The sequence below is a fragment of the Anomaloglossus baeobatrachus genome, chromosome 1 (genome assembly GCF_048569485.1).
Source record: "Anomaloglossus baeobatrachus isolate aAnoBae1 chromosome 1, aAnoBae1.hap1, whole genome shotgun sequence".
NCBI lineage: Eukaryota > Metazoa > Chordata > Amphibia > Anura > Aromobatidae > Anomaloglossus > Anomaloglossus baeobatrachus.
In genome coordinates, this window is record NC_134353.1 from 925,511,285 (window position 1) to 925,799,642 (window position 288,358).

A 288,358-nucleotide genomic window follows, 5' to 3' on the forward strand; every position below is an offset into this window, starting at 1 on the left:
AACCCTGTCCACAATACTGATTGGCAGCTTCTGTGTACACTGCATATTATTAACAGAAAGCCGCTAATCAGTGGCGGGGGTGGAGTTACACAGAACAGCAGGACAAGAAGGTACGAGACACCAAGTCCTGTAATGATGCTTTCAAGCTGATTAAACACTAATTTTATTGAAAAAGAAACACACAGCCCAGTAAGTGACACATCACCGGATCAGGGTCTCAGCCCCTACGCCGTGCTGCTCTCAAATTACATAGCAAAAACATGGTGACCAATTCCCTCTAATATTAGTGGGGGTGGGGGGGGTGGGGGGTCAGAATGTATTTAGGTGGTATCAGGTATAATTTTATTACAGGGGACCTGAATAGATGTAGTCAGTCCTGGTCATATAAGCTACACAAAGGGAAAGCTCACTTCTATCTTTCCGGCGAAGGTCTCCCCTAGATTGACATCTCTGACAACAGTGTAATAGATAGAACTCTGTCGGTGCAAAAGTCACGGCTTCTAGAAGGACGTGGTGCATTTTTACCACTTAAACGTGTACACGCGCAGTCTCTTTTTCCTAGGGTGAGGGCCAAAGATGGTGTGAATTGATTGCCCGGACCCAGATGCCAGTCCTGAGTCCGAGAACTTTGGGTCAATGTAGTAGACGGTGATCCCCAAATGTTCCCTAATTTACAAAACCCTCCACCGGGCTTCAATCTACCAAGGAAAACATGGGTCACTCTAAATCGTATCAGAACAAACTTTGGCGTCTGTGCAGATTTTATGTAGAAGTGGGGAAAATATCACTCTCCGACCTCTGACTGTGGAGCAGATGGTCAAACTATCCAGCACATTGTGGAGGACTGGAGCGCCCCCTGAGATCCTACCATGGCGACAAGATGGATTTCTAGATTGGAAATCATGAGAACGCTATTGCATACATAGAAAATCTTCATATTCAACTTTGATTTTTATCCTTTTGATATTTTTCAATCACTGTCTATTGTCTGGTGTTTATTTTTATATGATGGGAAGGTAGACATTCATACCATTAAATAAATCCTTATCTCTCCTGATGATTAGTTTTTGTTGCAGCCATACCTACAGTACGAGCCGCCGGAAGATACCCTCACATCAGCTCTCTGCAGCCTGTCTACAGTACCTTCTCTAGCTCGCCTCTGCATTTTCCAGCCAGCCAATCAGAGCTCTCGCTCACCGATATATGCAAATCAGCTGCTGCTGGCAAAAAACAACAGCCAACCGCTTTATAACCATTTTATCCTAAATATTCAGCAGGGGCGGACCATTCTGGCAGCAGGGGTGGCTTCACTTTCTCACCAGGTTTCATTTTTTTTTTTCATCTCCATAAGGTAAAAGGCTCGGACAATATGGGCACATAAATAGCCATCGCAACATTCTAGTTACTTGGGTGCGGAGCGCAGGCAACGGCACTGGGAGGAGTGGGAGGCACAGGCAGATGTCCCCCACTCCAAGAAACCCACTGAACCGGCGGAACAGAGAGCGAGCACCACATATGCTCCTCTCTACCCATCATAGCCACCGACAGGACACACCAAGTGTGCCCACCGCACCCCTCTTTTTATTACACATCCTTGATAACTAACCCCTTTTTACACATCCTTGCTAACTCACAGCTCACTGACCAGGGGCTGCTGCTGCTGCTGCTGCTGCTGCTGCTGCTGTGGGTTACAATGCTACCACCATTGTGGAGGACACATCCTCAACCATTTCAGGATTCTTACAAATATTAGCTTACAAATACAAAACTTACAAAATAAATAGCTTTGATTTTCATTTCTTTGGGTGAGTGGGGTCTTTCTATTCAATCCGGGGTCAGCAGATCCCACCTCGGGGTGTTGTTACAGTCTTGTGTCCCATAATAAAGTGCACATCAGTCGGGGTCCCGATGTCCCGGGCACTGCTCACCACTACATTAACACAGAAAAGGGTCAGACATCTCTGTGCCACTAGAGTTCAGTAAGGCCGGACTTCGGCCCCACAGCCTAGGGGGAGGCTGCCCTGACAGGGTTGGACGGGAATGAAAGTGTTAAATAATGCTGGGCTTGGGGGTTTTTCAAGTATAGGGGAATTTTCAAATAATGTGGGGTTTAGGGGGCTTTGCTAGGATTAGGAAAATAAAGGATAAAAACAAAGGCGGGGAGATCCCAACGAGGCGGCGTAGTGAATTAGGGGTATAAATAGGGGAAGCCATTAGCGTAGGGCAGCCATTTCAGGCAGCCTACAATTAAACACCCAGCCACCCTCCGTTTTAGTGCGGTGCCAGTACATGGTGAGGAGGTCTGAGCTTGGCTACGTATGGGCTTTCATTTATTCGTACAGGTATATATGTTTAGGTTACAATCAGAACTGAGATTTAGGTTGGGGTGTACTTTTGACCTATTAGTTTCTTTCATTCTTGTCACAGCGGCGGCAGGTGGAGTGGAGGGTCCTCCAAGTTGGGAATGTGATCTCACGGTGGTTAGATGGGGGGGAGCTCAAAAGGCTCTGGGCTCCCCAGGTGGATTCAATGGAATGGAAGACGGCAGAACGCCACACAGGTGGTGAAGGGGGAGCCCGTGGGGGTGCGGTAAAAAATCAGACAGCTCGTTTTGCAGCAAGTGCCTCTGAGCAGGAGTATAATCGGCTAGGGGTCATGCCACCTTGTACAGTAAGTCTATGCTGGGCCGTGCCCGCAATAAAAGAATTGTTGGGGGCTTCGAGGACCATTCCCCTCTTATTAGTGGTATCATTTTGGTTATATGTTGTATGTTTAAATAAAAGGCTGCTGTGGCCAATTCATTCCGTCCTCTGGCGTGGTCTCTGTAGTTTAGTGTAGTATGTAAGCTATGGGCCTAGAGGGGAGGATGAATAGGACAGGACGGGGGAGGCAAGGACTTAAATTGGGGTTAGGAATGACTCGTCAATACCCATTGTCATGTGCGCTCTACTGTTTTCGGAAGTCCAGGAAAAGGAATGGAGAGAGACACGTATTCGTTGCCCCCTCCTCATCTCCGACCCAAACTCCAGCCGTTTGCCGGCTCCAGCGCAGGGAGGGCCCCGCATCTTGGAGACGCTTATGGCACATCTTGTCAGTACGCCTGGTTCTCACCTGGGATCTATTATAGAAGGGGCTGTCAGGGCATATAATTTTGATGACCTAACATCAGTATGGCAATGGTGGGCGTGTCGGACCCCCACTCATGTGATGATATTGATGATCTGTCCTGAGATTAAGGGGTACTTTGCACACTACGACATCGCAAGCCGATGCTGCGATGCCGAGTGCGATAGTCCCCGCCCCCGTCGCAGATGCGATATCATGGTGATAGCTAGCGTAGCGAACATTATCGCTACGGCAGCTTCACATGCACTCACCTGTCCTGCGACGTCGCTCTGGCCGGCGATCCGCCTCCTTATTAAGGGGGCGGGTCGTGCGGCGTCATAGCGACGTCACACGACAGGCGGCCAATAGCAGCGGAGGGGCGGAGATGAGCAGGATGTAAACATCCCGCCCACCTCCTTCCTTCCGCATTGCCGGCCGGGACGCAGGTAGCAGATGTTCCTCGCTCCTGCGACTTCACACACAGCGATGTGTGCTGCCGCAGGAACGAGGAACAACATCGGACCGTCGCAGCAAGGTAATTATGGTTTTCGCCGACGCTACACCGATGATACGATTACGACGCTTTTGCGCTCGTTAATCGTATCTTCTAGGCTTTACACACTACGATGTCGAGAGCGACGCCGGAAGTGCGTCACTTTCGACATGACCCCTCCGACATCGCACCTGCGATGTCAGAGTTTGCAGAGTACCCCTAAGTCGGCAATATCAGACGCCTGGACAATAGTGTTAAAGGGAATCTGTCAGCAGATTTGTGCTATATAATCTGAGCGCGGCACAATGTAGGGGCTGGGACCCCGATTCCGGCGATGAGTCACTTACTGGGCTGTTTGCTGTCATTCTGATACAATCCCTGGTTTCTCTGCTGCAGACTGACCTAGCAGTGCTCAGAATGCTGAGCCATGTATAACCCTGTCCACAATACTGATTGGCAGCTTCTGTGTACACTGCATATTATTAACAGAAAGCCGCTAATCAGTGGCGGGGGTGGAGTTACACAGAACAGCAGGACAAGAAGGTACGAGACACCAAGTCCTGTAATGATGCTTTCAAGCTGATTAAACACTAATTTTATTGAAAAAGAAACACACAGCCCAGTAAGTGACACATCACCGGATCAGGGTCTCAGCCCCTACGCCGTGCTGCTCTCAAATTACATAGCAAAAACATGGTGACCAATTCCCTCTAATATTAGTGGGGGTGGGGGGGGTGGGGGGTCAGAATGTATTTAGGTGGTATCAGGTATAATTTTATTACAGGGGACCTGAATAGATGTAGTCAGTCCTGGTCATATAAGCTACACAAAGGGAAAGCTCACTTCTATCTTTCCGGCGAAGGTCTCCCCTAGATTGACATCTCTGACAACAGTGTAATAGATAGAACTCTGTCGGTGCAAAAGTCACGGCTTCTAGAAGGACGTGGTGCATTTTTACCACTTAAACGTGTACACGCGCAGTCTCTTTTTCCTAGGGTGAGGGCCAAAGATGGTGTGAATTGATTGCCCGGACCCAGATGCCAGTCCTGAGTCCGAGAACTTTGGGTCAATGTAGTAGACGGTGATCCCCAAATGTTCCCTAATTTACAAAACCCTCCACCGGGCTTCAATCTACCAAGGAAAACATGGGTCACTCTAAATCGTATCAGAACAAACTTTGGCGTCTGTGCAGATTTTATGTAGAAGTGGGGAAAATATCACTCTCCGACCTCTGACTGTGGAGCAGATGGTCAAACTATCCAGCACATTGTTGAGGACTGGAGCGCCCCCTGAGATCCTACCATGGCGACAAGATGGATTTCTAGATTGGAAATCATGAGAACGCTATTGCATACATAGAAAATCTTCATATTCAACTTTGATTTTTATCCTTTTGATATTTTTCAATCACTGTCTATTGTCTGGTGTTTATTTTTATATGATGGGAAGGTAGACATTCATACCATTAAATAAATCCTTATCTCTCCTGATGATTAGTTTTTGTTGCAGCCATACCTACAGTACGAGCCGCCGGAAGATACCCTCACATCAGCTCTCTGCAGCCTGTCTACAGTACCTTCTCTAGCTCGCCTCTGCATTTTCCAGCCAGCCAATCAGAGCTCTCGCTCACCGATATATGCAAATCAGCTGCTGCTGGCAAAAAACAACAGCCAACCGCTTTATAACCATTTTATCCTAAATATTCAGCAGGGGCGGACCATTCTGGCAGCAGGGGTGGCTTCACTTTCTCACCAGGTTTCATTTTTTTTTTTCATCTCCATAAGGTAAAAGGCTCGGACAATATGGGCACATAAATAGCCATCGCAACATTCTAGTTACTTGGGTGCGGAGCGCAGGCAACGGCACTGGGAGGAGTGGGAGGCACAGGCAGATGTCCCCCACTCCAAGAAACCCACTGAACCGGCGGAACAGAGAGCGAGCACCACATATGCTCCTCTCTACCCATCATAGCCACCGACAGGACACACCAAGTGTGCCCACCGCACCCCTCTTTTTATTACACATCCTTGATAACTAACCCCTTTTTACACATCCTTGCTAACTCACAGCTCACTGACCAGGGGCTGCTGCTGCTGCTGCTGCTGCTGTGGTGGGTTACAATGCTACCACCATTGTGGAGGACACATCCTCAACCATTTCAGGATTCTTACAAATATTAGCTTACAAATACAAAACTTACAAAATAAATAGCTTTGATTTTCATTTCTTTGGGTGAGTGGGGTCTTTCTATTCAATCCGGGGTCAGCAGATCCCACCTCGGGGTGTTGTTACAGTCTTGTGTCCCATAATAAAGTGCACATCAGTCGGGGTCCCGATGTCCCGGGCACTGCTCACCACTACATTAACACAGAAAAGGGTCAGACATCTCTGTGCCACTAGAGTTCAGTAAGGCCGGACTTCGGCCCCACAGCCTAGGGGGAGGCTGCCCTGACAGGGTTGGACGGGAATGAAAGTGTTAAATAATGCTGGGCTTGGGGGTTTTTCAAGTATAGGGGAATTTTCAAATAATGTGGGGTTTAGGGGGCTTTGCTAGGATTAGGAAAATAAAGGATAAAAACAAAGGCGGGGAGATCCCAACGAGGCGGCGTAGTGAATTAGGGGTATAAATAGGGGAAGCCATTAGCGTAGGGCAGCCATTTCAGGCAGCCTACAATTAAACACCCAGCCACCCTCCGTTTTAGTGCGGTGCCAGTACATGGTGAGGAGGTCTGAGCTTGGCTACGTATGGGCTTTCATTTATTCGTACAGGTATATATGTTTAGGTTACAATCAGAACTGAGATTTAGGTTGGGGTGTACTTTTGACCTATTAGTTTCTTTCATTCTTGTCACAGCGGCGGCAGGTGGAGTGGAGGGTCCTCCAAGTTGGGAATGTGATCTCACGGTGGTTAGATGGGGGGGAGCTCAAAAGGCTCTGGGCTCCCCAGGTGGATTCAATGGAATGGAAGACGGCAGAACGCCACACAGGTGGTGAAGGGGGAGCCCGTGGGGGTGCGGTAAAAAATCAGACAGCTCGTTTTGCAGCAAGTGCCTCTGAGCAGGAGTATAATCGGCTAGGGGTCATGCCACCTTGTACAGTAAGTCTATGCTGGGCCGTGCCCGCAATAAAAGAATTGTTGGGGGCTTCGAGGACCATTCCCCTCTTATTAGTGGTATCATTTTGGTTATATGTTGTATGTTTAAATAAAAGGCTGCTGTGGCCAATTCATTCCGTCCTCTGGCGTGGTCTCTGTAGTTTAGTGTAGTATGTAAGCTATGGGCCTAGAGGGGAGGATAAATAGGACAGGACGGGGGAGGCAAGGACTTAAATTGGGGTTAGGAATGACTCGTCAATACCCATTGTCATGTGCGCTCTACTGTTTTCGGAAGTCCAGGAAAAGGAATGGAGAGAGACACGTATTCGTTGCCCCCTCCTCATCTCCGACCCAAACTCCAGCCGTTTGCCGGCTCCAGCGCAGGGAGGGCCCCGCATCTTGGAGACGCTTATGGCACATCTTGTCAGTACGCCTGGTTCTCACCTGGGATCTATTATAGAAGGGGCTGTCAGGGCATATAATTTTGATGACCTAACATCAGTATGGCAATGGTGGGCGTGTCGGACCCCCACTCATGTGATGATATTGATGATCTGTCCTGAGATTAAGGGGTACTTTGCACACTACGACATCGCAAGCCGATGCTGCGATGCCGAGTGCGATAGTCCCCGCCCCCGTCGCAGATGCGATATCATGGTGATAGCTAGCGTAGCGAACATTATCGCTACGGCAGCTTCACATGCACTCACCTGTCCTGCGACGTCGCTCTGGCCGGCGATCCGCCTCCTTATTAAGGGGGCGGGTCGTGCGGCGTCATAGCGACGTCACACGACAGGCGGCCAATAGCAGCGGAGGGGCGGAGATGAGCAGGATGTAAACATCCCGCCCACCTCCTTCCTTCCGCATTGCCGGCCGGGACGCAGGTAGCAGATGTTCCTCGCTCCTGCGACTTCACACACAGCGATGTGTGCTGCCGCAGGAACGAGGAACAACATCGGACCGTCGCAGCAAGGTAATTATGGTTTTCGCCGACGCTACACCGATGATACGATTACGACGCTTTTGCGCTCGTTAATCGTATCTTCTAGGCTTTACACACTACGATGTCGAGAGCGACGCCGGAAGTGCGTCACTTTCGACATGACCCCTCCGACATCGCACCTGCGATGTCAGAGTTTGCAGAGTACCCCTAAGTCGGCAATATCAGACGCCTGGACAATAGTGTTAAAGGGAATCTGTCAGCAGATTTGTGCTATATAATCTGAGCGCGGCACAATGTAGGGGCTGGGACCCCGATTCCGGCGATGAGTCACTTACTGGGCTGTTTGCTGTCATTCTGATACAATCCCTGGTTTCTCTGCTGCAGACTGACCTAGCAGTGCTCAGAATGCTGAGCCATGTATAACCCTGTCCACAATACTGATTGGCAGCTTCTGTGTACACTGCATATTATTAACAGAAAGCCGCTAATCAGTGGCGGGGGTGGAGTTACACAGAACAGCAGGACAAGAAGGTACGAGACACCAAGTCCTGTAATGATGCTTTCAAGCTGATTAAACACTAATTTTATTGAAAAAGAAACACACAGCCCAGTAAGTGACACATCACCGGATCAGGGTCTCAGCCCCTACGCCGTGCTGCTCTCAAATTACATAGCAAAAACATGGTGACCAATTCCCTCTAATATTAGTGGGGGTGGGGGGGGGTGGGGGGTCAGAATGTATTTAGGTGGTATCAGGTATAATTTTATTACAGGGGACCTGAATAGATGTAGTCAGTCCTGGTCATATAAGCTACACAAAGGGAAAGCTCACTTCTATCTTTCCGGCGAAGGTCTCCCCTAGATTGACATCTCTGACAACAGTGTAATAGATAGAACTCTGTCGGTGCAAAAGTCACGGCTTCTAGAAGGACGTGGTGCATTTTTACCACTTAAACGTGTACACGCGCAGTCTCTTTTTCCTAGGGTGAGGGCCAAAGATGGTGTGAATTGATTGCCCGGACCCAGATGCCAGTCCTGAGTCCGAGAACTTTGGGTCAATGTAGTAGACGGTGATCCCCAAATGTTCCCTAATTTACAAAACCCTCCACCGGGCTTCAATCTACCAAGGAAAACATGGGTCACTCTAAATCGTATCAGAACAAACTTTGGCGTCTGTGCAGATTTTATGTAGAAGTGGGGAAAATATCACTCTCCGACCTGTGACTGTGGAGCAGATGGTCAAACTATCCAGCACATTGTTGAGGACTGGAGCGCCCCCTGAGATCCTACCATGGCGACAAGATGGATTTCTAGATTGGAAATCATGAGAACGCTATTGCATACATAGAAAATCTTCATATTCAACTTTGATTTTTATCCTTTTGATATTTTTCAATCACTGTCTATTGTCTGGTGTTTATTTTTATATGATGGGAAGGTAGACATTCATACCATTAAATAAATCCTTATCTCTCCTGATGATTAGTTTTTGTTGCAGCCATACCTACAGTACGAGCCGCCGGAAGATACCCTCACATCAGCTCTCTGCAGCCTGTCTACAGTACCTTCTCTAGCTCGCCTCTGCATTTTCCAGCCAGCCAATCAGAGCTCTCGCTCACCGATATATGCAAATCAGCTGCTGCTGGCAAAAAACAACAGCCAACCGCTTTATAACCATTTTATCCTAAATATTCAGCAGGGGCGGACCATTCTGGCAGCAGGGGTGGCTTCACTTTCTCACCAGGTTTCATTTTTTTTTTTCATCTCCATAAGGTAAAAGGCTCGGACAATATGGGCACATAAATAGCCATCGCAACATTCTAGTTACTTGGGTGCGGAGCGCAGGCAACGGCACTGGGAGGAGTGGGAGGCACAGGCAGATGTCCCCCACTCCAAGAAACCCACTGAACCGGCGGAACAGAGAGCGAGCACCACATATGCTCCTCTCTACCCATCATAGCTACTGACAGGACACACCAAGTGTGCCCACCGCACCCCTCTTTTTATTACACATCCTTGATAACTAACCCCTTTTTACACATCCTTGCTAACTCACAGCTCACTGACCAGGGGCTGCTGCTGCTGCTGCTGCTGCTGTGGTGGGTTACAATGCTACCACCATTGTGGAGGACACATCCTCAACCATTTCAGGATTCTTACAAATATTAGCTTACAAATACAAAACTTACAAAATAAATAGCTTTGATTTTCATTTCTTTGGGTGAGTGGGGTCTTTCTATTCAATCCGGGGTCAGCAGATCCCACCTCGGGGTGTTGTTACAGTCTTGTGTCCCATAATAAAGTGCACATCAGTCGGGGTCCCGATGTCCCGGGCACTGCTCACCACTACATTAACACAGAAAAGGGTCAGACATCTCTGTGCCACTAGAGTTCAGTAAGGCCGGACTTCGGCCCCACAGCCTAGGGGGAGGCTGCCCTGACAGGGTTGGACGGGAATGAAAGTGTTAAATAATGCTGGGCTTGGGGGTTTTTCAAGTATAGGGGAATTTTCAAATAATGTGGGGTTTAGGGGGCTTTGCTAGGATTAGGAAAATAAAGGATAAAAACAAAGGCGGGGAGATCCCAACGAGGCGGCGTAGTGAATTAGGGGTATAAATAGGGGAAGCCATTAGCGTAGGGCAGCCATTTCAGGCAGCCTACAATTAAACACCCAGCCACCCTCCGTTTTAGTGCGGTGCCAGTACATGGTGAGGAGGTCTGAGCTTGGCTACGTATGGGCTTTCATTTATTCGTACAGGTATATATGTTTAGGTTACAATCAGAACTGAGATTTAGGTTGGGGTGTACTTTTGACCTATTAGTTTCTTTCATTCTTGTCACAGCGGCGGCAGGTGGAGTGGAGGGTCCTCCAAGTTGGGAATGTGATCTCACGGTGGTTAGATGGGGGGGAGCTCAAAAGGCTCTGGGCTCCCCAGGTGGATTCAATGGAATGGAAGACGGCAGAACGCCACACAGGTGGTGAAGGGGGAGCCCGTGGGGGTGCGGTAAAAAATCAGACAGCTCGTTTTGCAGCAAGTGCCTCTGAGCAGGAGTATAATCGGCTAGGGGTCATGCCACCTTGTACAGTAAGTCTATGCTGGGCCGTGCCCGCAATAAAAGAATTGTTGGGGGCTTCGAGGACCATTCCCCTCTTATTAGTGGTATCATTTTGGTTATATGTTGTATGTTTAAATAAAAGGCTGCTGTGGCCAATTCATTCCGTCCTCTGGCGTGGTCTCTGTAGTTTAGTGTAGTATGTAAGCTATGGGCCTAGAGGGGAGGATAAATAGGACAGGACGGGGGAGGCAAGGACTTAAATTGGGGTTAGGAATGACTCGTCAATACCCATTGTCATGTGCGCTCTACTGTTTTCGGAAGTCCAGGAAAAGGAATGGAGAGAGACACGTATTCGTTGCCCCCTCCTCATCTCCGACCCAAACTCCAGCCGTTTGCCGGCTCCAGCGCAGGGAGGGCCCCGCATCTTGGAGACGCTTATGGCACATCTTGTCAGTACGCCTGGTTCTCACCTGGGATCTATTATAGAAGGGGCTGTCAGGGCATATAATTTTGATGACCTAACATCAGTATGGCAATGGTGGGCGTGTCGGACCCCCACTCATGTGATGATATTGATGATCTGTCCTGAGATTAAGGGGTACTTTGCACACTACGACATCGCAAGCCGATGCTGCGATGCCGAGTGCGATAGTCCCCGCCCCCATCGCAGATGCGATATCATGGTGATAGCTAGCGTAGCGAACATTATCGCTACGGCAGCTTCACATGCACTCACCTGTCCTGCGACGTCGCTCTGGCCGGCGATCCGCCTCCTTATTAAGGGGGCGGGTCGTGCGGCGTCATAGCGACGTCACACGACAGGCGGCCAATAGCAGCGGAGGGGCGGAGATGAGCAGGATGTAAACATCCCGCCCACCTCCTTCCTTCCGCATTGCCGGCCGGGACGCAGGTAGCAGATGTTCCTCGCTCCTGCGACTTCACACACAGCGATGTGTGCTGCCGCAGGAACGAGGAACAACATCGGACCGTCGCAGCAAGGTAATTATGGTTTTCGCCGACGCTACACCGATGATACGATTACGACGCTTTTGCGCTCGTTAATCGTATCTTCTAGGCTTTACACACTACGATGTCGAGAGCGACGCCGGAAGTGCGTCACTTTCGACATGACCCCTCCGACATCGCACCTGCGATGTCGTAGTTTGCAGAGTACCCCTAAGTCGGCAATATCAGACGCCTGGACAATAGTGTTAAAGGGAATCTGTCAGCAGATTTGTGCTATATAATCTGAGCGCGGCACAATGTAGAGACTGGGACCCCGATTCCGGCGATGAGTCACTTACTGGGCTGTTTGCTGTCATTCTGATACAATCCCTGGTTTCTCTGCTGCAGACTGACCTAGCAGTGCTCAGAATGCTGAGCCATGTATAACCCTGTCCACAATACTGATTGGCAGCTTCTGTGTACACTGCATATTATTAACAGAAAGCCGCTAATCAGTGGCGGGGGTGGAGTTACACAGAACAGCAGGACAAGAAGGTACGAGACACCAAGTCCTGTAATGATGCTTTCAAGCTGATTAAACACTAATTTTATTGAAAAAGAAACACACAGCCCAGTAAGTGACACATCACCGGATCAGGGTCTCAGCCCCTACGCCGTGCTGCTCTCAAATTACATAGCAAAAACATGGTGACCAATTCCCTCTAATATTAGTGGGGGTGGGGGGGGTGGGGGGTCAGAATGTATTTAGGTGGTATCAGGTATAATTTTATTACAGGGGACCTGAATAGATGTAGTCAGTCCTGGTCATATAAGCTACACAAAGGGAAAGCTCACTTCTATCTTTCCGGCGAAGGTCTCCCCTAGATTGACATCTCTGACAACAGTGTAATAGATAGAACTCTGTCGGTGCAAAAGTCACGGCTTCTAGAAGGACGTGGTGCATTTTTACCACTTAAACGTGTACACGCGCAGTCTCTTTTTCCTAGGGTGAGGGCCAAAGATGGTGTGAATTGATTGCCCGGACCCAGATGCCAGTCCTGAGTCCGAGAACTTTGGGTCAATGTAGTAGACGGTGATCCCCAAATGTTCCCTAATTTACAAAACCCTCCACCGGGCTTCAATCTACCAAGGAAAACATGGGTCACTCTAAATCGTATCAGAACAAACTTTGGCGTCTGTGCAGATTTTATGTAGAAGTGGGGAAAATATCACTCTCCGACCTGTGACTGTGGAGCAGATGGTCAAACTATCCAGCACATTGTTGAGGACTGGAGCGCCCCCTGAGATCCTACCATGGCGACAAGATGGATTTCTAGATTGGAAATCATGAGAACGCTATTGCATACATAGAAAATCTTCATATTCAACTTTGATTTTTATCCTTTTGATATTTTTCAATCACTGTCTATTGTCTGGTGTTTATTTTTATATGATGGGAAGGTAGACATTCATACCATTAAATAAATCCTTATCTCTCCTGATGATTAGTTTTTGTTGCAGCCATACCTACAGTACGAGCCGCCGGAAGATACCCTCACATCAGCTCTCTGCAGCCTGTCTACAGTACCTTCTCTAGCTCGCCTCTGCATTTTCCAGCCAGCCAATCAGAGCTCTCGCTCACCGATATATGCAAATCAGCTGCTGCTGGCAAAAAACAACAGCCAACCGCTTTATAACCATTTTATCCTAAATATTCAGCAGGGGCGGACCATTCTGGCAGCAGGGGTGGCTTCACTTTCTCACCAGGTTTCATTTTTTTTTTTCATCTCCATAAGGTAAAAGGCTCGGACAATATGGGCACATAAATAGCCATCGCAACATTCTAGTTACTTGGGTGCGGAGCGCAGGCAACGGCACTGGGAGGAGTGGGAGGCACAGGCAGATGTCCCCCACTCCAAGAAACCCACTGAACCGGCGGAACAGAGAGCGAGCACCACATATGCTCCTCTCTACCCATCATAGCTACTGACAGGACACACCAAGTGTGCCCACCGCACCCCTCTTTTTATTACACATCCTTGATAACTAACCCCTTTTTACACATCCTTGCTAACTCACAGCTCACTGACCAGGGGCTGCTGCTGCTGCTGCTGCTGCTGTGGTGGGTTACAATGCTACCACCATTGTGGAGGACACATCCTCAACCATTTCAGGATTCTTACAAATATTAGCTTACAAATACAAAACTTACAAAATAAATAGCTTTGATTTTCATTTCTTTGGGTGAGTGGGGTCTTTCTATTCAATCCGGGGTCAGCAGATCCCACCTCGGGGTGTTGTTACAGTCTTGTGTCCCATAATAAAGTGCACATCAGTCGGGGTCCCGATGTCCCGGGCACTGCTCACCACTACATTAACACAGAAAAGGGTCAGACATCTCTGTGCCACTAGAGTTCAGTAAGGCCGGACTTCGGCCCCACAGCCTAGGGGGAGGCTGCCCTGACAGGGTTGGACGGGAATGAAAGTGTTAAATAATGCTGGGCTTGGGGGTTTTTCAAGTATAGGGGAATTTTCAAATAATGTGGGGTTTAGGGGGCTTTGCTAGGATTAGGAAAATAAAGGATAAAAACAAAGGCGGGGAGATCCCAACGAGGCGGCGTAGTGAATTAGGGGTATAAATAGGGGAAGCCATTAGCGTAGGGCAGCCATTTCAGGCAGCCTACAATTAAACACCCAGCCACCCTCCGTTTTAGTGCGGTGCCAGTACATGGTGAGGAGGTCTGAGCTTGGCTACGTATGGGCTTTCATTTATTCGTACAGGTATATATGTTTAGGTTACAATCAGAACTGAGATTTAGGTTGGGGTGTACTTTTGACCTATTAGTTTCTTTCATTCTTGTCACAGCGGCGGCAGGTGGAGTGGAGGGTCCTCCAAGTTGGGAATGTGATCTCACGGTGGTTAGATGGGGGGGAGCTCAAAAGGCTCTGGGCTCCCCAGGTGGATTCAATGGAATGGAAGACGGCAGAACGCCACACAGGTGGTGAAGGGGGAGCCCGTGGGGGTGCGGTAAAAAATCAGACAGCTCGTTTTGCAGCAAGTGCCTCTGAGCAGGAGTATAATCGGCTAGGGGTCATGCCACCTTGTACAGTAAGTCTATGCTGGGCCGTGCCCGCAATAAAAGAATTGTTGGGGGCTTCGAGGACCATTCCCCTCTTATTAGTGGTATCATTTTGGTTATATGTTGTATGTTTAAATAAAAGGCTGCTGTGGCCAATTCATTCCGTCCTCTGGCGTGGTCTCTGTAGTTTAGTGTAGTATGTAAGCTATGGGCCTAGAGGGGAGGATAAATAGGACAGGACGGGGGAGGCAAGGACTTAAATTGGGGTTAGGAATGACTCGTCAATACCCATTGTCATGTGCGCTCTACTGTTTTCGGAAGTCCAGGAAAAGGAATGGAGAGAGACACGTATTCGTTGCCCCCTCCTCATCTCCGACCCAAACTCCAGCCGTTTGCCGGCTCCAGCGCAGGGAGGGCCCCGCATCTTGGAGACGCTTATGGCACATCTTGTCAGTACGCCTGGTTCTCACCTGGGATCTATTATAGAAGGGGCTGTCAGGGCATATAATTTTGATGACCTAACATCAGTATGGCAATGGTGGGCGTGTCGGACCCCCACTCATGTGATGATATTGATGATCTGTCCTGAGATTAAGGGGTACTTTGCACACTACGACATCGCAAGCCGATGCTGCGATGCCGAGTGCGATAGTCCCCGCCCCCATCGCAGATGCGATATCATGGTGATAGCTAGCGTAGCGAACATTATCGCTACGGCAGCTTCACATGCACTCACCTGTCCTGCGACGTCGCTCTGGCCGGCGATCCGCCTCCTTATTAAGGGGGCGGGTCGTGCGGCGTCATAGCGACGTCACACGACAGGCGGCCAATAGCAGCGGAGGGGCGGAGATGAGCAGGATGTAAACATCCCGCCCACCTCCTTCCTTCCGCATTGCCGGCCGGGACGCAGGTAGCAGATGTTCCTCGCTCCTGCGACTTCACACACAGCGATGTGTGCTGCCGCAGGAACGAGGAACAACATCGGACCGTCGCAGCAAGGTAATTATGGTTTTCGCCGACGCTACACCGATGATACGATTACGACGCTTTTGCGCTCGTTAATCGTATCTTCTAGGCTTTACACACTACGATGTCGAGAGCGACGCCGGAAGTGCGTCACTTTCAACATGACCCCTCCGACATCGCACCTGCGATGTCGTAGTTTGCAGAGTACCCCTAAGTCGGCAATATCAGACGCCTGGACAATAGTGTTAAAGGGAATCTGTCAGCAGATTTGTGCTATATAATCTGAGCGCGGCACAATGTAGAGACTGGGACCCCGATTCCGGCGATGAGTCACTTACTGGGCTGTTTGCTGTCATTCTGATACAATCCCTGGTTTCTCTGCTGCAGACTGACCTAGCAGTGCTCAGAATGCTGAGCCATGTATAACCCTGTCCACAATACTGATTGGCAGCTTCTGTGTACACTGCATATTATTAACAGAAAGCCGCTAATCAGTGGCGGGGGTGGAGTTACACAGAACAGCAGGACAAGAAGGTACGAGACACCAAGTCCTGTAATGATGCTTTCAAGCTGATTAAACACTAATTTTATTGAAAAAGAAACACACAGCCCAGTAAGTGACACATCACCGGATCAGGGTCTCAGCCCCTACGCCGTGCTGCTCTCAAATTACATAGCAAAAACATGGTGACCAATTCCCTCTAATATTAGTGGGGGTGGGGGGGGTGGGGGGTCAGAATGTATTTAGGTGGTATCAGGTATAATTTTATTACAGGGGACCTGAATAGATGTAGTCAGTCCTGGTCATATAAGCTACACAAAGGGAAAGCTCACTTCTATCTTTCCGGCGAAGGTCTCCCCTAGATTGACATCTCTGACAACAGTGTAATAGATAGAACTCTGTCGGTGCAAAAGTCACGGCTTCTAGAAGGACGTGGTGCATTTTTACCACTTAAACGTGTACACGCGCAGTCTCTTTTTCCTAGGGTGAGGGCCAAAGATGGTGTGAATTGATTGCCCGGACCCAGATGCCAGTCCTGAGTCCGAGAACTTTGGGTCAATGTAGTAGACGGTGATCCCCAAATGTTCCCTAATTTACAAAACCCTCCACCGGGCTTCAATCTACCAAGGAAAACATGGGTCACTCTAAATCGTATCAGAACAAACTTTGGCGTCTGTGCGGATTTTATGTAGAAGTGGGGAAAATATCACTCTCCCACCTGTGACTGTGGAGCAGATGGTCAAACTATCCAGCACATTGTTGAGGACTGGAGCGCCCCCTGAGATCCTACCATGGCGACAAGATGGATTTCTAGATTGGAAATCATGAGAACGCTATTGCATACATAGAAAATCTTCATATTCAACTTTGATTTTTATCCTTTTGATATTTTTCAATCACTGTCTATTGTCTGGTGTTTATTTTTATATGATGGGAAGGTAGACATTCATACCATTAAATAAATCCTTATCTCTCCTGATGATTAGTTTTTGTTGCAGCCATACCTACAGTACGAGCCGCCGGAAGATACCCTCACATCAGCTCTCTGCAGCCTGTCTACAGTACCTTCTCTAGCTCGCCTCTGCATTTTCCAGCCAGCCAATCAGAGCTCTCGCTCACCGATATATGCAAATCAGCTGCTGCTGGCAAAAAACAACAGCCAACCGCTTTATAACCATTTTATCCTAAATATTCAGCAGGGGCGGACCATTCTGGCAGCAGGGGTGGCTTCACTTTCTCACCAGGTTTCATTTTTTTTTTTCATCTCCATAAGGTAAAAGGCTCGGACAATATGGGCACATAAATAGCCATCGCAACATTCTAGTTACTTGGGTGCGGAGCGCAGGCAACGGCACTGGGAGGAGTGGGAGGCACAGGCAGATGTCCCCCACTCCAAGAAACCCACTGAACCGGCGGAACAGAGAGCGAGCACCACATATGCTCCTCTCTACCCATCATAGCCACCGACAGGACACACCAAGTGTGCCCACCGCACCCCTCTTTTTATTACACATCCTTGATAACTAACCCCTTTTTACACATCCTTGCTAACTCACAGCTCACTGACCAGGGGCTGCTGCTGCTGCTGCTGCTGCTGCTGTGGGTTACAATGCTACCACCATTGTGGAGGACACATCCTCAACCATTTCAGGATTCTTACAAATATTAGCTTACAAATACAAAACTTACAAAATAAATAGCTTTGATTTTCATTTCTTTGGGTGAGTGGGGTCTTTCTATTCAATCCGGGGTCAGCAGATCCCACCTCGGGGTGTTGTTACAGTCTTGTGTCCCATAATAAAGTGCACATCAGTCGGGGTCCCGATGTCCCGGGCACTGCTCACCACTACATTAACACAGAAAAGGGTCAGACATCTCTGTGCCACTAGAGTTCAGTAAGGCCGGACTTCGGCCCCACAGCCTAGGGGGAGGCTGCCCTGACAGGGTTGGACGGGAATGAAAGTGTTAAATAATGCTGGGCTTGGGGGTTTTTCAAGTATAGGGGAATTTTCAAATAATGTGGGGTTTAGGGGGCTTTGCTAGGATTAGGAAAATAAAGGATAAAAACAAAGGCGGGGAGATCCCAACGAGGCGGCGTAGTGAATTAGGGGTATAAATAGGGGAAGCCATTAGCGTAGGGCAGCCATTTCAGGCAGCCTACAATTAAACACCCAGCCACCCTCCGTTTTAGTGCGGTGCCAGTACATGGTGAGGAGGTCTGAGCTTGGCTACGTATGGGCTTTCATTTATTCGTACAGGTATATATGTTTAGGTTACAATCAGAACTGAGATTTAGGTTGGGGTGTACTTTTGACCTATTAGTTTCTTTCATTCTTGTCACAGCGGCGGCAGGTGGAGTGGAGGGTCCTCCAAGTTGGGAATGTGATCTCACGGTGGTTAGATGGGGGGGAGCTCAAAAGGCTCTGGGCTCCCCAGGTGGATTCAATGGAATGGAAGACGGCAGAACGCCACACAGGTGGTGAAGGGGGAGCCCGTGGGGGTGCGGTAAAAAATCAGACAGCTCGTTTTGCAGCAAGTGCCTCTGAGCAGGAGTATAATCGGCTAGGGGTCATGCCACCTTGTACAGTAAGTCTATGCTGGGCCGTGCCCGCAATAAAAGAATTGTTGGGGGCTTCGAGGACCATTCCCCTCTTATTAGTGGTATCATTTTGGTTATATGTTGTATGTTTAAATAAAAGGCTGCTGTGGCCAATTCATTCCGTCCTCTGGCGTGGTCTCTGTAGTTTAGTGTAGTATGTAAGCTATGGGCCTAGAGGGGAGGATGAATAGGACAGGACGGGGGAGGCAAGGACTTAAATTGGGGTTAGGAATGACTCGTCAATACCCATTGTCATGTGCGCTCTACTGTTTTCGGAAGTCCAGGAAAAGGAATGGAGAGAGACACGTATTCGTTGCCCCCTCCTCATCTCCGACCCAAACTCCAGCCGTTTGCCGGCTCCAGCGCAGGGAGGGCCCCGCATCTTGGAGACGCTTATGGCACATCTTGTCAGTACGCCTGGTTCTCACCTGGGATCTATTATAGAAGGGGCTGTCAGGGCATATAATTTTGATGACCTAACATCAGTATGGCAATGGTGGGCGTGTCGGACCCCCACTCATGTGATGATATTGATGATCTGTCCTGAGATTAAGGGGTACTTTGCACACTACGACATCGCAAGCCGATGCTGCGATGCCGAGTGCGATAGTCCCCGCCCCCGTCGCAGATGCGATATCATGGTGATAGCTAGCGTAGCGAACATTATCGCTACGGCAGCTTCACATGCACTCACCTGTCCTGCGACGTCGCTCTGGCCGGCGATCCGCCTCCTTATTAAGGGGGCGGGTCGTGCGGCGTCATAGCGACGTCACACGACAGGCGGCCAATAGCAGCGGAGGGGCGGAGATGAGCAGGATGTAAACATCCCGCCCACCTCCTTCCTTCCGCATTGCCGGCCGGGACGCAGGTAGCAGATGTTCCTCGCTCCTGCGACTTCACACACAGCGATGTGTGCTGCCGCAGGAACGAGGAACAACATCGGACCGTCGCAGCAAGGTAATTATGGTTTTCGCCGACGCTACACCGATGATACGATTACGACGCTTTTGCGCTCGTTAATCGTATCTTCTAGGCTTTACACACTACGATGTCGAGAGCGACGCCGGAAGTGCGTCACTTTCGACATGACCCCTCCGACATCGCACCTGCGATGTCGTAGTTTGCAGAGTACCCCTAAGTCGGCAATATCAGACGCCTGGACAATAGTGTTAAAGGGAATCTGTCAGCAGATTTGTGCTATATAATCTGAGCGCGGCACAATGTAGAGACTGGGACCCCGATTCCGGCGATGAGTCACTTACTGGGCTGTTTGCTGTCATTCTGATACAATCCCTGGTTTCTCTGCTGCAGACTGACCTAGCAGTGCTCAGAATGCTGAGCCATGTATAACCCTGTCCACAATACTGATTGGCAGCTTCTGTGTACACTGCATATTATTAACAGAAAGCCGCTAATCAGTGGCGGGGGTGGAGTTACACAGAACAGCAGGACAAGAAGGTACGAGACACCAAGTCCTGTAATGATGCTTTCAAGCTGATTAAACACTAATTTTATTGAAAAAGAAACACACAGCCCAGTAAGTGACACATCACCGGATCAGGGTCTCAGCCCCTACGCCGTGCTGCTCTCAAATTACATAGCAAAAACATGGTGACCAATTCCCTCTAATATTAGTGGGGGTGGGGGGGGTGGGGGGTCAGAATGTATTTAGGTGGTATCAGGTATAATTTTATTACAGGGGACCTGAATAGATGTAGTCAGTCCTGGTCATATAAGCTACACAAAGGGAAAGCTCACTTCTATCTTTCCGGCGAAGGTCTCCCCTAGATTGACATCTCTGACAACAGTGTAATAGATAGAACTCTGTCGGTGCAAAAGTCACGGCTTCTAGAAGGACGTGGTGCATTTTTACCACTTAAACGTGTACACGCGCAGTCTCTTTTTCCTAGGGTGAGGGCCAAAGATGGTGTGAATTGATTGCCCGGACCCAGATGCCAGTCCTGAGTCCGAGAACTTTGGGTCAATGTAGTAGACGGTGATCCCCAAATGTTCCCTAATTTACAAAACCCTCCACCGGGCTTCAATCTACCAAGGAAAACATGGGTCACTCTAAATCGTATCAGAACAAACTTTGGCGTCTGTGCAGATTTTATGTAGAAGTGGGGAAAATATCACTCTCCGACCTGTGACTGTGGAGCAGATGGTCAAACTATCCAGCACATTGTTGAGGACTGGAGCGCCCCCTGAGATCCTACCATGGCGACAAGATGGATTTCTAGATTGGAAATCATGAGAACGCTATTGCATACATAGAAAATCTTCATATTCAACTTTGATTTTTATCCTTTTGATATTTTTCAATCACTGTCTATTGTCTGGTGTTTATTTTTATATGATGGGAAGGTAGACATTCATACCATTAAATAAATCCTTATCTCTCCTGATGATTAGTTTTTGTTGCAGCCATACCTACAGTACGAGCCGCCGGAAGATACCCTCACATCAGCTCTCTGCAGCCTGTCTACAGTACCTTCTCTAGCTCGCCTCTGCATTTTCCAGCCAGCCAATCAGAGCTCTCGCTCACCGATATATGCAAATCAGCTGCTGCTGGCAAAAAACAACAGCCAACCGCTTTATAACCATTTTATCCTAAATATTCAGCAGGGGCGGACCATTCTGGCAGCAGGGGTGGCTTCACTTTCTCACCAGGTTTCATTTTTTTTTTTCATCTCCATAAGGTAAAAGGCTCGGACAATATGGGCACATAAATAGCCATCGCAACATTCTAGTTACTTGGGTGCGGAGCGCAGGCAACGGCACTGGGAGGAGTGGGAGGCACAGGCAGATGTCCCCCACTCCAAGAAACCCACTGAACCGGCAGAACAGAGAGCGAGCACCACATATGCTCCTCTCTACCCATCATAGCCACTGACAGGACACACCAAGTGTGCCCACCGCACCCCCCTTTTTATTACACATCCTTGATAACTAACCCCTTTTTACACATCCTTGCTAACTCACAGCTCACTGACCAGGGGCTGCTGCTGCTGCTGCTGCTGCTGTTGTGGGTTACAATGCTACCACCATTGTGGAGGACACATCCTCAACCATTTCAGGATTCTTACAAATATTAGCTTACAAATACAAAACTTACAAAATAAATAGCTTTGATTTTCATTTCTTTGGGTGAGTGGGGTCTTTCTATTCAATCCGGGGTCAGCAGATCCCACCTCGGGGTGTTGTTACAGTCTTGTGTCCCATAATAAAGTGCACATCAGTCGGGGTCCCGATGTGCCGGGCACTGCTCACCACTACATTAACACAGAAAAGGGTCAGACATCTCTGTGCCACTAGAGTTCAGTAAGGCCGGACTTCGGCCCCACAGCCTAGGGGGAGGCTGCCCTGACAGGGTTGGACGGGAATGAAAGTGTTAAATAATGCTGGGCTTGGGGGTTTTTCAAGTATAGGGGAATTTTCAAATAATGTGGGGTTTAGGGGGCTTTGCTAGGATTAGGAAAATAAAGGATAAAAACAAAGGCGGGGAGATCCCAACGAGGCGGCGTAGTGAATTAGGGGTATAAATAGGGGAAGCCATTAGCGTAGGGCAGCCATTTCAGGCAGCCTACAATTAAACACCCAGCCACCCTCCGTTTTAGTGCGGTGCCAGTACATGGTGAGGAGGTCTGAGCTTGGCTACGTATGGGCTTTCATTTATTCGTACAGGTATATATGTTTAGGTTACAATCAGAACTGAGATTTAGGTTGGGGTGTACTTTTGACCTATTAGTTTCTTTCATTCTTGTCACAGCGGCGGCAGGTGGAGTGGAGGGTCCTCCAAGTTGGGAATGTGATCTCACGGTGGTTAGATGGGGGGGAGCTCAAAAGGCTCTGGGCTCCCCAGGTGGATTCAATGGAATGGAAGACGGCAGAACGCCACACAGGTGGTGAAGGGGGAGCCCGTGGGGGTGCGGTAAAAAATCAGACAGCTCGTTTTGCAGCAAGTGCCTCTGAGCAGGAGTATAATCGGCTAGGGGTCATGCCACCTTGTACAGTAAGTCTATGCTGGGCCGTGCCCGCAATAAAAGAATTGTTGGGGGCTTCGAGGACCATTCCCCTCTTATTAGTGGTATCATTTTGGTTATATGTTGTATGTTTAAATAAAAGGCTGCTGTGGCCAATTCATTCCGTCCTCTGGCGTGGTCTCTGTAGTTTAGTGTAGTATGTAAGCTATGGGCCTAGAGGGGAGGATAAATAGGACAGGACGGGGGAGGCAAGGACTTAAATTGGGGTTAGGAATGACTCGTCAATACCCATTGTCATGTGCGCTCTACTGTTTTCGGAAGTCCAGGAAAAGGAATGGAGAGAGACACGTATTCGTTGCCCCCTCCTCATCTCCGACCCAAACTCCAGCCGTTTGCCGGCTCCAGCGCAGGGAGGGGCCCGCATCTTGGAGACGCTTATGGCACATCTTGTCAGTACGCCTGGTTCTCACCTGGGATCTATTATAGAAGGGGCTGTCAGGGCATATAATTTTGATGACCTAACATCAGTATGGCAATGGTGGGCGTGTCGGACCCCCACTCATGTGATGATATTGATGATCTGTCCTGAGATTAAGGGGTACTTTGCACACTACGACATCGCAAGCCGATGCTGCGATGCCGAGTGCGATAGTCCCCGCCCCCGTCGCAGATGCGATATCATGGTGATAGCTAGCGTAGCGAACATTATCGCTACGGCAGCTTCACATGCACTCACCTGTCCTGCGACGTCGCTCTGGCCGGCGATCCGCCTCCTTATTAAGGGGGCGGGTCGTGCGGCGTCATAGCGACGTCACACGACAGGCGGCCAATAGCAGCGGAGGGGCGGAGATGAGCAGGATGTAAACATCCCGCCCACCTCCTTCCTTCCGCATTGCCGGCCGGGACGCAGGTAGCAGATGTTCCTCGCTCCTGCGACTTCACACACAGCGATGTGTGCTGCCGCAGGAACGAGGAACAACATCGGACCGTCGCAGCAAGGTAATTATGGTTTTCGCCGACGCTACACCGATGATACGATTACGACGCTTTTGCGCTCGTTAATCGTATCTTCTAGGCTTTACACACTACGATGTCGAGAGCGACGCCGGAAGTGCGTCACTTTCGACATGACCCCTCCGACATCGCACCTGCGATGTCGTAGTTTGCAGAGTACCCCTAAGTCGGCAATATCAGACGCCTGGACAATAGTGTTAAAGGGAATCTGTCAGCAGATTTGTGCTATATAATCTGAGCGCGGCACAATGTAGGGGCTGGGACCCCGATTCCGGCGATGAGTCACTTACTGGGCTGTTTGCTGTCATTCTGATACAATCCCTGGTTTCTCTGCTGCAGACTGACCTAGCAGTGCTCAGAATGCTGAGCCATGTATAACCCTGTCCACAATACTGATTGGCAGCTTCTGTGTACACTGCATATTATTAACAGAAAGCCGCTAATCAGTGGCGGGGGTGGAGTTACACAGAACAGCAGGACAAGAAGGTACGAGACACCAAGTCCTGTAATGATGCTTTCAAGCTGATTAAACACTAATTTTATTGAAAAAGAAACACACAGCCCAGTAAGTGACACATCACCGGATCAGGGTCTCAGCCCCTACGCCGTGCTGCTCTCAAATTACATAGCAAAAACATGGTGACCAATTCCCTCTAATATTAGTGGGGGTGGGGGGGGGTGGGGGGTCAGAATGTATTTAGGTGGTATCAGGTATAATTTTATTACAGGGGACCTGAATAGATGTAGTCAGTCCTGGTCATATAAGCTACACAAAGGGAAAGCTCACTTCTATCTTTCCGGCGAAGGTCTCCCCTAGATTGACATCTCTGACAACAGTGTAATAGATAGAACTCTGTCGGTGCAAAAGTCACGGCTTCTAGAAGGACGTGGTGCATTTTTACCACTTAAACGTGTACACGCGCAGTCTCTTTTTCCTAGGGTGAGGGCCAAAGATGGTGTGAATTGATTGCCCGGACCCAGATGCCAGTCCTGAGTCCGAGAACTTTGGGTCAATGTAGTAGACGGTGATCCCCAAATGTTCCCTAATTTACAAAACCCTCCACCGGGCTTCAATCTACCAAGGAAAACATGGGTCACTCTAAATCGTATCAGAACAAACTTTGGCGTCTGTGCAGATTTTATGTAGAAGTGGGGAAAATATCACTCTCCCACCTGTGACTGTGGAGCAGATGGTCAAACTATCCAGCACATTGTTGAGGACTGGAGCGCCCCCTGAGATCCTACCATGGCGACAAGATGGATTTCTAGATTGGAAATCATGAGAACGCTATTGCATACATAGAAAATCTTCATATTCAACTTTGATTTTTATCCTTTTGATATTTTTCAATCACTGTCTATTGTCTGGTGTTTATTTTTATATGATGGGAAGGTAGACATTCATACCATTAAATAAATCCTTATCTCTCCTGATGATTAGTTTTTGTTGCAGCCATACCTACAGTACGAGCCGCCGGATACCCTCACATCAGCTCTCTGCAGCCTGTCTACAGTACCTTCTCTAGCTCGCCTCTGCATTTTCCAGCCAGCCAATCAGAGCTCTCGCTCACCGATATATGCAAATCAGCTGCTGCTGGCAAAAAACAACAGCCAACCGCTTTATAACCATTTTATCCTAAATATTCAGCAGGGGCGGACCATTCTGGCAGCAGGGGTGGCTTCACTTTCTCACCAGGTTTCATTTTTTTTTTTCATCTCCATAAGGTAAAAGGCTCGGACAATATGGGCACATAAATAGCCATCGCAACATTCTAGTTACTTGGGTGCGGAGCGCAGGCAACGGCACTGGGAGGAGTGGGAGGCACAGGCAGATGTCCCCCACTCCAAGAAACCCACTGAACCGGCGGAACAGAGAGCGAGCACCACATATGCTCCTCTCTACCCATCATAGCCACTGACAGGACACACCAAGTGTGCCCACCGCACCCCTCTTTTTATTACACATCCTTGATAACTAACCCCTTTTTACACATCCTTGCTAACTCACAGCTCACTGACCAGGGGCTGCTGCTGCTGCTGCTGCTGCTGTTGTGGGTTACAATGCTACCACCATTGTGGAGGACACATCCTCAACCATTTCAGGATTCTTACAAATATTAGCTTACAAATACAAAACTTACAAAATAAATAGCTTTGATTTTCATTTCTTTGGGTGAGTGGGGTCTTTCTATTCAATCCGGGGTCAGCAGATCCCACCTCGGGGTGTTGTTACAGTCTTGTGTCCCATAATAAAGTGCACATCAGTCGGGGTCCCGATGTGCCGGGCACTGCTCACCACTACATTAACACAGAAAAGGGTCAGACATCTCTGTGCCACTAGAGTTCAGTAAGGCCGGACTTCGGCCCCACAGCCTAGGGGGAGGCTGCCCTGACAGGGTTGGACGGGAATGAAAGTGTTAAATAATGCTGGGCTTGGGGGTTTTTCAAGTATAGGGGAATTTTCAAATAATGTGGGGTTTAGGGGGCTTTGCTAGGATTAGGAAAATAAAGGATAAAAACAAAGGCGGGGAGATCCCAACGAGGCGGCGTAGTGAATTAGGGGTATAAATAGGGGAAGCCATTAGCGTAGGGCAGCCATTTCAGGCAGCCTACAATTAAACACCCAGCCACCCTCCGTTTTAGTGCGGTGCCAGTACATGGTGAGGAGGTCTGAGCTTGGCTACGTATGGGCTTTCATTTATTCGTACAGGTATATATGTTTAGGTTACAATCAGAACTGAGATTTAGGTTGGGGTGTACTTTTGACCTATTAGTTTCTTTCATTCTTGTCACAGCGGCGGCAGGTGGAGTGGAGGGTCCTCCAAGTTGGGAATGTGATCTCACGGTGGTTAGATGGGGGGGAGCTCAAAAGGCTCTGGGCTCCCCAGGTGGATTCAATGGAATGGAAGACGGCAGAACGCCACACAGGTGGTGAAGGGGGAGCCCGTGGGGGTGCGGTAAAAAATCAGACAGCTCGTTTTGCAGCAAGTGCCTCTGAGCAGGAGTATAATCGGCTAGGGGTCATGCCACCTTGTACAGTAAGTCTATGCTGGGCCGTGCCCGCAATAAAAGAATTGTTGGGGGCTTCGAGGACCATTCCCCTCTTATTAGTGGTATCATTTTGGTTATATGTTGTATGTTTAAATAAAAGGCTGCTGTGGCCAATTCATTCCGTCCTCTGGCGTGGTCTCTGTAGTTTAGTGTAGTATGTAAGCTATGGGCCTAGAGGGGAGGATAAATAGGACAGGACGGGGGAGGCAAGGACTTAAATTGGGGTTAGGAATGACTCGTCAATACCCATTGTCATGTGCGCTCTACTGTTTTCGGAAGTCCAGGAAAAGGAATGGAGAGAGACACGTATTCGTTGCCCCCTCCTCATCTCCGACCCAAACTCCAGCCGTTTGCCGGCTCCAGCGCAGGGAGGGGCCCGCATCTTGGAGACGCTTATGGCACATCTTGTCAGTACGCCTGGTTCTCACCTGGGATCTATTATAGAAGGGGCTGTCAGGGCATATAATTTTGATGACCTAACATCAGTATGGCAATGGTGGGCGTGTCGGACCCCCACTCATGTGATGATATTGATGATCTGTCCTGAGATTAAGGGGTACTTTGCACACTACGACATCGCAAGCCGATGCTGCGATGCCGAGTGCGATAGTCCCCGCCCCCGTCGCAGATGCGATATCATGGTGATAGCTAGCGTAGCGAACATTATCGCTACGGCAGCTTCACATGCACTCACCTGTCCTGCGACGTCGCTCTGGCCGGCGATCCGCCTCCTTATTAAGGGGGCGGGTCGTGCGGCGTCATAGCGACGTCACACGACAGGCGGCCAATAGCAGCGGAGGGGCGGAGATGAGCAGGATGTAAACATCCCGCCCACCTCCTTCCTTCCGCATTGCCGGCCGGGACGCAGGTAGCAGATGTTCCTCGCTCCTGCGACTTCACACACAGCGATGTGTGCTGCCGCAGGAACGAGGAACAACATCGGACCGTCGCAGCAAGGTAATTATGGTTTTCGCCGACGCTACACCGATGATACGATTACGACGCTTTTGCGCTCGTTAATCGTATCTTCTAGGCTTTACACACTACGATGTCGAGAGCGACGCCGGAAGTGCGTCACTTTCGACATGACCCCTCCGACATCGCACCTGCGATGTCGTAGTTTGCAGAGTACCCCTAAGTCGGCAATATCAGACGCCTGGACAATAGTGTTAAAGGGAATCTGTCAGCAGATTTGTGCTATATAATCTGAGCGCGGCACAATGTAGGGGCTGGGACCCCGATTCCGGCGATGAGTCACTTACTGGGCTGTTTGCTGTCATTCTGATACAATCCCTGGTTTCTCTGCTGCAGACTGACCTAGCAGTGCTCAGAATGCTGAGCCATGTATAACCCTGTCCACAATACTGATTGGCAGCTTCTGTGTACACTGCATATTATTAACAGAAAGCCGCTAATCAGTGGCGGGGGTGGAGTTACACAGAACAGCAGGACAAGAAGGTACGAGACACCAAGTCCTGTAATGATGCTTTCAAGCTGATTAAACACTAATTTTATTGAAAAAGAAACACACAGCCCAGTAAGTGACACATCACCGGATCAGGGTCTCAGCCCCTACGCCGTGCTGCTCTCAAATTACATAGCAAAAACATGGTGACCAATTCCCTCTAATATTAGTGGGGGTGGGGGGGGTGGGGGGTCAGAATGTATTTAGGTGGTATCAGGTATAATTTTATTACAGGGGACCTGAATAGATGTAGTCAGTCCTGGTCATATAAGCTACACAAAGGGAAAGCTCACTTCTATCTTTCCGGCGAAGGTCTCCCCTAGATTGACATCTCTGACAACAGTGTAATAGATAGAACTCTGTCGGTGCAAAAGTCACGGCTTCTAGAAGGACGTGGTGCATTTTTACCACTTAAACGTGTACACGCGCAGTCTCTTTTTCCTAGGGTGAGGGCCAAAGATGGTGTGAATTGATTGCCCGGACCCAGATGCCAGTCCTGAGTCCGAGAACTTTGGGTCAATGTAGTAGACGGTGATCCCCAAATGTTCCCTAATTTACAAAACCCTCCACCGGGCTTCAATCTACCAAGGAAAACATGGGTCACTCTAAATCGTATCAGAACAAACTTTGGCGTCTGTGCAGATTTTATGTAGAAGTGGGGAAAATATCACTCTCCCACCTGTGACTGTGGAGCAGATGGTCAAACTATCCAGCACATTGTGGAGGACTGGAGCGCCCCCTGAGATCCTACCATGGCGACAAGATGGATTTCTAGATTGGAAATCATGAGAACGCTATTGCATACATAGAAAATCTTCATATTCAACTTTGATTTTTATCCTTTTGATATTTTTCAATCACTGTCTATTGTCTGGTGTTTATTTTTATATGATGGGAAGGTAGACATTCATACCATTAAATAAATCCTTATCTCTCCTGATGATTAGTTTTTGTTGCAGCCATACCTACAGTACGAGCCGCCGGAAGATACCCTCACATCAGCTCTCTGCAGCCTGTCTACAGTACCTTCTCTAGCTCGCCTCTGCATTTTCCAGCCAGCCAATCAGAGCTCTCGCTCACCGATATATGCAAATCAGCTGCTGCTGGCAAAAAACAACAGCCAACCGCTTTATAACCATTTTATCCTAAATATTCAGCAGGGGCGGAGCATTCTGGCAGCAGGGGTGGCTTCACTTTCTCACCAGGTTTCATTTTTTTTTTTCATCTCCATAAGGTAAAAGGCTCGGACAATATGGGCACATAAATAGCCATCGCAACATTCTAGTTACTTGGGTGCGGAGCGCAGGCAACGGCACTGGGAGGAGTGGGAGGCACAGGCAGATGTCCCCCACTCCAAGAAACCCACTGAACCGGCGGAACAGAGAGCGAGCACCACATATGCTCCTCTCTACCCATCATAGCCACTGACAGGACACACCAAGTGTGCCCACCGCACCCCTCTTTTTATTACACATCCTTGATAACTAACCCCTTTTTACACATCCTTGCTAACTCACAGCTCACTGACCAGGGGCTGCTGCTGCTGCTGCTGCTGCTGTTGTGGGTTACAATGCTACCACCATTGTGGAGGACACATCCTCAACCATTTCAGGATTCTTACAAATATTAGCTTACAAATACAAAACTTACAAAATAAATAGCTTTGATTTTCATTTCTTTGGGTGAGTGGGGTCTTTCTATTCAATCCGGGGTCAGCAGATCCCACCTCGGGGTGTTGTTACAGTCTTGTGTCCCATAATAAAGTGCACATCAGTCGGGGTCCCGATGTGCCGGGCACTGCTCACCACTACATTAACACAGAAAAGGGTCAGACATCTCTGTGCCACTAGAGTTCAGTAAGGCCGGACTTCGGCCCCACAGCCTAGGGGGAGGCTGCCCTGACAGGGTTGGACGGGAATGAAAGTGTTAAATAATGCTGGGCTTGGGGGTTTTTCAAGTATAGGGGAATTTTCAAATAATGTGGGGTTTAGGGGGCTTTGCTAGGATTAGGAAAATAAAGGATAAAAACAAAGGCGGGGAGATCCCAACGAGGCGGCGTAGTGAATTAGGGGTATAAATAGGGGAAGCCATTAGCGTAGGGCAGCCATTTCAGGCAGCCTACAATTAAACACCCAGCCACCCTCCGTTTTAGTGCGGTGCCAGTACATGGTGAGGAGGTCTGAGCTTGGCTACGTATGGGCTTTCATTTATTCGTACAGGTATATATGTTTAGGTTACAATCAGAACTGAGATTTAGGTTGGGGTGTACTTTTGACCTATTAGTTTCTTTCATTCTTGTCACAGCGGCGGCAGGTGGAGTGGAGGGTCCTCCAAGTTGGGAATGTGATCTCACGGTGGTTAGATGGGGGGGAGCTCAAAAGGCTCTGGGCTCCCCAGGTGGATTCAATGGAATGGAAGACGGCAGAACGCCACACAGGTGGTGAAGGGGGAGCCCGTGGGGGTGCGGTAAAAAATCAGACAGCTCGTTTTGCAGCAAGTGCCTCTGAGCAGGAGTATAATCGGCTAGGGGTCATGCCACCTTGTACAGTAAGTCTATGCTGGGCCGTGCCCGCAATAAAAGAATTGTTGGGGGCTTCGAGGACCATTCCCCTCTTATTAGTGGTATCATTTTGGTTATATGTTGTATGTTTAAATAAAAGGCTGCTGTGGCCAATTCATTCCGTCCTCTGGCGTGGTCTCTGTAGTTTAGTGTAGTATGTAAGCTATGGGCCTAGAGGGGAGGATAAATAGGACAGGACGGGGGAGGCAAGGACTTAAATTGGGGTTAGGAATGACTCGTCAATACCCATTGTCATGTGCGCTCTACTGTTTTCGGAAGTCCAGGAAAAGGAATGGAGAGAGACACGTATTCGTTGCCCCCTCCTCATCTCCGACCCAAACTCCAGCCGTTTGCCGGCTCCAGCGCAGGGAGGGGCCCGCATCTTGGAGACGCTTATGGCACATCTTGTCAGTACGCCTGGTTCTCACCTGGGATCTATTATAGAAGGGGCTGTCAGGGCATATAATTTTGATGACCTAACATCAGTATGGCAATGGTGGGCGTGTCGGACCCCCACTCATGTGATGATATTGATGATCTGTCCTGAGATTAAGGGGTACTTTGCACACTACGACATCGCAAGCCGATGCTGCGATGCCGAGTGCGATAGTCCCCGCCCCCGTCGCAGATGCGATATCATGGTGATAGCTAGCGTAGCGAACATTATCGCTACGGCAGCTTCACATGCACTCACCTGTCCTGCGACGTCGCTCTGGCCGGCGATCCGCCTCCTTATTAAGGGGGCGGGTCGTGCGGCGTCATAGCGACGTCACACGACAGGCGGCCAATAGCAGCGGAGGGGCGGAGATGAGCAGGATGTAAACATCCCGCCCACCTCCTTCCTTCCGCATTGCCGGCCGGGACGCAGGTAGCAGATGTTCCTCGCTCCTGCGACTTCACACACAGCGATGTGTGCTGCCGCAGGAACGAGGAACAACATCGGACCGTCGCAGCAAGGTAATTATGGTTTTCGCCGACGCTACACCGATGATACGATTACGACGCTTTTGCGCTCGTTAATCGTATCTTCTAGGCTTTACACACTACGATGTCGAGAGCGACGCCGGAAGTGCGTCACTTTCGACATGACCCCTCCGACATCGCACCTGCGATGTCGTAGTTTGCAGAGTACCCCTAAGTCGGCAATATCAGACGCCTGGACAATAGTGTTAAAGGGAATCTGTCAGCAGATTTGTGCTATATAATCTGAGCGCGGCACAATGTAGGGGCTGGGACCCCGATTCCGGCGATGAGTCACTTACTGGGCTGTTTGCTGTCATTCTGATACAATCCCTGGTTTCTCTGCTGCAGACTGACCTAGCAGTGCTCAGAATGCTGAGCCATGTATAACCCTGTCCACAATACTGATTGGCAGCTTCTGTGTACACTGCATATTATTAACAGAAAGCCGCTAATCAGTGGCGGGGGTGGAGTTACACAGAACAGCAGGACAAGAAGGTACGAGACACCAAGTCCTGTAATGATGCTTTCAAGCTGATTAAACACTAATTTTATTGAAAAAGAAACACACAGCCCAGTAAGTGACACATCACCGGATCAGGGTCTCAGCCCCTACGCCGTGCTGCTCTCAAATTACATAGCAAAAACATGGTGACCAATTCCCTCTAATATTAGTGGGGGTGGGGGGGGTGGGGGGTCAGAATGTATTTAGGTGGTATCAGGTATAATTTTATTACAGGGGACCTGAATAGATGTAGTCAGTCCTGGTCATATAAGCTACACAAAGGGAAAGCTCACTTCTATCTTTCCGGCGAAGGTCTCCCCTAGATTGACATCTCTGACAACAGTGTAATAGATAGAACTCTGTCGGTGCAAAAGTCACGGCTTCTAGAAGGACGTGGTGCATTTTTACCACTTAAACGTGTACACGCGCAGTCTCTTTTTCCTAGGGTGAGGGCCAAAGATGGTGTGAATTGATTGCCCGGACCCAGATGCCAGTCCTGAGTCCGAGAACTTTGGGTCAATGTAGTAGACGGTGATCCCCAAATGTTCCCTAATTTACAAAACCCTCCACCGGGCTTCAATCTACCAAGGAAAACATGGGTCACTCTAAATCGTATCAGAACAAACTTTGGCGTCTGTGCGGATTTTATGTAGAAGTGGGGAAAATATCACTCTCCCACCTGTGACTGTGGAGCAGATGGTCAAACTATCCAGCACATTGTGGAGGACTGGAGCGCCCCCTGAGATCCTACCATGGCGACAAGATGGATTTCTAGATTGGAAATCATGAGAACGCTATTGCATACATAGAAAATCTTCATATTCAACTTTGATTTTTATCCTTTTGATATTTTTCAATCACTGTCTATTGTCTGGTGTTTATTTTTATATGATGGGAAGGTAGACATTCATACCATTAAATAAATCCTTATCTCTCCTGATGATTAGTTTTTGTTGCAGCCATACCTACAGTACGAGCCGCCGGAAGATACCCTCACATCAGCTCTCTGCAGCCTGTCTACAGTACCTTCTCTAGCTCGCCTCTGCATTTTCCAGCCAGCCAATCAGAGCTCTCGCTCACCGATATATGCAAATCAGCTGCTGCTGGCAAAAAACAACAGCCAACCGCTTTATAACCATTTTATCCTAAATATTCAGCAGGGGCGGACCATTCTGGCAGCAGGGGTGGCTTCACTTTCTCACCAGGTTTCATTTTTTTTTTTCATCTCCATAAGGTAAAAGGCTCGGACAATATGGGCACATAAATAGCCATCGCAACATTCTAGTTACTTGGGTGCGGAGCGCAGGCAACGGCACTGGGAGGAGTGGGAGGCACAGGCAGATGTCCCCCACTCCAAGAAACCCACTGAACCGGCGGAACAGAGAGCGAGCACCACATATGCTCCTCTCTACCCATCATAGCCACTGACAGGACACACCAAGTGTGCCCACCGCACCCCTCTTTTTATTACACATCCTTGATAACTAACCCCTTTTTACACATCCTTGCTAACTCACAGCTCACTGACCAGGGGCTGCTGCTGCTGCTGCTGCTGCTGTTGTGGGTTACAATGCTACCACCATTGTGGAGGACACATCCTCAACCATTTCAGGATTCTTACAAATATTAGCTTACAAATACAAAACTTACAAAATAAATAGCTTTGATTTTCATTTCTTTGGGTGAGTGGGGTCTTTCTATTCAATCCGGGGTCAGCAGATCCCACCTCGGGGTGTTGTTACAGTCTTGTGTCCCATAATAAAGTGCACATCAGTCGGGGTCCCGATGTGCCGGGCACTGCTCACCACTACATTAACACAGAAAAGGGTCAGACATCTCTGTGCCACTAGAGTTCAGTAAGGCCGGACTTCGGCCCCACAGCCTAGGGGGAGGCTGCCCTGACAGGGTTGGACGGGAATGAAAGTGTTAAATAATGCTGGGCTTGGGGGTTTTTCAAGTATAGGGGAATTTTCAAATAATGTGGGGTTTAGGGGGCTTTGCTAGGATTAGGAAAATAAAGGATAAAAACAAAGGCGGGGAGATCCCAACGAGGCGGCGTAGTGAATTAGGGGTATAAATAGGGGAAGCCATTAGCGTAGGGCAGCCATTTCAGGCAGCCTACAATTAAACACCCAGCCACCCTCCGTTTTAGTGCGGTGCCAGTACATGGTGAGGAGGTCTGAGCTTGGCTACGTATGGGCTTTCATTTATTCGTACAGGTATATATGTTTAGGTTACAATCAGAACTGAGATTTAGGTTGGGGTGTACTTTTGACCTATTAGTTTCTTTCATTCTTGTCACAGCGGCGGCAGGTGGAGTGGAGGGTCCTCCAAGTTGGGAATGTGATCTCACGGTGGTTAGATGGGGGGGAGCTCAAAAGGCTCTGGGCTCCCCAGGTGGATTCAATGGAATGGAAGACGGCAGAACGCCACACAGGTGGTGAAGGGGGAGCCCGTGGGGGTGCGGTAAAAAATCAGACAGCTCGTTTTGCAGCAAGTGCCTCTGAGCAGGAGTATAATCGGCTAGGGGTCATGCCACCTTGTACAGTAAGTCTATGCTGGGCCGTGCCCGCAATAAAAGAATTGTTGGGGGCTTCGAGGACCATTCCCCTCTTATTAGTGGTATCATTTTGGTTATATGTTGTATGTTTAAATAAAAGGCTGCTGTGGCCAATTCATTCCGTCCTCTGGCGTGGTCTCTGTAGTTTAGTGTAGTATGTAAGCTATGGGCCTAGAGGGGAGGATGAATAGGACAGGACGGGGGAGGCAAGGACTTAAATTGGGGTTAGGAATGACTCGTCAATACCCATTGTCATGTGCGCTCTACTGTTTTCGGAAGTCCAGGAAAAGGAATGGAGAGAGACACGTATTCGTTGCCCCCTCCTCATCTCCGACCCAAACTCCAGCCGTTTGCCGGCTCCAGCGCAGGGAGGGGCCCGCATCTTGGAGACGCTTATGGCACATCTTGTCAGTACGCCTGGTTCTCACCTGGGATCTATTATAGAAGGGGCTGTCAGGGCATATAATTTTGATGACCTAACATCAGTATGGCAATGGTGGGCGTGTCGGACCCCCACTCATGTGATGATATTGATGATCTGTCCTGAGATTAAGGGGTACTTTGCACACTACGACATCGCAAGCCGATGCTGCGATGCCGAGTGCGATAGTCCCCGCCCCCGTCGCAGATGCGATATCATGGTGATAGCTAGCGTAGCGAACATTATCGCTACGGCAGCTTCACATGCACTCACCTGTCCTGCGACGTCGCTCTGGCCGGCGATCCGCCTCCTTATTAAGGGGGCGGGTCGTGCGGCGTCATAGCGACGTCACACGACAGGCGGCCAATAGCAGCGGAGGGGCGGAGATGAGCAGGATGTAAACATCCCGCCCACCTCCTTCCTTCCGCATTGCCGGCCGGGACGCAGGTAGCAGATGTTCCTCGCTCCTGCGACTTCACACACAGCGATGTGTGCTGCCGCAGGAACGAGGAACAACATCGGACCGTCGCAGCAAGGTAATTATGGTTTTCGCCGACGCTACACCGATGATACGATTACGACGCTTTTGCGCTCGTTAATCGTATCTTCTAGGCTTTACACACTACGATGTCGAGAGCGACGCCGGAAGTGCGTCACTTTCGACATGACCCCTCCGACATCGCACCTGCGATGTCGTAGTTTGCAGAGTACCCCTAAGTCGGCAATATCAGACGCCTGGACAATAGTGTTAAAGGGAATCTGTCAGCAGATTTGTGCTATATAATCTGAGCGCGGCACAATGTAGGGGCTGGGACCCCGATTCCGGCGATGGGTCACTTACTGGGCTGTTTGCTGTCATTCTGATACAATCCCTGGTTTCTCTGCTGCAGACTGACCTAGCAGTGCTCAGAATGCTGAGCCATGTATAACCCTGTCCACAATACTGATTGGCAGCTTCTGTGTACACTGCATATTATTAACAGAAAGCCGCTAATCAGTGGCGGGGGTGGAGTTACACAGAACAGCAGGACAAGAAGGTACGAGACACCAAGTCCTGTAATGATGCTTTCAAGCTGATTAAACACTAATTTTATTGAAAAAGAAACACACAGCCCAGTAAGTGACACATCACCGGATCAGGGTCTCAGCCCCTACGCCGTGCTGCTCTCAAATTACATAGCAAAAACATGGTGACCAATTCCCTCTAATATTAGTGGGGGTGGGGGGGGTGGGGGGTCAGAATGTATTTAGGTGGTATCAGGTATAATTTTATTACAGGGGACCTGAATAGATGTAGTCAGTCCTGGTCATATAAGCTACACAAAGGGAAAGCTCACTTCTATCTTTCCGGCGAAGGTCTCCCCTAGATTGACATCTCTGACAACAGTGTAATAGATAGAACTCTGTCGGTGCAAAAGTCACGGCTTCTAGAAGGACGTGGTGCATTTTTACCACTTAAACGTGTACACGCGCAGTCTCTTTTTCCTAGGGTGAGGGCCAAAGATGGTGTGAATTGATTGCCCGGACCCAGATGCCAGTCCTGAGTCCGAGAACTTTGGGTCAATGTAGTAGACGGTGATCCCCAAATGTTCCCTAATTTACAAAACCCTCCACCGGGCTTCAATCTACCAAGGAAAACATGGGTCACTCTAAATCGTATCAGAACAAACTTTGGCGTCTGTGCAGATTTTATGTAGAAGTGGGGAAAATATCACTCTCCCACCTGTGACTGTGGAGCAGATGGTCAAACTATCCAGCACATTGTTGAGGACTGGAGCGCCCCCTGAGATCCTACCATGGCGACAAGATGGATTTCTAGATTGGAAATCATGAGAACGCTATTGCATACATAGAAAATCTTCATATTCAACTTTGATTTTTATCCTTTTGATATTTTTCAATCACTGTCTATTGTCTGGTGTTTATTTTTATATGATGGGAAGGTAGACATTCATACCATTAAATAAATCCTTATCTCTCCTGATGATTAGTTTTTGTTGCAGCCATACCTACAGTACGAGCCGCCGGAAGATACCCTCACATCAGCTCTCTGCAGCCTGTCTACAGTACCTTCTCTAGCTCGCCTTTGCATTTTCCAGCCAGCCAATCAGAGCTCTCGCTCACCGATATATGCAAATCAGCTGCTGCTGGCAAAAAACAACAGCCAACCGCTTTATAACCATTTTATCCTAAATATTCAGCAGGGGCGGACCATTCTGGCAGCAGGGGTGGCTTCACTTTCTCACCAGGTTTCATTTTTTTTTTTCATCTCCATAAGGTAAAAGGCTCGGACAATATGGGCACATAAATAGCCATCGCAACATTCTAGTTACTTGGGTGCGGAGCGCAGGCAACGGCACTGGGAGGAGTGGGAGGCACAGGCAGATGTCCCCCACTCCAAGAAACCCACTGAACCGGCGGAACAGAGAGCGAGCACCACATATGCTCCTCTCTACCCATCATAGCCACTGACAGGACACACCAAGTGTGCCCACCGCACCCCTCTTTTTATTACACATCCTTGATAACTAACCCCTTTTTACACATCCTTGCTAACTCACAGCTCACTGACCAGGGGCTGCTGCTGCTGCTGCTGCTGCTGCTGCTGTTGTGGGTTACAATGCTACCACCATTGTGGAGGACACATCCTCAACCATTTCAGGATTCTTACAAATATTAGCTTACAAATACAAAACTTACAAAATAAATAGCTTTGATTTTCATTTCTTTGGGTGAGTGGGGTCTTTCTATTCAATCCGGGGTCAGCAGATCCCACCTCGGGGTGTTGTTACAGTCTTGTGTCCCATAATAAAGTGCACATCAGTCGGGGTCCCGATGTGCCGGGCACTGCTCACCACTACATTAACACAGAAAAGGGTCAGACATCTCTGTGCCACTAGAGTTCAGTAAGGCCGGACTTCGGCCCCACAGCCTAGGGGGAGGCTGCCCTGACAGGGTTGGACGGGAATGAAAGTGTTAAATAATGCTGGGCTTGGGGGTTTTTCAAGTATAGGGGAATTTTCAAATAATGTGGGGTTTAGGGGGCTTTGCTAGGATTAGGAAAATAAAGGATAAAAACAAAGGCGGGGAGATCCCAACGAGGCGGCGTAGTGAATTAGGGGTATAAATAGGGGAAGCCATTAGCGTAGGGCAGCCATTTCAGGCAGCCTACAATTAAACACCCAGCCACCCTCCGTTTTAGTGCGGTGCCAGTACATGGTGAGGAGGTCTGAGCTTGGCTACGTATGGGCTTTCATTTATTCGTACAGGTATATATGTTTAGGTTACAATCAGAACTGAGATTTAGGTTGGGGTGTACTTTTGACCTATTAGTTTCTTTCATTCTTGTCACAGCGGCGGCAGGTGGAGTGGAGGGTCCTCCAAGTTGGGAATGTGATCTCACGGTGGTTAGATGGGGGGGAGCTCAAAAGGCTCTGGGCTCCCCAGGTGGATTCAATGGAATGGAAGACGGCAGAACGCCACACAGGTGGTGAAGGGGGAGCCCGTGGGGGTGCGGTAAAAAATCAGACAGCTCGTTTTGCAGCAAGTGCCTCTGAGCAGGAGTATAATCGGCTAGGGGTCATGCCACCTTGTACAGTAAGTCTATGCTGGGCCGTGCCCGCAATAAAAGAATTGTTGGGGGCTTCGAGGACCATTCCCCTCTTATTAGTGGTATCATTTTGGTTATATGTTGTATGTTTAAATAAAAGGCTGCTGTGGCCAATTCATTCCGTCCTCTGGCGTGGTCTCTGTAGTTTAGTGTAGTATGTAAGCTATGGGCCTAGAGGGGAGGATGAATAGGACAGGACGGGGGAGGCAAGGACTTAAATTGGGGTTAGGAATGACTCGTCAATACCCATTGTCATGTGCGCTCTACTGTTTTCGGAAGTCCAGGAAAAGGAATGGAGAGAGACACGTATTCGTTGCCCCCTCCTCATCTCCGACCCAAACTCCAGCCGTTTGCCGGCTCCAGCGCAGGGAGGGGCCCGCATCTTGGAGACGCTTATGGCACATCTTGTCAGTACGCCTGGTTCTCACCTGGGATCTATTATAGAAGGGGCTGTCAGGGCATATAATTTTGATGACCTAACATCAGTATGGCAATGGTGGGCGTGTCGGACCCCCACTCATGTGATGATATTGATGATCTGTCCTGAGATTAAGGGGTACTTTGCACACTACGACATCGCAAGCCGATGCTGCGATGCCGAGTGCGATAGTCCCCGCCCCCGTCGCAGATGCGATATCATGGTGATAGCTAGCGTAGCGAACATTATCGCTACGGCAGCTTCACATGCACTCACCTGTCCTGCGACGTCGCTCTGGCCGGCGATCCGCCTCCTTATTAAGGGGGCGGGTCGTGCGGCGTCATAGCGACGTCACACGACAGGCGGCCAATAGCAGCGGAGGGGCGGAGATGAGCAGGATGTAAACATCCCGCCCACCTCCTTCCTTCCGCATTGCCGGCCGGGACGCAGGTAGCAGATGTTCCTCGCTCCTGCGACTTCACACACAGCGATGTGTGCTGCCGCAGGAACGAGGAACAACATCGGACCGTCGCAGCAAGGTAATTATGGTTTTCGCCGACGCTACACCGATGATACGATTACGACGCTTTTGCGCTCGTTAATCGTATCTTCTAGGCTTTACACACTACGATGTCGAGAGCGACGCCGGAAGTGCGTCACTTTCGACATGACCCCTCCGACATCGCACCTGCGATGTCGTAGTTTGCAGAGTACCCCTAAGTCGGCAATATCAGACGCCTGGACAATAGTGTTAAAGGGAATCTGTCAGCAGATTTGTGCTATATAATCTGAGCGCGGCACAATGTAGGGGCTGGGACCCCGATTCCGGCGATGGGTCACTTACTGGGCTGTTTGCTGTCATTCTGATACAATCCCTGGTTTCTCTGCTGCAGACTGACCTAGCAGTGCTCAGAATGCTGAGCCATGTATAACCCTGTCCACAATACTGATTGGCAGCTTCTGTGTACACTGCATATTATTAACAGAAAGCCGCTAATCAGTGGCGGGGGTGGAGTTACACAGAACAGCAGGACAAGAAGGTACGAGACACCAAGTCCTGTAATGATGCTTTCAAGCTGATTAAACACTAATTTTATTGAAAAAGAAACACACAGCCCAGTAAGTGACACATCACCGGATCAGGGTCTCAGCCCCTACGCCGTGCTGCTCTCAAATTACATAGCAAAAACATGGTGACCAATTCCCTCTAATATTAGTGGGGGTGGGGAGAGTGGGGGGTCAGAATGTATTTAGGTGGTATCAGGTATAATTTTATTACAGGGGACCTGAATAGATGTAGTCAGTCCTGGTCATATAAGCTACACAAAGGGAAAGCTCACTTCTATCTTTCCGGCGAAGGTCTCCCCTAGATTGACATCTCTGACAACAGTGTAATAGATAGAACTCTGTCGGTGCAAAAGTCACGGCTTCTAGAAGGACGTGGTGCATTTTTACCACTTAAACGTGTACACGCGCAGTCTCTTTTTCCTAGGGTGAGGGCCAAAGATGGTGTGAATTGATTGCCCGGACCCAGATGCCAGTCCTGAGTCCGAGAACTTTGGGTCAATGTAGTAGACGGTGATCCCCAAATGTTCCCTAATTTACAAAACCCTCCACCGGGCTTCAATCTACCAAGGAAAACATGGGTCACTCTAAATCGTATCAGAACAAACTTTGGCGTCTGTGCAGATTTTATGTAGAAGTGGGGAAAATATCACTCTCCCACCTGTGACTGTGGAGCAGATGGTCAAACTATCCAGCACATTGTTGAGGACTGGAGCGCCCCCTGAGATCCTACCATGGCGACAAGATGGATTTCTAGATTGGAAATCATGAGAACGCTATTGCATACATAGAAAATCTTCATATTCAACTTTGATTTTTATCCTTTTGATATTTTTCAATCACTGTCTATTGTCTGGTGTTTATTTTTATATGATGGGAAGGTAGACATTCATACCATTAAATAAATCCTTATCTCTCCTGATGATTAGTTTTTGTTGCAGCCATACCTACAGTACGAGCCGCCGGATACCCTCACATCAGCTCTCTGCAGCCTGTCTACAGTACCTTCTCTAGCTCGCCTCTGCATTTTCCAGCCAGCCAATCAGAGCTCTCGCTCACCGATATATGCAAATCAGCTGCTGCTGGCAAAAAACAACAGCCAACCGCTTTATAACCATTTTATCCTAAATATTCAGCAGGGGCGGACCATTCTGGCAGCAGGGGTGGCTTCACTTTCTCACCAGGTTTCATTTTTTTTTTTCATCTCCATAAGGTAAAAGGCTCGGACAATATGGACACATAAATAGCCATCGCAACATTCTAGTTACTTGGGTGCGGAGCGCAGGCAACGGCACTGGGAGGAGTGGGAGGCACAGGCAGATGTCCCCCACTCCAAGAAACCCACTGAACCGGCAGAACAGAGAGCGAGCACCACATATGCTCCTCTCTACCCATCATAGCCACTGACAGGACACACCAAGTGTGCCCACCGCACCCCTCTTTTTATTACACATCCTTGATAACTAACCCCTTTTTACACATCCTTGCTAACTCACAGCTCACTGACCAGGGGCTGCTGCTGCTGCTGCTGCTGCTGTTGTGGGTTACAATGCTACCACCATTGTGGAGGACACATCCTCAACCATTTCAGGATTCTTACAAATATTAGCTTACAAATACAAAACTTACAAAATAAATAGCTTTGATTTTCATTTCTTTGGGTGAGTGGGGTCTTTCTATTCAATCCGGGGTCAGCAGATCCCACCTCGGGGTGTTGTTACAGTCTTGTGTCCCATAATAAAGTGCACATCAGTCGGGGTCCCGATGTGCCGGGCACTGCTCACCACTACATTAACACAGAAAAGGGTCAGACATCTCTGTGCCACTAGAGTTCAGTAAGGCCGGACTTCGGCCCCACAGCCTAGGGGGAGGCTGCCCTGACAGGGTTGGACGGGAATGAAAGTGTTAAATAATGCTGGGCTTGGGGGTTTTTCAAGTATAGGGGAATTTTCAAATAATGTGGGGTTTAGGGGGCTTTGCTAGGATTAGGAAAATAAAGGATAAAAACAAAGGCGGGGAGATCCCAACGAGGCGGCGTAGTGAATTAGGGGTATAAATAGGGGAAGCCATTAGCGTAGGGCAGCCATTTCAGGCAGCCTACAATTAAACACCCAGCCACCCTCCGTTTTAGTGCGGTGCCAGTACATGGTGAGGAGGTCTGAGCTTGGCTACGTATGGGCTTTCATTTATTCGTACAGGTATATATGTTTAGGTTACAATCAGAACTGAGATTTAGGTTGGGGTGTACTTTTGACCTATTAGTTTCTTTCATTCTTGTCACAGCGGCGGCAGGTGGAGTGGAGGGTCCTCCAAGTTGGGAATGTGATCTCACGGTGGTTAGATGGGGGGGAGCTCAAAAGGCTCTGGGCTCCCCAGGTGGATTCAATGGAATGGAAGACGGCAGAACGCCACACAGGTGGTGAAGGGGGAGCCCGTGGGGGTGCGGTAAAAAATCAGACAGCTCGTTTTGCAGCAAGTGCCTCTGAGCAGGAGTATAATCGGCTAGGGGTCATGCCACCTTGTACAGTAAGTCTATGCTGGGCCGTGCCCGCAATAAAAGAATTGTTGGGGGCTTCGAGGACCATTCCCCTCTTATTAGTGGTATCATTTTGGTTATATGTTGTATGTTTAAATAAAAGGCTGCTGTGGCCAATTCATTCCGTCCTCTGGCGTGGTCTCTGTAGTTTAGTGTAGTATGTAAGCTATGGGCCTAGAGGGGAGGATGAATAGGACAGGACGGGGGAGGCAAGGACTTAAATTGGGGTTAGGAATGACTCGTCAATACCCATTGTCATGTGCGCTCTACTGTTTTCGGAAGTCCAGGAAAAGGAATGGAGAGAGACACGTATTCGTTGCCCCCTCCTCATCTCCGACCCAAACTCCAGCCGTTTGCCGGCTCCAGCGCAGGGAGGGGCCCGCATCTTGGAGACGCTTATGGCACATCTTGTCAGTACGCCTGGTTCTCACCTGGGATCTATTATAGAAGGGGCTGTCAGGGCATATAATTTTGATGACCTAACATCAGTATGGCAATGGTGGGCGTGTCGGACCCCCACTCATGTGATGATATTGATGATCTGTCCTGAGATTAAGGGGTACTTTGCACACTACGACATCGCAAGCCGATGCTGCGATGCCGAGTGCGATAGTCCCCGCCCCCGTCGCAGATGCGATATCATGGTGATAGCTAGCGTAGCGAACATTATCGCTACGGCAGCTTCACATGCACTCACCTGTCCTGCGACGTCGCTCTGGCCGGCGATCCGCCTCCTTATTAAGGGGGCGGGTCGTGCGGCGTCATAGCGACGTCACACGACAGGCGGCCAATAGCAGCGGAGGGGCGGAGATGAGCAGGATGTAAACATCCCGCCCACCTCCTTCCTTCCGCATTGCCGGCCGGGACGCAGGTAGCAGATGTTCCTCGCTCCTGCGACTTCACACACAGCGATGTGTGCTGCCGCAGGAACGAGGAACAACATCGGACCGTCGCAGCAAGGTAATTATGGTTTTCGCCGACGCTACACCGATGATACGATTACGACGCTTTTGCGCTCGTTAATCGTATCTTCTAGGCTTTACACACTACGATGTCGAGAGCGACGCCGGAAGTGCGTCACTTTCGACATGACCCCTCCGACATCGCACCTGCGATGTCGTAGTTTGCAGAGTACCCCTAAGTCGGCAATATCAGACGCCTGGACAATAGTGTTAAAGGGAATCTGTCAGCAGATTTGTGCTATATAATCTGAGCGCGGCACAATGTAGGGGCTGGGACCCCGATTCCGGCGATGGGTCACTTACTGGGCTGTTTGCTGTCATTCTGATACAATCCCTGGTTTCTCTGCTGCAGACTGACCTAGCAGTGCTCAGAATGCTGAGCCATGTATAACCCTGTCCACAATACTGATTGGCAGCTTCTGTGTACACTGCATATTATTAACAGAAAGCCGCTAATCAGTGGCGGGGGTGGAGTTACACAGAACAGCAGGACAAGAAGGTACGAGACACCAAGTCCTGTAATGATGCTTTCAAGCTGATTAAACACTAATTTTATTGAAAAAGAAACACACAGCCCAGTAAGTGACACATCACCGGATCAGGGTCTCAGCCCCTACGCCGTGCTGCTCTCAAATTACATAGCAAAAACATGGTGACCAATTCCCTCTAATATTAGTGGGGGTGGGGGGGGTGGGGGGTCAGAATGTATTTAGGTGGTATCAGGTATAATTTTATTACAGGGGACCTGAATAGATGTAGTCAGTCCTGGTCATATAAGCTACACAAAGGGAAAGCTCACTTCTATCTTTCCGGCGAAGGTCTCCCCTAGATTGACATCTCTGACAACAGTGTGATAGATAGAACTCTGTCGGTGCAAAAGTCACGGCTTCTAGAAGGACGTGGTGCATTTTTACCACTTAAACGTGTACACGCGCAGTCTCTTTTTCCTAGGGTGAGGGCCAAAGATGGTGTGAATTGATTGCCCGGACCCAGATGCCAGTCCTGAGTCCGAGAACTTTGGGTCAATGTAGTAGACGGTGATCCCCAAATGTTCCCTAATTTACAAAACCCTCCACCGGGCTTCAATCTACCAAGGAAAACATGGGTCACTCTAAATCGTATCAGAACAAACTTTGGCGTCTGTGCAGATTTTATGTAGAAGTGGGGAAAATATCACTCTCCCACCTGTGACTGTGGAGCAGATGGTCAAACTATCCAGCACATTGTTGAGGACTGGAGCGCCCCCTGAGATCCTACCATGGCGACAAGATGGATTTCTAGATTGGAAATCATGAGAACGCTATTGCATACATAGAAAATCTTCATATTCAACTTTGATTTTTATCCTTTTGATATTTTTCAATCACTGTCTATTGTCTGGTGTTTATTTTTATATGATGGGAAGGTAGACATTCATACCATTAAATAAATCCTTATCTCTCCTGATGATTAGTTTTTGTTGCAGCCATACCTACAGTACGAGCTGCCGGAAGATACCCTCACATCAGCTCTCTGCAGCCTGTCTACAGTACCTTCTCTAGCTCGCCTCTGCATTTTCCAGCCAGCCAATCAGAGCTCTCGCTCACCGATATATGCAAATCAGCTGCTGCTGGCAAAAAACAACAGCCAACCGCTTTATAACCATTTTATCCTAAATATTCAGCAGGGGCGGACCATTCTGGCAGCAGGGGTGGCTTCACTTTCTCACCAGGTTTCATTTTTTTTTTTCATCTCCATAAGGTAAAAGGCTCGGACAATATGGGCACATAAATAGCCATCGCAACATTCTAGTTACTTGGGTGCGGAGCGCAGGCAACGGCACTGGGAGGAGTGGGAGGCACAGGCAGATGTCCCCCACTCCAAGAAACCCACTGAACCGGCGGAACAGAGAGCGAGCACCACATATGCTCCTCTCTACCCATCATAGCCACTGACAGGACACACCAAGTGTGCCCACCGCACCCCTCTTTTTATTACACATCCTTGATAACTAACCCCTTTTTACACATCCTTGCTAACTCACAGCTCACTGACCAGGGGCTGCTGCTGCTGCTGCTGCTGCTGTGGTGGGTTACAATGCTACCACCATTGTGGAGGACACATCCTCAACCATTTCAGGATTCTTACAAATATTAGCTTACAAATACAAAACTTACAAAATAAATAGCTTTGATTTTCATTTCTTTGGGTGAGTGGGGTCTTTCTATTCAATCCGGGGTCAGCAGATCCCACCTCGGGGTGTTGTTACAGTCTTGTGTCCCATAATAAAGTGCACATCAGTCGGGGTCCCGATGTGCCGGGCACTGCTCACCACTACATTAACACAGAAAAGGGTCAGACATCTCTGTGCCACTAGAGTTCAGTAAGGCCGGACTTCGGCCCCACAGCCTAGGGGGAGGCTGCCCTGACAGGGTTGGACGGGAATGAAAGTGTTAAATAATGCTGGGCTTGGGGGTTTTTCAAGTATAGGGGAATTTTCAAATAATGTGGGGTTTAGGGGGCTTTGCTAGGATTAGGAAAATAAAGGATAAAAACAAAGGCGGGGAGATCCCAACGAGGCGGCGTAGTGAATTAGGGGTATAAATAGGGGAAGCCATTAGCGTAGGGCAGCCATTTCAGGCAGCCTACAATTAAACACCCAGCCACCCTCCGTTTTAGTGCGGTGCCAGTACATGGTGAGGAGGTCTGAGCTTGGCTACGTATGGGCTTTCATTTATTCGTACAGGTATATATGTTTAGGTTACAATCAGAACTGAGATTTAGGTTGGGGTGTACTTTTGACCTATTAGTTTCTTTCATTCTTGTCACAGCGGCGGCAGGTGGAGTGGAGGGTCCTCCAAGTTGGGAATGTGATCTCACGGTGGTTAGATGGGGGGGAGCTCAAAAGGCTCTGGGCTCCCCAGGTGGATTCAATGGAATGGAAGACGGCAGAACGCCACACAGGTGGTGAAGGGGGAGCCCGTGGGGGTGCGGTAAAAAATCAGACAGCTCGTTTTGCAGCAAGTGCCTCTGAGCAGGAGTATAATCGGCTAGGGGTCATGCCACCTTGTACAGTAAGTCTATGCTGGGCCGTGCCCGCAATAAAAGAATTGTTGGGGGCTTCGAGGACCATTCCCCTCTTATTAGTGGTATCATTTTGGTTATATGTTGTATGTTTAAATAAAAGGCTGCTGTGGCCAATTCATTCCGTCCTCTGGCGTGGTCTCTGTAGTTTAGTGTAGTATGTAAGCTATGGGCCTAGAGGGGAGGATGAATAGGACAGGACGGGGGAGGCAAGGACTTAAATTGGGGTTAGGAATGACTCGTCAATACCCATTGTCATGTGCGCTCTACTGTTTTCGGAAGTCCAGGAAAAGGAATGGAGAGAGACACGTATTCGTTGCCCCCTCCTCATCTCCGACCCAAACTCCAGCCGTTTGCCGGCTCCAGCGCAGGGAGGGGCCCGCATCTTGGAGACGCTTATGGCACATCTTGTCAGTACGCCTGGTTCTCACCTGGGATCTATTATAGAAGGGGCTGTCAGGGCATATAATTTTGATGACCTAACATCAGTATGGCAATGGTGGGCGTGTCGGACCCCCACTCATGTGATGATATTGATGATCTGTCCTGAGATTAAGGGGTACTTTGCACACTACGACATCGCAAGCCGATGCTGCGATGCCGAGTGCGATAGTCCCCGCCCCCGTCGCAGATGCGATATCATGGTGATAGCTAGCGTAGCGAACATTATCGCTACGGCAGCTTCACATGCACTCACCTGTCCTGCGACGTCGCTCTGGCCGGCGATCCGCCTCCTTATTAAGGGGGCGGGTCGTGCGGCGTCATAGCGACGTCACACGACAGGCGGCCAATAGCAGCGGAGGGGCGGAGATGAGCAGGATGTAAACATCCCGCCCACCTCCTTCCTTCCGCATTGCCGGCCGGGACGCAGGTAGCAGATGTTCCTCGCTCCTGCGACTTCACACACAGCGATGTGTGCTGCCGCAGGAACGAGGAACAACATCGGACCGTCGCAGCAAGGTAATTATGGTTTTCGCCGACGCTACACCGATGATACGATTACGACGCTTTTGCGCTCGTTAATCGTATCTTCTAGGCTTTACACACTACGATGTCGAGAGCGACGCCGGAAGTGCGTCACTTTCGACATGACCCCTCCGACATCGCACCTGCGATGTCGTAGTTTGCAGAGTACCCCTAAGTCGGCAATATCAGACGCCTGGACAATAGTGTTAAAGGGAATCTGTCAGCAGATTTGTGCTATATAATCTGAGCGCGGCACAATGTAGGGGCTGGGACCCCGATTCCGGCGATGGGTCACTTACTGGGCTGTTTGCTGTCATTCTGATACAATCCCTGGTTTCTCTGCTGCAGACTGACCTAGCAGTGCTCAGAATGCTGAGCCATGTATAACCCTGTCCACAATACTGATTGGCAGCTTCTGTGTACACTGCATATTATTAACAGAAAGCCGCTAATCAGTGGCGGGGGTGGAGTTACACAGAACAGCAGGACAAGAAGGTACGAGACACCAAGTCCTGTAATGATGCTTTCAAGCTGATTAAACACTAATTTTATTGAAAAAGAAACACACAGCCCAGTAAGTGACACATCACCGGATCAGGGTCTCAGCCCCTACGCCGTGCTGCTCTCAAATTACATAGCAAAAACATGGTGACCAATTCCCTCTAATATTAGTGGGGGTGGGGGGGGTGGGGGGTCAGAATGTATTTAGGTGGTATCAGGTATAATTTTATTACAGGGGACCTGAATAGATGTAGTCAGTCCTGGTCATATAAGCTACACAAAGGGAAAGCTCACTTCTATCTTTCCGGCGAAGGTCTCCCCTAGATTGACATCTCTGACAACAGTGTAATAGATAGAACTCTGTCGGTGCAAAAGTCACGGCTTCTAGAAGGACGTGGTGCATTTTTACCACTTAAACGTGTACACGCGCAGTCTCTTTTTCCTAGGGTGAGGGCCAAAGATGGTGTGAATTGATTGCCCGGACCCAGATGCCAGTCCTGAGTCCGAGAACTTTGGGTCAATGTAGTAGACGGTGATCCCCAAATGTTCCCTAATTTACAAAACCCTCCACCGGGCTTCAATCTACCAAGGAAAACATGGGTCACTCTAAATCGTATCAGAACAAACTTTGGCGTCTGTGCAGATTTTATGTAGAAGTGGGGAAAATATCACTCTCCCACCTGTGACTGTGGAGCAGATGGTCAAACTATCCAGCACATTGTTGAGGACTGGAGCGCCCCCTGAGATCCTACCATGGCGACAAGATGGATTTCTAGATTGGAAATCATGAGAACGCTATTGCATACATAGAAAATCTTCATATTCAACTTTGATTTTTATCCTTTTGATATTTTTCAATCACTGTCTATTGTCTGGTGTTTATTTTTATATGATGGGAAGGTAGACATTCATACCATTAAATAAATCCTTATCTCTCCTGATGATTAGTTTTTGTTGCAGCCATACCTACAGTACGAGCCGCCGGAAGATACCCTCACATCAGCTCTCTGCAGCCTGTCTACAGTACCTTCTCTAGCTCGCCTCTGCATTTTCCAGCCAGCCAATCAGAGCTCTCGCTCACCGATATATGCAAATCAGCTGCTGCTGGCAAAAAACAACAGCCAACCGCTTTATAACCATTTTATCCTAAATATTCAGCAGGGGCGGACCATTCTGGCAGCAGGGGTGGCTTCACTTTCTCACCAGGTTTCATTTTTTTTTTTCATCTCCATAAGGTAAAAGGCTCGGACAATATGGGCACATAAATAGCCATCGCAACATTCTAGTTACTTGGGTGCGGAGCGCAGGCAACGGCACTGGGAGGAGTGGGAGGCACAGGCAGATGTCCCCCACTCCAAGAAACCCACTGAACCGGCGGAACAGAGAGCGAGCACCACATATGCTCCTCTCTACCCATCATAGCCACTGACAGGACACACCAAGTGTGCCCACCGCACCCCTCTTTTTATTACACATCCTTGATAACTAACCCCTTTTTACACATCCTTGCTAACTCACAGCTCACTGACCAGGGGCTGCTGCTGCTGCTGCTGCTGCTGTTGTGGGTTACAATGCTACCACCATTGTGGAGGACACATCCTCAACCATTTCAGGATTCTTACAAATATTAGCTTACAAATACAAAACTTACAAAATAAATAGCTTTGATTTTCATTTCTTTGGGTGAGTGGGGTCTTTCTATTCAATCCGGGGTCAGCAGATCCCACCTCGGGGTGTTGTTACAGTCTTGTGTCCCATAATAAAGTGCACATCAGTCGGGGTCCCGATGTCCCGGGCACTGCTCACCACTACATTAACACAGAAAAGGGTCAGACATCTCTGTGCCACTAGAGTTCAGTAAGGCCGGACTTCGGCCCCACAGCCTAGGGGGAGGCTGCCCTGACAGGGTTGGACGGGAATGAAAGTGTTAAATAATGCTGGGCTTGGGGGTTTTTCAAGTATAGGGGAATTTTCAAATAATGTGGGGTTTAGGGGGCTTTGCTAGGATTAGGAAAATAAAGGATAAAAACAAAGGCGGGGAGATCCCAACGAGGCGGCGTAGTGAATTAGGGGTATAAATAGGGGAAGCCATTAGCGTAGGGCAGCCATTTCAGGCAGCCTACAATTAAACACCCAGCCACCCTCCGTTTTAGTGCGGTGCCAGTACATGGTGAGGAGGTCTGAGCTTGGCTACGTATGGGCTTTCATTTATTCGTACAGGTATATATGTTTAGGTTACAATCAGAACTGAGATTTAGGTTGGGGTGTACTTTTGACCTATTAGTTTCTTTCATTCTTGTCACAGCGGCGGCAGGTGGAGTGGAGGGTCCTCCAAGTTGGGAATGTGATCTCACGGTGGTTAGATGGGGGGGAGCTCAAAAGGCTCTGGGCTCCCCAGGTGGATTCAATGGAATGGAAGACGGCAGAACGCCACACAGGTGGTGAAGGGGGAGCCCGTGGGGGTGCGGTAAAAAATCAGACAGCTCGTTTTGCAGCAAGTGCCTCTGAGCAGGAGTATAATCGGCTAGGGGTCATGCCACCTTGTACAGTAAGTCTATGCTGGGCCGTGCCCGCAATAAAAGAATTGTTGGGGGCTTCGAGGACCATTCCCCTCTTATTAGTGGTATCATTTTGGTTATATGTTGTATGTTTAAATAAAAGGCTGCTGTGGCCAATTCATTCCGTCCTCTGGCGTGGTCTCTGTAGTTTAGTGTAGTATGTAAGCTATGGGCCTAGAGGGGAGGATAAATAGGACAGGACGGGGGAGGCAAGGACTTAAATTGGGGTTAGGAATGACTCGTCAATACCCATTGTCATGTGCGCTCTACTGTTTTCGGAAGTCCAGGAAAAGGAATGGAGAGAGACACGTATTCGTTGCCCCCTCCTCATCTCCGACCCAAACTCCAGCCGTTTGCCGGCTCCAGCGCAGGGAGGGGCCCGCATCTTGGAGACGCTTATGGCACATCTTGTCAGTACGCCTGGTTCTCACCTGGGATCTATTATAGAAGGGGCTGTCAGGGCATATAATTTTGATGACCTAACATCAGTATGGCAATGGTGGGCGTGTCGGACCCCCACTCATGTGATGATATTGATGATCTGTCCTGAGATTAAGGGGTACTTTGCACACTACGACATCGCAAGCCGATGCTGCGATGCCGAGTGCGATAGTCCCCGCCCCCGTCGCAGATGCGATATCATGGTGATAGCTAGCGTAGCGAACATTATCGCTACGGCAGCTTCACATGCACTCACCTGTCCTGCGACGTCGCTCTGGCCGGCGATCCGCCTCCTTATTAAGGGGGCGGGTCGTGCGGCGTCATAGCGACGTCACACGACAGGCGGCCAATAGCAGCGGAGGGGCGGAGATGAGCAGGATGTAAACATCCCGCCCACCTCCTTCCTTCCGCATTGCCGGCCGGGACGCAGGTAGCAGATGTTCCTCGCTCCTGCGACTTCACACACAGCGATGTGTGCTGCCGCAGGAACGAGGAACAACATCGGACCGTCGCAGCAAGGTAATTATGGTTTTCGCCGACGCTACACCGATGATACGATTACGACGCTTTTGCGCTCGTTAATCGTATCTTCTAGGCTTTACACACTACGATGTCGAGAGCGACGCCGGAAGTGCGTCACTTTCGACATGACCCCTCCGACATCGCACCTGCGATGTCGTAGTTTGCAGAGTACCCCTAAGTCGGCAATATCAGACGCCTGGACAATAGTGTTAAAGGGAATCTGTCAGCAGATTTGTGCTATATAATCTGAGCGCGGCACAATGTAGGGGCTGGGACCCCGATTCCGGCGATGGGTCACTTACTGGGCTGTTTGCTGTCATTCTGATACAATCCCTGGTTTCTCTGCTGCAGACTGACCTAGCAGTGCTCAGAATGCTGAGCCATGTATAACCCTGTCCACAATACTGATTGGCAGCTTCTGTGTACACTGCATATTATTAACAGAAAGCCGCTAATCAGTGGCGGGGGTGGAGTTACACAGAACAGCAGGACAAGAAGGTACGAGACACCAAGTCCTGTAATGATGCTTTCAAGCTGATTAAACACTAATTTTATTGAAAAAGAAACACACAGCCCAGTAAGTGACACATCACCGGATCAGGGTCTCAGCCCCTACGCCGTGCTGCTCTCAAATTACATAGCAAAAACATGGTGACCAATTCCCTCTAATATTAGTGGGGGTGGGGGGGGGGTGGGGGGTCAGAATGTATTTAGGTGGTATCAGGTATAATTTTATTACAGGGGACCTGAATAGATGTAGTCAGTCCTGGTCATATAAGCTACACAAAGGGAAAGCTCACTTCTATCTTTCCGGCGAAGGTCTCCCCTAGATTGACATCTCTGACAACAGTGTAATAGATAGAACTCTGTCGGTGCAAAAGTCACGGCTTCTAGAAGGACGTGGTGCATTTTTACCACTTAAACGTGTACACGCGCAGTCTCTTTTTCCTAGGGTGAGGGCCAAAGATGGTGTGAATTGATTGCCCGGACCCAGATGCCAGTCCTGAGTCCGAGAACTTTGGGTCAATGTAGTAGACGGTGATCCCCAAATGTTCCCTAATTTACAAAACCCTCCACCGGGCTTCAATCTACCAAGGAAAACATGGGTCACTCTAAATCGTATCAGAACAAACTTTGGCGTCTGTGCAGATTTTATGTAGAAGTGGGGAAAATATCACTCTCCCACCTGTGACTGTGGAGCAGATGGTCAAACTATCCAGCACATTGTTGAGGACTGGAGCGCCCCCTGAGATCCTACCATGGCGACAAGATGGATTTCTAGATTGGAAATCATGAGAACGCTATTGCATACATAGAAAATCTTCATATTCAACTTTGATTTTTATCCTTTTGATATTTTTCAATCACTGTCTATTGTCTGGTGTTTATTTTTATATGATGGGAAGGTAGACATTCATACCATTAAATAAATCCTTATCTCTCCTGATGATTAGTTTTTGTTGCAGCCATACCTACAGTACGAGCCGCCGGAAGATACCCTCACATCAGCTCTCTGCAGCCTGTCTACAGTACCTTCTCTAGCTCGCCTCTGCATTTTCCAGCCAGCCAATCAGAGCTCTCGCTCACCGATATATGCAAATCAGCTGCTGCTGGCAAAAAACAACAGCCAACCGCTTTATAACCATTTTATCCTAAATATTCAGCAGGGGCGGACCATTCTGGCAGCAGGGGTGGCTTCACTTTCTCACCAGGTTTCATTTTTTTTTTTCATCTCCATAAGGTAAAAGGCTCGGACAATATGGACACATAAATAGCCATCGCAACATTCTAGTTACTTGGGTGCGGAGCGCAGGCAACGGCACTGGGAGGAGTGGGAGGCACAGGCAGATGTCCCCCACTCCAAGAAACCCACTGAACCGGCGGAACAGAGAGCGAGCACCACATATGCTCCTCTCTACCCATCATAGCCACTGACAGGACACACCAAGTGTGCCCACCGCACCCCTCTTTTTATTACACATCCTTGATAACTAACCCCTTTTTACACATCCTTGCTAACTCACAGCTCACTGACCAGGGGCTGCTGCTGCTGCTGCTGCTGCTGTTGTGGGTTACAATGCTACCACCATTGTGGAGGACACATCCTCAACCATTTCAGGATTCTTACAAATATTAGCTTACAAATACAAAACTTACAAAATAAATAGCTTTGATTTTCATTTCTTTGGGTGAGTGGGGTCTTTCTATTCAATCCGGGGTCAGCAGATCCCACCTCGGGGTGTTGTTACAGTCTTGTGTCCCATAATAAAGTGCACATCAGTCGGGGTCCCGATGTGCCGGGCACTGCTCACCACTACATTAACACAGAAAAGGGTCAGACATCTCTGTGCCACTAGAGTTCAGTAAGGCCGGACTTCGGCCCCACAGCCTAGGGGGAGGCTGCCCTGACAGGGTTGGACGGGAATGAAAGTGTTAAATAATGCTGGGCTTGGGGGTTTTTCAAGTATAGGGGAATTTTCAAATAATGTGGGGTTTAGGGGGCTTTGCTAGGATTAGGAAAATAAAGGATAAAAACAAAGGCGGGGAGATCCCAACGAGGCGGCGTAGTGAATTAGGGGTATAAATAGGGGAAGCCATTAGCGTAGGGCAGCCATTTCAGGCAGCCTACAATTAAACACCCAGCCACCCTCCGTTTTAGTGCGGTGCCAGTACATGGTGAGGAGGTCTGAGCTTGGCTACGTATGGGCTTTCATTTATTCGTACAGGTATATATGTTTAGGTTACAATCAGAACTGAGATTTAGGTTGGGGTGTACTTTTGACCTATTAGTTTCTTTCATTCTTGTCACAGCGGCGGCAGGTGGAGTGGAGGGTCCTCCAAGTTGGGAATGTGATCTCACGGTGGTTAGATGGGGGGGAGCTCAAAAGGCTCTGGGCTCCCCAGGTGGATTCAATGGAATGGAAGACGGCAGAACGCCACACAGGTGGTGAAGGGGGAGCCCGTGGGGGTGCGGTAAAAAATCAGACAGCTCGTTTTGCAGCAAGTGCCTCTGAGCAGGAGTATAATCGGCTAGGGGTCATGCCACCTTGTACAGTAAGTCTATGCTGGGCCGTGCCCGCAATAAAAGAATTGTTGGGGGCTTCGAGGACCATTCCCCTCTTATTAGTGGTATCATTTTGGTTATATGTTGTATGTTTAAATAAAAGGCTGCTGTGGCCAATTCATTCCGTCCTCTGGCGTGGTCTCTGTAGTTTAGTGTAGTATGTAAGCTATGGGCCTAGAGGGGAGGATGAATAGGACAGGACGGGGGAGGCAAGGACTTAAATTGGGGTTAGGAATGACTCGTCAATACCCATTGTCATGTGCGCTCTACTGTTTTCGGAAGTCCAGGAAAAGGAATGGAGAGAGACACGTATTCGTTGCCCCCTCCTCATCTCCGACCCAAACTCCGGCCGTTTGCCGGCTCCAGCGCAGGGAGGGGCCCGCATCTTGGAGACGCTTATGGCACATCTTGTCAGTACGCCTGGTTCTCACCTGGGATCTATTATAGAAGGGGCTGTCAGGGCATATAATTTTGATGACCTAACATCAGTATGGCAATGGTGGGCGTGTCGGACCCCCACTCATGTGATGATATTGATGATCTGTCCTGAGATTAAGGGGTACTTTGCACACTACGACATCGCAAGCCGATGCTGCGATGCCGAGTGCGATAGTCCCCGCCCCCGTCGCAGATGCGATATCATGGTGATAGCTAGCGTAGCGAACATTATCGCTACGGCAGCTTCACATGCACTCACCTGTCCTGCGACGTCGCTCTGGCCGGCGATCCGCCTCCTTATTAAGGGGGCGGGTCGTGCGGCGTCATAGCGACGTCACACGACAGGCGGCCAATAGCAGCGGAGGGGCGGAGATGAGCAGGATGTAAACATCCCGCCCACCTCCTTCCTTCCGCATTGCCGGCCGGGACGCAGGTAGCAGATGTTCCTCGCTCCTGCGACTTCACACACAGCGATGTGTGCTGCCGCAGGAACGAGGAACAACATCGGACCGTCGCAGCAAGGTAATTATGGTTTTCGCCGACGCTACACCGATGATACGATTACGACGCTTTTGCGCTCGTTAATCGTATCTTCTAGGCTTTACACACTACGATGTCGAGAGCGACGCCGGAAGTGCGTCACTTTCGACATGACCCCTCCGACATCGCACCTGCGATGTCGTAGTTTGCAGAGTACCCCTAAGTCGGCAATATCAGACGCCTGGACAATAGTGTTAAAGGGAATCTGTCAGCAGATTTGTGCTATATAATCTGAGCGCGGCACAATGTAGGGGCTGGGACCCCGATTCCGGCGATGGGTCACTTACTGGGCTGTTTGCTGTCATTCTGATACAATCCCTGGTTTCTCTGCTGCAGACTGACCTAGCAGTGCTCAGAATGCTGAGCCATGTATAACCCTGTCCACAATACTGATTGGCAGCTTCTGTGTACACTGCATATTATTAACAGAAAGCCGCTAATCAGTGGCGGGGGTGGAGTTACACAGAACAGCAGGACAAGAAGGTACGAGACACCAAGTCCTGTAATGATGCTTTCAAGCTGATTAAACACTAATTTTATTGAAAAAGAAACACACAGCCCAGTAAGTGACACATCACCGGATCAGGGTCTCAGCCCCTACGCCGTGCTGCTCTCAAATTACATAGCAAAAACATGGTGACCAATTCCCTCTAATATTAGTGGGGGTGGGGGGGGGTGGGGGGTCAGAATGTATTTAGGTGGTATCAGGTATAATTTTATTACAGGGGACCTGAATAGATGTAGTCAGTCCTGGTCATATAAGCTACACAAAGGGAAAGCTCACTTCTATCTTTCCGGCGAAGGTCTCCCCTAGATTGACATCTCTGACAACAGTGTAATAGATAGAACTCTGTCGGTGCAAAAGTCACGGCTTCTAGAAGGACGTGGTGCATTTTTACCACTTAAACGTGTACACGCGCAGTCTCTTTTTCCTAGGGTGAGGGCCAAAGATGGTGTGAATTGATTGCCCGGACCCAGATGCCAGTCCTGAGTCCGAGAACTTTGGGTCAATGTAGTAGACGGTGATCCCCAAATGTTCCCTAATTTACAAAACCCTCCACCGGGCTTCAATCTACCAAGGAAAACATGGGTCACTCTAAATCGTATCAGAACAAACTTTGGCGTCTGTGCAGATTTTATGTAGAAGTGGGGAAAATATCACTCTCCCACCTGTGACTGTGGAGCAGATGGTCAAACTATCCAGCACATTGTTGAGGACTGGAGCGCCCCCTGAGATCCTACCATGGCGACAAGATGGATTTCTAGATTGGAAATCATGAGAACGCTATTGCATACATAGAAAATCTTCATATTCAACTTTGATTTTTATCCTTTTGATATTTTTCAATCACTGTCTATTGTCTGGTGTTTATTTTTATATGATGGGAAGGTAGACATTCATACCATTAAATAAATCCTTATCTCTCCTGATGATTAGTTTTTGTTGCAGCCATACCTACAGTACGAGCCGCCGGAAGATACCCTCACATCAGCTCTCTGCAGCCTGTCTACAGTACCTTCTCTAGCTCGCCTCTGCATTTTCCAGCCAGCCAATCAGAGCTCTCGCTCACCGATATATGCAAATCAGCTGCTGCTGGCAAAAAACAACAGCCAACCGCTTTATAACCATTTTATCCTAAATATTCAGCAGGGGCGGACCATTCTGGCAGCAGGGGTGGCTTCACTTTCTCACCAGGTTTCATTTTTTTTTTCATCTCCATAAGGTAAAAGGCTCGGACAATATGGGCACATAAATAGCCATCGCAACATTCTAGTTACTTGGGTGCGGAGCGCAGGCAACGGCACTGGGAGGAGTGGGAGGCACAGGCAGATGTCCCCCACTCCAAGAAACCCACTGAACCGGCGGAACAGAGAGCGAGCACCACATATGCTCCTCTCTACCCATCATAGCCACTGACAGGACACACCAAGTGTGCCCACCGCACCCCTCTTTTTATTACACATCCTTGATAACTAACCCCTTTTTACACATCCTTGCTAACTCACAGCTCACTGACCAGGGGCTGCTGCTGCTGCTGCTGCTGCTGCTGCTGTGGGTTACAATGCTACCACCATTGTGGAGGACACATCCTCAACCATTTCAGGATTCTTACAAATATTAGCTTACAAATACAAAACTTACAAAATAAATAGCTTTGATTTTCATTTCTTTGGGTGAGTGGGGTCTTTCTATTCAATCCGGGGTCAGCAGATCCCACCTCGGGGTGTTGTTACAGTCTTGTGTCCCATAATAAAGTGCACATCAGTCGGGGTCCCGATGTCCCGGGCACTGCTCACCACTACATTAACACAGAAAAGGGTCAGACATCTCTGTGCCACTAGAGTTCAGTAAGGCCGGACTTCGGCCCCACAGCCTAGGGGGAGGCTGCCCTGACAGGGTTGGACGGGAATGAAAGTGTTAAATAATGCTGGGCTTGGGGGTTTTTCAAGTATAGGGGAATTTTCAAATAATGTGGGGTTTAGGGGGCTTTGCTAGGATTAGGAAAATAAAGGATAAAAACAAAGGCGGGGAGATCCCAACGAGGCGGCGTAGTGAATTAGGGGTATAAATAGGGGAAGCCATTAGCGTAGGGCAGCCATTTCAGGCAGCCTACAATTAAACACCCAGCCACCCTCCGTTTTAGTGCGGTGCCAGTACATGGTGAGGAGGTCTGAGCTTGGCTACGTATGGGCTTTCATTTATTCGTAGAGGTATATATGTTTTGGTTACAATCAGAACTGAGATTTAGGTTGGGGTGTACTTTTGACCTATTAGTTTCTTTCATTCTTGTCACAGCGGCGGCAGGTGGAGTGGAGGGTCCTCCAAGTTGGGAATGTGATCTCACGGTGGTTAGATGGGGGGGAGCTCAAAAGGCTCTGGGCTCCCCAGGTGGATTCAATGGAATGGAAGACGGCAGAACGCCACACAGGTGGTGAAGGGGGAGCCCGTGGGGGTGCGGTAAAAAATCAGACAGCTCGTTTTGCAGCAAGTGCCTCTGAGCAGGAGTATAATCGGCTAGGGGTCATGCCACCTTGTACAGTAAGTCTATGCTGGGCCGTGCCCGCAATAAAAGAATTGTTGGGGGCTTCGAGGACCATTCCCCTCTTATTAGTGGTATCATTTTGGTTATATGTTGTATGTTTAAATAAAAGGCTGCTGTGGCCAATTCATTCCGTCCTCTGGCGTGGTCTCTGTAGTTTAGTGTAGTATGTAAGCTATGGGCCTAGAGGGGAGGATGAATAGGACAGGACGGGGGAGGCAAGGACTTAAATTGGGGTTAGGAATGACTCGTCAATACCCATTGTCATGTGCGCTCTACTGTTTTCGGAAGTCCAGGAAAAGGAATGGAGAGAGACACGTATTCGTTGCCCCCTCCTCATCTCCGACCCAAACTCCAGCCGTTTGCCGGCTCCAGCGCAGGGAGGGGCCCGCATCTTGGAGACGCTTATGGCACATCTTGTCAGTACGCCTGGTTCTCACCTGGGATCTATTATAGAAGGGGCTGTCAGGGCATATCATTTTGATGACCTAACATCAGTATGGCAATGGTGGGCGTGTCGGACCCCCACTCATGTGATGATATTGATGATCTGTCCTGAGATTAAGGGGTACTTTGCACACTACGACATCGCAAGCCGATGCTGCGATGCCGAGTGCGATAGTCCCCGCCCCCGTCGCAGATGCGATATCATGGTGATAGCTAGCGTAGCGAACATTATCGCTACGGCAGCTTCACATGCACTCACCTGTCCTGCGACGTCGCTCTGGCCGGCGATCCGCCTCCTTATTAAGGGGGCGGGTCGTGCGGCGTCATAGCGACGTCACACGACAGGCGGCCAATAGCAGCGGAGGGGCGGAGATGAGCAGGATGTAAACATCCCGCCCACCTCCTTCCTTCCGCATTGCCGGCCGGGACGCAGGTAGCAGATGTTCCTCGCTCCTGCGACTTCACACACAGCGATGTGTGCTGCCGCAGGAACGAGGAACAACATCGGACCGTCGCAGCAAGGTAATTATGGTTTTCGCCGACGCTACACCGATGATACGATTACGACGCTTTTGCGCTCGTTAATCGTATCTTCTAGGCTTTACACACTACGATGTCGAGAGCGACGCCGGAAGTGCGTCACTTTCGACATGACCCCTCCGACATCGCACCTGCGATGTCGTAGTTTGCAGAGTACCCCTAAGTCGGCAATATCAGACGCCTGGACAATAGTGTAAAAGGGAATCTGTCAGCAGATTTGTGCTATATAATCTGAGCGCGGCACAATGTAGGGGCTGGGACCCCGATTCCGGCGATGAGTCACTTACTGGGCTGTTTGCTGTCATTCTGATACAATCCCTGGTTTCTCTGCTGCAGACTGACCTAGCAGTGCTCAGAATGCTGAGCCATGTATAACCCTGTCCTCAATACTGATTGGCAGCTTCTGTGTACACTGCATATTATTAACAGAAAGCCGCTAATCAGTGGCGGGGGTGGAGTTACACAGAACAGCAGGACAAGAAGGTACGAGACACCAAGTCCTGTAATGATGCTTTCAAGCTGATTAAACACTAATTTTATTGAAAAAGAAACACACAGCCCAGTAAGTGACACATCACCGGATCAGGGTCTCAGCCCCTACGCCGTGCTGCTCTCAAATTACATAGCAAAAACATGGTGACCAATTCCCTCTAATATTAGTGGGGGTGGGGGGGGTGGGGGGTCAGAATGTATTTAGGTGGTATCAGGTATAATTTTATTACAGGGGACCTGAATAGATGTAGTCAGTCCTGGTCATATAAGCTACACAAAGGGAAAGCTCACTTCTATCTTTCCGGCGAAGGTCTCCCCTAGATTGACATCTCTGACAACAGTGTGATAGATAGAACTCTGTCGGTGCAAAAGTCACGGCTTCTAGAAGGACGTGGTGCGTTTTTACCACTTAAACGTGTACACGCGCAGTCTCTTTTTCCTAGGGTGAGGGCCAAAGATGGTGTGAATTGATTGCCCGGACCCAGATGCCAGTCCTGAGTCCGAGAACTTTGGGTCAATGTAGTAGACGGTGATCCCCAAATGTTCCCTAATTTACAAAACCCTCCACCGGGCTTCAATCTACCAAGGAAAACATGGGTCACTCTAAATCGTATCAGAACAAACTTTGGCGTCTGTGCGGATTTTATGTAGAAGTGGGGAAAATATCACTCTCCCACCTGTGACTGTGGAGCAGATGGTCAAACTATCCAGCACATTGTGGAGGACTGGAGCGCCCCCTGAGATCCTACCATGGCGACAAGAAGGATTTCTAGATTGGAAATCATGAGAACGCTATTGCATACATAGAAAATCTTCATATTCAACTTTGATTTTTATCCTTTTGATATTTTTCAATCACTGTCTATTGTCTGGTGTTTATTTTTAGATGATGGGAAGGTAGACATTCATACCATTAAATAAATCCTTATCTCTCCTGATGATTAGTTGTTGTTGCAGCGACTCCTACAGTACGAGCCGCCGGAAGATACCCTCACATCAGCTCTCTGCAGCCTGTCTACAGTACCTTCTCTAGCTCGCCTCTGCATTTTCCAGCCAGCCAATCAGAGCTCTCGCTCACCGATATATGCAAATCAGCTGCTGCTGGCAAAAAACAACAGCCAACCGCTTTTTAACCATTTTATCCTAAATATTCAGCAGGGGCGGACCATTCTGGCAGCAGGGGTGGCTTCACTTTCTCACCAGGTTTCATTTTTTTTTTTCATCTCCATAAGGTAAAAGGCTCGGACAATATGGGCACATAAATAGCCATCGCAACATTCTAGTTATTTGGGTGCGGAGCGCAGGCAACGGCACTGGGAGGAGTGGGAGGCACAGGCAGATGTCCCCCACTCCAAGAAACCCACTGAACCGGCGGAACAGAGAGCAAGCACCACATATGCTCCTCTCTACCCATCATAGCCACTGACAGGACACACCAAGTGTGCCCACCGCACCCCCCTTTTTACACATCCTTGATAACTAACCCCTTTTTACACATCCTTGATAACTCACAGCTCACTGACCAGCCCCCGCCGCACCCATGGGGCTGCTCTGGGTTACAATGCTACCACCATTGTGGAGGACACATCCTCAACCATTTCAGGCTTCTTACAAATATTAGCTTACAAATACAAAACTTACAAAATAAATAGCTTTCATTTTCATTTCTTTGGGGGAGTGGGGTCTTTCTATTCAATTCGGGGTCAGCAGATCCCACCTCGGGGTGTTGTTACAGTCTTGTGTCCCGTAATAAAGTGCACATCGGTCGGGGTCCGGCGGGAAGGCTCCCGATGTCCTGGGCACTGCTCACCGCTACATTAACACGGAAAAGGGTCAGACATCTCTGTGTCACTAGAGTTCAGTAAGGCCGGACTTCGGCCCCACAGCCTAGGGGGAGGCTGCCCTGGCAGGGTTGGACGGGAATGAAAGTGTTAAATAATGCTGGGCTTGGGGGTTTTTCAAGTATAGGGGAATTTTCAAATAATGTGGGGTTTAGGGGGCTTTGCTAGGATTAGGGAAATAAAGGATAAAAACAAAGGCGGGGAGATCCCAACGAGGCGGCGTAGTGAATTAGGGGTATAAATAGGGGAAGCCATTAGCGTAGGGCAGCCATTTAAGGCAGCCTACGATTAAACACCCAGCCACCCTCCCTTTTAGTGCGGTGCCACTACATGGTGAGGAGGTCTGAGCTTGGCTACGTATGGGCTTTCATTTATTCGTAGAGGTATATATGTTTTGGTTACAATCAGAACTGAGATTTAGGTTGGGGTGTACTTTTGACCTATTAGTTTCTTTCATTCTTGTCACAGCGGCGGCAGGTGGAGTGGAGGGTCCTCCAAGTTGGGAATGTGATCTCACGGTGGTTAGATGGGGGGGAGCTCAAAAGGCTCTGGGCTCCCCAGGTGGATTCAATGGAATGGAAGACGGCAGAACGCCACACAGGTGGTGAAGGGGGAGCCCGTGCGTGGGGGTGCGGTAAAAAATCAGACAGCTGGTTTTGCAGCCAGTGCCTCTGAGCAGGAGTATAATCGGCTAGGGGTCATGCCACCTTGTACAGTAAGTCTATGCTGGGCCGTGCCCGCAATAAAAGAATTGTTGGGGGCTTCGAGGACCATTCCCCTCTTATTAGTGGTATCATTTTGGTTATATGTTGTATGTTTAAATAAAAGGCTGCTGTGGCCAATTCATTCCGTCCTGTGGCGTGGTCTCTTTATTTTAGTTTAGTATGTAAGCTATGGGCCTAGAGGGGAGGATGAATAGGACGGGGAAGGCAAGGACTTAAATCGGGGTTAGGAATGACTCGTCAATACCCATTGTCATGTGCGCTCTACTGTTTTCGGAAGTCCAGGAAAAGGAATGGAGAGAGACACGTATTCGTTGCCCCCTCCTCATCTCCGACCCAAACTCCGGCCGTTTGCCGGCTCCAGCGCAGGGAGGGGCCCGCATCTTGGAGACGCTTATGGCACATCTTGTCAGTACGCCTGGTTCTCACCTGGGATCTATTATAGAAGGGGCTGTCAGGGCATATAATTTTGATGACCTAACATCAGTATGGCAATGGTGGGCGTGTCGGACCCCCACTCATGTGATGATATTGATGATCTGTCCTGAGATTAAGGGGTACTTTGCACACTACGACATCGCAAGCCGATGCTGCGATGCCGAGTGCGATAGTCCCCGCCCCCGTCGCAGATGCGATATCATGGTGATAGCTAGCGTAGCGAACATTATCGCTACGGCAGCTTCACATGCACTCACCTGTCCTGCGACGTCGCTCTGGCCGGCGATCCGCCTCCTTATTAAGGGGGCGGGTCGTGCGGCGTCATAGCGACGTCACACGACAGGCGGCCAATAGCAGCGGAGGGGCGGAGATGAGCAGGATGTAAACATCCCGCCCACCTCCTTCCTTCCGCATTGCCGGCCGGGACGCAGGTAGCAGATGTTCCTCGCTCCTGCGACTTCACACACAGCGATGTGTGCTGCCGCAGGAACGAGGAACAACATCGGACCGTCGCAGCAAGGTAATTATGGTTTTCGCCGACGCTACACCGATGATACGATTACGACGCTTTTGCGCTCGTTAATCGTATCTTCTAGGCTTTACACACTACGATGTCGAGAGCGACGCCGGAAGTGCGTCACTTTCGACATGACCCCTCCGACATCGCACCTGCGATGTCGTAGTTTGCAGAGTACCCCTAAGTCGGCAATATCAGACGCCTGGACAATAGTGTTAAAGGGAATCTGTCAGCAGATTTGTGCTATATAATCTGAGCGCGGCACAATGTAGGGGCTGGGACCCCGATTCCGGCGATGAGTCACTTACTGGGCTGTTTGCTGTCATTCTGATACAATCCCTGGTTTCTCTGCTGCAGACTGACCTAGCAGTGCTCAGAATGCTGAGCCATGTATAACCCTGTCCACAATACTGATTGGCAGCTTCTGTGTACACTGCATATTATTAACAGAAAGCCGCTAATCAGTGGCGGGGGTGGAGTTACACAGAACAGCAGGACAAGAAGGTACGAGACACCAAGTCCTGTAATGATGCTTTCAAGCTGATTAAACACTAATTTTATTGAAAAAGAAACACACAGCCCAGTAAGTGACACATCACCGGATCAGGGTCTCAGCCCCTACGCCGTGCTGCTCTCAAATTACATAGCAAAAACATGGTGACCAATTCCCTCTAATATTAGTGGGGGTGGGGTGGGGGGGTCAGAATGTATTTAGGTGGTATCAGGTATAATTTTATTACAGGGGACCTGAATAGATGTAGTCAGTCCTGGTCATATAAGCTACACAAAGGGAAAGCTCACTTCTATCTTTCCGGCGAAGGTCTCCCCTAGATTGACATCTCTGACAACAGTGTGATAGATAGAACTCTGTCGGTGCAAAAGTCACGGCTTCTAGAAGGACGTGGTGCGTTTTTACCACTTAAACGTGTACACGCGCAGTCTCTTTTTCCTAGGGTGAGGGCCAAAGATGGTGTGAATTGATTGCCCGGACCCAGATGCGAGTCCTGAGTCCGAGAACTTTGGGTCAATGTAGTAGACGGTGATCCCCAAATGTTCCCTAATTTACAAAACCCTCCGCCGGGCTTCAATCTACCGAGGAAAACATGGGTCACTCTAAATCGTATCAGAACAAACTTTGGCGTCTGTGCGGATTTTATGTAGAAGTGGGGAAAATATCACTCTCCCACCTGTGACTGTGGAGCAGATGGTCAAACTATCCAGCACATTGTTGAGGACTGGAGCGCCCCCTGAGATCCTACCATGGCGACAAGATGGATTTCTAGATTGGAAATCATGAGAACGCTATTGCATACATAGAAAATCTTCATATTCAACTTTGATTTTTATCCTTTTGATATTTTTCAATCACTGTCTATTGTCTGGTGTTTATTTTTAGATGATGGGAAGGTAGACATTCACACCATTAAATAAATCCTTATCTCTCCTGATGATTAGTTGTTGTTGCAGCGACTCCTACAGTACGAGCCGCCGGAAGATACCCTCACATCAGCTCTCTGCAGCCTGTCTACAGTACCTTCTCTAGCTCGCCTCTGCATTTTCCAGCCAGCCAATCAGAGCTCTCGCTCACCGATATATGCAAATCAGCTGCTGCTGGCAAAAAACAACAGCCAACCGCTTTTTAACCATTTTATCCTAAATATTCAGCAGGGGCGGACCATTCTGGCAGCAGGGGTGGCTTCACTTTCTCACCAGGTTTCATTTTTTTTTTTCATCTCCATAAGGTAAAAGGCTCGGACAATATGGACACATAAATAGCCATCGCAACATTCTAGTTACTTGGGTGCGGAGCGCAGGCAACGGCACTGGGAGGAGTGGGAGGCACAGGCAGATGTCCCCCACTCCAAGAAACCCACTGAACCGGCGGAACAGAGAGCGAGCACCACATATGCTCCTCTCTACCCATCATAGCCACTGACAGGACACACCAAGTGTGCCCACCGCACCCCCCTTTTTACACATCCTTGATAACTAACCCCTTTTTACACATCCTTGATAACTCACAGCTCACTGACCAGCCCCCGCCGCACCCATGGGGCTGCTCTGGGTTACAATGCTACCACCATTGTGGAGGACACATCCTCAACCATTTCAGGCTTCTTACAAATATTAGCTTACAAATACAAAACTTACAAAATAAATAGCTTTCATTTTCATTTCTTTGGGGGAGTGGGGTCTTTCTATTCAATTCGGGGTCAGCAGATCCCACCTCGGGGTGTTGTTACAGTCTTGTGTCCCGTAATAAAGTGCACATCGGTCGGGGTCCGGCGGGAAGGCTCCCGATGTCCCGGGCACTGCTCACCACTACATTAACACGGAAAAGGGTCAGACATCTCTGTGTCACTAGAGTTCAGTAAGGCCGGACTTCGGCCCCACAGCCTAGGGGGAGGCTGCCCTGGCAGGGTTGGACGGGAATGAAAGTGTTAAATAATGCTGGGCTTGGGGGTTTTTCAAGTATAGGGGAATTTTCAAATAATGTGGGGTTTAGGGGGCTTTGCTAGGATTAGGGAAATAAAGGATAAAAACAAAGGCGGGGAGATCCCAACGAGGCGGCGTAGTGAATTAGGGGTATAAATAGGGGAAGCCATTAGCGTAGGGCAGCCATTTAAGGCAGCCTACGATTAAACACCCAGCCACCCTCCCTTTTAGTGCGGTGCCACTACATGGTGAGGAGGTCTGAGCTTGGCTACGTATGGGCTTTCATTTATTCGTAGAGGTATATATGTTTTGGTTACAATCAGAACTGAGATTTAGGTTGGGGTGTACTTTTGACCTATTAGTTTCTTTCATTCTTGTCACAGCGGCGGCAGGTGGAGTGGAGGGTCCTCCAAGTTGGGAATGTGATCTCACGGTGGTTAGATGGGGGGGAGCTCAAAAGGCTCTGGGCTCCCCAGGTGGATTCAATGGAATGGAAGACGGCAGAACGCCACACAGGTGGTGAAGGGGGAGCCCGTGCGTGGGGGTGCGGTAAAAAATCAGACAGCTGGTTTTGCAGCCAGTGCCTCTGAGCAGGAGTATAATCGGCTAGGGGTCATGCCACCTTGTACAGTAAGTCTATGCTGGGCCGTGCCCGCAATAAAAGAATTGTTGGGGGCTTCGAGGACCATTCCCCTCTTATTAGTGGTATCATTTTGGTTATATGTTGTATGTTTAAATAAAAGGCTGCTGTGGCCAATTCATTCCGTCCTGTGGCGTGGTCTCTTTATTTTAGTTTAGTATGTAAGCTATGGGCCTAGAGGGGAGGATGAATAGGACGGGGAAGGCAAGGACTTAAATCGGGGTTAGGAATGACTCGTCAATACCCATTGTCATGTGCGCTCTACTGTTTTCGGAAGTCCAGGAAAAGGAATGGAGAGAGACACGTATTCGTTGCCCCCTCCTCATCTCCGACCCAAACTCCGGCCGTTTGCCGGCTCCAGCGCAGGGAGGGGCCCGCATCTTGGAGACGCTTATGGCACATCTTGTCAGTACGCCTGGTTCTCACCTGGGATCTATTATAGAAGGGGCTGTCAGGGCATATAATTTTGATGACCTAACATCAGTATGGCAATGGTGGGCGTGTCGGACCCCCACTCATGTGATGATATTGATGATCTGTCCTGAGATTAAGGGGTACTTTGCACACTACGACATCGCAAGCCGATGCTGCGATGCCGAGTGCGATAGTCCCCGCCCCCGTCGCAGATGCGATATCATGGTGATAGCTAGCGTAGCGAACATTATCGCTACGGCAGCTTCACATGCACTCACCTGTCCTGCGACGTCGCTCTGGCCGGCGATCCGCCTCCTTATTAAGGGGGCGGGTCGTGCGGCGTCATAGCGACGTCACACGACAGGCGGCCAATAGCAGCGGAGGGGCGGAGATGAGCAGGATGTAAACATCCCGCCCACCTCCTTCCTTCCGCATTGCCGGCCGGGACGCAGGTAGCAGATGTTCCTCGCTCCTGCGACTTCACACACAGCGATGTGTGCTGCCGCAGGAACGAGGAACAACATCGGACCGTCGCAGCAAGGTAATTATGGTTTTCGCCGACGCTACACCGATGATACGATTACGACGCTTTTGCGCTCGTTAATCGTATCTTCTAGGCTTTACACACTACGATGTCGAGAGCGACGCCGGAAGTGCGTCACTTTCGACATGACCCCTCCGACATCGCACCTGCGATGTCGTAGTTTGCAGAGTACCCCTAAGTCGGCAATATCAGACGCCTGGACAATAGTGTTAAAGGGAATCTGTCAGCAGATTTGTGCTATATAATCTGAGCGCGGCACAATGTAGGGGCTGGGACCCCGATTCCGGCGATGAGTCACTTACTGGGCTGTTTGCTGTCATTCTGATACAATCCCTGGTTTCTCTGCTGCAGACTGACCTAGCAGTGCTCAGAATGCTGAGCCATGTATAACCCTGTCCACAATACTGATTGGCAGCTTCTGTGTACACTGCATATTATTAACAGAAAGCCGCTAATCAGTGGCGGGGGTGGAGTTACACAGAACAGCAGGACAAGAAGGTACGAGACACCAAGTCCTGTAATGATGCTTTCAAGCTGATTAAACACTAATTTTATTGAAAAAGAAACACACAGCCCAGTAAGTGACACATCACCGGATCAGGGTCTCAGCCCCTACGCCGTGCTGCTCTCAAATTACATAGCAAAAACATGGTGACCAATTCCCTCTAATATTAGTGGGGGTGGGGGGGGTGGGGGGTCAGAATGTATTTAGGTGGTATCAGGTATAATTTTATTACAGGGGACCTGAATAGATGTAGTCAGTCCTGGTCATATAAGCTACACAAAGGGAAAGCTCACTTCTATCTTTCCGGCGAAGGTCTCCCCTAGATTGACATCTCTGACAACAGTGTGATAGATAGAACTCTGTCGGTGCAAAAGTCACGGCTTCTAGAAGGACGTGGTGCGTTTTTACCACTTAAACGTGTACACGCGCAGTCTCTTTTTCCTAGGGTGAGGGCCAAAGATGGTGTGAATTGATTGCCCGGACCCAGATGCGAGTCCTGAGTCCGAGAACTTTGGGTCAATGTAGTAGACGGTGATCCCCAAATGTTCCCTAATTTACAAAACCCTCCGCCGGGCTTCAATCTACCGAGGAAAACATGGGTCACTCTAAATCGTATCAGAACAAACTTTGGCGTCTGTGCGGATTTTATGTAGAAGTGGGGAAAATATCACTCTCCCACCTGTGACTGTGGAGCAGATGGTCAAACTATCCAGCACATTGTTGAGGACTGGAGCGCCCCCTGAGATCCTACCATGGTGACAAGATGGATTTCTAGATTGGAAATCATGAGAACGCTATTGCATACATAGAAAATCTTCATATTCAACTTTGATTTTTATCCTTTTGATATTTTTCAATCACTGTCTATTGTCTGGTGTTTATTTTTAGATGATGGGAAGGTAGACATTCATACCATTAAATAAATCCTTATCTCTCCTGATGATTAGTTGTTGTTGCAGCGACTCCTACAGTACGAGCCGCCGGAAGATACCCTCACATCAGCTCTCTGCAGCCTGTCTACAGTACCTTCTCTAGCTCGCCTCTGCATTTTCCAGCCAGCCAATCAGAGCTCTCGCTCACCGATATATGCAAATCAGCTGCTGCTGGCAAAAAACAACAGCCAACCGCTTTTTAACCATTTTATCCTAAATATTCAGCAGGGGCGGACCATTCTGGCAGCAGGGGTGGCTTCACTTTCTCACCAGGTTTCATTTTTTTTTTTCATCTCCATAAGGTAAAAGGCTCGGACAATATGGACACATAAATAGCCATCGCAACATTCTAGTTACTTGGGTGCGGAGCGCAGGCAACGGCACTGGGAGGAGTGGGAGGCACAGGCAGATGTCCCCCACTCCAAGAAACCCACTGAACCGGCGGAACAGAGAGCGAGCACCACATATGCTCCTCTCTACCCATCATAGCCACTGACAGGACACACCAAGTGTGCCCACCGCACCCCCCTTTTTACACATCCTTGATAACTAACCCCTTTTTACACATCCTTGATAACTCACAGCTCACTGACCAGCCCCCGCCGCACCCATGGGGCTGCTCTGGGTTACAATGCTACCACCATTGTGGAGGACACATCCTCAACCATTTCAGGCTTCTTACAAATATTAGCTTACAAATACAAAACTTACAAAATAAATAGCTTTCATTTTCATTTCTTTGGGGGAGTGGGGTCTTTCTATTCAATTCGGGGTCAGCAGATCCCACCTCGGGGTGTTGTTACAGTCTTGTGTCCCGTAATAAAGTGCACATCGGTCGGGGTCCGGCGGGAAGGCTCCCGATGTCCCGGGCACTGCTCACCACTACATTAACACGGAAAAGGGTCAGACATCTCTGTGTCACTAGAGTTCAGTAAGGCCGGACTTCGGCCCCACAGCCTAGGGGGAGGCTGCCCTGGCAGGGTTGGACGGGAATGAAAGTGTTAAATAATGCTGGGCTTGGGGGTTTTTCAAGTATAGGGGAATTTTCAAATAATGTGGGGTTTAGGGGGCTTTGCTAGGATTAGGGAAATAAAGGATAAAAACAAAGGCGGGGAGATCCCAACGAGGCGGCGTAGTGAATTAGGGGTATAAATAGGGGAAGCCATTAGCGTAGGGCAGCCATTTAAGGCAGCCTACGATTAAACACCCAGCCACCCTCCCTTTTAGTGCGGTGCCACTACATGGTGAGGAGGTCTGAGCTTGGCTACGTATGGGCTTTCATTTATTCGTAGAGGTATATATGTTTTGGTTACAATCAGAACTGAGATTTAGGTTGGGGTGTACTTTTGACCTATTAGTTTCTTTCATTCTTGTCACAGCGGCGGCAGGTGGAGTGGAGGGTCCTCCAAGTTGGGAATGTGATCTCACGGTGGTTAGATGGGGGGGAGCTCAAAAGGCTCTGGGCTCCCCAGGTGGATTCAATGGAATGGAAGACGGCAGAACGCCACACAGGTGGTGAAGGGGGAGCCCGTGCGTGGGGGTGCGGTAAAAAATCAGACAGCTGGTTTTGCAGCCAGTGCCTCTGAGCAGGAGTATAATCGGCTAGGGGTCATGCCACCTTGTACAGTAAGTCTATGCTGGGCCGTGCCCGCAATAAAAGAATTGTTGGGGGCTTCGAGGACCATTCCCCTCTTATTAGTGGTATCATTTTGGTTATATGTTGTATGTTTAAATAAAAGGCTGCTGTGGCCAATTCATTCCGTCCTGTGGCGTGGTCTCTTTATTTTAGTTTAGTATGTAAGCTATGGGCCTAGAGGGGAGGATGAATAGGACGGGGAAGGCAAGGACTTAAATCGGGGTTAGGAATGACTCGTCAATACCCATTGTCATGTGCGCTCTACTGTTTTCGGAAGTCCAGGAAAAGGAATGGAGAGAGACACGTATTCGTTGCCCCCTCCTCATCTCCGACCCAAACTCCGGCCGTTTGCCGGCTCCAGCGCAGGGAGGGGCCCGCATCTTGGAGACGCTTATGGCACATCTTGTCAGTACGCCTGGTTCTCACCTGGGATCTATTATAGAAGGGGCTGTCAGGGCATATAATTTTGATGACCTAACATCAGTATGGCAATGGTGGGCGTGTCGGACCCCCACTCATGTGATGATATTGATGATCTGTCCTGAGATTAAGGGGTACTTTGCACACTACGACATCGCAAGCCGATGCTGCGATGCCGAGTGCGATAGTCCCCGCCCCCGTCGCAGATGCGATATCATGGTGATAGCTAGCGTAGCGAACATTATCGCTACGGCAGCTTCACATGCACTCACCTGTCCTGCGACGTCGCTCTGGCCGGCGATCCGCCTCCTTATTAAGGGGGCGGGTCGTGCGGCGTCATAGCGACGTCACACGACAGGCGGCCAATAGCAGCGGAGGGGTGGAGATGAGCAGGATGTAAACATCCCGCCCACCTCCTTCCTTCCGCATTGCCGGCCGGGACGCAGGTAGCAGATGTTCCTCGCTCCTGCGACTTCACACACAGCGATGTGTGCTGCCGCAGGAACGAGGAACAACATCGGACCGTCGCAGCAAGGTAATTATGGTTTTCGCCGACGCTACACCGATGATACGATTACGACGCTTTTGCGCTCGTTAATCGTATCTTCTAGGCTTTACACACTACGATGTCGAGAGCGACGCCGGAAGTGCGTCACTTTCGACATGACCCCTCCGACATCGCACCTGCGATGTCGTAGTTTGCAGAGTACCCCTAAGTCGGCAATATCAGACGCCTGGACAATAGTGTTAAAGGGAATCTGTCAGCAGATTTGTGCTATATAATCTGAGCGCGGCACAATGTAGGGGCTGGGACCCCGATTCCGGCGATGAGTCACTTACTGGGCTGTTTGCTGTCATTCTGATACAATCCCTGGTTTCTCTGCTGCAGACTGACCTAGCAGTGCTCAGAATGCTGAGCCATGTATAACCCTGTCCACAATACTGATTGGCAGCTTCTGTGTACACTGCATATTATTAACAGAAAGCCGCTAATCAGTGGCGGGGGTGGAGTTACACAGAACAGCAGGACAAGAAGGTACGAGACACCAAGTCCTGTAATGATGCTTTCAAGCTGATTAAACACTAATTTTATTGAAAAAGAAACACACAGCCCAGTAAGTGACACATCACCGGATCAGGGTCTCAGCCCCTACGCCGTGCTGCTCTCAAATTACATAGCAAAAACATGGTGACCAATTCCCTCTAATATTAGTGGGGGTGGGGGGGGTGGGGGGTCAGAATGTATTTAGGTGGTATCAGGTATAATTTTATTACAGGGGACCTGAATAGATGTAGTCAGTCCTGGTCATATAAGCTACACAAAGGGAAAGCTCACTTCTATCTTTCCGGCGAAGGTCTCCCCTAGATTGACATCTCTGACAACAGTGTGATAGATAGAACTCTGTCGGTGCAAAAGTCACGGCTTCTAGAAGGACGTGGTGCGTTTTTACCACTTAAACGTGTACACGCGCAGTCTCTTTTTCCTAGGGTGAGGGCCAAAGATGGTGTGAATTGATTGCCCGGACCCAGATGCGAGTCCTGAGTCCGAGAACTTTGGGTCAATGTAGTAGACGGTGATCCCCAAATGTTCCCTAATTTACAAAACCCTCCGCCGGGCTTCAATCTACCGAGGAAAACATGGGTCACTCTAAATCGTATCAGAACAAACTTTGGCGTCTGTGCGGATTTTATGTAGAAGTGGGGAAAATATCACTCTCCCACCTGTGACTGTGGAGCAGATGGTCAAACTATCCAGCACATTGTTGAGGACTGGAGCGCCCCCTGAGATCCTACCATGGTGACAAGATGGATTTCTAGATTGGAAATCATGAGAACGCTATTGCATACATAGAAAATCTTCATATTCAACTTTGATTTTTATCCTTTTGATATTTTTCAATCACTGTCTATTGTCTGGTGTTTATTTTTAGATGATGGGAAGGTAGACATTCATACCATTAAATAAATCCTTATCTCTCCTGATGATTAGTTGTTGTTGCAGCGACTCCTACAGTACGAGCCGCCGGAAGATACCCTCACATCAGCTCTCTGCAGCCTGTCTACAGTACCTTCTCTAGCTCGCCTCTGCATTTTCCAGCCAGCCAATCAGAGCTCTCGCTCACCGATATATGCAAATCAGCTGCTGCTGGCAAAAAACAACAGCCAACCGCTTTTTAACCATTTTATCCTAAATATTCAGCAGGGGCGGACCATTCTGGCAGCAGGGGTGGCTTCACTTTCTCACCAGGTTTCATTTTTTTTTTTCATCTCCATAAGGTAAAAGGCTCGGACAATATGGGCACATAAATAGCCATCGCAACATTCTAGTTACTTGGGTGCGGAGCGCAGGCAACGGCACTGGGAGGAGTGGGAGGCACAGGCAGATGTCCCCCACTCCAAGAAACCCACTGAACCGGCGGAACAGAGAGCGAGCACCACATATGCTCCTCTCTACCCATCATAGCCACTGACAGGACACACCAAGTGTGCCCACCGCACCCCCCTTTTTACACATCCTTGATAACTAACCCCTTTTTACACATCCTTGATAACTCACAGCTCACTGACCAGCCCCCGCCGCACCCATGGGGCTGCTCTGGGTTACAATGCTACCACCATTGTGGAGGACACATCCTCAACCATTTCAGGCTTCTTACAAATATTAGCTTACAAATACAAAACTTACAAAATAAATAGCTTTCATTTTCATTTCTTTGGGGGAGTGGGGTCTTTCTATTCAATTCGGGGTCAGCAGATCCCACCTCGGGGTGTTGTTACAGTCTTGTGTCCCGTAATAAAGTGCACATCGGTCGGGGTCCGGCGGGAAGGCTCCCGATGTCCCGGGCACTGCTCACCACTACATTAACACGGAAAAGGGTCAGACATCTCTGTGTCACTAGAGTTCAGTAAGGCCGGACTTCGGCCCCACAGCCTAGGGGGAGGCTGCCCTGGCAGGGTTGGACGGGAATGAAAGTGTTAAATAATGCTGGGCTTGGGGGTTTTTCAAGTATAGGGGAATTTTCAAATAATGTGGGGTTTAGGGGGCTTTGCTAGGATTAGGGAAATAAAGGATAAAAACAAAGGCGGGGAGATCCCAACGAGGCGGCGTAGTGAATTAGGGGTATAAATAGGGGAAGCCATTAGCGTAGGGCAGCCATTTAAGGCAGCCTACGATTAAACACCCAGCCACCCTCCCTTTTAGTGCGGTGCCACTACATGGTGAGGAGGTCTGAGCTTGGCTACGTATGGGCTTTCATTTATTCGTAGAGGTATATATGTTTTGGTTACAATCAGAACTGAGATTTAGGTTGGGGTGTACTTTTGACCTATTAGTTTCTTTCATTCTTGTCACAGCGGCGGCAGGTGGAGTGGAGGGTCCTCCAAGTTGGGAATGTGATCTCACGGTGGTTAGATGGGGGGGAGCTCAAAAGGCTCTGGGCTCCCCAGGTGGATTCAATGGAATGGAAGACGGCAGAACGCCACACAGGTGGTGAAGGGGGAGCCCGTGCGTGGGGGTGCGGTAAAAAATCAGACAGCTGGTTTTGCAGCCAGTGCCTCTGAGCAGGAGTATAATCGGCTAGGGGTCATGCCACCTTGTACAGTAAGTCTATGCTGGGCCGTGCCCGCAATAAAAGAATTGTTGGGGGCTTCGAGGACCATTCCCCTCTTATTAGTGGTATCATTTTGGTTATATGTTGTATGTTTAAATAAAAGGCTGCTGTGGCCAATTCATTCCGTCCTGTGGCGTGGTCTCTTTATTTTAGTTTAGTATGTAAGCTATGGGCCTAGAGGGGAGGATGAATAGGACGGGGAAGGCAAGGACTTAAATCGGGGTTAGGAATGACTCGTCAATACCCATTGTCATGTGCGCTCTACTGTTTTCGGAAGTCCAGGAAAAGGAATGGAGAGAGACACGTATTCGTTGCCCCCTCCTCATCTCCGACCCAAACTCCGGCCGTTTGCCGGCTCCAGCGCAGGGAGGGGCCCGCATCTTGGAGACGCTTATGGCACATCTTGTCAGTACGCCTGGTTCTCACCTGGGATCTATTATAGAAGGGGCTGTCAGGGCATATAATTTTGATGACCTAACATCAGTATGGCAATGGTGGGCGTGTCGGACCCCCACTCATGTGATGATATTGATGATCTGTCCTGAGATTAAGGGGTACTTTGCACACTACGACATCGCAAGCCGATGCTGCGATGCCGAGTGCGATAGTCCCCGCCCCCGTCGCAGATGCGATATCATGGTGATAGCTAGCGTAGCGAACATTATCGCTACGGCAGCTTCACATGCACTCACCTGTCCTGCGACGTCGCTCTGGCCGGCGATCCGCCTCCTTATTAAGGGGGCGGGTCGTGCGGCGTCATAGCGACGTCACACGACAGGCGGCCAATAGCAGCGGAGGGGTGGAGATGAGCAGGATGTAAACATCCCGCCCACCTCCTTCCTTCCGCATTGCCGGCCGGGACGCAGGTAGCAGATGTTCCTCGCTCCTGCGACTTCACACACAGCGATGTGTGCTGCCGCAGGAACGAGGAACAACATCGGACCGTCGCAGCAAGGTAATTATGGTTTTCGCCGACGCTACACCGATGATACGATTACGACGCTTTTGCGCTCGTTAATCGTATCTTCTAGGCTTTACACACTACGATGTCGAGAGCGACGCCGGAAGTGCGTCACTTTCGACATGACCCCTCCGACATCGCACCTGCGATGTCGTAGTTTGCAGAGTACCCCTAAGTCGGCAATATCAGACGCCTGGACAATAGTGTTAAAGGGAATCTGTCAGCAGATTTGTGCTATATAATCTGAGCGCGGCACAATGTAGGGGCTGGGACCCCGATTCCGGCGATGAGTCACTTACTGGGCTGTTTGCTGTCATTCTGATACAATCCCTGGTTTCTCTGCTGCAGACTGACCTAGCAGTGCTCAGAATGCTGAGCCATGTATAACCCTGTCCACAATACTGATTGGCAGCTTCTGTGTACACTGCATATTATTAACAGAAAGCCGCTAATCAGTGGCGGGGGTGGAGTTACACAGAACAGCAGGACAAGAAGGTACGAGACACCAAGTCCTGTAATGATGCTTTCAAGCTGATTAAACACTAATTTTATTGAAAAAGAAACACACAGCCCAGTAAGTGACACATCACCGGATCAGGGTCTCAGCCCCTACGCCGTGCTGCTCTCAAATTACATAGCAAAAACATGGTGACCAATTCCCTCTAATATTAGTGGGGGTGGGGGGGGTGGGGGGTCAGAATGTATTTAGGTGGTATCAGGTATAATTTTATTACAGGGGACCTGAATAGATGTAGTCAGTCCTGGTCATATAAGCTACACAAAGGGAAAGCTCACTTCTATCTTTCCGGCGAAGGTCTCCCCTAGATTGACATCTCTGACAACAGTGTGATAGATAGAACTCTGTCGGTGCAAAAGTCACGGCTTCTAGAAGGACGTGGTGCGTTTTTACCACTTAAACGTGTACACGCGCAGTCTCTTTTTCCTAGGGTGAGGGCCAAAGATGGTGTGAATTGATTGCCCGGACCCAGATGCGAGTCCTGAGTCCGAGAACTTTGGGTCAATGTAGTAGACGGTGATCCCCAAATGTTCCCTAATTTACAAAACCCTCCGCCGGGCTTCAATCTACCGAGGAAAACATGGGTCACTCTAAATCGTATCAGAACAAACTTTGGCGTCTGTGCGGATTTTATGTAGAAGTGGGGAAAATATCACTCTCCCACCTGTGACTGTGGAGCAGATGGTCAAACTATCCAGCACATTGTTGAGGACTGGAGCGCCCCCTGAGATCCTACCATGGTGACAAGATGGATTTCTAGATTGGAAATCATGAGAACGCTATTGCATACATAGAAAATCTTCATATTCAACTTTGATTTTTATCCTTTTGATATTTTTCAATCACTGTCTATTGTCTGGTGTTTATTTTTAGATGATGGGAAGGTAGACATTCATACCATTAAATAAATCCTTATCTCTCCTGATGATTAGTTGTTGTTGCAGCGACTCCTACAGTACGAGCCGCCGGAAGATACCCTCACATCAGCTCTCTGCAGCCTGTCTACAGTACCTTCTCTAGCTCGCCTCTGCATTTTCCAGCCAGCCAATCAGAGCTCTCGCTCACCGATATATGCAAATCAGCTGCTGCTGGCAAAAAACAACAGCCAACCGCTTTTTAACCATTTTATCCTAAATATTCAGCAGGGGCGGACCATTCTGGCAGCAGGGGTGGCTTCACTTTCTCACCAGGTTTCATTTTTTTTTTTCATCTCCATAAGGTAAAAGGCTCGGACAATATGGGCACATAAATAGCCATCGCAACATTCTAGTTACTTGGGTGCGGAGCGCAGGCAACGGCACTGGGAGGAGTGGGAGGCACAGGCAGATGTCCCCCACTCCAAGAAACCCACTGAACCGGCGGAACAGAGAGCGAGCACCACATATGCTCCTCTCTACCCATCATAGCCACTGACAGGACACACCAAGTGTGCCCACCGCACCCCCCTTTTTACACATCCTTGATAACTAACCCCTTTTTACACATCCTTGATAACTCACAGCTCACTGACCAGCCCCCGCCGCACCCATGGGGCTGCTCTGGGTTACAATGCTACCACCATTGTGGAGGACACATCCTCAACCATTTCAGGCTTCTTACAAATATTAGCTTACAAATACAAAACTTACAAAATAAATAGCTTTCATTTTCATTTCTTTGGGGGAGTGGGGTCTTTCTATTCAATTCGGGGTCAGCAGATCCCACCTCGGGGTGTTGTTACAGTCTTGTGTCCCGTAATAAAGTGCACATCGGTCGGGGTCCGGCGGGAAGGCTCCCGATGTCCCGGGCACTGCTCACCACTACATTAACACGGAAAAGGGTCAGACATCTCTGTGTCACTAGAGTTCAGTAAGGCCGGACTTCGGCCCCACAGCCTAGGGGGAGGCTGCCCTGGCAGGGTTGGACGGGAATGAAAGTGTTAAATAATGCTGGGCTTGGGGGTTTTTCAAGTATAGGGGAATTTTCAAATAATGTGGGGTTTAGGGGGCTTTGCTAGGATTAGGGAAATAAAGGATAAAAACAAAGGCGGGGAGATCCCAACGAGGCGGCGTAGTGAATTAGGGGTATAAATAGGGGAAGCCATTAGCGTAGGGCAGCCATTTAAGGCAGCCTACGATTAAACACCCAGCCACCCTCCCTTTTAGTGCGGTGCCACTACATGGTGAGGAGGTCTGAGCTTGGCTACGTATGGGCTTTCATTTATTCGTAGAGGTATATATGTTTTGGTTACAATCAGAACTGAGATTTAGGTTGGGGTGTACTTTTGACCTATTAGTTTCTTTCATTCTTGTCACAGCGGCGGCAGGTGGAGTGGAGGGTCCTCCAAGTTGGGAATGTGATCTCACGGTGGTTAGATGGGGGGGAGCTCAAAAGGCTCTGGGCTCCCCAGGTGGATTCAATGGAATGGAAGACGGCAGAACGCCACACAGGTGGTGAAGGGGGAGCCCGTGCGTGGGGGTGCGGTAAAAAATCAGACAGCTGGTTTTGCAGCCAGTGCCTCTGAGCAGGAGTATAATCGGCTAGGGGTCATGCCACCTTGTACAGTAAGTCTATGCTGGGCCGTGCCCGCAATAAAAGAATTGTTGGGGGCTTCGAGGACCATTCCCCTCTTATTAGTGGTATCATTTTGGTTATATGTTGTATGTTTAAATAAAAGGCTGCTGTGGCCAATTCATTCCGTCCTGTGGCGTGGTCTCTTTATTTTAGTTTAGTATGTAAGCTATGGGCCTAGAGGGGAGGATGAATAGGACGGGGAAGGCAAGGACTTAAATCGGGGTTAGGAATGACTCGTCAATACCCATTGTCATGTGCGCTCTACTGTTTTCGGAAGTCCAGGAAAAGGAATGGAGAGAGACACGTATTCGTTGCCCCCTCCTCATCTCCGACCCAAACTCCGGCCGTTTGCCGGCTCCAGCGCAGGGAGGGGCCCGCATCTTGGAGACGCTTATGGCACATCTTGTCAGTACGCCTGGTTCTCACCTGGGATCTATTATAGAAGGGGCTGTCAGGGCATATAATTTTGATGACCTAACATCAGTATGGCAATGGTGGGCGTGTCGGACCCCCACTCATGTGATGATATTGATGATCTGTCCTGAGATTAAGGGGTACTTTGCACACTACGACATCGCAAGCCGATGCTGCGATGCCGAGTGCGATAGTCCCCGCCCCCGTCGCAGATGCGATATCATGGTGATAGCTAGCGTAGCGAACATTATCGCTACGGCAGCTTCACATGCACTCACCTGTCCTGCGACGTCGCTCTGGCCGGCGATCCGCCTCCTTATTAAGGGGGCGGGTCGTGCGGCGTCATAGCGACGTCACACGACAGGCGGCCAATAGCAGCGGAGGGGCGGAGATGAGCAGGATGTAAACATCCCGCCCACCTCCTTCCTTCCGCATTGCCGGCCGGGACGCAGGTAGCAGATGTTCCTCGCTCCTGCGACTTCACACACAGCGATGTGTGCTGCCGCAGGAACGAGGAACAACATCGGACCGTCGCAGCAAGGTAATTATGGTTTTCGCCGACGCTACACCGATGATACGATTACGACGCTTTTGCGCTCGTTAATCGTATCTTCTAGGCTTTACACACTACGATGTCGAGAGCGACGCCGGAAGTGCGTCACTTTCGACATGACCCCTCCGACATCGCACCTGCGATGTCGTAGTTTGCAGAGTACCCCTAAGTCGGCAATATCAGACGCCTGGACAATAGTGTTAAAGGGAATCTGTCAGCAGATTTGTGCTATATAATCTGAGCGCGGCACAATGTAGGGGCTGGGACCCCGATTCCGGCGATGAGTCACTTACTGGGCTGTTTGCTGTCATTCTGATACAATCCCTGGTTTCTCTGCTGCAGACTGACCTAGCAGTGCTCAGAATGCTGAGCCATGTATAACCCTGTCCACAATACTGATTGGCAGCTTCTGTGTACACTGCATATTATTAACAGAAAGCCGCTAATCAGTGGCGGGGGTGGAGTTACACAGAACAGCAGGACAAGAAGGTACGAGACACCAAGTCCTGTAATGATGCTTTCAAGCTGATTAAACACTAATTTTATTGAAAAAGAAACACACAGCCCAGTAAGTGACACATCACCGGATCAGGGTCTCAGCCCCTACGCCGTGCTGCTCTCAAATTACATAGCAAAAACATGGTGACCAATTCCCTCTAATATTAGTGGGGGTGGGGGGGGTGGGGGGTCAGAATGTATTTAGGTGGTATCAGGTATAATTTTATTACAGGGGACCTGAATAGATGTAGTCAGTCCTGGTCATATAAGCTACACAAAGGGAAAGCTCACTTCTATCTTTCCGGCGAAGGTCTCCCCTAGATTGACATCTCTGACAACAGTGTGATAGATAGAACTCTGTCGGTGCAAAAGTCACGGCTTCTAGAAGGACGTGGTGCGTTTTTACCACTTAAACGTGTACACGCGCAGTCTCTTTTTCCTAGGGTGAGGGCCAAAGATGGTGTGAATTGATTGCCCGGACCCAGATGCGAGTCCTGAGTCCGAGAACTTTGGGTCAATGTAGTAGACGGTGATCCCCAAATGTTCCCTAATTTACAAAACCCTCCGCCGGGCTTCAATCTACCGAGGAAAACATGGGTCACTCTAAATCGTATCAGAACAAACTTTGGCGTCTGTGCGGATTTTATGTAGAAGTGGGGAAAATATCACTCTCCCACCTGTGACTGTGGAGCAGATGGTCAAACTATCCAGCACATTGTTGAGGACTGGAGCGCCCCCTGAGATCCTACCATGGCGACAAGAAGGATTTCTAGATTGGAAATCATGAGAACGCTATTGCATACATAGAAAATCTTCATATTCAACTTTGATTTTTATCCTTTTGATATTTTTCAATCACTGTCTATTGTCTGGTGTTTATTTTTAGATGATGGGAAGGTAGACATTCATACCATTAAATAAATCCTTATCTCTCCTGATGATTAGTTGTTGTTGCAGCGACTCCTACAGTACGAGCCGCCGGAAGATACCCTCACATCAGCTCTCTGCAGCCTGTCTACAGTACCTTCTCTAGCTCGCCTCTGCATTTTCCAGCCAGCCAATCAGAGCTCTCGCTCACCGATATATGCAAATCAGCTGCTGCTGGCAAAAAACAACAGCCAACCGCTTTTTAACCATTTTATCCTAAATATTCAGCAGGGGCGGACCATTCTGGCAGCAGGGGTGGCTTCACTTTCTCACCAGGTTTCATTTTTTTTTTTCATCTCCATAAGGTAAAAGGCTCGGACAATATGGGCACATAAATAGCCATCGCAACATTCTAGTTACTTGGGTGCGGAGCGCAGGCAACGGCACTGGGAGGAGTGGGAGGCACAGGCAGATGTCCCCCACTCCAAGAAACCCACTGAACCGGCGGAACAGAGAGCGAGCACCACATATGCTCCTCTCTACCCATCATAGCCACTGACAGGACACACCAAGTGTGCCCACCGCACCCCCCTTTTTACACATCCTTGATAACTAACCCCTTTTTACACATCCTTGATAACTCACAGCTCACTGACCAGCCCCCGCCGCACCCATGGGGCTGCTCTGGGTTACAATGCTACCACCATTGTGGAGGACACATCCTCAACCATTTCAGGCTTCTTACAAATATTAGCTTACAAATACAAAACTTACAAAATAAATAGCTTTCATTTTCATTTCTTTGGGGGAGTGGGGTCTTTCTATTCAATTCGGGGTCAGCAGATCCCACCTCGGGGTGTTGTTACAGTCTTGTGTCCCGTAATAAAGTGCACATCGGTCGGGGTCCGGCGGGAAGGCTCCCGATGTCCCGGGCACTGCTCACCACTACATTAACACGGAAAAGGGTCAGACATCTCTGTGTCACTAGAGTTCAGTAAGGCCGGACTTCGGCCCCACAGCCTAGGGGGAGGCTGCCCTGGCAGGGTTGGACGGGAATGAAAGTGTTAAATAATGCTGGGCTTGGGGGTTTTTCAAGTATAGGGGAATTTTCAAATAATGTGGGGTTTAGGGGGCTTTGCTAGGATTAGGGAAATAAAGGATAAAAACAAAGGCGGGGAGATCCCAACGAGGCGGCGTAGTGAATTAGGGGTATAAATAGGGGAAGCCATTAGCGTAGGGCAGCCATTTAAGGCAGCCTACGATTAAACACCCAGCCACCCTCCCTTTTAGTGCGGTGCCACTACATGGTGAGGAGGTCTGAGCTTGGCTACGTATGGGCTTTCATTTATTCGTAGAGGTATATATGTTTTGGTTACAATCAGAACTGAGATTTAGGTTGGGGTGTACTTTTGACCTATTAGTTTCTTTCATTCTTGTCACAGCGGCGGCAGGTGGAGTGGAGGGTCCTCCAAGTTGGGAATGTGATCTCACGGTGGTTAGATGGGGGGGAGCTCAAAAGGCTCTGGGCTCCCCAGGTGGATTCAATGGAATGGAAGACGGCAGAACGCCACACAGGTGGTGAAGGGGGAGCCCGTGCGTGGGGGTGCGGTAAAAAATCAGACAGCTGGTTTTGCAGCCAGTGCCTCTGAGCAGGAGTATAATCGGCTAGGGGTCATGCCACCTTGTACAGTAAGTCTATGCTGGGCCGTGCCCGCAATAAAAGAATTGTTGGGGGCTTCGAGGACCATTCCCCTCTTATTAGTGGTATCATTTTGGTTATATGTTGTATGTTTAAATAAAAGGCTGCTGTGGCCAATTCATTCCGTCCTGTGGCGTGGTCTCTTTATTTTAGTTTAGTATGTAAGCTATGGGCCTAGAGGGGAGGATGAATAGGACGGGGAAGGCAAGGACTTAAATCGGGGTTAGGAATGACTCGTCAATACCCATTGTCATGTGCGCTCTACTGTTTTCGGAAGTCCAGGAAAAGGAATGGAGAGAGACACGTATTCGTTGCCCCCTCCTCATCTCCGACCCAAACTCCGGCCGTTTGCCGGCTCCAGCGCAGGGAGGGGCCCGCATCTTGGAGACGCTTATGGCACATCTTGTCAGTACGCCTGGTTCTCACCTGGGATCTATTATAGAAGGGGCTGTCAGGGCATATAATTTTGATGACCTAACATCAGTATGGCAATGGTGGGCGTGTCGGACCCCCACTCATGTGATGATATTGATGATCTGTCCTGAGATTAAGGGGTACTTTGCACACTACGACATCGCAAGCCGATGCTGCGATGCCGAGTGCGATAGTCCCCGCCCCCGTCGCAGATGCGATATCATGGTGATAGCTAGCGTAGCGAACATTATCGCTACGGCAGCTTCACATGCACTCACCTGTCCTGCGACGTCGCTCTGGCCGGCGATCCGCCTCCTTATTAAGGGGGCGGGTCGTGCGGCGTCATAGCGACGTCACACGACAGGCGGCCAATAGCAGCGGAGGGGCGGAGATGAGCAGGATGTAAACATCCCGCCCACCTCCTTCCTTCCGCATTGCCGGCCGGGACGCAGGTAGCAGATGTTCCTCGCTCCTGCGACTTCACACACAGCGATGTGTGCTGCCGCAGGAACGAGGAACAACATCGGACCGTCGCAGCAAGGTAATTATGGTTTTCGCCGACGCTACACCGATGATACGATTACGACGCTTTTGCGCTCGTTAATCGTATCTTCTAGGCTTTACACACTACGATGTCGAGAGCGACGCCGGAAGTGCGTCACTTTCGACATGACCCCTCCGACATCGCACCTGCGATGTCGTAGTTTGCAGAGTACCCCTAAGTCGGCAATATCAGACGCCTGGACAATAGTGTTAAAGGGAATCTGTCAGCAGATTTGTGCTATATAATCTGAGCGCGGCACAATGTAGGGGCTGGGACCCCGATTCCGGCGATGAGTCACTTACTGGGCTGTTTGCTGTCATTCTGATACAATCCCTGGTTTCTCTGCTGCAGACTGACCTAGCAGTGCTCAGAATGCTGAGCCATGTATAACCCTGTCCACAATACTGATTGGCAGCTTCTGTGTACACTGCATATTATTAACAGAAAGCCGCTAATCAGTGGCGGGGGTGGAGTTACACAGAACAGCAGGACAAGAAGGTACGAGACACCAAGTCCTGTAATGATGCTTTCAAGCTGATTAAACACTAATTTTATTGAAAAAGAAACACACAGCCCAGTAAGTGACACATCACCGGATCAGGGTCTCAGCCCCTACGCCGTGCTGCTCTCAAATTACATAGCAAAAACATGGTGACCAATTCCCTCTAATATTAGTGGGGGTGGGGGGGGTGGGGGGTCAGAATGTATTTAGGTGGTATCAGGTATAATTTTATTACAGGGGACCTGAATAGATGTAGTCAGTCCTGGTCATATAAGCTACACAAAGGGAAAGCTCACTTCTATCTTTCCGGCGAAGGTCTCCCCTAGATTGACATCTCTGACAACAGTGTGATAGATAGAACTCTGTCGGTGCAAAAGTCACGGCTTCTAGAAGGACGTGGTGCGTTTTTACCACTTAAACGTGTACACGCGCAGTCTCTTTTTCCTAGGGTGAGGGCCAAAGATGGTGTGAATTGATTGCCCGGACCCAGATGCGAGTCCTGAGTCCGAGAACTTTGGGTCAATGTAGTAGACGGTGATCCCCAAATGTTCCCTAATTTACAAAACCCTCCGCCGGGCTTCAATCTACCGAGGAAAACATGGGTCACTCTAAATCGTATCAGAACAAACTTTGGCGTCTGTGCGGATTTTATGTAGAAGTGGGGAAAATATCACTCTCCCACCTGTGACTGTGGAGCAGATGGTCAAACTATCCAGCACATTGTTGAGGACTGGAGCGCCCCCTGAGATCCTACCATGGCGACAAGAAGGATTTCTAGATTGGAAATCATGAGAACGCTATTGCATACATAGAAAATCTTCATATTCAACTTTGATTTTTATCCTTTTGATATTTTTCAATCACTGTCTATTGTCTGGTGTTTATTTTTAGATGATGGGAAGGTAGACATTCATACCATTAAATAAATCCTTATCTCTCCTGATGATTAGTTGTTGTTGCAGCGACTCCTACAGTACGAGCCGCCGGAAGATACCCTCACATCAGCTCTCTGCAGCCTGTCTACAGTACCTTCTCTAGCTCGCCTCTGCATTTTCCAGCCAGCCAATCAGAGCTCTCGCTCACCGATATATGCAAATCAGCTGCTGCTGGCAAAAAACAACAGCCAACCGCTTTTTAACCATTTTATCCTAAATATTCAGCAGGGGCGGACCATTCTGGCAGCAGGGGTGGCTTCACTTTCTCACCAGGTTTCATTTTTTTTTTTCATCTCCATAAGGTAAAAGGCTCGGACAATATGGGCACATAAATAGCCATCGCAACATTCTAGTTACTTGGGTGCGGAGCGCAGGCAACGGCACTGGGAGGAGTGGGAGGCACAGGCAGATGTCCCCCACTCCAAGAAACCCACTGAACCGGCGGAACAGAGAGCGAGCACCACATATGCTCCTCTCTACCCATCATAGCCACTGACAGGACACACCAAGTGTGCCCACCGCACCCCCCTTTTTACACATCCTTGATAACTAACCCCTTTTTACACATCCTTGATAACTCACAGCTCACTGACCAGCCCCCGCCGCACCCATGGGGCTGCTCTGGGTTACAATGCTACCACCATTGTGGAGGACACATCCTCAACCATTTCAGGCTTCTTACAAATATTAGCTTACAAATACAAAACTTACAAAATAAATAGCTTTCATTTTCATTTCTTTGGGGGAGTGGGGTCTTTCTATTCAATTCGGGGTCAGCAGATCCCACCTCGGGGTGTTGTTACAGTCTTGTGTCCCGTAATAAAGTGCACATCGGTCGGGGTCCGGCGGGAAGGCTCCCGATGTCCCGGGCACTGCTCACCACTACATTAACACGGAAAAGGGTCAGACATCTCTGTGTCACTAGAGTTCAGTAAGGCCGGACTTCGGCCCCACAGCCTAGGGGGAGGCTGCCCTGGCAGGGTTGGACGGGAATGAAAGTGTTAAATAATGCTGGGCTTGGGGGTTTTTCAAGTATAGGGGAATTTTCAAATAATGTGGGGTTTAGGGGGCTTTGCTAGGATTAGGGAAATAAAGGATAAAAACAAAGGCGGGGAGATCCCAACGAGGCGGCGTAGTGAATTAGGGGTATAAATAGGGGAAGCCATTAGCGTAGGGCAGCCATTTAAGGCAGCCTACGATTAAACACCCAGCCACCCTCCCTTTTAGTGCGGTGCCACTACATGGTGAGGAGGTCTGAGCTTGGCTACGTATGGGCTTTCATTTATTCGTAGAGGTATATATGTTTTGGTTACAATCAGAACTGAGATTTAGGTTGGGGTGTACTTTTGACCTATTAGTTTCTTTCATTCTTGTCACAGCGGCGGCAGGTGGAGTGGAGGGTCCTCCAAGTTGGGAATGTGATCTCACGGTGGTTAGATGGGGGGGAGCTCAAAAGGCTCTGGGCTCCCCAGGTGGATTCAATGGAATGGAAGACGGCAGAACGCCACACAGGTGGTGAAGGGGGAGCCCGTGCGTGGGGGTGCGGTAAAAAATCAGACAGCTGGTTTTGCAGCCAGTGCCTCTGAGCAGGAGTATAATCGGCTAGGGGTCATGCCACCTTGTACAGTAAGTCTATGCTGGGCCGTGCCCGCAATAAAAGAATTGTTGGGGGCTTCGAGGACCATTCCCCTCTTATTAGTGGTATCATTTTGGTTATATGTTGTATGTTTAAATAAAAGGCTGCTGTGGCCAATTCATTCCGTCCTGTGGCGTGGTCTCTTTATTTTAGTTTAGTATGTAAGCTATGGGCCTAGAGGGGAGGATGAATAGGACGGGGAAGGCAAGGACTTAAATCGGGGTTAGGAATGACTCGTCAATACCCATTGTCATGTGCGCTCTACTGTTTTCGGAAGTCCAGGAAAAGGAATGGAGAGAGACACGTATTCGTTGCCCCCTCCTCATCTCCGACCCAAACTCCGGCCGTTTGCCGGCTCCAGCGCAGGGAGGGGCCCGCATCTTGGAGACGCTTATGGCACATCTTGTCAGTACGCCTGGTTCTCACCTGGGATCTATTATAGAAGGGGCTGTCAGGGCATATAATTTTGATGACCTAACATCAGTATGGCAATGGTGGGCGTGTCGGACCCCCACTCATGTGATGATATTGATGATCTGTCCTGAGATTAAGGGGTACTTTGCACACTACGACATCGCAAGCCGATGCTGCGATGCCGAGTGCGATAGTCCCCGCCCCCGTCGCAGATGCGATATCATGGTGATAGCTAGCGTAGCGAACATTATCGCTACGGCAGCTTCACATGCACTCACCTGTCCTGCGACGTCGCTCTGGCCGGCGATCCGCCTCCTTATTAAGGGGGCGGGTCGTGCGGCGTCATAGCGACGTCACACGACAGGCGGCCAATAGCAGCGGAGGGGCGGAGATGAGCAGGATGTAAACATCCCGCCCACCTCCTTCCTTCCGCATTGCCGGCCGGGACGCAGGTAGCAGATGTTCCTCGCTCCTGCGACTTCACACACAGCGATGTGTGCTGCCGCAGGAACGAGGAACAACATCGGACCGTCGCAGCAAGGTAATTATGGTTTTCGCCGACGCTACACCGATGATACGATTACGACGCTTTTGCGCTCGTTAATCGTATCTTCTAGGCTTTACACACTACGATGTCGAGAGCGACGCCGGAAGTGCGTCACTTTCGACATGACCCCTCCGACATCGCACCTGCGATGTCGTAGTTTGCAGAGTACCCCTAAGTCGGCAATATCAGACGCCTGGACAATAGTGTTAAAGGGAATCTGTCAGCAGATTTGTGCTATATAATCTGAGCGCGGCACAATGTAGGGGCTGGGACCCCGATTCCGGCGATGAGTCACTTACTGGGCTGTTTGCTGTCATTCTGATACAATCCCTGGTTTCTCTGCTGCAGACTGACCTAGCAGTGCTCAGAATGCTGAGCCATGTATAACCCTGTCCACAATACTGATTGGCAGCTTCTGTGTACACTGCATATTATTAACAGAAAGCCGCTAATCAGTGGCGGGGGTGGAGTTACACAGAACAGCAGGACAAGAAGGTACGAGACACCAAGTCCTGTAATGATGCTTTCAAGCTGATTAAACACTAATTTTATTGAAAAAGAAACACACAGCCCAGTAAGTGACACATCACCGGATCAGGGTCTCAGCCCCTACGCCGTGCTGCTCTCAAATTACATAGCAAAAACATGGTGACCAATTCCCTCTAATATTAGTGGGGGTGGGGGGGGTGGGGGGTCAGAATGTATTTAGGTGGTATCAGGTATAATTTTATTACAGGGGACCTGAATAGATGTAGTCAGTCCTGGTCATATAAGCTACACAAAGGGAAAGCTCACTTCTATCTTTCCGGCGAAGGTCTCCCCTAGATTGACATCTCTGACAACAGTGTGATAGATAGAACTCTGTCGGTGCAAAAGTCACGGCTTCTAGAAGGACGTGGTGCGTTTTTACCACTTAAACGTGTACACGCGCAGTCTCTTTTTCCTAGGGTGAGGGCCAAAGATGGTGTGAATTGATTGCCCGGACCCAGATGCGAGTCCTGAGTCCGAGAACTTTGGGTCAATGTAGTAGACGGTGATCCCCAAATGTTCCCTAATTTACAAAACCCTCCGCCGGGCTTCAATCTACCAAGGAAAACATGGGTCACTCTAAATCGTATCAGAACAAACTTTGGCGTCTGTGCGGATTTTATGTAGAAGTGGGGAAAATATCACTCTCCCACCTGTGACTGTGGAGCAGATGGTCAAACTATCCAGCACATTGTTGAGGACTGGAGCGCCCCCTGAGATCCTACCATGGCGACAAGAAGGATTTCTAGATTGGAAATCATGAGAACGCTATTGCATACATAGAAAATCTTCATATTCAACTTTGATTTTTATCCTTTTGATATTTTTCAATCACTGTCTATTGTCTGGTGTTTATTTTTAGATGATGGGAAGGTAGACATTCATACCATTAAATAAATCCTTATCTCTCCTGATGATTAGTTGTTGTTGCAGCGACTCCTACAGTACGAGCCGCCGGAAGATACCCTCACATCAGCTCTCTGCAGCCTGTCTACAGTACCTTCTCTAGCTCGCCTCTGCATTTTCCAGCCAGCCAATCAGAGCTCTCGCTCACCGATATATGCAAATCAGCTGCTGCTGGCAAAAAACAACAGCCAACCGCTTTTTAACCATTTTATCCTAAATATTCAGCAGGGGCGGACCATTCTGGCAGCAGGGGTGGCTTCACTTTCTCACCAGGTTTCATTTTTTTTTTTCATCTCCATAAGGTAAAAGGCTCGGACAATATGGGCACATAAATAGCCATCGCAACATTCTAGTTACTTGGGTGCGGAGCGCAGGCAACGGCACTGGGAGGAGTGGGAGGCACAGGCAGATGTCCCCCACTCCAAGAAACCCACTGAACCGGCGGAACAGAGAGCGAGCACCACATATGCTCCTCTCTACCCATCATAGCCACTGACAGGACACACCAAGTGTGCCCACCGCACCCCCCCTTTTACACATCCTTGATAACTAACCCCTTTTTACACATCCTTGATAACTCACAGCTCACTGACCAGCCCCCGCCGCACCCATGGGGCTGCTCTGGGTTACAATGCTACCACCATTGTGGAGGACACATCCTCAACCATTTCAGGCTTCTTACAAATATTAGCTTACAAATACAAAACTTACAAAATAAATAGCTTTCATTTTCATTTCTTTGGGGGAGTGGGGTCTTTCTATTCAATTCGGGGTCAGCAGATCCCACCTCGGGGTGTTGTTACAGTCTTGTGTCCCGTAATAAAGTGCACATCGGTCGGGGTCCGGCGGGAAGGCTCCCGATGTCCCGGGCACTGCTCACCACTACATTAACACGGAAAAGGGTCAGACATCTCTGTGTCACTAGAGTTCAGTAAGGCCGGACTTCGGCCCCACAGCCTAGGGGGAGGCTGCCCTGGCAGGGTTGGACGGGAATGAAAGTGTTAAATAATGCTGGGCTTGGGGGTTTTTCAAGTATAGGGGAATTTTCAAATAATGTGGGGTTTAGGGGGCTTTGCTAGGATTAGGGAAATAAAGGATAAAAACAAAGGCGGGGAGATCCCAACGAGGCGGCGTAGTGAATTAGGGGTATAAATAGGGGAAGCCATTAGCGTAGGGCAGCCATTTAAGGCAGCCTACGATTAAACACCCAGCCACCCTCCCTTTTAGTGCGGTGCCACTACATGGTGAGGAGGTCTGAGCTTGGCTACGTATGGGCTTTCATTTATTCGTAGAGGTATATATGTTTTGGTTACAATCAGAACTGAGATTTAGGTTGGGGTGTACTTTTGACCTATTAGTTTCTTTCATTCTTGTCACAGCGGCGGCAGGTGGAGTGGAGGGTCCTCCAAGTTGGGAATGTGATCTCACGGTGGTTAGATGGGGGGGAGCTCAAAAGGCTCTGGGCTCCCCAGGTGGATTCAATGGAATGGAAGACGGCAGAACGCCACACAGGTGGTGAAGGGGGAGCCCGTGCGTGGGGGTGCGGTAAAAAATCAGACAGCTGGTTTTGCAGCCAGTGCCTCTGAGCAGGAGTATAATCGGCTAGGGGTCATGCCACCTTGTACAGTAAGTCTATGCTGGGCCGTGCCCGCAATAAAAGAATTGTTGGGGGCTTCGAGGACCATTCCCCTCTTATTAGTGGTATCATTTTGGTTATATGTTGTATGTTTAAATAAAAGGCTGCTGTGGCCAATTCATTCCGTCCTGTGGCGTGGTCTCTTTATTTTAGTTTAGTATGTAAGCTATGGGCCTAGAGGGGAGGATGAATAGGACGGGGAAGGCAAGGACTTAAATCGGGGTTAGGAATGACTCGTCAATACCCATTGTCATGTGCGCTCTACTGTTTTCGGAAGTCCAGGAAAAGGAATGGAGAGAGACACGTATTCGTTGCCCCCTCCTCATCTCCGACCCAAACTCCGGCCGTTTGCCGGCTCCAGCGCAGGGAGGGGCCCGCATCTTGGAGACGCTTATGGCACATCTTGTCAGTACGCCTGGTTCTCACCTGGGATCTATTATAGAAGGGGCTGTCAGGGCATATAATTTTGATGACCTAACATCAGTATGGCAATGGTGGGCGTGTCGGACCCCCACTCATGTGATGATATTGATGATCTGTCCTGAGATTAAGGGGTACTTTGCACACTACGACATCGCAAGCCGATGCTGCGATGCCGAGTGCGATAGTCCCCGCCCCCGTCGCAGATGCGATATCATGGTGATAGCTAGCGTAGCGAACATTATCGCTACGGCAGCTTCACATGCACTCACCTGTCCTGCGACGTCGCTCTGGCCGGCGATCCGCCTCCTTATTAAGGGGGCGGGTCGTGCGGCGTCATAGCGACGTCACACGACAGGCGGCCAATAGCAGCGGAGGGGCGGAGATGAGCAGGATGTAAACATCCCGCCCACCTCCTTCCTTCCGCATTGCCGGCCGGGACGCAGGTAGCAGATGTTCCTCGCTCCTGCGACTTCACACACAGCGATGTGTGCTGCCGCAGGAACGAGGAACAACATCGGACCGTCGCAGCAAGGTAATTATGGTTTTCGCCGACGCTACACCGATGATACGATTACGACGCTTTTGCGCTCGTTAATCGTATCTTCTAGGCTTTACACACTACGATGTCGAGAGCGACGCCGGAAGTGCGTCACTTTCGACATGACCCCTCCGACATCGCACCTGCGATGTCGTAGTTTGCAGAGTACCCCTAAGTCGGCAATATCAGACGCCTGGACAATAGTGTTAAAGGGAATCTGTCAGCAGATTTGTGCTATATAATCTGAGCGCGGCACAATGTAGGGGCTGGGACCCCGATTCCGGCGATGAGTCACTTACTGGGCTGTTTGCTGTCATTCTGATACAATCCCTGGTTTCTCTGCTGCAGACTGACCTAGCAGTGCTCAGAATGCTGAGCCATGTATAACCCTGTCCACAATACTGATTGGCAGCTTCTGTGTACACTGCATATTATTAACAGAAAGCCGCTAATCAGTGGCGGGGGTGGAGTTACACAGAACAGCAGGACAAGAAGGTACGAGACACCAAGTCCTGTAATGATGCTTTCAAGCTGATTAAACACTAATTTTATTGAAAAAGAAACACACAGCCCAGTAAGTGACACATCACCGGATCAGGGTCTCAGCCCCTACGCCGTGCTGCTCTCAAATTACATAGCAAAAACATGGTGACCAATTCCCTCTAATATTAGTGGGGGTGGGGTGGGGGGGTCAGAATGTATTTAGGTGGTATCAGGTATAATTTTATTACAGGGGACCTGAATAGATGTAGTCAGTCCTGGTCATATAAGCTACACAAAGGGAAAGCTCACTTCTATCTTTCCGGCGAAGGTCTCCCCTAGATTGACATCTCTGACAACAGTGTGATAGATAGAACTCTGTCGGTGCAAAAGTCACGGCTTCTAGAAGGACGTGGTGCGTTTTTACCACTTAAACGTGTACACGCGCAGTCTCTTTTTCCTAGGGTGAGGGCCAAAGATGGTGTGAATTGATTGCCCGGACCCAGATGCGAGTCCTGAGTCCGAGAACTTTGGGTCAATGTAGTAGACGGTGATCCCCAAATGTTCCCTAATTTACAAAACCCTCCGCCGGGCTTCAATCTACCAAGGAAAACATGGGTCACTCTAAATCGTATCAGAACAAACTTTGGCGTCTGTGCGGATTTTATGTAGAAGTGGGGAAAATATGACTCTCCCACCTGTGACTGTGGAGCAGATGGTCAAACTATCCAGCACATTGTGGAGGACTGGAGCGCCCCCTGAGATCCTACCATGGCGACAAGAAGGATTTCTAGATTGGAAATCATGAGAACGCTATTGCATACATAGAAAATCTTCATATTCAACTTTGATTTTTATCCTTTTGATATTTTTCAATCACTGTCTATTGTCTGGTGTTTATTTTTAGATGATGGGAAGGTAGACATTCATACCATTAAATAAATCCTTATCTCTCCTGATGATTAGTTGTTGTTGCAGCGACTCCTACAGTACGAGCCGCCGGAAGATACCCTCACATCAGCTCTCTGCAGCCTGTCTACAGTACCTTCTCTAGCTCGCCTCTGCATTTTCCAGCCAGCCAATCAGAGCTCTCGCTCACCGATATATGCAAATCAGCTGCTGCTGGCAAAAAACAACAGCCAACCGCTTTTTAACCATTTTATCCTAAATATTCAGCAGGGGCGGACCATTCTGGCAGCAGGGGTGGCTTCACTTTCTCACCAGGTTTCATTTTTTTTTTTCATCTCCATAAGGTAAAAGGCTCGGACAATATGGGCACATAAATAGCCATCGCAACATTCTAGTTACTTGGGTGCGGAGCGCAGGCAACGGCACTGGGAGGAGTGGGAGGCACAGGCAGATGTCCCCCACTCCAAGAAACCCACTGAACCGGCGGAACAGAGAGCGAGCACCACATATGCTCCTCTCTACCCATCATAGCCACTGACAGGACACACCAAGTGTGCCCACCGCACCCCTCTTTTTATTACACATCCTTGATAACTAACCCCTTTTTACACATCCTTGCTAACTCACAGCTCACTGACCAGGGGCTGCTGCTGCTGCTGCTGCTGCTGTGGTGGGTTACAATGCTACCACCATTGTGGAGGACACATCCTCAACCATTTCAGGCTTCTTACAAATATTAGCTTACAAATACAAAACTTACAAAATAAATAGCTTTCATTTTCATTTCTTTGGGGGAGTGGGGTCTTTCTATTCAATTCGGGGTCAGCAGATCCCACCTCGGGGTGTTGTTACAGTCTTGTGTCCCGTAATAAAGTGCACATCGGTCGGGGTCCGGCGGGAAGGCTCCCGATGTCCCGGGCACTGCTCACCACTACATTAACACGGAAAAGGGTCAGACATCTCTGTGTCACTAGAGTTCAGTAAGGCCGGACTTCGGCCCCACAGCCTAGGGGGAGGCTGCCCTGGCAGGGTTGGACGGGAATGAAAGTGTTAAATAATGCTGGGCTTGGGGGTTTTTCAAGTATAGGGGAATTTTCAAATAATGTGGGGTTTAGGGGGCTTTGCTAGGATTAGGGAAATAAAGGATAAAAACAAAGGCGGGGAGATCCCAACGAGGCGGCGTAGTGAATTAGGGGTATAAATAGGGGAAGCCATTAGCGTAGGGCAGCCATTTAAGGCAGCCTACGATTAAACACCCAGCCACCCTCCCTTTTAGTGCGGTGCCACTACATGGTGAGGAGGTCTGAGCTTGGCTACGTATGGGCTTTCATTTATTCGTAGAGGTATATATGTTTTGGTTACAATCAGAACTGAGATTTAGGTTGGGGTGTACTTTTGACCTATTAGTTTCTTTCATTCTTGTCACAGCGGCGGCAGGTGGAGTGGAGGGTCCTCCAAGTTGGGAATGTGATCTCACGGTGGTTAGATGGGGGGGAGCTCAAAAGGCTCTGGGCTCCCCAGGTGGATTCAATGGAATGGAAGACGGCAGAACGCCACACAGGTGGTGAAGGGGGAGCCCGTGCGTGGGGGTGCGGTAAAAAATCAGACAGCTGGTTTTGCAGCCAGTGCCTCTGAGCAGGAGTATAATCGGCTAGGGGTCATGCCACCTTGTACAGTAAGTCTATGCTGGGCCGTGCCCGCAATAAAAGAATTGTTGGGGGCTTCGAGGACCATTCCCCTCTTATTAGTGGTATCATTTTGGTTATATGTTGTATGTTTAAATAAAAGGCTGCTGTGGCCAATTCATTCCGTCCTGTGGCGTGGTCTCTTTATTTTAGTTTAGTATGTAAGCTATGGGCCTAGAGGGGAGGATGAATAGGACGGGGAAGGCAAGGACTTAAATCGGGGTTAGGAATGACTCGTCAATACCCATTGTCATGTGCGCTCTACTGTTTTCGGAAGTCCAGGAAAAGGAATGGAGAGAGACACGTATTCGTTGCCCCCTCCTCATCTCCGACCCAAACTCCGGCCGTTTGCCGGCTCCAGCGCAGGGAGGGGCCCGCATCTTGGAGACGCTTATGGCACATCTTGTCAGTACGCCTGGTTCTCACCTGGGATCTATTATAGAAGGGGCTGTCAGGGCATATAATTTTGATGACCTAACATCAGTATGGCAATGGTGGGCGTGTCGGACCCCCACTCATGTGATGATATTGATGATCTGTCCTGAGATTAAGGGGTACTTTGCACACTACGACATCGCAAGCCGATGCTGCGATGCCGAGTGCGATAGTCCCCGCCCCCGTCGCAGATGCGATATCATGGTGATAGCTAGCGTAGCGAACATTATCGCTACGGCAGCTTCACATGCACTCACCTGTCCTGCGACGTCGCTCTGGCCGGCGATCCGCCTCCTTATTAAGGGGGCGGGTCGTGCGGCGTCATAGCGACGTCACACGACAGGCGGCCAATAGCAGCGGAGGGGCGGAGATGAGCAGGATGTAAACATCCCGCCCACCTCCTTCCTTCCGCATTGCCGGCCGGGACGCAGGTAGCAGATGTTCCTCGCTCCTGCGACTTCACACACAGCGATGTGTGCTGCCGCAGGAACGAGGAACAACATCGGACCGTCGCAGCAAGGTAATTATGGTTTTCGCCGACGCTACACCGATGATACGATTACGACGCTTTTGCGCTCGTTAATCGTATCTTCTAGGCTTTACACACTACGATGTCGAGAGCGACGCCGGAAGTGCGTCACTTTCGACATGACCCCTCCGACATCGCACCTGCGATGTCGTAGTTTGCAGAGTACCCCTAAGTCGGCAATATCAGACGCCTGGACAATAGTGTTAAAGGGAATCTGTCAGCAGATTTGTGCTATATAATCTGAGCGCGGCACAATGTAGGGGCTGGGACCCCGATTCCGGCGATGAGTCACTTACTGGGCTGTTTGCTGTCATTCTGATACAATCCCTGGTTTCTCTGCTGCAGACTGACCTAGCAGTGCTCAGAATGCTGAGCCATGTATAACCCTGTCCACAATACTGATTGGCAGCTTCTGTGTACACTGCATATTATTAACAGAAAGCCGCTAATCAGTGGCGGGGGTGGAGTTACACAGAACAGCAGGACAAGAAGGTACGAGACACCAAGTCCTGTAATGATGCTTTCAAGCTGATTAAACACTAATTTTATTGAAAAAGAAACACACAGCCCAGTAAGTGACACATCACCGGATCAGGGTCTCAGCCCCTACGCCGTGCTGCTCTCAAATTACATAGCAAAAACATGGTGACCAATTCCCTCTAATATTAGTGGGGGTGGGGTGGGGGGGTCAGAATGTATTTAGGTGGTATCAGGTATAATTTTATTACAGGGGACCTGAATAGATGTAGTCAGTCCTGGTCATATAAGCTACACAAAGGGAAAGCTCACTTCTATCTTTCCGGCGAAGGTCTCCCCTAGATTGACATCTCTGACAACAGTGTGATAGATAGAACTCTGTCGGTGCAAAAGTCACGGCTTCTAGAAGGACGTGGTGCGTTTTTACCACTTAAACGTGTACACGCGCAGTCTCTTTTTCCTAGGGTGAGGGCCAAAGATGGTGTGAATTGATTGCCCGGACCCAGATGCGAGTCCTGAGTCCGAGAACTTTGGGTCAATGTAGTAGACGGTGATCCCCAAATGTTCCCTAATTTACAAAACCCTCCGCCGGGCTTCAATCTACCAAGGAAAACATGGGTCACTCTAAATCGTATCAGAACAAACTTTGGCGTCTGTGCGGATTTTATGTAGAAGTGGGGAAAATATGACTCTCCCACCTGTGACTGTGGAGCAGATGGTCAAACTATCCAGCACATTGTGGAGGACTGGAGCGCCCCCTGAGATCCTACCATGGCGACAAGAAGGATTTCTAGATTGGAAATCATGAGAACGCTATTGCATACATAGAAAATCTTCATATTCAACTTTGATTTTTATCCTTTTGATATTTTTCAATCACTGTCTATTGTCTGGTGTTTATTTTTAGATGATGGGAAGGTAGACATTCATACCATTAAATAAATCCTTATCTCTCCTGATGATTAGTTGTTGTTGCAGCGACTCCTACAGTACGAGCCGCCGGAAGATACCCTCACATCAGCTCTCTGCAGCCTGTCTACAGTACCTTCTCTAGCTCGCCTCTGCATTTTCCAGCCAGCCAATCAGAGCTCTCGCTCACCGATATATGCAAATCAGCTGCTGCTGGCAAAAAACAACAGCCAACCGCTTTTTAACCATTTTATCCTAAATATTCAGCAGGGGCGGACCATTCTGGCAGCAGGGGTGGCTTCACTTTCTCACCAGGTTTCATTTTTTTTTTTCATCTCCATAAGGTAAAAGGCTCGGACAATATGGGCACATAAATAGCCATCGCAACATTCTAGTTACTTGGGTGCGGAGCGCAGGCAACGGCACTGGGAGGAGTGGGAGGCACAGGCAGATGTCCCCCACTCCAAGAAACCCACTGAACCGGCGGAACAGAGAGCGAGCACCACATATGCTCCTCTCTACCCATCATAGCCACTGACAGGACACACCAAGTGTGCCCACCGCACCCCTCTTTTTATTACACATCCTTGATAACTAACCCCTTTTTACACATCCTTGCTAACTCACAGCTCACTGACCAGGGGCTGCTGCTGCTGCTGCTGCTGCTGTGGTGGGTTACAATGCTACCACCATTGTGGAGGACACATCCTCAACCATTTCAGGCTTCTTACAAATATTAGCTTACAAATACAAAACTTACAAAATAAATAGCTTTCATTTTCATTTCTTTGGGGGAGTGGGGTCTTTCTATTCAATTCGGGGTCAGCAGATCCCACCTCGGGGTGTTGTTACAGTCTTGTGTCCCGTAATAAAGTGCACATCGGTCGGGGTCCGGCGGGAAGGCTCCCGATGTCCCGGGCACTGCTCACCACTACATTAACACGGAAAAGGGTCAGACATCTCTGTGTCACTAGAGTTCAGTAAGGCCGGACTTCGGCCCCACAGCCTAGGGGGAGGCTGCCCTGGCAGGGTTGGACGGGAATGAAAGTGTTAAATAATGCTGGGCTTGGGGGTTTTTCAAGTATAGGGGAATTTTCAAATAATGTGGGGTTTAGGGGGCTTTGCTAGGATTAGGGAAATAAAGGATAAAAACAAAGGCGGGGAGATCCCAACGAGGCGGCGTAGTGAATTAGGGGTATAAATAGGGGAAGCCATTAGCGTAGGGCAGCCATTTAAGGCAGCCTACGATTAAACACCCAGCCACCCTCCCTTTTAGTGCGGTGCCACTACATGGTGAGGAGGTCTGAGCTTGGCTACGTATGGGCTTTCATTTATTCGTAGAGGTATATATGTTTTGGTTACAATCAGAACTGAGATTTAGGTTGGGGTGTACTTTTGACCTATTAGTTTCTTTCATTCTTGTCACAGCGGCGGCAGGTGGAGTGGAGGGTCCTCCAAGTTGGGAATGTGATCTCACGGTGGTTAGATGGGGGGGAGCTCAAAAGGCTCTGGGCTCCCCAGGTGGATTCAATGGAATGGAAGACGGCAGAACGCCACACAGGTGGTGAAGGGGGAGCCCGTGCGTGGGGGTGCGGTAAAAAATCAGACAGCTGGTTTTGCAGCCAGTGCCTCTGAGCAGGAGTATAATCGGCTAGGGGTCATGCCACCTTGTACAGTAAGTCTATGCTGGGCCGTGCCCGCAATAAAAGAATTGTTGGGGGCTTCGAGGACCATTCCCCTCTTATTAGTGGTATCATTTTGGTTATATGTTGTATGTTTAAATAAAAGGCTGCTGTGGCCAATTCATTCCGTCCTGTGGCGTGGTCTCTTTATTTTAGTTTAGTATGTAAGCTATGGGCCTAGAGGGGAGGATGAATAGGACGGGGAAGGCAAGGACTTAAATCGGGGTTAGGAATGACTCGTCAATACCCATTGTCATGTGCGCTCTACTGTTTTCGGAAGTCCAGGAAAAGGAATGGAGAGAGACACGTATTCGTTGCCCCCTCCTCATCTCCGACCCAAACTCCGGCCGTTTGCCGGCTCCAGCGCAGGGAGGGGCCCGCATCTTGGAGACGCTTATGGCACATCTTGTCAGTACGCCTGGTTCTCACCTGGGATCTATTATAGAAGGGGCTGTCAGGGCATATAATTTTGATGACCTAACATCAGTATGGCAATGGTGGGCGTGTCGGACCCCCACTCATGTGATGATATTGATGATCTGTCCTGAGATTAAGGGGTACTTTGCACACTACGACATCGCAAGCCGATGCTGCGATGCCGAGTGCGATAGTCCCCGCCCCCGTCGCAGATGCGATATCATGGTGATAGCTAGCGTAGCGAACATTATCGCTACGGCAGCTTCACATGCACTCACCTGTCCTGCGACGTCGCTCTGGCCGGCGATCCGCCTCCTTATTAAGGGGGCGGGTCGTGCGGCGTCATAGCGACGTCACACGACAGGCGGCCAATAGCAGCGGAGGGGCGGAGATGAGCAGGATGTAAACATCCCGCCCACCTCCTTCCTTCCGCATTGCCGGCCGGGACGCAGGTAGCAGATGTTCCTCGCTCCTGCGACTTCACACACAGCGATGTGTGCTGCCGCAGGAACGAGGAACAACATCGGACCGTCGCAGCAAGGTAATTATGGTTTTCGCCGACGCTACACCGATGATACGATTACGACGCTTTTGCGCTCGTTAATCGTATCTTCTAGGCTTTACACACTACGATGTCGAGAGCGACGCCGGAAGTGCGTCACTTTCGACATGACCCCTCCGACATCGCACCTGCGATGTCGTAGTTTGCAGAGTACCCCTAAGTCGGCAATATCAGACGCCTGGACAATAGTGTTAAAGGGAATCTGTCAGCAGATTTGTGCTATATAATCTGAGCGCGGCACAATGTAGGGGCTGGGACCCCGATTCCGGCGATGAGTCACTTACTGGGCTGTTTGCTGTCATTCTGATACAATCCCTGGTTTCTCTGCTGCAGACTGACCTAGCAGTGCTCAGAATGCTGAGCCATGTATAACCCTGTCCACAATACTGATTGGCAGCTTCTGTGTACACTGCATATTATTAACAGAAAGCCGCTAATCAGTGGCGGGGGTGGAGTTACACAGAACAGCAGGACAAGAAGGTACGAGACACCAAGTCCTGTAATGATGCTTTCAAGCTGATTAAACACTAATTTTATTGAAAAAGAAACACACAGCCCAGTAAGTGACACATCACCGGATCAGGGTCTCAGCCCCTACGCCGTGCTGCTCTCAAATTACATAGCAAAAACATGGTGACCAATTCCCTCTAATATTAGTGGGGGTGGGGTGGGGGGGTCAGAATGTATTTAGGTGGTATCAGGTATAATTTTATTACAGGGGACCTGAATAGATGTAGTCAGTCCTGGTCATATAAGCTACACAAAGGGAAAGCTCACTTCTATCTTTCCGGCGAAGGTCTCCCCTAGATTGACATCTCTGACAACAGTGTGATAGATAGAACTCTGTCGGTGCAAAAGTCACGGCTTCTAGAAGGACGTGGTGCGTTTTTACCACTTAAACGTGTACACGCGCAGTCTCTTTTTCCTAGGGTGAGGGCCAAAGATGGTGTGAATTGATTGCCCGGACCCAGATGCGAGTCCTGAGTCCGAGAACTTTGGGTCAATGTAGTAGACGGTGATCCCCAAATGTTCCCTAATTTACAAAACCCTCCGCCGGGCTTCAATCTACCAAGGAAAACATGGGTCACTCTAAATCGTATCAGAACAAACTTTGGCGTCTGTGCGGATTTTATGTAGAAGTGGGGAAAATATCACTCTCCCACCTGTGACTGTGGAGCAGATGGTCAAACTATCCAGCACATTGTGGAGGACTGGAGCGCCCCCTGAGATCCTACCATGGCGACAAGAAGGATTTCTAGATTGGAAATCATGAGAACGCTATTGCATACATAGAAAATCTTCATATTCAACTTTGATTTTTATCCTTTTGATATTTTTCAATCACTGTCTATTGTCTGGTGTTTATTTTTAGATGATGGGAAGGTAGACATTCATACCATTAAATAAATCCTTATCTCTCCTGATGATTAGTTGTTGTTGCAGCGACTCCTACAGTACGAGCCGCCGGAAGATACCCTCACATCAGCTCTCTGCAGCCTGTCTACAGTACCTTCTCTAGCTCGCCTCTGCATTTTCCAGCCAGCCAATCAGAGCTCTCGCTCACCGATATATGCAAATCAGCTGCTGCTGGCAAAAAACAACAGCCAACCGCTTTTTAACCATTTTATCCTAAATATTCAGCAGGGGCGGACCATTCTGGCAGCAGGGGTGGCTTCACTTTCTCACCAGGTTTCATTTTTTTTTTTCATCTCCATAAGGTAAAAGGCTCGGACAATATGGGCACATAAATAGCCATCGCAACATTCTAGTTACTTGGGTGCGGAGCGCAGGCAACGGCACTGGGAGGAGTGGGAGGCACAGGCAGATGTCCCCCACTCCAAGAAACCCACTGAACCGGCGGAACAGAGAGCGAGCACCACATATGCTCCTCTCTACCCATCATAGCCACTGACAGGACACACCAAGTGTGCCCACCGCACCCCCCTTTTTACACATCCTTGATAACTAACCCCTTTTTACACATCCTTGATAACTCACAGCTCACTGACCAGCCCCCGCCGCACCCATGGGGCTGCTCTGGGTTACAATGCTACCACCATTGTGGAGGACACATCCTCAACCATTTCAGGCTTCTTACAAATATTAGCTTACAAATACAAAACTTACAAAATAAATAGCTTTCATTTTCATTTCTTTGGGGGAGTGGGGTCTTTCTATTCAATTCGGGGTCAGCAGATCCCACCTCGGGGTGTTGTTACAGTCTTGTGTCCCGTAATAAAGTGCACATCGGTCGGGGTCCGGCGGGAAGGCTCCCGATGTCCCGGGCACTGCTCACCGCTACATTAACACGGAAAAGGGTCAGACATCTCTGTGTCACTAGAGTTCAGTAAGGCCGGACTTCGGCCCCACAGCCTAGGGGGAGGCTGCCCTGGCAGGGTTGGACGGGAATGAAAGTGTTAAATAATGCTGGGCTTGGGGGTTTTTCAAGTATAGGGGAATTTTCAAATAATGTGGGGTTTAGGGGGCTTTGCTAGGATTAGGGAAATAAAGGATAAAAACAAAGGCGGGGAGATCCCAACGAGGCGGCGTAGTGAATTAGGGGTATAAATAGGGGAAGCCATTAGCGTAGGGCAGCCATTTAAGGCAGCCTACGATTAAACACCCAGCCACCCTCCCTTTTAGTGCGGTGCCACTACATGGTGAGGAGGTCTGAGCTTGGCTACGTATGGGCTTTCATTTATTCGTAGAGGTATATATGTTTTGGTTACAATCAGAACTGAGATTTAGGTTGGGGTGTACTTTTGACCTATTAGTTTCTTTCATTCTTGTCACAGCGGCGGCAGGTGGAGTGGAGGGTCCTCCAAGTTGGGAATGTGATCTCACGGTGGTTAGATGGGGGGGAGCTCAAAAGGCTCTGGGCTCCCCAGGTGGATTCAATGGAATGGAAGACGGCAGAACGCCACACAGGTGGTGAAGGGGGAGCCCGTGCGTGGGGGTGCGGTAAAAAATCAGACAGCTGGTTTTGCAGCCAGTGCCTCTGAGCAGGAGTATAATCGGCTAGGGGTCATGCCACCTTGTACAGTAAGTCTATGCTGGGCCGTGCCCGCAATAAAAGAATTGTTGGGGGCTTCGAGGACCATTCCCCTCTTATTAGTGGTATCATTTTGGTTATATGTTGTATGTTTAAATAAAAGGCTGCTGTGGCCAATTCATTCCGTCCTGTGGCGTGGTCTCTTTATTTTAGTTTAGTATGTAAGCTATGGGCCTAGAGGGGAGGATGAATAGGACGGGGAAGGCAAGGACTTAAATCGGGGTTAGGAATGACTCGTCAATACCCATTGTCATGTGCGCTCTACTGTTTTCGGAAGTCCAGGAAAAGGAATGGAGAGAGACACGTATTCGTTGCCCCCTCCTCATCTCCGACCCAAACTCCGGCCGTTTGCCGGCTCCAGCGCAGGGAGGGGCCCGCATCTTGGAGACGCTTATGGCACATCTTGTCAGTACGCCTGGTTCTCACCTGGGATCTATTATAGAAGGGGCTGTCAGGGCATATAATTTTGATGACCTAACATCAGTATGGCAATGGTGGGCGTGTCGGACCCCCACTCATGTGATGATATTGATGATCTGTCCTGAGATTAAGGGGTACTTTGCACACTACGACATCGCAAGCCGATGCTGCGATGCCGAGTGCGATAGTCCCCGCCCCCGTCGCAGATGCGATATCATGGTGATAGCTAGCGTAGCGAACATTATCGCTACGGCAGCTTCACATGCACTCACCTGTCCTGCGACGTCGCTCTGGCCGGCGATCCGCCTCCTTATTAAGGGGGCGGGTCGTGCGGCGTCATAGCGACGTCACACGACAGGCGGCCAATAGCAGCGGAGGGGCGGAGATGAGCAGGATGTAAACATCCCGCCCACCTCCTTCCTTCCGCATTGCCGGCCGGGACGCAGGTAGCAGATGTTCCTCGCTCCTGCGACTTCACACACAGCGATGTGTGCTGCCGCAGGAACGAGGAACAACATCGGACCGTCGCAGCAAGGTAATTATGGTTTTCGCCGACGCTACACCGATGATACGATTACGACGCTTTTGCGCTCGTTAATCGTATCTTCTAGGCTTTACACACTACGATGTCGAGAGCGACGCCGGAAGTGCGTCACTTTCGACATGACCCCTCCGACATCGCACCTGCGATGTCGTAGTTTGCAGAGTACCCCTAAGTCGGCAATATCAGACGCCTGGACAATAGTGTTAAAGGGAATCTGTCAGCAGATTTGTGCTATATAATCTGAGCGCGGCACAATGTAGGGGCTGGGACCCCGATTCCGGCGATGAGTCACTTACTGGGCTGTTTGCTGTCATTCTGATACAATCCCTGGTTTCTCTGCTGCAGACTGACCTAGCAGTGCTCAGAATGCTGAGCCATGTATAACCCTGTCCACAATACTGATTGGCAGCTTCTGTGTACACTGCATATTATTAACAGAAAGCCGCTAATCAGTGGCGGGGGTGGAGTTACACAGAACAGCAGGACAAGAAGGTACGAGACACCAAGTCCTGTAATGATGCTTTCAAGCTGATTAAACACTAATTTTATTGAAAAAGAAACACACAGCCCAGTAAGTGACACATCACCGGATCAGGGTCTCAGCCCCTACGCCGTGCTGCTCTCAAATTACATAGCAAAAACATGGTGACCAATTCCCTCTAATATTAGTGGGGGTGGGGTGGGGGGGTCAGAATGTATTTAGGTGGTATCAGGTATAATTTTATTACAGGGGACCTGAATAGATGTAGTCAGTCCTGGTCATATAAGCTACACAAAGGGAAAGCTCACTTCTATCTTTCCGGCGAAGGTCTCCCCTAGATTGACATCTCTGACAACAGTGTGATAGATAGAACTCTGTCGGTGCAAAAGTCACGGCTTCTAGAAGGACGTGGTGCGTTTTTACCACTTAAACGTGTACACGCGCAGTCTCTTTTTCCTAGGGTGAGGGCCAAAGATGGTGTGAATTGATTGCCCGGACCCAGATGCGAGTCCTGAGTCCGAGAACTTTGGGTCAATGTAGTAGACGGTGATCCCCAAATGTTCCCTAATTTACAAAACCCTCCGCCGGGCTTCAATCTACCAAGGAAAACATGGGTCACTCTAAATCGTATCAGAACAAACTTTGGCGTCTGTGCGGATTTTATGTAGAAGTGGGGAAAATATCACTCTCCCACCTGTGACTGTGGAGCAGATGGTCAAACTATCCAGCACATTGTGGAGGACTGGAGCGCCCCCTGAGATCCTACCATGGCGACAAGAAGGATTTCTAGATTGGAAATCATGAGAACGCTATTGCATACATAGAAAATCTTCATATTCAACTTTGATTTTTATCCTTTTGATATTTTTCAATCACTGTCTATTGTCTGGTGTTTATTTTTAGATGATGGGAAGGTAGACATTCATACCATTAAATAAATCCTTATCTCTCCTGATGATTAGTTGTTGTTGCAGCGACTCCTACAGTACGAGCCGCCGGAAGATACCCTCACATCAGCTCTCTGCAGCCTGTCTACAGTACCTTCTCTAGCTCGCCTCTGCATTTTCCAGCCAGCCAATCAGAGCTCTCGCTCACCGATATATGCAAATCAGCTGCTGCTGGCAAAAAACAACAGCCAACCGCTTTTTAACCATTTTATCCTAAATATTCAGCAGGGGCGGACCATTCTGGCAGCAGGGGTGGCTTCACTTTCTCACCAGGTTTCATTTTTTTTTTTCATCTCCATAAGGTAAAAGGCTCGGACAATATGGGCACATAAATAGCCATCGCAACATTCTAGTTACTTGGGTGCGGAGCGCAGGCAACGGCACTGGGAGGAGTGGGAGGCACAGGCAGATGTCCCCCACTCCAAGAAACCCACTGAACCGGCGGAACAGAGAGCGAGCACCACATATGCTCCTCTCTACCCATCATAGCCACTGACAGGACACACCAAGTGTGCCCACCGCACCCCCCTTTTTACACATCCTTGATAACTAACCCCTTTTTACACATCCTTGATAACTCACAGCTCACTGACCAGCCCCCGCCGCACCCATGGGGCTGCTCTGGGTTACAATGCTACCACCATTGTGGAGGACACATCCTCAACCATTTCAGGCTTCTTACAAATATTAGCTTACAAATACAAAACTTACAAAATAAATAGCTTTCATTTTCATTTCTTTGGGGGAGTGGGGTCTTTCTATTCAATTCGGGGTCAGCAGATCCCACCTCGGGGTGTTGTTACAGTCTTGTGTCCCGTAATAAAGTGCACATCGGTCGGGGTCCGGCGGGAAGGCTCCCGATGTCCCGGGCACTGCTCACCGCTACATTAACACGGAAAAGGGTCAGACATCTCTGTGTCACTAGAGTTCAGTAAGGCCGGACTTCGGCCCCACAGCCTAGGGGGAGGCTGCCCTGGCAGGGTTGGACGGGAATGAAAGTGTTAAATAATGCTGGGCTTGGGGGTTTTTCAAGTATAGGGGAATTTTCAAATAATGTGGGGTTTAGGGGGCTTTGCTAGGATTAGGGAAATAAAGGATAAAAACAAAGGCGGGGAGATCCCAACGAGGCGGCGTAGTGAATTAGGGGTATAAATAGGGGAAGCCATTAGCGTAGGGCAGCCATTTAAGGCAGCCTACGATTAAACACCCAGCCACCCTCCCTTTTAGTGCGGTGCCACTACATGGTGAGGAGGTCTGAGCTTGGCTACGTATGGGCTTTCATTTATTCGTAGAGGTATATATGTTTTGGTTACAATCAGAACTGAGATTTAGGTTGGGGTGTACTTTTGACCTATTAGTTTCTTTCATTCTTGTCACAGCGGCGGCAGGTGGAGTGGAGGGTCCTCCAAGTTGGGAATGTGATCTCACGGTGGTTAGATGGGGGGGAGCTCAAAAGGCTCTGGGCTCCCCAGGTGGATTCAATGGAATGGAAGACGGCAGAACGCCACACAGGTGGTGAAGGGGGAGCCCGTGCGTGGGGGTGCGGTAAAAAATCAGACAGCTGGTTTTGCAGCCAGTGCCTCTGAGCAGGAGTATAATCGGCTAGGGGTCATGCCACCTTGTACAGTAAGTCTATGCTGGGCCGTGCCCGCAATAAAAGAATTGTTGGGGGCTTCGAGGACCATTCCCCTCTTATTAGTGGTATCATTTTGGTTATATGTTGTATGTTTAAATAAAAGGCTGCTGTGGCCAATTCATTCCGTCCTGTGGCGTGGTCTCTTTATTTTAGTTTAGTATGTAAGCTATGGGCCTAGAGGGGAGGATGAATAGGACGGGGAAGGCAAGGACTTAAATCGGGGTTAGGAATGACTCGTCAATACCCATTGTCATGTGCGCTCTACTGTTTTCGGAAGTCCAGGAAAAGGAATGGAGAGAGACACGTATTCGTTGCCCCCTCCTCATCTCCGACCCAAACTCCGGCCGTTTGCCGGCTCCAGCGCAGGGAGGGGCCCGCATCTTGGAGACGCTTATGGCACATCTTGTCAGTACGCCTGGTTCTCACCTGGGATCTATTATAGAAGGGGCTGTCAGGGCATATAATTTTGATGACCTAACATCAGTATGGCAATGGTGGGCGTGTCGGACCCCCACTCATGTGATGATATTGATGATCTGTCCTGAGATTAAGGGGTACTTTGCACACTACGACATCGCAAGCCGATGCTGCGATGCCGAGTGCGATAGTCCCCGCCCCCGTCGCAGATGCGATATCATGGTGATAGCTAGCGTAGCGAACATTATCGCTACGGCAGCTTCACATGCACTCACCTGTCCTGCGACGTCGCTCTGGCCGGCGATCCGCCTCCTTATTAAGGGGGCGGGTCGTGCGGCGTCATAGCGACGTCACACGACAGGCGGCCAATAGCAGCGGAGGGGCGGAGATGAGCAGGATGTAAACATCCCGCCCACCTCCTTCCTTCCGCATTGCCGGCCGGGACGCAGGTAGCAGATGTTCCTCGCTCCTGCGACTTCACACACAGCGATGTGTGCTGCCGCAGGAACGAGGAACAACATCGGACCGTCGCAGCAAGGTAATTATGGTTTTCGCCGACGCTACACCGATGATACGATTACGACGCTTTTGCGCTCGTTAATCGTATCTTCTAGGCTTTACACACTACGATGTCGAGAGCGACGCCGGAAGTGCGTCACTTTCGACATGACCCCTCCGACATCGCACCTGCGATGTCGTAGTTTGCAGAGTACCCCTAAGTCGGCAATATCAGACGCCTGGACAATAGTGTTAAAGGGAATCTGTCAGCAGATTTGTGCTATATAATCTGAGCGCGGCACAATGTAGGGGCTGGGACCCCGATTCCGGCGATGAGTCACTTACTGGGCTGTTTGCTGTCATTCTGATACAATCCCTGGTTTCTCTGCTGCAGACTGACCTAGCAGTGCTCAGAATGCTGAGCCATGTATAACCCTGTCCACAATACTGATTGGCAGCTTCTGTGTACACTGCATATTATTAACAGAAAGCCGCTAATCAGTGGCGGGGGTGGAGTTACACAGAACAGCAGGACAAGAAGGTACGAGACACCAAGTCCTGTAATGATGCTTTCAAGCTGATTAAACACTAATTTTATTGAAAAAGAAACACACAGCCCAGTAAGTGACACATCACCGGATCAGGGTCTCAGCCCCTACGCCGTGCTGCTCTCAAATTACATAGCAAAAACATGGTGACCAATTCCCTCTAATATTAGTGGGGGTGGGGTGGGGGGGTCAGAATGTATTTAGGTGGTATCAGGTATAATTTTATTACAGGGGACCTGAATAGATGTAGTCAGTCCTGGTCATATAAGCTACACAAAGGGAAAGCTCACTTCTATCTTTCCGGCGAAGGTCTCCCCTAGATTGACATCTCTGACAACAGTGTGATAGATAGAACTCTGTCGGTGCAAAAGTCACGGCTTCTAGAAGGACGTGGTGCGTTTTTACCACTTAAACGTGTACACGCGCAGTCTCTTTTTCCTAGGGTGAGGGCCAAAGATGGTGTGAATTGATTGCCCGGACCCAGATGCGAGTCCTGAGTCCGAGAACTTTGGGTCAATGTAGTAGACGGTGATCCCCAAATGTTCCCTAATTTACAAAACCCTCCGCCGGGCTTCAATCTACCAAGGAAAACATGGGTCACTCTAAATCGTATCAGAACAAACTTTGGCGTCTGTGCGGATTTTATGTAGAAGTGGGGAAAATATCACTCTCCCACCTGTGACTGTGGAGCAGATGGTCAAACTATCCAGCACATTGTGGAGGACTGGAGCGCCCCCTGAGATCCTACCATGGCGACAAGAAGGATTTCTAGATTGGAAATCATGAGAACGCTATTGCATACATAGAAAATCTTCATATTCAACTTTGATTTTTATCCTTTTGATATTTTTCAATCACTGTCTATTGTCTGGTGTTTATTTTTAGATGATGGGAAGGTAGACATTCATACCATTAAATAAATCCTTATCTCTCCTGATGATTAGTTGTTGTTGCAGCGACTCCTACAGTACGAGCCGCCGGAAGATACCCTCACATCAGCTCTCTGCAGCCTGTCTACAGTACCTTCTCTAGCTCGCCTCTGCATTTTCCAGCCAGCCAATCAGAGCTCTCGCTCACCGATATATGCAAATCAGCTGCTGCTGGCAAAAAACAACAGCCAACCGCTTTTTAACCATTTTATCCTAAATATTCAGCAGGGGCGGACCATTCTGGCAGCAGGGGTGGCTTCACTTTCTCACCAGGTTTCATTTTTTTTTTTCATCTCCATAAGGTAAAAGGCTCGGACAATATGGGCACATAAATAGCCATCGCAACATTCTAGTTACTTGGGTGCGGAGCGCAGGCAACGGCACTGGGAGGAGTGGGAGGCACAGGCAGATGTCCCCCACTCCAAGAAACCCACTGAACCGGCGGAACAGAGAGCGAGCACCACATATGCTCCTCTCTACCCATCATAGCCACTGACAGGACACACCAAGTGTGCCCACCGCACCCCCCTTTTTACACATCCTTGATAACTAACCCCTTTTTACACATCCTTGATAACTCACAGCTCACTGACCAGCCCCCGCCGCACCCATGGGGCTGCTCTGGGTTACAATGCTACCACCATTGTGGAGGACACATCCTCAACCATTTCAGGCTTCTTACAAATATTAGCTTACAAATACAAAACTTACAAAATAAATAGCTTTCATTTTCATTTCTTTGGGGGAGTGGGGTCTTTCTATTCAATTCGGGGTCAGCAGATCCCACCTCGGGGTGTTGTTACAGTCTTGTGTCCCGTAATAAAGTGCACATCGGTCGGGGTCCGGCGGGAAGGCTCCCGATGTCCCGGGCACTGCTCACCGCTACATTAACACGGAAAAGGGTCAGACATCTCTGTGTCACTAGAGTTCAGTAAGGCCGGACTTCGGCCCCACAGCCTAGGGGGAGGCTGCCCTGGCAGGGTTGGACGGGAATGAAAGTGTTAAATAATGCTGGGCTTGGGGGTTTTTCAAGTATAGGGGAATTTTCAAATAATGTGGGGTTTAGGGGGCTTTGCTAGGATTAGGGAAATAAAGGATAAAAACAAAGGCGGGGAGATCCCAACGAGGCGGCGTAGTGAATTAGGGGTATAAATAGGGGAAGCCATTAGCGTAGGGCAGCCATTTAAGGCAGCCTACGATTAAACACCCAGCCACCCTCCCTTTTAGTGCGGTGCCACTACATGGTGAGGAGGTCTGAGCTTGGCTACGTATGGGCTTTCATTTATTCGTAGAGGTATATATGTTTTGGTTACAATCAGAACTGAGATTTAGGTTGGGGTGTACTTTTGACCTATTAGTTTCTTTCATTCTTGTCACAGCGGCGGCAGGTGGAGTGGAGGGTCCTCCAAGTTGGGAATGTGATCTCACGGTGGTTAGATGGGGGGGAGCTCAAAAGGCTCTGGGCTCCCCAGGTGGATTCAATGGAATGGAAGACGGCAGAACGCCACACAGGTGGTGAAGGGGGAGCCCGTGCGTGGGGGTGCGGTAAAAAATCAGACAGCTGGTTTTGCAGCCAGTGCCTCTGAGCAGGAGTATAATCGGCTAGGGGTCATGCCACCTTGTACAGTAAGTCTATGCTGGGCCGTGCCCGCAATAAAAGAATTGTTGGGGGCTTCGAGGACCATTCCCCTCTTATTAGTGGTATCATTTTGGTTATATGTTGTATGTTTAAATAAAAGGCTGCTGTGGCCAATTCATTCCGTCCTGTGGCGTGGTCTCTTTATTTTAGTTTAGTATGTAAGCTATGGGCCTAGAGGGGAGGATGAATAGGACGGGGAAGGCAAGGACTTAAATCGGGGTTAGGAATGACTCGTCAATACCCATTGTCATGTGCGCTCTACTGTTTTCGGAAGTCCAGGAAAAGGAATGGAGAGAGACACGTATTCGTTGCCCCCTCCTCATCTCCGACCCAAACTCCGGCCGTTTGCCGGCTCCAGCGCAGGGAGGGGCCCGCATCTTGGAGACGCTTATGGCACATCTTGTCAGTACGCCTGGTTCTCACCTGGGATCTATTATAGAAGGGGCTGTCAGGGCATATAATTTTGATGACCTAACATCAGTATGGCAATGGTGGGCGTGTCGGACCCCCACTCATGTGATGATATTGATGATCTGTCCTGAGATTAAGGGGTACTTTGCACACTACGACATCGCAAGCCGATGCTGCGATGCCGAGTGCGATAGTCCCCGCCCCCGTCGCAGATGCGATATCATGGTGATAGCTAGCGTAGCGAACATTATCGCTACGGCAGCTTCACATGCACTCACCTGTCCTGCGACGTCGCTCTGGCCGGCGATCCGCCTCCTTATTAAGGGGGCGGGTCGTGCGGCGTCATAGCGACGTCACACGACAGGCGGCCAATAGCAGCGGAGGGGCGGAGATGAGCAGGATGTAAACATCCCGCCCACCTCCTTCCTTCCGCATTGCCGGCCGGGACGCAGGTAGCAGATGTTCCTCGCTCCTGCGACTTCACACACAGCGATGTGTGCTGCCGCAGGAACGAGGAACAACATCGGACCGTCGCAGCAAGGTAATTATGGTTTTCGCCGACGCTACACCGATGATACGATTACGACGCTTTTGCGCTCGTTAATCGTATCTTCTAGGCTTTACACACTACGATGTCGAGAGCGACGCCGGAAGTGCGTCACTTTCGACATGACCCCTCCGACATCGCACCTGCGATGTCGTAGTTTGCAGAGTACCCCTAAGTCGGCAATATCAGACGCCTGGACAATAGTGTTAAAGGGAATCTGTCAGCAGATTTGTGCTATATAATCTGAGCGCGGCACAATGTAGGGGCTGGGACCCCGATTCCGGCGATGAGTCACTTACTGGGCTGTTTGCTGTCATTCTGATACAATCCCTGGTTTCTCTGCTGCAGACTGACCTAGCAGTGCTCAGAATGCTGAGCCATGTATAACCCTGTCCACAATACTGATTGGCAGCTTCTGTGTACACTGCATATTATTAACAGAAAGCCGCTAATCAGTGGCGGGGGTGGAGTTACACAGAACAGCAGGACAAGAAGGTACGAGACACCAAGTCCTGTAATGATGCTTTCAAGCTGATTAAACACTAATTTTATTGAAAAAGAAACACACAGCCCAGTAAGTGACACATCACCGGATCAGGGTCTCAGCCCCTACGCCGTGCTGCTCTCAAATTACATAGCAAAAACATGGTGACCAATTCCCTCTAATATTAGTGGGGGTGGGGTGGGGGGGTCAGAATGTATTTAGGTGGTATCAGGTATAATTTTATTACAGGGGACCTGAATAGATGTAGTCAGTCCTGGTCATATAAGCTACACAAAGGGAAAGCTCACTTCTATCTTTCCGGCGAAGGTCTCCCCTAGATTGACATCTCTGACAACAGTGTGATAGATAGAACTCTGTCGGTGCAAAAGTCACGGCTTCTAGAAGGACGTGGTGCGTTTTTACCACTTAAACGTGTACACGCGCAGTCTCTTTTTCCTAGGGTGAGGGCCAAAGATGGTGTGAATTGATTGCCCGGACCCAGATGCGAGTCCTGAGTCCGAGAACTTTGGGTCAATGTAGTAGACGGTGATCCCCAAATGTTCCCTAATTTACAAAACCCTCCGCCGGGCTTCAATCTACCAAGGAAAACATGGGTCACTCTAAATCGTATCAGAACAAACTTTGGCGTCTGTGCGGATTTTATGTAGAAGTGGGGAAAATATCACTCTCCCACCTGTGACTGTGGAGCAGATGGTCAAACTATCCAGCACATTGTGGAGGACTGGAGCGCCCCCTGAGATCCTACCATGGCGACAAGAAGGATTTCTAGATTGGAAATCATGAGAACGCTATTGCATACATAGAAAATCTTCATATTCAACTTTGATTTTTATCCTTTTGATATTTTTCAATCACTGTCTATTGTCTGGTGTTTATTTTTAGATGATGGGAAGGTAGACATTCATACCATTAAATAAATCCTTATCTCTCCTGATGATTAGTTGTTGTTGCAGCGACTCCTACAGTACGAGCCGCCGGAAGATACCCTCACATCAGCTCTCTGCAGCCTGTCTACAGTACCTTCTCTAGCTCGCCTCTGCATTTTCCAGCCAGCCAATCAGAGCTCTCGCTCACCGATATATGCAAATCAGCTGCTGCTGGCAAAAAACAACAGCCAACCGCTTTTTAACCATTTTATCCTAAATATTCAGCAGGGGCGGACCATTCTGGCAGCAGGGGTGGCTTCACTTTCTCACCAGGTTTCATTTTTTTTTTTCATCTCCATAAGGTAAAAGGCTCGGACAATATGGGCACATAAATAGCCATCGCAACATTCTAGTTACTTGGGTGCGGAGCGCAGGCAACGGCACTGGGAGGAGTGGGAGGCACAGGCAGATGTCCCCCACTCCAAGAAACCCACTGAACCGGCGGAACAGAGAGCGAGCACCACATATGCTCCTCTCTACCCATCATAGCCACTGACAGGACACACCAAGTGTGCCCACCGCACCCCCCTTTTTACACATCCTTGATAACTAACCCCTTTTTACACATCCTTGATAACTCACAGCTCACTGACCAGCCCCCGCCGCACCCATGGGGCTGCTCTGGGTTACAATGCTACCACCATTGTGGAGGACACATCCTCAACCATTTCAGGCTTCTTACAAATATTAGCTTACAAATACAAAACTTACAAAATAAATAGCTTTCATTTTCATTTCTTTGGGGGAGTGGGGTCTTTCTATTCAATTCGGGGTCAGCAGATCCCACCTCGGGGTGTTGTTACAGTCTTGTGTCCCGTAATAAAGTGCACATCGGTCGGGGTCCGGCGGGAAGGCTCCCGATGTCCCGGGCACTGCTCACCGCTACATTAACACGGAAAAGGGTCAGACATCTCTGTGTCACTAGAGTTCAGTAAGGCCGGACTTCGGCCCCACAGCCTAGGGGGAGGCTGCCCTGGCAGGGTTGGACGGGAATGAAAGTGTTAAATAATGCTGGGCTTGGGGGTTTTTCAAGTATAGGGGAATTTTCAAATAATGTGGGGTTTAGGGGGCTTTGCTAGGATTAGGGAAATAAAGGATAAAAACAAAGGCGGGGAGATCCCAACGAGGCGGCGTAGTGAATTAGGGGTATAAATAGGGGAAGCCATTAGCGTAGGGCAGCCATTTAAGGCAGCCTACGATTAAACACCCAGCCACCCTCCCTTTTAGTGCGGTGCCACTACATGGTGAGGAGGTCTGAGCTTGGCTACGTATGGGCTTTCATTTATTCGTAGAGGTATATATGTTTTGGTTACAATCAGAACTGAGATTTAGGTTGGGGTGTACTTTTGACCTATTAGTTTCTTTCATTCTTGTCACAGCGGCGGCAGGTGGAGTGGAGGGTCCTCCAAGTTGGGAATGTGATCTCACGGTGGTTAGATGGGGGGGAGCTCAAAAGGCTCTGGGCTCCCCAGGTGGATTCAATGGAATGGAAGACGGCAGAACGCCACACAGGTGGTGAAGGGGGAGCCCGTGCGTGGGGGTGCGGTAAAAAATCAGACAGCTGGTTTTGCAGCCAGTGCCTCTGAGCAGGAGTATAATCGGCTAGGGGTCATGCCACCTTGTACAGTAAGTCTATGCTGGGCCGTGCCCGCAATAAAAGAATTGTTGGGGGCTTCGAGGACCATTCCCCTCTTATTAGTGGTATCATTTTGGTTATATGTTGTATGTTTAAATAAAAGGCTGCTGTGGCCAATTCATTCCGTCCTGTGGCGTGGTCTCTTTATTTTAGTTTAGTATGTAAGCTATGGGCCTAGAGGGGAGGATGAATAGGACGGGGAAGGCAAGGACTTAAATCGGGGTTAGGAATGACTCGTCAATACCCATTGTCATGTGCGCTCTACTGTTTTCGGAAGTCCAGGAAAAGGAATGGAGAGAGACACGTATTCGTTGCCCCCTCCTCATCTCCGACCCAAACTCCGGCCGTTTGCCGGCTCCAGCGCAGGGAGGGGCCCGCATCTTGGAGACGCTTATGGCACATCTTGTCAGTACGCCTGGTTCTCACCTGGGATCTATTATAGAAGGGGCTGTCAGGGCATATAATTTTGATGACCTAACATCAGTATGGCAATGGTGGGCGTGTCGGACCCCCACTCATGTGATGATATTGATGATCTGTCCTGAGATTAAGGGGTACTTTGCACACTACGACATCGCAAGCCGATGCTGCGATGCCGAGTGCGATAGTCCCCGCCCCCGTCGCAGATGCGATATCATGGTGATAGCTAGCGTAGCGAACATTATCGCTACGGCAGCTTCACATGCACTCACCTGTCCTGCGACGTCGCTCTGGCCGGCGATCCGCCTCCTTATTAAGGGGGCGGGTCGTGCGGCGTCATAGCGACGTCACACGACAGGCGGCCAATAGCAGCGGAGGGGCGGAGATGAGCAGGATGTAAACATCCCGCCCACCTCCTTCCTTCCGCATTGCCGGCCGGGACGCAGGTAGCAGATGTTCCTCGCTCCTGCGACTTCACACACAGCGATGTGTGCTGCCGCAGGAACGAGGAACAACATCGGACCGTCGCAGCAAGGTAATTATGGTTTTCGCCGACGCTACACCGATGATACGATTACGACGCTTTTGCGCTCGTTAATCGTATCTTCTAGGCTTTACACACTACGATGTCGAGAGCGACGCCGGAAGTGCGTCACTTTCGACATGACCCCTCCGACATCGCACCTGCGATGTCGTAGTTTGCAGAGTACCCCTAAGTCGGCAATATCAGACGCCTGGACAATAGTGTTAAAGGGAATCTGTCAGCAGATTTGTGCTATATAATCTGAGCGCGGCACAATGTAGGGGCTGGGACCCCGATTCCGGCGATGAGTCACTTACTGGGCTGTTTGCTGTCATTCTGATACAATCCCTGGTTTCTCTGCTGCAGACTGACCTAGCAGTGCTCAGAATGCTGAGCCATGTATAACCCTGTCCACAATACTGATTGGCAGCTTCTGTGTACACTGCATATTATTAACAGAAAGCCGCTAATCAGTGGCGGGGGTGGAGTTACACAGAACAGCAGGACAAGAAGGTACGAGACACCAAGTCCTGTAATGATGCTTTCAAGCTGATTAAACACTAATTTTATTGAAAAAGAAACACACAGCCCAGTAAGTGACACATCACCGGATCAGGGTCTCAGCCCCTACGCCGTGCTGCTCTCAAATTACATAGCAAAAACATGGTGACCAATTCCCTCTAATATTAGTGGGGGTGGGGTGGGGGGGTCAGAATGTATTTAGGTGGTATCAGGTATAATTTTATTACAGGGGACCTGAATAGATGTAGTCAGTCCTGGTCATATAAGCTACACAAAGGGAAAGCTCACTTCTATCTTTCCGGCGAAGGTCTCCCCTAGATTGACATCTCTGACAACAGTGTGATAGATAGAACTCTGTCGGTGCAAAAGTCACGGCTTCTAGAAGGACGTGGTGCGTTTTTACCACTTAAACGTGTACACGCGCAGTCTCTTTTTCCTAGGGTGAGGGCCAAAGATGGTGTGAATTGATTGCCCGGACCCAGATGCGAGTCCTGAGTCCGAGAACTTTGGGTCAATGTAGTAGACGGTGATCCCCAAATGTTCCCTAATTTACAAAACCCTCCGCCGGGCTTCAATCTACCAAGGAAAACATGGGTCACTCTAAATCGTATCAGAACAAACTTTGGCGTCTGTGCGGATTTTATGTAGAAGTGGGGAAAATATCACTCTCCCACCTGTGACTGTGGAGCAGATGGTCAAACTATCCAGCACATTGTGGAGGACTGGAGCGCCCCCTGAGATCCTACCATGGCGACAAGAAGGATTTCTAGATTGGAAATCATGAGAACGCTATTGCATACATAGAAAATCTTCATATTCAACTTTGATTTTTATCCTTTTGATATTTTTCAATCACTGTCTATTGTCTGGTGTTTATTTTTAGATGATGGGAAGGTAGACATTCATACCATTAAATAAATCCTTATCTCTCCTGATGATTAGTTGTTGTTGCAGCGACTCCTACAGTACGAGCCGCCGGAAGATACCCTCACATCAGCTCTCTGCAGCCTGTCTACAGTACCTTCTCTAGCTCGCCTCTGCATTTTCCAGCCAGCCAATCAGAGCTCTCGCTCACCGATATATGCAAATCAGCTGCTGCTGGCAAAAAACAACAGCCAACCGCTTTTTAACCATTTTATCCTAAATATTCAGCAGGGGCGGACCATTCTGGCAGCAGGGGTGGCTTCACTTTCTCACCAGGTTTCATTTTTTTTTTTCATCTCCATAAGGTAAAAGGCTCGGACAATATGGGCACATAAATAGCCATCGCAACATTCTAGTTACTTGGGTGCGGAGCGCAGGCAACGGCACTGGGAGGAGTGGGAGGCACAGGCAGATGTCCCCCACTCCAAGAAACCCACTGAACCGGCGGAACAGAGAGCGAGCACCACATATGCTCCTCTCTACCCATCATAGCCACTGACAGGACACACCAAGTGTGCCCACCGCACCCCCCTTTTTACACATCCTTGATAACTAACCCCTTTTTACACATCCTTGATAACTCACAGCTCACTGACCAGCCCCCGCCGCACCCATGGGGCTGCTCTGGGTTACAATGCTACCACCATTGTGGAGGACACATCCTCAACCATTTCAGGCTTCTTACAAATATTAGCTTACAAATACAAAACTTACAAAATAAATAGCTTTCATTTTCATTTCTTTGGGGGAGTGGGGTCTTTCTATTCAATTCGGGGTCAGCAGATCCCACCTCGGGGTGTTGTTACAGTCTTGTGTCCCGTAATAAAGTGCACATCGGTCGGGGTCCGGCGGGAAGGCTCCCGATGTCCCGGGCACTGCTCACCGCTACATTAACACGGAAAAGGGTCAGACATCTCTGTGTCACTAGAGTTCAGTAAGGCCGGACTTCGGCCCCACAGCCTAGGGGGAGGCTGCCCTGGCAGGGTTGGACGGGAATGAAAGTGTTAAATAATGCTGGGCTTGGGGGTTTTTCAAGTATAGGGGAATTTTCAAATAATGTGGGGTTTAGGGGGCTTTGCTAGGATTAGGGAAATAAAGGATAAAAACAAAGGCGGGGAGATCCCAACGAGGCGGCGTAGTGAATTAGGGGTATAAATAGGGGAAGCCATTAGCGTAGGGCAGCCATTTAAGGCAGCCTACGATTAAACACCCAGCCACCCTCCCTTTTAGTGCGGTGCCACTACATGGTGAGGAGGTCTGAGCTTGGCTACGTATGGGCTTTCATTTATTCGTAGAGGTATATATGTTTTGGTTACAATCAGAACTGAGATTTAGGTTGGGGTGTACTTTTGACCTATTAGTTTCTTTCATTCTTGTCACAGCGGCGGCAGGTGGAGTGGAGGGTCCTCCAAGTTGGGAATGTGATCTCACGGTGGTTAGATGGGGGGGAGCTCAAAAGGCTCTGGGCTCCCCAGGTGGATTCAATGGAATGGAAGACGGCAGAACGCCACACAGGTGGTGAAGGGGGAGCCCGTGCGTGGGGGTGCGGTAAAAAATCAGACAGCTGGTTTTGCAGCCAGTGCCTCTGAGCAGGAGTATAATCGGCTAGGGGTCATGCCACCTTGTACAGTAAGTCTATGCTGGGCCGTGCCCGCAATAAAAGAATTGTTGGGGGCTTCGAGGACCATTCCCCTCTTATTAGTGGTATCATTTTGGTTATATGTTGTATGTTTAAATAAAAGGCTGCTGTGGCCAATTCATTCCGTCCTGTGGCGTGGTCTCTTTATTTTAGTTTAGTATGTAAGCTATGGGCCTAGAGGGGAGGATGAATAGGACGGGGAAGGCAAGGACTTAAATCGGGGTTAGGAATGACTCGTCAATACCCATTGTCATGTGCGCTCTACTGTTTTCGGAAGTCCAGGAAAAGGAATGGAGAGAGACACGTATTCGTTGCCCCCTCCTCATCTCCGACCCAAACTCCGGCCGTTTGCCGGCTCCAGCGCAGGGAGGGGCCCGCATCTTGGAGACGCTTATGGCACATCTTGTCAGTACGCCTGGTTCTCACCTGGGATCTATTATAGAAGGGGCTGTCAGGGCATATAATTTTGATGACCTAACATCAGTATGGCAATGGTGGGCGTGTCGGACCCCCACTCATGTGATGATATTGATGATCTGTCCTGAGATTAAGGGGTACTTTGCACACTACGACATCGCAAGCCGATGCTGCGATGCCGAGTGCGATAGTCCCCGCCCCCGTCGCAGATGCGATATCATGGTGATAGCTAGCGTAGCGAACATTATCGCTACGGCAGCTTCACATGCACTCACCTGTCCTGCGACGTCGCTCTGGCCGGCGATCCGCCTCCTTATTAAGGGGGCGGGTCGTGCGGCGTCATAGCGACGTCACACGACAGGCGGCCAATAGCAGCGGAGGGGCGGAGATGAGCAGGATGTAAACATCCCGCCCACCTCCTTCCTTCCGCATTGCCGGCCGGGACGCAGGTAGCAGATGTTCCTCGCTCCTGCGACTTCACACACAGCGATGTGTGCTGCCGCAGGAACGAGGAACAACATCGGACCGTCGCAGCAAGGTAATTATGGTTTTCGCCGACGCTACACCGATGATACGATTACGACGCTTTTGCGCTCGTTAATCGTATCTTCTAGGCTTTACACACTACGATGTCGAGAGCGACGCCGGAAGTGCGTCACTTTCGACATGACCCCTCCGACATCGCACCTGCGATGTCGTAGTTTGCAGAGTACCCCTAAGTCGGCAATATCAGACGCCTGGACAATAGTGTTAAAGGGAATCTGTCAGCAGATTTGTGCTATATAATCTGAGCGCGGCACAATGTAGGGGCTGGGACCCCGATTCCGGCGATGAGTCACTTACTGGGCTGTTTGCTGTCATTCTGATACAATCCCTGGTTTCTCTGCTGCAGACTGACCTAGCAGTGCTCAGAATGCTGAGCCATGTATAACCCTGTCCACAATACTGATTGGCAGCTTCTGTGTACACTGCATATTATTAACAGAAAGCCGCTAATCAGTGGCGGGGGTGGAGTTACACAGAACAGCAGGACAAGAAGGTACGAGACACCAAGTCCTGTAATGATGCTTTCAAGCTGATTAAACACTAATTTTATTGAAAAAGAAACACACAGCCCAGTAAGTGACACATCACCGGATCAGGGTCTCAGCCCCTACGCCGTGCTGCTCTCAAATTACATAGCAAAAACATGGTGACCAATTCCCTCTAATATTAGTGGGGGTGGGGTGGGGGGGTCAGAATGTATTTAGGTGGTATCAGGTATAATTTTATTACAGGGGACCTGAATAGATGTAGTCAGTCCTGGTCATATAAGCTACACAAAGGGAAAGCTCACTTCTATCTTTCCGGCGAAGGTCTCCCCTAGATTGACATCTCTGACAACAGTGTGATAGATAGAACTCTGTCGGTGCAAAAGTCACGGCTTCTAGAAGGACGTGGTGCGTTTTTACCACTTAAACGTGTACACGCGCAGTCTCTTTTTCCTAGGGTGAGGGCCAAAGATGGTGTGAATTGATTGCCCGGACCCAGATGCGAGTCCTGAGTCCGAGAACTTTGGGTCAATGTAGTAGACGGTGATCCCCAAATGTTCCCTAATTTACAAAACCCTCCGCCGGGCTTCAATCTACCAAGGAAAACATGGGTCACTCTAAATCGTATCAGAACAAACTTTGGCGTCTGTGCGGATTTTATGTAGAAGTGGGGAAAATATCACTCTCCCACCTGTGACTGTGGAGCAGATGGTCAAACTATCCAGCACATTGTGGAGGACTGGAGCGCCCCCTGAGATCCTACCATGGCGACAAGAAGGATTTCTAGATTGGAAATCATGAGAACGCTATTGCATACATAGAAAATCTTCATATTCAACTTTGATTTTTATCCTTTTGATATTTTTCAATCACTGTCTATTGTCTGGTGTTTATTTTTAGATGATGGGAAGGTAGACATTCATACCATTAAATAAATCCTTATCTCTCCTGATGATTAGTTGTTGTTGCAGCGACTCCTACAGTACGAGCCGCCGGAAGATACCCTCACATCAGCTCTCTGCAGCCTGTCTACAGTACCTTCTCTAGCTCGCCTCTGCATTTTCCAGCCAGCCAATCAGAGCTCTCGCTCACCGATATATGCAAATCAGCTGCTGCTGGCAAAAAACAACAGCCAACCGCTTTTTAACCATTTTATCCTAAATATTCAGCAGGGGCGGACCATTCTGGCAGCAGGGGTGGCTTCACTTTCTCACCAGGTTTCATTTTTTTTTTTCATCTCCATAAGGTAAAAGGCTCGGACAATATGGGCACATAAATAGCCATCGCAACATTCTAGTTACTTGGGTGCGGAGCGCAGGCAACGGCACTGGGAGGAGTGGGAGGCACAGGCAGATGTCCCCCACTCCAAGAAACCCACTGAACCGGCGGAACAGAGAGCGAGCACCACATATGCTCCTCTCTACCCATCATAGCCACTGACAGGACACACCAAGTGTGCCCACCGCACCCCCCTTTTTACACATCCTTGATAACTAACCCCTTTTTACACATCCTTGATAACTCACAGCTCACTGACCAGCCCCCGCCGCACCCATGGGGCTGCTCTGGGTTACAATGCTACCACCATTGTGGAGGACACATCCTCAACCATTTCAGGCTTCTTACAAATATTAGCTTACAAATACAAAACTTACAAAATAAATAGCTTTCATTTTCATTTCTTTGGGGGAGTGGGGTCTTTCTATTCAATTCGGGGTCAGCAGATCCCACCTCGGGGTGTTGTTACAGTCTTGTGTCCCGTAATAAAGTGCACATCGGTCGGGGTCCGGCGGGAAGGCTCCCGATGTCCCGGGCACTGCTCACCGCTACATTAACACGGAAAAGGGTCAGACATCTCTGTGTCACTAGAGTTCAGTAAGGCCGGACTTCGGCCCCACAGCCTAGGGGGAGGCTGCCCTGGCAGGGTTGGACGGGAATGAAAGTGTTAAATAATGCTGGGCTTGGGGGTTTTTCAAGTATAGGGGAATTTTCAAATAATGTGGGGTTTAGGGGGCTTTGCTAGGATTAGGGAAATAAAGGATAAAAACAAAGGCGGGGAGATCCCAACGAGGCGGCGTAGTGAATTAGGGGTATAAATAGGGGAAGCCATTAGCGTAGGGCAGCCATTTAAGGCAGCCTACGATTAAACACCCAGCCACCCTCCCTTTTAGTGCGGTGCCACTACATGGTGAGGAGGTCTGAGCTTGGCTACGTATGGGCTTTCATTTATTCGTAGAGGTATATATGTTTTGGTTACAATCAGAACTGAGATTTAGGTTGGGGTGTACTTTTGACCTATTAGTTTCTTTCATTCTTGTCACAGCGGCGGCAGGTGGAGTGGAGGGTCCTCCAAGTTGGGAATGTGATCTCACGGTGGTTAGATGGGGGGGAGCTCAAAAGGCTCTGGGCTCCCCAGGTGGATTCAATGGAATGGAAGACGGCAGAACGCCACACAGGTGGTGAAGGGGGAGCCCGTGCGTGGGGGTGCGGTAAAAAATCAGACAGCTGGTTTTGCAGCCAGTGCCTCTGAGCAGGAGTATAATTGGCTAGGGGTCATGCCACCTTGTACAGTAAGTCTATGCTGGGCCGTGCCCGCAATAAAAGAATTGTTGGGGGCTTCGAGGACCATTCCCCTCTTATTAGTGGTATCATTTTGGTTATATGTTGTATGTTTAAATAAAAGGCTGCTGTGGCCAATTCATTCCGTCCTGTGGCGTGGTCTCTTTATTTTAGTTTAGTATGTAAGCTATGGGCCTAGAGGGGAGGATGAATAGGACGGGGAAGGCAAGGACTTAAATCGGGGTTAGGAATGACTCGTCAATACCCATTGTCATGTGCGCTCTACTGTTTTCGGAAGTCCAGGAAAAGGAATGGAGAGAGACACGTATTCGTTGCCCCCTCCTCATCTCCGACCCAAACTCCGGCCGTTTGCCGGCTCCAGCGCAGGGAGGGGCCCGCATCTTGGAGACGCTTATGGCACATCTTGTCAGTACGCCTGGTTCTCACCTGGGATCTATTATAGAAGGGGCTGTCAGGGCATATAATTTTGATGACCTAACATCAGTATGGCAATGGTGGGCGTGTCGGACCCCCACTCATGTGATGATATTGATGATCTGTCCTGAGATTAAGGGGTACTTTGCACACTACGACATCGCAAGCCGATGCTGCGATGCCGAGTGCGATAGTCCCCGCCCCCGTCGCAGATGCGATATCATGGTGATAGCTAGCGTAGCGAACATTATCGCTACGGCAGCTTCACATGCACTCACCTGTCCTGCGACGTCGCTCTGGCCGGCGATCCGCCTCCTTATTAAGGGGGCGGGTCGTGCGGCGTCATAGCGACGTCACACGACAGGCGGCCAATAGCAGCGGAGGGGCGGAGATGAGCAGGATGTAAACATCCCGCCCACCTCCTTCCTTCCGCATTGCCGGCCGGGACGCAGGTAGCAGATGTTCCTCGCTCCTGCGACTTCACACACAGCGATGTGTGCTGCCGCAGGAACGAGGAACAACATCGGACCGTCGCAGCAAGGTAATTATGGTTTTCGCCGACGCTACACCGATGATACGATTACGACGCTTTTGCGCTCGTTAATCGTATCTTCTAGGCTTTACACACTACGATGTCGAGAGCGACGCCGGAAGTGCGTCACTTTCGACATGACCCCTCCGACATCGCACCTGCGATGTCGTAGTTTGCAGAGTACCCCTAAGTCGGCAATATCAGACGCCTGGACAATAGTGTTAAAGGGAATCTGTCAGCAGATTTGTGCTATATAATCTGAGCGCGGCACAATGTAGGGGCTGGGACCCCGATTCCGGCGATGAGTCACTTACTGGGCTGTTTGCTGTCATTCTGATACAATCCCTGGTTTCTCTGCTGCAGACTGACCTAGCAGTGCTCAGAATGCTGAGCCATGTATAACCCTGTCCACAATACTGATTGGCAGCTTCTGTGTACACTGCATATTATTAACAGAAAGCCGCTAATCAGTGGCGGGGGTGGAGTTACACAGAACAGCAGGACAAGAAGGTACGAGACACCAAGTCCTGTAATGATGCTTTCAAGCTGATTAAACACTAATTTTATTGAAAAAGAAACACACAGCCCAGTAAGTGACACATCACCGGATCAGGGTCTCAGCCCCTACGCCGTGCTGCTCTCAAATTACATAGCAAAAACATGGTGACCAATTCCCTCTAATATTAGTGGGGGTGGTGGGGGTGGGGGGTCAGAATGTATTTAGGTGGTATCAGGTATAATTTTATTACAGGGGACCTGAATAGATGTAGTCAGTCCTGGTCATATAAGCTACACAAAGGGAAAGCTCACTTCTATCTTTCCGGCGAAGGTCTCCCCTAGATTGACATCTCTGACAACAGTGTGATAGATAGAACTCTGTCGGTGCAAAAGTCACGGCTTCTAGAAGGACGTGGTGCGTTTTTACCACTTAAACGTGTACACGCGCAGTCTCTTTTTCCTAGGGTGAGGGCCAAAGATGGTGTGAATTGATTGCCCGGACCCAGATGCGAGTCCTGAGTCCGAGAACTTTGGGTCAATGTAGTAGACGGTGATCCCCAAATGTTCCCTAATTTACAAAACCCTCCGCCGGGCTTCAATCTACCAAGGAAAACATGGGTCACTCTAAATCGTATCAGAACAAACTTTGGCGTCTGTGCGGATTTTATGTAGAAGTGGGGAAAATATCACTCTCCCACCTGTGACTGTGGAGCAGATGGTCAAACTATCCAGCACATTGTTGAGGACTGGAGCGCCCCCTGAGATCCTACCATGGCGACAAGAAGGATTTCTAGATTGGAAATCATGAGAACGCTATTGCATACATAGAAAATCTTCATATTCAACTTTGATTTTTATCCTTTTGATATTTTTCAATCACTGTCTATTGTCTGGTGTTTATTTTTAGATGATGGGAAGGTAGACATTCATACCATTAAATAAATCCTTATCTCTCCTGATGATTAGTTGTTGTTGCAGCGACTCCTACAGTACGAGCCGCCGGAAGATACCCTCACATCAGCTCTCTGCAGCCTGTCTACAGTACCTTCTCTAGCTCGCCTCTGCATTTTCCAGCCAGCCAATCAGAGCTCTCGCTCACCGATATATGCAAATCAGCTGCTGCTGGCAAAAAACAACAGCCAACCGCTTTTTAACCATTTTATCCTAAATATTCAGCAGGGGCGGACCATTCTGGCAGCAGGGGTGGCTTCACTTTCTCACCAGGTTTCATTTTTTTTTTTCATCTCCATAAGGTAAAAGGCTCGGACAATATGGGCACATAAATAGCCATCGCAACATTCTAGTTACTTGGGTGCGGAGCGCAGGCAACGGCACTGGGAGGAGTGGGAGGCACAGGCAGATGTCCCCCACTCCAAGAAACCCACTGAACCAGCGGAACAGAGAGCGAGCACCACATATGCTCCTCTCTACCCATCATAGCCACTGACAGGACACACCAAGTGTGCCCACCGCACCCCCCTTTTTACACATCCTTGATAACTAACCCCTTTTTACACATCCTTGATAACTCACAGCTCACTGACCAGCCCCCGCCGCACCCATGGGGCTGCTCTGGGTTACAATGCTACCACCATTGTGGAGGACACATCCTCAACCATTTCAGGCTTCTTACAAATATTAGCTTACAAATACAAAACTTACAAAATAAATAGCTTTCATTTTCATTTCTTTGGGGGAGTGGGGTCTTTCTATTCAATTCGGGGTCAGCAGATCCCACCTCGGGGTGTTGTTACAGTCTTGTGTCCCGTAATAAAGTGCACATCGGTCGGGGTCCGGCGGGAAGGCTCCCGATGTCCCGGGCACTGCTCACCACTACATTAACACGGAAAAGGGTCAGACATCTCTGTGTCACTAGAGTTCAGTAAGGCCGGACTTCGGCCCCACAGCCTAGGGGGAGGCTGCCCTGGCAGGGTTGGACGGGAATGAAAGTGTTAAATAATGCTGGGCTTGGGGGTTTTTCAAGTATAGGGGAATTTTCAAATAATGTGGGGTTTAGGGGGCTTTGCTAGGATTAGGGAAATAAAGGATAAAAACAAAGGCGGGGAGATCCCAACGAGGCGGCGTAGTGAATTAGGGGTATAAATAGGGGAAGCCATTAGCGTAGGGCAGCCATTTAAGGCAGCCTACGATTAAACACCCAGCCACCCTCCCTTTTAGTGCGGTGCCACTACATGGTGAGGAGGTCTGAGCTTGGCTACGTATGGGCTTTCATTTATTCGTAGAGGTATATATGTTTTGGTTACAATCAGAACTGAGATTTAGGTTGGGGTGTACTTTTGACCTATTAGTTTCTTTCATTCTTGTCACAGCGGCGGCAGGTGGAGTGGAGGGTCCTCCAAGTTGGGAATGTGATCTCACGGTGGTTAGATGGGGGGGAGCTCAAAAGGCTCTGGGCTCCCCAGGTGGATTCAATGGAATGGAAGACGGCAGAACGCCACACAGGTGGTGAAGGGGGAGCCCGTGCGTGGGGGTGCGGTAAAAAATCAGACAGCTGGTTTTGCAGCCAGTGCCTCTGAGCAGGAGTATAATCGGCTAGGGGTCATGCCACCTTGTACAGTAAGTCTATGCTGGGCCGTGCCCGCAATAAAAGAATTGTTGGGGGCTTCGAGGACCATTCCCCTCTTATTAGTGGTATCATTTTGGTTATATGTTGTATGTTTAAATAAAAGGCTGCTGTGGCCAATTCATTCCGTCCTGTGGCGTGGTCTCTTTATTTTAGTTTAGTATGTAAGCTATGGGCCTAGAGGGGAGGATGAATAGGACGGGGAAGGCAAGGACTTAAATCGGGGTTAGGAATGACTCGTCAATACCCATTGTCATGTGCGCTCTACTGTTTTCGGAAGTCCAGGAAAAGGAATGGAGAGAGACACGTATTCGTTGCCCCCTCCTCATCTCCGACCCAAACTCCGGCCGTTTGCCGGCTCCAGCGCAGGGAGGGGCCCGCATCTTGGAGACGCTTATGGCACATCTTGTCAGTACGCCTGGTTCTCACCTGGGATCTATTATAGAAGGGGCTGTCAGGGCATATAATTTTGATGACCTAACATCAGTATGGCAATGGTGGGCGTGTCGGACCCCCACTCATGTGATGATATTGATGATCTGTCCTGAGATTAAGGGGTACTTTGCACACTACGACATCGCAAGCCGATGCTGCGATGCCGAGTGCGATAGTCCCCGCCCCCGTCGCAGATGCGATATCATGGTGATAGCTAGCGTAGCGAACATTATCGCTACGGCAGCTTCACATGCACTCACCTGTCCTGCGACGTCGCTCTGGCCGGCGATCCGCCTCCTTATTAAGGGGGCGGGTCGTGCGGCGTCATAGCGACGTCACACGACAGGCGGCCAATAGCAGCGGAGGGGCGGAGATGAGCAGGATGTAAACATCCCGCCCACCTCCTTCCTTCCGCATTGCCGGCCGGGACGCAGGTAGCAGATGTTCCTCGCTCCTGCGACTTCACACACAGCGATGTGTGCTGCCGCAGGAACGAGGAACAACATCGGACCGTCGCAGCAAGGTAATTATGGTTTTCGCCGACGCTACACCGATGATACGATTACGACGCTTTTGCGCTCGTTAATCGTATCTTCTAGGCTTTACACACTACGATGTCGAGAGCGACGCCGGAAGTGCGTCACTTTCGACATGACCCCTCCGACATCGCACCTGCGATGTCGTAGTTTGCAGAGTACCCCTAAGTCGGCAATATCAGACGCCTGGACAATAGTGTTAAAGGGAATCTGTCAGCAGATTTGTGCTATATAATCTGAGCGCGGCACAATGTAGGGGCTGGGACCCCGATTCCGGCGATGAGTCACTTACTGGGCTGTTTGCTGTCATTCTGATACAATCCCTGGTTTCTCTGCTGCAGACTGACCTAGCAGTGCTCAGAATGCTGAGCCATGTATAACCCTGTCCACAATACTGATTGGCAGCTTCTGTGTACACTGCATATTATTAACAGAAAGCCGCTAATCAGTGGCGGGGGTGGAGTTACACAGAACAGCAGGACAAGAAGGTACGAGACACCAAGTCCTGTAATGATGCTTTCAAGCTGATTAAACACTAATTTTGTTGAAAAAGAAACACACAGCCCAGTAAGTGACACATCACCGGATCAGGGTCTCAGCCCCTACGCCGTGCTGCTCTCAAATTACATAGCAAAAACATGGTGACCAATTCCCTCTAATATTAGTGGGGGTGGGGGGGGTGGGGGGTCAGAATGTATTTAGGTGGTATCAGGTATAATTTTATTACAGGGGACCTGAATAGATGTAGTCAGTCCTGGTCATATAAGCTACACAAAGGGAAAGCTCACTTCTATCTTTCCGGCGAAGGTCTCCCCTAGATTGACATCTCTGACAACAGTGTGATAGATAGAACTCTGTCGGTGCAAAAGTCACGGCTTCTAGAAGGACGTGGTGCGTTTTTACCACTTAAACGTGTACACGCGCAGTCTCTTTTTCCTAGGGTGAGGGCCAAAGATGGTGTGAATTGATTGCCCGGACCCAGATGCGAGTCCTGAGTCCGAGAACTTTGGGTCAATGTAGTAGACGGTGATCCCCAAATGTTCCCTAATTTACAAAACCCTCCGCCGGGCTTCAATCTACCAAGGAAAACATGGGTCACTCTAAATCGTATCAGAACAAACTTTGGCGTCTGTGCGGATTTTATGTAGAAGTGGGGAAAATATCACTCTCCCACCTGTGACTGTGGAGCAGATGGTCAAACTATCCAGCACATTGTGGAGGACTGGAGCGCCCCCTGAGATCCTACCATGGCGACAAGAAGGATTTCTAGATTGGAAATCATGAGAACGCTATTGCATACATAGAAAATCTTCATATTCAACTTTGATTTTTATCCTTTTGATATTTTTCAATCACTGTCTATTGTCTGGTGTTTATTTTTAGATGATGGGAAGGTAGACATTCATACCATTAAATAAATCCTTATCTCTCCTGATGATTAGTTGTTGTTGCAGCGACTCCTACAGTACGAGCCGCCGGAAGATACCCTCACATCAGCTCTCTGCAGCCTGTCTACAGTACCTTCTCTAGCTCGCCTCTGCATTTTCCAGCCAGCCAATCAGAGCTCTCGCTCACCGATATATGCAAATCAGCTGCTGCTGGCAAAAAACAACAGCCAACCGCTTTTTAACCATTTTATCCTAAATATTCAGCAGGGGCGGACCATTCTGGCAGCAGGGGTGGCTTCACTTTCTCACCAGGTTTCATTTTTTTTTTTCATCTCCATAAGGTAAAAGGCTCGGACAATATGGGCACATAAATAGCCATCGCAACATTCTAGTTACTTGGGTGCGGAGCGCAGGCAACGGCACTGGGAGGAGTGGGAGGCACAGGCAGATGTCCCCCACTCCAAGAAACCCACTGAACCGGCGGAACAGAGAGCGAGCACCACATATGCTCCTCTCTACCCATCATAGCCACTGACAGGACACACCAAGTGTGCCCACCGCACCCCCCTTTTTACACATCCTTGATAACTAACCCCTTTTTACACATCCTTGATAACTCACAGCTCACTGACCAGCCCCCGCCGCACCCATGGGGCTGCTCTGGGTTACAATGCTACCACCATTGTGGAGGACACATCCTCAACCATTTCAGGCTTCTTACAAATATTAGCTTACAAATACAAAACTTACAAAATAAATAGCTTTCATTTTCATTTCTTTGGGGGAGTGGGGTCTTTCTATTCAATTCGGGGTCAGCAGATCCCACCTCGGGGTGTTGTTACAGTCTTGTGTCCCGTAATAAAGTGCACATCGGTCGGGGTCCGGCGGGAAGGCTCCCGATGTCCCGGGCACTGCTCACCGCTACATTAACACGGAAAAGGGTCAGACATCTCTGTGTCACTAGAGTTCAGTAAGGCCGGACTTCGGCCCCACAGCCTAGGGGGAGGCTGCCCTGGCAGGGTTGGACGGGAATGAAAGTGTTAAATAATGCTGGGCTTGGGGGTTTTTCAAGTATAGGGGAATTTTCAAATAATGTGGGGTTTAGGGGGCTTTGCTAGGATTAGGGAAATAAAGGATAAAAACAAAGGCGGGGAGATCCCAACGAGGCGGCGTAGTGAATTAGGGGTATAAATAGGGGAAGCCATTAGCGTAGGGCAGCCATTTAAGGCAGCCTACGATTAAACACCCAGCCACCCTCCCTTTTAGTGCGGTGCCACTACATGGTGAGGAGGTCTGAGCTTGGCTACGTATGGGCTTTCATTTATTCGTAGAGGTATATATGTTTTGGTTACAATCAGAACTGAGATTTAGGTTGGGGTGTACTTTTGACCTATTAGTTTCTTTCATTCTTGTCACAGCGGCGGCAGGTGGAGTGGAGGGTCCTCCAAGTTGGGAATGTGATCTCACGGTGGTTAGATGGGGGGGAGCTCAAAAGGCTCTGGGCTCCCCAGGTGGATTCAATGGAATGGAAGACGGCAGAACGCCACACAGGTGGTGAAGGGGGAGCCCGTGCGTGGGGGTGCGGTAAAAAATCAGACAGCTGGTTTTGCAGCCAGTGCCTCTGAGCAGGAGTATAATCGGCTAGGGGTCATGCCACCTTGTACAGTAAGTCTATGCTGGGCCGTGCCCGCAATAAAAGAATTGTTGGGGGCTTCGAGGACCATTCCCCTCTTATTAGTGGTATCATTTTGGTTATATGTTGTATGTTTAAATAAAAGGCTGCTGTGGCCAATTCATTCCGTCCTGTGGCGTGGTCTCTTTATTTTAGTTTAGTATGTAAGCTATGGGCCTAGAGGGGAGGATGAATAGGACGGGGAAGGCAAGGACTTAAATCGGGGTTAGGAATGACTCGTCAATACCCATTGTCATGTGCGCTCTACTGTTTTCGGAAGTCCAGGAAAAGGAATGGAGAGAGACACGTATTCGTTGCCCCCTCCTCATCTCCGACCCAAACTCCGGCCGTTTGCCGGCTCCAGCGCAGGGAGGGGCCCGCATCTTGGAGACGCTTATGGCACATCTTGTCAGTACGCCTGGTTCTCACCTGGGATCTATTATAGAAGGGGCTGTCAGGGCATATAATTTTGATGACCTAACATCAGTATGGCAATGGTGGGCGTGTCGGACCCCCACTCATGTGATGATATTGATGATCTGTCCTGAGATTAAGGGGTACTTTGCACACTACGACATCGCAAGCCGATGCTGCGATGCCGAGTGCGATAGTCCCCGCCCCCGTCGCAGATGCGATATCATGGTGATAGCTAGCGTAGCGAACATTATCGCTACGGCAGCTTCACATGCACTCACCTGTCCTGCGACGTCGCTCTGGCCGGCGATCCGCCTCCTTATTAAGGGGGCGGGTCGTGCGGCGTCATAGCGACGTCACACGACAGGCGGCCAATAGCAGCGGAGGGGCGGAGATGAGCAGGATGTAAACATCCCGCCCACCTCCTTCCTTCCGCATTGCCGGCCGGGACGCAGGTAGCAGATGTTCCTCGCTCCTGCGACTTCACACACAGCGATGTGTGCTGCCGCAGGAACGAGGAACAACATCGGACCGTCGCAGCAAGGTAATTATGGTTTTCGCCGACGCTACACCGATGATACGATTACGACGCTTTTGCGCTCGTTAATCGTATCTTCTAGGCTTTACACACTACGATGTCGAGAGCGACGCCGGAAGTGCGTCACTTTCGACATGACCCCTCCGACATCGCACCTGCGATGTCGTAGTTTGCAGAGTACCCCTAAGTCGGCAATATCAGACGCCTGGACAATAGTGTTAAAGGGAATCTGTCAGCAGATTTGTGCTATATAATCTGAGCGCGGCACAATGTAGGGGCTGGGACCCCGATTCCGGCGATGAGTCACTTACTGGGCTGTTTGCTGTCATTCTGATACAATCCCTGGTTTCTCTGCTGCAGACTGACCTAGCAGTGCTCAGAATGCTGAGCCATGTATAACCCTGTCCACAATACTGATTGGCAGCTTCTGTGTACACTGCATATTATTAACAGAAAGCCGCTAATCAGTGGCGGGGGTGGAGTTACACAGAACAGCAGGACAAGAAGGTACGAGACACCAAGTCCTGTAATGATGCTTTCAAGCTGATTAAACACTAATTTTATTGAAAAAGAAACACACAGCCCAGTAAGTGACACATCACCGGATCAGGGTCTCAGCCCCTACGCCGTGCTGCTCTCAAATTACATAGCAAAAACATGGTGACCAATTCCCTCTAATATTAGTGGGGGTGGGGGGGGTGGGGGGTCAGAATGTATTTAGGTGGTATCAGGTATAATTTTATTACAGGGGACCTGAATAGATGTAGTCAGTCCTGGTCATATAAGCTACACAAAGGGAAAGCTCACTTCTATCTTTCCGGCGAAGGTCTCCCCTAGATTGACATCTCTGACAACAGTGTGATAGATAGAACTCTGTCGGTGCAAAAGTCACGGCTTCTAGAAGGACGTGGTGCGTTTTTACCACTTAAACGTGTACACGCGCAGTCTCTTTTTCCTAGGGTGAGGGCCAAAGATGGTGTGAATTGATTGCCCGGACCCAGATGCGAGTCCTGAGTCCGAGAACTTTGGGTCAATGTAGTAGACGGTGATCCCCAAATGTTCCCTAATTTACAAAACCCTCCGCCGGGCTTCAATCTACCAAGGAAAACATGGGTCACTCTAAATCGTATCAGAACAAACTTTGGCGTCTGTGCGGATTTTATGTAGAAGTGGGGAAAATATCACTCTCCCACCTGTGACTGTGGAGCAGATGGTCAAACTATCCAGCACATTGTGGAGGACTGGAGCGCCCCCTGAGATCCTACCATGGCGACAAGAAGGATTTCTAGATTGGAAATCATGAGAACGCTATTGCATACATAGAAAATCTTCATATTCAACTTTGATTTTTATCCTTTTGATATTTTTCAATCACTGTCTATTGTCTGGTGTTTATTTTTAGATGATGGGAAGGTAGACATTCATACCATTAAATAAATCCTTATCTCTCCTGATGATTAGTTGTTGTTGCAGCGACTCCTACAGTACGAGCCGCCGGAAGATACCCTCACATCAGCTCTCTGCAGCCTGTCTACAGTACCTTCTCTAGCTCGCCTCTGCATTTTCCAGCCAGCCAATCAGAGCTCTCGCTCACCGATATATGCAAATCAGCTGCTGCTGGCAAAAAACAACAGCCAACCGCTTTTTAACCATTTTATCCTAAATATTCAGCAGGGGCGGACCATTCTGGCAGCAGGGGTGGCTTCACTTTCTCACCAGGTTTCATTTTTTTTTTTCATCTCCATAAGGTAAAAGGCTCGGACAATATGGGCACATAAATAGCCATCGCAACATTCTAGTTACTTGGGTGCGGAGCGCAGGCAACGGCACTGGGAGGAGTGGGAGGCACAGGCAGATGTCCCCCACTCCAAGAAACCCACTGAACCGGCGGAACAGAGAGCGAGCACCACATATGCTCCTCTCTACCCATCATAGCCACTGACAGGACACACCAAGTGTGCCCACCGCACCCCCCTTTTTACACATCCTTGATAACTAACCCCTTTTTACACATCCTTGATAACTCACAGCTCACTGACCAGCCCCCGCCGCACCCATGGGGCTGCTCTGGGTTACAATGCTACCACCATTGTGGAGGACACATCCTCAACCATTTCAGGCTTCTTACAAATATTAGCTTACAAATACAAAACTTACAAAATAAATAGCTTTCATTTTCATTTCTTTGGGGGAGTGGGGTCTTTCTATTCAATTCGGGGTCAGCAGATCCCACCTCGGGGTGTTGTTACAGTCTTGTGTCCCGTAATAAAGTGCACATCGGTCGGGGTCCGGCGGGAAGGCTCCCGATGTCCCGGGCACTGCTCACCGCTACATTAACACGGAAAAGGGTCAGACATCTCTGTGTCACTAGAGTTCAGTAAGGCCGGACTTCGGCCCCACAGCCTAGGGGGAGGCTGCCCTGGCAGGGTTGGACGGGAATGAAAGTGTTAAATAATGCTGGGCTTGGGGGTTTTTCAAGTATAGGGGAATTTTCAAATAATGTGGGGTTTAGGGGGCTTTGCTAGGATTAGGGAAATAAAGGATAAAAACAAAGGCGGGGAGATCCCAACGAGGCGGCGTAGTGAATTAGGGGTATAAATAGGGGAAGCCATTAGCGTAGGGCAGCCATTTAAGGCAGCCTACGATTAAACACCCAGCCACCCTCCCTTTTAGTGCGGTGCCACTACATGGTGAGGAGGTCTGAGCTTGGCTACGTATGGGCTTTCATTTATTCGTAGAGGTATATATGTTTTGGTTACAATCAGAACTGAGATTTAGGTTGGGGTGTACTTTTGACCTATTAGTTTCTTTCATTCTTGTCACAGCGGCGGCAGGTGGAGTGGAGGGTCCTCCAAGTTGGGAATGTGATCTCACGGTGGTTAGATGGGGGGGAGCTCAAAAGGCTCTGGGCTCCCCAGGTGGATTCAATGGAATGGAAGACGGCAGAACGCCACACAGGTGGTGAAGGGGGAGCCCGTGCGTGGGGGTGCGGTAAAAAATCAGACAGCTGGTTTTGCAGCCAGTGCCTCTGAGCAGGAGTATAATCGGCTAGGGGTCATGCCACCTTGTACAGTAAGTCTATGCTGGGCCGTGCCCGCAATAAAAGAATTGTTGGGGGCTTCGAGGACCATTCCCCTCTTATTAGTGGTATCATTTTGGTTATATGTTGTATGTTTAAATAAAAGGCTGCTGTGGCCAATTCATTCCGTCCTGTGGCGTGGTCTCTTTATTTTAGTTTAGTATGTAAGCTATGGGCCTAGAGGGGAGGATGAATAGGACGGGGAAGGCAAGGACTTAAATCGGGGTTAGGAATGACTCGTCAATACCCATTGTCATGTGCGCTCTACTGTTTTCGGAAGTCCAGGAAAAGGAATGGAGAGAGACACGTATTCGTTGCCCCCTCCTCATCTCCGACCCAAACTCCGGCCGTTTGCCGGCTCCAGCGCAGGGAGGGGCCCGCATCTTGGAGACGCTTATGGCACATCTTGTCAGTACGCCTGGTTCTCACCTGGGATCTATTATAGAAGGGGCTGTCAGGGCATATAATTTTGATGACCTAACATCAGTATGGCAATGGTGGGCGTGTCGGACCCCCACTCATGTGATGATATTGATGATCTGTCCTGAGATTAAGGGGTACTTTGCACACTACGACATCGCAAGCCGATGCTGCGATGCCGAGTGCGATAGTCCCCGCCCCCGTCGCAGATGCGATATCATGGTGATAGCTAGCGTAGCGAACATTATCGCTACGGCAGCTTCACATGCACTCACCTGTCCTGCGACGTCGCTCTGGCCGGCGATCCGCCTCCTTATTAAGGGGGCGGGTCGTGCGGCGTCATAGCGACGTCACACGACAGGCGGCCAATAGCAGCGGAGGGGCGGAGATGAGCAGGATGTAAACATCCCGCCCACCTCCTTCCTTCCGCATTGCCGGCCGGGACGCAGGTAGCAGATGTTCCTCGCTCCTGCGACTTCACACACAGCGATGTGTGCTGCCGCAGGAACGAGGAACAACATCGGACCGTCGCAGCAAGGTAATTATGGTTTTCGCCGACGCTACACCGATGATACGATTACGACGCTTTTGCGCTCGTTAATCGTATCTTCTAGGCTTTACACACTACGATGTCGAGAGCGACGCCGGAAGTGCGTCACTTTCGACATGACCCCTCCGACATCGCACCTGCGATGTCGTAGTTTGCAGAGTACCCCTAAGTCGGCAATATCAGACGCCTGGACAATAGTGTTAAAGGGAATCTGTCAGCAGATTTGTGCTATATAATCTGAGCGCGGCACAATGTAGGGGCTGGGACCCCGATTCCGGCGATGAGTCACTTACTGGGCTGTTTGCTGTCATTCTGATACAATCCCTGGTTTCTCTGCTGCAGACTGACCTAGCAGTGCTCAGAATGCTGAGCCATGTATAACCCTGTCCACAATACTGATTGGCAGCTTCTGTGTACACTGCATATTATTAACAGAAAGCCGCTAATCAGTGGCGGGGGTGGAGTTACACAGAACAGCAGGACAAGAAGGTACGAGACACCAAGTCCTGTAATGATGCTTTCAAGCTGATTAAACACTAATTTTATTGAAAAAGAAACACACAGCCCAGTAAGTGACACATCACCGGATCAGGGTCTCAGCCCCTACGCCGTGCTGCTCTCAAATTACATAGCAAAAACATGGTGACCAATTCCCTCTAATATTAGTGGGGGTGGGGTGGGGGGGTCAGAATGTATTTAGGTGGTATCAGGTATAATTTTATTACAGGGGACCTGAATAGATGTAGTCAGTCCTGGTCATATAAGCTACACAAAGGGAAAGCTCACTTCTATCTTTCCGGCGAAGGTCTCCCCTAGATTGACATCTCTGACAACAGTGTGATAGATAGAACTCTGTCGGTGCAAAAGTCACGGCTTCTAGAAGGACGTGGTGCGTTTTTACCACTTAAACGTGTACACGCGCAGTCTCTTTTTCCTTGGGTGAGGGCCAAAGATGGTGTGAATTGATTGCCCGGACCCAGATGCGAGTCCTGAGTCCGAGAACTTTGGGTCAATGTAGTAGACGGTGATCCCCAAATGTTCCCTAATTTACAAAACCCTCCGCCGGGCTTCAATCTACCAAGGAAAACATGGGTCACTCTAAATCGTATCAGAACAAACTTTGGCGTCTGTGCGGATTTTATGTAGAAGTGGGGAAAATATCACTCTCCCACCTGTGACTGTGGAGCAGATGGTCAAACTATCCAGCACATTGTTGAGGACTGGAGCGCCCCCTGAGATCCTACCATGGCGACAAGAAGGATTTCTAGATTGGAAATCATGAGAACGCTATTGCATACATAGAAAATCTTCATATTCAACTTTGATTTTTATCCTTTTGATATTTTTCAATCACTGTCTATTGTCTGGTGTTTATTTTTAGATGATGGGAAGGTAGACATTCATACCATTAAATAAATCCTTATCTCTCCTGATGATTAGTTGTTGTTGCAGCGACTCCTACAGTACGAGCCGCCGGAAGATACCCTCACATCAGCTCTCTGCAGCCTGTCTACAGTACCTTCTCTAGCTCGCCTCTGCATTTTCCAGCCAGCCAATCAGAGCTCTCGCTCACCGATATATGCAAATCAGCTGCTGCTGGCAAAAAACAACAGCCAACCGCTTTTTAACCATTTTATCCTAAATATTCAGCAGGGGCGGACCATTCTGGCAGCAGGGGTGGCTTCACTTTCTCACCAGGTTTCATTTTTTTTTTTCATCTCCATAAGGTAAAAGGCTCGGACAATATGGGCACATAAATAGCCATCGCAACATTCTAGTTACTTGGGTGCGGAGCGCAGGCAACGGCACTGGGAGGAGTGGGAGGCACAGGCAGATGTCCCCCACTCCAAGAAACCCACTGAACCGGCGGAACAGAGAGCGAGCACCACATATGCTCCTCTCTACCCATCATAGCCACTGACAGGACACACCAAGTGTGCCCACCGCACCCCCCTTTTTACACATCCTTGATAACTAACCCCTTTTTACACATCCTTGATAACTCACAGCTCACTGACCAGCCCCCGCCGCACCCATGGGGCTGCTCTGGGTTACAATGCTACCACCATTGTGGAGGACACATCCTCAACCATTTCAGGCTTCTTACAAATATTAGCTTACAAATACAAAACTTACAAAATAAATAGCTTTCATTTTCATTTCTTTGGGGGAGTGGGGTCTTTCTATTCAATTCGGGGTCAGCAGATCCCACCTCGGGGTGTTGTTACAGTCTTGTGTCCCGTAATAAAGTGCACATCGGTCGGGGTCCGGCGGGAAGGCTCCCGATGTCCCGGGCACTGCTCACCGCTACATTAACACGGAAAAGGGTCAGACATCTCTGTGTCACTAGAGTTCAGTAAGGCCGGACTTCGGCCCCACAGCCTAGGGGGAGGCTGCCCTGGCAGGGTTGGACGGGAATGAAAGTGTTAAATAATGCTGGGCTTGGGGGTTTTTCAAGTATAGGGGAATTTTCAAATAATGTGGGGTTTAGGGGGCTTTGCTAGGATTAGGGAAATAAAGGATAAAAACAAAGGCGGGGAGATCCCAACGAGGCGGCGTAGTGAATTAGGGGTATAAATAGGGGAAGCCATTAGCGTAGGGCAGCCATTTAAGGCAGCCTACGATTAAACACCCAGCCACCCTCCCTTTTAGTGCGGTGCCACTACATGGTGAGGAGGTCTGAGCTTGGCTACGTATGGGCTTTCATTTATTCGTAGAGGTATATATGTTTTGGTTACAATCAGAACTGAGATTTAGGTTGGGGTGTACTTTTGACCTATTAGTTTCTTTCATTCTTGTCACAGCGGCGGCAGGTGGAGTGGAGGGTCCTCCAAGTTGGGAATGTGATCTCACGGTGGTTAGATGGGGGGGAGCTCAAAAGGCTCTGGGCTCCCCAGGTGGATTCAATGGAATGGAAGACGGCAGAACGCCACACAGGTGGTGAAGGGGGAGCCCGTGCGTGGGGGTGCGGTAAAAAATCAGACAGCTGGTTTTGCAGCCAGTGCCTCTGAGCAGGAGTATAATCGGCTAGGGGTCATGCCACCTTGTACAGTAAGTCTATGCTGGGCCGTGCCCGCAATAAAAGAATTGTTGGGGGCTTCGAGGACCATTCCCCTCTTATTAGTGGTATCATTTTGGTTATATGTTGTATGTTTAAATAAAAGGCTGCTGTGGCCAATTCATTCCGTCCTGTGGCGTGGTCTCTTTATTTTAGTTTAGTATGTAAGCTATGGGCCTAGAGGGGAGGATGAATAGGACGGGGAAGGCAAGGACTTAAATCGGGGTTAGGAATGACTCGTCAATACCCATTGTCATGTGCGCTCTACTGTTTTCGGAAGTCCAGGAAAAGGAATGGAGAGAGACACGTATTCGTTGCCCCCTCCTCATCTCCGACCCAAACTCCGGCCGTTTGCCGGCTCCAGCGCAGGGAGGGGCCCGCATCTTGGAGACGCTTATGGCACATCTTGTCAGTACGCCTGGTTCTCACCTGGGATCTATTATAGAAGGGGCTGTCAGGGCATATAATTTTGATGACCTAACATCAGTATGGCAATGGTGGGCGTGTCGGACCCCCACTCATGTGATGATATTGATGATCTGTCCTGAGATTAAGGGGTACTTTGCACACTACGACATCGCAAGCCGATGCTGCGATGCCGAGTGCGATAGTCCCCGCCCCCGTCGCAGATGCGATATCATGGTGATAGCTAGCGTAGCGAACATTATCGCTACGGCAGCTTCACATGCACTCACCTGTCCTGCGACGTCGCTCTGGCCGGCGATCCGCCTCCTTATTAAGGGGGCGGGTCGTGCGGCGTCATAGCGACGTCACACGACAGGCGGCCAATAGCAGCGGAGGGGCGGAGATGAGCAGGATGTAAACATCCCGCCCACCTCCTTCCTTCCGCATTGCCGGCCGGGACGCAGGTAGCAGATGTTCCTCGCTCCTGCGACTTCACACACAGCGATGTGTGCTGCCGCAGGAACGAGGAACAACATCGGACCGTCGCAGCAAGGTAATTATGGTTTTCGCCGACGCTACACCGATGATACGATTACGACGCTTTTGCGCTCGTTAATCGTATCTTCTAGGCTTTACACACTACGATGTCGAGAGCGACGCCGGAAGTGCGTCACTTTCGACATGACCCCTCCGACATCGCACCTGCGATGTCGTAGTTTGCAGAGTACCCCTAAGTCGGCAATATCAGACGCCTGGACAATAGTGTTAAAGGGAATCTGTCAGCAGATTTGTGCTATATAATCTGAGCGCGGCACAATGTAGGGGCTGGGACCCCGATTCCGGCGATGAGTCACTTACTGGGCTGTTTGCTGTCATTCTGATACAATCCCTGGTTTCTCTGCTGCAGACTGACCTAGCAGTGCTCAGAATGCTGAGCCATGTATAACCCTGTCCACAATACTGATTGGCAGCTTCTGTGTACACTGCATATTATTAACAGAAAGCCGCTAATCAGTGGCGGGGGTGGAGTTACACAGAACAGCAGGACAAGAAGGTACGAGACACCAAGTCCTGTAATGATGCTTTCAAGCTGATTAAACACTAATTTTATTGAAAAAGAAACACACAGCCCAGTAAGTGACACATCACCGGATCAGGGTCTCAGCCCCTACGCCGTGCTGCTCTCAAATTACATAGCAAAAACATGGTGACCAATTCCCTCTAATATTAGTGGGGGTGGGGTGGGGGGGTCAGAATGTATTTAGGTGGTATCAGGTATAATTTTATTACAGGGGACCTGAATAGATGTAGTCAGTCCTGGTCATATAAGCTACACAAAGGGAAAGCTCACTTCTATCTTTCCGGCGAAGGTCTCCCCTAGATTGACATCTCTGACAACAGTGTGATAGATAGAACTCTGTCGGTGCAAAAGTCACGGCTTCTAGAAGGACGTGGTGCGTTTTTACCACTTAAACGTGTACACGCGCAGTCTCTTTTTCCTAGGGTGAGGGCCAAAGATGGTGTGAATTGATTGCCCGGACCCAGATGCGAGTCCTGAGTCCGAGAACTTTGGGTCAATGTAGTAGACGGTGATCCCCAAATGTTCCCTAATTTACAAAACCCTCCGCCGGGCTTCAATCTACCGAGGAAAACATGGGTCACTCTAAATCGTATCAGAACAAACTTTGGCGTCTGTGCGGATTTTATGTAGAAGTGGGGAAAATATCACTCTCCCACCTGTGACTGTGGAGCAGATGGTCAAACTATCCAGCACATTGTGGAGGACTGGAGCGCCCCCTGAGATCCTACCATGGCGACAAGAAGGATTTCTAGATTGGAAATCATGAGAACGCTATTGCATACATAGAAAATCTTCATATTCAACTTTGATTTTTATCCTTTTGATATTTTTCAATCACTGTCTATTGTCTGGTGTTTATTTTTAGATGATGGGAAGGTAGACATTCATACCATTAAATAAATCCTTATCTCTCCTGATGATTAGTTGTTGTTGCAGCGACTCCTACAGTACGAGCCGCCGGAAGATACCCTCACATCAGCTCTCTGCAGCCTGTCTACAGTACCTTCTCTAGCTCGCCTCTGCATTTTCCAGCCAGCCAATCAGAGCTCTCGCTCACCGATATATGCAAATCAGCTGCTGCTGGCAAAAAACAACAGCCAACCGCTTTTTAACCATTTTATCCTAAATATTCAGCAGGGGCGGACCATTCTGGCAGCAGGGGTGGCTTCACTTTCTCACCAGGTTTCATTTTTTTTTTTCATCTCCATAAGGTAAAAGGCTCGGACAATATGGGCACATAAATAGCCATCGCAACATTCTAGTTACTTGGGTGCGGAGCGCAGGCAACGGCACTGGGAGGAGTGGGAGGCACAGGCAGATGTCCCCCACTCCAAGAAACCCACTGAACCGGCGGAACAGAGAGCGAGCACCACATATGCTCCTCTCTACCCATCATAGCCACTGACAGGACACACCAAGTGTGCCCACCGCACCCCCCTTTTTACACATCCTTGATAACTAACCCCTTTTTACACATCCTTGATAACTCACAGCTCACTGACCAGCCCCCGCCGCACCCATGGGGCTGCTCTGGGTTACAATGCTACCACCATTGTGGAGGACACATCCTCAACCATTTCAGGCTTCTTACAAATATTAGCTTACAAATACAAAACTTACAAAATAAATAGCTTTCATTTTCATTTCTTTGGGGGAGTGGGGTCTTTCTATTCAATTCGGGGTCAGCAGATCCCACCTCGGGGTGTTGTTACAGTCTTGTGTCCCGTAATAAAGTGCACATCGGTCGGGGTCCGGCGGGAAGGCTCCCGATGTCCCGGGCACTGCTCACCGCTACATTAACACGGAAAAGGGTCAGACATCTCTGTGTCACTAGAGTTCAGTAAGGCCGGACTTCGGCCCCACAGCCTAGGGGGAGGCTGCCCTGGCAGGGTTGGACGGGAATGAAAGTGTTAAATAATGCTGGGCTTGGGGGTTTTTCAAGTATAGGGGAATTTTCAAATAATGTGGGGTTTAGGGGGCTTTGCTAGGATTAGGGAAATAAAGGATAAAAACAAAGGCGGGGAGATCCCAACGAGGCGGCGTAGTGAATTAGGGGTATAAATAGGGGAAGCCATTAGCGTAGGGCAGCCATTTAAGGCAGCCTACGATTAAACACCCAGCCACCCTCCCTTTTAGTGCGGTGCCACTACATGGTGAGGAGGTCTGAGCTTGGCTACGTATGGGCTTTCATTTATTCGTAGAGGTATATATGTTTTGGTTACAATCAGAACTGAGATTTAGGTTGGGGTGTACTTTTGACCTATTAGTTTCTTTCATTCTTGTCACAGCGGCGGCAGGTGGAGTGGAGGGTCCTCCAAGTTGGGAATGTGATCTCACGGTGGTTAGATGGGGGGGAGCTCAAAAGGCTCTGGGCTCCCCAGGTGGATTCAATGGAATGGAAGACGGCAGAACGCCACACAGGTGGTGAAGGGGGAGCCCGTGCGTGGGGGTGCGGTAAAAAATCAGACAGCTGGTTTTGCAGCCAGTGCCTCTGAGCAGGAGTATAATTGGCTAGGGGTCATGCCACCTTGTACAGTAAGTCTATGCTGGGCCGTGCCCGCAATAAAAGAATTGTTGGGGGCTTCGAGGACCATTCCCCTCTTATTAGTGGTATCATTTTGGTTATATGTTGTATGTTTAAATAAAAGGCTGCTGTGGCCAATTCATTCCGTCCTGTGGCGTGGTCTCTTTATTTTAGTTTAGTATGTAAGCTATGGGCCTAGAGGGGAGGATGAATAGGACGGGGAAGGCAAGGACTTAAATCGGGGTTAGGAATGACTCGTCAATACCCATTGTCATGTGCGCTCTACTGTTTTCGGAAGTCCAGGAAAAGGAATGGAGAGAGACACGTATTCGTTGCCCCCTCCTCATCTCCGACCCAAACTCCGGCCGTTTGCCGGCTCCAGCGCAGGGAGGGGCCCGCATCTTGGAGACGCTTATGGCACATCTTGTCAGTACGCCTGGTTCTCACCTGGGATCTATTATAGAAGGGGCTGTCAGGGCATATAATTTTGATGACCTAACATCAGTATGGCAATGGTGGGCGTGTCGGACCCCCACTCATGTGATGATATTGATGATCTGTCCTGAGATTAAGGGGTACTTTGCACACTACGACATCGCAAGCCGATGCTGCGATGCCGAGTGCGATAGTCCCCGCCCCCGTCGCAGATGCGATATCATGGTGATAGCTAGCGTAGCGAACATTATCGCTACGGCAGCTTCACATGCACTCACCTGTCCTGCGACGTCGCTCTGGCCGGCGATCCGCCTCCTTATTAAGGGGGCGGGTCGTGCGGCGTCATAGCGACGTCACACGACAGGCGGCCAATAGCAGCGGAGGGGCGGAGATGAGCAGGATGTAAACATCCCGCCCACCTCCTTCCTTCCGCATTGCCGGCCGGGACGCAGGTAGCAGATGTTCCTCGCTCCTGCGACTTCACACACAGCGATGTGTGCTGCCGCAGGAACGAGGAACAACATCGGACCGTCGCAGCAAGGTAATTATGGTTTTCGCCGACGCTACACCGATGATACGATTACGACGCTTTTGCGCTCGTTAATCGTATCTTCTAGGCTTTACACACTACGATGTCGAGAGCGACGCCGGAAGTGCGTCACTTTCGACATGACCCCTCCGACATCGCACCTGCGATGTCGTAGTTTGCAGAGTACCCCTAAGTCGGCAATATCAGACGCCTGGACAATAGTGTTAAAGGGAATCTGTCAGCAGATTTGTGCTATATAATCTGAGCGCGGCACAATGTAGGGGCTGGGACCCCGATTCCGGCGATGAGTCACTTACTGGGCTGTTTGCTGTCATTCTGATACAATCCCTGGTTTCTCTGCTGCAGACTGACCTAGCAGTGCTCAGAATGCTGAGCCATGTATAACCCTGTCCACAATACTGATTGGCAGCTTCTGTGTACACTGCATATTATTAACAGAAAGCCGCTAATCAGTGGCGGGGGTGGAGTTACACAGAACAGCAGGACAAGAAGGTACGAGACACCAAGTCCTGTAATGATGCTTTCAAGCTGATTAAACACTAATTTTATTGAAAAAGAAACACACAGCCCAGTAAGTGACACATCACCGGATCAGGGTCTCAGCCCCTACGCCGTGCTGCTCTCAAATTACATAGCAAAAACATGGTGACCAATTCCCTCTAATATTAGTGGGGGTGGGGTGGGGGGGTCAGAATGTATTTAGGTGGTATCAGGTATAATTTTATTACAGGGGACCTGAATAGATGTAGTCAGTCCTGGTCATATAAGCTACACAAAGGGAAAGCTCACTTCTATCTTTCCGGCGAAGGTCTCCCCTAGATTGACATCTCTGACAACAGTGTGATAGATAGAACTCTGTCGGTGCAAAAGTCACGGCTTCTAGAAGGACGTGGTGCGTTTTTACCACTTAAACGTGTACACGCGCAGTCTCTTTTTCCTTGGGTGAGGGCCAAAGATGGTGTGAATTGATTGCCCGGACCCAGATGCGAGTCCTGAGTCCGAGAACTTTGGGTCAATGTAGTAGACGGTGATCCCCAAATGTTCCCTAATTTACAAAACCCTCCGCCGGGCTTCAATCTACCAAGGAAAACATGGGTCACTCTAAATCGTATCAGAACAAACTTTGGCGTCTGTGCGGATTTTATGTAGAAGTGGGGAAAATATCACTCTCCCACCTGTGACTGTGGAGCAGATGGTCAAACTATCCAGCACATTGTTGAGGACTGGAGCGCCCCCTGAGATCCTACCATGGCGACAAGAAGGATTTCTAGATTGGAAATCATGAGAACGCTATTGCATACATAGAAAATCTTCATATTCAACTTTGATTTTTATCCTTTTGATATTTTTCAATCACTGTCTATTGTCTGGTGTTTATTTTTAGATGATGGGAAGGTAGACATTCATACCATTAAATAAATCCTTATCTCTCCTGATGATTAGTTGTTGTTGCAGCGACTCCTACAGTACGAGCCGCCGGAAGATACCCTCACATCAGCTCTCTGCAGCCTGTCTACAGTACCTTCTCTAGCTCGCCTCTGCATTTTCCAGCCAGCCAATCAGAGCTCTCGCTCACCGATATATGCAAATCAGCTGCTGCTGGCAAAAAACAACAGCCAACCGCTTTTTAACCATTTTATCCTAAATATTCAGCAGGGGCGGACCATTCTGGCAGCAGGGGTGGCTTCACTTTCTCACCAGGTTTCATTTTTTTTTTTCATCTCCATAAGGTAAAAGGCTCGGACAATATGGGCACATAAATAGCCATCGCAACATTCTAGTTACTTGGGTGCGGAGCGCAGGCAACGGCACTGGGAGGAGTGGGAGGCACAGGCAGATGTCCCCCACTCCAAGAAACCCACTGAACCGGCGGAACAGAGAGCGAGCACCACATATGCTCCTCTCTACCCATCATAGCCACTGACAGGACACACCAAGTGTGCCCACCGCACCCCCCTTTTTACACATCCTTGATAACTAACCCCTTTTTACACATCCTTGATAACTCACAGCTCACTGACCAGCCCCCGCCGCACCCATGGGGCTGCTCTGGGTTACAATGCTACCACCATTGTGGAGGACACATCCTCAACCATTTCAGGCTTCTTACAAATATTAGCTTACAAATACAAAACTTACAAAATAAATAGCTTTCATTTTCATTTCTTTGGGGGAGTGGGGTCTTTCTATTCAATTCGGGGTCAGCAGATCCCACCTCGGGGTGTTGTTACAGTCTTGTGTCCCGTAATAAAGTGCACATCGGTCGGGGTCCGGCGGGAAGGCTCCCGATGTCCCGGGCACTGCTCACCACTACATTAACACGGAAAAGGGTCAGACATCTCTGTGTCACTAGAGTTCAGTAAGGCCGGACTTCGGCCCCACAGCCTAGGGGGAGGCTGCCCTGGCAGGGTTGGACGGGAATGAAAGTGTTAAATAATGCTGGGCTTGGGGGTTTTTCAAGTATAGGGGAATTTTCAAATAATGTGGGGTTTAGGGGGCTTTGCTAGGATTAGGGAAATAAAGGATAAAAACAAAGGCGGGGAGATCCCAACGAGGCGGCGTAGTGAATTAGGGGTATAAATAGGGGAAGCCATTAGCGTAGGGCAGCCATTTAAGGCAGCCTACGATTAAACACCCAGCCACCCTCCCTTTTAGTGCGGTGCCACTACATGGTGAGGAGGTCTGAGCTTGGCTACGTATGGGCTTTCATTTATTCGTAGAGGTATATATGTTTTGGTTACAATCAGAACTGAGATTTAGGTTGGGGTGTACTTTTGACCTATTAGTTTCTTTCATTCTTGTCACAGCGGCGGCAGGTGGAGTGGAGGGTCCTCCAAGTTGGGAATGTGATCTCACGGTGGTTAGATGGGGGGGAGCTCAAAAGGCTCTGGGCTCCCCAGGTGGATTCAATGGAATGGAAGACGGCAGAACGCCACACAGGTGGTGAAGGGGGAGCCCGTGCGTGGGGGTGCGGTAAAAAATCAGACAGCTGGTTTTGCAGCCAGTGCCTCTGAGCAGGAGTATAATCGGCTAGGGGTCATGCCACCTTGTACAGTAAGTCTATGCTGGGCCGTGCCCGCAATAAAAGAATTGTTGGGGGCTTCGAGGACCATTCCCCTCTTATTAGTGGTATCATTTTGGTTATATGTTGTATGTTTAAATAAAAGGCTGCTGTGGCCAATTCATTCCGTCCTGTGGCGTGGTCTCTTTATTTTAGTTTAGTATGTAAGCTATGGGCCTAGAGGGGAGGATGAATAGGACGGGGAAGGCAAGGACTTAAATCGGGGTTAGGAATGACTCGTCAATACCCATTGTCATGTGCGCTCTACTGTTTTCGGAAGTCCAGGAAAAGGAATGGAGAGAGACACGTATTCGTTGCCCCCTCCTCATCTCCGACCCAAACTCCGGCCGTTTGCCGGCTCCAGCGCAGGGAGGGGCCCGCATCTTGGAGACGCTTATGGCACATCTTGTCAGTACGCCTGGTTCTCACCTGGGATCTATTATAGAAGGGGCTGTCAGGGCATATAATTTTGATGACCTAACATCAGTATGGCAATGGTGGGCGTGTCGGACCCCCACTCATGTGATGATATTGATGATCTGTCCTGAGATTAAGGGGTACTTTGCACACTACGACATCGCAAGCCGATGCTGCGATGCCGAGTGCGATAGTCCCCGCCCCCGTCGCAGATGCGATATCATGGTGATAGCTAGCGTAGCGAACATTATCGCTACGGCAGCTTCACATGCACTCACCTGTCCTGCGACGTCGCTCTGGCCGGCGATCCGCCTCCTTATTAAGGGGGCGGGTCGTGCGGCGTCATAGCGACGTCACACGACAGGCGGCCAATAGCAGCGGAGGGGCGGAGATGAGCAGGATGTAAACATCCCGCCCACCTCCTTCCTTCCGCATTGCCGGCCGGGACGCAGGTAGCAGATGTTCCTCGCTCCTGCGACTTCACACACAGCGATGTGTGCTGCCGCAGGAACGAGGAACAACATCGGACCGTCGCAGCAAGGTAATTATGGTTTTCGCCGACGCTACACCGATGATACGATTACGACGCTTTTGCGCTCGTTAATCGTATCTTCTAGGCTTTACACACTACGATGTCGAGAGCGACGCCGGAAGTGCGTCACTTTCGACATGACCCCTCCGACATCGCACCTGCGATGTCGTAGTTTGCAGAGTACCCCTAAGTCGGCAATATCAGACGCCTGGACAATAGTGTTAAAGGGAATCTGTCAGCAGATTTGTGCTATATAATCTGAGCGCGGCACAATGTAGGGGCTGGGACCCCGATTCCGGCGATGAGTCACTTACTGGGCTGTTTGCTGTCATTCTGATACAATCCCTGGTTTCTCTGCTGCAGACTGACCTAGCAGTGCTCAGAATGCTGAGCCATGTATAACCCTGTCCACAATACTGATTGGCAGCTTCTGTGTACACTGCATATTATTAACAGAAAGCCGCTAATCAGTGGCGGGGGTGGAGTTACACAGAACAGCAGGACAAGAAGGTACGAGACACCAAGTCCTGTAATGATGCTTTCAAGCTGATTAAACACTAATTTTATTGAAAAAGAAACACACAGCCCAGTAAGTGACACATCACCGGATCAGGGTCTCAGCCCCTACGCCGTGCTGCTCTCAAATTACATAGCAAAAACATGGTGACCAATTCCCTCTAATATTAGTGGGGGTGGGGTGGGGGGGTCAGAATGTATTTAGGTGGTATCAGGTATAATTTTATTACAGGGGACCTGAATAGATGTAGTCAGTCCTGGTCATATAAGCTACACAAAGGGAAAGCTCACTTCTATCTTTCCGGCGAAGGTCTCCCCTAGATTGACATCTCTGACAACAGTGTGATAGATAGAACTCTGTCGGTGCAAAAGTCACGGCTTCTAGAAGGACGTGGTGCGTTTTTACCACTTAAACGTGTACACGCGCAGTCTCTTTTTCCTAGGGTGAGGGCCAAAGATGGTGTGAATTGATTGCCCGGACCCAGATGCGAGTCCTGAGTCCGAGAACTTTGGGTCAATGTAGTAGACGGTGATCCCCAAATGTTCCCTAATTTACAAAACCCTCCGCCGGGCTTCAATCTACCGAGGAAAACATGGGTCACTCTAAATCGTATCAGAACAAACTTTGGCGTCTGTGCGGATTTTATGTAGAAGTGGGGAAAATATCACTCTCCCACCTGTGACTGTGGAGCAGATGGTCAAACTATCCAGCACATTGTTGAGGACTGGAGCGCCCCCTGAGATCCTACCATGGCGACAAGAAGGATTTCTAGATTGGAAATCATGAGAACGCTATTGCATACATAGAAAATCTTCATATTCAACTTTGATTTTTATCCTTTTGATATTTTTCAATCACTGTCTATTGTCTGGTGTTTATTTTTAGATGATGGGAAGGTAGACATTCATACCATTAAATAAATCCTTATCTCTCCTGATGATTAGTTGTTGTTGCAGCGACTCCTACAGTACGAGCCGCCGGAAGATACCCTCACATCAGCTCTCTGCAGCCTGTCTACAGTACCTTCTCTAGCTCGCCTCTGCATTTTCCAGCCAGCCAATCAGAGCTCTCGCTCACCGATATATGCAAATCAGCTGCTGCTGGCAAAAAACAACAGCCAACCGCTTTTTAACCATTTTATCCTAAATATTCAGCAGGGGCGGACCATTCTGGCAGCAGGGGTGGCTTCACTTTCTCACCAGGTTTCATTTTTTTTTTTCATCTCCATAAGGTAAAAGGCTCGGACAATATGGGCACATAAATAGCCATCGCAACATTCTAGTTACTTGGGTGCGGAGCGCAGGCAACGGCACTGGGAGGAGTGGGAGGCACAGGCAGATGTCCCCCACTCCAAGAAACCCACTGAACCGGCGGAACAGAGAGCGAGCACCACATATGCTCCTCTCTACCCATCATAGCCACTGACAGGACACACCAAGTGTGCCCACCACACCCCCCTTTTTACACATCCTTGATAACTAACCCCTTTTTACACATCCTTGATAACTCACAGCTCACTGACCAGCCCCCGCCGCACCCATGGGGCTGCTCTGGGTTACAATGCTACCACCATTGTGGAGGACACATCCTCAACCATTTCAGGCTTCTTACAAATATTAGCTTACAAATACAAAACTTACAAAATAAATAGCTTTCATTTTCATTTCTTTGGGGGAGTGGGGTCTTTCTATTCAATTCGGGGTCAGCAGATCCCACCTCGGGGTGTTGTTACAGTCTTGTGTCCCGTAATAAAGTGCACATCGGTCGGGGTCCGGCGGGAAGGCTCCCGATGTCCCGGGCACTGCTCACCACTACATTAACACGGAAAAGGGTCAGACATCTCTGTGTCACTAGAGTTCAGTAAGGCCGGACTTCGGCCCCACAGCCTAGGGGGAGGCTGCCCTGGCAGGGTTGGACGGGAATGAAAGTGTTAAATAATGCTGGGCTTGGGGGTTTTTCAAGTATAGGGGAATTTTCAAATAATGTGGGGTTTAGGGGGCTTTGCTAGGATTAGGGAAATAAAGGATAAAAACAAAGGCGGGGAGATCCCAACGAGGCGGCGTAGTGAATTAGGGGTATAAATAGGGGAAGCCATTAGCGTAGGGCAGCCATTTAAGGCAGCCTACGATTAAACACCCAGCCACCCTCCCTTTTAGTGCGGTGCCACTACATGGTGAGGAGGTCTGAGCTTGGCTACGTATGGGCTTTCATTTATTCGTAGAGGTATATATGTTTTGGTTACAATCAGAACTGAGATTTAGGTTGGGGTGTACTTTTGACCTATTAGTTTCTTTAATTCCTGTCACAGCGGCGGCAGGTGGAGTGGAGGGTCCTCCAAGTTGGGAATGTGATCTCACGGTGGTTAGATGGGGGGGAGCTCAAAAGGCTCTGGGCTCCCCAGGTGGATTCAATGGAATGGAAGACGGCAGAACGCCACACAGGTGGTGAAGGGGGAGCCCGTGCGTGGGGGTGCGGTAAAAAATCAGACAGCTGGTTTTGCAGCCAGTGCCTCTGAGCAGGAGTATAATCGGCTAGGGGTCATGCCACCTTGTACAGTAAGTCTATGCTGGGCCGTGCCCGCAATAAAAGAATTGTTGGGGGCTTCGAGGACCATTCCCCTCTTATTAGTGGTATCATTTTGGTTATATGTTGTATGTTTAAATAAAAGGCTGCTGTGGCCAATTCATTCCGTCCTGTGGCGTGGTCTCTTTATTTTAGTTTAGTATGTAAGCTATGGGCCTAGAGGGGAGGATGAATAGGACGGGGAAGGCAAGGACTTAAATCGGGGTTAGGAATGACTCGTCAATACCCATTGTCATGTGCGCTCTACTGTTTTCGGAAGTCCAGGAAAAGGAATGGAGAGAGACACGTATTCGTTGCCCCCTCCTCATCTCCGACCCAAACTCCGGCCGTTTGCCGGCTCCAGCGCAGGGAGGGGCCCGCATCTTGGAGACGCTTATGGCACATCTTGTCAGTACGCCTGGTTCTCACCTGGGATCTATTATAGAAGGGGCTGTCAGGGCATATAATTTTGATGACCTAACATCAGTATGGCAATGGTGGGCGTGTCGGACCCCCACTCATGTGATGATATTGATGATCTGTCCTGAGATTAAGGGGTACTTTGCACACTACGACATCGCAAGCCGATGCTGCGATGCCGAGTGCGATAGTCCCCGCCCCCGTCGCAGATGCGATATCATGGTGATAGCTAGCGTAGCGAACATTATCGCTACGGCAGCTTCACATGCACTCACCTGTCCTGCGACGTCGCTCTGGCCGGCGATCCGCCTCCTTATTAAGGGGGCGGGTCGTGCGGCGTCATAGCGACGTCACACGACAGGCGGCCAATAGCAGCGGAGGGGCGGAGATGAGCAGGATGTAAACATCCCGCCCACCTCCTTCCTTCCGCATTGCCGGCCGGGACGCAGGTAGCAGATGTTCCTCGCTCCTGCGACTTCACACACAGCGATGTGTGCTGCCGCAGGAACGAGGAACAACATCGGACCGTCGCAGCAAGGTAATTATGGTTTTCGCCGACGCTACACCGATGATACGATTACGACGCTTTTGCGCTCGTTAATCGTATCTTCTAGGCTTTACACACTACGATGTCGAGAGCGACGCCGGAAGTGCGTCACTTTCGACATGACCCCTCCGACATCGCACCTGCGATGTCGTAGTTTGCAGAGTACCCCTAAGTCGGCAATATCAGACGCCTGGACAATAGTGTTAAAGGGAATCTGTCAGCAGATTTGTGCTATATAATCTGAGCGCGGCACAATGTAGGGGCTGGGACCCCGATTCCGGCGATGAGTCACTTACTGGGCTGTTTGCTGTCATTCTGATACAATCCCTGGTTTCTCTGCTGCAGACTGACCTAGCAGTGCTCAGAATGCTGAGCCATGTATAACCCTGTCCACAATACTGATTGGCAGCTTCTGTGTACACTGCATATTATTAACAGAAAGCCGCTAATCAGTGGCGGGGGTGGAGTTACACAGAACAGCAGGACAAGAAGGTACGAGACACCAAGTCCTGTAATGATGCTTTCAAGCTGATTAAACACTAATTTTATTGAAAAAGAAACACACAGCCCAGTAAGTGACACATCACCGGATCAGGGTCTCAGCCCCTACGCCGTGCTGCTCTCAAATTACATAGCAAAAACATGGTGACCAATTCCCTCTAATATTAGTGGGGGTGGGGGGGGTGGGGGGTCAGAATGTATTTAGGTGGTATCAGGTATAATTTTATTACAGGGGACCTGAATAGATGTAGTCAGTCCTGGTCATATAAGCTACACAAAGGGAAAGCTCACTTCTATCTTTCCGGCGAAGGTCTCCCCTAGATTGACATCTCTGACAACAGTGTGATAGATAGAACTCTGTCGGTGCAAAAGTCACGGCTTCTAGAAGGACGTGGTGCGTTTTTACCACTTAAACGTGTACACGCGCAGTCTCTTTTTCCTAGGGTGAGGGCCAAAGATGGTGTGAATTGATTGCCCGGACCCAGATGCGAGTCCTGAGTCCGAGAACTTTGGGTCAATGTAGTAGACGGTGATCCCCAAATGTTCCCTAATTTACAAAACCCTCCGCCGGGCTTCAATCTACCAAGGAAAACATGGGTCACTCTAAATCGTATCAGAACAAACTTTGGCGTCTGTGCGGATTTTATGTAGAAGTGGGGAAAATATCACTCTCCCACCTGTGACTGTGGAGCAGATGGTCAAACTATCCAGCACATTGTGGAGGACTGGAGCGCCCCCTGAGATCCTACCATGGCGACAAGAAGGATTTCTAGATTGGAAATCATGAGAACGCTATTGCATACATAGAAAATCTTCATATTCAACTTTGATTTTTATCCTTTTGATATTTTTCAATCACTGTCTATTGTCTGGTGTTTATTTTTAGATGATGGGAAGGTAGACATTCATACCATTAAATAAATCCTTATCTCTCCTGATGATTAGTTGTTGTTGCAGCGACTCCTACAGTACGAGCCGCCGGAAGATACCCTCACATCAGCTCTCTGCAGCCTGTCTACAGTACCTTCTCTAGCTCGCCTCTGCATTTTCCAGCCAGCCAATCAGAGCTCTCGCTCACCGATATATGCAAATCAGCTGCTGCTGGCAAAAAACAACAGCCAACCGCTTTTTAACCATTTTATCCTAAATATTCAGCAGGGGCGGACCATTCTGGCAGCAGGGGTGGCTTCACTTTCTCACCAGGTTTCATTTTTTTTTTTCATCTCCATAAGGTAAAAGGCTCGGACAATATGGGCACATAAATAGCCATCGCAACATTCTAGTTACTTGGGTGCGGAGCGCAGGCAACGGCACTGGGAGGAGTGGGAGGCACAGGCAGATGTCCCCCACTCCAAGAAACCCACTGAACCGGCGGAACAGAGAGCGAGCACCACATATGCTCCTCTCTACCCATCATAGCCACTGACAGGACACACCAAGTGTGCCCACCGCACCCCCCTTTTTACACATCCTTGATAACTAACCCCTTTTTACACATCCTTGATAACTCACAGCTCACTGACCAGCCCCCGCCGCACCCATGGGGCTGCTCTGGGTTACAATGCTACCACCATTGTGGAGGACACATCCTCAACCATTTCAGGCTTCTTACAAATATTAGCTTACAAATACAAAACTTACAAAATAAATAGCTTTCATTTTCATTTCTTTGGGGGAGTGGGGTCTTTCTATTCAATTCGGGGTCAGCAGATCCCACCTCGGGGTGTTGTTACAGTCTTGTGTCCCGTAATAAAGTGCACATCGGTCGGGGTCCGGCGGGAAGGCTCCCGATGTCCCGGGCACTGCTCACCACTACATTAACACGGAAAAGGGTCAGACATCTCTGTGTCACTAGAGTTCAGTAAGGCCGGACTTCGGCCCCACAGCCTAGGGGGAGGCTGCCCTGGCAGGGTTGGACGGGAATGAAAGTGTTAAATAATGCTGGGCTTGGGGGTTTTTCAAGTATAGGGGAATTTTCAAATAATGTGGGGTTTAGGGGGCTTTGCTAGGATTAGGGAAATAAAGGATAAAAACAAAGGCGGGGAGATCCCAACGAGGCGGCGTAGTGAATTAGGGGTATAAATAGGGGAAGCCATTAGCGTAGGGCAGCCATTTAAGGCAGCCTACGATTAAACACCCAGCCACCCTCCCTTTTAGTGCGGTGCCACTACATGGTGAGGAGGTCTGAGCTTGGCTACGTATGGGCTTTCATTTATTCGTAGAGGTATATATGTTTTGGTTACAATCAGAACTGAGATTTAGGTTGGGGTGTACTTTTGACCTATTAGTTTCTTTCATTCTTGTCACAGCGGCGGCAGGTGGAGTGGAGGGTCCTCCAAGTTGGGAATGTGATCTCACGGTGGTTAGATGGGGGGGAGCTCAAAAGGCTCTGGGCTCCCCAGGTGGATTCAATGGAATGGAAGACGGCAGAACGCCACACAGGTGGTGAAGGGGGAGCCCGTGCGTGGGGGTGCGGTAAAAAATCAGACAGCTGGTTTTGCAGCCAGTGCCTCTGAGCAGGAGTATAATCGGCTAGGGGTCATGCCACCTTGTACAGTAAGTCTATGCTGGGCCGTGCCCGCAATAAAAGAATTGTTGGGGGCTTCGAGGACCATTCCCCTCTTATTAGTGGTATCATTTTGGTTATATGTTGTATGTTTAAATAAAAGGCTGCTGTGGCCAATTCATTCCGTCCTGTGGCGTGGTCTCTTTATTTTAGTTTAGTATGTAAGCTATGGGCCTAGAGGGGAGGATGAATAGGACGGGGAAGGCAAGGACTTAAATCGGGGTTAGGAATGACTCGTCAATACCCATTGTCATGTGCGCTCTACTGTTTTCGGAAGTCCAGGAAAAGGAATGGAGAGAGACACGTATTCGTTGCCCCCTCCTCATCTCCGACCCAAACTCCGGCCGTTTGCCGGCTCCAGCGCAGGGAGGGGCCCGCATCTTGGAGACGCTTATGGCACATCTTGTCAGTACGCCTGGTTCTCACCTGGGATCTATTATAGAAGGGGCTGTCAGGGCATATAATTTTGATGACCTAACATCAGTATGGCAATGGTGGGCGTGTCGGACCCCCACTCATGTGATGATATTGATGATCTGTCCTGAGATTAAGGGGTACTTTGCACACTACGACATCGCAAGCCGATGCTGCGATGCCGAGTGCGATAGTCCCCGCCCCCGTCGCAGATGCGATATCATGGTGATAGCTAGCGTAGCGAACATTATCGCTACGGCAGCTTCACATGCACTCACCTGTCCTGCGACGTCGCTCTGGCCGGCGATCCGCCTCCTTATTAAGGGGGCGGGTCGTGCGGCGTCATAGCGACGTCACACGACAGGCGGCCAATAGCAGCGGAGGGGCGGAGATGAGCAGGATGTAAACATCCCGCCCACCTCCTTCCTTCCGCATTGCCGGCCGGGACGCAGGTAGCAGATGTTCCTCGCTCCTGCGACTTCACACACAGCGATGTGTGCTGCCGCAGGAACGAGGAACAACATCGGACCGTCGCAGCAAGGTAATTATGGTTTTCGCCGACGCTACACCGATGATACGATTACGACGCTTTTGCGCTCGTTAATCGTATCTTCTAGGCTTTACACACTACGATGTCGAGAGCGACGCCGGAAGTGCGTCACTTTCGACATGACCCCTCCGACATCGCACCTGCGATGTCGTAGTTTGCAGAGTACCCCTAAGTCGGCAATATCAGACGCCTGGACAATAGTGTTAAAGGGAATCTGTCAGCAGATTTGTGCTATATAATCTGAGCGCGGCACAATGTAGGGGCTGGGACCCCGATTCCGGCGATGAGTCACTTACTGGGCTGTTTGCTGTCATTCTGATACAATCCCTGGTTTCTCTGCTGCAGACTGACCTAGCAGTGCTCAGAATGCTGAGCCATGTATAACCCTGTCCACAATACTGATTGGCAGCTTCTGTGTACACTGCATATTATTAACAGAAAGCCGCTAATCAGTGGCGGGGGTGGAGTTACACAGAACAGCAGGACAAGAAGGTACGAGACACCAAGTCCTGTAATGATGCTTTCAAGCTGATTAAACACTAATTTTATTGAAAAAGAAACACACAGCCCAGTAAGTGACACATCACCGGATCAGGGTCTCAGCCCCTACGCCGTGCTGCTCTCAAATTACATAGCAAAAACATGGTGACCAATTCCCTCTAATATTAGTGGGGGTGGGGGGGGTGGGGGGTCAGAATGTATTTAGGTGGTATCAGGTATAATTTTATTACAGGGGACCTGAATAGATGTAGTCAGTCCTGGTCATATAAGCTACACAAAGGGAAAGCTCACTTCTATCTTTCCGGCGAAGGTCTCCCCTAGATTGACATCTCTGACAACAGTGTGATAGATAGAACTCTGTCGGTGCAAAAGTCACGGCTTCTAGAAGGACGTGGTGCGTTTTTACCACTTAAACGTGTACACGCGCAGTCTCTTTTTCCTAGGGTGAGGGCCAAAGATGGTGTGAATTGATTGCCCGGACCCAGATGCGAGTCCTGAGTCCGAGAACTTTGGGTCAATGTAGTAGACGGTGATCCCCAAATGTTCCCTAATTTACAAAACCCTCCGCCGGGCTTCAATCTACCAAGGAAAACATGGGTCACTCTAAATCGTATCAGAACAAACTTTGGCGTCTGTGCGGATTTTATGTAGAAGTGGGGAAAATATCACTCTCCCACCTGTGACTGTGGAGCAGATGGTCAAACTATCCAGCACATTGTGGAGGACTGGAGCGCCCCCTGAGATCCTACCATGGCGACAAGAAGGATTTCTAGATTGGAAATCATGAGAACGCTATTGCATACATAGAAAATCTTCATATTCAACTTTGATTTTTATCCTTTTGATATTTTTCAATCACTGTCTATTGTCTGGTGTTTATTTTTAGATGATGGGAAGGTAGACATTCATACCATTAAATAAATCCTTATCTCTCCTGATGATTAGTTGTTGTTGCAGCGACTCCTACAGTACGAGCCGCCGGAAGATACCCTCACATCAGCTCTCTGCAGCCTGTCTACAGTACCTTCTCTAGCTCGCCTCTGCATTTTCCAGCCAGCCAATCAGAGCTCTCGCTCACCGATATATGCAAATCAGCTGCTGCTGGCAAAAAACAACAGCCAACCGCTTTTTAACCATTTTATCCTAAATATTCAGCAGGGGCGGACCATTCTGGCAGCAGGGGTGGCTTCACTTTCTCACCAGGTTTCATTTTTTTTTTTCATCTCCATAAGGTAAAAGGCTCGGACAATATGGGCACATAAATAGCCATCGCAACATTCTAGTTACTTGGGTGCGGAGCGCAGGCAACGGCACTGGGAGGAGTGGGAGGCACAGGCAGATGTCCCCCACTCCAAGAAACCCACTGAACCGGCGGAACAGAGAGCGAGCACCACATATGCTCCTCTCTACCCATCATAGCCACTGACAGGACACACCAAGTGTGCCCACCGCACCCCCCTTTTTACACATCCTTGATAACTAACCCCTTTTTACACATCCTTGATAACTCACAGCTCACTGACCAGCCCCCGCCGCACCCATGGGGCTGCTCTGGGTTACAATGCTACCACCATTGTGGAGGACACATCCTCAACCATTTCAGGCTTCTTACAAATATTAGCTTACAAATACAAAACTTACAAAATAAATAGCTTTCATTTTCATTTCTTTGGGGGAGTGGGGTCTTTCTATTCAATTCGGGGTCAGCAGATCCCACCTCGGGGTGTTGTTACAGTCTTGTGTCCCGTAATAAAGTGCACATCGGTCGGGGTCCGGCGGGAAGGCTCCCGATGTCCCGGGCACTGCTCACCACTACATTAACACGGAAAAGGGTCAGACATCTCTGTGTCACTAGAGTTCAGTAAGGCCGGACTTCGGCCCCACAGCCTAGGGGGAGGCTGCCCTGGCAGGGTTGGACGGGAATGAAAGTGTTAAATAATGCTGGGCTTGGGGGTTTTTCAAGTATAGGGGAATTTTCAAATAATGTGGGGTTTAGGGGGCTTTGCTAGGATTAGGGAAATAAAGGATAAAAACAAAGGCGGGGAGATCCCAACGAGGCGGCGTAGTGAATTAGGGGTATAAATAGGGGAAGCCATTAGCGTAGGGCAGCCATTTAAGGCAGCCTACGATTAAACACCCAGCCACCCTCCCTTTTAGTGCGGTGCCACTACATGGTGAGGAGGTCTGAGCTTGGCTACGTATGGGCTTTCATTTATTCGTAGAGGTATATATGTTTTGGTTACAATCAGAACTGAGATTTAGGTTGGGGTGTACTTTTGACCTATTAGTTTCTTTCATTCTTGTCACAGCGGCGGCAGGTGGAGTGGAGGGTCCTCCAAGTTGGGAATGTGATCTCACGGTGGTTAGATGGGGGGGAGCTCAAAAGGCTCTGGGCTCCCCAGGTGGATTCAATGGAATGGAAGACGGCAGAACGCCACACAGGTGGTGAAGGGGGAGCCCGTGCGTGGGGGTGCGGTAAAAAATCAGACAGCTGGTTTTGCAGCCAGTGCCTCTGAGCAGGAGTATAATCGGCTAGGGGTCATGCCACCTTGTACAGTAAGTCTATGCTGGGCCGTGCCCGCAATAAAAGAATTGTTGGGGGCTTCGAGGACCATTCCCCTCTTATTAGTGGTATCATTTTGGTTATATGTTGTATGTTTAAATAAAAGGCTGCTGTGGCCAATTCATTCCGTCCTGTGGCGTGGTCTCTTTATTTTAGTTTAGTATGTAAGCTATGGGCCTAGAGGGGAGGATGAATAGGACGGGGAAGGCAAGGACTTAAATCGGGGTTAGGAATGACTCGTCAATACCCATTGTCATGTGCGCTCTACTGTTTTCGGAAGTCCAGGAAAAGGAATGGAGAGAGACACGTATTCGTTGCCCCCTCCTCATCTCCGACCCAAACTCCGGCCGTTTGCCGGCTCCAGCGCAGGGAGGGGCCCGCATCTTGGAGACGCTTATGGCACATCTTGTCAGTACGCCTGGTTCTCACCTGGGATCTATTATAGAAGGGGCTGTCAGGGCATATAATTTTGATGACCTAACATCAGTATGGCAATGGTGGGCGTGTCGGACCCCCACTCATGTGATGATATTGATGATCTGTCCTGAGATTAAGGGGTACTTTGCACACTACGACATCGCAAGCCGATGCTGCGATGCCGAGTGCGATAGTCCCCGCCCCCGTCGCAGATGCGATATCATGGTGATAGCTAGCGTAGCGAACATTATCGCTACGGCAGCTTCACATGCACTCACCTGTCCTGCGACGTCGCTCTGGCCGGCGATCCGCCTCCTTATTAAGGGGGCGGGTCGTGCGGCGTCATAGCGACGTCACACGACAGGCGGCCAATAGCAGCGGAGGGGCGGAGATGAGCAGGATGTAAACATCCCGCCCACCTCCTTCCTTCCGCATTGCCGGCCGGGACGCAGGTAGCAGATGTTCCTCGCTCCTGCGACTTCACACACAGCGATGTGTGCTGCCGCAGGAACGAGGAACAACATCGGACCGTCGCAGCAAGGTAATTATGGTTTTCGCCGACGCTACACCGATGATACGATTACGACGCTTTTGCGCTCGTTAATCGTATCTTCTAGGCTTTACACACTACGATGTCGAGAGCGACGCCGGAAGTGCGTCACTTTCGACATGACCCCTCCGACATCGCACCTGCGATGTCGTAGTTTGCAGAGTACCCCTAAGTCGGCAATATCAGACGCCTGGACAATAGTGTTAAAGGGAATCTGTCAGCAGATTTGTGCTATATAATCTGAGCGCGGCACAATGTAGGGGCTGGGACCCCGATTCCGGCGATGAGTCACTTACTGGGCTGTTTGCTGTCATTCTGATACAATCCCTGGTTTCTCTGCTGCAGACTGACCTAGCAGTGCTCAGAATGCTGAGCCATGTATAACCCTGTCCACAATACTGATTGGCAGCTTCTGTGTACACTGCATATTATTAACAGAAAGCCGCTAATCAGTGGCGGGGGTGGAGTTACACAGAACAGCAGGACAAGAAGGTACGAGACACCAAGTCCTGTAATGATGCTTTCAAGCTGATTAAACACTAATTTTATTGAAAAAGAAACACACAGCCCAGTAAGTGACACATCACCGGATCAGGGTCTCAGCCCCTACGCCGTGCTGCTCTCAAATTACATAGCAAAAACATGGTGACCAATTCCCTCTAATATTAGTGGGGGTGGGGGGGGTGGGGGGTCAGAATGTATTTAGGTGGTATCAGGTATAATTTTATTACAGGGGACCTGAATAGATGTAGTCAGTCCTGGTCATATAAGCTACACAAAGGGAAAGCTCACTTCTATCTTTCCGGCGAAGGTCTCCCCTAGATTGACATCTCTGACAACAGTGTGATAGATAGAACTCTGTCGGTGCAAAAGTCACGGCTTCTAGAAGGACGTGGTGCGTTTTTACCACTTAAACGTGTACACGCGCAGTCTCTTTTTCCTAGGGTGAGGGCCAAAGATGGTGTGAATTGATTGCCCGGACCCAGATGCGAGTCCTGAGTCCGAGAACTTTGGGTCAATGTAGTAGACGGTGATCCCCAAATGTTCCCTAATTTACAAAACCCTCCGCCGGGCTTCAATCTACCAAGGAAAACATGGGTCACTCTAAATCGTATCAGAACAAACTTTGGCGTCTGTGCGGATTTTATGTAGAAGTGGGGAAAATATCACTCTCCCACCTGTGACTGTGGAGCAGATGGTCAAACTATCCAGCACATTGTGGAGGACTGGAGCGCCCCCTGAGATCCTACCATGGCGACAAGAAGGATTTCTAGATTGGAAATCATGAGAACGCTATTGCATACATAGAAAATCTTCATATTCAACTTTGATTTTTATCCTTTTGATATTTTTCAATCACTGTCTATTGTCTGGTGTTTATTTTTAGATGATGGGAAGGTAGACATTCATACCATTAAATAAATCCTTATCTCTCCTGATGATTAGTTGTTGTTGCAGCGACTCCTACAGTACGAGCCGCCGGAAGATACCCTCACATCAGCTCTCTGCAGCCTGTCTACAGTACCTTCTCTAGCTCGCCTCTGCATTTTCCAGCCAGCCAATCAGAGCTCTCGCTCACCGATATATGCAAATCAGCTGCTGCTGGCAAAAAACAACAGCCAACCGCTTTTTAACCATTTTATCCTAAATATTCAGCAGGGGCGGACCATTCTGGCAGCAGGGGTGGCTTCACTTTCTCACCAGGTTTCATTTTTTTTTTTCATCTCCATAAGGTAAAAGGCTCGGACAATATGGGCACATAAATAGCCATCGCAACATTCTAGTTACTTGGGTGCGGAGCGCAGGCAACGGCACTGGGAGGAGTGGGAGGCACAGGCAGATGTCCCCCACTCCAAGAAACCCACTGAACCGGCGGAACAGAGAGCGAGCACCACATATGCTCCTCTCTACCCATCATAGCTACTGACAGGACACACCAAGTGTGCCCACCGCACCCCCCTTTTTACACATCCTTGATAACTAACCCCTTTTTACACATCCTTGATAACTCACAGCTCACTGACCAGCCCCCGCCGCACCCATGGGGCTGCTCTGGGTTACAATGCTACCACCATTGTGGAGGACACATCCTCAACCATTTCAGGCTTCTTACAAATATTAGCTTACAAATACAAAACTTACAAAATAAATAGCTTTCATTTTCATTTCTTTGGGGGAGTGGGGTCTTTCTATTCAATTCGGGGTCAGCAGATCCCACCTCGGGGTGTTGTTACAGTCTTGTGTCCCGTAATAAAGTGCACATCGGTCGGGGTCCGGCGGGAAGGCTCCCGATGTCCCGGGCACTGCTCACCACTACATTAACACGGAAAAGGGTCAGACATCTCTGTGTCACTAGAGTTCAGTAAGGCCGGACTTCGGCCCCACAGCCTAGGGGGAGGCTGCCCTGGCAGGGTTGGACGGGAATGAAAGTGTTAAATAATGCTGGGCTTGGGGGTTTTTCAAGTATAGGGGAATTTTCAAATAATGTGGGGTTTAGGGGGCTTTGCTAGGATTAGGGAAATAAAGGATAAAAACAAAGGCGGGGAGATCCCAACGAGGCGGCGTAGTGAATTAGGGGTATAAATAGGGGAAGCCATTAGCGTAGGGCAGCCATTTAAGGCAGCCTACGATTAAACACCCAGCCACCCTCCCTTTTAGTGCGGTGCCACTACATGGTGAGGAGGTCTGAGCTTGGCTACGTATGGGCTTTCATTTATTCGTAGAGGTATATATGTTTTGGTTACAATCAGAACTGAGATTTAGGTTGGGGTGTACTTTTGACCTATTAGTTTCTTTCATTCTTGTCACAGCGGCGGCAGGTGGAGTGGAGGGTCCTCCAAGTTGGGAATGTGATCTCACGGTGGTTAGATGGGGGGGAGCTCAAAAGGCTCTGGGCTCCCCAGGTGGATTCAATGGAATGGAAGACGGCAGAACGCCACACAGGTGGTGAAGGGGGAGCCCGTGCGTGGGGGTGCGGTAAAAAATCAGACAGCTGGTTTTGCAGCCAGTGCCTCTGAGCAGGAGTATAATCGGCTAGGGGTCATGCCACCTTGTACAGTAAGTCTATGCTGGGCCGTGCCCGCAATAAAAGAATTGTTGGGGGCTTCGAGGACCATTCCCCTCTTATTAGTGGTATCATTTTGGTTATATGTTGTATGTTTAAATAAAAGGCTGCTGTGGCCAATTCATTCCGTCCTGTGGCGTGGTCTCTTTATTTTAGTTTAGTATGTAAGCTATGGGCCTAGAGGGGAGGATGAATAGGACGGGGAAGGCAAGGACTTAAATCGGGGTTAGGAATGACTCGTCAATACCCATTGTCATGTGCGCTCTACTGTTTTCGGAAGTCCAGGAAAAGGAATGGAGAGAGACACGTATTCGTTGCCCCCTCCTCATCTCCGACCCAAACTCCGGCCGTTTGCCGGCTCCAGCGCAGGGAGGGGCCCGCATCTTGGAGACGCTTATGGCACATCTTGTCAGTACGCCTGGTTCTCACCTGGGATCTATTATAGAAGGGGCTGTCAGGGCATATAATTTTGATGACCTAACATCAGTATGGCAATGGTGGGCGTGTCGGACCCCCACTCATGTGATGATATTGATGATCTGTCCTGAGATTAAGGGGTACTTTGCACACTACGACATCGCAAGCCGATGCTGCGATGCCGAGTGCGATAGTCCCCGCCCCCGTCGCAGATGCGATATCATGGTGATAGCTAGCGTAGCGAACATTATCGCTACGGCAGCTTCACATGCACTCACCTGTCCTGCGACGTCGCTCTGGCCGGCGATCCGCCTCCTTATTAAGGGGGCGGGTCGTGCGGCGTCATAGCGACGTCACACGACAGGCGGCCAATAGCAGCGGAGGGGCGGAGATGAGCAGGATGTAAACATCCCGCCCACCTCCTTCCTTCCGCATTGCCGGCCGGGACGCAGGTAGCAGATGTTCCTCGCTCCTGCGACTTCACACACAGCGATGTGTGCTGCCGCAGGAACGAGGAACAACATCGGACCGTCGCAGCAAGGTAATTATGGTTTTCGCCGACGCTACACCGATGATACGATTACGACGCTTTTGCGCTCGTTAATCGTATCTTCTAGGCTTTACACACTACGATGTCGAGAGCGACGCCGGAAGTGCGTCACTTTCGACATGACCCCTCCGACATCGCACCTGCGATGTCGTAGTTTGCAGAGTACCCCTAAGTCGGCAATATCAGACGCCTGGACAATAGTGTTAAAGGGAATCTGTCAGCAGATTTGTGCTATATAATCTGAGCGCGGCACAATGTAGGGGCTGGGACCCCGATTCCGGCGATGAGTCACTTACTGGGCTGTTTGCTGTCATTCTGATACAATCCCTGGTTTCTCTGCTGCAGACTGACCTAGCAGTGCTCAGAATGCTGAGCCATGTATAACCCTGTCCACAATACTGATTGGCAGCTTCTGTGTACACTGCATATTATTAACAGAAAGCCGCTAATCAGTGGCGGGGGTGGAGTTACACAGAACAGCAGGACAAGAAGGTACGAGACACCAAGTCCTGTAATGATGCTTTCAAGCTGATTAAACACTAATTTTATTGAAAAAGAAACACACAGCCCAGTAAGTGACACATCACCGGATCAGGGTCTCAGCCCCTACGCCGTGCTGCTCTCAAATTACATAGCAAAAACATGGTGACCAATTCCCTCTAATATTAGTGGGGGTGGGGGGGGTGGGGGGTCAGAATGTATTTAGGTGGTATCAGGTATAATTTTATTACAGGGGACCTGAATAGATGTAGTCAGTCCTGGTCATATAAGCTACACAAAGGGAAAGCTCACTTCTATCTTTCCGGCGAAGGTCTCCCCTAGATTGACATCTCTGACAACAGTGTGATAGATAGAACTCTGTCGGTGCAAAAGTCACGGCTTCTAGAAGGACGTGGTGCGTTTTTACCACTTAAACGTGTACACGCGCAGTCTCTTTTTCCTAGGGTGAGGGCCAAAGATGGTGTGAATTGATTGCCCGGACCCAGATGCGAGTCCTGAGTCCGAGAACTTTGGGTCAATGTAGTAGACGGTGATCCCCAAATGTTCCCTAATTTACAAAACCCTCCGCCGGGCTTCAATCTACCAAGGAAAACATGGGTCACTCTAAATCGTATCAGAACAAACTTTGGCGTCTGTGCGGATTTTATGTAGAAGTGGGGAAAATATCACTCTCCCACCTGTGACTGTGGAGCAGATGGTCAAACTATCCAGCACATTGTGGAGGACTGGAGCGCCCCCTGAGATCCTACCATGGCGACAAGAAGGATTTCTAGATTGGAAATCATGAGAACGCTATTGCATACATAGAAAATCTTCATATTCAACTTTGATTTTTATCCTTTTGATATTTTTCAATCACTGTCTATTGTCTGGTGTTTATTTTTAGATGATGGGAAGGTAGACATTCATACCATTAAATAAATCCTTATCTCTCCTGATGATTAGTTGTTGTTGCAGCGACTCCTACAGTACGAGCCGCCGGAAGATACCCTCACATCAGCTCTCTGCAGCCTGTCTACAGTACCTTCTCTAGCTCGCCTCTGCATTTTCCAGCCAGCCAATCAGAGCTCTCGCTCACCGATATATGCAAATCAGCTGCTGCTGGCAAAAAACAACAGCCAACCGCTTTTTAACCATTTTATCCTAAATATTCAGCAGGGGCGGACCATTCTGGCAGCAGGGGTGGCTTCACTTTCTCACCAGGTTTCATTTTTTTTTTTCATCTCCATAAGGTAAAAGGCTCGGACAATATGGGCACATAAATAGCCATCGCAACATTCTAGTTACTTGGGTGCGGAGCGCAGGCAACGGCACTGGGAGGAGTGGGAGGCACAGGCAGATGTCCCCCACTCCAAGAAACCCACTGAACCGGCGGAACAGAGAGCGAGCACCACATATGCTCCTCTCTACCCATCATAGCCACTGACAGGACACACCAAGTGTGCCCACCGCACCCCCCTTTTTACACATCCTTGATAACTAACCCCTTTTTACACATCCTTGATAACTCACAGCTCACTGACCAGCCCCCGCCGCACCCATGGGGCTGCTCTGGGTTACAATGCTACCACCATTGTGGAGGACACATCCTCAACCATTTCAGGCTTCTTACAAATATTAGCTTACAAATACAAAACTTACAAAATAAATAGCTTTCATTTTCATTTCTTTGGGGGAGTGGGGTCTTTCTATTCAATTCGGGGTCAGCAGATCCCACCTCGGGGTGTTGTTACAGTCTTGTGTCCCGTAATAAAGTGCACATCGGTCGGGGTCCGGCGGGAAGGCTCCCGATGTCCCGGGCACTGCTCACCACTACATTAACACGGAAAAGGGTCAGACATCTCTGTGTCACTAGAGTTCAGTAAGGCCGGACTTCGGCCCCACAGCCTAGGGGGAGGCTGCCCTGGCAGGGTTGGACGGGAATGAAAGTGTTAAATAATGCTGGGCTTGGGGGTTTTTCAAGTATAGGGGAATTTTCAAATAATGTGGGGTTTAGGGGGCTTTGCTAGGATTAGGGAAATAAAGGATAAAAACAAAGGCGGGGAGATCCCAACGAGGCGGCGTAGTGAATTAGGGGTATAAATAGGGGAAGCCATTAGCGTAGGGCAGCCATTTAAGGCAGCCTACGATTAAACACCCAGCCACCCTCCCTTTTAGTGCGGTGCCACTACATGGTGAGGAGGTCTGAGCTTGGCTACGTATGGGCTTTCATTTATTCGTAGAGGTATATATGTTTTGGTTACAATCAGAACTGAGATTTAGGTTGGGGTGTACTTTTGACCTATTAGTTTCTTTCATTCTTGTCACAGCGGCGGCAGGTGGAGTGGAGGGTCCTCCAAGTTGGGAATGTGATCTCACGGTGGTTAGATGGGGGGGAGCTCAAAAGGCTCTGGGCTCCCCAGGTGGATTCAATGGAATGGAAGACGGCAGAACGCCACACAGGTGGTGAAGGGGGAGCCCGTGCGTGGGGGTGCGGTAAAAAATCAGACAGCTGGTTTTGCAGCCAGTGCCTCTGAGCAGGAGTATAATCGGCTAGGGGTCATGCCACCTTGTACAGTAAGTCTATGCTGGGCCGTGCCCGCAATAAAAGAATTGTTGGGGGCTTCGAGGACCATTCCCCTCTTATTAGTGGTATCATTTTGGTTATATGTTGTATGTTTAAATAAAAGGCTGCTGTGGCCAATTCATTCCGTCCTGTGGCGTGGTCTCTTTATTTTAGTTTAGTATGTAAGCTATGGGCCTAGAGGGGAGGATGAATAGGACGGGGAAGGCAAGGACTTAAATCGGGGTTAGGAATGACTCGTCAATACCCATTGTCATGTGCGCTCTACTGTTTTCGGAAGTCCAGGAAAAGGAATGGAGAGAGACACGTATTCGTTGCCCCCTCCTCATCTCCGACCCAAACTCCGGCCGTTTGCCGGCTCCAGCGCAGGGAGGGGCCCGCATCTTGGAGACGCTTATGGCACATCTTGTCAGTACGCCTGGTTCTCACCTGGGATCTATTATAGAAGGGGCTGTCAGGGCATATAATTTTGATGACCTAACATCAGTATGGCAATGGTGGGCGTGTCGGACCCCCACTCATGTGATGATATTGATGATCTGTCCTGAGATTAAGGGGTACTTTGCACACTACGACATCGCAAGCCGATGCTGCGATGCCGAGTGCGATAGTCCCCGCCCCCGTCGCAGATGCGATATCATGGTGATAGCTAGCGTAGCGAACATTATCGCTACGGCAGCTTCACATGCACTCACCTGTCCTGCGACGTCGCTCTGGCCGGCGATCCGCCTCCTTATTAAGGGGGCGGGTCGTGCGGCGTCATAGCGACGTCACACGACAGGCGGCCAATAGCAGCGGAGGGGCGGAGATGAGCAGGATGTAAACATCCCGCCCACCTCCTTCCTTCCGCATTGCCGGCCGGGACGCAGGTAGCAGATGTTCCTCGCTCCTGCGACTTCACACACAGCGATGTGTGCTGCCGCAGGAACGAGGAACAACATCGGACCGTCGCAGCAAGGTAATTATGGTTTTCGCCGACGCTACACCGATGATACGATTACGACGCTTTTGCGCTCGTTAATCGTATCTTCTAGGCTTTACACACTACGATGTCGAGAGCGACGCCGGAAGTGCGTCACTTTCGACATGACCCCTCCGACATCGCACCTGCGATGTCGTAGTTTGCAGAGTACCCCTAAGTCGGCAATATCAGACGCCTGGACAATAGTGTTAAAGGGAATCTGTCAGCAGATTTGTGCTATATAATCTGAGCGCGGCACAATGTAGGGGCTGGGACCCCGATTCCGGCGATGAGTCACTTACTGGGCTGTTTGCTGTCATTCTGATACAATCCCTGGTTTCTCTGCTGCAGACTGACCTAGCAGTGCTCAGAATGCTGAGCCATGTATAACCCTGTCCACAATACTGATTGGCAGCTTCTGTGTACACTGCATATTATTAACAGAAAGCCGCTAATCAGTGGCGGGGGTGGAGTTACACAGAACAGCAGGACAAGAAGGTACGAGACACCAAGTCCTGTAATGATGCTTTCAAGCTGATTAAACACTAATTTTATTGAAAAAGAAACACACAGCCCAGTAAGTGACACATCACCGGATCAGGGTCTCAGCCCCTACGCCGTGCTGCTCTCAAATTACATAGCAAAAACATGGTGACCAATTCCCTCTAATATTAGTGGGGGTGGGGGGGGTGGGGGGTCAGAATGTATTTAGGTGGTATCAGGTATAATTTTATTACAGGGGACCTGAATAGATGTAGTCAGTCCTGGTCATATAAGCTACACAAAGGGAAAGCTCACTTCTATCTTTCCGGCGAAGGTCTCCCCTAGATTGACATCTCTGACAACAGTGTGATAGATAGAACTCTGTCGGTGCAAAAGTCACGGCTTCTAGAAGGACGTGGTGCGTTTTTACCACTTAAACGTGTACACGCGCAGTCTCTTTTTCCTAGGGTGAGGGCCAAAGATGGTGTGAATTGATTGCCCGGACCCAGATGCGAGTCCTGAGTCCGAGAACTTTGGGTCAATGTAGTAGACGGTGATCCCCAAATGTTCCCTAATTTACAAAACCCTCCGCCGGGCTTCAATCTACCAAGGAAAACATGGGTCACTCTAAATCGTATCAGAACAAACTTTGGCGTCTGTGCGGATTTTATGTAGAAGTGGGGAAAATATCACTCTCCCACCTGTGACTGTGGAGCAGATGGTCAAACTATCCAGCACATTGTGGAGGACTGGAGCGCCCCCTGAGATCCTACCATGGCGACAAGAAGGATTTCTAGATTGGAAATCATGAGAACGCTATTGCATACATAGAAAATCTTCATATTCAACTTTGATTTTTATCCTTTTGATATTTTTCAATCACTGTCTATTGTCTGGTGTTTATTTTTAGATGATGGGAAGGTAGACATTCATACCATTAAATAAATCCTTATCTCTCCTGATGATTAGTTGTTGTTGCAGCGACTCCTACAGTACGAGCCGCCGGAAGATACCCTCACATCAGCTCTCTGCAGCCTGTCTACAGTACCTTCTCTAGCTCGCCTCTGCATTTTCCAGCCAGCCAATCAGAGCTCTCGCTCACCGATATATGCAAATCAGCTGCTGCTGGCAAAAAACAACAGCCAACCGCTTTTTAACCATTTTATCCTAAATATTCAGCAGGGGCGGACCATTCTGGCAGCAGGGGTGGCTTCACTTTCTCACCAGGTTTCATTTTTTTTTTTCATCTCCATAAGGTAAAAGGCTCGGACAATATGGGCACATAAATAGCCATCGCAACATTCTAGTTACTTGGGTGCGGAGCGCAGGCAACGGCACTGGGAGGAGTGGGAGGCACAGGCAGATGTCCCCCACTCCAAGAAACCCACTGAACCGGCGGAACAGAGAGCGAGCACCACATATGCTCCTCTCTACCCATCATAGCTACTGACAGGACACACCAAGTGTGCCCACCGCACCCCCCTTTTTACACATCCTTGATAACTAACCCCTTTTTACACATCCTTGATAACTCACAGCTCACTGACCAGCCCCCGCCGCACCCATGGGGCTGCTCTGGGTTACAATGCTACCACCATTGTGGAGGACACATCCTCAACCATTTCAGGCTTCTTACAAATATTAGCTTACAAATACAAAACTTACAAAATAAATAGCTTTCATTTTCATTTCTTTGGGGGAGTGGGGTCTTTCTATTCAATTCGGGGTCAGCAGATCCCACCTCGGGGTGTTGTTACAGTCTTGTGTCCCGTAATAAAGTGCACATCGGTCGGGGTCCGGCGGGAAGGCTCCCGATGTCCCGGGCACTGCTCACCACTACATTAACACGGAAAAGGGTCAGACATCTCTGTGTCACTAGAGTTCAGTAAGGCCGGACTTCGGCCCCACAGCCTAGGGGGAGGCTGCCCTGGCAGGGTTGGACGGGAATGAAAGTGTTAAATAATGCTGGGCTTGGGGGTTTTTCAAGTATAGGGGAATTTTCAAATAATGTGGGGTTTAGGGGGCTTTGCTAGGATTAGGGAAATAAAGGATAAAAACAAAGGCGGGGAGATCCCAACGAGGCGGCGTAGTGAATTAGGGGTATAAATAGGGGAAGCCATTAGCGTAGGGCAGCCATTTAAGGCAGCCTACGATTAAACACCCAGCCACCCTCCCTTTTAGTGCGGTGCCACTACATGGTGAGGAGGTCTGAGCTTGGCTACGTATGGGCTTTCATTTATTCGTAGAGGTATATATGTTTTGGTTACAATCAGAACTGAGATTTAGGTTGGGGTGTACTTTTGACCTATTAGTTTCTTTCATTCTTGTCACAGCGGCGGCAGGTGGAGTGGAGGGTCCTCCAAGTTGGGAATGTGATCTCACGGTGGTTAGATGGGGGGGAGCTCAAAAGGCTCTGGGCTCCCCAGGTGGATTCAATGGAATGGAAGACGGCAGAACGCCACACAGGTGGTGAAGGGGGAGCCCGTGCGTGGGGGTGCGGTAAAAAATCAGACAGCTGGTTTTGCAGCCAGTGCCTCTGAGCAGGAGTATAATCGGCTAGGGGTCATGCCACCTTGTACAGTAAGTCTATGCTGGGCCGTGCCCGCAATAAAAGAATTGTTGGGGGCTTCGAGGACCATTCCCCTCTTATTAGTGGTATCATTTTGGTTATATGTTGTATGTTTAAATAAAAGGCTGCTGTGGCCAATTCATTCCGTCCTGTGGCGTGGTCTCTTTATTTTAGTTTAGTATGTAAGCTATGGGCCTAGAGGGGAGGATGAATAGGACGGGGAAGGCAAGGACTTAAATCGGGGTTAGGAATGACTCGTCAATACCCATTGTCATGTGCGCTCTACTGTTTTCGGAAGTCCAGGAAAAGGAATGGAGAGAGACACGTATTCGTTGCCCCCTCCTCATCTCCGACCCAAACTCCGGCCGTTTGCCGGCTCCAGCGCAGGGAGGGGCCCGCATCTTGGAGACGCTTATGGCACATCTTGTCAGTACGCCTGGTTCTCACCTGGGATCTATTATAGAAGGGGCTGTCAGGGCATATAATTTTGATGACCTAACATCAGTATGGCAATGGTGGGCGTGTCGGACCCCCACTCATGTGATGATATTGATGATCTGTCCTGAGATTAAGGGGTACTTTGCACACTACGACATCGCAAGCCGATGCTGCGATGCCGAGTGCGATAGTCCCCGCCCCCGTCGCAGATGCGATATCATGGTGATAGCTAGCGTAGCGAACATTATCGCTACGGCAGCTTCACATGCACTCACCTGTCCTGCGACGTCGCTCTGGCCGGCGATCCGCCTCCTTATTAAGGGGGCGGGTCGTGCGGCGTCATAGCGACGTCACACGACAGGCGGCCAATAGCAGCGGAGGGGCGGAGATGAGCAGGATGTAAACATCCCGCCCACCTCCTTCCTTCCGCATTGCCGGCCGGGACGCAGGTAGCAGATGTTCCTCGCTCCTGCGACTTCACACACAGCGATGTGTGCTGCCGCAGGAACGAGGAACAACATCGGACCGTCGCAGCAAGGTAATTATGGTTTTCGCCGACGCTACACCGATGATACGATTACGACGCTTTTGCGCTCGTTAATCGTATCTTCTAGGCTTTACACACTACGATGTCGAGAGCGACGCCGGAAGTGCGTCACTTTCGACATGACCCCTCCGACATCGCACCTGCGATGTCGTAGTTTGCAGAGTACCCCTAAGTCGGCAATATCAGACGCCTGGACAATAGTGTTAAAGGGAATCTGTCAGCAGATTTGTGCTATATAATCTGAGCGCGGCACAATGTAGGGGCTGGGACCCCGATTCCGGCGATGAGTCACTTACTGGGCTGTTTGCTGTCATTCTGATACAATCCCTGGTTTCTCTGCTGCAGACTGACCTAGCAGTGCTCAGAATGCTGAGCCATGTATAACCCTGTCCACAATACTGATTGGCAGCTTCTGTGTACACTGCATATTATTAACAGAAAGCCGCTAATCAGTGGCGGGGGTGGAGTTACACAGAACAGCAGGACAAGAAGGTACGAGACACCAAGTCCTGTAATGATGCTTTCAAGCTGATTAAACACTAATTTTATTGAAAAAGAAACACACAGCCCAGTAAGTGACACATCACCGGATCAGGGTCTCAGCCCCTACGCCGTGCTGCTCTCAAATTACATAGCAAAAACATGGTGACCAATTCCCTCTAATATTAGTGGGGGTGGGGGGGGTGGGGGGTCAGAATGTATTTAGGTGGTATCAGGTATAATTTTATTACAGGGGACCTGAATAGATGTAGTCAGTCCTGGTCATATAAGCTACACAAAGGGAAAGCTCACTTCTATCTTTCCGGCGAAGGTCTCCCCTAGATTGACATCTCTGACAACAGTGTGATAGATAGAACTCTGTCGGTGCAAAAGTCACGGCTTCTAGAAGGACGTGGTGCGTTTTTACCACTTAAACGTGTACACGCGCAGTCTCTTTTTCCTAGGGTGAGGGCCAAAGATGGTGTGAATTGATTGCCCGGACCCAGATGCGAGTCCTGAGTCCGAGAACTTTGGGTCAATGTAGTAGACGGTGATCCCCAAATGTTCCCTAATTTACAAAACCCTCCGCCGGGCTTCAATCTACCAAGGAAAACATGGGTCACTCTAAATCGTATCAGAACAAACTTTGGCGTCTGTGCGGATTTTATGTAGAAGTGGGGAAAATATCACTCTCCCACCTGTGACTGTGGAGCAGATGGTCAAACTATCCAGCACATTGTGGAGGACTGGAGCGCCCCCTGAGATCCTACCATGGCGACAAGAAGGATTTCTAGATTGGAAATCATGAGAACGCTATTGCATACATAGAAAATCTTCATATTCAACTTTGATTTTTATCCTTTTGATATTTTTCAATCACTGTCTATTGTCTGGTGTTTATTTTTAGATGATGGGAAGGTAGACATTCATACCATTAAATAAATCCTTATCTCTCCTGATGATTAGTTGTTGTTGCAGCGACTCCTACAGTACGAGCCGCCGGAAGATACCCTCACATCAGCTCTCTGCAGCCTGTCTACAGTACCTTCTCTAGCTCGCCTCTGCATTTTCCAGCCAGCCAATCAGAGCTCTCGCTCACCGATATATGCAAATCAGCTGCTGCTGGCAAAAAACAACAGCCAACCGCTTTTTAACCATTTTATCCTAAATATTCAGCAGGGGCGGACCATTCTGGCAGCAGGGGTGGCTTCACTTTCTCACCAGGTTTCATTTTTTTTTTTCATCTCCATAAGGTAAAAGGCTCGGACAATATGGGCACATAAATAGCCATCGCAACATTCTAGTTACTTGGGTGCGGAGCGCAGGCAACGGCACTGGGAGGAGTGGGAGGCACAGGCAGATGTCCCCCACTCCAAGAAACCCACTGAACCGGCGGAACAGAGAGCGAGCACCACATATGCTCCTCTCTACCCATCATAGCCACTGACAGGACACACCAAGTGTGCCCACCGCACCCCCCTTTTTACACATCCTTGATAACTAACCCCTTTTTACACATCCTTGATAACTCACAGCTCACTGACCAGCCCCCGCCGCACCCATGGGGCTGCTCTGGGTTACAATGCTACCACCATTGTGGAGGACACATCCTCAACCATTTCAGGCTTCTTACAAATATTAGCTTACAAATACAAAACTTACAAAATAAATAGCTTTCATTTTCATTTCTTTGGGGGAGTGGGGTCTTTCTATTCAATTCGGGGTCAGCAGATCCCACCTCGGGGTGTTGTTACAGTCTTGTGTCCCGTAATAAAGTGCACATCGGTCGGGGTCCGGCGGGAAGGCTCCCGATGTCCCGGGCACTGCTCACCACTACATTAACACGGAAAAGGGTCAGACATCTCTGTGTCACTAGAGTTCAGTAAGGCCGGACTTCGGCCCCACAGCCTAGGGGGAGGCTGCCCTGGCAGGGTTGGACGGGAATGAAAGTGTTAAATAATGCTGGGCTTGGGGGTTTTTCAAGTATAGGGGAATTTTCAAATAATGTGGGGTTTAGGGGGCTTTGCTAGGATTAGGGAAATAAAGGATAAAAACAAAGGCGGGGAGATCCCAACGAGGCGGCGTAGTGAATTAGGGGTATAAATAGGGGAAGCCATTAGCGTAGGGCAGCCATTTAAGGCAGCCTACGATTAAACACCCAGCCACCCTCCCTTTTAGTGCGGTGCCACTACATGGTGAGGAGGTCTGAGCTTGGCTACGTATGGGCTTTCATTTATTCGTAGAGGTATATATGTTTTGGTTACAATCAGAACTGAGATTTAGGTTGGGGTGTACTTTTGACCTATTAGTTTCTTTCATTCTTGTCACAGCGGCGGCAGGTGGAGTGGAGGGTCCTCCAAGTTGGGAATGTGATCTCACGGTGGTTAGATGGGGGGGAGCTCAAAAGGCTCTGGGCTCCCCAGGTGGATTCAATGGAATGGAAGACGGCAGAACGCCACACAGGTGGTGAAGGGGGAGCCCGTGCGTGGGGGTGCGGTAAAAAATCAGACAGCTGGTTTTGCAGCCAGTGCCTCTGAGCAGGAGTATAATCGGCTAGGGGTCATGCCACCTTGTACAGTAAGTCTATGCTGGGCCGTGCCCGCAATAAAAGAATTGTTGGGGGCTTCGAGGACCATTCCCCTCTTATTAGTGGTATCATTTTGGTTATATGTTGTATGTTTAAATAAAAGGCTGCTGTGGCCAATTCATTCCGTCCTGTGGCGTGGTCTCTTTATTTTAGTTTAGTATGTAAGCTATGGGCCTAGAGGGGAGGATGAATAGGACGGGGAAGGCAAGGACTTAAATCGGGGTTAGGAATGACTCGTCAATACCCATTGTCATGTGCGCTCTACTGTTTTCGGAAGTCCAGGAAAAGGAATGGAGAGAGACACGTATTCGTTGCCCCCTCCTCATCTCCGACCCAAACTCCGGCCGTTTGCCGGCTCCAGCGCAGGGAGGGGCCCGCATCTTGGAGACGCTTATGGCACATCTTGTCAGTACGCCTGGTTCTCACCTGGGATCTATTATAGAAGGGGCTGTCAGGGCATATAATTTTGATGACCTAACATCAGTATGGCAATGGTGGGCGTGTCGGACCCCCACTCATGTGATGATATTGATGATCTGTCCTGAGATTAAGGGGTACTTTGCACACTACGACATCGCAAGCCGATGCTGCGATGCCGAGTGCGATAGTCCCCGCCCCCGTCGCAGATGCGATATCATGGTGATAGCTAGCGTAGCGAACATTATCGCTACGGCAGCTTCACATGCACTCACCTGTCCTGCGACGTCGCTCTGGCCGGCGATCCGCCTCCTTATTAAGGGGGCGGGTCGTGCGGCGTCATAGCGACGTCACACGACAGGCGGCCAATAGCAGCGGAGGGGCGGAGATGAGCAGGATGTAAACATCCCGCCCACCTCCTTCCTTCCGCATTGCCGGCCGGGACGCAGGTAGCAGATGTTCCTCGCTCCTGCGACTTCACACACAGCGATGTGTGCTGCCGCAGGAACGAGGAACAACATCGGACCGTCGCAGCAAGGTAATTATGGTTTTCGCCGACGCTACACCGATGATACGATTACGACGCTTTTGCGCTCGTTAATCGTATCTTCTAGGCTTTACACACTACGATGTCGAGAGCGACGCCGGAAGTGCGTCACTTTCGACATGACCCCTCCGACATCGCACCTGCGATGTCGTAGTTTGCAGAGTACCCCTAAGTCGGCAATATCAGACGCCTGGACAATAGTGTTAAAGGGAATCTGTCAGCAGATTTGTGCTATATAATCTGAGCGCGGCACAATGTAGGGGCTGGGACCCCGATTCCGGCGATGAGTCACTTACTGGGCTGTTTGCTGTCATTCTGATACAATCCCTGGTTTCTCTGCTGCAGACTGACCTAGCAGTGCTCAGAATGCTGAGCCATGTATAACCCTGTCCACAATACTGATTGGCAGCTTCTGTGTACACTGCATATTATTAACAGAAAGCCGCTAATCAGTGGCGGGGGTGGAGTTACACAGAACAGCAGGACAAGAAGGTACGAGACACCAAGTCCTGTAATGATGCTTTCAAGCTGATTAAACACTAATTTTATTGAAAAAGAAACACACAGCCCAGTAAGTGACACATCACCGGATCAGGGTCTCAGCCCCTACGCCGTGCTGCTCTCAAATTACATAGCAAAAACATGGTGACCAATTCCCTCTAATATTAGTGGGGGTGGGGGGGGTGGGGGGTCAGAATGTATTTAGGTGGTATCAGGTATAATTTTATTACAGGGGACCTGAATAGATGTAGTCAGTCCTGGTCATATAAGCTACACAAAGGGAAAGCTCACTTCTATCTTTCCGGCGAAGGTCTCCCCTAGATTGACATCTCTGACAACAGTGTGATAGATAGAACTCTGTCGGTGCAAAAGTCACGGCTTCTAGAAGGACGTGGTGCGTTTTTACCACTTAAACGTGTACACGCGCAGTCTCTTTTTCCTAGGGTGAGGGCCAAAGATGGTGTGAATTGATTGCCCGGACCCAGATGCGAGTCCTGAGTCCGAGAACTTTGGGTCAATGTAGTAGACGGTGATCCCCAAATGTTCCCTAATTTACAAAACCCTCCGCCGGGCTTCAATCTACCAAGGAAAACATGGGTCACTCTAAATCGTATCAGAACAAACTTTGGCGTCTGTGCGGATTTTATGTAGAAGTGGGGAAAATATCACTCTCCCACCTGTGACTGTGGAGCAGATGGTCAAACTATCCAGCACATTGTTGAGGACTGGAGCGCCCCCTGAGATCCTACCATGGCGACAAGAAGGATTTCTAGATTGGAAATCATGAGAACGCTATTGCATACATAGAAAATCTTCATATTCAACTTTGATTTTTATCCTTTTGATATTTTTCAATCACTGTCTATTGTCTGGTGTTTATTTTTAGATGATGGGAAGGTAGACATTCATACCATTAAATAAATCCTTATCTCTCCTGATGATTAGTTGTTGTTGCAGCGACTCCTACAGTACGAGCCGCCGGAAGATACCCTCACATCAGCTCTCTGCAGCCTGTCTACAGTACCTTCTCTAGCTCGCCTCTGCATTTTCCAGCCAGCCAATCAGAGCTCTCGCTCACCGATATATGCAAATCAGCTGCTGCTGGCAAAAAACAACAGCCAACCGCTTTTTAACCATTTTATCCTAAATATTCAGCAGGGGCGGACCATTCTGGCAGCAGGGGTGGCTTCACTTTCTCACCAGGTTTCATTTTTTTTTTTCATCTCCATAAGGTAAAAGGCTCGGACAATATGGGCACATAAATAGCCATCGCAACATTCTAGTTACTTGGGTGCGGAGCGCAGGCAACGGCACTGGGAGGAGTGGGAGGCACAGGCAGATGTCCCCCACTCCAAGAAACCCACTGAACCGGCGGAACAGAGAGCGAGCACCACATATGCTCCTCTCTACCCATCATAGCCACTGACAGGACACACCAAGTGTGCCCACCGCACCCCCCTTTTTACACATCCTTGATAACTAACCCCTTTTTACACATCCTTGATAACTCACAGCTCACTGACCAGCCCCCGCCGCACCCATGGGGCTGCTCTGGGTTACAATGCTACCACCATTGTGGAGGACACATCCTCAACCATTTCAGGCTTCTTACAAATATTAGCTTACAAATACAAAACTTACAAAATAAATAGCTTTCATTTTCATTTCTTTGGGGGAGTGGGGTCTTTCTATTCAATTCGGGGTCAGCAGATCCCACCTCGGGGTGTTGTTACAGTCTTGTGTCCCGTAATAAAGTGCACATCGGTCGGGGTCCGGCGGGAAGGCTCCCGATGTCCCGGGCACTGCTCACCACTACATTAACACGGAAAAGGGTCAGACATCTCTGTGTCACTAGAGTTCAGTAAGGCCGGACTTCGGCCCCACAGCCTAGGGGGAGGCTGCCCTGGCAGGGTTGGACGGGAATGAAAGTGTTAAATAATGCTGGGCTTGGGGGTTTTTCAAGTATAGGGGAATTTTCAAATAATGTGGGGTTTAGGGGGCTTTGCTAGGATTAGGGAAATAAAGGATAAAAACAAAGGCGGGGAGATCCCAACGAGGCGGCGTAGTGAATTAGGGGTATAAATAGGGGAAGCCATTAGCGTAGGGCAGCCATTTAAGGCAGCCTACGATTAAACACCCAGCCACCCTCCCTTTTAGTGCGGTGCCACTACATGGTGAGGAGGTCTGAGCTTGGCTACGTATGGGCTTTCATTTATTCGTAGAGGTATATATGTTTTGGTTACAATCAGAACTGAGATTTAGGTTGGGGTGTACTTTTGACCTATTAGTTTCTTTCATTCTTGTCACAGCGGCGGCAGGTGGAGTGGAGGGTCCTCCAAGTTGGGAATGTGATCTCACGGTGGTTAGATGGGGGGGAGCTCAAAAGGCTCTGGGCTCCCCAGGTGGATTCAATGGAATGGAAGACGGCAGAACGCCACACAGGTGGTGAAGGGGGAGCCCGTGCGTGGGGGTGCGGTAAAAAATCAGACAGCTGGTTTTGCAGCCAGTGCCTCTGAGCAGGAGTATAATCGGCTAGGGGTCATGCCACCTTGTACAGTAAGTCTATGCTGGGCCGTGCCCGCAATAAAAGAATTGTTGGGGGCTTCGAGGACCATTCCCCTCTTATTAGTGGTATCATTTTGGTTATATGTTGTATGTTTAAATAAAAGGCTGCTGTGGCCAATTCATTCCGTCCTGTGGCGTGGTCTCTTTATTTTAGTTTAGTATGTAAGCTATGGGCCTAGAGGGGAGGATGAATAGGACGGGGAAGGCAAGGACTTAAATCGGGGTTAGGAATGACTCGTCAATACCCATTGTCATGTGCGCTCTACTGTTTTCGGAAGTCCAGGAAAAGGAATGGAGAGAGACACGTATTCGTTGCCCCCTCCTCATCTCCGACCCAAACTCCGGCCGTTTGCCGGCTCCAGCGCAGGGAGGGGCCCGCATCTTGGAGACGCTTATGGCACATCTTGTCAGTACGCCTGGTTCTCACCTGGGATCTATTATAGAAGGGGCTGTCAGGGCATATAATTTTGATGACCTAACATCAGTATGGCAATGGTGGGCGTGTCGGACCCCCACTCATGTGATGATATTGATGATCTGTCCTGAGATTAAGGGGTACTTTGCACACTACGACATCGCAAGCCGATGCTGCGATGCCGAGTGCGATAGTCCCCGCCCCCGTCGCAGATGCGATATCATGGTGATAGCTAGCGTAGCGAACATTATCGCTACGGCAGCTTCACATGCACTCACCTGTCCTGCGACGTCGCTCTGGCCGGCGATCCGCCTCCTTATTAAGGGGGCGGGTCGTGCGGCGTCATAGCGACGTCACACGACAGGCGGCCAATAGCAGCGGAGGGGCGGAGATGAGCAGGATGTAAACATCCCGCCCACCTCCTTCCTTCCGCATTGCCGGCCGGGACGCAGGTAGCAGATGTTCCTCGCTCCTGCGACTTCACACACAGCGATGTGTGCTGCCGCAGGAACGAGGAACAACATCGGACCGTCGCAGCAAGGTAATTATGGTTTTCGCCGACGCTACACCGATGATACGATTACGACGCTTTTGCGCTCGTTAATCGTATCTTCTAGGCTTTACACACTACGATGTCGAGAGCGACGCCGGAAGTGCGTCACTTTCGACATGACCCCTCCGACATCGCACCTGCGATGTCGTAGTTTGCAGAGTACCCCTAAGTCGGCAATATCAGACGCCTGGACAATAGTGTTAAAGGGAATCTGTCAGCAGATTTGTGCTATATAATCTGAGCGCGGCACAATGTAGGGGCTGGGACCCCGATTCCGGCGATGAGTCACTTACTGGGCTGTTTGCTGTCATTCTGATACAATCCCTGGTTTCTCTGCTGCAGACTGACCTAGCAGTGCTCAGAATGCTGAGCCATGTATAACCCTGTCCACAATACTGATTGGCAGCTTCTGTGTACACTGCATATTATTAACAGAAAGCCGCTAATCAGTGGCGGGGGTGGAGTTACACAGAACAGCAGGACAAGAAGGTACGAGACACCAAGTCCTGTAATGATGCTTTCAAGCTGATTAAACACTAATTTTATTGAAAAAGAAACACACAGCCCAGTAAGTGACACATCACCGGATCAGGGTCTCAGCCCCTACGCCGTGCTGCTCTCAAATTACATAGCAAAAACATGGTGACCAATTCCCTCTAATATTAGTGGGGGTGGGGGGGGTGGGGGGTCAGAATGTATTTAGGTGGTATCAGGTATAATTTTATTACAGGGGACCTGAATAGATGTAGTCAGTCCTGGTCATATAAGCTACACAAAGGGAAAGCTCACTTCTATCTTTCCGGCGAAGGTCTCCCCTAGATTGACATCTCTGACAACAGTGTGATAGATAGAACTCTGTCGGTGCAAAAGTCACGGCTTCTAGAAGGACGTGGTGCGTTTTTACCACTTAAACGTGTACACGCGCAGTCTCTTTTTCCTAGGGTGAGGGCCAAAGATGGTGTGAATTGATTGCCCGGACCCAGATGCGAGTCCTGAGTCCGAGAACTTTGGGTCAATGTAGTAGACGGTGATCCCCAAATGTTCCCTAATTTACAAAACCCTCCGCCGGGCTTCAATCTACCAAGGAAAACATGGGTCACTCTAAATCGTATCAGAACAAACTTTGGCGTCTGTGCGGATTTTATGTAGAAGTGGGGAAAATATCACTCTCCCACCTGTGACTGTGGAGCAGATGGTCAAACTATCCAGCACATTGTGGAGGACTGGAGCGCCCCCTGAGATCCTACCATGGCGACAAGAAGGATTTCTAGATTGGAAATCATGAGAACGCTATTGCATACATAGAAAATCTTCATATTCAACTTTGATTTTTATCCTTTTGATATTTTTCAATCACTGTCTATTGTCTGGTGTTTATTTTTAGATGATGGGAAGGTAGACATTCATACCATTAAATAAATCCTTATCTCTCCTGATGATTAGTTGTTGTTGCAGCGACTCCTACAGTACGAGCCGCCGGAAGATACCCTCACATCAGCTCTCTGCAGCCTGTCTACAGTACCTTCTCTAGCTCGCCTCTGCATTTTCCAGCCAGCCAATCAGAGCTCTCGCTCACCGATATATGCAAATCAGCTGCTGCTGGCAAAAAACAACAGCCAACCGCTTTTTAACCATTTTATCCTAAATATTCAGCAGGGGCGGACCATTCTGGCAGCAGGGGTGGCTTCACTTTCTCACCAGGTTTCATTTTTTTTTTTCATCTCCATAAGGTAAAAGGCTCGGACAATATGGGCACATAAATAGCCATCGCAACATTCTAGTTACTTGGGTGCGGAGCGCAGGCAACGGCACTGGGAGGAGTGGGAGGCACAGGCAGATGTCCCCCACTCCAAGAAACCCACTGAACCGGCGGAACAGAGAGCGAGCACCACATATGCTCCTCTCTACCCATCATAGCCACTGACAGGACACACCAAGTGTGCCCACCGCACCCCCCTTTTTACACATCCTTGATAACTAACCCCTTTTTACACATCCTTGATAACTCACAGCTCACTGACCAGCCCCCGCCGCACCCATGGGGCTGCTCTGGGTTACAATGCTACCACCATTGTGGAGGACACATCCTCAACCATTTCAGGCTTCTTACAAATATTAGCTTACAAATACAAAACTTACAAAATAAATAGCTTTCATTTTCATTTCTTTGGGGGAGTGGGGTCTTTCTATTCAATTCGGGGTCAGCAGATCCCACCTCGGGGTGTTGTTACAGTCTTGTGTCCCATAATAAAGTGCACATCAGTCGGGGTCCCGATGTCCCGGGCACTGCTCACCACTACATTAACACGGAAAAGGGTCAGACATCTCTGTGTCACTAGAGTTCAGTAAGGCCGGACTTCGGCCCCACAGCCTAGGGGGAGGCTGCCCTGGCAGGGTTGGACGGGAATGAAAGTGTTAAATAATGCTGGGCTTGGGGGTTTTTCAAGTATAGGGGAATTTTCAAATAATGTGGGGTTTAGGGGGCTTTGCTAGGATTAGGGAAATAAAGGATAAAAACAAAGGCGGGGAGATCCCAACGAGGCGGCGTAGTGAATTAGGGGTATAAATAGGGGAAGCCATTAGCGTAGGGCAGCCATTTAAGGCAGCCTACGATTAAACACCCAGCCACCCTCCCTTTTAGTGCGGTGCCACTACATGGTGAGGAGGTCTGAGCTTGGCTACGTATGGGCTTTCATTTATTCGTAGAGGTATATATGTTTTGGTTACAATCAGAACTGAGATTTAGGTTGGGGTGTACTTTTGACCTATTAGTTTCTTTCATTCTTGTCACAGCGGCGGCAGGTGGAGTGGAGGGTCCTCCAAGTTGGGAATGTGATCTCACGGTGGTTAGATGGGGGGGAGCTCAAAAGGCTCTGGGCTCCCCAGGTGGATTCAATGGAATGGAAGACGGCAGAACGCCACACAGGTGGTGAAGGGGGAGCCCGTGCGTGGGGGTGCGGTAAAAAATCAGACAGCTGGTTTTGCAGCCAGTGCCTCTGAGCAGGAGTATAATCGGCTAGGGGTCATGCCACCTTGTACAGTAAGTCTATGCTGGGCCGTGCCCGCAATAAAAGAATTGTTGGGGGCTTCGAGGACCATTCCCCTCTTATTAGTGGTATCATTTTGGTTATATGTTGTATGTTTAAATAAAAGGCTGCTGTGGCCAATTCATTCCGTCCTGTGGCGTGGTCTCTTTATTTTAGTTTAGTATGTAAGCTATGGGCCTAGAGGGGAGGATGAATAGGACGGGGAAGGCAAGGACTTAAATCGGGGTTAGGAATGACTCGTCAATACCCATTGTCATGTGCGCTCTACTGTTTTCGGAAGTCCAGGAAAAGGAATGGAGAGAGACACGTATTCGTTGCCCCCTCCTCATCTCCGACCCAAACTCCGGCCGTTTGCCGGCTCCAGCGCAGGGAGGGGCCCGCATCTTGGAGACGCTTATGGCACATCTTGTCAGTACGCCTGGTTCTCACCTGGGATCTATTATAGAAGGGGCTGTCAGGGCATATAATTTTGATGACCTAACATCAGTATGGCAATGGTGGGCGTGTCGGACCCCCACTCATGTGATGATATTGATGATCTGTCCTGAGATTAAGGGGTACTTTGCACACTACGACATCGCAAGCCGATGCTGCGATGCCGAGTGCGATAGTCCCCGCCCCCGTCGCAGATGCGATATCATGGTGATAGCTAGCGTAGCGAACATTATCGCTACGGCAGCTTCACATGCACTCACCTGTCCTGCGACGTCGCTCTGGCCGGCGATCCGCCTCCTTATTAAGGGGGCGGGTCGTGCGGCGTCATAGCGACGTCACACGACAGGCGGCCAATAGCAGCGGAGGGGCGGAGATGAGCAGGATGTAAACATCCCGCCCACCTCCTTCCTTCCGCATTGCCGGCCGGGACGCAGGTAGCAGATGTTCCTCGCTCCTGCGACTTCACACACAGCGATGTGTGCTGCCGCAGGAACGAGGAACAACATCGGACCGTCGCAGCAAGGTAATTATGGTTTTCGCCGACGCTACACCGATGATACGATTACGACGCTTTTGCGCTCGTTAATCGTATCTTCTAGGCTTTACACACTACGATGTCGAGAGCGACGCCGGAAGTGCGTCACTTTCGACATGACCCCTCCGACATCGCACCTGCGATGTCGTAGTTTGCAGAGTACCCCTAAGTCGGCAATATCAGACGCCTGGACAATAGTGTTAAAGGGAATCTGTCAGCAGATTTGTGCTATATAATCTGAGCGCGGCACAATGTAGGGGCTGGGACCCCGATTCCGGCGATGAGTCACTTACTGGGCTGTTTGCTGTCATTCTGATACAATCCCTGGTTTCTCTGCTGCAGACTGACCTAGCAGTGCTCAGAATGCTGAGCCATGTATAACCCTGTCCACAATACTGATTGGCAGCTTCTGTGTACACTGCATATTATTAACAGAAAGCCGCTAATCAGTGGCGGGGGTGGAGTTACACAGAACAGCAGGACAAGAAGGTACGAGACACCAAGTCCTGTAATGATGCTTTCAAGCTGATTAAACACTAATTTTATTGAAAAAGAAACACACAGCCCAGTAAGTGACACATCACCGGATCAGGGTCTCAGCCCCTACGCCGTGCTGCTCTCAAATTACATAGCAAAAACATGGTGACCAATTCCCTCTAATATTAGTGGGGGTGGGGGGGGTGGGGGGTCAGAATGTATTTAGGTGGTATCAGGTATAATTTTATTACAGGGGACCTGAATAGATGTAGTCAGTCCTGGTCATATAAGCTACACAAAGGGAAAGCTCACTTCTATCTTTCCGGCGAAGGTCTCCCCTAGATTGACATCTCTGACAACAGTGTGATAGATAGAACTCTGTCGGTGCAAAAGTCACGGCTTCTAGAAGGACGTGGTGCGTTTTTACCACTTAAACGTGTACACGCGCAGTCTCTTTTTCCTAGGGTGAGGGCCAAAGATGGTGTGAATTGATTGCCCGGACCCAGATGCGAGTCCTGAGTCCGAGAACTTTGGGTCAATGTAGTAGACGGTGATCCCCAAATGTTCCCTAATTTACAAAACCCTCCGCCGGGCTTCAATCTACCAAGGAAAACATGGGTCACTCTAAATCGTATCAGAACAAACTTTGGCGTCTGTGCGGATTTTATGTAGAAGTGGGGAAAATATCACTCTCCCACCTGTGACTGTGGAGCAGATGGTCAAACTATCCAGCACATTGTGGAGGACTGGAGCGCCCCCTGAGATCCTACCATGGCGACAAGAAGGATTTCTAGATTGGAAATCATGAGAACGCTATTGCATACATAGAAAATCTTCATATTCAACTTTGATTTTTATCCTTTTGATATTTTTCAATCACTGTCTATTGTCTGGTGTTTATTTTTAGATGATGGGAAGGTAGACATTCACACCATTAAATAAATCCTTATCTCTCCTGATGATTAGTTGTTGTTGCAGCGACTCCTACAGTACGAGCCGCCGGAAGATACCCTCACATCAGCTCTCTGCAGCCTGTCTACAGTACCTTCTCTAGCTCGCCTCTGCATTTTCCAGCCAGCCAATCAGAGCTCTCGCTCACCGATATATGCAAATCAGCTGCTGCTGGCAAAAAACAACAGCCAACCGCTTTTTAACCATTTTATCCTAAATATTCAGCAGGGGCGGACCATTCTGGCAGCAGGGGTGGCTTCACTTTCTCACCAGGTTTCATTTTTTTTTTTCATCTCCATAAGGTAAAAGGCTCGGACAATATGGGCACATAAATAGCCATCGCAACATTCTAGTTACTTGGGTGCGGAGCGCAGGCAACGGCACTGGGAGGAGTGGGAGGCACAGGCAGATGTCCCCCACTCCAAGAAACCCACTGAACCGGCGGAACAGAGAGCGAGCACCACATATGCTCCTCTCTACCCATCATAGCCACTGACAGGACACACCAAGTGTGCCCACCGCACCCCCCTTTTTACACATCCTTGATAACTAACCCCTTTTTACACATCCTTGATAACTCACAGCTCACTGACCAGCCCCCGCCGCACCCATGGGGCTGCTCTGGGTTACAATGCTACCACCATTGTGGAGGACACATCCTCAACCATTTCAGGCTTCTTACAAATATTAGCTTACAAATACAAAACTTACAAAATAAATAGCTTTCATTTTCATTTCTTTGGGGGAGTGGGGTCTTTCTATTCAATTCGGGGTCAGCAGATCCCACCTCGGGGTGTTGTTACAGTCTTGTGTCCCGTAATAAAGTGCACATCGGTCGGGGTCCGGCGGGAAGGCTCCCGATGTCCCGGGCACTGCTCACCACTACATTAACACGGAAAAGGGTCAGACATCTCTGTGTCACTAGAGTTCAGTAAGGCCGGACTTCGGCCCCACAGCCTAGGGGGAGGCTGCCCTGGCAGGGTTGGACGGGAATGAAAGTGTTAAATAATGCTGGGCTTGGGGGTTTTTCAAGTATAGGGGAATTTTCAAATAATGTGGGGTTTAGGGGGCTTTGCTAGGATTAGGGAAATAAAGGATAAAAACAAAGGCGGGGAGATCCCAACGAGGCGGCGTAGTGAATTAGGGGTATAAATAGGGGAAGCCATTAGCGTAGGGCAGCCATTTAAGGCAGCCTACGATTAAACACCCAGCCACCCTCCCTTTTAGTGCGGTGCCACTACATGGTGAGGAGGTCTGAGCTTGGCTACGTATGGGCTTTCATTTATTCGTAGAGGTATATATGTTTTGGTTACAATCAGAACTGAGATTTAGGTTGGGGTGTACTTTTGACCTATTAGTTTCTTTAATTCCTGTCACAGCGGCGGCAGGTGGAGTGGAGGGTCCTCCAAGTTGGGAATGTGATCTCACGGTGGTTAGATGGGGGGGAGCTCAAAAGGCTCTGGGCTCCCCAGGTGGATTCAATGGAATGGAAGACGGCAGAACGCCACACAGGTGGTGAAGGGGGAGCCCGTGCGTGGGGGTGCGGTAAAAAATCAGACAGCTGGTTTTGCAGCCAGTGCCTCTGAGCAGGAGTATAATCGGCTAGGGGTCATGCCACCTTGTACAGTAAGTCTATGCTGGGCCGTGCCCGCAATAAAAGAATTGTTGGGGGCTTCGAGGACCATTCCCCTCTTATTAGTGGTATCATTTTGGTTATATGTTGTATGTTTAAATAAAAGGCTGCTGTGGCCAATTCATTCCGTCCTGTGGCGTGGTCTCTTTATTTTAGTTTAGTATGTAAGCTATGGGCCTAGAGGGGAGGATGAATAGGACGGGGAAGGCAAGGACTTAAATCGGGGTTAGGAATGACTCGTCAATACCCATTGTCATGTGCGCTCTACTGTTTTCGGAAGTCCAGGAAAAGGAATGGAGAGAGACACGTATTCGTTGCCCCCTCCTCATCTCCGACCCAAACTCCGGCCGTTTGCCGGCTCCAGCGCAGGGAGGGCCCCGCATCTTGGAGACGCTTATGGCACATCTTGTCAGTACGCCTGGTTCTCACCTGGGATCTATTATAGAAGGGGCTGTCAGGGCATATAATTTTGATGACCTAACATCAGTATGGCAATGGTGGGCGTGTCGGACCCCCACTCATGTGATGATATTGATGATCTGTCCTGAGATTAAGGGGTACTTTGCACACTACGACATCGCAAGCCGATGCTGCGATGCCGAGTGCGATAGTCCCCGCCCCCGTCGCAGATGCGATATCATGGTGATAGCTAGCGTAGCGAACATTATCGCTACGGCAGCTTCACATGCACTCACCTGTCCTGCGACGTCGCTCTGGCCGGCGATCCGCCTCCTTATTAAGGGGGCGGGTCGTGCGGCGTCATAGCGACGTCACACGACAGGCGGCCAATAGCAGCGGAGGGGCGGAGATGAGCAGGATGTAAACATCCCGCCCACCTCCTTCCTTCCGCATTGCCGGCCGGGACGCAGGTAGCAGATGTTCCTCGCTCCTGCGACTTCACACACAGCGATGTGTGCTGCCGCAGGAACGAGGAACAACATCGGACCGTCGCAGCAAGGTAATTATGGTTTTCGCCGACGCTACACCGATGATACGATTACGACGCTTTTGCGCTCGTTAATCGTATCTTCTAGGCTTTACACACTACGATGTCGAGAGCGACGCCGGAAGTGCGTCACTTTCGACATGACCCCTCCGACATCGCACCTGCGATGTCGTAGTTTGCAGAGTACCCCTAAGTCGGCAATATCAGACGCCTGGACAATAGTGTTAAAGGGAATCTGTCAGCAGATTTGTGCTATATAATCTGAGCGCGGCACAATGTAGGGGCTGGGACCCCGATTCCGGCGATGAGTCACTTACTGGGCTGTTTGCTGTCATTCTGATACAATCCCTGGTTTCTCTGCTGCAGACTGACCTAGCAGTGCTCAGAATGCTGAGCCATGTATAACCCTGTCCACAATACTGATTGGCAGCTTCTGTGTACACTGCATATTATTAACAGAAAGCCGCTAATCAGTGGCGGGGGTGGAGTTACACAGAACAGCAGGACAAGAAGGTACGAGACACCAAGTCCTGTAATGATGCTTTCAAGCTGATTAAACACTAATTTTATTGAAAAAGAAACACACAGCCCAGTAAGTGACACATCACCGGATCAGGGTCTCAGCCCCTACGCCGTGCTGCTCTCAAATTACATAGCAAAAACATGGTGACCAATTCCCTCTAATATTAGTGGGGGTGGGGGGGGGTGGGGGGTCAGAATGTATTTAGGTGGTATCAGGTATAATTTTATTACAGGGGACCTGAATAGATGTAGTCAGTCCTGGTCATATAAGCTACACAAAGGGAAAGCTCACTTCTATCTTTCCGGCGAAGGTCTCCCCTAGATTGACATCTCTGACAACAGTGTGATAGATAGAACTCTGTCGGTGCAAAAGTCACGGCTTCTAGAAGGACGTGGTGCGTTTTTACCACTTAAACGTGTACACGCGCAGTCTCTTTTTCCTAGGGTGAGGGCCAAAGATGGTGTGAATTGATTGCCCGGACCCAGATGCCAGTCCTGAGTCCGAGAACTTTGGGTCAATGTAGTAGACGGTGATCCCCAAATGTTCCCTAATTTACAAAACCCTCCGCCGGGCTTCAATCTACCAAGGAAAACATGGGTCACTCTAAATCGTATCAGAACAAACTTTGGCGTCTGTGCGGATTTTATGTAGAAGTGGGGAAAATATCACTCTCCCACCTGTGACTGTGGAGCAGATGGTCAAACTATCCAGCACATTGTGGAGGACTGGAGCGCCCCCTGAGATCCTACCATGGCGACAAGAAGGATTTCTAGATTGGAAATCATGAGAACGCTATTGCATACATAGAAAATCTTCATATTCAACTTTGATTTTTATCCTTTTGATATTTTTCAATCACTGTCTATTGTCTGGTGTTTATTTTTAGATGATGGGAAGGTAGACATTCATACCATTAAATAAATCCTTATCTCTCCTGATGATTAGTTGTTGTTGCAGCGACTCCTACAGTACGAGCCGCCGGAAGATACCCTCACATCAGCTCTCTGCAGCCTGTCTACAGTACCTTCTCTAGCTCGCCTCTGCATTTTCCAGCCAGCCAATCAGAGCTCTCGCTCACCGATATATGCAAATCAGCTGCTGCTGGCAAAAAACAACAGCCAACCGCTTTTTAACCATTTTATCCTAAATATTCAGCAGGGGCGGACCATTCTGGCAGCAGGGGTGGCTTCACTTTCTCACCAGGTTTCATTTTTTTTTTTCATCTCCATAAGGTAAAAGGCTCGGACAATATGGGCACATAAATAGCCATCGCAACATTCTAGTTACTTGGGTGCGGAGCGCAGGCAACGGCACTGGGAGGAGTGGGAGGCACAGGCAGATGTCCCCCACTCCAAGAAACCCACTGAACCGGCGGAACAGAGAGCGAGCACCACATATGCTCCTCTCTACCCATCATAGCCACTGACAGGACACACCAAGTGTGCCCACCGCACCCCCCTTTTTACACATCCTTGATAACTAACCCCTTTTTACACATCCTTGATAACTCACAGCTCACTGACCAGCCCCCGCCGCACCCATGGGGCTGCTCTGGGTTACAATGCTACCACCATTGTGGAGGACACATCCTCAACCATTTCAGGCTTCTTACAAATATTAGCTTACAAATACAAAACTTACAAAATAAATAGCTTTCATTTTCATTTCTTTGGGGGAGTGGGGTCTTTCTATTCAATTCGGGGTCAGCAGATCCCACCTCGGGGTGTTGTTACAGTCTTGTGTCCCGTAATAAAGTGCACATCGGTCGGGGTCCGGCGGGAAGGCTCCCGATGTCCCGGGCACTGCTCACCACTACATTAACACGGAAAAGGGTCAGACATCTCTGTGTCACTAGAGTTCAGTAAGGCCGGACTTCGGCCCCACAGCCTAGGGGGAGGCTGCCCTGGCAGGGTTGGACGGGAATGAAAGTGTTAAATAATGCTGGGCTTGGGGGTTTTTCAAGTATAGGGGAATTTTCAAATAATGTGGGGTTTAGGGGGCTTTGCTAGGATTAGGGAAATAAAGGATAAAAACAAAGGCGGGGAGATCCCAACGAGGCGGCGTAGTGAATTAGGGGTATAAATAGGGGAAGCCATTAGCGTAGGGCAGCCATTTAAGGCAGCCTACGATTAAACACCCAGCCACCCTCCCTTTTAGTGCGGTGCCACTACATGGTGAGGAGGTCTGAGCTTGGCTACGTATGGGCTTTCATTTATTCGTAGAGGTATATATGTTTTGGTTACAATCAGAACTGAGATTTAGGTTGGGGTGTACTTTTGACCTATTAGTTTCTTTCATTCTTGTCACAGCGGCGGCAGGTGGAGTGGAGGGTCCTCCAAGTTGGGAATGTGATCTCACGGTGGTTAGATGGGGGGGAGCTCAAAAGGCTCTGGGCTCCCCAGGTGGATTCAATGGAATGGAAGACGGCAGAACGCCACACAGGTGGTGAAGGGGGAGCCCGTGCGTGGGGGTGCGGTAAAAAATCAGACAGCTGGTTTTGCAGCCAGTGCCTCTGAGCAGGAGTATAATCGGCTAGGGGTCATGCCACCTTGTACAGTAAGTCTATGCTGGGCCGTGCCCGCAATAAAAGAATTGTTGGGGGCTTCGAGGACCATTCCCCTCTTATTAGTGGTATCATTTTGGTTATATGTTGTATGTTTAAATAAAAGGCTGCTGTGGCCAATTCATTCCGTCCTGTGGCGTGGTCTCTTTATTTTAGTTTAGTATGTAAGCTATGGGCCTAGAGGGGAGGATGAATAGGACGGGGAAGGCAAGGACTTAAATCGGGGTTAGGAATGACTCGTCAATACCCATTGTCATGTGCGCTCTACTGTTTTCGGAAGTCCAGGAAAAGGAATGGAGAGAGACACGTATTCGTTGCCCCCTCCTCATCTCCGACCCAAACTCCGGCCGTTTGCCGGCTCCAGCGCAGGGAGGGGCCCGCATCTTGGAGACGCTTATGGCACATCTTGTCAGTACGCCTGGTTCTCACCTGGGATCTATTATAGAAGGGGCTGTCAGGGCATATAATTTTGATGACCTAACATCAGTATGGCAATGGTGGGCGTGTCGGACCCCCACTCATGTGATGATATTGATGATCTGTCCTGAGATTAAGGGGTACTTTGCACACTACGACATCGCAAGCCGATGCTGCGATGCCGAGTGCGATAGTCCCCGCCCCCGTCGCAGATGCGATATCATGGTGATAGCTAGCGTAGCGAACATTATCGCTACGGCAGCTTCACATGCACTCACCTGTCCTGCGACGTCGCTCTGGCCGGCGATCCGCCTCCTTATTAAGGGGGCGGGTCGTGCGGCGTCATAGCGACGTCACACGACAGGCGGCCAATAGCAGCGGAGGGGCGGAGATGAGCAGGATGTAAACATCCCGCCCACCTCCTTCCTTCCGCATTGCCGGCCGGGACGCAGGTAGCAGATGTTCCTCGCTCCTGCGACTTCACACACAGCGATGTGTGCTGCCGCAGGAACGAGGAACAACATCGGACCGTCGCAGCAAGGTAATTATGGTTTTCGCCGACGCTACACCGATGATACGATTACGACGCTTTTGCGCTCGTTAATCGTATCTTCTAGGCTTTACACACTACGATGTCGAGAGCGACGCCGGAAGTGCGTCACTTTCGACATGACCCCTCCGACATCGCACCTGCGATGTCGTAGTTTGCAGAGTACCCCTAAGTCGGCAATATCAGACGCCTGGACAATAGTGTTAAAGGGAATCTGTCAGCAGATTTGTGCTATATAATCTGAGCGCGGCACAATGTAGGGGCTGGGACCCCGATTCCGGCGATGAGTCACTTACTGGGCTGTTTGCTGTCATTCTGATACAATCCCTGGTTTCTCTGCTGCAGACTGACCTAGCAGTGCTCAGAATGCTGAGCCATGTATAACCCTGTCCACAATACTGATTGGCAGCTTCTGTGTACACTGCATATTATTAACAGAAAGCCGCTAATCAGTGGCGGGGGTGGAGTTACACAGAACAGCAGGACAAGAAGGTACGAGACACCAAGTCCTGTAATGATGCTTTCAAGCTGATTAAACACTAATTTTGTTGAAAAAGAAACACACAGCCCAGTAAGTGACACATCACCGGATCAGGGTCTCAGCCCCTACGCCGTGCTGCTCTCAAATTACATAGCAAAAACATGGTGACCAATTCCCTCTAATATTAGTGGGGGTGGGGGGGGTGGGGGGTCAGAATGTATTTAGGTGGTATCAGGTATAATTTTATTACAGGGGACCTGAATAGATGTAGTCAGTCCTGGTCATATAAGCTACACAAAGGGAAAGCTCACTTCTATCTTTCCGGCGAAGGTCTCCCCTAGATTGACATCTCTGACAACAGTGTGATAGATAGAACTCTGTCGGTGCAAAAGTCACGGCTTCTAGAAGGACGTGGTGCGTTTTTACCACTTAAACGTGTACACGCGCAGTCTCTTTTTCCTAGGGTGAGGGCCAAAGATGGTGTGAATTGATTGCCCGGACCCAGATGCGAGTCCTGAGTCCGAGAACTTTGGGTCAATGTAGTAGACGGTGATCCCCAAATGTTCCCTAATTTACAAAACCCTCCGCCGGGCTTCAATCTACCAAGGAAAACATGGGTCACTCTAAATCGTATCAGAACAAACTTTGGCGTCTGTGCGGATTTTATGTAGAAGTGGGGAAAATATCACTCTCCCACCTGTGACTGTGGAGCAGATGGTCAAACTATCCAGCACATTGTGGAGGACTGGAGCGCCCCCTGAGATCCTACCATGGCGACAAGAAGGATTTCTAGATTGGAAATCATGAGAACGCTATTGCATACATAGAAAATCTTCATATTCAACTTTGATTTTTATCCTTTTGATATTTTTCAATCACTGTCTATTGTCTGGTGTTTATTTTTAGATGATGGGAAGGTAGACATTCATACCATTAAATAAATCCTTATCTCTCCTGATGATTAGTTGTTGTTGCAGCGACTCCTACAGTACGAGCCGCCGGAAGATACCCTCACATCAGCTCTCTGCAGCCTGTCTACAGTACCTTCTCTAGCTCGCCTCTGCATTTTCCAGCCAGCCAATCAGAGCTCTCGCTCACCGATATATGCAAATCAGCTGCTGCTGGCAAAAAACAACAGCCAACCGCTTTTTAACCATTTTATCCTAAATATTCAGCAGGGGCGGACCATTCTGGCAGCAGGGGTGGCTTCACTTTCTCACCAGGTTTCATTTTTTTTTTTCATCTCCATAAGGTAAAAGGCTCGGACAATATGGGCACATAAATAGCCATCGCAACATTCTAGTTACTTGGGTGCGGAGCGCAGGCAACGGCACTGGGAGGAGTGGGAGGCACAGGCAGATGTCCCCCACTCCAAGAAACCCACTGAACCGGCGGAACAGAGAGCGAGCACCACATATGCTCCTCTCTACCCATCATAGCCACTGACAGGACACACCAAGTGTGCCCACCGCACCCCCCTTTTTACACATCCTTGATAACTAACCCCTTTTTACACATCCTTGATAACTCACAGCTCACTGACCAGCCCCCGCCGCACCCATGGGGCTGCTCTGGGTTACAATGCTACCACCATTGTGGAGGACACATCCTCAACCATTTCAGGCTTCTTACAAATATTAGCTTACAAATACAAAACTTACAAAATAAATAGCTTTCATTTTCATTTCTTTGGGGGAGTGGGGTCTTTCTATTCAATTCGGGGTCAGCAGATCCCACCTCGGGGTGTTGTTACAGTCTTGTGTCCCGTAATAAAGTGCACATCGGTCGGGGTCCGGCGGGAAGGCTCCCGATGTCCCGGGCACTGCTCACCGCTACATTAACACGGAAAAGGGTCAGACATCTCTGTGTCACTAGAGTTCAGTAAGGCCGGACTTCGGCCCCACAGCCTAGGGGGAGGCTGCCCTGGCAGGGTTGGACGGGAATGAAAGTGTTAAATAATGCTGGGCTTGGGGGTTTTTCAAGTATAGGGGAATTTTCAAATAATGTGGGGTTTAGGGGGCTTTGCTAGGATTAGGGAAATAAAGGATAAAAACAAAGGCGGGGAGATCCCAACGAGGCGGCGTAGTGAATTAGGGGTATAAATAGGGGAAGCCATTAGCGTAGGGCAGCCATTTAAGGCAGCCTACGATTAAACACCCAGCCACCCTCCCTTTTAGTGCGGTGCCACTACATGGTGAGGAGGTCTGAGCTTGGCTACGTATGGGCTTTCATTTATTCGTAGAGGTATATATGTTTTGGTTACAATCAGAACTGAGATTTAGGTTGGGGTGTACTTTTGACCTATTAGTTTCTTTCATTCTTGTCACAGCGGCGGCAGGTGGAGTGGAGGGTCCTCCAAGTTGGGAATGTGATCTCACGGTGGTTAGATGGGGGGGAGCTCAAAAGGCTCTGGGCTCCCCAGGTGGATTCAATGGAATGGAAGACGGCAGAACGCCACACAGGTGGTGAAGGGGGAGCCCGTGCGTGGGGGTGCGGTAAAAAATCAGACAGCTGGTTTTGCAGCCAGTGCCTCTGAGCAGGAGTATAATCGGCTAGGGGTCATGCCACCTTGTACAGTAAGTCTATGCTGGGCCGTGCCCGCAATAAAAGAATTGTTGGGGGCTTCGAGGACCATTCCCCTCTTATTAGTGGTATCATTTTGGTTATATGTTGTATGTTTAAATAAAAGGCTGCTGTGGCCAATTCATTCCGTCCTGTGGCGTGGTCTCTTTATTTTAGTTTAGTATGTAAGCTATGGGCCTAGAGGGGAGGATGAATAGGACGGGGAAGGCAAGGACTTAAATCGGGGTTAGGAATGACTCGTCAATACCCATTGTCATGTGCGCTCTACTGTTTTCGGAAGTCCAGGAAAAGGAATGGAGAGAGACACGTATTCGTTGCCCCCTCCTCATCTCCGACCCAAACTCCGGCCGTTTGCCGGCTCCAGCGCAGGGAGGGGCCCGCATCTTGGAGACGCTTATGGCACATCTTGTCAGTACGCCTGGTTCTCACCTGGGATCTATTATAGAAGGGGCTGTCAGGGCATATAATTTTGATGACCTAACATCAGTATGGCAATGGTGGGCGTGTCGGACCCCCACTCATGTGATGATATTGATGATCTGTCCTGAGATTAAGGGGTACTTTGCACACTACGACATCGCAAGCCGATGCTGCGATGCCGAGTGCGATAGTCCCCGCCCCCGTCGCAGATGCGATATCATGGTGATAGCTAGCGTAGCGAACATTATCGCTACGGCAGCTTCACATGCACTCACCTGTCCTGCGACGTCGCTCTGGCCGGCGATCCGCCTCCTTATTAAGGGGGCGGGTCGTGCGGCGTCATAGCGACGTCACACGACAGGCGGCCAATAGCAGCGGAGGGGCGGAGATGAGCAGGATGTAAACATCCCGCCCACCTCCTTCCTTCCGCATTGCCGGCCGGGACGCAGGTAGCAGATGTTCCTCGCTCCTGCGACTTCACACACAGCGATGTGTGCTGCCGCAGGAACGAGGAACAACATCGGACCGTCGCAGCAAGGTAATTATGGTTTTCGCCGACGCTACACCGATGATACGATTACGACGCTTTTGCGCTCGTTAATCGTATCTTCTAGGCTTTACACACTACGATGTCGAGAGCGACGCCGGAAGTGCGTCACTTTCGACATGACCCCTCCGACATCGCACCTGCGATGTCGTAGTTTGCAGAGTACCCCTAAGTCGGCAATATCAGACGCCTGGACAATAGTGTTAAAGGGAATCTGTCAGCAGATTTGTGCTATATAATCTGAGCGCGGCACAATGTAGGGGCTGGGACCCCGATTCCGGCGATGAGTCACTTACTGGGCTGTTTGCTGTCATTCTGATACAATCCCTGGTTTCTCTGCTGCAGACTGACCTAGCAGTGCTCAGAATGCTGAGCCATGTATAACCCTGTCCACAATACTGATTGGCAGCTTCTGTGTACACTGCATATTATTAACAGAAAGCCGCTAATCAGTGGCGGGGGTGGAGTTACACAGAACAGCAGGACAAGAAGGTACGAGACACCAAGTCCTGTAATGATGCTTTCAAGCTGATTAAACACTAATTTTGTTGAAAAAGAAACACACAGCCCAGTAAGTGACACATCACCGGATCAGGGTCTCAGCCCCTACGCCGTGCTGCTCTCAAATTACATAGCAAAAACATGGTGACCAATTCCCTCTAATATTAGTGGGGGTGGGGGGGGTGGGGGGTCAGAATGTATTTAGGTGGTATCAGGTATAATTTTATTACAGGGGACCTGAATAGATGTAGTCAGTCCTGGTCATATAAGCTACACAAAGGGAAAGCTCACTTCTATCTTTCCGGCGAAGGTCTCCCCTAGATTGACATCTCTGACAACAGTGTGATAGATAGAACTCTGTCGGTGCAAAAGTCACGGCTTCTAGAAGGACGTGGTGCGTTTTTACCACTTAAACGTGTACACGCGCAGTCTCTTTTTCCTAGGGTGAGGGCCAAAGATGGTGTGAATTGATTGCCCGGACCCAGATGCGAGTCCTGAGTCCGAGAACTTTGGGTCAATGTAGTAGACGGTGATCCCCAAATGTTCCCTAATTTACAAAACCCTCCGCCGGGCTTCAATCTACCAAGGAAAACATGGGTCACTCTAAATCGTATCAGAACAAACTTTGGCGTCTGTGCGGATTTTATGTAGAAGTGGGGAAAATATCACTCTCCCACCTGTGACTGTGGAGCAGATGGTCAAACTATCCAGCACATTGTGGAGGACTGGAGCGCCCCCTGAGATCCTACCATGGCGACAAGAAGGATTTCTAGATTGGAAATCATGAGAACGCTATTGCATACATAGAAAATCTTCATATTCAACTTTGATTTTTATCCTTTTGATATTTTTCAATCACTGTCTATTGTCTGGTGTTTATTTTTAGATGATGGGAAGGTAGACATTCATACCATTAAATAAATCCTTATCTCTCCTGATGATTAGTTGTTGTTGCAGCGACTCCTACAGTACGAGCCGCCGGAAGATACCCTCACATCAGCTCTCTGCAGCCTGTCTACAGTACCTTCTCTAGCTCGCCTCTGCATTTTCCAGCCAGCCAATCAGAGCTCTCGCTCACCGATATATGCAAATCAGCTGCTGCTGGCAAAAAACAACAGCCAACCGCTTTTTAACCATTTTATCCTAAATATTCAGCAGGGGCGGACCATTCTGGCAGCAGGGGTGGCTTCACTTTCTCACCAGGTTTCATTTTTTTTTTTCATCTCCATAAGGTAAAAGGCTCGGACAATATGGGCACATAAATAGCCATCGCAACATTCTAGTTACTTGGGTGCGGAGCGCAGGCAACGGCACTGGGAGGAGTGGGAGGCACAGGCAGATGTCCCCCACTCCAAGAAACCCACTGAACCGGCGGAACAGAGAGCGAGCACCACATATGCTCCTCTCTACCCATCATAGCCACTGACAGGACACACCAAGTGTGCCCACCGCACCCCCCTTTTTACACATCCTTGATAACTAACCCCTTTTTACACATCCTTGATAACTCACAGCTCACTGACCAGCCCCCGCCGCACCCATGGGGCTGCTCTGGGTTACAATGCTACCACCATTGTGGAGGACACATCCTCAACCATTTCAGGCTTCTTACAAATATTAGCTTACAAATACAAAACTTACAAAATAAATAGCTTTCATTTTCATTTCTTTGGGGGAGTGGGGTCTTTCTATTCAATTCGGGGTCAGCAGATCCCACCTCGGGGTGTTGTTACAGTCTTGTGTCCCGTAATAAAGTGCACATCGGTCGGGGTCCGGCGGGAAGGCTCCCGATGTCCCGGGCACTGCTCACCGCTACATTAACACGGAAAAGGGTCAGACATCTCTGTGTCACTAGAGTTCAGTAAGGCCGGACTTCGGCCCCACAGCCTAGGGGGAGGCTGCCCTGGCAGGGTTGGACGGGAATGAAAGTGTTAAATAATGCTGGGCTTGGGGGTTTTTCAAGTATAGGGGAATTTTCAAATAATGTGGGGTTTAGGGGGCTTTGCTAGGATTAGGGAAATAAAGGATAAAAACAAAGGCGGGGAGATCCCAACGAGGCGGCGTAGTGAATTAGGGGTATAAATAGGGGAAGCCATTAGCGTAGGGCAGCCATTTAAGGCAGCCTACGATTAAACACCCAGCCACCCTCCCTTTTAGTGCGGTGCCACTACATGGTGAGGAGGTCTGAGCTTGGCTACGTATGGGCTTTCATTTATTCGTAGAGGTATATATGTTTTGGTTACAATCAGAACTGAGATTTAGGTTGGGGTGTACTTTTGACCTATTAGTTTCTTTCATTCTTGTCACAGCGGCGGCAGGTGGAGTGGAGGGTCCTCCAAGTTGGGAATGTGATCTCACGGTGGTTAGATGGGGGGGAGCTCAAAAGGCTCTGGGCTCCCCAGGTGGATTCAATGGAATGGAAGACGGCAGAACGCCACACAGGTGGTGAAGGGGGAGCCCGTGCGTGGGGGTGCGGTAAAAAATCAGACAGCTGGTTTTGCAGCCAGTGCCTCTGAGCAGGAGTATAATCGGCTAGGGGTCATGCCACCTTGTACAGTAAGTCTATGCTGGGCCGTGCCCGCAATAAAAGAATTGTTGGGGGCTTCGAGGACCATTCCCCTCTTATTAGTGGTATCATTTTGGTTATATGTTGTATGTTTAAATAAAAGGCTGCTGTGGCCAATTCATTCCGTCCTGTGGCGTGGTCTCTTTATTTTAGTTTAGTATGTAAGCTATGGGCCTAGAGGGGAGGATGAATAGGACGGGGAAGGCAAGGACTTAAATCGGGGTTAGGAATGACTCGTCAATACCCATTGTCATGTGCGCTCTACTGTTTTCGGAAGTCCAGGAAAAGGAATGGAGAGAGACACGTATTCGTTGCCCCCTCCTCATCTCCGACCCAAACTCCGGCCGTTTGCCGGCTCCAGCGCAGGGAGGGGCCCGCATCTTGGAGACGCTTATGGCACATCTTGTCAGTACGCCTGGTTCTCACCTGGGATCTATTATAGAAGGGGCTGTCAGGGCATATAATTTTGATGACCTAACATCAGTATGGCAATGGTGGGCGTGTCGGACCCCCACTCATGTGATGATATTGATGATCTGTCCTGAGATTAAGGGGTACTTTGCACACTACGACATCGCAAGCCGATGCTGCGATGCCGAGTGCGATAGTCCCCGCCCCCGTCGCAGATGCGATATCATGGTGATAGCTAGCGTAGCGAACATTATCGCTACGGCAGCTTCACATGCACTCACCTGTCCTGCGACGTCGCTCTGGCCGGCGATCCGCCTCCTTATTAAGGGGGCGGGTCGTGCGGCGTCATAGCGACGTCACACGACAGGCGGCCAATAGCAGCGGAGGGGCGGAGATGAGCAGGATGTAAACATCCCGCCCACCTCCTTCCTTCCGCATTGCCGGCCGGGACGCAGGTAGCAGATGTTCCTCGCTCCTGCGACTTCACACACAGCGATGTGTGCTGCCGCAGGAACGAGGAACAACATCGGACCGTCGCAGCAAGGTAATTATGGTTTTCGCCGACGCTACACCGATGATACGATTACGACGCTTTTGCGCTCGTTAATCGTATCTTCTAGGCTTTACACACTACGATGTCGAGAGCGACGCCGGAAGTGCGTCACTTTCGACATGACCCCTCCGACATCGCACCTGCGATGTCGTAGTTTGCAGAGTACCCCTAAGTCGGCAATATCAGACGCCTGGACAATAGTGTTAAAGGGAATCTGTCAGCAGATTTGTGCTATATAATCTGAGCGCGGCACAATGTAGGGGCTGGGACCCCGATTCCGGCGATGAGTCACTTACTGGGCTGTTTGCTGTCATTCTGATACAATCCCTGGTTTCTCTGCTGCAGACTGACCTAGCAGTGCTCAGAATGCTGAGCCATGTATAACCCTGTCCACAATACTGATTGGCAGCTTCTGTGTACACTGCATATTATTAACAGAAAGCCGCTAATCAGTGGCGGGGGTGGAGTTACACAGAACAGCAGGACAAGAAGGTACGAGACACCAAGTCCTGTAATGATGCTTTCAAGCTGATTAAACACTAATTTTATTGAAAAAGAAACACACAGCCCAGTAAGTGACACATCACCGGATCAGGGTCTCAGCCCCTACGCCGTGCTGCTCTCAAATTACATAGCAAAAACATGGTGACCAATTCCCTCTAATATTAGTGGGGGTGGGGGGGGTGGGGGGTCAGAATGTATTTAGGTGGTATCAGGTATAATTTTATTACAGGGGACCTGAATAGATGTAGTCAGTCCTGGTCATATAAGCTACACAAAGGGAAAGCTCACTTCTATCTTTCCGGCGAAGGTCTCCCCTAGATTGACATCTCTGACAACAGTGTGATAGATAGAACTCTGTCGGTGCAAAAGTCACGGCTTCTAGAAGGACGTGGTGCGTTTTTACCACTTAAACGTGTACACGCGCAGTCTCTTTTTCCTAGGGTGAGGGCCAAAGATGGTGTGAATTGATTGCCCGGACCCAGATGCGAGTCCTGAGTCCGAGAACTTTGGGTCAATGTAGTAGACGGTGATCCCCAAATGTTCCCTAATTTACAAAACCCTCCGCCGGGCTTCAATCTACCAAGGAAAACATGGGTCACTCTAAATCGTATCAGAACAAACTTTGGCGTCTGTGCGGATTTTATGTAGAAGTGGGGAAAATATCACTCTCCCACCTGTGACTGTGGAGCAGATGGTCAAACTATCCAGCACATTGTGGAGGACTGGAGCGCCCCCTGAGATCCTACCATGGCGACAAGAAGGATTTCTAGATTGGAAATCATGAGAACGCTATTGCATACATAGAAAATCTTCATATTCAACTTTGATTTTTATCCTTTTGATATTTTTCAATCACTGTCTATTGTCTGGTGTTTATTTTTAGATGATGGGAAGGTAGACATTCATACCATTAAATAAATCCTTATCTCTCCTGATGATTAGTTGTTGTTGCAGCGACTCCTACAGTACGAGCCGCCGGAAGATACCCTCACATCAGCTCTCTGCAGCCTGTCTACAGTACCTTCTCTAGCTCGCCTCTGCATTTTCCAGCCAGCCAATCAGAGCTCTCGCTCACCGATATATGCAAATCAGCTGCTGCTGGCAAAAAACAACAGCCAACCGCTTTTTAACCATTTTATCCTAAATATTCAGCAGGGGCGGACCATTCTGGCAGCAGGGGTGGCTTCACTTTCTCACCAGGTTTCATTTTTTTTTTTCATCTCCATAAGGTAAAAGGCTCGGACAATATGGGCACATAAATAGCCATCGCAACATTCTAGTTACTTGGGTGCGGAGCGCAGGCAACGGCACTGGGAGGAGTGGGAGGCACAGGCAGATGTCCCCCACTCCAAGAAACCCACTGAACCGGCGGAACAGAGAGCGAGCACCACATATGCTCCTCTCTACCCATCATAGCCACTGACAGGACACACCAAGTGTGCCCACCGCACCCCCCTTTTTACACATCCTTGATAACTAACCCCTTTTTACACATCCTTGATAACTCACAGCTCACTGACCAGCCCCCGCCGCACCCATGGGGCTGCTCTGGGTTACAATGCTACCACCATTGTGGAGGACACATCCTCAACCATTTCAGGCTTCTTACAAATATTAGCTTACAAATACAAAACTTACAAAATAAATAGCTTTCATTTTCATTTCTTTGGGGGAGTGGGGTCTTTCTATTCAATTCGGGGTCAGCAGATCCCACCTCGGGGTGTTGTTACAGTCTTGTGTCCCGTAATAAAGTGCACATCGGTCGGGGTCCGGCGGGAAGGCTCCCGATGTCCCGGGCACTGCTCACCGCTACATTAACACGGAAAAGGGTCAGACATCTCTGTGTCACTAGAGTTCAGTAAGGCCGGACTTCGGCCCCACAGCCTAGGGGGAGGCTGCCCTGGCAGGGTTGGACGGGAATGAAAGTGTTAAATAATGCTGGGCTTGGGGGTTTTTCAAGTATAGGGGAATTTTCAAATAATGTGGGGTTTAGGGGGCTTTGCTAGGATTAGGGAAATAAAGGATAAAAACAAAGGCGGGGAGATCCCAACGAGGCGGCGTAGTGAATTAGGGGTATAAATAGGGGAAGCCATTAGCGTAGGGCAGCCATTTAAGGCAGCCTACGATTAAACACCCAGCCACCCTCCCTTTTAGTGCGGTGCCACTACATGGTGAGGAGGTCTGAGCTTGGCTACGTATGGGCTTTCATTTATTCGTAGAGGTATATATGTTTTGGTTACAATCAGAACTGAGATTTAGGTTGGGGTGTACTTTTGACCTATTAGTTTCTTTCATTCTTGTCACAGCGGCGGCAGGTGGAGTGGAGGGTCCTCCAAGTTGGGAATGTGATCTCACGGTGGTTAGATGGGGGGGAGCTCAAAAGGCTCTGGGCTCCCCAGGTGGATTCAATGGAATGGAAGACGGCAGAACGCCACACAGGTGGTGAAGGGGGAGCCCGTGCGTGGGGGTGCGGTAAAAAATCAGACAGCTGGTTTTGCAGCCAGTGCCTCTGAGCAGGAGTATAATCGGCTAGGGGTCATGCCACCTTGTACAGTAAGTCTATGCTGGGCCGTGCCCGCAATAAAAGAATTGTTGGGGGCTTCGAGGACCATTCCCCTCTTATTAGTGGTATCATTTTGGTTATATGTTGTATGTTTAAATAAAAGGCTGCTGTGGCCAATTCATTCCGTCCTGTGGCGTGGTCTCTTTATTTTAGTTTAGTATGTAAGCTATGGGCCTAGAGGGGAGGATGAATAGGACGGGGAAGGCAAGGACTTAAATCGGGGTTAGGAATGACTCGTCAATACCCATTGTCATGTGCGCTCTACTGTTTTCGGAAGTCCAGGAAAAGGAATGGAGAGAGACACGTATTCGTTGCCCCCTCCTCATCTCCGACCCAAACTCCGGCCGTTTGCCGGCTCCAGCGCAGGGAGGGGCCCGCATCTTGGAGACGCTTATGGCACATCTTGTCAGTACGCCTGGTTCTCACCTGGGATCTATTATAGAAGGGGCTGTCAGGGCATATAATTTTGATGACCTAACATCAGTATGGCAATGGTGGGCGTGTCGGACCCCCACTCATGTGATGATATTGATGATCTGTCCTGAGATTAAGGGGTACTTTGCACACTACGACATCGCAAGCCGATGCTGCGATGCCGAGTGCGATAGTCCCCGCCCCCGTCGCAGATGCGATATCATGGTGATAGCTAGCGTAGCGAACATTATCGCTACGGCAGCTTCACATGCACTCACCTGTCCTGCGACGTCGCTCTGGCCGGCGATCCGCCTCCTTATTAAGGGGGCGGGTCGTGCGGCGTCATAGCGACGTCACACGACAGGCGGCCAATAGCAGCGGAGGGGCGGAGATGAGCAGGATGTAAACATCCCGCCCACCTCCTTCCTTCCGCATTGCCGGCCGGGACGCAGGTAGCAGATGTTCCTCGCTCCTGCGACTTCACACACAGCGATGTGTGCTGCCGCAGGAACGAGGAACAACATCGGACCGTCGCAGCAAGGTAATTATGGTTTTCGCCGACGCTACACCGATGATACGATTACGACGCTTTTGCGCTCGTTAATCGTATCTTCTAGGCTTTACACACTACGATGTCGAGAGCGACGCCGGAAGTGCGTCACTTTCGACATGACCCCTCCGACATCGCACCTGCGATGTCGTAGTTTGCAGAGTACCCCTAAGTCGGCAATATCAGACGCCTGGACAATAGTGTTAAAGGGAATCTGTCAGCAGATTTGTGCTATATAATCTGAGCGCGGCACAATGTAGGGGCTGGGACCCCGATTCCGGCGATGAGTCACTTACTGGGCTGTTTGCTGTCATTCTGATACAATCCCTGGTTTCTCTGCTGCAGACTGACCTAGCAGTGCTCAGAATGCTGAGCCATGTATAACCCTGTCCACAATACTGATTGGCAGCTTCTGTGTACACTGCATATTATTAACAGAAAGCCGCTAATCAGTGGCGGGGGTGGAGTTACACAGAACAGCAGGACAAGAAGGTACGAGACACCAAGTCCTGTAATGATGCTTTCAAGCTGATTAAACACTAATTTTATTGAAAAAGAAACACACAGCCCAGTAAGTGACACATCACCGGATCAGGGTCTCAGCCCCTACGCCGTGCTGCTCTCAAATTACATAGCAAAAACATGGTGACCAATTCCCTCTAATATTAGTGGGGGTGGGGTGGGGGGGTCAGAATGTATTTAGGTGGTATCAGGTATAATTTTATTACAGGGGACCTGAATAGATGTAGTCAGTCCTGGTCATATAAGCTACACAAAGGGAAAGCTCACTTCTATCTTTCCGGCGAAGGTCTCCCCTAGATTGACATCTCTGACAACAGTGTGATAGATAGAACTCTGTCGGTGCAAAAGTCACGGCTTCTAGAAGGACGTGGTGCGTTTTTACCACTTAAACGTGTACACGCGCAGTCTCTTTTTCCTAGGGTGAGGGCCAAAGATGGTGTGAATTGATTGCCCGGACCCAGATGCGAGTCCTGAGTCCGAGAACTTTGGGTCAATGTAGTAGACGGTGATCCCCAAATGTTCCCTAATTTACAAAACCCTCCGCCGGGCTTCAATCTACCGAGGAAAACATGGGTCACTCTAAATCGTATCAGAACAAACTTTGGCGTCTGTGCGGATTTTATGTAGAAGTGGGGAAAATATCACTCTCCCACCTGTGACTGTGGAGCAGATGGTCAAACTATCCAGCACATTGTTGAGGACTGGAGCGCCCCCTGAGATCCTACCATGGCGACAAGAAGGATTTCTAGATTGGAAATCATGAGAACGCTATTGCATACATAGAAAATCTTCATATTCAACTTTGATTTTTATCCTTTTGATATTTTTCAATCACTGTCTATTGTCTGGTGTTTATTTTTAGATGATGGGAAGGTAGACATTCATACCATTAAATAAATCCTTATCTCTCCTGATGATTAGTTGTTGTTGCAGCGACTCCTACAGTACGAGCCGCCGGAAGATACCCTCACATCAGCTCTCTGCAGCCTGTCTACAGTACCTTCTCTAGCTCGCCTCTGCATTTTCCAGCCAGCCAATCAGAGCTCTCGCTCACCGATATATGCAAATCAGCTGCTGCTGGCAAAAAACAACAGCCAACCGCTTTTTAACCATTTTATCCTAAATATTCAGCAGGGGCGGACCATTCTGGCAGCAGGGGTGGCTTCACTTTCTCACCAGGTTTCATTTTTTTTTTTCATCTCCATAAGGTAAAAGGCTCGGACAATATGGGCACATAAATAGCCATCGCAACATTCTAGTTACTTGGGTGCGGAGCGCAGGCAACGGCACTGGGAGGAGTGGGAGGCACAGGCAGATGTCCCCCACTCCAAGAAACCCACTGAACCGGCGGAACAGAGAGCGAGCACCACATATGCTCCTCTCTACCCATCATAGCCACTGACAGGACACACCAAGTGTGCCCACCGCACCCCCCTTTTTACACATCCTTGATAACTAACCCCTTTTTACACATCCTTGATAACTCACAGCTCACTGACCAGCCCCCGCCGCACCCATGGGGCTGCTCTGGGTTACAATGCTACCACCATTGTGGAGGACACATCCTCAACCATTTCAGGCTTCTTACAAATATTAGCTTACAAATACAAAACTTACAAAATAAATAGCTTTCATTTTCATTTCTTTGGGGGAGTGGGGTCTTTCTATTCAATTCGGGGTCAGCAGATCCCACCTCGGGGTGTTGTTACAGTCTTGTGTCCCGTAATAAAGTGCACATCGGTCGGGGTCCGGCGGGAAGGCTCCCGATGTCCCGGGCACTGCTCACCACTACATTAACACGGAAAAGGGTCAGACATCTCTGTGTCACTAGAGTTCAGTAAGGCCGGACTTCGGCCCCACAGCCTAGGGGGAGGCTGCCCTGGCAGGGTTGGACGGGAATGAAAGTGTTAAATAATGCTGGGCTTGGGGGTTTTTCAAGTATAGGGGAATTTTCAAATAATGTGGGGTTTAGGGGGCTTTGCTAGGATTAGGGAAATAAAGGATAAAAACAAAGGCGGGGAGATCCCAACGAGGCGGCGTAGTGAATTAGGGGTATAAATAGGGGAAGCCATTAGCGTAGGGCAGCCATTTAAGGCAGCCTACGATTAAACACCCAGCCACCCTCCCTTTTAGTGCGGTGCCACTACATGGTGAGGAGGTCTGAGCTTGGCTACGTATGGGCTTTCATTTATTCGTAGAGGTATATATGTTTTGGTTACAATCAGAACTGAGATTTAGGTTGGGGTGTACTTTTGACCTATTAGTTTCTTTAATTCCTGTCACAGCGGCGGCAGGTGGAGTGGAGGGTCCTCCAAGTTGGGAATGTGATCTCACGGTGGTTAGATGGGGGGGAGCTCAAAAGGCTCTGGGCTCCCCAGGTGGATTCAATGGAATGGAAGACGGCAGAACGCCACACAGGTGGTGAAGGGGGAGCCCGTGCGTGGGGGTGCGGTAAAAAATCAGACAGCTGGTTTTGCAGCCAGTGCCTCTGAGCAGGAGTATAATCGGCTAGGGGTCATGCCACCTTGTACAGTAAGTCTATGCTGGGCCGTGCCCGCAATAAAAGAATTGTTGGGGGCTTCGAGGACCATTCCCCTCTTATTAGTGGTATCATTTTGGTTATATGTTGTATGTTTAAATAAAAGGCTGCTGTGGCCAATTCATTCCGTCCTGTGGCGTGGTCTCTTTATTTTAGTTTAGTATGTAAGCTATGGGCCTAGAGGGGAGGATGAATAGGACGGGGAAGGCAAGGACTTAAATCGGGGTTAGGAATGACTCGTCAATACCCATTGTCATGTGCGCTCTACTGTTTTCGGAAGTCCAGGAAAAGGAATGGAGAGAGACACGTATTCGTTGCCCCCTCCTCATCTCCGACCCAAACTCCGGCCGTTTGCCGGCTCCAGCGCAGGGAGGGGCCCGCATCTTGGAGACGCTTATGGCACATCTTGTCAGTACGCCTGGTTCTCACCTGGGATCTATTATAGAAGGGGCTGTCAGGGCATATAATTTTGATGACCTAACATCAGTATGGCAATGGTGGGCGTGTCGGACCCCCACTCATGTGATGATATTGATGATCTGTCCTGAGATTAAGGGGTACTTTGCACACTACGACATCGCAAGCCGATGCTGCGATGCCGAGTGCGATAGTCCCCGCCCCCGTCGCAGATGCGATATCATGGTGATAGCTAGCGTAGCGAACATTATCGCTACGGCAGCTTCACATGCACTCACCTGTCCTGCGACGTCGCTCTGGCCGGCGATCCGCCTCCTTATTAAGGGGGCGGGTCGTGCGGCGTCATAGCGACGTCACACGACAGGCGGCCAATAGCAGCGGAGGGGCGGAGATGAGCAGGATGTAAACATCCCGCCCACCTCCTTCCTTCCGCATTGCCGGCCGGGACGCAGGTAGCAGATGTTCCTCGCTCCTGCGACTTCACACACAGCGATGTGTGCTGCCGCAGGAACGAGGAACAACATCGGACCGTCGCAGCAAGGTAATTATGGTTTTCGCCGACGCTACACCGATGATACGATTACGACGCTTTTGCGCTCGTTAATCGTATCTTCTAGGCTTTACACACTACGATGTCGAGAGCGACGCCGGAAGTGCGTCACTTTCGACATGACCCCTCCGACATCGCACCTGCGATGTCGTAGTTTGCAGAGTACCCCTAAGTCGGCAATATCAGACGCCTGGACAATAGTGTTAAAGGGAATCTGTCAGCAGATTTGTGCTATATAATCTGAGCGCGGCACAATGTAGGGGCTGGGACCCCGATTCCGGCGATGAGTCACTTACTGGGCTGTTTGCTGTCATTCTGATACAATCCCTGGTTTCTCTGCTGCAGACTGACCTAGCAGTGCTCAGAATGCTGAGCCATGTATAACCCTGTCCACAATACTGATTGGCAGCTTCTGTGTACACTGCATATTATTAACAGAAAGCCGCTAATCAGTGGCGGGGGTGGAGTTACACAGAACAGCAGGACAAGAAGGTACGAGACACCAAGTCCTGTAATGATGCTTTCAAGCTGATTAAACACTAATTTTATTGAAAAAGAAACACACAGCCCAGTAAGTGACACATCACCGGATCAGGGTCTCAGCCCCTACGCCGTGCTGCTCTCAAATTACATAGCAAAAACATGGTGACCAATTCCCTCTAATATTAGTGGGGGTGGGGGGGGTGGGGGGTCAGAATGTATTTAGGTGGTATCAGGTATAATTTTATTACAGGGGACCTGAATAGATGTAGTCAGTCCTGGTCATATAAGCTACACAAAGGGAAAGCTCACTTCTATCTTTCCGGCGAAGGTCTCCCCTAGATTGACATCTCTGACAACAGTGTGATAGATAGAACTCTGTCGGTGCAAAAGTCACGGCTTCTAGAAGGACGTGGTGCGTTTTTACCACTTAAACGTGTACACGCGCAGTCTCTTTTTCCTAGGGTGAGGGCCAAAGATGGTGTGAATTGATTGCCCGGACCCAGATGCGAGTCCTGAGTCCGAGAACTTTGGGTCAATGTAGTAGACGGTGATCCCCAAATGTTCCCTAATTTACAAAACCCTCCGCCGGGCTTCAATCTACCGAGGAAAACATGGGTCACTCTAAATCGTATCAGAACAAACTTTGGCGTCTGTGCGGATTTTATGTAGAAGTGGGGAAAATATCACTCTCCCACCTGTGACTGTGGAGCAGATGGTCAAACTATCCAGCACATTGTTGAGGACTGGAGCGCCCCCTGAGATCCTACCATGGCGACAAGAAGGATTTCTAGATTGGAAATCATGAGAACGCTATTGCATACATAGAAAATCTTCATATTCAACTTTGATTTTTATCCTTTTGATATTTTTCAATCACTGTCTATTGTCTGGTGTTTATTTTTAGATGATGGGAAGGTAGACATTCATACCATTAAATAAATCCTTATCTCTCCTGATGATTAGTTGTTGTTGCAGCGACTCCTACAGTACGAGCCGCCGGAAGATACCCTCACATCAGCTCTCTGCAGCCTGTCTACAGTACCTTCTCTAGCTCGCCTCTGCATTTTCCAGCCAGCCAATCAGAGCTTTCGCTCACCGATATATGCAAATCAGCTGCTGCTGGCAAAAAACAACAGCCAACCGCTTTTTAACCATTTTATCCTAAATATTCAGCAGGGGCGGACCATTCTGGCAGCAGGGGTGGCTTCACTTTCTCACCAGGTTTCATTTTTTTTTTTCATCTCCATAAGGTAAAAGGCTCGGACAATATGGGCACATAAATAGCCATCGCAACATTCTAGTTACTTGGGTGCGGAGCGCAGGCAACGGCACTGGGAGGAGTGGGAGGCACAGGCAGATGTCCCCCACTCCAAGAAACCCACTGAACCGGCGGAACAGAGAGCGAGCACCACATATGCTCCTCTCTACCCATCATAGCCACTGACAGGACACACCAAGTGTGCCCACCGCACCCCCCTTTTTACACATCCTTGATAACTAACCCCTTTTTACACATCCTTGATAACTCACAGCTCACTGACCAGCCCCCGCCGCACCCATGGGGCTGCTCTGGGTTACAATGCTACCACCATTGTGGAGGACACATCCTCAACCATTTCAGGCTTCTTACAAATATTAGCTTACAAATACAAAACTTACAAAATAAATAGCTTTCATTTTCATTTCTTTGGGGGAGTGGGGTCTTTCTATTCAATTCGGGGTCAGCAGATCCCACCTCGGGGTGTTGTTACAGTCTTGTGTCCCGTAATAAAGTGCACATCGGTCGGGGTCCGGCGGGAAGGCTCCCGATGTCCCGGGCACTGCTCACCACTACATTAACACGGAAAAGGGTCAGACATCTCTGTGTCACTAGAGTTCAGTAAGGCCGGACTTCGGCCCCACAGCCTAGGGGGAGGCTGCCCTGGCAGGGTTGGACGGGAATGAAAGTGTTAAATAATGCTGGGCTTGGGGGTTTTTCAAGTATAGGGGAATTTTCAAATAATGTGGGGTTTAGGGGGCTTTGCTAGGATTAGGGAAATAAAGGATAAAAACAAAGGCGGGGAGATCCCAACGAGGCGGCGTAGTGAATTAGGGGTATAAATAGGGGAAGCCATTAGCGTAGGGCAGCCATTTAAGGCAGCCTACGATTAAACACCCAGCCACCCTCCCTTTTAGTGCGGTGCCACTACATGGTGAGGAGGTCTGAGCTTGGCTACGTATGGGCTTTCATTTATTCGTAGAGGTATATATGTTTTGGTTACAATCAGAACTGAGATTTAGGTTGGGGTGTACTTTTGACCTATTAGTTTCTTTAATTCCTGTCACAGCGGCGGCAGGTGGAGTGGAGGGTCCTCCAAGTTGGGAATGTGATCTCACGGTGGTTAGATGGGGGGGAGCTCAAAAGGCTCTGGGCTCCCCAGGTGGATTCAATGGAATGGAAGACGGCAGAACGCCACACAGGTGGTGAAGGGGGAGCCCGTGCGTGGGGGTGCGGTAAAAAATCAGACAGCTGGTTTTGCAGCCAGTGCCTCTGAGCAGGAGTATAATCGGCTAGGGGTCATGCCACCTTGTACAGTAAGTCTATGCTGGGCCGTGCCCGCAATAAAAGAATTGTTGGGGGCTTCGAGGACCATTCCCCTCTTATTAGTGGTATCATTTTGGTTATATGTTGTATGTTTAAATAAAAGGCTGCTGTGGCCAATTCATTCCGTCCTGTGGCGTGGTCTCTTTATTTTAGTTTAGTATGTAAGCTATGGGCCTAGAGGGGAGGATGAATAGGACGGGGAAGGCAAGGACTTAAATCGGGGTTAGGAATGACTCGTCAATACCCATTGTCATGTGCGCTCTACTGTTTTCGGAAGTCCAGGAAAAGGAATGGAGAGAGACACGTATTCGTTGCCCCCTCCTCATCTCCGACCCAAACTCCGGCCGTTTGCCGGCTCCAGCGCAGGGAGGGGCCCGCATCTTGGAGACGCTTATGGCACATCTTGTCAGTACGCCTGGTTCTCACCTGGGATCTATTATAGAAGGGGCTGTCAGGGCATATAATTTTGATGACCTAACATCAGTATGGCAATGGTGGGCGTGTCGGACCCCCACTCATGTGATGATATTGATGATCTGTCCTGAGATTAAGGGGTACTTTGCACACTACGACATCGCAAGCCGATGCTGCGATGCCGAGTGCGATAGTCCCCGCCCCCGTCGCAGATGCGATATCATGGTGATAGCTAGCGTAGCGAACATTATCGCTACGGCAGCTTCACATGCACTCACCTGTCCTGCGACGTCGCTCTGGCCGGCGATCCGCCTCCTTATTAAGGGGGCGGGTCGTGCGGCGTCATAGCGACGTCACACGACAGGCGGCCAATAGCAGCGGAGGGGCGGAGATGAGCAGGATGTAAACATCCCGCCCACCTCCTTCCTTCCGCATTGCCGGCCGGGACGCAGGTAGCAGATGTTCCTCGCTCCTGCGACTTCACACACAGCGATGTGTGCTGCCGCAGGAACGAGGAACAACATCGGACCGTCGCAGCAAGGTAATTATGGTTTTCGCCGACGCTACACCGATGATACGATTACGACGCTTTTGCGCTCGTTAATCGTATCTTCTAGGCTTTACACACTACGATGTCGAGAGCGACGCCGGAAGTGCGTCACTTTCGACATGACCCCTCCGACATCGCACCTGCGATGTCGTAGTTTGCAGAGTACCCCTAAGTCGGCAATATCAGACGCCTGGACAATAGTGTTAAAGGGAATCTGTCAGCAGATTTGTGCTATATAATCTGAGCGCGGCACAATGTAGGGGCTGGGACCCCGATTCCGGCGATGAGTCACTTACTGGGCTGTTTGCTGTCATTCTGATACAATCCCTGGTTTCTCTGCTGCAGACTGACCTAGCAGTGCTCAGAATGCTGAGCCATGTATAACCCTGTCCACAATACTGATTGGCAGCTTCTGTGTACACTGCATATTATTAACAGAAAGCCGCTAATCAGTGGCGGGGGTGGAGTTACACAGAACAGCAGGACAAGAAGGTACGAGACACCAAGTCCTGTAATGATGCTTTCAAGCTGATTAAACACTAATTTTATTGAAAAAGAAACACACAGCCCAGTAAGTGACACATCACCGGATCAGGGTCTCAGCCCCTACGCCGTGCTGCTCTCAAATTACATAGCAAAAACATGGTGACCAATTCCCTCTAATATTAGTGGGGGTGGGGGGGGTGGGGGGTCAGAATGTATTTAGGTGGTATCAGGTATAATTTTATTACAGGGGACCTGAATAGATGTAGTCAGTCCTGGTCATATAAGCTACACAAAGGGAAAGCTCACTTCTATCTTTCCGGCGAAGGTCTCCCCTAGATTGACATCTCTGACAACAGTGTGATAGATAGAACTCTGTCGGTGCAAAAGTCACGGCTTCTAGAAGGACGTGGTGCGTTTTTACCACTTAAACGTGTACACGCGCAGTCTCTTTTTCCTAGGGTGAGGGCCAAAGATGGTGTGAATTGATTGCCCGGACCCAGATGCGAGTCCTGAGTCCGAGAACTTTGGGTCAATGTAGTAGACGGTGATCCCCAAATGTTCCCTAATTTACAAAACCCTCCGCCGGGCTTCAATCTACCAAGGAAAACATGGGTCACTCTAAATCGTATCAGAACAAACTTTGGCGTCTGTGCGGATTTTATGTAGAAGTGGGGAAAATATCACTCTCCCACCTGTGACTGTGGAGCAGATGGTCAAACTATCCAGCACATTGTGGAGGACTGGAGCGCCCCCTGAGATCCTACCATGGCGACAAGAAGGATTTCTAGATTGGAAATCATGAGAACGCTATTGCATACATAGAAAATCTTCATATTCAACTTTGATTTTTATCCTTTTGATATTTTTCAATCACTGTCTATTGTCTGGTGTTTATTTTTAGATGATGGGAAGGTAGACATTCATACCATTAAATAAATCCTTATCTCTCCTGATGATTAGTTGTTGTTGCAGCGACTCCTACAGTACGAGCCGCCGGAAGATACCCTCACATCAGCTCTCTGCAGCCTGTCTACAGTACCTTCTCTAGCTCGCCTCTGCATTTTCCAGCCAGCCAATCAGAGCTCTCGCTCACCGATATATGCAAATCAGCTGCTGCTGGCAAAAAACAACAGCCAACCGCTTTTTAACCATTTTATCCTAAATATTCAGCAGGGGCGGACCATTCTGGCAGCAGGGGTGGCTTCACTTTCTCACCAGGTTTCATTTTTTTTTTTCATCTCCATAAGGTAAAAGGCTCGGACAATATGGGCACATAAATAGCCATCGCAACATTCTAGTTACTTGGGTGCGGAGCGCAGGCAACGGCACTGGGAGGAGTGGGAGGCACAGGCAGATGTCCCCCACTCCAAGAAACCCACTGAACCGGCGGAACAGAGAGCGAGCACCACATATGCTCCTCTCTACCCATCATAGCCACTGACAGGACACACCAAGTGTGCCCACCGCACCCCCCTTTTTACACATCCTTGATAACTAACCCCTTTTTACACATCCTTGATAACTCACAGCTCACTGACCAGCCCCCGCCGCACCCATGGGGCTGCTCTGGGTTACAATGCTACCACCATTGTGGAGGACACATCCTCAACCATTTCAGGCTTCTTACAAATATTAGCTTACAAATACAAAACTTACAAAATAAATAGCTTTCATTTTCATTTCTTTGGGGGAGTGGGGTCTTTCTATTCAATTCGGGGTCAGCAGATCCCACCTCGGGGTGTTGTTACAGTCTTGTGTCCCGTAATAAAGTGCACATCGGTCGGGGTCCGGCGGGAAGGCTCCCGATGTCCCGGGCACTGCTCACCACTACATTAACACGGAAAAGGGTCAGACATCTCTGTGTCACTAGAGTTCAGTAAGGCCGGACTTCGGCCCCACAGCCTAGGGGGAGGCTGCCCTGGCAGGGTTGGACGGGAATGAAAGTGTTAAATAATGCTGGGCTTGGGGGTTTTTCAAGTATAGGGGAATTTTCAAATAATGTGGGGTTTAGGGGGCTTTGCTAGGATTAGGGAAATAAAGGATAAAAACAAAGGCGGGGAGATCCCAACGAGGCGGCGTAGTGAATTAGGGGTATAAATAGGGGAAGCCATTAGCGTAGGGCAGCCATTTAAGGCAGCCTACGATTAAACACCCAGCCACCCTCCCTTTTAGTGCGGTGCCACTACATGGTGAGGAGGTCTGAGCTTGGCTACGTATGGGCTTTCATTTATTCGTAGAGGTATATATGTTTTGGTTACAATCAGAACTGAGATTTAGGTTGGGGTGTACTTTTGACCTATTAGTTTCTTTCATTCTTGTCACAGCGGCGGCAGGTGGAGTGGAGGGTCCTCCAAGTTGGGAATGTGATCTCACGGTGGTTAGATGGGGGGGAGCTCAAAAGGCTCTGGGCTCCCCAGGTGGATTCAATGGAATGGAAGACGGCAGAACGCCACACAGGTGGTGAAGGGGGAGCCCGTGCGTGGGGGTGCGGTAAAAAATCAGACAGCTGGTTTTGCAGCCAGTGCCTCTGAGCAGGAGTATAATCGGCTAGGGGTCATGCCACCTTGTACAGTAAGTCTATGCTGGGCCGTGCCCGCAATAAAAGAATTGTTGGGGGCTTCGAGGACCATTCCCCTCTTATTAGTGGTATCATTTTGGTTATATGTTGTATGTTTAAATAAAAGGCTGCTGTGGCCAATTCATTCCGTCCTGTGGCGTGGTCTCTTTATTTTAGTTTAGTATGTAAGCTATGGGCCTAGAGGGGAGGATGAATAGGACGGGGAAGGCAAGGACTTAAATCGGGGTTAGGAATGACTCGTCAATACCCATTGTCATGTGCGCTCTACTGTTTTCGGAAGTCCAGGAAAAGGAATGGAGAGAGACACGTATTCGTTGCCCCCTCCTCATCTCCGACCCAAACTCCGGCCGTTTGCCGGCTCCAGCGCAGGGAGGGGCCCGCATCTTGGAGACGCTTATGGCACATCTTGTCAGTACGCCTGGTTCTCACCTGGGATCTATTATAGAAGGGGCTGTCAGGGCATATAATTTTGATGACCTAACATCAGTATGGCAATGGTGGGCGTGTCGGACCCCCACTCATGTGATGATATTGATGATCTGTCCTGAGATTAAGGGGTACTTTGCACACTACGACATCGCAAGCCGATGCTGCGATGCCGAGTGCGATAGTCCCCGCCCCCGTCGCAGATGCGATATCATGGTGATAGCTAGCGTAGCGAACATTATCGCTACGGCAGCTTCACATGCACTCACCTGTCCTGCGACGTCGCTCTGGCCGGCGATCCGCCTCCTTATTAAGGGGGCGGGTCGTGCGGCGTCATAGCGACGTCACACGACAGGCGGCCAATAGCAGCGGAGGGGCGGAGATGAGCAGGATGTAAACATCCCGCCCACCTCCTTCCTTCCGCATTGCCGGCCGGGACGCAGGTAGCAGATGTTCCTCGCTCCTGCGACTTCACACACAGCGATGTGTGCTGCCGCAGGAACGAGGAACAACATCGGACCGTCGCAGCAAGGTAATTATGGTTTTCGCCGACGCTACACCGATGATACGATTACGACGCTTTTGCGCTCGTTAATCGTATCTTCTAGGCTTTACACACTACGATGTCGAGAGCGACGCCGGAAGTGCGTCACTTTCGACATGACCCCTCCGACATCGCACCTGCGATGTCGTAGTTTGCAGAGTACCCCTAAGTCGGCAATATCAGACGCCTGGACAATAGTGTTAAAGGGAATCTGTCAGCAGATTTGTGCTATATAATCTGAGCGCGGCACAATGTAGGGGCTGGGACCCCGATTCCGGCGATGAGTCACTTACTGGGCTGTTTGCTGTCATTCTGATACAATCCCTGGTTTCTCTGCTGCAGACTGACCTAGCAGTGCTCAGAATGCTGAGCCATGTATAACCCTGTCCACAATACTGATTGGCAGCTTCTGTGTACACTGCATATTATTAACAGAAAGCCGCTAATCAGTGGCGGGGGTGGAGTTACACAGAACAGCAGGACAAGAAGGTACGAGACACCAAGTCCTGTAATGATGCTTTCAAGCTGATTAAACACTAATTTTATTGAAAAAGAAACACACAGCCCAGTAAGTGACACATCACCGGATCAGGGTCTCAGCCCCTACGCCGTGCTGCTCTCAAATTACATAGCAAAAACATGGTGACCAATTCCCTCTAATATTAGTGGGGGTGGGGGGGGTGGGGGGTCAGAATGTATTTAGGTGGTATCAGGTATAATTTTATTACAGGGGACCTGAATAGATGTAGTCAGTCCTGGTCATATAAGCTACACAAAGGGAAAGCTCACTTCTATCTTTCCGGCGAAGGTCTCCCCTAGATTGACATCTCTGACAACAGTGTGATAGATAGAACTCTGTCGGTGCAAAAGTCACGGCTTCTAGAAGGACGTGGTGCGTTTTTACCACTTAAACGTGTACACGCGCAGTCTCTTTTTCCTAGGGTGAGGGCCAAAGATGGTGTGAATTGATTGCCCGGACCCAGATGCGAGTCCTGAGTCCGAGAACTTTGGGTCAATGTAGTAGACGGTGATCCCCAAATGTTCCCTAATTTACAAAACCCTCCGCCGGGCTTCAATCTACCAAGGAAAACATGGGTCACTCTAAATCGTATCAGAACAAACTTTGGCGTCTGTGCGGATTTTATGTAGAAGTGGGGAAAATATCACTCTCCCACCTGTGACTGTGGAGCAGATGGTCAAACTATCCAGCACATTGTGGAGGACTGGAGCGCCCCCTGAGATCCTACCATGGCGACAAGAAGGATTTCTAGATTGGAAATCATGAGAACGCTATTGCATACATAGAAAATCTTCATATTCAACTTTGATTTTTATCCTTTTGATATTTTTCAATCACTGTCTATTGTCTGGTGTTTATTTTTAGATGATGGGAAGGTAGACATTCATACCATTAAATAAATCCTTATCTCTCCTGATGATTAGTTGTTGTTGCAGCGACTCCTACAGTACGAGCCGCCGGAAGATACCCTCACATCAGCTCTCTGCAGCCTGTCTACAGTACCTTCTCTAGCTCGCCTCTGCATTTTCCAGCCAGCCAATCAGAGCTCTCGCTCACCGATATATGCAAATCAGCTGCTGCTGGCAAAAAACAACAGCCAACCGCTTTTTAACCATTTTATCCTAAATATTCAGCAGGGGCGGACCATTCTGGCAGCAGGGGTGGCTTCACTTTCTCACCAGGTTTCATTTTTTTTTTTCATCTCCATAAGGTAAAAGGCTCGGACAATATGGGCACATAAATAGCCATCGCAACATTCTAGTTACTTGGGTGCGGAGCGCAGGCAACGGCACTGGGAGGAGTGGGAGGCACAGGCAGATGTCCCCCACTCCAAGAAACCCACTGAACCGGCGGAACAGAGAGCGAGCACCACATATGCTCCTCTCTACCCATCATAGCCACTGACAGGACACACCAAGTGTGCCCACCGCACCCCCCCTTTTTACACATCCTTGATAACTAACCCCTTTTTACACATCCTTGATAACTCACAGCTCACTGACCAGCCCCCGCCGCACCCATGGGGCTGCTCTGGGTTACAATGCTACCACCATTGTGGAGGACACATCCTCAACCATTTCAGGCTTCTTACAAATATTAGCTTACAAATACAAAACTTACAAAATAAATAGCTTTCATTTTCATTTCTTTGGGGAGTGGGGTCTTTCTATTCAATTCGGGGTCAGCAGATCCCACCTCGGGGTGTTGTTACAGTCTTGTGTCCCGTAATAAAGTGCACATCGGTCGGGGTCCGGCGGGAAGGCTCCCGATGTCCCGGGCACTGCTCACCACTACATTAACACGGAAAAGGGTCAGACATCTCTGTGTCACTAGAGTTCAGTAAGGCCGGACTTCGGCCCCACAGCCTAGGGGGAGGCTGCCCTGGCAGGGTTGGACGGGAATGAAAGTGTTAAATAATGCTGGGCTTGGGGGTTTTTCAAGTATAGGGGAATTTTCAAATAATGTGGGGTTTAGGGGGCTTTGCTAGGATTAGGGAAATAAAGGATAAAAACAAAGGCGGGGAGATCCCAACGAGGCGGCGTAGTGAATTAGGGGTATAAATAGGGGAAGCCATTAGCGTAGGGCAGCCATTTAAGGCAGCCTACGATTAAACACCCAGCCACCCTCCCTTTTAGTGCGGTGCCACTACATGGTGAGGAGGTCTGAGCTTGGCTACGTATGGGCTTTCATTTATTCGTAGAGGTATATATGTTTTGGTTACAATCAGAACTGAGATTTAGGTTGGGGTGTACTTTTGACCTATTAGTTTCTTTCATTCTTGTCACAGCGGCGGCAGGTGGAGTGGAGGGTCCTCCAAGTTGGTGAATGTGATCTCACGGTGGTTAGATGGGGGGGAGCTCAAAAGGCTCTGGGCTCCCAGGTGGATTCAATGGAATGGAAGACGGCAGAACGCCACACAGGTGGTGAAGGGGGAGCCCGTGCGTGGGGGTGCGGTAAAAAATCAGACAGCTGGTTTTGCAGCCAGTGCCTCTGAGCAGGAGTATAATCGGCTAGGGGTCATGCCACCTTGTACAGTAAGTCTATGCTGGGCCGTGCCCGCAATAAAAGAATTGTTGGGGGCTTCGAGGACCATTCCCCTCTTATTAGTGGTATCATTTTGGTTATATGTTGTATGTTTAAATAAAAGGCTGCTGTGGCCAATTCATTCCGTCCTGTGGCGTGGTCTCTTTATTTTAGTTTAGTATGTAAGCTATGGGCCTCGTGGTCTCTTTATTTTAGTTTAGTATGTAAGCTATGGGCCTAGAGGGGAGGATGAATAGGACGGGGAAGGCAAGGACTTAAATCGGGGTTAGGAATGACTCGTCAATACCCATTGTCATGTGCGCTCTACTGTTTTCGGAAGTCCAGGAAAAGGAATGGAGAGAGACACGTATTCGTTGCCCCCTCCTCATCTCCGACCCAAACTCCGGCCGTTTGCCGGCTCCAGCGCAGGGAGGGGCCCGCATCTTGGAGACGCTTATGGCACATCTTGTCAGTACGCCTGGTTCTCACCTGGGATCTATTATAGAAGGGGCTGTCAGGGCATATAATTTTGATGACCTAACATCAGTATGGCAATGGTGGGCGTGTCGGACCCCCACTCATGTGATGATATTGATGATCTGTCCTGAGATTAAGGGGTACTTTGCACACTACGACATCGCAAGCCGATGCTGCGATGCCGAGTGCGATAGTCCCCGCCCCCGTCGCAGATGCGATATCATGGTGATAGCTAGCGTAGCGAACATTATCGCTACGGCAGCTTCACATGCACTCACCTGTCCTGCGACGTCGCTCTGGCCGGCGATCCGCCTCCTTATTAAGGGGGCGGGTCGTGCGGCGTCATAGCGACGTCACACGACAGGCGGCCAATAGCAGCGGAGGGGCGGAGATGAGCAGGATGTAAACATCCCGCCCACCTCCTTCCTTCCGCATTGCCGGCCGGGACGCAGGTAGCAGATGTTCCTCGCTCCTGCGACTTCACACACAGCGATGTGTGCTGCCGCAGGAACGAGGAACAACATCGGACCGTCGCAGCAAGGTAATTATGGTTTTCGCCGACGCTACACCGATGATACGATTACGACGCTTTTGCGCTCGTTAATCGTATCTTCTAGGCTTTACACACTACGATGTCGAGAGCGACGCCGGAAGTGCGTCACTTTCGACATGACCCCTCCGACATCGCACCTGCGATGTCGTAGTTTGCAGAGTACCCCTAAGTCGGCAATATCAGACGCCTGGACAATAGTGTTAAAGGGAATCTGTCAGCAGATTTGTGCTATATAATCTGAGCGCGGCACAATGTAGGGGCTGGGACCCCGATTCCGGCGATGAGTCACTTACTGGGCTGTTTGCTGTCATTCTGATACAATCCCTGGTTTCTCTGCTGCAGACTGACCTAGCAGTGCTCAGAATGCTGAGCCATGTATAACCCTGTCCACAATACTGATTGGCAGCTTCTGTGTACACTGCATATTATTAACAGAAAGCCGCTAATCAGTGGCGGGGGTGGAGTTACACAGAACAGCAGGACAAGAAGGTACGAGACACCAAGTCCTGTAATGATGCTTTCAAGCTGATTAAACACTAATTTTATTGAAAAAGAAACACACAGCCCAGTAAGTGACACATCACCGGATCAGGGTCTCAGCCCCTACGCCGTGCTGCTCTCAAATTACATAGCAAAAACATGGTGACCAATTCCCTCTAATATTAGTGGGGGTGGGGGGGGTGGGGGGTCAGAATGTATTTAGGTGGTATCAGGTATAATTTTATTACAGGGGACCTGAATAGATGTAGTCAGTCCTGGTCATATAAGCTACACAAAGGGAAAGCTCACTTCTATCTTTCCGGCGAAGGTCTCCCCTAGATTGACATCTCTGACAACAGTGTGATAGATAGAACTCTGTCGGTGCAAAAGTCACGGCTTCTAGAAGGACGTGGTGCGTTTTTACCACTTAAACGTGTACACGCGCAGTCTCTTTTTCCTAGGGTGAGGGCCAAAGATGGTGTGAATTGATTGCCCGGACCCAGATGCGAGTCCTGAGTCCGAGAACTTTGGGTCAATGTAGTAGACGGTGATCCCCAAATGTTCCCTAATTTACAAAACCCTCCGCCGGGCTTCAATCTACCAAGGAAAACATGGGTCACTCTAAATCGTATCAGAACAAACTTTGGCGTCTGTGCGGATTTTATGTAGAAGTGGGGAAAATATCACTCTCCCACCTGTGACTGTGGAGCAGATGGTCAAACTATCCAGCACATTGTTGAGGACTGGAGCGCCCCCTGAGATCCTACCATGGCGACAAGAAGGATTTCTAGATTGGAAATCATGAGAACGCTATTGCATACATAGAAAATCTTCATATTCAACTTTGATTTTTATCCTTTTGATATTTTTCAATCACTGTCTATTGTCTGGTGTTTATTTTTAGATGATGGGAAGGTAGACATTCATACCATTAAATAAATCCTTATCTCTCCTGATGATTAGTTGTTGTTGCAGCGACTCCTACAGTACGAGCCGCCGGAAGATACCCTCACATCAGCTCTCTGCAGCCTGTCTACAGTACCTTCTCTAGCTCGCCTCTGCATTTTCCAGCCAGCCAATCAGAGCTCTCGCTCACCGATATATGCAAATCAGCTGCTGCTGGCAAAAAACAACAGCCAACCGCTTTTTAACCATTTTATCCTAAATATTCAGCAGGGGCGGACCATTCTGGCAGCAGGGGTGGCTTCACTTTCTCACCAGGTTTCATTTTTTTTTTTCATCTCCATAAGGTAAAAGGCTCGGACAATATGGGCACATAAATAGCCATCGCAACATTCTAGTTACTTGGGTGCGGAGCGCAGGCAACGGCACTGGGAGGAGTGGGAGGCACAGGCAGATGTCCCCCACTCCAAGAAACCCACTGAACCGGCGGAACAGAGAGCGAGCACCACATATGCTCCTCTCTACCCATCATAGCCACTGACAGGACACACCAAGTGTGCCCACCGCACCCCCCTTTTTACACATCCTTGATAACTAACCCCTTTTTACACATCCTTGATAACTCACAGCTCACTGACCAGCCCCCGCCGCACCCATGGGGCTGCTCTGGGTTACAATGCTACCACCATTGTGGAGGACACATCCTCAACCATTTCAGGCTTCTTACAAATATTAGCTTACAAATACAAAACTTACAAAATAAATAGCTTTCATTTTCATTTCTTTGGGGGAGTGGGGTCTTTCTATTCAATTCGGGGTCAGCAGATCCCACCTCGGGGTGTTGTTACAGTCTTGTGTCCCGTAATAAAGTGCACATCGGTCGGGGTCCGGCGGGAAGGCTCCCGATGTCCCGGGCACTGCTCACCACTACATTAACACGGAAAAGGGTCAGACATCTCTGTGTCACTAGAGTTCAGTAAGGCCGGACTTCGGCCCCACAGCCTAGGGGGAGGCTGCCCTGACAGGGTTGGACGGGAATGAAAGTGTTAAATAATGCTGGGCTTGGGGTTTTTCAAGTATAGGGGAATTTTCAAATAATGTGGGGTTTAGGGGGCTTTGCTAGGATTAGGGAAATAAAGGATAAAAACAAAGGCGGGGAGATCCCAACGAGGCGGCGTAGTGAATTAGGGGTATAAATAGGGGAAGCCATTAGCGTAGGGCAGCCATTTAAGGCAGCCTACGATTAAACACCCAGCCACCCTCCCTTTTAGTGCGGTGCCACTACATGGTGAGGAGGTCTGAGCTTGGCTACGTATGGGCTTTCATTTATTCGTAGAGGTATATATGTTTTGGTTACAATCAGAACTGAGATTTAGGTTGGGGTGTACTTTTGACCTATTAGTTTCTTTCATTCTTGTCACAGCGGCGGCAGGTGGAGTGGAGGGTCCTCCAAGTTGGGAATGTGATCTCACGGTGGTTAGATGGGGGGGAGCTCAAAAGGCTCTGGGCTCCCCAGGTGGATTCAATGGAATGGAAGACGGCAGAACGCCACACAGGTGGTGAAGGGGGAGCCCGTGCGTGGGGGTGCGGTAAAAAATCAGACAGCTGGTTTTGCAGCCAGTGCCTCTGAGCAGGAGTATAATCGGCTAGGGGTCATGCCACCTTGTACAGTAAGTCTATGCTGGGCCGTGCCCGCAATAAAAGAATTGTTGGGGGCTTCGAGGACCATTCCCCTCTTATTAGTGGTATCATTTTGGTTATATGTTGTATGTTTAAATAAAAGGCTGCTGTGGCCAATTCATTCCGTCCTGTGGCGTGGTCTCTTTATTTTAGTTTAGTATGTAAGCTATGGGCCTAGAGGGGAGGATGAATAGGACGGGGAAGGCAAGGACTTAAATCGGGGTTAGGAATGACTCGTCAATACCCATTGTCATGTGCGCTCTACTGTTTTCGGAAGTCCAGGAAAAGGAATGGAGAGAGACACGTATTCGTTGCCCCCTCCTCATCTCCGACCCAAACTCCGGCCGTTTGCCGGCTCCAGCGCAGGGAGGGGCCCGCATCTTGGAGACGCTTATGGCACATCTTGTCAGTACGCCTGGTTCTCACCTGGGATCTATTATAGAAGGGGCTGTCAGGGCATATAATTTTGATGACCTAACATCAGTATGGCAATGGTGGGCGTGTCGGACCCCCACTCATGTGATGATATTGATGATCTGTCCTGAGATTAAGGGGTACTTTGCACACTACGACATCGCAAGCCGATGCTGCGATGCCGAGTGCGATAGTCCCCGCCCCCGTCGCAGATGCGATATCATGGTGATAGCTAGCGTAGCGAACATTATCGCTACGGCAGCTTCACATGCACTCACCTGTCCTGCGACGTCTCTGGCCGGCGATCCGCCTCCTTATTAAGGGGGCGGGTCGTGCGGCGTCATAGCGACGTCACACGACAGGCGGCCAATAGCAGCGGAGGGGCGGAGATGAGCAGGATGTAAACATCCCGCCCACCTCCTTCCTTCCGCATTGCCGGCCGGGACGCAGGTAGCAGATGTTCCTCGCTCCTGCGACTTCACACACAGCGATGTGTGCTGCCGCAGGAACGAGGAACAACATCGGACCGTCGCAGCAAGGTAATTATGGTTTTCGCCGACGCTACACCGATGATACGATTACGACGCTTTTGCGCTCGTTAATCGTATCTTCTAGGCTTTACACACTACGATGTCGAGAGCGACGCCGGAAGTGCGTCACTTTCGACATGACCCCTCCGACATCGCACCTGCGATGTCGTAGTTTGCAGAGTACCCCTAAGTCGGCAATATCAGACGCCTGGACAATAGTGTTAAAGGGAATCTGTCAGCAGATTTGTGCTATATAATCTGAGCGCGGCACAATGTAGGGGCTGGGACCCCGATTCCGGCGATGAGTCACTTACTGGGCTGTTTGCTGTCATTCTGATACAATCCCTGGTTTCTCTGCTGCAGACTGACCTAGCAGTGCTCAGAATGCTGAGCCATGTATAACCCTGTCCACAATACTGATTGGCAGCTTCTGTGTACACTGCATATTATTAACAGAAAGCCGCTAATCAGTGGCGGGGGTGGAGTTACACAGAACAGCAGGACAAGAAGGTACGAGACACCAAGTCCTGTAATGATGCTTTCAAGCTGATTAAACACTAATTTTATTGAAAAAGAAACACACAGCCCAGTAAGTGACACATCACCGGATCAGGGTCTCAGCCCCTACGCCGTGCTGCTCTCAAATTACATAGCAAAAACATGGTGACCAATTCCCTCTAATATTAGTGGGGGTGGGGGGGGTGGGGGGTCAGAATGTATTTAGGTGGTATCAGGTATAATTTTATTACAGGGGACCTGAATAGATGTAGTCAGTCCTGGTCATATAAGCTACACAAAGGGAAAGCTCACTTCTATCTTTCCGGCGAAGGTCTCCCCTAGATTGACATCTCTGACAACAGTGTGATAGATAGAACTCTGTCGGTGCAAAAGTCACGGCTTCTAGAAGGACGTGGTGCGTTTTTACCACTTAAACGTGTACACGCGCAGTCTCTTTTTCCTAGGGTGAGGGCCAAAGATGGTGTGAATTGATTGCCCGGACCCAGATGCGAGTCCTGAGTCCGAGAACTTTGGGTCAATGTAGTAGACGGTGATCCCCAAATGTTCCCTAATTTACAAAACCCTCCGCCGGGCTTCAATCTACCAAGGAAAACATGGGTCACTCTAAATCGTATCAGAACAAACTTTGGCGTCTGTGCGGATTTTATGTAGAAGTGGGGAAAATATCACTCTCCCACCTGTGACTGTGGAGCAGATGGTCAAACTATCCAGCACATTGTTGAGGACTGGAGCGCCCCCTGAGATCCTACCATGGCGACAAGAAGGATTTCTAGATTGGAAATCATGAGAACGCTATTGCATACATAGAAAATCTTCATATTCAACTTTGATTTTTATCCTTTTGATATTTTTCAATCACTGTCTATTGTCTGGTGTTTATTTTTAGATGATGGGAAGGTAGACATTCATACCATTAAATAAATCCTTATCTCTCCTGATGATTAGTTGTTGTTGCAGCGACTCCTACAGTACGAGCCGCCGGAAGATACCCTCACATCAGCTCTCTGCAGCCTGTCTACAGTACCTTCTCTAGCTCGCCTCTGCATTTTCCAGCCAGCCAATCAGAGCTCTCGCTCACCGATATATGCAAATCAGCTGCTGCTGGCAAAAAACAACAGCCAACCGCTTTTTAACCATTTTATCCTAAATATTCAGCAGGGGCGGACCATTCTGGCAGCAGGGGTGGCTTCACTTTCTCACCAGGTTTCATTTTTTTTTTTCATCTCCATAAGGTAAAAGGCTCGGACAATATGGGCACATAAATAGCCATCGCAACATTCTAGTTACTTGGGTGCGGAGCGCAGGCAACGGCACTGGGAGGAGTGGGAGGCACAGGCAGATGTCCCCCACTCCAAGAAACCCACTGAACCGGCGGAACAGAGAGCGAGCACCACATATGCTCCTCTCTACCCATCATAGCCACTGACAGGACACACCAAGTGTGCCCACCGCACCCCCCTTTTTACACATCCTTGATAACTAACCCTTTTTACACATCCTTGATAACTCACAGCTCACTGACCAGCCCCCGCCGCACCCATGGGGCTGCTCTGGGTTACAATGCTACCACCATTGTGGAGGACACATCCCCTCAACCATTTCAGGCTTCTTACAAATATTAGCTTACAAATACAAAACTTACAAAATAAATAGCTTTCATTTTCATTTCTTTGGGGGAGTGGGGTCTTTCTATTCATTCGGGGTCAGCAGATCCCACCTCGGGGTGTTGTTACAGTCTTGTGTCCCGTAATAAAGTGCACATCGGTCCGGGGTCCGGCGGGAAGGCTCCGATGTCCCGGGCACTGCTCACCACTACATTAACACGGAAAAGGGTCAGACATCTCTGTGTCACTAGAGTTCAGTAAGGCCGGACTTCGGCCCCACAGCCTAGGGGGAGGCTGCCCTGACAGGGTTGGACGGGAATGAAAGTGTTAAATAATGCTGGGCTTGGGGGTTTTTCAAGTATAGGGGAATTTTCAAATAATGTGGGGTTTAGGGGGCTTTGCTAGGATTAGGGAAATAAAGGATAAAAACAAAGGCGGGGAGATCCCAACGAGGCGGCGTAGTGAATTAGGGGTATAAATAGGGGAAGCCATTAGCGTAGGGCAGCCATTTAAGGCAGCCTACGATTAAACACCCAGCCACCCTCCCTTTTAGTGCGGTGCCACTACATGGTGAGGAGGTCTGAGCTTGGCTACGTATGGGCTTTCATTTATTCCGTAGAGGTATATATGTTTTGGTTACAATCAGAACTGAGATTTAGGTTGGGGTGTACTTTTGACCTATTAGTTTCTTTCATTCTTGTCACAGCGGCGGCAGGTGGAGTGGAGGGTCCTCCAAGTTGGGAATGTGATCTCACGGTGGTTAGATGGGGGGGAGCTCAAAAGGCTCTGGGCTCCCCAGGTGGATTCAATGGAATGGAAGACGGCAGAACGCCACACAGGTGGTGAAGGGGGAGCCCGTGCGTGGGGGTGCGGTAAAAAATCAGACAGCTGGTTTTGCAGCCAGTGCCTCTGAGCAGGAGTATAATCGGCTAGGGGTCATGCCACCTTGTACAGTAAGTCTATGCTGGGCCGTGCCCGCAATAAAAGAATTGTTGGGGGCTTCGAGGACCATTCCCCTCTTATTAGTGGTATCATTTTGGTTATATGTTGTATGTTTAAATAAAAGGCTGCTGTGGCCAATTCATTCCGTCCTGTGGCGTGGTCTCTTTATTTTAGTTTAGTATGTAAGCTATGGGCCTAGAGGGGAGGATGAATAGGACGGGGAAGGCAAGGACTTAAATCGGGGTTAGGAATGACTCGTCAATACCCATTGTCATGTGCGCTCTACTGTTTTCGGAAGTCCAGGAAAAGGAATGGAGAGAGACACGTATTCGTTGCCCCCTCCTCATCTCCGACCCAAACTCCGGCCGTTTGCCGGCTCCAGCGCAGGGAGGGGCCCGCATCTTGGAGACGCTTATGGCACATCTTGTCAGTACGCCTGGTTCTCACCTGGGATCTATTATAGAAGGGGCTGTCAGGGCATATAATTTTGATGACCTAACATCAGTATGGCAATGGTGGGCGTGTCGGACCCCCACTCATGTGATGATATTGATGATCTGTCCTGAGATTAAGGGGTACTTTGCACACTACGACATCGCAAGCCGATGCTGCGATGCCGAGTGCGATAGTCCCCGCCCCCGTCGCAGATGCGATATCATGGTGATAGCTAGCGTAGCGAACATTATCGCTACGGCAGCTTCACATGCACTCACCTGTCCTGCGACGTCGCTCTGGCCGGCGATCCGCCTCCTTATTAAGGGGGCGGGTCGTGCGGCGTCATAGCGACGTCACACGACAGGCGGCCAATAGCAGCGGAGGGGCGGAGATGAGCAGGATGTAAACATCCCGCCCACCTCCTTCCTTCCGCATTGCCGGCCGGGACGCAGGTAGCAGATGTTCCTCGCTCCTGCGACTTCACACACAGCGATGTGTGCTGCCGCAGGAACGAGGAACAACATCGGACCGTCGCAGCAAGGTAATTATGGTTTTCGCCGACGCTACACCGATGATACGATTACGACGCTTTTGCGCTCGTTAATCGTATCTTCTAGGCTTTACACACTACGATGTCGAGAGCGACGCCGGAAGTGCGTCACTTTCGACATGACCCCTCCGACATCGCACCTGCGATGTCGTAGTTTGCAGAGTACCCCTAAGTCGGCAATATCAGACGCCTGGACAATAGTGTTAAAGGGAATCTGTCAGCAGATTTGTGCTATATAATCTGAGCGCGGCACAATGTAGGGGCTGGGACCCCGATTCCGGCGATGAGTCACTTACTGGGCTGTTTGCTGTCATTCTGATACAATCCCTGGTTTCTCTGCTGCAGACTGACCTAGCAGTGCTCAGAATGCTGAGCCATGTATAACCCTGTCCACAATACTGATTGGCAGCTTCTGTGTACACTGCATATTATTAACAGAAAGCCGCTAATCAGTGGCGGGGGTGGAGTTACACAGAACAGCAGGACAAGAAGGTACGAGACACCAAGTCCTGTAATGATGCTTTCAAGCTGATTAAACACTAATTTTATTGAAAAAGAAACACACAGCCCAGTAAGTGACACATCACCGGATCAGGGTCTCAGCCCCTACGCCGTGCTGCTCTCAAATTACATAGCAAAAACATGGTGACCAATTCCCTCTAATATTAGTGGGGGTGGGGGGGGTGGGGGGTCAGAATGTATTTAGGTGGTATCAGGTATAATTTTATTACAGGGGACCTGAATAGATGTAGTCAGTCCTGGTCATATAAGCTACACAAAGGGAAAGCTCACTTCTATCTTTCCGGCGAAGGTCTCCCCTAGATTGACATCTCTGACAACAGTGTGATAGATAGAACTCTGTCGGTGCAAAAGTCACGGCTTCTAGAAGGACGTGGTGCGTTTTTACCACTTAAACGTGTACACGCGCAGTCTCTTTTTCCTAGGGTGAGGGCCAAAGATGGTGTGAATTGATTGCCCGGACCCAGATGCGAGTCCTGAGTCCGAGAACTTTGGGTCAATGTAGTAGACGGTGATCCCCAAATGTTCCCTAATTTACAAAACCCTCCGCCGGGCTTCAATCTACCAAGGAAAACATGGGTCACTCTAAATCGTATCAGAACAAACTTTGGCGTCTGTGCGGATTTTATGTAGAAGTGGGGAAAATATCACTCTCCCACCTGTGACTGTGGAGCAGATGGTCAAACTATCCAGCACATTGTTGAGGACTGGAGCGCCCCCTGAGATCCTACCATGGCGACAAGAAGGATTTCTAGATTGGAAATCATGAGAACGCTATTGCATACATAGAAAATCTTCATATTCAACTTTGATTTTTATCCTTTTGATATTTTTCAATCACTGTCTATTGTCTGGTGTTTATTTTTAGATGATGGGAAGGTAGACATTCATACCATTAAATAAATCCTTATCTCTCCTGATGATTAGTTGTTGTTGCAGCGACTCCTACAGTACGAGCCGCCGGAAGATACCCTCACATCAGCTCTCTGCAGCCTGTCTACAGTACCTTCTCTAGCTCGCCTCTGCATTTTCCAGCCAGCCAATCAGAGCTCTCGCTCACCGATATATGCAAATCAGCTGCTGCTGGCAAAAAACAACAGCCAACCGCTTTTTAACCATTTTATCCTAAATATTCAGCAGGGGCGGACCATTCTGGCAGCAGGGGTGGCTTCACTTTCTCACCAGGTTTCATTTTTTTTTTTCATCTCCATAAGGTAAAAGGCTCGGACAATATGGGCACATAAATAGCCATCGCAACATTCTAGTTACTTGGGTGCGGAGCGCAGGCAACGGCACTGGGAGGAGTGGGAGGCACAGGCAGATGTCCCCCACTCCAAGAAACCCACTGAACCGGCGGAACAGAGAGCGAGCACCACATATGCTCCTCTCTACCCATCATAGCCACTGACAGGACACACCAAGTGTGCCCACCGCACCCCCCTTTTTACACATCCTTGATAACTAACCCCTTTTTACACATCCTTGATAACTCACAGCTCACTGACCAGCCCCCGCCGCACCCATGGGGCTGCTCTGGGTTACAATGCTACCACCATTGTGGAGGACACATCCTCAACCATTTCAGGCTTCTTACAAATATTAGCTTACAAATACAAAACTTACAAAATAAATAGCTTTCATTTTCATTTCTTTGGGGGAGTGGGGTCTTTCTATTCAATTCGGGGTCAGCAGATCCCACCTCGGGGTGTTGTTACAGTCTTGTGTCCCGTAATAAAGTGCACATCGGTCGGGGTCCGGCGGGAAGGCTCCCGATGTCCCGGGCACTGCTCACCACTACATTAACACGGAAAAGGGTCAGACATCTCTGTGTCACTAGAGTTCAGTAAGGCCGGACTTCGGCCCCACAGCCTAGGGGGAGGCTGCCCTGGCAGGGTTGGACGGGAATGAAAGTGTTAAATAATGCTGGGCTTGGGGGTTTTTCAAGTATAGGGGAATTTTCAAATAATGTGGGGTTTAGGGGGCTTTGCTAGGATTAGGGAAATAAAGGATAAAAACAAAGGCGGGGAGATCCCAACGAGGCGGCGTAGTGAATTAGGGGTATAAATAGGGGAAGCCATTAGCGTAGGGCAGCCATTTAAGGCAGCCTACGATTAAACACCCAGCCACCCTCCCTTTTAGTGCGGTGCCACTACATGGTGAGGAGGTCTGAGCTTGGCTACGTATGGGCTTTCATTTATTCGTAGAGGTATATATGTTTTGGTTACAATCAGAACTGAGATTTAGGTTGGGGTGTACTTTTGACCTATTAGTTTCTTTCATTCTTGTCACAGCGGCGGCAGGTGGAGTGGAGGGTCCTCCAAGTTGGGAATGTGATCTCACGGTGGTTAGATGGGGGGGAGCTCAAAAGGCTCTGGGCTCCCCAGGTGGATTCAATGGAATGGAAGACGGCAGAACGCCACACAGGTGGTGAAGGGGGAGCCCGTGCGTGGGGGTGCGGTAAAAAATCAGACAGCTGGTTTTGCAGCCAGTGCCTCTGAGCAGGAGTATAATCGGCTAGGGGTCATGCCACCTTGTACAGTAAGTCTATGCTGGGCCGTGCCCGCAATAAAAGAATTGTTGGGGGCTTCGAGGACCATTCCCCTCTTATTAGTGGTATCATTTTGGTTATATGTTGTATGTTTAAATAAAAGGCTGCTGTGGCCAATTCATTCCGTCCTGTGGCGTGGTCTCTTTATTTTAGTTTAGTATGTAAGCTATGGGCCTAGAGGGGAGGATGAATAGGACGGGGAAGGCAAGGACTTAAATCGGGGTTAGGAATGACTCGTCAATACCCATTGTCATGTGCGCTCTACTGTTTTCGGAAGTCCAGGAAAAGGAATGGAGAGAGACACGTATTCGTTGCCCCCTCCTCATCTCCGACCCAAACTCCGGCCGTTTGCCGGCTCCAGCGCAGGGAGGGGCCCGCATCTTGGAGACGCTTATGGCACATCTTGTCAGTACGCCTGGTTCTCACCTGGGATCTATTATAGAAGGGGCTGTCAGGGCATATAATTTTGATGACCTAACATCAGTATGGCAATGGTGGGCGTGTCGGACCCCCACTCATGTGATGATATTGATGATCTGTCCTGAGATTAAGGGGTACTTTGCACACTACGACATCGCAAGCCGATGCTGCGATGCCGAGTGCGATAGTCCCCGCCCCCGTCGCAGATGCGATATCATGGTGATAGCTAGCGTAGCGAACATTATCGCTACGGCAGCTTCACATGCACTCACCTGTCCTGCGACGTCGCTCTGGCCGGCGATCCGCCTCCTTATTAAGGGGGCGGGTCGTGCGGCGTCATAGCGACGTCACACGACAGGCGGCCAATAGCAGCGGAGGGGCGGAGATGAGCAGGATGTAAACATCCCGCCCACCTCCTTCCTTCCGCATTGCCGGCCGGGACGCAGGTAGCAGATGTTCCTCGCTCCTGCGACTTCACACACAGCGATGTGTGCTGCCGCAGGAACGAGGAACAACATCGGACCGTCGCAGCAAGGTAATTATGGTTTTCGCCGACGCTACACCGATGATACGATTACGACGCTTTTGCGCTCGTTAATCGTATCTTCTAGGCTTTACACACTACGATGTCGAGAGCGACGCCGGAAGTGCGTCACTTTCGACATGACCCCTCCGACATCGCACCTGCGATGTCGTAGTTTGCAGAGTACCCCTAAGTCGGCAATATCAGACGCCTGGACAATAGTGTTAAAGGGAATCTGTCAGCAGATTTGTGCTATATAATCTGAGCGCGGCACAATGTAGGGGCTGGGACCCCGATTCCGGCGATGAGTCACTTACTGGGCTGTTTGCTGTCATTCTGATACAATCCCTGGTTTCTCTGCTGCAGACTGACCTAGCAGTGCTCAGAATGCTGAGCCATGTATAACCCTGTCCACAATACTGATTGGCAGCTTCTGTGTACACTGCATATTATTAACAGAAAGCCGCTAATCAGTGGCGGGGGTGGAGTTACACAGAACAGCAGGACAAGAAGGTACGAGACACCAAGTCCTGTAATGATGCTTTCAAGCTGATTAAACACTAATTTTATTGAAAAAGAAACACACAGCCCAGTAAGTGACACATCACCGGATCAGGGTCTCAGCCCCTACGCCGTGCTGCTCTCAAATTACATAGCAAAAACATGGTGACCAATTCCCTCTAATATTAGTGGGGGTGGGGGGGGGTGGGGGGTCAGAATGTATTTAGGTGGTATCAGGTATAATTTTATTACAGGGGACCTGAATAGATGTAGTCAGTCCTGGTCATATAAGCTACACAAAGGGAAAGCTCACTTCTATCTTTCCGGCGAAGGTCTCCCCTAGATTGACATCTCTGACAACAGTGTGATAGATAGAACTCTGTCGGTGCAAAAGTCACGGCTTCTAGAAGGACGTGGTGCGTTTTTACCACTTAAACGTGTACACGCGCAGTCTCTTTTTCCTAGGGTGAGGGCCAAAGATGGTGTGAATTGATTGCCCGGACCCAGATGCGAGTCCTGAGTCCGAGAACTTTGGGTCAATGTAGTAGACGGTGATCCCCAAATGTTCCCTAATTTACAAAACCCTCCGCCGGGCTTCAATCTACCAAGGAAAACATGGGTCACTCTAAATCGTATCAGAACAAACTTTGGCGTCTGTGCGGATTTTATGTAGAAGTGGGGAAAATATCACTCTCCCACCTGTGACTGTGGAGCAGATGGTCAAACTATCCAGCACATTGTTGAGGACTGGAGCGCCCCCTGAGATCCTACCATGGCGACAAGAAGGATTTCTAGATTGGAAATCATGAGAACGCTATTGCATACATAGAAAATCTTCATATTCAACTTTGATTTTTATCCTTTTGATATTTTTCAATCACTGTCTATTGTCTGGTGTTTATTTTTAGATGATGGGAAGGTAGACATTCATACCATTAAATAAATCCTTATCTCTCCTGATGATTAGTTGTTGTTGCAGCGACTCCTACAGTACGAGCCGCCGGAAGATACCCTCACATCAGCTCTCTGCAGCCTGTCTACAGTACCTTCTCTAGCTCGCCTCTGCATTTTCCAGCCAGCCAATCAGAGCTCTCGCTCACCGATATATGCAAATCAGCTGCTGCTGGCAAAAAACAACAGCCAACCGCTTTTTAACCATTTTATCCTAAATATTCAGCAGGGGCGGACCATTCTGGCAGCAGGGGTGGCTTCACTTTCTCACCAGGTTTCATTTTTTTTTTTCATCTCCATAAGGTAAAAGGCTCGGACAATATGGGCACATAAATAGCCATCGCAACATTCTAGTTACTTGGGTGCGGAGCGCAGGCAACGGCACTGGGAGGAGTGGGAGGCACAGGCAGATGTCCCCCACTCCAAGAAACCCACTGAACCGGCGGAACAGAGAGCGAGCACCACATATGCTCCTCTCTACCCATCATAGCCACTGACAGGACACACCAAGTGTGCCCACCGCACCCCCCTTTTTACACATCCTTGATAACTAACCCCTTTTTACACATCCTTGATAACTCACAGCTCACTGACCAGCCCCCGCCGCACCCATGGGGCTGCTCTGGGTTACAATGCTACCACCATTGTGGAGGACACATCCTCAACCATTTCAGGCTTCTTACAAATATTAGCTTACAAATACAAAACTTACAAAATAAATAGCTTTCATTTTCATTTCTTTGGGGGAGTGGGGTCTTTCTATTCAATTCGGGGTCAGCAGATCCCACCTCGGGGTGTTGTTACAGTCTTGTGTCCCGTAATAAAGTGCACATCGGTCGGGGTCCGGCGGGAAGGCTCCCGATGTCCCGGGCACTGCTCACCACTACATTAACACGGAAAAGGGTCAGACATCTCTGTGTCACTAGAGTTCAGTAAGGCCGGACTTCGGCCCCACAGCCTAGGGGGAGGCTGCCCTGGCAGGGTTGGACGGGAATGAAAGTGTTAAATAATGCTGGGCTTGGGGGTTTTTCAAGTATAGGGGAATTTTCAAATAATGTGGGGTTTAGGGGGCTTTGCTAGGATTAGGGAAATAAAGGATAAAAACAAAGGCGGGGAGATCCCAACGAGGCGGCGTAGTGAATTAGGGGTATAAATAGGGGAAGCCATTAGCGTAGGGCAGCCATTTAAGGCAGCCTACGATTAAACACCCAGCCACCCTCCCTTTTAGTGCGGTGCCACTACATGGTGAGGAGGTCTGAGCTTGGCTACGTATGGGCTTTCATTTATTCGTAGAGGTATATATGTTTTGGTTACAATCAGAACTGAGATTTAGGTTGGGGTGTACTTTTGACCTATTAGTTTCTTTCATTCTTGTCACAGCGGCGGCAGGTGGAGTGGAGGGTCCTCCAAGTTGGGAATGTGATCTCACGGTGGTTAGATGGGGGGGAGCTCAAAAGGCTCTGGGCTCCCCAGGTGGATTCAATGGAATGGAAGACGGCAGAACGCCACACAGGTGGTGAAGGGGGAGCCCGTGCGTGGGGGTGCGGTAAAAAATCAGACAGCTGGTTTTGCAGCCAGTGCCTCTGAGCAGGAGTATAATCGGCTAGGGGTCATGCCACCTTGTACAGTAAGTCTATGCTGGGCCGTGCCCGCAATAAAAGAATTGTTGGGGGCTTCGAGGACCATTCCCCTCTTATTAGTGGTATCATTTTGGTTATATGTTGTATGTTTAAATAAAAGGCTGCTGTGGCCAATTCATTCCGTCCTGTGGCGTGGTCTCTTTATTTTAGTTTAGTATGTAAGCTATGGGCCTAGAGGGGAGGATGAATAGGACGGGGAAGGCAAGGACTTAAATCGGGGTTAGGAATGACTCGTCAATACCCATTGTCATGTGCGCTCTACTGTTTTCGGAAGTCCAGGAAAAGGAATGGAGAGAGACACGTATTCGTTGCCCCCTCCTCATCTCCGACCCAAACTCCGGCCGTTTGCCGGCTCCAGCGCAGGGAGGGGCCCGCATCTTGGAGACGCTTATGGCACATCTTGTCAGTACGCCTGGTTCTCACCTGGGATCTATTATAGAAGGGGCTGTCAGGGCATATAATTTTGATGACCTAACATCAGTATGGCAATGGTGGGCGTGTCGGACCCCCACTCATGTGATGATATTGATGATCTGTCCTGAGATTAAGGGGTACTTTGCACACTACGACATCGCAAGCCGATGCTGCGATGCCGAGTGCGATAGTCCCCGCCCCCGTCGCAGATGCGATATCATGGTGATAGCTAGCGTAGCGAACATTATCGCTACGGCAGCTTCACATGCACTCACCTGTCCTGCGACGTCGCTCTGGCCGGCGATCCGCCTCCTTATTAAGGGGGCGGGTCGTGCGGCGTCATAGCGACGTCACACGACAGGCGGCCAATAGCAGCGGAGGGGCGGAGATGAGCAGGATGTAAACATCCCGCCCACCTCCTTCCTTCCGCATTGCCGGCCGGGACGCAGGTAGCAGATGTTCCTCGCTCCTGCGACTTCACACACAGCGATGTGTGCTGCCGCAGGAACGAGGAACAACATCGGACCGTCGCAGCAAGGTAATTATGGTTTTCGCCGACGCTACACCGATGATACGATTACGACGCTTTTGCGCTCGTTAATCGTATCTTCTAGGCTTTACACACTACGATGTCGAGAGCGACGCCGGAAGTGCGTCACTTTCGACATGACCCCTCCGACATCGCACCTGCGATGTCGTAGTTTGCAGAGTACCCCTAAGTCGGCAATATCAGACGCCTGGACAATAGTGTTAAAGGGAATCTGTCAGCAGATTTGTGCTATATAATCTGAGCGCGGCACAATGTAGGGGCTGGGACCCCGATTCCGGCGATGAGTCACTTACTGGGCTGTTTGCTGTCATTCTGATACAATCCCTGGTTTCTCTGCTGCAGACTGACCTAGCAGTGCTCAGAATGCTGAGCCATGTATAACCCTGTCCACAATACTGATTGGCAGCTTCTGTGTACACTGCATATTATTAACAGAAAGCCGCTAATCAGTGGCGGGGGTGGAGTTACACAGAACAGCAGGACAAGAAGGTACGAGACACCAAGTCCTGTAATGATGCTTTCAAGCTGATTAAACACTAATTTTATTGAAAAAGAAACACACAGCCCAGTAAGTGACACATCACCGGATCAGGGTCTCAGCCCCTACGCCGTGCTGCTCTCAAATTACATAGCAAAAACATGGTGACCAATTCCCTCTAATATTAGTGGGGGTGGGGTGGGGGGGTCAGAATGTATTTAGGTGGTATCAGGTATAATTTTATTACAGGGGACCTGAATAGATGTAGTCAGTCCTGGTCATATAAGCTACACAAAGGGAAAGCTCACTTCTATCTTTCCGGCGAAGGTCTCCCCTAGATTGACATCTCTGACAACAGTGTGATAGATAGAACTCTGTCGGTGCAAAAGTCACGGCTTCTAGAAGGACGTGGTGCGTTTTTACCACTTAAACGTGTACACGCGCAGTCTCTTTTTCCTAGGGTGAGGGCCAAAGATGGTGTGAATTGATTGCCCGGACCCAGATGCGAGTCCTGAGTCCGAGAACTTTGGGTCAATGTAGTAGACGGTGATCCCCAAATGTTCCCTAATTTACAAAACCCTCCGCCGGGCTTCAATCTACCAAGGAAAACATGGGTCACTCTAAATCGTATCAGAACAAACTTTGGCGTCTGTGCGGATTTTATGTAGAAGTGGGGAAAATATGACTCTCCCACCTGTGACTGTGGAGCAGATGGTCAAACTATCCAGCACATTGTTGAGGACTGGAGCGCCCCCCTGAGATCCTACCATGGCGACAAGAAGGATTTCTAGATTGGAAATCATGAGAACGCTATTGCATACATAGAAAATCTTCATATTCAACTTTGATTTTTATCCTTTTGATATTTTTCAATCACTGTCTATTGTCTGGTGTTTATTTTTAGATGATGGGAAGGTAGACATTCATACCATTAAATAAATCCTTATCTCTCCTGATGATTAGTTGTTGTTGCAGCGACTCCTACAGTACGAGCCGCCGGAAGATACCCTCACATCAGCTCTCTGCAGCCTGTCTACAGTACCTTCTCTAGCTCGCCTCTGCATTTTCCAGCCAGCCAATCAGAGCTCTCGCTCACCGATATATGCAAATCAGCTGCTGCTGGCAAAAAACAACAGCCAACCGCTTTTTAACCATTTTATCCTAAATATTCAGCAGGGGCGGACCATTCTGGCAGCAGGGGTGGCTTCACTTTCTCACCAGGTTTCATTTTTTTTTTTCATCTCCATAAGGTAAAAGGCTCGGACAATATGGGCACATAAATAGCCATCGCAACATTCTAGTTACTTGGGTGCGGAGCGCAGGCAACGGCACTGGGAGGAGTGGGAGGCACAGGCAGATGTCCCCCACTCCAAGAAACCCACTGAACCGGCGGAACAGAGAGCGAGCACCACATATGCTCCTCTCTACCCATCATAGCCACTGACAGGACACACCAAGTGTGCCCACCGCACCCCCCTTTTTACACATCCTTGATAACTAACCCCTTTTTACACATCCTTGATAACTCACAGCTCACTGACCAGCCCCCGCCGCACCCATGGGGCTGCTCTGGGTTACAATGCTACCACCATTGTGGAGGACACATCCTCAACCATTTCAGGCTTCTTACAAATATTAGCTTACAAATACAAAACTTACAAAATAAATAGCTTTCATTTTCATTTCTTTGGGGGAGTGGGGTCTTTCTATTCAATTCGGGGTCAGCAGATCCCACCTCGGGGTGTTGTTACAGTCTTGTGTCCCGTAATAAAGTGCACATCGGTCGGGGTCCGGCGGGAAGGCTCCCGATGTCCCGGGCACTGCTCACCACTACATTAACACGGAAAAGGGTCAGACATCTCTGTGTCACTAGAGTTCAGTAAGGCCGGACTTCGGCCCCACAGCCTAGGGGGAGGCTGCCCTGACAGGGTTGGACGGGAATGAAAGTGTTAAATAATGCTGGGCTTGGGGGTTTTTCAAGTATAGGGGAATTTTCAAATAATGTGGGGTTTAGGGGGCTTTGCTAGGATTAGGGAAATAAAGGATAAAAACAAAGGCGGGGAGATCCCAACGAGGCGGCGTAGTGAATTAGGGGTATAAATAGGGGAAGCCATTAGCGTAGGGCAGCCATTTAAGGCAGCCTACGATTAAACACCCAGCCACCCTCCCTTTTAGTGCGGTGCCACTACATGGTGAGGAGGTCTGAGCTTGGCTACGTATGGGCTTTCATTTATTCGTAGAGGTATATATGTTTTGGTTACAATCAGAACTGAGATTTAGGTTGGGGTGTACTTTTGACCTATTAGTTTCTTTCATTCTTGTCACAGCGGCGGCAGGTGGAGTGGAGGGTCCTCCAAGTTGGGAATGTGATCTCACGGTGGTTAGATGGGGGGGAGCTCAAAAGGCTCTGGGCTCCCCAGGTGGATTCAATGGAATGGAAGACGGCAGAACGCCACACAGGTGGTGAAGGGGGAGCCCGTGCGTGGGGGTGCGGTAAAAAATCAGACAGCTGGTTTTGCAGCCAGTGCCTCTGAGCAGGAGTATAATCGGCTAGGGGTCATGCCACCTTGTACAGTAAGTCTATGCTGGGCCGTGCCCGCAATAAAAGAATTGTTGGGGGCTTCGAGGACCATTCCCCTCTTATTAGTGGTATCATTTTGGTTATATGTTGTATGTTTAAATAAAAGGCTGCTGTGGCCAATTCATTCCGTCCTGTGGCGTGGTCTCTTTATTTTAGTTTAGTATGTAAGCTATGGGCCTAGAGGGGAGGATGAATAGGACGGGGAAAAGGAATGGAGAGAGACACGTATTCGTTGCCCCCTCCTCATCTCCGACCCAAACTTCCGGCCGTTTGCCGGCTCCAGCGCAGGGAGGGGGCCCGCATCTTGGAGACGCTCTATGGCACATCTTGTCAGTACGCCTGGTTCTCACCTGGGATCTATTATAGAAGGGGCTGTCAGGGCATATAATTTTGATGACCTAAACATCAGTATGGCAATGGTGGGGCGTGTCGGACCCCCACTCATGTGATGATATTGATGATCTGTCCTGAGATTAAGGGGTACTTTGCAACACTACGACATCGCAAGCCGATGCTGCGATGCCGAGTGCGATAGTCCCCGCCCCCGTCGCAGATGCGATATCATGGTGATCAGCTAGCGTAGCGAACATTATCGCTACGGCAGCTTCACATGCACTCACCTGTCCTGCGACGTCGCTCTGGCCGGCGATCCGCCTCCTTATTAAGGGGGCGGGTCGTGCGGCGTCATAGCGACGTCACACGACAGGCGGCCAATAGCAGCGGAGGGGCGGAGATGAGCAGGATGTAAACATCCCGCCCACCTCCTTCCTTCCGCATTGCCGGCCCGGGACGCAGGTAGCAGATGTTTCCTCGCTCCTGCGACTTCACACACAGCGATGTGTGCTGCCGCAGGAACGAGGAACAACATCGGACCGTCGCAGCAAGGTAATTATGGTTTTCGCCGACGCTACATCCGATGATACGATTACGACGCTTTTGCGCTCGTTAATCGTATCTTCTAGGCTTTACACACTACGATGTCGAGAGCGACGCCGGAAGTGCGTCACTTTCGACATGACCCCTCCGACATCGCACCTGCGATGTCGTAGTTTGCAGAGTACCCCTAAGTCGGCAATATCAGACGCCTGGACAATAGTGTTAAAGGGAATCTGTCAGCACGATTTGTGCTATATAATCTGAGCGCGGCACAATGTAGGGGCTGGGACCCCGATTCCGGCGATGAGTCACTTACTGGGCTGTTTGCTGTCATTCTGATACAATCCCTGGTTTCTCTGCTGCAGACTGACCTAGCAGTGCTCAGAATGCTGAGCCATGTATAACCCTGTCCACAATACTGATTGGCAGCTTCTGTGTACACTGCATATTATTAACAGAAAGCCGCTAATCAGTGGCGGGGGTGGAGTTACACAGAACAGCAGGACAAGAAGGTACGAGACACCAAGTCCTGTAATGATGCTTTCAAGCTGATTAAACACTAATTTTATTGAAAAAGAAACACACAGCCCAGTAAGTGACACATCACCGGATCAGGGTCTCAGCCCCTACGCCGTGCTGCTCTCAAATTACATAGCAAAAACATGGTGACCAATTCCTCTCTAATATTAGTGGGGGTGGGGAGGGGGTGGGGGGTCAGAATGTATTTAGGTGGTATCAGGTATAATTTTATTACAGGGGACCTGAATAGATGTAGTCAGTCCTGGTCATATAAGCTACACAAAGGGAAAGCTCACTTCTATCTTTCCGGCGAAGGTCTCCCCTAGATTGACATCTCTGACAACAGTGTGATAGATAGAACTCTGTCGGTGCAAAAGTCACGGCTTCTAGAAGGACGTGGTGCGTTTTTTACCACTTAAAACGTGTAACACGCGCAGTCTCTTTTTCCTAGGGTGAGGGCCAAAGATGGTGTGAATTGATTGCCCGGAGACCCAGGATGCGAGTCCTGAGTCCGAGAACTTTGGGTCAATGTAGTAGACGGTGATCCCCAAATGTTCCCTAATTTACAAAACCCTCCGCCGGGCTTCAATCTACCAAGGAAAACATGGGTCACTCTAAATCGTATCAGAACAAACTTTGGCGTCTGTGCGGATTTTATGTAGAAGTGGGGAAAATATCACTCTCCCACCTGTGACTGTGGAGCAGATGGTCAAACTATCCAGCACATTGTTGAGGAGACTGGAGCGCCCCCCTGAGATCCTACCATGGCGACAAGAAGGATTTCTAGATTGGAAATCATGAGAACGCTATTGCATACATAGAAAATCTTCATATTCAACTTTGATTTTTATCCTTTTGATATTTTTTCAATCACTGTCTATTGTCTGGTGTTTATTTTTAGATGATGGGAAGGTAGACATTCATACGCATTAAATAAATCCTTATCTCTCCTGATGATTAGTTGTTGTTGCAGCGACTCCTACAGTACGAGCCGCCGGAAGATACCCTCACATCAGCTCTCTGCAGCCTGTCTACAGTACCTTCTCTAGCTCGCCTCTGCATTTTCCAGCCAGCCAATCAGAGCTCTCGCTCACGCGATATATGCAAATCAGCTGCTGCTGGCAAAAAACAACAGCCAACCGCTTTTTAGACCATTTTATCCTAAATATTCAGCAGGGGCGGACCATTCTGGCAGCAGGGGTGGCTTCACTTTCTCACCAGGTTTCATTTTTTTTTTTCATCTCCATAAGGTAAAAGGCTCGGACAATATGGGCACATAAATAGCCATCGCAACATTCTAGTTACTTGGGTGCGGAGCGCAGGCAACGGCACTGGGAGGAGTGGGAGGCACAGGCAGATGTCCCCCACTCCAAGAAACCCACTGAACCGGCGGAACAGAGAGCGAGCACCACATATGCTCCTCTCTACCCATCATAGCCACTGACAGGACACACCAAGTGTGCCCACGCGCACCCCCCTTTTTACACATCCTTGATAACTAACCCCTTTTTACACAGTCCTTGATAACTCACAGCTCACTGACCAGCCCCCGCCGCACCCATGGGGCTGCTCTGGGTTACAATGCTACCACCATTGTGGAGGACACATCCTCAACCATTTCAGGCTTCTTTACAAATATTAGCTTACAAATACAAAACTTACAAAATAAATAGCTTTTCATTTTCATTTCTTTGGGGGAGTGGGGTCTTTCTATTCAATTCGGGGTCAGCAGATCGCCACCTCGGGGTGTTGTTACAGTCTTGTGTCCCGTAATAAAGTGCACATCGGTCGGGGTCCGGCGGGAAGGCTCCCGATGTCCCGGGCACTGCTCACCACTACATTAACACGGAAAAGGGTCAGACATCTCTCTGTGTCACTAGAGTTCAGTAAGGCCGGACTTCGGCCCCACAGCCTAGGGGGAGGCTGCCCTGACAGGGTTGGACGGGAATGAAAGTGTTAAATAATGCTGGGCTTAGGGGGTTTTTTCAAGTATAGGGGAATTTTCAAATAATGTGGGGTTTAGGGGGCTTTGCTAGGATTAGGGAAATAAAGGATAAAAACAAAGGCGGGGAGATCCCAACGAGGCGGCGTAGTGAATTAGGGGTATAAATAGGGGAAGCCATTAGCGTAGGGCAGCCATTTAAGGCAGCCTACGATTAAACACCCAGCCACCCTCCCTTTTAGTGCGGTGCCACTACATGGTGAGGAGGTCTGAGCTTGGCTACGTATGGGCTTTCATTTATTCGTAGAGGTATATATGTTTTGGTTACAATCAGAACTGAGATTTAGGTTGGGGTGTACTTTTGACCTATTAGTTTCTTTCATTCTTGTCACAGCGGCGGCAGGTGGAGTGGAGGGTCCTCCAAGTTGGGAATGTGATCTCACCGGTGGTTAGATGGGGGGGAGCTCAAAAGGCTCTGGGCTCCCCAGGTGGATTCAATGGAATGGAAGACGGCAGAACGCCACACAGGTGGTGAAGGGGGAGCCCGTGCGTGGGGGTGCGGTAAAAAATCAGACAGCTGGTTTTTGCAGCCAGTGCCTCTGAGCAGGAGTATAATCGGCTAGGGGTCATGCCACCTTGTACAGTAAGTCTATGCTGGGCCGTGCCCGCAATAAAAGAATTGTTGGGGGCTTCGAGGACCATTCCCCTCTTATTAGTGGTATCATTTTGGTTATATGTTGTATGTTTAAATAAAAGGCTGCTAGTGGCCAATTCATTCCGTCCTGTGGCGTGGTCTCTTTATTTTAGTTTAGTATGTAAGCTATGGGCCTAGAGGGGAGGATGAATAGGACGGGGAAGGCAAGGACTTAAATCGGGGTTAGGAATGACTCGTCAATACCCATTGTCATGTGCGCTCTACTGTTTTCGGAAGTCCAGGAAAAGGAATGGAGAGAGACACGTATTCGTTGCCCCCCTCCTCATCTCCGACCCAAACTCCGGCCGTTTGCCGGCTCCAGCGCAGGGAGGGGCCCCGCATCTTGGAGACGCTTTATGGCACATCTTGTCAGTACGCCTGGTTCTCACCTGGGATCTATTATAGAAGGGGCTGTCAGGGCATATAATTTTGATGACCTAACATCAGTATGGCAATGGTGGGCGTGTCGGACCCCCACTCATGTGATGATATTGATGATCTGTCCTGAGATTAAGGGGGTACTTTGCACACTACGACATCGCAAGCCGATGCTGCGATGCCGAGTGCGATAGTCCCCGCCCACCGTCGCAGATGCGATATCATGGTGATAGCTAGCGTAGCGAACATTATCGCTACCGGCAGCTTCACATGCACTCACCTGTCCTGCGACGTTCGCTCTGGCCGGCGATCCGCCTCCTTATTAAGGGGGGCGGGTCGTGCGGCGTCATAGCGACGTCACACGACAGGCGGCCAATAGCAGCGGAGGGGCGGAGATGAGCAGGATGTAAACATCCCGCCCACCACTCCTTCCTTCCGCATTGCCGGCCGGGACGCAGGTAGCAGATGTTCCTCGCTCCTGCGACTTCACACACAGCGATGTGTGCTGCCGCAGGAACGAGGAACAACATCGGACCGTCGCAGCAAGGTAATTATGGTTTTCGCCGACGCTACACCGATGATACGATTACGACGCTTTTGCGCTCGTTAATCGTATCTTCTAGGCTTTACACACTACGATGTCGAGAGCGACGCCGGAAGTGCGTCACTTTCGACATGACCCCTCCGACATCGCACCTGCGATGTCGTAGTTTGCAGAGTACCCCTAAGTCGGCAATATCAGACGCCTGGACAATAGTGTTAAAGGGAATCTGTCAGCAGATTTGTGCTATATAATCTGAGCGCTCGGCACAATGTAGGGGCTGGGACCCCGATTCCGGCGATGAGTCACTTACTGGGCTGTTTGCTGTCATTCTGATACAATCCCTGGTTTCTCTGCTGCAGACTGACCTAGCAGTGCTCAGAATGCTGAGCCATGTATAACCCTGTCCACAATACTGATTGGCAGCTTCTGTGTACACTGCATATTATTAACAGAAAGCCGCTAATCAGTGGCGGGGGTGGAGTTACACAGAACAGCAGGACAAGAAGGTACGAGACATCCAAGTCCTGTAATGATGCTTTCAAAGCTGATTAAACACTAATTTTATTGAAAAAGAAACACACAGCCCAGTAAGTGACACATCACCGGATCAGGGTCTCAGCCCCCTACGCCGTGCTGCTCTCAGAATTACATAGCAAAAACATGGTGACCAATTCCCTCTAATATTAGTGGGGGTGGGGGGTGGGTGGGGGGTCAGGAGATGTATTTAGGTGGTATCAGGTATAATTTTATTACAGGGGACCTGAATAGATGTAGTCAGTCCCTGGTCATATAAGCTACACAAAGGGAAAGCTCACTTCTATCTTTCCGGCGAAGGTCTCCCCTAGATTGACATCTCTGACAACAGTGTGATAGATAGAACTCTGTCGGTGCAAAAGTCACGGCTTCTAGAAGGACGTGGTGCGTTTTTACCAGCTTAAAACGTGTACACGCGCAGTCTCTTTTTCCTAGGGTGAGGGCCAAAGATGGTGTGAATTGATTGCCCGGACCCAGATGCGAGTCCTGAGTCCGAGAACTTTGGGTCAATGTAGTAGACGGTGATCCCCCAAATGTTCCCTAATTTACAAAACCCTCCGCCGGGCTTCAATCTACCAAGGAAAACATGGGTCACTCTAAATCGTATCAGAACAAACTTTGGCGTCTGTGCGGATTTTATGTAGAAGTGGGGAAAATATCACTCTCCCACCTGTGACTGTGGAGCAGATGGTCAAACTATCCAGCACATTGTTGAGGACTGGAGCGCCCCCTGAGATCCTACCATGGCGACAAGAAGGATTTCTAGATTGGAAATCATGAGAACGCTATTGCATACATAGAAAATCTTCATATTCAACTTTGATTTTTATCCTTTTGATATTTTTCAATCACTGTCTATTGTCTGGTGTTTATTTTTAGATGATGGGAAGGTAGACATTCATACCATTAAATAAATCCTTATCTCTCCTGATGATTAGTTGTTGTTGCAGCGACTCCTACAGTACGAGCCGCCGGAAGATACCCTCACATCAGCTCTCTGCAGCCTGTCTACAGTACCTTCTCTAGCTAGCTCGCCTCTGCATTTTCCAGCCAGCCAATCAGAGCTCTCGCTCACCGATATATGCAAATCAGCTGCTGCTGGCAAAAAACAACAGCCAACCGCTTTTTTAACCATTTTATCCTAAATATTCAGCAGGGGCGGACCATTCTGGCAGCAGGGGTGGCTTCACTTTCTCACCAGGTTTCATTTTTTTTTTTTCATCTCCATAAGGTAAAAGGCTCGGACAATATGGGCACATAAATAGCCATCGCAACATTCTAGTTACTTGGGTGCGGAGCGCAGGCAACGGCACTGGGAGGAGTGGGAGGCACAGGCAGATGTCCCCCACTCCAAGAAACCCACTGAACCGGCGGAACAGAGAGCGAGCACCACATATGCTCCTCTCTACCCATCATAGCCACTGACAGGACACACCAAGTGTGCCCACCCGCAACCCCCCTTTTTACACATCCTTGATAACTAACCCCTTTTTACACATCCTTGATAACTCACAGCTCACTGACCAGCCCCCGCCGCACCCATGGGGCTGCTCTGGGTTACAATGCTACCACCATTGTGGAGGACACATCCTCAACCATTTCAGGCTTCTTACAAATATTAGCTTACAAATACAAAACTTACAAAATAAATAGCTTTCATTTTCATTTCTTTTGGGGGAGTGGGGTCTTTTCTATTCAATTCGGGGTCAGCAGATCCACCTCGGGGTGTTGTTACAGTCTTGTGTCCCGTAATAAAGTGCACATCGGTCGGAGGTCCGGCGGGAAGGCTCCCGATGTCCCGGGCACTGCTCACCACTACATTAACACGGAAAAGGGTCAGACATCTCTGTGTCACTAGAGTTCAGTAAGGCCGGACTTCGGCCCCACAGCCTAGGGGGAGGCTGCCCTGGCAGGGTTGGACGGGAATGAAAGTGTTAAATAATGCTGGGCTTGGGGGTTTTTCAAGTATAGGGGAATTTTCAAATAATGTGGGGTTTAGGGGGCTTTGCTAGGATTAGGAGAAATAAAGGATAAAAACAAAGGCGGGGAGATCCCAACGAGGCGGCGTAGTGAATTAGGGGTATAAATAGGGGAAGGCCATTAGCGTAGGGCAGCCATTTAAGGCAGCCTACGATTAAACACCCAGCCACCCTCCCTTTTAGTGCGGTGCCACTACATGGTGAGGAGGTCTGAGCTTGGCTACGTATGGGCTTTCATTTATTCGTAGAGGTATATATGTTTTTGGTTACAATCAGAACTGAGATTTAGGTTGGGGTGTACTTTTGACCTATTAGTTTCTTTCATTCTTGTCACAGCGGCGGCAGGTGGAGTGGAGGGTCCTCCAAGTTGGGAATGTGATCTCACGGTGGTTAGATGGGGGGGAGCTCAAAAGGCTCTGGGCTCCCCAGGTGGATTCAATGGAATGGAAGACGGCAGAACGCCACACAGGTGTGTGAAGGGGGAGCCCGTGCGTGGGGGTGCGGTAAAAAAATCAGACAGCTGGGTTTTGCAGCCAGTGCCTCTGAGCAGGAGTATAATCGGCTAGGGGTCATGCCACCTTGTACAGTAAGTCTATGCTGGGCCGTGCCCGCAATAAAAGAATTGTTGGGGGCTTCGAGGACCATTCCCCTCTTATTAGTGGTATCATTTTGGTTATATGTTGTATGTTTAAATAAAAGGCTGCTGTGGCCAATTCATTCCGTCCTGTGGCGTGGTCTCTTTATTTTAGTTTAGTATGTAAGCTATGGGCCTAGAGGGGAGGATGAATAGGACGGGGAAGGCAAGGACTTAAATCGGGGTTAGGAATGACTCGTCAATACCCATTGTCATGTGCGCTCTACTGTTTTCGGAAGTCCAGGAAAAGGAATGGAGAGAGACACGTATTCGTTGCCCCCCCTCCTCATCTCCGACCCAAACTCCGGCCGTTTTGCCGGCTCCAGCGCAGGGAGGGGCCCGCATCTTGGAGACGCTTATGGCACATCTTGTCAGTACGCCTGGTTCTCACCTGGGATCTATTATAGAAGGGGCTGTCAGGGCATATAATTTTGATGACCTAACATCAGTATGGCAATGGTGGGCGTGTCGGACCCCCACTCATGTGATGATATTGATGATCTGTCCTGAGATTAAGGGGTACTTTGCACACTACGACATCGCAAGCCGATGCTGCGATGCCGAGTGCGATAGTCCCCGCCCCCGTCGCAGATGCGATATCATGGTGATAGCTAGCGTAGCGAACATTATCGCTACGGCAGCTTCACATGCACTCACCTGTCCTGCGACGTCGCTCTGGCCGGCGATCCGCCTCCTTATTAAGGGGGCGGGTCGTGCGGCGTCATAGCGACGTCACACGACAGGGCGGCCAATAGCAGCGGAGGGGCGGAGATGAGCAGGATGTAAACATCCCGCCCACCTCCTTCCTTCCGCATTGCCGGCCGGGACGCAGGTAGCAGATGTTCCTCGCTCCTGCGACTTCACACACAGCGATGTGTGCTGCCGCAGGAACGAGGAACAACATCGGACCGTCGCAGCAAGGTAATTATGGTTTTCCGCCGACGCTACACCGATGATACGATTACGACGCTTTTTGCGCTCGTTAATCGTATCTTCTAGGCTTTACACACTACGATGTCGAGAGCGACGCCGGAAGTGCGTCACTTTCGACATGACCCCCTCCGACATCGCACCTGCGATGTCGTAGTTTGCAGAGTACCCCTAAGTCGGCAATATCAGACGCCTGGACAATAGTGTTAAAGGGAATCTGTCAGCAGATTTGTGCTATATAATCTGAGCGCGGCACAATGTAGGGGGCTGGGACCCCGATTCCGGCGATGAGTCACTTACTGGGCTGTTTGCTGTCATTCTGATACAATCCCTGGTTTCTCTGCTGCAGACTGACCTAGCAGTGCTCAGAATGCTGAGCCATGTATAACCCTGTCCACAATACTGATTGGCAGCTTCTGTGTACACTGCATATTATTAACAGAAAGCCGCTAATCAGTGGCGGGGGTGGAGTTACACAGAACAGCAGGACAAGAAGGTACGAGACACCAAGTCCTGTAATGATGCTTTCAAGCTGATTAAACACTAATTTTATTGAAAAAGAAACACACAGCCCAGTAAGTTGACACATCACCGGATCAGGGTCTCAGCCCCTACGCCGTGCTGCTCTCAAATTACATAGCAAAAACATGGTGACCAATTCCCTCTAATATTAGTGGGGGTGGGGGGGGGTGGGGGGTCAGAATGTATTTAGGTGGTATCAGGTATAATTTTTATTACAGGGGACCTGAATAGATGTAGTCAGTCCTGGTCATATAAGCTACACAAAGGGAAAGCTCACTTCTATCTTTCCGGCGAAGGTCTCCCCTAGATTGACATCTCTGACAACAGTGTGATAGATAGAACTCTGTCGGTGCAAAAGTCACGGCTTCTAGAAGGACGTGGTGCGTTTTTACCACTTAAACGTGTACACGCGCGCAGTCTCTTTTTCCTAGGGTGAGGGCCAAAGATGGTGTGAATTGATTGCCCGGACCCAGATGCGAGTCCTGAGTCCGAGAACTTTGGGTCAATGTAGTAGACGGTGATCCCCAAATGTTCCCTAATTTACAAAACCCTCCGCCGGGCTTCAATCTACCAAGGAAAACATGGGTCACTCTAAATCGTATCAGAAACAAACTTTGGCGTCTGTGCGGATTTTATGTAGAAGTGGGGAAAATATCACTCTCCCACCTGTGACTGTGGAGCAGATGGTCAAACTATCCAGCACATTGTTGAGGACTGGAGCGCCCCCTGAGATCCTACCATGGCGACAAGAAGGATTTCTAGATTGGAAATCATGAGAACGCTATTGCATACATAGAAGAATCTTCATATTCAACTTTGATTTTTATCCTTTTGATATTTTTCAATCACTGTCTATTGTCTGGTGTTTATTTTTAGATGATGGGAAGGTAGACATTCATACCATTAAATAAATCCTTATCTCTCCTGATGATTAGTTGTTTGTTGCAGCGACTCCTACAGTACGAGCCGCCGGAAGATACCCTCACATCAGCTCTCTGCAGCCTGTCTACAGTACCTTCTCTAGCTCGCCTCTGCATTTTCCAGCCAGCCAATCAGAGCTCTCGCTCACTCGATATATGCAAATCAGCTGCTGCTGGCAAAAAACAACAGCCAACCGCTTTTTAACCATTTTATCCTAAATATTCAGCAGGGCGGACCATTCTGGCAGCAGGGGTGGCTTCACTTTCTCACCAGGTTTCATTTTTTTTTTTTCATCTCCATAAGGTAAAAGGCTCGGACAATATGGGCACATAAATAGCCATCGCAACATTCTAGTTACTTGGGTGCGGAGCGCAGGCAACGGCACTGGGAGGAGTGGGAGGCACAGGCAGATGTCCCCCACTCCAAGAAACCCACTGAACCGGCGGAACAGAGAGCGAGCACCACATATGGCTCCTCTCTACCCATCATAGCCACTGACAGGACACACCAAGTGTGCCCACCGCACCCCCCCTTTTTACACATCCTTGATAACTAACCCCTTTTTACACATCCTTGATAACTCACAGCTCACTGACCAGCCCCCGCCGCACCCATGGGGGCTGCTCTGGGTTACAATGCTACCACCATTGTGGAGGACACATCCTCAACCATTTCAGGCTTCTTACAAATATTAGCTTACAAATACAAAACTTACAAAATAAATAGCTTTCATTTTCATTTCTTTGGGGGAGTGGGGTCTTTCTATTCAATTCGGGGTCAGCAGATCCCACCTCGGGGTGTTGTTACAGTCTTGTGTCCCGTAATAAAGTGCACATCGGTCGGGGGTCCGGCGGGAAGGCTCCCGATGTCCCGGGCACTGCTCACCACTACATTAACACGGAAAAGGGTCAGACATCTCTGTGTCACTAGAGTTCAGTAAGGCCGGACTTCGGCCCCACAGCCTAGGGGGAGGCTGCCCTGGCAGGGTTGGACGGGAATGAAAGTGTTAAATAATGCTGGGCTTGGGGGTTTTTCAAGTATAGGGGAATTTTCAAATAATGTGGGGTTTAGGGGGCTTTGCTAGGATTAGGGAAATAAAGGATAAAAACAAAGGCGGGGAGATCCCAACGAGGCGGCGTAGTGAATTAGGGGTATAAATAGGGGAAGCCATTAGCGTAGGGCAGCCATTTAAGGCAGCCTACGATTAAACACCCAGCCACCCTCCCTTTTAGTGCGGTGCCACTACATGGTGAGGAGGTCTGAGCTTGGCTACGTATGGGCTTTCATTTATTCGTAGAGGTATATATGTTTTGGTTACAATCAGAACTGAGATTTAGGTTGGGGTGTACTTTTGACCTATTAGTTTCTTTCATTCTTGTCACAGCGGCGGCAGGTGGAGTGGAGGGTCCTCCAAGTTGGGAATGTGATCTCACGGTGGTTAGATGGGGGGGAGCTCAAAAGGCTCTGGGCTCCCCAGGTGGATTCAATGGAATGGAAGACGGCAGAACGCCACACAGGTGGTGAAGGGGGAGCCCGTGCGTGGGGGTGCGGTAAAAAATCAGACAGCTGGTTTTGCAGCCAGTGCCTCTGAGCAGGAGTATAATCGGCTAGGGGTCATGCCACCTTGTACAGTAAGTCTATGCTGGGCCGTGCCCGCAATAAAAGAATTGTTGGGGGCTTCGAGGACCATTCCCCTCTTATTAGTGGTATCATTTTGGTTATATGTTGTATGTTTAAATAAAAGGCTGCTGTGGCCAATTCATTCCGTCCTGTGGCGTGGTCTCTTTATTTTAGTTTAGTATGTAAGCTATGGGCCTAGAGGGGAGGATGAATAGGACGGGGAAGGCAAGGACTTAAATCGGGGTTAGGAATGACTCGTCAATACCCATTGTCATGTGCGCTCTACTGTTTTCGGAAGTCCAGGAAAAGGAATGGAGAGAGACACGTATTCGTTGCCCCCTCCTCATCTCCGACCCAAACTCCGGCCGTTTGCCGGCTCCAGCGCAGGGAGGGGCCCGCATCTTGGAGACGCTTATGGCACATCTTGTCAGTACGCCTGGTTCTCACCTGGGATCTATTATAGAAGGGGCTGTCAGGGCATATAATTTTGATGACCTAACATCAGTATGGCAATGGTGGGCGTGTCGGACCCCCACTCATGTGATGATATTGATGATCTGTCCTGAGATTAAGGGGTACTTTGCACACTACGACATCGCAAGCCGATGCTGCGATGCCGAGTGCGATAGTCCCCGCCCCCGTCGCAGATGCGATATCATGGTGATAGCTAGCGTAGCGAACATTATCGCTACGGCAGCTTCACATGCACTCACCTGTCCTGCGACGTCGCTCTGGCCGGCGATCCGCCTCCTTATTAAGGGGGCGGGTCGTGCGGCGTCATAGCGACGTCACACGACAGGCGGCCAATAGCAGCGGAGGGGCGGAGATGAGCAGGATGTAAACATCCCGCCCACCTCCTTCCTTCCGCATTGCCGGCCGGGACGCAGGTAGCAGATGTTCCTCGCTCCTGCGACTTCACACACAGCGATGTGTGCTGCCGCAGGAACGAGGAACAACATCGGACCGTCGCAGCAAGGTAATTATGGTTTTCGCCGACGCTACACCGATGATACGATTACGACGCTTTTGCGCTCGTTAATCGTATCTTCTAGGCTTTACACACTACGATGTCGAGAGCGACGCCGGAAGTGCGTCACTTTCGACATGACCCCTCCGACATCGCACCTGCGATGTCGTAGTTTGCAGAGTACCCCTAAGTCGGCAATATCAGACGCCTGGACAATAGTGTTAAAGGGAATCTGTCAGCAGATTTGTGCTATATAATCTGAGCGCGGCACAATGTAGGGGCTGGGACCCCGATTCCGGCGATGAGTCACTTACTGGGCTGTTTGCTGTCATTCTGATACAATCCCTGGTTTCTCTGCTGCAGACTGACCTAGCAGTGCTCAGAATGCTGAGCCATGTATAACCCTGTCCACAATACTGATTGGCAGCTTCTGTGTACACTGCATATTATTAACAGAAAGCCGCTAATCAGTGGCGGGGGTGGAGTTACACAGAACAGCAGGACAAGAAGGTACGAGACACCAAGTCCTGTAATGATGCTTTCAAGCTGATTAAACACTAATTTTATTGAAAAAGAAACACACAGCCCAGTAAGTGACACATCACCGGATCAGGGTCTCAGCCCCTACGCCGTGCTGCTCTCAAATTACATAGCAAAAACATGGTGACCAATTCCCTCTAATATTAGTGGGGGTGGGGGGGGGGTGGGGGTCAGAATGTATTTAGGTGGTATCAGGTATAATTTTATTACAGGGGACCTGAATAGATGTAGTCAGTCCTGGTCATATAAGCTACACAAAGGGAAAGCTCACTTCTATCTTTCCGGCGAAGGTCTCCCCTAGATTGACATCTCTGACAACAGTGTGATAGATAGAACTCTGTCGGTGCAAAAGTCACGGCTTCTAGAAGGACGTGGTGCGTTTTTACCACTTAAACGTGTACACGCGCAGTCTCTTTTTCCTAGGGTGAGGGCCAAAGATGGTGTGAATTGATTGCCCGGACCCAGATGCGAGTCCTGAGTCCGAGAACTTTGGGTCAATGTAGTAGACGGTGATCCCCAAATGTTCCCTAATTTACAAAACCCTCCGCCGGGCTTCAATCTACCAAGGAAAACATGGGTCACTCTAAATCGTATCAGAACAAACTTTGGCGTCTGTGCGGATTTTATGTAGAAGTGGGGAAAATATCACTCTCCCACCTGTGACTGTGGAGCAGATGGTCAAACTATCCAGCACATTGTTGAGGACTGGAGCGCCCCCTGAGATCCTACCATGGCGACAAGAAGGATTTCTAGATTGGAAATCATGAGAACGCTATTGCATACATAGAAAATCTTCATATTCAACTTTGATTTTTATCCTTTTGATATTTTTCAATCACTGTCTATTGTCTGGTGTTTATTTTTAGATGATGGGAAGGTAGACATTCATACCATTAAATAAATCCTTATCTCTCCTGATGATTAGTTGTTGTTGCAGCGACTCCTACAGTACGAGCCGCCGGAAGATACCCTCACATCAGCTCTCTGCAGCCTGTCTACAGTACCTTCTCTAGCTCGCCTCTGCATTTTCCAGCCAGCCAATCAGAGCTCTCGCTCACCGATATATGCAAATCAGCTGCTGCTGGCAAAAAACAACAGCCAACCGCTTTTTAACCATTTTATCCTAAATATTCAGCAGGGGCGGACCATTCTGGCAGCAGGGGTGGCTTCACTTTCTCACCAGGTTTCATTTTTTTTTTTCATCTCCATAAGGTAAAAGGCTCGGACAATATGGGCACATAAATAGCCATCGCAACATTCTAGTTACTTGGGTGCGGAGCGCAGGCAACGGCACTGGGAGGAGTGGGAGGCACAGGCAGATGTCCCCCACTCCAAGAAACCCACTGAACCGGCGGAACAGAGAGCGAGCACCACATATGCTCCTCTCTACCCATCATAGCCACTGACAGGACACACCAAGTGTGCCCACCGCACCCCCCTTTTTACACATCCTTGATAACTAACCCCTTTTTACACATCCTTGATAACTCACAGCTCACTGACCAGCCCCCGCCGCACCCATGGGGCTGCTCTGGGTTACAATGCTACCACCATTGTGGAGGACACATCCTCAACCATTTCAGGCTTCTTACAAATATTAGCTTACAAATACAAAACTTACAAAATAAATAGCTTTCATTTTCATTTCTTTGGGGGAGTGGGGTCTTTCTATTCAATTCGGGGTCAGCAGATCCCACCTCGGGGTGTTGTTACAGTCTTGTGTCCCGTAATAAAGTGCACATCGGTCGGGGTCCGGCGGGAAGGCTCCCGATGTCCCGGGCACTGCTCACCACTACATTAACACGGAAAAGGGTCAGACATCTCTGTGTCACTAGAGTTCAGTAAGGCCGGACTTCGGCCCCACAGCCTAGGGGGAGGCTGCCCTGGCAGGGTTGGACGGGAATGAAAGTGTTAAATAATGCTGGGCTTGGGGGTTTTTCAAGTATAGGGGAATTTTCAAATAATGTGGGGTTTAGGGGGCTTTGCTAGGATTAGGGAAATAAAGGATAAAAACAAAGGCGGGGAGATCCCAACGAGGCGGCGTAGTGAATTAGGGGTATAAATAGGGGAAGCCATTACCGTAGGGCAGCCATTTAAGGCAGCCTACGATTAAACACCCAGCCACCCTCCCTTTTAGTGCGGTGCCACTACATGGTGAGGAGGTCTGAGCTTGGCTACGTATGGGCTTTCATTTATTCGTAGAGGTATATATGTTTTGGTTACAATCAGAACTGAGATTTAGGTTGGGGTGTACTTTTGACCTATTAGTTTCTTTAATTCCTGTCACAGCGGCGGCAGGTGGAGTGGAGGGTCCTCCAAGTTGGGAATGTGATCTCACGGTGGTTAGATGGGGGGGAGCTCAAAAGGCTCTGGGCTCCCCAGGTGGATTCAATGGAATGGAAGACGGCAGAACGCCACACAGGTGGTGAAGGGGGAGCCCGTGCGTGGGGGTGCGGTAAAAAATCAGACAGCTGGTTTTGCAGCCAGTGCCTCTGAGCAGGAGTATAATCGGCTAGGGGTCATGCCACCTTGTACAGTAAGTCTATGCTGGGCCGTGCCCGCAATAAAAGAATTGTTGGGGGCTTCGAGGACCATTCCCCTCTTATTAGTGGTATCATTTTGGTTATATGTTGTATGTTTAAATAAAAGGCTGCTGTGGCCAATTCATTCCGTCCTGTGGCGTGGTCTCTTTATTTTAGTTTAGTATGTAAGCTATGGGCCTAGAGGGGAGGATGAATAGGACGGGGAAGGCAAGGACTTAAATCGGGGTTAGGAATGACTCGTCAATACCCATTGTCATGTGCGCTCTACTGTTTTCGGAAGTCCAGGAAAAGGAATGCAGAGAGACACGTATTCGTTGCCCCCTCCTCATCTCCGACCCAAACTCCGGCCGTTTGCCGGCTCCAGCGCAGGGAGGGCCCCGCATCTTGGAGACGCTTATGGCACATCTTGTCAGTACGCCTGGTTCTCACCTGGGATCTATTATAGAAGGGGCTGTCAGGGCATATAATTTTGATGACCTAACATCAGTATGGCAATGGTGGGCGTGTCGGACCCCCACTCATGTGATGATATTGATGATCTGTCCTGAGATTAAGGGGTACTTTGCACACTACGACATCGCAAGCCGATGCTGCGATGCCGAGTGCGATAGTCCCCGCCCCCGTCGCAGATGCGATATCATGGTGATAGCTAGCGTAGCGAACATTATCGCTACGGCAGCTTCACATGCACTCACCTGTCCTGCGACGTCGCTCTGGCCGGCGATCCGCCTCCTTATTAAGGGGGCGGGTCGTGCGGCGTCATAGCGACGTCACACGACAGGCGGCCAATAGCAGCGGAGGGGCGGAGATGAGCAGGATGTAAACATCCCGCCCACCTCCTTCCTTCCGCATTGCCGGCCGGGACGCAGGTAGCAGATGTTCCTCGCTCCTGCGACTTCACACACAGCGATGTGTGCTGCCGCAGGAACGAGGAACAACATCGGACCGTCGCAGCAAGGTAATTATGGTTTTCGCCGACGCTACACCGATGATACGATTACGACGCTTTTGCGCTCGTTAATCGTATCTTCTAGGCTTTACACACTACGATGTCGAGAGCGACGCCGGAAGTGCGTCACTTTCGACATGACCCCTCCGACATCGCACCTGCGATGTCGTAGTTTGCAGAGTACCCCTAAGTCGGCAATATCAGACGCCTGGACAATAGTGTTAAAGGGAATCTGTCAGCAGATTTGTGCTATATAATCTGAGCGCGGCACAATGTAGGGGCTGGGACCCCGATTCCGGCGATGAGTCACTTACTGGGCTGTTTGCTGTCATTCTGATACAATCCCTGGTTTCTCTGCTGCAGACTGACCTAGCAGTGCTCAGAATGCTGAGCCATGTATAACCCTGTCCACAATACTGATTGGCAGCTTCTGTGTACACTGCATATTATTAACAGAAAGCCGCTAATCAGTGGCGGGGGTGGAGTTACACAGAACAGCAGGACAAGAAGGTACGAGACACCAAGTCCTGTAATGATGCTTTCAAGCTGATTAAACACTAATTTTATTGAAAAAGAAACACACAGCCCAGTAAGTGACACATCACCGGATCAGGGTCTCAGCCCCTACGCCGTGCTGCTCTCAAATTACATAGCAAAAACATGGTGACCAATTCCCTCTAATATTAGTGGGGGTGGGGGGGGTGGGGGGGTCAGAATGTATTTAGGTGGTATCAGGTATAATTTTATTACAGGGGACCTGAATAGATGTAGTCAGTCCTGGTCATATAAGCTACACAAAGGGAAAGCTCACTTCTATCTTTCCGGCGAAGGTCTCCCCTAGATTGACATCTCTGACAACAGTGTGATAGATAGAACTCTGTCGGTGCAAAAGTCACGGCTTCTAGAAGGACGTGGTGCGTTTTTACCACTTAAACGTGTACACGCGCAGTCTCTTTTTCCTAGGGTGAAGGCCAAAGATGGTGTGAATTGATTGCCCGGACCCAGATGCGAGTCCTGAGTCCGAGAACTTTGGGTCAATGTAGTAGACGGTGATCCCCAAATGTTCCCTAATTTACAAAACCCTCCGCCGGGCTTCAATCTACCAAGGAAAACATGGGTCACTCTAAATCGTATCAGAACAAACTTTGGCGTCTGTGCGGATTTTATGTAGAAGTGGGGAAAATATCACTCTCCCACCTGTGACTGTGGAGCAGATGGTCAAACTATCCAGCACATTGTGGAGGACTGGAGCGCCCCCTGAGATCCTACCATGGCGACAAGAAGGATTTCTAGATTGGAAATCATGAGAACGCTATTGCATACATAGAAAATCTTCATATTCAACTTTGATTTTTATCCTTTTGATATTTTTCAATCACTGTCTATTGTCTGGTGTTTATTTTTAGATGATGGGAAGGTAGACATTCACACCATTAAATAAATCCTTATCTCTCCTGATGATTAGTTGTTGTTGCAGCGACTCCTACAGTACGAGCCGCCGGAAGATACCCTCACATCAGCTCTCTGCAGCCTGTCTACAGTACCTTCTCTAGCTCGCCTCTGCATTTTCCAGCCAGCCAATCAGAGCTCTCGCTCACCGATATATGCAAATCAGCTGCTGCTGGCAAAAAACAACAGCCAACCGCTTTTTAACCATTTTATCCTAAATATTCAGCAGGGGCGGACCATTCTGGCAGCAGGGGTGGCTTCACTTTCTCACCAGGTTTCATTTTTTTTTTTCATCTCCATAAGGTAAAAGGCTCGGACAATATGGGCACATAAATAGCCATCGCAACATTCTAGTTACTTGGGTGCGGAGCGCAGGCAACGGCACTGGGAGGAGTGGGAGGCACAGGCAGATGTCCCCCACTCCAAGAAACCCACTGAACCGGCGGAACAGAGAGCGAGCACCACATATGCTCCTCTCTACCCATCATAGCCACTGACAGGACACACCAAGTGTGCCCACCGCACCCCCCTTTTTACACATCCTTGATAACTAACCCCTTTTTACACATCCTTGATAACTCACAGCTCACTGACCAGCCCCCGCCGCACCCATGGGGCTGCTCTGGGTTACAATGCTACCACCATTGTGGAGGACACATCCTCAACCATTTCAGGCTTCTTACAAATATTAGCTTACAAATACAAAACTTACAAAATAAATAGCTTTCATTTTCATTTCTTTGGGGGAGTGGGGTCTTTCTATTCAATTCGGGGTCAGCAGATCCCACCTCGGGGTGTTGTTACAGTCTTGTGTCCCGTAATAAAGTGCACATCGGTCGGGGTCCGGCGGGAAGGCTCCCGATGTCCCGGGCACTGCTCACCACTACATTAACACGGAAAAGGGTCAGACATCTCTGTGTCACTAGAGTTCAGTAAGGCCGGACTTCGGCCCCACAGCCTAGGGGGAGGCTGCCCTGGCAGGGTTGGACGGGAATGAAAGTGTTAAATAATGCTGGGCTTGGGGGTTTTTCAAGTATAGGGGAATTTTCAAATAATGTGGGGTTTAGGGGGCTTTGCTAGGATTAGGGAAATAAAGGATAAAAACAAAGGCGGGGAGATCCCAACGAGGCGGCGTAGTGAATTAGGGGTATAAATAGGGGAAGCCATTACCGTAGGGCAGCCATTTAAGGCAGCCTACGATTAAACACCCAGCCACCCTCCCTTTTAGTGCGGTTCCACTACATGGTGAGGAGGTCTGAGCTTGGCTACGTATGGGCTTTCATTTATTCGTAGAGGTATATATGTTTTGGTTACAATCAGAACTGAGATTTAGGTTGGGGTGTACTTTTGACCTATTAGTTTCTTTAATTCCTGTCACAGCGGCGGCAGGTGGAGTGGAGGGTCCTCCAAGTTGGGAATGTGATCTCACGGTGGTTAGATGGGGGGGAGCTCAAAAGGCTCTGGGCTCCCCAGGTGGATTCAATGGAATGGAAGACGGCAGAACGCCACACAGGTGGTGAAGGGGGAGCCCGTGCGTGGGGGTGCGGTAAAAAATCAGACAGCTGGTTTTGCAGCCAGTGCCTCTGAGCAGGAGTATAATCGGCTAGGGGTCATGCCACCTTGTACAGTAAGTCTATGCTGGGCCGTGCCCGCAATAAAAGAATTGTTGGGGGCTTCGAGGACCATTCCCCTCTTATTAGTGGTATCATTTTGGTTATATGTTGTATGTTTAAATAAAAGGCTGCTGTGGCCAATTCATTCCGTCCTGTGGCGTGGTCTCTTTATTTTAGTTTAGTATGTAAGCTATGGGCCTAGAGGGGAGGATGAATAGGACGGGGAAGGCAAGGACTTAAATCGGGGTTAGGAATGACTCGTCAATACCCATTGTCATGTGCGCTCTACTGTTTTCGGAAGTCCAGGAAAAGGAATGGAGAGAGACACGTATTCGTTGCCCCCTCCTCATCTCCGACCCAAACTCCGGCCGTTTGCCGGCTCCAGCGCAGGGAGGGGCCCGCATCTTGGAGACGCTTATGGCACATCTTGTCAGTACGCCTGGTTCTCACCTGGGATCTATTATAGAAGGGGCTGTCAGGGCATATAATTTTGATGACCTAACATCAGTATGGCAATGGTGGGCGTGTCGGACCCCCACTCATGTGATGATATTGATGATCTGTCCTGAGATTAAGGGGTACTTTGCACACTACGACATCGCAAGCCGATGCTGCGATGCCGAGTGCGATAGTCCCCGCCCCCGTCGCAGATGCGATATCATGGTGATAGCTAGCGTAGCGAACATTATCGCTACGGCAGCTTCACATGCACTCACCTGTCCTGCGACGTCGCTCTGGCCGGCGATCCGCCTCCTTATTAAGGGGGCGGGTCGTGCGGCGTCATAGCGACGTCACACGACAGGCGGCCAATAGCAGCGGAGGGGCAGAGATGAGCAGGATGTAAACATCCCGCCCACCTCCTTCCTTCCGCATTGCCGGCCGGGACGCAGGTAGCAGATGTTCCTCGCTCCTGCGACTTCACACACAGCGATGTGTGCTGCCGCAGGAACGAGGAACAACATCGGACCGTCGCAGCAAGGTAATTATGGTTTTCGCCGACGCTACACCGATGATACGATTACGACGCTTTTGCGCTCGTTAATCGTATCTTCTAGGCTTTACACACTACGATGTCGAGAGCGACGCCGGAAGTGCGTCACTTTCGACATGACCCCTCCGACATCGCACCTGCGATGTCGTAGTTTGCAGAGTACCCCTAAGTCGGCAATATCAGACGCCTGGACAATAGTGTTAAAGGGAATCTGTCAGCAGATTTGTGCTATATAATCTGAGCGCGGCACAATGTAGGGGCTGGGACCCCGATTCCGGCGATGAGTCACTTACTGGGCTGTTTGCTGTCATTCTGATACAATCCCTGGTTTCTCTGCTGCAGACTGACCTAGCAGTGCTCAGAATGCTGAGCCATGTATAACCCTGTCCACAATACTGATTGGCAGCTTCTGTGTACACTGCATATTATTAACAGAAAGCCGCTAATCAGTGGCGGGGGTGGAGTTACACAGAACAGCAGGACAAGAAGGTACGAGACACCAAGTCCTGTAATGATGCTTTCAAGCTGATTAAACACTAATTTTATTGAAAAAGAAACACACAGCCCAGTAAGTGACACATCACCGGATCAGGGTCTCAGCCCCTACGCCGTGCTGCTCTCAAATTACATAGCAAAAACATGGTGACCAATTCCCTCTAATATTAGTGGGGGTGGGGTGGGGGGGTCAGAATGTATTTAGGTGGTATCAGGTATAATTTTATTACAGGGGACCTGAATAGATGTAGTCAGTCCTGGTCATATAAGCTACACAAAGGGAAAGCTCACTTCTATCTTTCCGGCGAAGGTCTCCCCTAGATTGACATCTCTGACAACAGTGTGATAGATAGAACTCTGTCGGTGCAAAAGTCACGGCTTCTAGAAGGACGTGGTGCGTTTTTACCACTTAAACGTGTACACGCGCAGTCTCTTTTTCCTAGGGTGAGGGCCAAAGATGGTGTGAATTGATTGCCCGGACCCAGATGCGAGTCCTGAGTCCGAGAACTTTGGGTCAATGTAGTAGACGGTGATCCCCAAATGTTCCCTAATTTACAAAACCCTCCGCCGGGCTTCAATCTACCGAGGAAAACATGGGTCACTCTAAATCGTATCAGAACAAACTTTGGCGTCTGTGCGGATTTTATGTAGAAGTGGGGAAAATATCACTCTCCCACCTGTGACTGTGGAGCAGATGGTCAAACTATCCAGCACATTGTGGAGGACTGGAGCGCCCCCTGAGATCCTACCATGGCGACAAGAAGGATTTCTAGATTGGAAATCATGAGAACGCTATTGCATACATAGAAAATCTTCATATTCAACTTTGATTTTTATCCTTTTGATATTTTTCAATCACTGTCTATTGTCTGGTGTTTATTTTTAGATGATGGGAAGGTAGACATTCATACCATTAAATAAATCCTTATCTCTCCTGATGATTAGTTGTTGTTGCAGCGACTCCTACAGTACGAGCCGCCGGAAGATACCCTCACATCAGCTCTCTGCAGCCTGTCTACAGTACCTTCTCTAGCTCGCCTCTGCATTTTCCAGCCAGCCAATCAGAGCTCTCGCTCACCGATATATGCAAATCAGCTGCTGCTGGCAAAAAACAACAGCCAACCGCTTTTTAACCATTTTATCCTAAATATTCAGCAGGGGCGGACCATTCTGGCAGCAGGGGTGGCTTCACTTTCTCACCAGGTTTCATTTTTTTTTTTCATCTCCATAAGGTAAAAGGCTCGGACAATATGGGCACATAAATAGCCATCGCAACATTCTAGTTACTTGGGTGCGGAGCGCAGGCAACGGCACTGGGAGGAGTGGGAGGCACAGGCAGATGTCCCCCACTCCAAGAAACCCACTGAACCGGCGGAACAGAGAGCGAGCACCACATATGCTCCTCTCTACCCATCATAGCCACTGACAGGACACACCAAGTGTGCCCACCGCACCCCCCTTTTTACACATCCTTGATAACTAACCCCTTTTTACACATCCTTGATAACTCACAGCTCACTGACCAGCCCCCGCCGCACCCATGGGGCTGCTCTGGGTTACAATGCTACCACCATTGTGGAGGACACATCCTCAACCATTTCAGGCTTCTTACAAATATTAGCTTACAAATACAAAACTTACAAAATAAATAGCTTTCATTTTCATTTCTTTGGGGGAGTGGGGTCTTTCTATTCAATTCGGGGTCAGCAGATCCCACCTCGGGGTGTTGTTACAGTCTTGTGTCCCGTAATAAAGTGCACATCGGTCGGGGTCCGGCGGGAAGGCTCCCGATGTCCCGGGCACTGCTCACCACTACATTAACACGGAAAAGGGTCAGACATCTCTGTGTCACTAGAGTTCAGTAAGGCCGGACTTCGGCCCCACAGCCTAGGGGGAGGCTGCCCTGGCAGGGTTGGACGGGAATGAAAGTGTTAAATAATGCTGGGCTTGGGGGTTTTTCAAGTATAGGGGAATTTTCAAATAATGTGGGGTTTAGGGGGCTTTGCTAGGATTAGGGAAATAAAGGATAAAAACAAAGGCGGGGAGATCCCAACGAGGCGGCGTAGTGAATTAGGGGTATAAATAGGGGAAGCCATTACCGTAGGGCAGCCATTTAAGGCAGCCTACGATTAAACACCCAGCCACCCTCCCTTTTAGTGCGGTTCCACTACATGGTGAGGAGGTCTGAGCTTGGCTACGTATGGGCTTTCATTTATTCGTAGAGGTATATATGTTTTGGTTACAATCAGAACTGAGATTTAGGTTGGGGTGTACTTTTGACCTATTAGTTTCTTTAATTCCTGTCACAGCGGCGGCAGGTGGAGTGGAGGGTCCTCCAAGTTGGGAATGTGATCTCACGGTGGTTAGATGGGGGGGAGCTCAAAAGGCTCTGGGCTCCCCAGGTGGATTCAATGGAATGGAAGACGGCAGAACGCCACACAGGTGGTGAAGGGGGAGCCCGTGCGTGGGGGTGCGGTAAAAAATCAGACAGCTGGTTTTGCAGCCAGTGCCTCTGAGCAGGAGTATAATCGGCTAGGGGTCATGCCACCTTGTACAGTAAGTCTATGCTGGGCCGTGCCCGCAATAAAAGAATTGTTGGGGGCTTCGAGGACCATTCCCCTCTTATTAGTGGTATCATTTTGGTTATATGTTGTATGTTTAAATAAAAGGCTGCTGTGGCCAATTCATTCCGTCCTGTGGCGTGGTCTCTTTATTTTAGTTTAGTATGTAAGCTATGGGCCTAGAGGGGAGGATGAATAGGACGGGGAAGGCAAGGACTTAAATCGGGGTTAGGAATGACTCGTCAATACCCATTGTCATGTGCGCTCTACTGTTTTCGGAAGTCCAGGAAAAGGAATGCAGAGAGACACGTATTCGTTGCCCCCTCCTCATCTCCGACCCAAACTCCGGCCGTTTGCCGGCTCCAGCGCAGGGAGGGCCCCGCATCTTGGAGACGCTTATGGCACATCTTGTCAGTACGCCTGGTTCTCACCTGGGATCTATTATAGAAGGGGCTGTCAGGGCATATAATTTTGATGACCTAACATCAGTATGGCAATGGTGGGCGTGTCGGACCCCCACTCATGTGATGATATTGATGATCTGTCCTGAGATTAAGGGGTACTTTGCACACTACGACATCGCAAGCCGATGCTGCGATGCCGAGTGCGATAGTCCCCGCCCCCGTCGCAGATGCGATATCATGGTGATAGCTAGCGTAGCGAACATTATCGCTACGGCAGCTTCACATGCACTCACCTGTCCTGCGACGTCGCTCTGGCCGGCGATCCGCCTCCTTATTAAGGGGGCGGGTCGTGCGGCGTCATAGCGACGTCACACGACAGGCGGCCAATAGCAGCGGAGGGGCGGAGATGAGCAGGATGTAAACATCCCGCCCACCTCCTTCCTTCCGCATTGCCGGCCGGGACGCAGGTAGCAGATGTTCCTCGCTCCTGCGACTTCACACACAGCGATGTGTGCTGCCGCAGGAACGAGGAACAACATCGGACCGTCGCAGCAAGGTAATTATGGTTTTCGCCGACGCTACACCGATGATACGATTACGACGCTTTTGCGCTCGTTAATCGTATCTTCTAGGCTTTACACACTACGATGTCGAGAGCGACGCCGGAAGTGCGTCACTTTCGACATGACCCCTCCGACATCGCACCTGCGATGTCGTAGTTTGCAGAGTACCCCTAAGTCGGCAATATCAGACGCCTGGACAATAGTGTTAAAGGGAATCTGTCAGCAGATTTGTGCTATATAATCTGAGCGCGGCACAATGTAGGGGCTGGGACCCCGATTCCGGCGATGAGTCACTTACTGGGCTGTTTGCTGTCATTCTGATACAATCCCTGGTTTCTCTGCTGCAGACTGACCTAGCAGTGCTCAGAATGCTGAGCCATGTATAACCCTGTCCACAATACTGATTGGCAGCTTCTGTGTACACTGCATATTATTAACAGAAAGCCGCTAATCAGTGGCGGGGGTGGAGTTACACAGAACAGCAGGACAAGAAGGTACGAGACACCAAGTCCTGTAATGATGCTTTCAAGCTGATTAAACACTAATTTTATTGAAAAAGAAACACACAGCCCAGTAAGTGACACATCACCGGATCAGGGTCTCAGCCCCTACGCCGTGCTGCTCTCAAATTACATAGCAAAAACATGGTGACCAATTCCCTCTAATATTAGTGGGGGTGGGGTGGGGGGGTCAGAATGTATTTAGGTGGTATCAGGTATAATTTTATTACAGGGGACCTGAATAGATGTAGTCAGTCCTGGTCATATAAGCTACACAAAGGGAAAGCTCACTTCTATCTTTCCGGCGAAGGTCTCCCCTAGATTGACATCTCTGACAACAGTGTGATAGATAGAACTCTGTCGGTGCAAAAGTCACGGCTTCTAGAAGGACGTGGTGCATTTTTACCACTTAAACGTGTACACGCGCAGTCTCTTTTTCCTAGGGTGAGGGCCAAAGATGGTGTGAATTGATTGCCCGGACCCAGATGCGAGTCCTGAGTCCGAGAACTTTGGGTCAATGTAGTAGACGGTGATCCCCAAATGTTCCCTAATTTACAAAACCCTCCGCCGGGCTTCAATCTACCAAGGAAAACATGGGTCACTCTAAATCGTATCAGAACAAACTTTGGCGTCTGTGCGGATTTTATGTAGAAGTGGGGAAAATATCACTCTCCCACCTGTGACTGTGGAGCAGATGGTCAAACTATCCAGCACATTGTGGAGGACTGGAGCGCCCCCTGAGATCCTACCATGGCGACAAGAAGGATTTCTAGATTGGAAATCATGAGAACGCTATTGCATACATAGAAAATCTTCATATTCAACTTTGATTTTTATCCTTTTGATATTTTTCAATCACTGTCTATTGTCTGGTGTTTATTTTTAGATGATGGGAAGGTAGACATTCATACCATTAAATAAATCCTTATCTCTCCTGATGATTAGTTGTTGTTGCAGCGACTCCTACAGTACGAGCCGCCGGAAGATACCCTCACATCAGCTCTCTGCAGCCTGTCTACAGTACCTTCTCTAGCTCGCCTCTGCATTTTCCAGCCAGCCAATCAGAGCTCTCGCTCACCGATATATGCAAATCAGCTGCTGCTGGCAAAAAACAACAGCCAACCGCTTTTTAACCATTTTATCCTAAATATTCAGCAGGGGCGGACCATTCTGGCAGCAGGGGTGGCTTCACTTTCTCACCAGGTTTCATTTTTTTTTTTCATCTCCATAAGGTAAAAGGCTCGGACAATATGGGCACATAAATAGCCATCGCAACATTCTAGTTACTTGGGTGCGGAGCGCAGGCAACGGCACTGGGAGGAGTGGGAGGCACAGGCAGATGTCCCCCACTCCAAGAAACCCACTGAACCGGCGGAACAGAGAGCGAGCACCACATATGCTCCTCTCTACCCATCATAGCCACTGACAGGACACACCAAGTGTGCCCACCGCACCCCCCTTTTTACACATCCTTGATAACTAACCCCTTTTTACACATCCTTGATAACTCACAGCTCACTGACCAGCCCCCGCCGCACCCATGGGGCTGCTCTGGGTTACAATGCTACCACCATTGTGGAGGACACATCCTCAACCATTTCAGGCTTCTTACAAATATTAGCTTACAAATACAAAACTTACAAAATAAATAGCTTTCATTTTCATTTCTTTGGGGGAGTGGGGTCTTTCTATTCAATTCGGGGTCAGCAGATCCCACCTCGGGGTGTTGTTACAGTCTTGTGTCCCGTAATAAAGTGCACATCGGTCGGGGTCCGGCGGGAAGGCTCCCGATGTCCCGGGCACTGCTCACCACTACATTAACACGGAAAAGGGTCAGACATCTCTGTGTCACTAGAGTTCAGTAAGGCCGGACTTCGGCCCCACAGCCTAGGGGGAGGCTGCCCTGGCAGGGTTGGACGGGAATGAAAGTGTTAAATAATGCTGGGCTTGGGGGTTTTTCAAGTATAGGGGAATTTTCAAATAATGTGGGGTTTAGGGGGCTTTGCTAGGATTAGGGAAATAAAGGATAAAAACAAAGGCGGGGAGATCCCAACGAGGCGGCGTAGTGAATTAGGGGTATAAATAGGGGAAGCCATTACCGTAGGGCAGCCATTTAAGGCAGCCTACGATTAAACACCCAGCCACCCTCCCTTTTAGTGCGGTTCCACTACATGGTGAGGAGGTCTGAGCTTGGCTACGTATGGGCTTTCATTTATTCGTAGAGGTATATATGTTTTGGTTACAATCAGAACTGAGATTTAGGTTGGGGTGTACTTTTGACCTATTAGTTTCTTTAATTCCTGTCACAGCGGCGGCAGGTGGAGTGGAGGGTCCTCCAAGTTGGGAATGTGATCTCACGGTGGTTAGATGGGGGGGAGCTCAAAAGGCTCTGGGCTCCCCAGGTGGATTCAATGGAATGGAAGACGGCAGAACGCCACACAGGTGGTGAAGGGGGAGCCCGTGCGTGGGGGTGCGGTAAAAAATCAGACAGCTGGTTTTGCAGCCAGTGCCTCTGAGCAGGAGTATAATCGGCTAGGGGTCATGCCACCTTGTACAGTAAGTCTATGCTGGGCCGTGCCCGCAATAAAAGAATTGTTGGGGGCTTCGAGGACCATTCCCCTCTTATTAGTGGTATCATTTTGGTTATATGTTGTATGTTTAAATAAAAGGCTGCTGTGGCCAATTCATTCCGTCCTGTGGCGTGGTCTCTTTATTTTAGTTTAGTATGTAAGCTATGGGCCTAGAGGGGAGGATGAATAGGACGGGGAAGGCAAGGACTTAAATCGGGGTTAGGAATGACTCGTCAATACCCATTGTCATGTGCGCTCTACTGTTTTCGGAAGTCCAGGAAAAGGAATGCAGAGAGACACGTATTCGTTGCCCCCTCCTCATCTCCGACCCAAACTCCGGCCGTTTGCCGGCTCCAGCGCAGGGAGGGCCCCGCATCTTGGAGACGCTTATGGCACATCTTGTCAGTACGCCTGGTTCTCACCTGGGATCTATTATAGAAGGGGCTGTCAGGGCATATAATTTTGATGACCTAACATCAGTATGGCAATGGTGGGCGTGTCGGACCCCCACTCATGTGATGATATTGATGATCTGTCCTGAGATTAAGGGGTACTTTGCACACTACGACATCGCAAGCCGATGCTGCGATGCCGAGTGCGATAGTCCCCGCCCCCGTCGCAGATGCGATATCATGGTGATAGCTAGCGTAGCGAACATTATCGCTACGGCAGCTTCACATGCACTCACCTGTCCTGCGACGTCGCTCTGGCCGGCGATCCGCCTCCTTATTAAGGGGGCGGGTCGTGCGGCGTCATAGCGACGTCACACGACAGGCGGCCAATAGCAGCGGAGGGGCGGAGATGAGCAGGATGTAAACATCCCGCCCACCTCCTTCCTTCCGCATTGCCGGCCGGGACGCAGGTAGCAGATGTTCCTCGCTCCTGCGACTTCACACACAGCGATGTGTGCTGCCGCAGGAACGAGGAACAACATCGGACCGTCGCAGCAAGGTAATTATGGTTTTCGCCGACGCTACACCGATGATACGATTACGACGCTTTTGCGCTCGTTAATCGTATCTTCTAGGCTTTACACACTACGATGTCGAGAGCGACGCCGGAAGTGCGTCACTTTCGACATGACCCCTCCGACATCGCACCTGCGATGTCGTAGTTTGCAGAGTACCCCTAAGTCGGCAATATCAGACGCCTGGACAATAGTGTTAAAGGGAATCTGTCAGCAGATTTGTGCTATATAATCTGAGCGCGGCACAATGTAGGGGCTGGGACCCCGATTCCGGCGATGAGTCACTTACTGGGCTGTTTGCTGTCATTCTGATACAATCCCTGGTTTCTCTGCTGCAGACTGACCTAGCAGTGCTCAGAATGCTGAGCCATGTATAACCCTGTCCACAATACTGATTGGCAGCTTCTGTGTACACTGCATATTATTAACAGAAAGCCGCTAATCAGTGGCGGGGGTGGAGTTACACAGAACAGCAGGACAAGAAGGTACGAGACACCAAGTCCTGTAATGATGCTTTCAAGCTGATTAAACACTAATTTTATTGAAAAAGAAACACACAGCCCAGTAAGTGACACATCACCGGATCAGGGTCTCAGCCCCTACGCCGTGCTGCTCTCAAATTACATAGCAAAAACATGGTGACCAATTCCCTCTAATATTAGTGGGGGTGGGGTGGGGGGGTCAGAATGTATTTAGGTGGTATCAGGTATAATTTTATTACAGGGGACCTGAATAGATGTAGTCAGTCCTGGTCATATAAGCTACACAAAGGGAAAGCTCACTTCTATCTTTCCGGCGAAGGTCTCCCCTAGATTGACATCTCTGACAACAGTGTGATAGATAGAACTCTGTCGGTGCAAAAGTCACGGCTTCTAGAAGGACGTGGTGCATTTTTACCACTTAAACGTGTACACGCGCAGTCTCTTTTTCCTAGGGTGAGGGCCAAAGATGGTGTGAATTGATTGCCCGGACCCAGATGCGAGTCCTGAGTCCGAGAACTTTGGGTCAATGTAGTAGACGGTGATCCCCAAATGTTCCCTAATTTACAAAACCCTCCGCCGGGCTTCAATCTACCAAGGAAAACATGGGTCACTCTAAATCGTATCAGAACAAACTTTGGCGTCTGTGCGGATTTTATGTAGAAGTGGGGAAAATATCACTCTCCCACCTGTGACTGTGGAGCAGATGGTCAAACTATCCAGCACATTGTGGAGGACTGGAGCGCCCCCTGAGATCCTACCATGGCGACAAGAAGGATTTCTAGATTGGAAATCATGAGAACGCTATTGCATACATAGAAAATCTTCATATTCAACTTTGATTTTTATCCTTTTGATATTTTTCAATCACTGTCTATTGTCTGGTGTTTATTTTTAGATGATGGGAAGGTAGACATTCATACCATTAAATAAATCCTTATCTCTCCTGATGATTAGTTGTTGTTGCAGCGACTCCTACAGTACGAGCCGCCGGAAGATACCCTCACATCAGCTCTCTGCAGCCTGTCTACAGTACCTTCTCTAGCTCGCCTCTGCATTTTCCAGCCAGCCAATCAGAGCTCTCGCTCACCGATATATGCAAATCAGCTGCTGCTGGCAAAAAACAACAGCCAACCGCTTTTTAACCATTTTATCCTAAATATTCAGCAGGGGCGGACCATTCTGGCAGCAGGGGTGGCTTCACTTTCTCACCAGGTTTCATTTTTTTTTTTCATCTCCATAAGGTAAAAGGCTCGGACAATATGGGCACATAAATAGCCATCGCAACATTCTAGTTACTTGGGTGCGGAGCGCAGGCAACGGCACTGGGAGGAGTGGGAGGCACAGGCAGATGTCCCCCACTCCAAGAAACCCACTGAACCGGCGGAACAGAGAGCGAGCACCACATATGCTCCTCTCTACCCATCATAGCCACTGACAGGACACACCAAGTGTGCCCACCGCACCCCCCTTTTTACACATCCTTGATAACTAACCCCTTTTTACACATCCTTGATAACTCACAGCTCACTGACCAGCCCCCGCCGCACCCATGGGGCTGCTCTGGGTTACAATGCTACCACCATTGTGGAGGACACATCCTCAACCATTTCAGGCTTCTTACAAATATTAGCTTACAAATACAAAACTTACAAAATAAATAGCTTTCATTTTCATTTCTTTGGGGGAGTGGGGTCTTTCTATTCAATTCGGGGTCAGCAGATCCCACCTCGGGGTGTTGTTACAGTCTTGTGTCCCGTAATAAAGTGCACATCGGTCGGGGTCCGGCGGGAAGGCTCCCGATGTCCCGGGCACTGCTCACCACTACATTAACACGGAAAAGGGTCAGACATCTCTGTGTCACTAGAGTTCAGTAAGGCCGGACTTCGGCCCCACAGCCTAGGGGGAGGCTGCCCTGGCAGGGTTGGACGGGAATGAAAGTGTTAAATAATGCTGGGCTTGGGGGTTTTTCAAGTATAGGGGAATTTTCAAATAATGTGGGGTTTAGGGGGCTTTGCTAGGATTAGGGAAATAAAGGATAAAAACAAAGGCGGGGAGATCCCAACGAGGCGGCGTAGTGAATTAGGGGTATAAATAGGGGAAGCCATTAGCGTAGGGCAGCCATTTAAGGCAGCCTACGATTAAACACCCAGCCACCCTCCCTTTTAGTGCGGTGCCACTACATGGTGAGGAGGTCTGAGCTTGGCTACGTATGGGCTTTCATTTATTCGTAGAGGTATATATGTTTTGGTTACAATCAGAACTGAGATTTAGGTTGGGGTGTACTTTTGACCTATTAGTTTCTTTCATTCTTGTCACAGCGGCGGCAGGTGGAGTGGAGGGTCCTCCAAGTTGGGAATGTGATCTCACGGTGGTTAGATGGGGGGGAGCTCAAAAGGCTCTGGGCTCCCCAGGTGGATTCAATGGAATGGAAGACGGCAGAACGCCACACAGGTGGTGAAGGGGGAGCCCGTGCGTGGGGGTGCGGTAAAAAATCAGACAGCTGGTTTTGCAGCCAGTGCCTCTGAGCAGGAGTATAATCGGCTAGGGGTCATGCCACCTTGTACAGTAAGTCTATGCTGGGCCGTGCCCGCAATAAAAGAATTGTTGGGGGCTTCGAGGACCATTCCCCTCTTATTAGTGGTATCATTTTGGTTATATGTTGTATGTTTAAATAAAAGGCTGCTGTGGCCAATTCATTCCGTCCTGTGGCGTGGTCTCTTTATTTTAGTTTAGTATGTAAGCTATGGGCCTAGAGGGGAGGATGAATAGGACGGGGAAGGCAAGGACTTAAATCGGGGTTAGGAATGACTCGTCAATACCCATTGTCATGTGCGCTCTACTGTTTTCGGAAGTCCAGGAAAAGGAATGGAGAGAGACACGTATTCGTTGCCCCCTCCTCATCTCCGACCCAAACTCCGGCCGTTTGCCGGCTCCAGCGCAGGGAGGGGCCCGCATCTTGGAGACGCTTATGGCACATCTTGTCAGTACGCCTGGTTCTCACCTGGGATCTATTATAGAAGGGGCTGTCAGGGCATATAATTTTGATGACCTAACATCAGTATGGCAATGGTGGGCGTGTCGGACCCCCACTCATGTGATGATATTGATGATCTGTCCTGAGATTAAGGGGTACTTTGCACACTACGACATCGCAAGCCGATGCTGCGATGCCGAGTGCGATAGTCCCCGCCCCCGTCGCAGATGCGATATCATGGTGATAGCTAGCGTAGCGAACATTATCGCTACGGCAGCTTCACATGCACTCACCTGTCCTGCGACGTCGCTCTGGCCGGCGATCCGCCTCCTTATTAAGGGGGCGGGTCGTGCGGCGTCATAGCGACGTCACACGACAGGCGGCCAATAGCAGCGGAGGGGCGGAGATGAGCAGGATGTAAACATCCCGCCCACCTCCTTCCTTCCGCATTGCCGGCCGGGACGCAGGTAGCAGATGTTCCTCGCTCCTGCGACTTCACACACAGCGATGTGTGCTGCCGCAGGAACGAGGAACAACATCGGACCGTCGCAGCAAGGTAATTATGGTTTTCGCCGACGCTACACCGATGATACGATTACGACGCTTTTGCGCTCGTTAATCGTATCTTCTAGGCTTTACACACTACGATGTCGAGAGCGACGCCGGAAGTGCGTCACTTTCGACATGACCCCTCCGACATCGCACCTGCGATGTCGTAAGTGCAGAGTACCCCTAAGTCGGCAATATCAGACGCCTGGACAATAGTGTTAAAGGGAATCTGTCAGCAGATTTGTGCTATATAATCTGAGCGCGGCACAATGTAGGGGCTGGGACCCCGATTCCGGCGATGAGTCACTTACTGGGCTGTTTGCTGTCATTCTGATACAATCCCTGGTTTCTCTGCTGCAGACTGACCTAGCAGTGCTCAGAATGCTGAGCCATGTATAACCCTGTCCACAATACTGATTGGCAGCTTCTGTGTACACTGCATATTATTAACAGAAAGCCGCTAATCAGTGGCGGGGGTGGAGTTACACAGAACAGCAGGACAAGAAGGTACGAGACACCAAGTCCTGTAATGATGCTTTCAAGCTGATTAAACACTAATTTTATTGAAAAAGAAACACACAGCCCAGTTGACACATCACCGGATCAGGGTCTCAGCCCCTACGCCGTGCTGCTCTCAAATTACATAGCAAAAAACATGGTGACCAATTCCCTCTAATATTAGCTGGGGGTGGGGGGGGGTGGGGGGTCAGAATGTATTTAGGTGGTATCAGGTATAATTTTATTACAGGGGACCTGAATAGATGTAGTCATGTCCTGGTCATATAAGCTACACAAAGGGAAAGCTCACTTCTATCTTTCCGGCGAAGGTCTCCCCTAGATTGACATCTCTGACAACAGTGTGATAGATAGAACTCTGTCGGTGCAAAAGTCACGGCTTCTAGAAGGACGTGGTGCGTTTTTACCACTTAAACGTGTACACGCGCAGTCTCTTTTTCTAGGGTGAGGGCCAAAGATGGTGTGAATTGATTGCCCGGACCCAGATGCGAGTCCTGAGTCCGAGAACTTTGGGTCAATGTAGTAGACGGTGATCCCCAAATGTTCCCTAATTTACAAAACCCTCCGCCGGGCTTCAATCTACCAAGGAAAACATGGGTCACTCTAAATCGTATCAGAACAAACTTTGGCGTCTGTGCCGGATTTTATGTAGAAGTGGGGAAAATATCACTCTCCCACCTGTGGACTGTGGAGCAGATGGTCAAACTATCCAGCACATTGTTGAGGACTGGAGCGCCCCCTGAGATCCTACCATGGCGACAAGAAGGATTTCTAGATTGGAAATCATGAGAACGCTATTGCATACATAGAAAATCTTCATATCAACTTTGATTTTTATCCTTTTGATATTTTTCAATCACTGTCTATTGTCTGGTGTTTATTTTTAGATGATGGGAAGGTAGACATTCATACCATTAAATAAATCCTTATCTCTCCTGATGATTAGTTGTTGTTGCAGCGACTCCTACAGTACGAGCCGCCGGAAGATACCCTCACATCAGCTCTCTGCAGCCTGTCTACAGTACCTTCTCTAGCTCGCCTCTGCATTTTCCAGCCAGCCAATCAGAGCTCTCGCTCACCGATATATGCAAATCAGCTGCTGCTGGCAAAAAACAACAGCCAACCGCTTTTTAACCATTTTATCCTAAATATTCAGCAGGGGCGGACCATTCTGGCAGCAGGGGTGGCTTCACTTTCTCACCAGGTTTCATTTTTTTTTTTCATCTCCATAAGGTAAAAGGCTCGGACAATATGGGCACATAAATAGCCATCGCAACATTCTAGTTACTTGGGTGCGGAGCGCAGGCAACGGCACTGGGAGGAGTGGGAGGCACAGGCAGATGTCCCCCACTCCAAGAAACCCACTGAACCGGCGGAACAGAGAGCGAGCACCACATATGCTCCTCTCTACCCATCATAGCCACTGACAGGACACACCAAGTGTGCCCACCGCACCCCCCTTTTTACACATCCTTGATAACTAACCCCTTTTTACACATCCTTGATAACTCACAGCTCACTGACCAGCCCCCGCCGCACCCATGGGGCTGCTCTGGGTTACAATGCTACCACCATTGTGGAGGACACATCCTCAACCATTTCAGGCTTCTTACAAATATTAGCTTACAAATACAAAACTTACAAAATAAATAGCTTTCATTTTCATTTCTTTGGGGGAGTGGGGTCTTTCTATTCAATTCGGGGTCAGCAGATCCCACCTCGGGGTGTTGTTACAGTCTTGTGTCCCGTAATAAAGTGCACATCGGTCGGGGTCCGGCGGGAAGGCTCCCGATGTCCCGGGCACTGCTCACCACTACATTAACACGGAAAAGGGTCAGACATCTCTGTGTCACTAGAGTTCAGTAAGGCCGGACTTCGGCCCCACAGCCTAGGGGGAGGCTGCCCTGGCAGGGTTGGACGGGAATGAAAGTGTTAAATAATGCTGGGCTTGGGGGTTTTTCAAGTATAGGGGAATTTTCAAATAATGTGGGGTTTAGGGGGCTTTGCTAGGATTAGGGAAATAAAGGATAAAAACAAAGGCGGGGAGATCCCAACGAGGCGGCGTAGTGAATTAGGGGTATAAATAGGGGAAGCCATTAGCGTAGGGCAGCCATTTAAGGCAGCCTACGATTAAACACCCAGCCACCCTCCCTTTTAGTGCGGTGCCACTACATGGTGAGGAGGTCTGAGCTTGGCTACGTATGGGCTTTCATTTATTCGTAGAGGTATATATGTTTTGGTTACAATCAGAACTGAGATTTAGGTTGGGGTGTACTTTTGACCTATTAGTTTCTTTCATTCTTGTCACAGCGGCGGCAGGTGGAGTGGAGGGTCCTCCAAGTTGGGAATGTGATCTCACGGTGGTTAGATGGGGGGGAGCTCAAAAGGCTCTGGGCTCCCCAGGTGGATTCAATGGAATGGAAGACGGCAGAACGCCACACAGGTGGTGAAGGGGGAGCCCGTGCGTGGGGGTGCGGTAAAAAATCAGACAGCTGGTTTTGCAGCCAGTGCCTCTGAGCAGGAGTATAATCGGCTAGGGGTCATGCCACCTTGTACAGTAAGTCTATGCTGGGCCGTGCCCGCAATAAAAGAATTGTTGGGGGCTTCGAGGACCATTCCCCTCTTATTAGTGGTATCATTTTGGTTATATGTTGTATGTTTAAATAAAAGGCTGCTGTGGCCAATTCATTCCGTCCTGTGGCGTGGTCTCTTTATTTTAGTTTAGTATGTAAGCTATGGGCCTAGAGGGGAGGATGAATAGGACGGGGAAGGCAAGGACTTAAATCGGGGTTAGGAATGACTCGTCAATACCCATTGTCATGTGCGCTCTACTGTTTTCGGAAGTCCAGGAAAAGGAATGGAGAGAGACACGTATTCGTTGCCCCCTCCTCATCTCCGACCCAAACTCCGGCCGTTTGCCGGCTCCAGCGCAGGGAGGGGCCCGCATCTTGGAGACGCTTATGGCACATCTTGTCAGTACGCCTGGTTCTCACCTGGGATCTATTATAGAAGGGGCTGTCAGGGCATATAATTTTGATGACCTAACATCAGTATGGCAATGGTGGGCGTGTCGGACCCCCACTCATGTGATGATATTGATGATCTGTCCTGAGATTAAGGGGTACTTTGCACACTACGACATCGCAAGCCGATGCTGCGATGCCGAGTGCGATAGTCCCCGCCCCCGTCGCAGATGCGATATCATGGTGATAGCTAGCGTAGCGAACATTATCGCTACGGCAGCTTCACATGCACTCACCTGTCCTGCGACGTCGCTCTGGCCGGCGATCCGCCTCCTTATTAAGGGGGCGGGTCGTGCGGCGTCATAGCGACGTCACACGACAGGCGGCCAATAGCAGCGGAGGGGCGGAGATGAGCAGGATGTAAACATCCCGCCCACCTCCTTCCTTCCGCATTGCCGGCCGGGACGCAGGTAGCAGATGTTCCTCGCTCCTGCGACTTCACACACAGCGATGTGTGCTGCCGCAGGAACGAGGAACAACATCGGACCGTCGCAGCAAGGTAATTATGGTTTTCGCCGACGCTACACCGATGATACGATTACGACGCTTTTGCGCTCGTTAATCGTATCTTCTAGGCTTTACACACTACGATGTCGAGAGCGACGCCGGAAGTGCGTCACTTTCGACATGACCCCTCCGACATCGCACCTGCGATGTCGTAAGTGCAGAGTACCCCTAAGTCGGCAATATCAGACGCCTGGACAATAGTGTTAAAGGGAATCTGTCAGCAGATTTGTGCTATATAATCTGAGCGCGGCACAATGTAGGGGCTGGGACCCCGATTCCGGCGATGAGTCACTTACTGGGCTGTTTGCTGTCATTCTGATACAATCCCTGGTTTCTCTGCTGCAGACTGACCTAGCAGTGCTCAGAATGCTGAGCCATGTATAACCCTGTCCACAATACTGATTGGCAGCTTCTGTGTACACTGCATATTATTAACAGAAAGCCGCTAATCAGTGGCGGGGGTGGAGTTACACAGAACAGCAGGACAAGAAGGTACGAGACACCAAGTCCTGTAATGATGCTTTCAAGCTGATTAAACACTAATTTTATTGAAAAAGAAACACACAGCCCAGTAAGTGACACATCACCGGATCAGGGTCTCAGCCCCTACGCCGTGCTGCTCTCAAATTACATAGCAAAAACATGGTGACCAATTCCCTCTAATATTAGTGGGGGTGGGGGGGGTGGGGGGTCAGAATGTATTTAGGTGGTATCAGGTATAATTTTATTACAGGGGACCTGAATAGATGTAGTCAGTCCTGGTCATATAAGCTACACAAAGGGAAAGCTCACTTCTATCTTTCCGGCGAAGGTCTCCCCTAGATTGACATCTCTGACAACAGTGTGATAGATAGAACTCTGTCGGTGCAAAAGTCACGGCTTCTAGAAGGACGTGGTGCGTTTTTACCACTTAAACGTGTACACGCGCAGTCTCTTTTTCCTAGGGTGAGGGCCAAAGATGGTGTGAATTGATTGCCCGGACCCAGATGCGAGTCCTGAGTCCGAGAACTTTGGGTCAATGTAGTAGACGGTGATCCCCAAATGTTCCCTAATTTACAAAACCCTCCGCCGGGCTTCAATCTACCAAGGAAAACATGGGTCACTCTAAATCGTATCAGAACAAACTTTGGCGTCTGTGCGGATTTTATGTAGAAGTGGGGAAAATATCACTCTCCCACCTGTGACTGTGGAGCAGATGGTCAAACTATCCAGCACATTGTTGAGGACTGGAGCGCCCCCTGAGATCCTACCATGGCGACAAGAAGGATTTCTAGATTGGAAATCATGAGAACGCTATTGCATACATAGAAAATCTTCATATTCAACTTTGATTTTTATCCTTTTGATATTTTTCAATCACTGTCTATTGTCTGGTGTTTATTTTTAGATGATGGGAAGGTAGACATTCATACCATTAAATAAATCCTTATCTCTCCTGATGATTAGTTGTTGTTGCAGCGACTCCTACAGTACGAGCCGCCGGAAGATACCCTCACATCAGCTCTCTGCAGCCTGTCTACAGTACCTTCTCTAGCTCGCCTCTGCATTTTCCAGCCAGCCAATCAGAGCTCTCGCTCACCGATATATGCAAATCAGCTGCTGCTGGCAAAAAACAACAGCCAACCGCTTTTTAACCATTTTATCCTAAATATTCAGCAGGGGCGGACCATTCTGGCAGCAGGGGTGGCTTCACTTTCTCACCAGGTTTCATTTTTTTTTTTCATCTCCATAAGGTAAAAGGCTCGGACAATATGGGCACATAAATAGCCATCGCAACATTCTAGTTACTTGGGTGCGGAGCGCAGGCAACGGCACTGGGAGGAGTGGGAGGCACAGGCAGATGTCCCCCACTCCAAGAAACCCACTGAACCGGCGGAACAGAGAGCGAGCACCACATATGCTCCTCTCTACCCATCATAGCCACTGACAGGACACACCAAGTGTGCCCACCGCACCCCCCTTTTTACACATCCTTGATAACTAACCCCTTTTTACACATCCTTGATAACTCACAGCTCACTGACCAGCCCCCGCCGCACCCATGGGGCTGCTCTGGGTTACAATGCTACCACCATTGTGGAGGACACATCCTCAACCATTTCAGGCTTCTTACAAATATTAGCTTACAAATACAAAACTTACAAAATAAATAGCTTTCATTTTCATTTCTTTGGGGGAGTGGGGTCTTTCTATTCAATTCGGGGTCAGCAGATCCCACCTCGGGGTGTTGTTACAGTCTTGTGTCCCGTAATAAAGTGCACATCGGTCGGGGTCCGGCGGGAAGGCTCCCGATGTCCCGGGCACTGCTCACCACTACATTAACACGGAAAAGGGTCAGACATCTCTGTGTCACTAGAGTTCAGTAAGGCCGGACTTCGGCCCCACAGCCTAGGGGGAGGCTGCCCTGACAGGGTTGGACGGGAATGAAAGTGTTAAATAATGCTGGGCTTGGGGGTTTTTCAAGTATAGGGGAATTTTCAAATAATGTGGGGTTTAGGGGGCTTTGCTAGGATTAGGGAAATAAAGGATAAAAACAAAGGCGGGGAGATCCCAACGAGGCGGCGTAGTGAATTAGGGGTATAAATAGGGGAAGCCATTAGCGTAGGGCAGCCATTTAAGGCAGCCTACGATTAAACACCCAGCCACCCTCCCTTTTAGTGCGGTGCCACTACATGGTGAGGAGGTCTGAGCTTGGCTACGTATGGGCTTTCATTTATTCGTAGAGGTATATATGTTTTGGTTACAATCAGAACTGAGATTTAGGTTGGGGTGTACTTTTGACCTATTAGTTTCTTTCATTCTTGTCACAGCGGCGGCAGGTGGAGTGGAGGGTCCTCCAAGTTGGGAATGTGATCTCACGGTGGTTAGATGGGGGGGAGCTCAAAAGGCTCTGGGCTCCCCAGGTGGATTCAATGGAATGGAAGACGGCAGAACGCCACACAGGTGGTGAAGGGGGAGCCCGTGCGTGGGGGTGCGGTAAAAAATCAGACAGCTGGTTTTGCAGCCAGTGCCTCTGAGCAGGAGTATAATCGGCTAGGGGTCATGCCACCTTGTACAGTAAGTCTATGCTGGGCCGTGCCCGCAATAAAAGAATTGTTGGGGGCTTCGAGGACCATTCCCCTCTTATTAGTGGTATCATTTTGGTTATATGTTGTATGTTTAAATAAAAGGCTGCTGTGGCCAATTCATTCCGTCCTGTGGCGTGGTCTCTTTATTTTAGTTTAGTATGTAAGCTATGGGCCTAGAGGGGAGGATGAATAGGACGGGGAAGGCAAGGACTTAAATCGGGGTTAGGAATGACTCGTCAATACCCATTGTCATGTGCGCTCTACTGTTTTCGGAAGTCCAGGAAAAGGAATGGAGAGAGACACGTATTCGTTGCCCCCTCCTCATCTCCGACCCAAACTCCGGCCGTTTGCCGGCTCCAGCGCAGGGAGGGGCCCGCATCTTGGAGACGCTTATGGCACATCTTGTCAGTACGCCTGGTTCTCACCTGGGATCTATTATAGAAGGGGCTGTCAGGGCATATAATTTTGATGACCTAACATCAGTATGGCAATGGTGGGCGTGTCGGACCCCCACTCATGTGATGATATTGATGATCTGTCCTGAGATTAAGGGGTACTTTGCACACTACGACATCGCAAGCCGATGCTGCGATGCCGAGTGCGATAGTCCCCGCCCCCGTCGCAGATGCGATATCATGGTGATAGCTAGCGTAGCGAACATTATCGCTACGGCAGCTTCACATGCACTCACCTGTCCTGCGACGTCGCTCTGGCCGGCGATCCGCCTCCTTATTAAGGGGGCGGGTCGTGCGGCGTCATAGCGACGTCACACGACAGGCGGCCAATAGCAGCGGAGGGGCGGAGATGAGCAGGATGTAAACATCCCGCCCACCTCCTTCCTTCCGCATTGCCGGCCGGGACGCAGGTAGCAGATGTTCCTCGCTCCTGCGACTTCACACACAGCGATGTGTGCTGCCGCAGGAACGAGGAACAACATCGGACCGTCGCAGCAAGGTAATTATGGTTTTCGCCGACGCTACACCGATGATACGATTACGACGCTTTTGCGCTCGTTAATCGTATCTTCTAGGCTTTACACACTACGATGTCGAGAGCGACGCCGGAAGTGCGTCACTTTCGACATGACCCCTCCGACATCGCACCTGCGATGTCGTAGTTTGCAGAGTACCCCTAAGTCGGCAATATCAGACGCCTGGACAATAGTGTTAAAGGGAATCTGTCAGCAGATTTGTGCTATATAATCTGAGCGCGGCACAATGTAGGGGCTGGGACCCCGATTCCGGCGATGAGTCACTTACTGGGCTGTTTGCTGTCATTCTGATACAATCCCTGGTTTCTCTGCTGCAGACTGACCTAGCAGTGCTCAGAATGCTGAGCCATGTATAACCCTGTCCACAATACTGATTGGCAGCTTCTGTGTACACTGCATATTATTAACAGAAAGCCGCTAATCAGTGGCGGGGGTGGAGTTACACAGAACAGCAGGACAAGAAGGTACGAGACACCAAGTCCTGTAATGATGCTTTCAAGCTGATTAAACACTAATTTTATTGAAAAAGAAACACACAGCCCAGTAAGTGACACATCACCGGATCAGGGTCTCAGCCCCTACGCCGTGCTGCTCTCAAATTACATAGCAAAAACATGGTGACCAATTCCCTCTAATATTAGTGGGGGTGGGGGGGGTGGGGGGTCAGAATGTATTTAGGTGGTATCAGGTATAATTTTATTACAGGGGACCTGAATAGATGTAGTCAGTCCTGGTCATATAAGCTACACAAAGGGAAAGCTCACTTCTATCTTTCCGGCGAAGGTCTCCCCTAGATTGACATCTCTGACAACAGTGTGATAGATAGAACTCTGTCGGTGCAAAAGTCACGGCTTCTAGAAGGACGTGGTGCATTTTTACCACTTAAACGTGTACACGCGCAGTCTCTTTTTCCTAGGGTGAGGGCCAAAGATGGTGTGAATTGATTGCCCGGACCCAGATGCGAGTCCTGAGTCCGAGAACTTTGGGTCAATGTAGTAGACGGTGATCCCCAAATGTTCCCTAATTTACAAAACCCTCCGCCGGGCTTCAATCTACCAAGGAAAACATGGGTCACTCTAAATCGTATCAGAACAAACTTTGGCGTCTGTGCGGATTTTATGTAGAAGTGGGGAAAATATCACTCTCCCACCTGTGACTGTGGAGCAGATGGTCAAACTATCCAGCACATTGTTGAGGACTGGAGCGCCCCCTGAGATCCTACCATGGCGACAAGAAGGATTTCTAGATTGGAAATCATGAGAACGCTATTGCATACATAGAAAATCTTCATATTCAACTTTGATTTTTATCCTTTTGATATTTTTCAATCACTGTCTATTGTCTGGTGTTTATTTTTAGATGATGGGAAGGTAGACATTCATACCATTAAATAAATCCTTATCTCTCCTGATGATTAGTTGTTGTTGCAGCGACTCCTACAGTACGAGCCGCCGGAAGATACCCTCACATCAGCTCTCTGCAGCCTGTCTACAGTACCTTCTCTAGCTCGCCTCTGCATTTTCCAGCCAGCCAATCAGAGCTCTCGCTCACCGATATATGCAAATCAGCTGCTGCTGGCAAAAAACAACAGCCAACCGCTTTTTAACCATTTTATCCTAAATATTCAGCAGGGGCGGACCATTCTGGCAGCAGGGGTGGCTTCACTTTCTCACCAGGTTTCATTTTTTTTTTTCATCTCCATAAGGTAAAAGGCTCGGACAATATGGGCACATAAATAGCCATCGCAACATTCTAGTTACTTGGGTGCGGAGCGCAGGCAACGGCACTGGGAGGAGTGGGAGGCACAGGCAGATGTCCCCCACTCCAAGAAACCCACTGAACCGGCGGAACAGAGAGCGAGCACCACATATGCTCCTCTCTACCCATCATAGCCACTGACAGGACACACCAAGTGTGCCCACCGCACCCCCCTTTTTACACATCCTTGATAACTAACCCCTTTTTACACATCCTTGATAACTCACAGCTCACTGACCAGCCCCCGCCGCACCCATGGGGCTGCTCTGGGTTACAATGCTACCACCATTGTGGAGGACACATCCTCAACCATTTCAGGCTTCTTACAAATATTAGCTTACAAATACAAAACTTACAAAATAAATAGCTTTCATTTTCATTTCTTTGGGGGAGTGGGGTCTTTCTATTCAATTCGGGGTCAGCAGATCCCACCTCGGGGTGTTGTTACAGTCTTGTGTCCCGTAATAAAGTGCACATCGGTCGGGGTCCGGCGGGAAGGCTCCCGATGTCCCGGGCACTGCTCACCACTACATTAACACGGAAAAGGGTCAGACATCTCTGTGTCACTAGAGTTCAGTAAGGCCGGACTTCGGCCCCACAGCCTAGGGGGAGGCTGCCCTGACAGGGTTGGACGGGAATGAAAGTGTTAAATAATGCTGGGCTTGGGGGTTTTTCAAGTATAGGGGAATTTTCAAATAATGTGGGGTTTAGGGGGCTTTGCTAGGATTAGGGAAATAAAGGATAAAAACAAAGGCGGGGAGATCCCAACGAGGCGGCGTAGTGAATTAGGGGTATAAATAGGGGAAGCCATTAGCGTAGGGCAGCCATTTAAGGCAGCCTACGATTAAACACCCAGCCACCCTCCCTTTTAGTGCGGTGCCACTACATGGTGAGGAGGTCTGAGCTTGGCTACGTATGGGCTTTCATTTATTCGTAGAGGTATATATGTTTTGGTTACAATCAGAACTGAGATTTAGGTTGGGGTGTACTTTTGACCTATTAGTTTCTTTCATTCTTGTCACAGCGGCGGCAGGTGGAGTGGAGGGTCCTCCAAGTTGGGAATGTGATCTCACGGTGGTTAGATGGGGGGGAGCTCAAAAGGCTCTGGGCTCCCCAGGTGGATTCAATGGAATGGAAGACGGCAGAACGCCACACAGGTGGTGAAGGGGGAGCCCGTGCGTGGGGGTGCGGTAAAAAATCAGACAGCTGGTTTTGCAGCCAGTGCCTCTGAGCAGGAGTATAATCGGCTAGGGGTCATGCCACCTTGTACAGTAAGTCTATGCTGGGCCGTGCCCGCAATAAAAGAATTGTTGGGGGCTTCGAGGACCATTCCCCTCTTATTAGTGGTATCATTTTGGTTATATGTTGTATGTTTAAATAAAAGGCTGCTGTGGCCAATTCATTCCGTCCTGTGGCGTGGTCTCTTTATTTTAGTTTAGTATGTAAGCTATGGGCCTAGAGGGGAGGATGAATAGGACGGGGAAGGCAAGGACTTAAATCGGGGTTAGGAATGACTCGTCAATACCCATTGTCATGTGCGCTCTACTGTTTTCGGAAGTCCAGGAAAAGGAATGGAGAGAGACACGTATTCGTTGCCCCCTCCTCATCTCCGACCCAAACTCCGGCCGTTTGCCGGCTCCAGCGCAGGGAGGGGCCCGCATCTTGGAGACGCTTATGGCACATCTTGTCAGTACGCCTGGTTCTCACCTGGGATCTATTATAGAAGGGGCTGTCAGGGCATATAATTTTGATGACCTAACATCAGTATGGCAATGGTGGGCGTGTCGGACCCCCACTCATGTGATGATATTGATGATCTGTCCTGAGATTAAGGGGTACTTTGCACACTACGACATCGCAAGCCGATGCTGCGATGCCGAGTGCGATAGTCCCCGCCCCCGTCGCAGATGCGATATCATGGTGATAGCTAGCGTAGCGAACATTATCGCTACGGCAGCTTCACATGCACTCACCTGTCCTGCGACGTCGCTCTGGCCGGCGATCCGCCTCCTTATTAAGGGGGCGGGTCGTGCGGCGTCATAGCGACGTCACACGACAGGCGGCCAATAGCAGCGGAGGGGCGGAGATGAGCAGGATGTAAACATCCCGCCCACCTCCTTCCTTCCGCATTGCCGGCCGGGACGCAGGTAGCAGATGTTCCTCGCTCCTGCGACTTCACACACAGCGATGTGTGCTGCCGCAGGAACGAGGAACAACATCGGACCGTCGCAGCAAGGTAATTATGGTTTTCGCCGACGCTACACCGATGATACGATTACGACGCTTTTGCGCTCGTTAATCGTATCTTCTAGGCTTTACACACTACGATGTCGAGAGCGACGCCGGAAGTGCGTCACTTTCGACATGACCCCTCCGACATCGCACCTGCGATGTCGTAGTTTGCAGAGTACCCCTAAGTCGGCAATATCAGACGCCTGGACAATAGTGTTAAAGGGAATCTGTCAGCAGATTTGTGCTATATAATCTGAGCGCGGCACAATGTAGGGGCTGGGACCCCGATTCCGGCGATGAGTCACTTACTGGGCTGTTTGCTGTCATTCTGATACAATCCCTGGTTTCTCTGCTGCAGACTGACCTAGCAGTGCTCAGAATGCTGAGCCATGTATAACCCTGTCCACAATACTGATTGGCAGCTTCTGTGTACACTGCATATTATTAACAGAAAGCCGCTAATCAGTGGCGGGGGTGGAGTTACACAGAACAGCAGGACAAGAAGGTACGAGACACCAAGTCCTGTAATGATGCTTTCAAGCTGATTAAACACTAATTTTATTGAAAAAGAAACACACAGCCCAGTAAGTGACACATCACCGGATCAGGGTCTCAGCCCCTACGCCGTGCTGCTCTCAAATTACATAGCAAAAACATGGTGACCAATTCCCTCTAATATTAGTGGGGGTGGGGGGGGTGGGGGGTCAGAATGTATTTAGGTGGTATCAGGTATAATTTTATTACAGGGGACCTGAATAGATGTAGTCAGTCCTGGTCATATAAGCTACACAAAGGGAAAGCTCACTTCTATCTTTCCGGCGAAGGTCTCCCCTAGATTGACATCTCTGACAACAGTGTGATAGATAGAACTCTGTCGGTGCAAAAGTCACGGCTTCTAGAAGGACGTGGTGCGTTTTTACCACTTAAACGTGTACACGCGCAGTCTCTTTTTCCTAGGGTGAGGGCCAAAGATGGTGTGAATTGATTGCCCGGACCCAGATGCGAGTCCTGAGTCCGAGAACTTTGGGTCAATGTAGTAGACGGTGATCCCCAAATGTTCCCTAATTTACAAAACCCTCCGCCGGGCTTCAATCTACCAAGGAAAACATGGGTCACTCTAAATCGTATCAGAACAAACTTTGGCGTCTGTGCGGATTTTATGTAGAAGTGGGGAAAATATCACTCTCCCACCTGTGACTGTGGAGCAGATGGTCAAACTATCCAGCACATTGTTGAGGACTGGAGCGCCCCCTGAGATCCTACCATGGCGACAAGAAGGATTTCTAGATTGGAAATCATGAGAACGCTATTGCATACATAGAAAATCTTCATATTCAACTTTGATTTTTATCCTTTTGATATTTTTCAATCACTGTCTATTGTCTGGTGTTTATTTTTAGATGATGGGAAGGTAGACATTCATACCATTAAATAAATCCTTATCTCTCCTGATGATTAGTTGTTGTTGCAGCGACTCCTACAGTACGAGCCGCCGGAAGATACCCTCACATCAGCTCTCTGCAGCCTGTCTACAGTACCTTCTCTAGCTCGCCTCTGCATTTTCCAGCCAGCCAATCAGAGCTCTCGCTCACCGATATATGCAAATCAGCTGCTGCTGGCAAAAAACAACAGCCAACCGCTTTTTAACCATTTTATCCTAAATATTCAGCAGGGGCGGACCATTCTGGCAGCAGGGGTGGCTTCACTTTCTCACCAGGTTTCATTTTTTTTTTTCATCTCCATAAGGTAAAAGGCTCGGACAATATGGGCACATAAATAGCCATCGCAACATTCTAGTTACTTGGGTGCGGAGCGCAGGCAACGGCACTGGGAGGAGTGGGAGGCACAGGCAGATGTCCCCCACTCCAAGAAACCCACCGAACCGGCGGAACAGAGAGCGAGCACCACATATGCTCCTCTCTACCCATCATAGCCACTGACAGGACACACCAAGTGTGCCCACCGCACCCCCCTTTTTACACATCCTTGATAACTAACCCCTTTTTACACATCCTTGATAACTCACAGCTCACTGACCAGCCCCCGCCGCACCCATGGGGCTGCTCTGGGTTACAATGCTACCACCATTGTGGAGGACACATCCTCAACCATTTCAGGCTTCTTACAAATATTAGCTTACAAATACAAAACTTACAAAATAAATAGCTTTCATTTTCATTTCTTTGGGGGAGTGGGGTCTTTCTATTCAATTCGGGGTCAGCAGATCCCACCTCGGGGTGTTGTTACAGTCTTGTGTCCCGTAATAAAGTGCACATCGGTCGGGGTCCGGCGGGAAGGCTCCCGATGTCCCGGGCACTGCTCACCACTACATTAACACGGAAAAGGGTCAGACATCTCTGTGTCACTAGAGTTCAGTAAGGCCGGACTTCGGCCCCACAGCCTAGGGGGAGGCTGCCCTGGCAGGGTTGGACGGGAATGAAAGTGTTAAATAATGCTGGGCTTGGGGGTTTTTCAAGTATAGGGGAATTTTCAAATAATGTGGGGTTTAGGGGGCTTTGCTAGGATTAGGGAAATAAAGGATAAAAACAAAGGCGGGGAGATCCCAACGAGGCGGCGTAGTGAATTAGGGGTATAAATAGGGGAAGCCATTACCGTAGGGC